Source organism: Perca flavescens, chromosome 14, assembly GCF_004354835.1.
Source record: "Perca flavescens isolate YP-PL-M2 chromosome 14, PFLA_1.0, whole genome shotgun sequence".
Classification (NCBI taxonomy): Eukaryota; Metazoa; Chordata; class Actinopteri; order Perciformes; family Percidae; genus Perca; species Perca flavescens.
In genome coordinates this window covers 27,201,035-27,489,392 of record NC_041344.1, presented here as the reverse complement: position 1 = coordinate 27,489,392, position 288,358 = coordinate 27,201,035, and the positions used below count along the sequence as shown (strand labels likewise).

Genomic DNA, 288,358 nt, shown 5'->3' with positions numbered 1-288,358 from the left:
AAGAAGAGGGCCAAGACGACGGGCAGGATGAGCAGGACGAGCAGGAGAGCGAAAGGTTCGTGTCGTCAAACGGCGAAATCGAATGGTCCTCGACGACGTATTATCCCAGTCGCCCTCAACCTCATTTCCGTGGCACAGCACAAGAACGAGAAGGAGACCAAGACCAAGAACAAGAACACAGATGCGCTAACGCTCCAGAGACCCACAGAGTACGCGGCCACACGCGTCCACGACATACTCTCCACGTTCGACCTGTTGGTCACGCGCCGCATACTAGAGATCGTGGGGACCGCCACGAAACTCGAGGGCCTGAGGAAATGCGGCAACGACTGGAAAATGACGGACGTCACGGAGCTGCGTGGCTACCTTGGGCTGTTGCTCCTCGCCGGCGTGTACAGGTCCCGAAACGAGGCCCTGGAGACCACGAGGAGAGCGGCAGGGCCATTTTCCGCGGCACAATGTCGCTCAAGCAATTCCACGCGCTCTCGCGAGTGCTGCGATTCGATGACCGCGAGACGAGAGGCGCCAGAGGAGCCTCGGACAAACTGGCGGCCATACGAGAAGTGTGGGACGCCTGGGTGTGGCGGCTGCCTCGCCTCTACAACCCGGGCCCCAACGTGACCGTGGACGAGCAGCTGGTTCCCTTTCGAGGTGAGTGTCGTTGTCGGGTCTGGGAACTCGCTGGCCCTCGGCGGCGGGGCTCAATCCGAGGCGCCGGCTGGATAAGCAGCAGCAGCAGCAGCCGGCGCGCTCGTCTTTCACAGTCCCTGTGCACACACGCAATAGATTGATAGATGGATAGAGTGGTCGGATACCTTGCAGCGCAGCCCTCCCACAGACGTTGTACTGCTACATAATGTGTGCGTGTGGCCGCCTGACCAGAATTTGGTTTCTCCGGCCGCTGCTGCTGCTCAAAAGCCCTCCAAACGGACAAGAGTTGCCGGACTCCCGACCCTGTGGCGTGCGCGTCTGCTAGTCTGCTGCCTGTGGAGAACGTGTCTAGGCTACTTTTACGTCTGTCTGTTTGTTCTTCTCACCCACCGCTGTGGCACAAGTCGTGTCTCGTGTTGTGTTGTGTTTTGTTTTCCGTCAACATCCTTAGTTTACAATGCTTATGTGTGTGTGAGCGTATGCGCACACGGATGTTTTTACATTTTTTATTGTTCTTTTTGGTATCCTTGTTTATTTTTATCTCTTTCTGCTTCTCATTTCGTCTTTGCACTCTGGTTCCTCTCCCGCCGAGTCTTTTCCCTTCCTCCTTCTCATTCTCCGTTTTTGACGACACAGACACCGACACCAAGGTCGATGCTCCTTCCGCCAGTACATGCCCAGCAAGCCCGCCAGGTACGGACTCAAGTCGTGGGTGGCCTGCAACACCGGTTCCAGCTACGCGTGGAACATGCAGGTCTATACGGGCAAGTCTGTGAGCGGCAAGCCCGAGAGGAATCAGACGAGGAGGAAGCAGAACCGAGAGCGTCGAGAGTGCCCAGCAAGCGAAAGAGGTGTCAGCTCTGTCCAAAGAAAAAGGACCGCAAGACACACACCGTGTGCGGTGGCTGCCAGAGATACGTCTGCGGGAGCTGCACACAGCCCTACTGCGCGGACTGCGTGAGGCAGTAGCCTCTTGGCTCGCGCAGCGGTTTGAGCTTCGTCTTTGCCTTTACGCTGCACAAAAAAAAACAACCAGCGACATCAACTTTCCAATGCAACAAGGGTCCCGGGGACCCGAGGGACACAAGCCGCCACGAGGCCAGTAGCGAGAGACAAAAATGTCATTGACTAGGCGAGGGTCTCGGAGACCCCAAGGGCCAAATAGTTGCCACCGTGGTAGTTGACGTGGCAAAGCGGTCAAATAGTAGGCTAGGGACCCGAAGGACGAAGCGAGCGTGTGACATGGAATAACATGGAATAAGCCAGGGTCCCGGGGACCCGAAGGACGAGGCGAGCGTGTGACATGGAATAACATGGAATAAGCCAGGGTCCCCGGGACCCGAAGGACAGAGGCCGCGAGGCTAGTAGCAAATGCATAGAATCACAATAAGCCAGGGTCCCGGGGACCCAAAGGACAGAAGCCGCGAGGCTAGTAGCAAATGCATAGAATCACAATGAGCGAGGGTCCCCGGGACCCGAAGGACAGAGGCCGTGAGGCTAATACAAAAGTGAATAAGCTAAACACGTTCCCGTGACACAAAGGACAATACAAGGGTTAAAGGGCAAACTATTTCCTAGACGCGGCCCTTTAAACATCTATAGCTAAATGAATAGGAGTTTGTGTAGAGGGAAATGCCAGCAGGGTAACAAGGTGAAGTGAAAAACAAAGAAGTTGAATCAACCCCAGCTATGGAAATTAAAGAAGAAAACCCTTAAGGGGAGACATAACTTTAACATTTTGAGTTTTTGGACTATTTTACTTTCATATAATGTCTTCTTTCAGATTATTGGGCGGGAGAAACCGCCACAATACCCATTTAGATGTTTATTTTACTATGCTTTGTCTATTTGTGCCTGTAAATAGCTCCTAAATTTTACAAAAGTTAGCATTCATTATTTGCATATGTAAACATAAACATTTCAGAAAACTTTTAATACAAAATAATTGTCTTGATGTATGTAATCAACTGTGGAAGTGTCATGAGTTTTGTAAGTTAAAATGCTATTCATCTGTACGGTCTTGCAAATGTATGGAATTTTAAAATCCATATCTTTGAAGGTTTTCTCAAAATAAGTTTTTCTCTGACTCTGAGCCAGAAATCTCCACTTCAGTAGCACTTACATACACCAAACTCTGCAGTTTAAAAAAAAAAAAAAAAAAAAAAAAAAAAAAAAACTTTGATTTTGAAAGATTTGTGTTCTAGAAATGTATGCAAATTAGCATATTTAACAAGGTGATGCCTGATTTGCACATTTAAACATACCATTTCAGAAACTTGTAATACAAAACCTATTTGTCTTAATGTAAGTAATCAACTGGGGAATGGTCATGATGATATCTATTAGTTAAAATATTTTTGCCTAATCACCTGCTGTGATTCCCCTTACGTGAAATCAGGTATGGCTGTCTGACTTATATAGAAGCAGTTGACCAGTAAAGGAAATGGAGTTTGATAAATAATGGAAGTGTTTTTCTGGAAAAACTCCCATCTGTCCCTGCTGTCTTGGTGAACTCTGTTTCACCCCAGTGCCACTAGGTGCCCCATTTTCAGATCAATCTCAACAACTTTACCCACTTTTGCATCAATAAAATATTGACAGTAAGAGCAAAATACATGGTTAAATATTTACAGGTGACGTGTAGGACATGGTGTGATAATAACATTATGGGTTAGGTTTAGTAGCATGCTGATGATGACTTGAGAGGCCAGTGAATGCCATGACATCCTGATGATTCCTGCCTGAAAATGTGTTTTGAGGGGGTAGATTTTTTTTATCACCTCTGACATATTGCACACACATAAATGTCACTCCATGCCATGTATTACTATGTGATGTCATTTACTGCCTGTACTTTGTTCCCAGTTGATATTGTGCTCGTTGACTGTGCTTCTTTTATGCTCAGAGACGCTTGCCACTGGACTGATCTGATCCTTTTTATGTCCTTGGCATCCAGACACAGGGAAGTGAGAGTAAATTGAATCAGCGCGGTGAGTGACAGAAGCATTATGGTTCGGGGGTTGGCCGTCAGCAGCCAAGCTCTCAATAGGGAAGGAGGAAAAAAAAAAAATGGATGAATTACAAGCTGTTGCTCTTATTCATTACGGTATATGTAGTTACTAGGGATGTAAATGAAAGCAAATACATTATTTGGATATGGACATTTAATGCACTCAAACTGAAACACATATTTTGACTCCTCTACACAAGGCAAATCAAGTTGAATGCAGTCTTTACTGTGAATATCCAACCTGGATAAACAAAATCATAGAAAAACATATCTCAGACTTTTCTTCAGTATCAAAATAATGCAAATGATTATGGTGCAAACAGCAACTACTAAGCTGAAGTAGCATGACCTTTTTATGATTGCCTGTCATCAGACAGAACTGTTCAAAGGTCCCATGGCATGACAATTTCACTTTATGAGGTTTTTTAACATTAATATGCGTTCCTCAGCCTGCCTATGGTCCCCCAGTGGCTAGAAATGGTGATGGGTGTAAACCGAGGCTTGGGTATCCTGCTCTGCCTTTGAGAAAATGAAAGCTCAGATGGGCCGATCTGGATTCTTCTCCTTATGAGGTCATAAGGAGCAAGGTTACCTCCCCTTTCTCTGCTTTGCCCACCCAGAAAATTTGGCCCACCCATGAGAGAGAGACATCATGGCTTTCAAACGAGCAAAGTGGCAGTTGGTCAAGGCCATATGTTATACCATTAACATTAAATTTGCCAGTAAAAATAATTTCTAATAACGTTTATATGTTTACATAAGCCTATCACAGTCGAGGGAAAGTCTGTCTTTGATAGCTTATTTAAAATATGTGTAAACTCATCAAACAAATTCCTTTATATTAGACTGCTGTATAAAAAGCAAACACTTTCCTGGGAAAATAAAGAGAACGAAGTAGAGGATGTAATCTAAAGGTTAGCAATTAATTCACTTCTCCCTGGGGACACAACTGCCAGAGTCATTCGGCACCGTGGCCCTGAGTATTTCTCACCTCTGAAGCAAATGAGCACCGTGTCATCTTACATCTGGATGTGATGGCTTTTATTTGCTCAAAACCCCCATCCTGCTGTCAGACTCTACACTCTGAGTAAAGCAGCTCATCCCTGCGCCGTTACAGGATCTGCTGCATACAAGGGTAAATGCCAAGGAGAATAAAAGGATTCAAACATTTGGGCTCTCCAAGGATGTTGTTGCTGTGTCACGCACACACACACAGATACTGTAACTATTAAATAAACACATTTTAGTAGCTGGGAAGGAATATGCAGGTTGTATATTTATCCCAGGTTTTTGCTTTATTCGTTCTTGCTGTGGATTTGTAAAGGATATGCCAATAACCTTGTAATGTCATGGGTGGAAAAACAACAACACTTTATTTTACAGTCTCATTTCACAGAAGAACAAAAATATGGTGTTTTTTTTCCGGAGAAATCAGAAATGATTGTGCATTATTCACGAAGAAACTGACACAGGACTTGATTGAAGCTAGTGCACAAACTAGCCGCAGATTCCAGGTCTGGTTCTGATTTGACATGAAGATAATTGTGGGTAACGGGCCGCTTCTGGTACTGAGCTTTGCGGGTGCGGGTTGGCAAAACTGGTCCTGTGGGTCCCATCTGGCTTAAACGCAAGGTGAAGCTTTTATTTAGGCTTCTAAGTCCAATTTTGCTTACAATATGCATGTAAACGTGACATAGATGCCTTAAAACACTACTACTTTACTACATATTTTACGGTTTTATCATTCTTTGTAATATTAAACTTTGATAATTTTGTGCTTATTTTTTGTATTATCTGACCTTGTTCTTTGATTTATTGTTTCTGATGGCATGTTTGCTTCTTTATTCCCGTAATTTATTGATTCTGTATTGTGTTAACCAGACGGAACCGGTAGAGACAGCACTCCAGTGTCGCTTCAACTCTGTCATCGCGCAACCACTACGCTGACTAGGGGTAACATGCTCGTTTAGCATGTATAATGTTTACCATTTTCACTTTATTAGTTTAGTATGTTAGCATGTTAAAATTTGCTAGCACTAAACATAAAGTACAACTGACGCTGATGGGAATGTCATTAGTTTCGCAGATTTATTTTTCATAAACCAAAATTTTGGTCAAATTTTAACCTTATGATGGCGCTAGATGCAAAGTCAGACGATCACCAATATCACCAATAATTGATCCTGAGCATAACATGAAGATTTATTCAAGATTGCATGGACATTCAACCCAAAGTTGTCAAGCTATTACACTCAAAACCAAGATTATCATGACGACGCTAGATGAAAAGTCAAAAGCTCACCAAAGTTATTAGGCCTCACCCTCTGGGGCCCATTAATGTCTGTACAAAGTTTCATGACATTTCTTACTATTATGGCCGAAGATATCTCAGCCAGGAAAGTGCTGGATCAACTCACTGACCAAGCGACTGACCGTCAATGCAGTCTCTAAAGCCACAATGCTAGAACAGTAGTCTCTGTCTCAATGTAACAAATGCTCTGTTGACCATCCACTTCGACCTCTTCTCTAAGACATGCTGTTGCTTTATAACAACCTCATTCCTCACTGTAATTAATTGCACAACAACAAGAGCTTCTTATCAGCAGTCAGGGGCGAGGCTAGAAGGGGGCAATGGAGTAGCACCGCCCCCCCCCCCTGAAATATGATAGCCACTCAATCCATTTGGGCTAGAGTGCTGTTAATCTGACAACTGTGATTTCCATTTGTTACTTGGCTACCTGCCAAATTTTCCCAGCCCTTGTCACATGACCAATTAATGTTTCCATGATGACAATCCAAAACTCTGATACCATGGAACCAGACCTGGAATTTTTGTGTGGCAGACTGAGCCTATAGAAAATGTGTTTTGTATTTGGCTAATAATGAATGTGGTGTTTTATTTAGCAGAATTACATTGTGTTGTTCTATCCTCTCCAATATTTCCTATATTTCTAAGGAGATTTTCTACGCTGTATTCTGATAGAATTAGGGGTGGGAAAAAAAAAAATCGATGCAGCATAGTATCGAGATATTTTTTGTGGCAATACTGTATCGATACACAGATGCCAAGTATCGATCTTTTATGATATAGGTGTTGGTCAGTCTTTGACAATCCCATTTTGCAGCAATAAAATTGAAATGAGATGAACAGGCAGAGAAATGTATCTTTTTAGATAAAACAGATACATTTCTCTGCAATATATCGTAGAATATTGCAATATGTTTAAAATCGCAATAATATTGTATCATGACATCGTGATGATATCGTATTGTGAGGCCTCTGGTGATTCCCATCCCTAGATAGAATATAAAAAATATTGATTAATGAAGCTTTTATATGCACGTCTTTTCTTGAAGAATCTTGTAGAGGACATTTGTTCATATTTTTATTTTCCTCAAAAGAAGTAAACCAAAGTTTACCTTTAATGGTATTCTAAAGTTCAATTATATATTGGGTTATGGCTATAGCCAGGTCTAGGTCGTTTTACCTCTAAGCTGCAAATGAAACTTAAAAAGGAAAAAGACTTAAATATTCCTGCTTGAGGAAGCAATTTATTGAAGTTTGTTGTAAGATTCTTTCCTCTACAACTAAGCTACAGATCAAGGCAGGCTGCAGTGGAAAGTTCTGAAGAGATCATGTTCTGCAGCCAAGACTCAATATCGTACAAGAAGTTCCATTCCAGCAGTAACAAGATTACTGTGCAGGCTTAGTCATTGGCAGAGGGCACAGAGAGACACATATTCTGCTTATTTACAGGTACACCAACACAAATAAGATGAGTCTAAATCTGGAATACTGCTTGCCTGTAAATGGTGCCACTTGACAGTTTGTCACTACTTTAGAAATCTCTCTCTCGGAAAGGTGTAGTAAGTATATTTAACTTATTTTTGACCTATTTGCTGAAACTGTCACTATATCCTGACAGTACTACGGATCATATAAAAAAATCTTATTCTAAAATCCTAAAGTGACCAAGCAGCAGTCCATCAGAATATCACAATGCATTGCATAATGCTCAGCAACCTACTGTACACTACCTAACCAGCACCAAGCAGCATACTGATAAAGTTGGCAGTTAGCTGGTGACCAAAGTCAAGCATTTAGCAGCTAAATAGCCAGATATTTCCATCAGGAGTTGGTGGAGACCAAAAGCAGAGGTTATAGGAGAGTGAATATTGGAATGACATTTGTCAGGTGGCTTAACACACAACCCTAAATAAATGCAAATGTTGCTCCGTTGTTTTTTCAGCTTGTAAATTCACAAAAAAACTACTTTGTTTTGAATAACTGTGCTTTTATAATCAAGTATCAGTCCCTAGTTTGGTTGGGCAACAAAACTACTAGGCTTAGGAAAAGATTGTGGTATAGGATAAAATAAGTACATACCGTATGTCACGTAACTCAAATTACTTATTGGGTTATAATAAGTCAGCGTTGACTTTTGGTTTCACATGGAACACAAACGGCGGTCTAATGGGTGAAAATGCTGTGTTTGGTAGACCCATCCATCCACCCTGAACTCCTCCTACTACGACACCTGAATTCCTCCTTAGAGGCAGCCATGAATGTTCAAAACTGATGCTAAAGGGGTACCCAGTGAGTTAACCCTCATGCCAAGGAGTCCTGACCAAGTTAGCTTAATGCAGCGCTGTAGTCACTAGCTGGTAGCTAACTTTGCCGTACGTAGTGTTTAGAGCTTTTTGCTGAAAGCAGCTGCCTGCTGAGTAGGGGTGAGGAAAAAAATTAGATACAAAATAGTATCGCAATATTTTCCGTGGCTTACCGCCATGTTAGTTGTAGTGGTATCCAACGAGCTATTAAACAAGCTCCCAAAACAAGCTAGGTAACATTGTATTTGCCAACATAGTGGACTTGTGGAAAAATACATCGGCTATCATAATTTCTTTAATGACCAATTTATCAATGACTTCGCATCATCTGTATTAGAGAAAAGAATTACTTCATAATGTTAAAAATGAATAAAACAGCTTTGCCAGCCTACTTACAGTACTGGAGTTTCAAAACACATATATACACAAGTAAAATTTTCACTGTAATATACATTTGTGTCCCCTTCAAAAATTGCTCTTGAGAAATTTTATGTTTATCCCCTCCCCCTTCCCCCTCCTTCTCTAACTGTTGCTGAAAATTAGGCCCATGGTCTCATTTGTATGCATGACACATTAATAACTTCATTTTGATCATTACCATCTGAAAAGCTTATCTAGTTTCCTAACTGCTGAAACATATTGTGCCTCCTAGTCCCTTTCTGGGAACCCCTATTTTTCAGTGTGGTTGACATTATTGTTGAGTGTGACATTATCTTGTTGCATGCCATTAAGCCCTTATAAGTTGATTTGTCAACACATTGTAATGTGTAAGAATGAAAGCATGAAGCCTGGGATGACATGCATTAGAATAATAGAGGGCCAAGGGGGACATTAACTCGCCCGTCTATTAATTGCACTGACTGTCATCTGCAGTGTGACATCATGAAAAAGAGAGCTGGTGCACACTGAATAAAGTGCATTAGATTTGGAAAGCCATTAGATAACTAAAGCAGTAACAATCATGGCTTCTGACAGTTGTACTGCATCACACAGGAGAAATCAAAAGGGTGGATCTCTAAATGCTCTTATTAGCTTTTGATAGGTGCAAACCCAGACTACAGTTGTTACACAGGAGCCTCTCTGTCAATGTGACGTACGTTATGAGAAATTCATGCTGAATAGAATCCATTATTCACTATTTACATAATTGATCAGATTGTCTGCAGGCTGTGTTAATAGATAGTGACAGTTGTTAAGATGAGAGGTTTCGCAGGGCGACGCGGCGGGTTCAGGAAGTCGAGCAGCTGATTTAATGCGACGGTTTTTTACTCCCCCCGTGGCCCCGGAACTGCAACGGCGTCGAGACCATCGGAGGGTCTTAATCGAGTTAGGTGCACCACCTGTAAGAGGATTTCAGTCTCAGCGTAGTGAACTCTGGCGTCGTTTATCTTCCTCTTTGGTTTCCCCGGGACGACTGGGATTAAATGGGCCATATTTATCATCAGTGACAAATGTACAGGATGTGGTCGACCTGGCACAGCTGGAGACGCTTTGATAAAGTCAAAGCAAACAAATAATAATTTTAGCCTTGCTTGCACTGACAGTGATTCGCATTTGCCTATTAATAATCCATGACAAAGAAAGTGGTTACACATATTGTTGCCCCAATTAACCTGTACTAATTTAATCCGTTAACAGTTTACCATCCTTTTATTTGTTCAAATCCTGACTTCTGACTGTGGTACATATTTCAGTCCTTCCTTTTTTGTGATTGTTGCGGGCAAAAATCCTTGATTATGCGGCACGTTTTCTTAAAAAATGCGATGGAATATGCAGGATATTTATGCAATTTTATGCGATGAAATTGCGGGAACTTGCAAAAACTGCAGGAACTTGCAAAAACTGCGGTTTGATGAAAAAGAGAAAAAAAAAGTAATTCCCCCCAACACCCTGCTTTTTGATGATGTTCACGTCGCGTAATTACGTCACTTCATAACGTTCCCATGGCAACAGGGGAAAATGGCTGCTCGTGTGAAGTAAACACAACATTTTTCAACTTTCTGCTAAAATATATATGTGACTTTTTTGCTACAAAAATGTGGGGATTATGAAATCGTGCAAGCACTGCATATTTTGCGCGGAAATCTGCAATTTATGCAGCGATAGTGCGGCGTATTTGAAAAAAAATGCGGCCCCCGCATAAATACGCGGACTTTGGCTGATTATGCATTGAATGATGCGATCGCATAATCATGTTTTTCTGGAGGGACTGATATTTGTTTGGTCCTTCGGGTCCCGGTGATCGGAAGGACAAAACAAAGGTTAATGCAGCACCTTGGTGCTCGTTTGTATAGCATTTTGGTCAGCTTAAACGGTGTTTATATGTGCTAGGAAACAAACTTTACTTACTTACTTTACAAGAGACAGGGTTTAGAGAGCAATTCTCAACAAAATAAACGGAAGTACATCATCCTTGTGTGGTCCTTCGGGTCCCGGTGACCCAAAGGACCACACAAGGGTTAAAAAAGCACAGTCAAATCAAGCTTTCCCAGTCATTACAGAATGTTTTTTTTTTTTTACCTTTACCTACATTTTGCCCATGTAAAGAGACACAACATGCAAACACGCTGCAACAGCAGCAACGATACTGAACTGGCATTAGCTGTTGGTGGAAGAGGGAGACCTTTGATGGCTAATTAGTGCAGGCAGCTGTCAGAACGGTAGCAGCAGAGATTTGAAAGTTTTGATACCACGGTTATATATATGCTTTCGCAGCTCGCTTTGTTCTCTCAGGGATTATTGGGTTGCCGAGGACGACGGCGCTGGAGAGGAGGAGAAGAGGGAGAGGGGAACATCAGATTTCCTCGTCCCGCGCTGGATGTGACCACATTAATTATAGATCTTGGGAAGCAGCGGTTGTGTTCATTCAGCATATTTTTAGAATACGAGAGGCTGATTTATTTCTTTAATCAAGACGGCAGGTGTCGGCTTGGTTCAGAAAAAAAAAAATATACTGAAAGCTGCTTAAACTTGTCAGACGGTGACATTTTGAGCAGGCTGAGGCGTGCAGCGTCTATTCGTGAAATTTAGCTTGAGGCTAAAAGGGTGCAGGTGAGGGCCTAACATACTGTATTCACAGTTTTAGGTTGCTATAATATTTAACCATATGAGCAGGGATGGCCAATATTGATTATAGAGAGGGCCACATTTTTATCCTCACTACCTAAGGGCCAGATTGTGACTGTGCACTTCCTCCTGTAGGATACTCTAACCCTTATCATTCAATTAGCAAAGTATAGCTACTAAATTAATGAAAACAACTAAATGTGTAACGGTAATTAAAGTTTATTTAACCAGCATCTTGATTTTTCATATTCAAATGCATTTAGTAATGCTTCAATTCATTTAATGAACAGAAACAAAACATCCACATTCCTGAGTGATTTACAATTATAGCAGTCCAATGACAAAAATCATCATTCAATAATGCTACAACTATTTTCTATTTTCCAGGCACACTAAGCACATAGGTTTGCCTTTGAATTCCGTAAAAAGATCATCCATTTCCCGTCTGGCCTGGAAGACACAATTCTCTTGGTAGAGTTATCTTTTTTGGCAGCTTCTGTCTCTCTTCGCACCGTTTGTGGTCGCGGATGAGGTTTGCCAGTCAAGACCATGCAGTCAAGGCCGCAGTTGCTTGGCAACAAACCTCTTGCCTTTCGAAGGAGCGCCACCTAACGGTGGACAGTGTAATTACAATTGGAATTTAATGGGCCGCTTGCTACCAACACCTGTGAAACCAACAATGGAAATTGATTCACGGGCAACATTGAGTGAGGTCGAGGGCGGCAATGCGGCACGGGGGCCGCCAGTTGCCCATCCCCGATTTACAGTATAGGATATAATCTTAAAAAAACCTCTTCATCGGTCATGGCCAGGGGTAGACAGAAGTCTAAACAACTACTTAACATTTACACATCGCACTCGCATTTTTTTAAACATGGAGCACAAATTCTTTAAAAGGTCCCATATCATGCTCATTTTCTGGTTCATAGTTGTATTTTGGGTTTCTACTAAAACGTGCCTTAATGTCCAAAAAACACATTATTTTTTCTGATAATGTCCATCTGAATAATACCTGTCTCCCACTCTGCTAGGATTGTTGAGCGTTTCGTCTTTTGCATCTGGGCTCTCAGCATCTCCGCACCATCATTGCAGCCGGGGAATGACTGTAACGTCCCTGTAGCAGCACTTTCTACCTATAGTTGTGACATCATAATTGGAGGTGGCAATAGCTCAGTCAGTAGGGAGTTGAGTTGAGAACCGGAGGGTTGCTTGTTCAAGTCCCCATACAAACTAAAAGTATGGTGGTGGTAAAGTATACATTATTATTAAATTATAGCCGTACGGAAGTTCTGGCACAGTTTCTGAATACGGGCTGTGTGCATTTCTCTGTGGTTTGAGCGTTTTTGATACTTTCACAGTATTTATACAGCACCGCGACCTGCTTGATAATTTAAAAAAAAGGCAATATGGGACCTTTAAATGCAAATATGCTCTGCAGTAAAAGTAAGAAGTACAGTACATTTCCCAGCACAGAATTTCCTTTCATCAAAGCAAGATGGAAATCGTTCCGCAGAGAGAAAGCTCAAGAACATTCTCTCGTACCAGATACATTTGCACTAAAAGTGATGCATTCTACACTATCTTTGCTGAAAGTATGTTCTATAGACTTTTCCCGTTCACAAACAGTCCAGGGGCGTAGAAACCACGTTGCCAATATGTCATGTTAGCCGAATTAACATTTTCAAAACTTGCTTGAAACTAGTCAAACCACTATTTGAAGTATGATTTGTATGCATCACTTGTTTTTGAATTCCAAACCTTTTCACCTCACACATATTAGCCTGACAGCTGTGGTTAGCCAACATGAGTCATGGAATTCCAGTGAGAGACGCCAGGTAGTAGCAATGCTAATGCTAACTGAGACTACACAAAGTTAGCTGTACAGGTAGTGAGAACCGTGAGCACCCCAAAACATCACCCAAGTAACCATCCTCACACAAATAACGTTAGCATACAATTCTGGCATTAAGATTTTTTTTTTTTTTTATATTAGCATGAAATTCTGACCCGGACCCTCCCTCATTATGTTGATATAAAATTAACGTCAGCATGAACGAAAATCCCAAATCCTAAGTTTCCTTAAAATATCCCAGATATTTAAGAACCACAAAAGGATCATGAAAAAAGAGATTTTTTCTCTCTGAAACATAACAATGTGATGAATTTTCCATCCAAAGCCAACAGTCTTCACCTCTATCAGCTGTCACCAAATCCTACACTGAAACTCTAAATGCACGTCTAACCGTCTGATCTAACAGGGAGGTTTGCTTCTTGAGATAAGGAACATTTGCCACACAACTACTTTTGTGATTCATGCAGTTTGAAAGGCACAACTACACCTTTTCATGTTGATCTAGAGATCGCAGTCATTTTGGTATGTTTTCATATTTAGCCTGCAATAGAGACACTCACACTGCTACAGAGGAGAGAGAAAATGTGTTTTCCCAGAGTCCCAGCATCTTAAAGCAGTTATCAGTGATTTGAGTAGCACACTTGTGGCTGTCTGAGTGCTCCCAAATGCTTCTGAGTGCTTCCGAGCGCTGCCGTCTTTTATTTGGTAGCGTACTGAGCCTATTTCTTTTTTTTTTCCTGAATGTGGCGCCACCTCTGAGTTGGTTAAATACACCATAGGTCTTAGAGAGATGCAGTTCTTACCACACACAGGGCCCCGGTATGGGCCAGGCCCTCAAGAAGCCTATTTATATGCATGCTCATTAAAAAAATGTAATATTTATGCTGTAAGTACATACTAAAAATTGTCTGAAAAAACAGTTTGACCGACTATTTGAATGCTCTTGGTGGCCCTTCCCCCGTGAAAGGTGCTTCTCACAGGATGAAATAATAATAAAAAGTAAAATATCTGTAGGGAAAACAGTGTCATTTTAGCCAGTAATTGGATAACAGTACGCATTAACCAACAGCAATTTTAGAAAGAGTAAAACCATCTTCACGTAGTCATTCATTGCATAAACAAGCATCAAGTGTGTTTCTCTTAGACACTGGTTGCCAGCAATTCCTTTCTATTCATAGCGTATCCATTAGATAGAGCTGTGTGACTAATGGATGAGAAAGCGACTTACTTTCTTCTGTGGATGCATTTTATGAGGCAGTGCTCAGGGACTCTCCCATTCTCACATGGCGCTTCAGAAGCGATGAGGCCATTAGGACTTGGCAGAGAACATGATACATCCTAACTCTAATTCATTTAGTCCAGGGATTAAATTAACTCATCTAAGAGCTCATTTGCAAAGGAGAAGATTAAGTCCTACCCCTACCCTCTCTCTGGTGTTTTCTGGTGTCACCTTGGGTGGAATTTCCTCTAAAATGTGGTGCAAAATGATCAATACCCTGAGTAGTGTAAAATGGCAGGTGACATCCTCTGAAGGGGTGATGCGATAATGGATCGCCACACCACGCAGACACCAACGGCATGACCGTTTAGCCGCTTCCTCCGATCTCTCCTGCGGTCTGCTCCAGGTGTATCATATCAGCTGATTGTTTTCAATGTGACTTTGATTGATATCAGATCCACGCTGTTGTCTAGTTCACAGACCAGAAGCTGGCTCTCATGGGGTATCGGTTACCTGAGCGTCACCACATCACCATTGCTACAACTCTACTTTGATACCCCAAATCTGCTCCATCTACCCATCCAGGATGTGTCATGTTCTGTAGATCAAAAAAGGGAGTGAATAGAGTCACTCAGTTTTGACAGATCAATACAGCCCTCAGGAATGTGTCCTACCGTATGACAGCTCAAGCACAAGTTATATTTCTCTAACCGTATCATTTTTCTTTCATTTTTTCATAACAAAAAAAAAAAAAAAAAAAAAAAAGTAGAAACTGGCTCTGCTGAGGCTTCATTTGCTTCAGTGACAAAGTTCTCAAGGTGCTAAATCGGACCGGGTGTGCAGAAGAGGAAGTCTTGGCCCGGATATCTGCTGGCTACACCAGAATCGCCAAAATATTTGCAATCCAAGATTGCAGCTGTATGTAAATCGACTGCAAATGGACTGCATTTATATAGCGCTTTACTAGTCTTAACCACCACTACAGGCACCATTCACACACAAACTCATAAACTGGTGGCTGAGGCTGCCATACAATGGGCCCCCTGCTCATCAGATCATTTCAATCAGTTTAACCCTCCTGTTCTCCTCGGGTCAGATTTGACCCCTTATTAAAGTTTCCATATCAGAAATTTGGGTTTGCATCAACCAAATTGCCCCAAAATAGCATGAATGGTTTCATTCAACACTATCCACAAGAAAAATGAATGACTACTTTCACTGAATTTTGGGTCTTTTATTTTCATTGTTTTATAGCATTACAGAAATGTATAAATGGTTTCAAAACAGTATCCTGACTATGCACTCAACATCCTCCCATCTTAACTAATCAAAATAAATCATAATTTCTGCTTTTTAATCAACTCAAAAATGTTATATAATTTCATATAAATGAGGTTTATTGACCATGAATTCCAAGAATAAGTATAAAGCTTGTGTGAGAAGTTGGTATTAGTGGTTTATATAATGTGTTAGTGGGGGGAAAAAAGCGTTAAAAAAAAAGGACAAAAACGTGGGATAAAATTGTCAAAAAAATCATGTATACATTTTTTGACCCGGGAGGACAACCTCATAGTTGACGGGATGACAAAACAAGGGTTAATAACACAAAACGCGTTGCGTCTCAAGTCACTGCGGTCTTCTTCTGAATTAAACCCATGATCTTTCCCGAACCTTAACCAAGTGCTGCCAGTGCCTTAACGTAACCAGGAAACAATGCTGAAGTCACTACAAGCGGATATTTCATGGTAAGATCGGATATTTTGCCGGAAAATAAATTAAAAATGTTGTCAATTAACTTTTTGCTGCTCAATCAGCATCAACATTTTGTGGGGACTTGACAGATAACATGTCATCATGTTAATAGACAACAAAGCATTATAGAACATTTCTTTCCAAACACATTTGCTGTTGCAAAATATTTCTATATAAATGTAATTATAGGTGACAGGGATGTGCTATCTTTCCACCTGTTCTTATCTCAACATGTAATGTGTACATGTGTCAGCCCTGCAGCCCAACCACCTGTCCAGCATGTTACCTTCCAATATAATGTTGCCAAAATGTTCTTTATTGGCCCACACCAAATAATCTAACCTTGTAAGTGGTTTTCCTCAAAGTCCTCTTTTCTATTGATATATTTGTACATTTGTGCAATTGAGCCAATTCAGTTGACTTATTTCATTTGGGTCTACGTTTTTCTAATCTTACCACAATACTTGTAGGTCCCAGCCATGGTCACATAGTGGGCAGTGAGGGGCAAAGCTGAAAAAGTTTAACAATTTCAGTTACAGTAGCAGCAGCAAATATGCATTTATATACATTTTTTTTTTAAACGAGGAAGAACATTTCAATCATAATGTAAATCAGAGAAGGCAGCATCCATTAAAGGTGGTCCCATCTTTTTCTTCCATTTTTAAAAGTGAAAAAATGTCATCGGTTGGCCTCCTTTTTTTTTTCTAAATAGTCCCACCATTTTTTTATTTTTTTTTATTTTTATTAAACATACCGTATGCAGTAGCTTCAGTAATGCATTTTGACCAAAGCTGAGCCAATGGCGAGTGCAGGTGAAGGGAAGTGGGGTCTCTCTCTGTTACAGTAAATCAATGTCAGTGGATCGCAACATTACAGAGCCTACATGGATATTTTGGGCTGCTCTGCAAATTTTTGCATATTGACACACTTTAAAAGTTTTGAAATGTCATATAACCGCCCAAGGTAGGTTAACTCACTCTCACATGAAGCGATGCAGCAGTGACGCTGTGGACAGTGTTGCCATCTTTCTCACTAGCGACTTATGAATATATTCATTCCCACAGATCCTCGGTTAAAGGTCCAGTGTGTAACGTGTTTAGTTGTTCATTATCAAAATCTGTGCTGCCCTGTTCACAAACTTGTCCTTCTTCATGAATATTTACCACCACCATCAATTCCAAGTATTCCTTTTGGCTTGAAATGTTACATTAGCATTTGCATGCACTGGGGTAGACGCTCCATATTCATGCGCCATCTTGAAATACGTTAGCACAGGTGCTGCTAATGCTGCTAATGGGTGTCATTGCTTGCCGGCCCCGGCAAGTTTGAAGAAGGAAACATGGAGGACCAATCGTATTAAAAATCAACTAAATTTCAGGAACAGGAATCTTCTTCCCAGAAAAAAGATATTGAAAAGAGCAAGAGACCGGCTTTTTGAAGCGTGAAGGCTACCGTAGCTGTAATACGTACTTTGGACTGCGTGGTCCGAGAGAGTTGATTGCGATATGTGATCTCAATGCCAGGTGGGAGAAATTCCCACACATTGGACCTTTAAACACCAAACATCACAGCTCTCTCCCACTCTGTCCCTCTGCGCAGCAGCACTGCACAGGGGTAGGTTTGCCTGGAGCCATACAGACGGCAGAACGGGAGCAGGATTTCCGGGGCTTATAATACATCCATGAACGGGAGTGGATGGCTAGCAGAAACAAACCTCCTTGAGCAGAAATGGATAAATAAAAAGGCTTTTGAATGGCAAGTTCACTTTCAAAGCCCTTCCAGATGGGTCTCACAACAGGACTAAAGTTATTTGCGTGTACGGTCGATGTGAATTGAGTTACCATCGGAGTCTCAAATAATACTTGAGCGTTAAAAACTTGAAAAAAATATCCCTTTTAAAAGTACATGTAGAACATATAAAGAAAATGTGCAATTCATTTGCAATTAATCAAGAGTTAACTAAGACACACATGCGATTAACTGCGATTAAAAATTGTAATCGATTGACAGCCCTACTAATTACATTACTAATTACTCATGCTTGTTACTTTACATTCATTTCTCAACTCCAAATCACCCACACGTTGCATCTTTCGCATTTAACAACATGTAGAAACAGGAAACAAGAACATTGTGGTTTATCAAGCAGGCAATCCCACAACTTGGAGGGTTTTACTGACCATTCAACAGCTAGTTTAGCCTCAAATTGACAGCAACTGAAGATTACTAGTGACCATCTTTACATTGTGTAAGACTTTCTACCATCTAGCAGTGAAATTGTATATGACAACCAACTGAATATTACTTTCTAGCCCCGAGCGACTCGCTCGTATGTATTCTGAATGATTCTGAAGGGCAGATTCTACGCTTACGGGAATACTTTGATTAGTTGGTGCAAGTAATTACACGAGCACATATTTGTGAAAGAACAAAGGGGTTTTTGCAAAGAATCAACAAAAAAAAATTATACAATGTAGGTTGAAGGACAGAGAGGGATGCATTCTGCAAAGAAGTCATGTTTAGATAGTGTATAGACAATGACAGCACTGTGAATGGATCAATGCACTGAAGAGGCATAAGCAGCAAACGGGTAATAATTAATTAAATACATGTTTACGGGTTATGTTAACACCTTATTGCCCTTTAAATATGAACAATGTAGCTCCTTATATCTACAAGCTACCATTTGGACAACCAATTTACACCCTGCTTTATCTCGCTATTAGGATAAGGAAGAACAAACAAAAACAAAAATCAATTAGCATTACCATCAGTGTTACTTTCACTCTCCATCCTTACCTCTGTACTTTTCAAAATAAATCTTTGGTACCGTTTTTATTTTTATTTATTTTTTTAAATTGCAACATATATACACACACACACACACACACCTTTGTTTTATCGATTCGGTCAGACTATTAGACAAAAGCACCCCACACATCGAAGTTATAACCCCCCTCTATCTGTGAACAGCTGCTACGCTCTGCAGTGCCCTGCTATGCCCCGTAACGCCTTGCTACGCCATGAACTACTACAACTACTATTTCTAGTCATAGATCCATTATCTTTAATGTGACTATTATTGCCACTGTTCATCACACCCCCAACGGGCACCGTCAGACACCGCCTACCAAGAGCCTGGGTCTGTCCCAGGTTTCTCCCTGAAAGGGAGTTTTTCCTCGCCACTGTCTCACTGAATGCTTGCTCTTGGGGGAATTACTGGAATTGTTGTGTCTTTGTAAATTATAGAGTGTGGTCTAGACCTACTCTATCTGTAAAGTGTCTTGAGATAACTCTTGTTATGATTTGATACTATAAATAAAATTAAATTGAATGTTTCCAGGCAGCTGTTTATTTTGTTTATTTATTGCTTTATAGATTGTCTTAAATTCTACTAGATCTTTGAACTTTAAGGTGTGCAATTTTAAATACAGTATATTGGTATGCTCATGACGTCCTACATTTGTTTACCATCCTAATTGCTTCTTTTTGAAGTGTGATTGTAAGGTGGTTTTGTACTGTGTTGCCCCATACTTTAACGGTAACAAGAGAACTATATACTAATTGTTCTCTAACATGTTAAATGTGGGGCTTCCAGCAGAAAATGTATAAAGTGCACTGTATGCAAAAGCTCCATTGATAATACAATCACATGATTCATTCATTGGTTAAATTCAACTGTCACATTGCTGCCTGCTGATGTATTCCTGTCTTGTCAACTGAACTACAGCACGTGTCCCCACAATGCATCACTCTTACTGTAGACAAGCCATGCACACGTATCAAATCAGCTACTATTCAGCTATCTAGAGGCAATCACAAAATGAGCATGCTGACCAAGCTAATATATTATTATTACCAGTCCCGTTTGGGTTCTTTTTATAAATATAAAAATAGATGATGGGGGGGGGGGGTGGGTTCTAGCAGAGAATGTAAGGGGGATGAAGTAACTGAGGTATTAGGGTGCGCAGATATCTCTGCATGTAGAAATGAACAACCATGGTCAACAAAGACACGCTGTGATTCCTATCAACGGGAAATGCAGGCAATTTGTGTAGAGGCAGCCTTTTTCTTTTTTGTCAGCTCCATTTGCTAGATTTCCATACCCCCCCTCCAGCCCCCGCCCCTGCTGTGCCCACAGCCCCACCCTCCCTTCTCGCACCGGCCGGCAAGAAATAGGCATTCAATGCTTTCTAGATGACTTCCTGAAAAGAAATGAATCTCTCTAGGAAAATGAGAACAATGAATAATGAAATGCTGGATGGGATGTGCCTGACCCATGCTATTCATACAACCTGGGCTGTCGCAGAGAGCCATGTATGAAATTGAAGGTTGTGATCACGGGGCTGGAAAGAGCCATGGGTAGGACCATTAGAGTGAGGGGAAACAAATAGGTTTTCTGGGTGCACATTTAATCATTTGATTTAGGCGCAGGCCAGAGGGCTTCAGTCTGGATAAACCTTGCATTTTGCATCTGTAAAACAGATAATATGTTTTTCCTGTATTTATAACATCCTGCATTTCTTCTGGGAAGAGCGGAATTTTCAAACTAGGCCGCTTGACAACTATTTCAGGCTGCGGTAGAATTGAAAAATGGATATGAAACTTTACCAAGCCTGTGCAATACCTACTATATGCCTTTGAGTGGAATTGAATGCAAAGTTCCTCAGGAGAGGAATAATACAGTCACAAGTGAACAGACTATTTCCACGGTGCGCAGCCACTTTACGTCAGGAAAAGTGTCTTAACGATATCATAACGCCACAGACAAAACAAATCCACCAAATGATAGCGGATAGAGATGTAATAGAGGCCGGAAGAATTCCAGGGCCTGGAGGTATTGTGGCTTTTGTCAGCTTGCTTCTCCGCCTTGCATTAGCCTCGGCAGGACGGCCAGAGAAAAGCAAGGCAGATAAAAAAAAAAAAAAAAAAAAGTAGCATGCGCCATTTAAAAAAACCATGAAAATAAATAAATAAATAAGTCCGACCCCAGCCCTCCAGCTAGCGCTGCAATCCTGACATGAAGTAGTCAGCTTGAGCACTTACAAATCTTTCTAATCCCTTTCAACGTAGAGTAGCATTTGCCAGACCTCCGTTCCTCCAGGGTCTTAGAGTGAGGGAGGGAGGGAGTGGGAGAGAGAGAGAGAGAGAGAGAATACTGTAGGTCTGACAGTTAGGGCAAGTTAGGATGTGCAAAGGACTTTTGAGAGTCACTAGGAGGAGAGACGAAGCACAGCGGCTGCTCAGTATGAAGCTGCACACGGTGCTGTAGAGCGATCATTTACCCTATGGATGTCTGGGTGGCTTACCGCTAACACTGTGTGTTACCAAGGGCTGTGAACTGCAAGATCAAGTAATTACTGAACACACTCAGGAACCCTGAGTGTGTGTGCGTGCAAGTGTGTCATCTCGCACATTTTTTTTTTTTTTCATTGAAGTGAATCACTTGGGTGTTCATTTGGCTGTGCATAATCACATTGCGCGTAGTGGCAGGGGTGCCTATCTGACACCCGGCGCCGACTGCTGTGCGTTCCGGGTCACCGGGCGCTGTTCACGAACCGTTGATTTTGTTGTACGACAGCTAAAAGACACAAGGCGACGCTTCGCCTCATCACGGACGTTCTCAGCGAGGCGCCAACAAATAGGGCGGAGGGGTGGGGGGGCACCGTGAAGTGTCACAGCAGTCCAATTATGTTTTTGTAATAAGCCAGTGTTGCCAGGCCAGTTGCGGGAGCGCCCCCCTCTCCCCCACCCCTTTCAGCGCTCGCTAATTCTACCGGAGTCGCCAATTCCAATCTAATTCCATGCGTCATATTCATCTTCAAAATATTGGAATGGGTAATGAGATGATTGATTGAAGAGAACTGCTGTTCTGACAGAATACTGACATGGACACAGCTGGCTGCCAGTCAGAGGAGATGGCTGAATGATATATGAGTATGCTCGCTCAAAACAAAGCAAAAAAAAATAAATAATAAAAACGCCCACATTTGCAAGGTGATACTGTCGCGCTCGCTACCGTCTTTGTTCACTCATTATCCGAGCAAGTGAAGCACATCCAGGACCTTTTTTTGCCACACGACTGTTGATCTCTTTCACACATTTGTGCCTTTTTTTTGTGTGGCTCCTCTACAGTGAGGTTAAAGCAAAAGACGTGCCTCTGCTACCAAGCAAGTTTCCCCCCCAAAAAATCCAACGTTATTAATCATTTCAACACTGACGATCTAAATTTCTGTTTGCCGGAGAATGGACCACCTCGACATCCAATCACCATCCATTTCCTCCCTTATTTTAATGAATGCTGTGACTACAGTGCGGCAGAGTGATATTGGAATGCAAGAATACTCCCACACATACAATCTCATAGCTCATTGGAAGCACAGACAGTCATTAGAGGGAGAAAACACAATAAAGCTACACTCCACTAAAGGTTAGCATTGTAGATAGCTGCTGTTGGATGATAATAAAAGGGAAGTGTTATAATTAAAGTTTGAAATGCTAAAACATCACCCCCCCTTGCAATGTAGTGTAATACAACAGCAGCACAAACTGTAAGCTCTCGAAATGTATTTATTAGTAAGCTTTTGCACAGGATTGCCTTACTAAGTGTCCACCCCTCTCTGCAAAATGTTTAAGAATGAGAAAATCTATAAGAAAAGACCCATCACATACTACTCCTCTGATCTGATTGATGCCGGAGAAAAGTGGTATTGATTGATTAGTGTCTCTTTATCGTGTCTATTGATTGGATTTCGGGGTGTTGTGGATTAAAGCTACATGTCCATACTCTCCTTTCAGAGAGGAGAAAACGGGAGGGGAAAGAAATGCCACTTTGGGTAATGAAATGTGAGGATCTATTGAACTGGAAAAATAAATGCTTTCGAAAATATTGCTCTACAAAGCTAAATTGACGGGCTTCTGAAATGATCGTTATTTATGGGAGGGGACAAGCCGGAGAAGGTGACATGGCTCATCCCGTTCAGCATTTTTCATGCAACAAGATACTACACTACGGCTAGACCTCCTCCACATGAAAGACCGGGCCGAGAGGAAAAAAAGAAAAAAGAAGGGCACGCGGCAATATGCGTAAAGAAAGCAGGATCAATAACCAATCTAGGGAGCAGAAAGGGTCAGGTTGAGCACGGAGAGGTTATCATATACAGCGTCTCAACAACATAATGGAGGACTCCTATCTGTTGAGACAGCTTTCAGATACAGTGTGGGTTTCAATGATAGTATACTTGGTTTTTTTTGTTGATGGTTTGCACAAGAGAAACTACACAGAGGTTCATTAGACCTGGAGCAGATTACCTTTCATATGCCACAGCAAACACATTGCTCTTAGGAATTAGGAAGGAGATCACATTGCGGTCACTTCATTCATTTACAAGAGGTTCTATAGGGTTACAAAATAAACAAGATCTGGGAAAATATACATGTACAATTATACAGTTGGTTTTGGGACAAGACAATATAAATAATGTCACAACATGTGACAACCTACTTGATTTTGTGTGCCGAAAAAAGGGCTCTCTGCAGTTCTTCCAGTTGCATGCAGCCAAAGCAGTGATATTCAACTTGGATAATTGGTTGAACAGGATTTCAAATCTATTGGACAGTGGATCCAAAAGTGGGAGGTGCCACTGTGTGGCCCAGCCCCATTCACTCTAGCACAATATAGATCTAGTACAACTAGAAAAGGTACAAGTTACGCATTCATCAAGTGTGATCAGTTAGACTCAAACTGCATGTGTCATGTTTCCTCTCACTGTCCTCTAACCATTACATTCAAGCCATATGGGTGTGCATCAGCAATACTGGGCGTGCCACACTGATAAGCTAGTGACCAACACACAAGCCGTTGCATATCTAGGCCAAAGGAAATGCTATCAATGCAAAAGTTAAGACTCTTGTTTGCCATGCAACTGCAGAAGCCAACCCTACAATGTTGTACTGATTTAAATGGGTGTGGCCTATTACACCCCAAAAAATGCATTAATGCTTTTAGAATGGATGTATAAAATTAATGTAAATGGGAAGTTTGCATTTTCAATTCACTACAGACCTTGCAGCTTACACCTTGAAATATTTTCTAACCCCATCATTATTGCATGCAGTTCTAATTAAATTTGGACATTGGAGATTTTATTACGGCTTCAGTTAAAACATGATATACCTCATGTAACCGCTACCTTCTTGCTTATTAACTTGTTTGTTTAGGCTAACTGCTGCATAGAGACTAGGGCTTAAGACAAGACAGTTTGCTGTGTCACAGTGACCCAAATATTTAACAATTCATTTCAATATGTTTACTTTCAGACAATCTTTGTCCAGCCGGTTGTTTCAGAAAAGCAGAATTTCTAAATCCAGGATAACTGATAAAGCGAGGCTTGACCTGGTCTAATCTGTGCAGCCTGGCTTGATCCGTTTCCCGAAGGCCGAGCCAGGCTGAGGAGGAGAGACTAGGCCGAGCCGGGCTGAGGAGGAGAGACTAGGCCGAGCCAGGCTGAGGAGGAGAGACTCGGTTGAGTCAGGCTGAGGAGGAGAGACTAGGTTGAGTCAGGCTGAGGAGGAGAGACAAGGCTGAGCCGTGCCGATGAGGAGAGACTAGGTTGAGTCAGGCTGAGGAGGAGAGACTAGGTCGAGCCGGGCCGAGGAGGAGAGAGTAGGTCGAGTCGGGCTGAGGAGGAGAGACTAGGTTGAGTCAGGCTGAGAAGGAGAGACTAGGTTGAGTCAGGCTGAGGAGGAGAGACAAGGCCGAGCCGGGCTGAGGAGGAGAGACTAGGTTGAGTCAGGCTGAGGAGGAGAGACTAGGTTGAGTCAGGCTGAGGAGGAGAGACAAGGCCGAACCGGGCCGAGGAGGAGAGACTAGGTTGAGTCAGGCTGAGGAGGAGAGACTAGGTCGAGCCGGGCCGAGGAGGAGAGAGTAGGTCGAGTCGGGCTGAGGAGGAGAGACTAGGTTGAGTCAGGCTGAGAAGGAGAGACTAGGTTGAGTCAGGCTGAGGAGGAGAGACAAGGCCGAGCCGGGCTGAGGAGGAGAGACTAGGTTGAGTCAGGCTGAGGAGGAGAGACTAGGTTGAGTCAGGCTGAGGAGGAGAGACAAGGCCGAACCGGGCCGAGGAGGAGAGACTAGGTTGAGTCAGGCTGAGGAGGAGAGACTAGGTCGAGCCGGGCCGAGGAGGAGAGACTAGGTTGAGTCAAGCTAGGAAGGAGAGACTAGGTTGAGTCAGGCTGAAGTAATTCGGATAGATGCGTGTTCACGGCTTTCCTCAAAAGACCGCAAGGTCAATCACAAATTTACTGATGCTAAAATAGAGATATACGCATTGTACATACTTTATACAGAGTGAGCAGCAGCTTCTTGTGGAAGTATGATGACGTGAAACACCTTATTTGTAAAAAAAGAATAGAAACACGGCCGCTGTAATGAAACAGCGAGAGAAAGTATTGCAGACGATCGCAGACCGACTGAATGCGTTAGTAAAAAACTACATTAACTGACCACTGCTCTTAATTGAAACCGCATAATCATACCATTATTATTAGGATACTAATCATTTGCACAAATTAACAGTTGTACTCAAGTACAAGTTGCAGAAGCAGAAGATAATCTTACTCAGAAAATTTACCATGAAGACCAATTTTCTACAACGCTAGAATATGATTCATAAATATTTCTTTCACTGTGTTCCTCCCTCTCTCTCATGGGCTAAAATATAAATTTCCTAAGTCATATTAACTTCCACTGCTCGCTTTTAATGCAAAGTGTACAACTGTTCGTTTTTGCAAATGACAAGAGACTCATTGAATGCTTTCAGTTAGGAGCAGTAGTTCGTAAATGTATATTTTTAGATATATCAGTCGGTCCGCTATTATTTTCTTCACTTTCTTTTTTTTTTTTTTTTTTACAGAGGCAGAGTTTCCTTCTTTACATATTATATGCTTTGCTCCCTCGTATATATGGACATAGAAAATAAAGACACTGAAGAAATTGGACTCCAAAATCTAGAAACTATAACAATAATTAAGTGATAAATTTCATGTACACTATAAACATGAACGTGACAGAGTGTATTCATTAGTTATTTCCAGCAAAATATAAGGTCAAAAACCATTGGGGTGTCCTCTCCCTGTTGTTACATGAATGTGCAGTAGTCTACAACACTAGATAGTTACTGGTCCAGTGAACTAAGACTATAATTTGGGAGGATTGTACAATTAGGATATGTTCTTAAAATTGAAAAATCTTCCCAAATTATAGTCCCAGTTTATTGGACAACAGAAAAGTGTGATAAGAATGCCAAATACAACGCACATGGAAGAGGAACAAACAATTCAATTCAATTTTATTTATAGTATCAATTCATAACAAGAGTTATCTCAAGACACTTAGAGAGAGTAGGTCTAGACCACACTCTATAATTTACAAAGACCCAACAATTCTAGTAATTCAAGAGCAAGCATTCAGTGCGACAGTGGCGAGGAAAAACTCCCTCCCAGGAAGAAACCTGGGACAGACCCAGGCTCTTGGTAGGCGGTGTCTGACAGTGCCGGTTGGGGGTGTGATGAACAGTGGCGATAATAGTCACAATAAAGATAATGGATCAGTGACTAGAAATAGTAGTTGTAGTAGTTCATGGCGTAGCAGGGCACTGCAGGGCGTAGCAGGACGTAGCAGAGCACTGCAGGGCGTAGCAGGACGTAGAAGGGCGTATTATGACGTGGCTGGACGTAGCAGGGTGTAGCAGGGCATAGCAGAGCGCACAGCATGATTTAGGGGCCACCCTAATCCAAGGAAACATGCTGGGCGAAAAGAAAACATATGGACTCCGGGGAATAAGCTCCCCATAGCTAGGTTAGTAACAAGCATTTCTGGAAGCACACAGATGGACAGAGAGAGGAGAGAGAAGCACAGCGTGACAAAGGAAGTCCCCCAGCAGTCTAAACATGATCTATTGTTAAAGAAAACAAAAATCTCCACAATGTCAGCCGCTGTGATTGCTGGGAGATTTGAAATGTATTTGCAAAGTCAGTGCTGTATAATGAACGTGGGCATTTCTAATATGTGTTTCTGAATGGCAACATGGTCTACATTAAGACACAGTATATATAGGTCACCTAATTATTCATCGTCATACTGCCAGTCAAAAACAGACACACAACAACAACATATGTGGTAGTAACTTTCTCATACTGTATCCCTTCAAATAAGAAGATATGAGCAAGAAATGAGTCAAGTAAGAAATGACCTAGATCTGATAGGTCTGTTTGCTGTTGAAGCAGGCTGGTTGAAAACATTCACACATTTGCAAATAAATGCAAAGCTTGAATTAGTTATGCAGAGCTGATGCTCTGATGTTAGCTGATGACCCACATTAATGGAGCCTCCTGGTGGAAACTGGGTTTTCAAAGCCACCGTTTGTGCTCTTTATTTACCTGGCTTATCTCGGCGTGTCTCAAAAGCATTGCATAGTACGCAGCTCCTCATCATGTGGCTTGGGGGATTTATGGAGTAGTCTCGCATTGCCAGACGTTACTCCAAAGCGCTGTGGAGTAAGGTCTGGCCCCTACACAAATACATTGCAGGATAGGGAAAAAAAAAAAAAACATTCTGGGTTGTTTGCATTTCTTTAAACCAATCACAATCGTCTTGGGTGGCGCTAAGCTCTAAGTCTCGGGAAGGAACTTGTTTTGGTGTAACATTTTCACCCAGCAAAAGAAAACGTTGCATACAATATTAAATTGAAGTTAACTGTTCACATGATACAGTAACGTGAGCTGTTTAAATCAGCTGGATACATGGTTAAACGTCATTTGCTCTTACCGGTGTTTCACTGTGTGTACTTTGTCCGCAGCAATCCCCACCAATCGGTCCCCAAAACGTGGCAGTTAGAGAGGAAATGCTGTAAACATATTTTTTGCAAATCTTTACAATCATTCCCCAAAAGAACCTGCCTTGTTGCACTATCCAAATTTTCTTGCCAAACTTGCCATTTTTAGCATGTAGCTTGCAAGCTCGACTTTTATTGTTTCCCGAAAACAAACAGAGTTTTGCACTCTTGACTGTGTGTTTATCTTGTATGTATATTCATGTGTTTTATACCTGCTGAATAACCAATCACCCTTCGGGTACACAAATAAATTTGAAGTTGAAGTTGAGGGGATGTTCCGGCGATTATCCGATTAATGAACTGTCGCTGATCCAGACCAAAGGAGGAGCGTTTGTTAAGCATTGTTCAGCTCGGTGGATGTCTTCCTCTAGAGCATGAAGGCTGCTGACAGCAGAGTGCAATGATGCTTCCAGGAGGCAGGAAGTCTGCGTGCCAGTCCACCTCAGAGCTCACTTTGGACTTCCGGTGTATCTGATGTAGAATGCTGTAAGAAGAGACACACCCCAAACTCCACCAATCTGACCTGGAAATGTGGATTCTAATTAGACTTGTACTGCTACCTTGGCCAACTTCTATTATGTAAGAGGAGCTGCAGATTCAGGAGATAATTCTCTTCTCAAGCAGATTTAATATACTGAAAGCAAATCTACTACACCGTTTAATTAAGCCTTAATTACCCCTTGTGTGGCGTTCATATTTTTGTTACACAGCCAATGTTCCCGGGTCTGGTGGACCCACCACATTATTAGGCTTTTAAATCACACATATGGCATACAGCCATAACAATTTATGTAAAAATACTTAATAGATGTTTACTTTAGCTCAATTATCAATGATATATACATCATTTATGGTTCATATTTGCCATTTACCCTTGTGAGATCACATTTATGATCATATGATCCTTTTAGTTTTTTGTGAGAAAATAAGGAAATTCTATTATAAAAAAGGTAAAAAAATAGAAACAAGATTTTTGATCATTATTGGTGCTTATTTCTTAGAACTTAATCAAAACAGGTGAAAGTGCTTGAAATGTAACAATTTTGTAACTTTGTGTGGGAATAGCAGGTGCAGAAAGACAACATAGTTTCATAGCAACTACAATTCAATACACTCGGGTCCAGTAGACCCGAACACCTCATATGTAATAGTTATGTGTTGGGGGGGTTTACCGTGTGCAGTCATTGAAAATAAGTTATTTTTTATGTTCTTCACAGAAAATGAGCCAAGGCCAATGAGTTTGAGTTAGAAGAAATAATAAATAGCATAATTTTTCTTTTAGCAAACATTGAAAATGGGTCCCACAGACCTGAACACCACACATTGGTAAAGTCTGGTCTAAAGTCAAAAGTGCAGCATTTCATTGATATTTTAACAGCACATTAGTAAAATGTGCCTAGGCTTATGCACAGCGTGTGCACACTATGCTTGTTACACACAAACACGGAAGTGCAGCAGCACACAAACACGCAAAGAAATTACATATAAAAATATTACGGGGCAAATCTGCCATCATAATAGCAATGCGCCAATGTACAAACACACCTGGCTTTTAAAGGGAATGGGAGAGGACACTCTGATTGGTTTACTGCATGTTACGCCCAAAACACACCTATGAATTAATGAAGACACTAAGTACAACCCTTTTGAACCATGCACCCGGACCTTTTTTTCCGCCATCAAACTAGCAACTAAACTTCTACTTGTGACACAAGATACAGTGTTTAATAATGGAATAGGCCATTAAACGTTCATGCTTTCCCTTTGAATTTTATGACCACTGGTCAGATGAAAAAACGCTTTTTTTTAAACATTCCTATTCAAAATCTTTGACGTGAAGCCTACTGGTATTCACTGACTGATCCACTAATTGATAATTTACTGTCTTTGTTTTTATTTACCAAAACCCTAAAAATGATAGAAAACCCAGTGAGCATAAACAGCTCAGGCCTGGTTTGGCTCCAGCTTGGCAGTAACCCCTCACAGAGTCCAGCTGTATTTATGGTTCTGGTTTAACAAAAGTCTCAGCAGGCTGTCTCCTGAAACAGAGGGGAATCTCTGCAGGAGCGACATGATGAACATGACCACAAATGCAATATCGGTCTCAAATTGAGCAGCTTGAAACAGCTCGCTCCACCAAAGTTATACAGTGTTCTTTATCACCTATTGCTATGTATCCCTGTGCGTTATACCTACAGCAATATAAAAAAAGCTGATAATTAATTTTTATTAAAGAAAGCACAAATGACCACTTGTCAATCACCTGAGATATATTTGAAGAATATTATAGGACACTGCCTGTAGGATGTAGGATGCATTTATAATATAAAGCTTGTGATATTGTCCTGTATTATTCTTCAAAGACCATGAAAAGACCAAAAACAACAATAAATGTATTAATAAAATAATGTGTGTATCAAAGCCTGATTTATCTTCTTCCTCTGTGGCGTAGAGTTCCATTGTTGTCTAAAAACTATTAAAAACACATCAGCGGGGGGTGGTTGGGTAGCTTACCTGGTTGAGCGTGCGCCCCATGTACAAAGGCTTAGTCCTTACAGCAGCAGTCGCAGGTTAGTTTCCGACCTTCTCTCCCCTTTCCTGTTTTAAGCTGTCCTGTCAATAAAGGCCTAAAAAATAAGTTAAAAAAAATATACATATAATTGAGCCACATCTTGACATGTTCCTGCTGTCAGTACTCACCAGTGCAACTGTCACAATTACAAAGGCGGGAAGTTCTTCTTCTTCTTCTTCTTCTTTTTAGGGTTTTACAGCAGCCAGCATCCAAAAAATTGCATTGCTGCCATAAATGGAACTAGCATCTTAGTGCACTATATCCTGTTACACAGTCCAGTGTCTTTTTGAAAAAACGTCCCCTCCCGCTTGACCCTAGGCCTACTTCGAAATTACTTTTCAGAGATACTTCTTCCAAGCCAATTTCTCGCAATTCTCTGGTTAGATCTTGTCTTTGGTGGTCCTAATTTCTACAAGAAATCAAAACATGTTGCACTGTCTCCGGTTCCTGACATGAATGGTGTTTTCCTGAAATAAACAAAGTGCTGTTTAGAAACGTGTGACCAATCCTCATTCTAGAAATAATAACCTCTTCCTTACGTCTAACCTCCCCTCTTTTACAAACATCAACTTCAGTCAGTTACCCTAATAGAGATTGAGAATAGGTGCCTGCCTTTGTTTTCTTGCTCCCAGAGCTGTTGCCATTTTAAAATTGTTCCCTGCCACACAATACTTTTACCCTCCGCCTTGGACAGATTTATGTTGACGTCTATGGTTTCCTTTTGAGCAGCTTCCTTGGCCAACTTATCAATCTTTTCATTTGTTGCAATACCTACACAAGCTGGGACCCATACCCATTTATGTGATATATCTCTCCTTTTTACATCTCTAATTGCCAGAACAATATCATATACGAGGTCTTGTCGACTCTTTGATGACCCTTTCCCAATACTAAAGACAGGAAGTCAAACAAGACATGACACATGAGTTAACCTTCAAAATAAAAGAGGAAACAGACTTAACAAAAAACAAGTATCATGACAACTACAGACAGAGTGGGAAAGTCCAAAAGTATAAGTAAATAAGCAGTAAAAACACATTATAGGATTGTTGGTTCTGCTCTATTCATGAGATTTGTTGGCAATAAGAAAAATATACAATATACAGCCAGTCTTATCCATAAAAGCCACATCTGCTGTTTAGATTCCATACAAAAAAAGGCGTGATATAAATTGGGAATAATATGCAAAGACAATTTGGTTTGTTTAATAGACACTTTGTAAAATATTTTACAGATAACACTGTAGCTCCATATCCACCCAAAATCCCACTAGCTCATGATCAACAACAAAAAAACATAGTTAACATTAGGAATAACAACAACAGAACACAATAGGAAATTGAAAATACTTTTATCAGATATGAGATTGACCTAAAAACTAATCAGGTGTTATGCTATATAAATAAGCTGCTTTAAGGAATTTAACAAAGCAGCCGAAATAAGTCACTTACTTAATTAAAACTGGTTAAAGATCAATAAAGCTCCCGGTCCCTCTCTCCTAATTCTCCAGTATTAATTAAAGATACTCACTTTGAAGAGTGTTTTTTTTCCCCTATCTCTATCTAGTTAATTAGAAACTTTGAAGCAGTAAACGTCTCCAAACTAGATGAATGAAATAACAGTAGATCATATTAAGCCACCGGATCTTACTCAGAATTCCAACAGTGAGGCATTTTGTAGTGAACTGACTACAAATCGGTATCATAGTGCCATCATCAACTGAATCTGTCAGTTTAGTCCTGCGAGGTATTGGCTTTAGCAGCTTTTGACTGGTTCCACAGTCAGAATTTAAATGACATGTTAGGGGTCTGGGACAAAGCAGCACGGCCCTGGAATTGTTCCACAGTGGCCTAAAGCGCAGGGATACGAGGCAAATGGCTTTCATTGCATCGTAACCTTGACCGCAGCGGCCGTTCTGCTCTGAGCTTTGGCCATCGATGTGCTCGGGGGCCACTTTGTGCCAGTATTACCCCTCCATGTCGTCCTGCCATCACAGCGCAGCGAGCCCAGTGGCAAAAAAATAATAAAATGAAATGTCAAATCACAGAGAGGATAGAGAATGGTCTTTACCACAGGGCTTAGAAGGAAAAAGTGTATTTACTGCCGCTATTCTCTGCAGTGGGAGGACATACTGCAAATTGAGTCAGTGAAATTTGAAATGAGATCAATTCCATAAAAGTAAGGAAAAGGTAGCACATGTCAAGTTTCCAAGTTAAGGAGGACAACATACTGTCATTTCACTTGTTTATGTTACGATTAGAGAAATGGCGGACCCAAAAATGCAGAGACAACAGGGCAGTGGTGAGCTTGAGGATTTAATAAAATAAAGAAGCGATACAACAAAAGGACTCCTGAAAAAAGCAGGCAAAAATGGTACCAAAAACCATTGAGGAACCAAAAGACCAGACGTCCCAAAAAATAAACTGGCACACCAAAACAAAAGGGGTAGACTTACACACAAAATGATCTGACAACACATCACAATAAATCAACGCTGATGAGTTTTGGCACAAAGCCTTCTTCAGAGCGTTTTAAAATAGTCAGGTTCAATTCAGTGATGTACATACAAGGGCAGAGTCCCTACAGCTTGGAGTTGGGGCCTAATTATTCAACAACCAATCCCATCATCCCATCCCATTGCTCCATAGAGACACAGGGAAATCACAGATGATTCAAACACCATAACGTAGAATTTAACATACAACCCACAATTTCTGACCACATGTTGGTTGGGATTAAAGAGACATACAGTATAGTCCAAAAAGACTTAACCCAGAAAGCATTTCAAACTGTAGTCATCGTTAAGTCCATTTGGTGTCATGGTGTTGAGTGTGCAGGGTGAGATTTGCCGGGGGGGAATGCGTAGGATTTCCCCCTTTGTGGTCTACATATCTCTGCCTCTGCTGAATTATTTGTATCCCCAGTGGGGACAAAATGTATCCCCCCCCTCAATGTGATCAATGCTACCTTTCCAATAGACCATATATAAAACAATATAATCCGAGCGGTGGTTGCTGGTTGTATTTAGCCTCTACAGAGCTCCAGGACGCCGGCTACCAGCGGCAGTTGTTTATCCGTCAATAGGTGACTGTGAGCCGGCTACAGGCACCGCCAGATGACGCTCCTTTCAGGGACCACAGTATTGGAGTTTAGCCAGAAAAAGTGAGTTTCATGTGGCAATGACAGTTTAGTTTAGGCACCAAAAGGGACTAGTTAAGTTTCGGAAAAAGGTCTTGGTTAAAACCCTCCTGAGGAACAAAGGAGAGTTTCCTGGGTAAAAGTATTTTGAACTCCACTCTCCAGTTTGAAACCACGTTGTGCTTTTTCAATTTGAGATTATTTTCCATTGGATGTTGAAGTTCATAAATAAGGGTTTTGGCATGGCTGGCCAAGCGGCACTATATCTAATCAAGAGGTTGAACCGTGATTTGCTTCAGTATAATGTTTTGCAATTGCATAATCAATATTGGCTGTTCGGATTGCAGTTTTGTGCTCCGATATTCATTGTTTGAGAGGTCTTTTGGTTTGTCCAATATATACTCTAAACCACATGGACATACCGACATGTAGCTTCTGAGTAACATGTTCAGCCTGTGACAAGAATCATGATACATACATTATTTTTGACAAATGACACTCAGCATCTTCCAGAAATGTATACTTCCTTTTACAAGCTGTGTCAGACTGATGACAAAAAACATACAGAAGTGCTCAACACAACTCATTGAGCATTCGTACCCCTTTAGTCTGTTTTTTTCAAAACACTGTTACAATATTCATTATTGCAGTAAGTATCACAAATTATTTCAATCCATCCATCTATTTTAAAGGTCCAGTGTGTAACATCTTTAGTTGTTCATTATCAAAATCTGTGTTGCCCGTTCACAAACTTGTCCTTTTTCATGAATATTTACCACCACCACCAATTCCAAGTATTCTTTTTGGCTTGAAATTTTACATTTGCATGAACTGGGGTAGACATATGTTAGCCGGTAAGGGACATACAGGACATACTACTCCGCCTTTCGCGTTTTCGCTGTCACATGATAAACTCACAGGTGCTGCTAATGCTGCTAATGGGCATTGTAGCTTCCCGGTTAGAAGTTAGAAGAAGGAAACCTGAAGAACCTACGTATTCATAATCCAAATTTTAGGAACAGGAGTCTTCTTCTTCACCCAGAAAAAGAACAAGGATATTGAAAAGAGCAAGAGACCGGCGTCATCACTACGGTAGCCGTCATGCTTTTTTTACAGCTACTGTAATACGTACTTTGAACTGCGTGGCGCGACAGAGTTGATTGCGATATATGATCTCAACGCTAGATGGGAGAAATTCCCACACATTGGACTTTTAAAAACACCTGTAAAGGGTCTCAGGGAGCTGGAGCCTAGCCCAGAATGCATGGGGTGAGATGCATGCTGAGTATACCGTAGGCGTCGATAGTCCATCACAGGGCTGGCACACATAAAGACAGACACACAGGACTGCAGAGAAAATCAATGGTGCCAGCCTGCCCTCCATCCAGGACTTATACTCCTCCAAAGGCAGGAAACTGACTGGTAACATCACTGCAGACCGCTGCTAGCTGCTCAAGAATGTGAAACCAATACACCAATACAGCCAGATGGGTGGATGAACCCATTCATGCAATTAGCCAATTGTGTTAAAGGAATTTGCACTGGACACAGTAATCATTGAGCCAGTGCTGTTGATGAACAGCCTACACACTTTCAACTGCATTATGATTATTTTGTGCACTCAGGAAACAAGACACTAAACATTATCTTTAAAAAGAAGACTTAACTTAAATGCACCGTGAAAGAGAAATGTTCATATTGACTACAACATGAGGCGAAGATATTGTTAGACAGATTTCCCTTCCCTTTGCCGACAAATACATGATGCATGTTGGTGCACCTCGCACTCTTTGCTCATGCAGCGATTTTACAAACACTCCATGGATCAAGCAGTTATGGCCGCCTCCCGAGAGTCCATGGACAATGCTGCAGGGAGGACCTCCGTTGACCTCACAGCAGACCTGGGATCAGTGTACTGTGGGCCCTCAATGATCATCCTAGGGCCCTTTTAGATGAGGTGTGCATAATGGGGAGGGTTCTCTCGGTGAAGGATGAATCAATGTGGCATGAAGAAGAGAATTTCCACCCCATTTCCCCCCCTGATTACCCCCACCACATACAGCTCCTTAATAGCTTGTTGTCTGTCATAAATCTCTTTTTACCACCATAGCGTCACAGATGTATTACAGTGTATGCCTTACATATTAAACCAAAGGTGTCATTGGGATTTGGTGCTGGTAGCATGTTGAGACAGTACTGTATGGATTCAGGGAACGTTTTCTTTTTATTTGGCGGGTTGTCAGGAATGTCTCAGCCGGCACACAGAGCCACAGAGCAACCGGCCTGCTTATCTTCACACAGCTCTCTGGTTTATAATAAAGCTGTCCCTGTATGGGATAATGAGAGGGATGCTGCTTCTTTCACCTGGCAGGTGGGATTGCAGTGATTTTTTTTCCAGGCCCTGGGGCTATACAGACAGCACAAACTGTGGCTTTGCAGTGGCTTAGGGGTCCCTGGGATCTGCAGTTAGTCATCAGGTGCCAGTGTCTGATCTGATATATGTTGATTCCAACCTTCTACCTAGCTAACTCAAGCAATCTGATTGGTTCGTAGCCGTGATATAATAACCACATACAACGGCTTTGATTCAAATTCCTTTGCACAATAAGTATAACTTTGTGTCTGAGAATTTTTTTTTTTTTTAAAACAAACTGAGAGCTAGTGCCACGGAGGAAGGCCGTTCATCTGCACGCACACTGCCATGAAGTTGCTCTTCTATTGCTACTTCCACCGGTTAGTTGCATGTCTACTGCTGTCTGAATTGGTTAGTGTGTTTGTGTTATTGTTATTGTGTGCCTCTCTTTAGCGTTGAGCATGAGAAATAGTCTGTGCCAAAAGTCTGGGCTAGCTGCTAGTAAAGGCTAACGTTACCTGCGCTGCGCTGCGCTCCATAACAACCGCCTCGGTAGGTATGTGCGGGCAGCCAGCCCAAGAGGGCCTATTTTATTGTGAACGTTATTATTTATTAACCCTAACCAACCTGAGGTCATTTTTACAATTCATTATCTGTCTAGTTTTATTTTCTAAAAAAAGCTTGTAAAACATCAACCCTGTTGTCTACAGTCAATCTATTAACATCATTTTTTTTCAGGAAAAACTGGGCTATTAGAATATTTTTGCTGCAGTGAGGTCACTTGAATGTAAAAAAAGTTTGAATGACCTTAACAAAAGTCTATTTCAATTGGAATGTGACTATAACTTTCATATTGCCATACTTGATGACCATCTTATAAAGGCAATAGCTGACTTCAGTCTGTGATATGTTGTGATCATACCACAGAGTCGCTTGGGCCCAACAACGCCCCTTTGATGTGATATAATCACAACCTACCACTGCCTGTCGTGAGCTATTGCTTAAATATAGAGCACCTACATTTAATCAACAGAAATAGATTTTAAAGAAAAAAAATGTTTATTCTTCCTCTCCATCCCCATCCCTGACTCCTTGAGAAAATGGCCCACAACTAGCAGCCATGTAACTTTCTCTCCAATCGCCCAACTCCCCCAACCAATACATATTAATCAATCAATCCCTGCACTGTTCACTTTTGCACTACCACCATTGCACACACTCTACCATAGCACCTTATCATATATACTTGGTCAGTCCATACCAGACCTTTGTAATCACTTCACAAATTTCCCTCGGAATGAATAAAGTATCTATCTATCTATCTATCTATCTATCTATCTATCTATCTATCTATCTATTATAGGACCACACAGCTGGCAGAATTTATTTGCACCCTCATTACCTGGGGGCAATCAATGCAAAACTTACAAATGAGAAAATCTCTGTTCATCTTTCTGTCAAAGATTTGACAGAAATGGGAAGATTAAGAAATAAACCCCTCGAAATTGTGCTGTGAGCTTCTAAATCCCATTGGGTAATTCATTTCTTCACATCTAAATCAAACATCTAGCAACATTTTCTAATATCACCAATCTATTTCATGGTGTGCACAACATTTTCTAATATCACCAATCTATTTCATGGTGTGCTCTATTTACAGCGCAAACCGGTGGCAGTTTAACACGTGACTGTAACACATGACCACAGTGGCAGTTTTAGTCATGTGACTGTTTAATTGTTTAACTATTTAACGTTGACTTTTAGTTTCACACGGCACACGAACCCTAGTATCCTGAGTGAAAGTCCTGTGTTTTTTGTTACCCATAAACCAACCTAACCTGCCTCCTTACACAAAGTTTGGCGATCTTATACTATGTCACCTCTTTTGCTCTCACGATCATTACTACAGCCATGGGAGGTCACCGCTTAACGACAAACTATATAAATATAAGTCTCTATGAGCTTCTTGCACAATCGACCTATACGGCCGTTTTCTGGCTGAGTACGATCTGCCTAAAACTGTCATGTTTACTTGGTATACCATTCTCACTTCAGCTTCACTCAAAAGTCTGTTTTCTGTGTTTGTACATGGGCGGTATCAAGTCTCTTGTACAATGCAAATAGGTTTAATTGAATTGAATTTGTGCTGTCAAATTAACACCAACAGAGATTTCAGTGAATTGTAGAGAAGCCTTCAATCTTCAGCAGAGGGATGAAAAAAAGAAAATGTCTAGTGAACACTGCAAAGAAAATATTCTATAGTTACAGTCCAACATCCAAAAAAAAACTCATTTTTGAGTTCAGCGGTCTTTTAAAGCACAGTCAAAGCTAAGGATAAAAAAGAATTTGATTAATTAAAACACTTTGCAGATCGAAAAAATAAAATCACAGCAAGAGTCTATTGACGTAGTCTGTGAAGAAATCCTGCAACAGACATCTGGACAGCAGTGAGCGTGTTGTGCAGTAGTTAAGCGATGTTTTTCATTGGTCTTCGGAACCCTCTCAGACTCATAAATTAGCCGATGGGGTCCAGAGGGGAAATGTTTATTTGTCAGAGAGCATAACAAACAGATTATGTTCCAACCTTATATTGAATCTAAATAGAGTTTGGTACAACACTTCATGTCTTAGTGTAGGTGTGGAGGTGCAAAAAAGGAGCACGTTTGCAGCATTTGTTACTTTGTCACTTTACAGCCGGCCAATTAGTGATGTAAGGCGGCTATCCTATTGCTTGGTAGGCTGTGTCATCTTGTTTCAGAGAGAGAAGTGCTAAGTCTGTACTGGAATGCCCCGACTGCACGCAGAACTCCAGCTACATTATTAGGCGATGGGATTTTTCTTTTGCTGTCAGAGCTACATATGCAAATGTGACAGCCATGTACCAACTGGTCATGAAGAGCAGTGGGAGAGCTCTATGCATTAGTCATCCCAGCCGGATGAACCACACTGACAGAACCACTAATTAATGGTTAAAAAAAGATTCAAGAGTGATTTCTATCCAGCTCTCCTCCACCTAATCAGTTCATAATAGCGTTTTCGTCCTCCGGGATGATAATGTCTCCTCTCAGATGTCTGCTTGCTCTGTCATTAAGCCCCTAGCAGGAGTTGAAGCGCATTCGTCTGTAGGTGTTTTGTAGAAATTGTGCTTTTACTGTTATACATGCCATAGTAAATAAGACCAGAAAAAAAGAAAGGAGGTGTGATAGGAGAAAGTTTAAGAAACACTTGTGCACTTCCCTTGTGTGCTGACTGTGTCAGACGCTTATTTGAATACAGAGTTTTTGCCAAAATGGGTTTGCACTGGAATTGGTCATGGATTTAATGTATTCAGCTTTTTAGGGCACAAGTGATTCAAGCCCAGCATTCCGAGGAATCACGACCATATTGGACAATTATACCTCCCGATTTACATTCAAAGCTAGCATCAAGGAAGTAGAATCCCTATATAATGCTTGAGGGGAATTTGAGGATGGGAGTCAGGGAGGTTGATTGGAGTGTAGCACCTCTGATTTTTTGAGGTCTTTTATGGCCTTTAATTGATAGGATAGCTTGAAGTCAGGAAAAGGGAGAGAGAGGGTCGATGACACGCAGCAAAGGGCCGCGGCGTCACGGTTTCAGCAGGAGGACCCAAATGCAAGACTCTTTCAGGCAGATGTCTAGAACAAACACACTTTATTTTGACACTACATCTTACAAACTCACAACTACAAACGAATAGGACTCTCACAGGAACAAACAGAGAGACGAACCGACAAGAGACAGAGGAACAGAGGGGTGTAGAAACACAGACCAATCAACAGAAAGACAGGACTGGATAAGACAGTAACGGGAAACAGGTGAGAGCAGAAACGGAGGGAAACTAACGAGACAATTGGGAACAGGCGAGAGCAGAACCGGAGGGAAACTAACTAGACAGGAAGTGCAGACCATATACGGGGATGGGCAGAGAGACAAAGACACATGACAGACAGGTAACCACAGAACACATGGAACACAGCAACAAGCACAAATCACAACACAATACACAAAATGGCCACAAGAGTGGCACAAAGGCAGTCAGTCACAGCAGGATCCTGGCACGCGGTTCAGGTTAGAATCCGGGCCGCCGCCAAGGACTCAGCCTACATGAGGCGCACGCTCTACAGGGTGAACTAGAGGTTGCCCCAGCACATCTGACTTTTAAACAGAAGATCACAGTATGTGTGCCGTCACATACCCGGCATTAATCTTTGCTTTTTTTATTCGTTAACTGTAACCACGATCTTCACTTAACCAAGTATTTTAGTCGCTAATGTAGAATGTAGTACATGTGTGAACACGTCCTTAAAACCCAACCTTCAATGTGAACTTTACTGAATCATCATAGTCACAGATGGAATCAGTGTGTTCGGTTTTAGCAGTGGAGCGTCACTTATTGGTGACTGAGAGCACCGTTGTCGGCTCGGTGTGATGCACAGTATGTTACTTCCTCATTCCGGCTATATACACGACACGGTCTCACAGCAGTTCGTGAAATGGTCACGTTATTTTAATCTATTGATTCGTGTTCATGGGGACGTTTTTCTCGTTTTTTTTTCGTGGTGGCCAGCACAAAATGGACTATACGGAGATTGCGGGGGAAAGACACCTCACACGGCAGGAGACGGCCACGGGGGACACGCGACAATAACGGGATGGTTAACGGGGAAACAAAATGGCACATGCGGGACATGATGATCCCCTCCGGGTGAAAGTCCGGAAACTCCGAAATTGTCTGACCCATCCACCACCCCAACCAACCTCCTTACGCGGATTTTCAGCATTTCATACTACTCGCTACCATAGTCGTGCTGTGACCACAACATACGCTTCCCATTTAAATACATTAGTTTACATTTTCGTGCTGGTCACCACGAAAAAACAACATAAATGTCCCCGTGAACACAAATCAGTAGATTACATAACGTGACCATTTCACGAACTGCCATGAGACTGGGTTGATATACATAAAAGACCCTGAAAGAGAAAAGAATCAAGCAGCATAACTGGAATAACTCCAAAACATCCTCATAACTTAACGACATTATAGGTCGATTTCCGAACACTCCCAAAACGACACACACAACCATTTTATTCACCCCCGCATGGCGGCGACTTAATCATGTGACCATAACCATGGGAGCATTCTATTTAACCTAGCGTATCTAGTTTTAAACATGTACTAAACGTTGTGAAACTAAACTAGTTAAGTTTAGGCAAACCAAATATTGAGTTAGGGTTAGGATATCATCCGGAATTGGCTTAAAATGAGTCATGTAAAGCTACTTTTAGGAGGACGTAATGTGACGTTACAGACGTCATTACGTCGTGGACTAAGACTCGATTCATTTTAAAATGACAGTTGACTTTTGGTTCCACATGGGACCCAAACCTGGTCTCATGAGTGAAAGTCCTGTGTTAGTTTGACCCATCCACCACTTCTACCTGCGTCTCTATGCAGAACTTTGCACTCTCATGCTTTGTCAACTCACTCCCTTGTTTGCTTTTGCGAAAATTACTACAGCCACGGTCGCTGCCTAACAAGAAACATCATTTGGGGTCATTATGAGCTCAATAACTCAATAAATCAAAATAAATGATAGGCTTGAATAGTTTAGTTTTGTACTGAACTGGACGAAACAGCTTGAGCCAACAACAGACTGAACTGAAGACAGTACCAGCACTGAACTTTGGCTGTATGAACAACCCGTTCTCGCTCCCAACTCGTCAAATACTGACGCTTGGTCAGTGGCTCTCAGTGTCAGATACTGATTCACAAGGCACCCTTTAGCGTCTGTATGGAACGCACCCAGCGGAGTGGGGGTTTGTGCCCCGTTGTTGTCCCGTTTGTCACTTAAACGTACATTTTGTAGTCTCGCTTTGCCAGATCCTGCTCCAGAGCGCGCTGGAGGAGAGTCTGGCAACTCCACATAGCATTCAGGGATGGGGGAAACTAATCACAATCGTCTTGGGCAGTGCTAAGCAGTGGAGAAAAGCCGCAGAACGTGTACGTTTAAAAGTTGTTTTAGTCATGCAAAAGAAAACTCAGATTGGACAGACAGTCTAGCTAGCTGTATGGATTTACCCTGCAGAGATCAGAGGAGCAGTGAACCATAGTCCTCAGAAATCCACCTGAGTTTAGAATACAAACACAAAGGAAGCCCAAGGCAACGGATATCCAGCCTAAATGAGTGAAATCTGGCGGATTTTCCGGCGGCAACGGATCAATCCCAGAAGTGGAACGTCAAGGATATAGACTATCCATTTTTTAACCCCACACACGATCTAAACCTAACTAAGTGGCCTTGCACGTAGCCTGCCAGTGAAAAATGACGCCAAGGGGTCCCGAGCCAGAGTGTCAAAAATTGACACCAAGGGGGTTGAAAAATGAATGCGTTGAAAAATATGCCAAAGGGATTTTTTTAAAAGCAGAGTGGAATACAGCATAGAAAATCTGCTTGGAAATATAGGAAATATTGGATAGGACAGAACAACACAATGTAATTCTGCTAAATAAAACATCACATTCATTATTAGTTTCACTTGTTATCATTATAAACAAAATGTATATTTAATTGTACATTTACTATAGGCTCAGTCTGCCACTTTAAAAAAACAAAATATTCCAGTGCTGGTTCCATGGTATCAGAATTTCAGATAGTCATCATGGAAACATTATATGGTCATGTGACAAGGGCTGGGAAGACTGCTAGAACAGGGAGCACAGTAATGTGATCCAACAGCAATTGTCAGATTGACAACACTCCAGCCCAATGTTTTTGGGGGCAATCATATTTCAGGGGTGTGCCAGTGCCACCTTATACCCTCTTTCAAGCCCCATCCTTGACCCAGGGTGTTAAAAAGTGACGCCAAAGGGTCCTGACCAAGCAACTCGTTCTCACTCCAAACTTGTAAAATATGGACGTTTGGACAGTGGCTGTCAGTGGCTATCAGCGTCTGAAGCGACGAAAAAAGTGCCCTTCAGTGTGTTTGTATAACGTACCGGGGAGAGCAGCAGCTACACAGGGTTTAGCGAGTAGTATGTAAGGCCGAAATTCCACATAGGGAGGATGGTTGGGGTGGTGGATGGGTCAAACAACACAGGACTTTCACCCAGGAGACCAGGTGGCACGTTTCCTAAAGTCGCTTTCTTCTTTAACCAGCCCGTTATTCACGCGTGTCACAGAAACGTAAGCCCACCCACGACCTTCTCCTTAACATTTCCAACACTGCAACAGCAACAGAGACAGGCAGACTTATTATGGTCACAGTCTTTTTGCTATATTAATGGTTAAACCAAGCAAACAGCTCTTAAATGACTCTGTTTTTGTTGTGCAATGCTTATCTCCGTGTTGATTGAACAGGTGTTCAGGCAGAAAGCATGCAAACTTATCCAACACGTGCCAAGAGTTGTCTCCCTCCTCTGCCAGACACTGTTTAATTTCCTCACTGCCAGTCCGTATCAAAGCAAATCACATTAACACTGTGAACGTGCTCACACACAGCTGTCAGTTTGTTAGAGCAATTCCACTTAACCCTTGTGTTGACTTCGGGTCACATTGACCCGGTTTAAATTTTTGTTTTATATCAGAAAATATGGGACATAGAAATAAGCGCTGAAAAAGTGTAGAAGAAAAATGTAACAATTTAAAACGTTGGAAAAAGCAAAAACAAACTGTGAAAAAAAACTGGGTGGAAGTCCCTGGGTGGGCCATAACGTTAAATCAAACCCCTAAGACCCCGCTACATGTGTAAACTGCATCCTTTTTTACATCCTGATCATGAATTAGGTCCAAATGTGTGCATGTGATTGAGTGCATGTGCGCTTCATTTAGCTGGCAGGCTTAACACCGTTTTCATGTCCCATCTAACTGATTCAGACTTTTTTTCATCACATTGCCGATAAAATAAATTAAATTGGAAATGGGCTACTTTGGCTCTGATGCAGCCGCCTGTCTCTCTCTGCAGTCAGCCCTCTGTAGTGAGGGTATGTATGGGAGTATTACTCTCAACCAACACCAAGGAAGGCATCAAAGAATGTGTCAGCATTGGAAGAGCAAAGGCTCTTTCTTTTTAAGACAATGTTCAATTTCTCGTTTGCAGCATTTCATTCAACACATGCTTAAAGCAACACTAAAGCACTTTTCCCTCTTCGGCCCACCTACAGGTTGGAAGCGGAATTGTCCAATGCCGCTGTTGTAATGTCTCATTGTCTCATTCGAAGTGCAGATCCGCTACCCAATCCGGCAAACAGCGGTAATGGACAGTTCCGTTTCCAACCTTTAGGGGACCGAAGCGGGAAAAGTGCTTTAGTGTTGCTTTAAAGGCATTTAAACTTTGTGTTGGAGTTTGTGTTATTCTTATTTGTTCTATGTTAAATATTTGCTGCAAATGTATATCAGTTATCAGTCTCCTTGATTACTACTGTAATAGTCTCGCATTGCCAGACCTATCTCCACAGTGCTGTGGAGTAAGTTCTGGCCCCTCCATACGTACATTATGGGATAGGAAAAAAAAAAAAAAACGCTCTCAGGCTGTTTGCATTTCTTTAAACCAATCACAATCGTCTTGGGGCGAAGCGACGGTGGCTCTGCAAAATAGTCTCGGGAAGCACAACGCAAAAAAAAACAACAACATACAATATTAAAGGAATTTAACTGTTCACAAAATACAGTAAGATGAGCTATTTAAATGAGCTGGATACATGGTTAAACATCATTTTCTCTTACCAGCTTATCGCTGTGTTTACCTAGTTCACAGCAATCCCCACCAATCGGAAGAGGAAAATGCCGTAAAGATATTCCTTGTAAATTTTTACAATCGCAGGCCTGCCTTGTCGCACCAGCTTTTGATCCAAATTTTCTTCAAAACTTGTCATTTTGAGTTGGTAGCTCGCTAGCTCGAATATTGTTGTTTCCCGAAGTAAACCCGAGTTTCAGAATGGCAACGCACAGAGAGTGGAAGGTAGGGGGACATGGCAGGCAATTCTCCTGGAAATAGATTTCCGTTGAAATATGACTGCACCGCCCTCCCCCCCAAAATCCATTGGGCTAGAGTGCTGTCAACCAGACAATTGTGATTTCCATTGGATCAGAGTTTTGTCACTTGGCTGCCTGTTCTGCCAAACTTCCCAGCCCTTATCATATGACCAATTAATGTTTCCATGATGACTATCCAAAATTCTCATACCAGGGAACCAGTACTGGAATAGTTTCTTAAAAAAGTGGCAGACTGAGCCTATAAAAAATATGTATTGTGTTTGGCATCATGACCTCTAGTTAGGATCATTTGACCAAGTGTTTCAGTAGCTAAAATGTAAATCATATCTTAACCATAGTTCATTTCCCATAACCACAGTCTTTTCCTCATCTTACCCGTACCATAGTTGCTATGCACAGATTGTAGTAAGTGAGGAACTTTAAAAACACTGCAAGTAAAATCAAAGAAAGTTGCACCTGCACCGATTCCAGTGTTTTGCAGAATCGTCTAGACATTGTTGTCTGTCGATAGCTTTGGTAATTCCATCATCACAAGTTGATTCGGTAAATCAGAAGCGAGGTTTTGAAAGAGTTAGCGCAATCAGAGTTTGTAAATGTATGCAACACAATCCCCTAGAACATGCATAAATCAGCAATGCAACACATCTCCACCAAAATCCAGTAGTTGCTTTTCTCGCCATCTCAAAATTTGTTTCATGGAATAAAAAAGGTTTGTGATGACCTAACAACATATTGTAGTCTCTGTCCCTGTTTTTATTCAGTGAGAAAATGAATCTTGTTCCACAGCTGATGAATGAAATGTAGAGTTGATCACATCCCAAAGCAACATTCTTGTCTCCTGTTTGATCCTTATATTCCGTCCGAATATAAGGAGCAAAGATTAAAAGAGCGTGCGTGGTATTTTTTTTCAAACTTTAAAGACTTTGCCCACGGGTCCTAAGACCCTTGATTGGTAAATAAATGGGAAATATGTAAATGCACAGTGGAACGTCTTTTAAGGGCATAGTCTATTTTCTTTTTTCACAGGGAATACCGAGACTAACGTGAACGTCGACGTTGAGATATTTGTTATGAGAATTGCATATACAGTAGATGCAATTACAGTGTGTGGATATAGACCACTAGCTTGATAATTCCAGTGTTTAAGATGATATATTCCCCCCCCCACATGAAAAGAATGGATTGAGAAAGCAGCTGCCACTGGGGTGATGCCGAGTTCATTCATACCTTTGCTATGGAAATGAAGTCACTGCAACACTTCATATTGGTTTTCTTAGCCTCATTAAAAAAAAAGGTGTCTGAGCAGTAACTTGTTTATAACAATAGCAATTCAATTTGGTGTTTGTCATAGACCGCTGCACTGACACTGCGTATTTGAATAAACAAAAATACATCACCCCCCCCCTCTCTCTCGCATGAAGTGAATGCAATAATCATGCACTGTAAGTGAATAGAATCAGAATAGAATAGCCGACTCCATGAAAACCCCTTGACTGTTAAGCATGGCAATACATTAATTTGAGTCAGGCTGAAACATCTTTTTCAGTTTAATTTTTCATTGATTATTGGTTTAGGGTGGATCAATGTGGTTAACAACGACAAATGTTTCCCAGTGACTGCCTGATTGTCCTCAACAACAACAGATTTTTTTTTTTTTTTTTTTTTTTGGAGAGGTGAGCAGGATTATGATGTATTTGTGGTCATCGGTCTACATCGATCCAGCACGAGTCATCTGTAAAGCCAATAATCCATACAGCAAGAAAGAAAGAAATATTCAAAAGAAAGAAATTGTCAGGATTTAGAGAAATGGCGGACCCACAAATGCAGAGACGACGTATTAAGTTCAAAGATTTAATAAATAAATAAGGTTACAACAAAAAGAGTCCTGAAGAAAGAAGGCAAAAGTAGTTCCAAAAAATGTTGACGAAGCCTAAAGACCAGGAATCAAAAATAAACTGGAACACCGAGACAACCGGGGTAGAAATGCACACGCACGCACGCACGCACGCACGCACGCACGCACGCACACACACACACACACACACACACACACACACACACACACACACACACACACACACACACACACACACAATACAATGATCTGACAACAGACACACAAGGTAACGAGGGAGAAAACAGACTACAAAATAAAACAGGAAACTGAAGCATAAAACATACACAAGGATGAAAACGCAACAGAGAACACAAGAGACAGTAAACAAGGAAACGGGGAATGAATTTACACAATAAAAAAAGAGGATAAACTATAACAGAAATTATCACCCAATCTTGTTTGTACCTGGTATAAACTACTAATAAAACGGTTTGCTTTGTTTTTCTATTGAGTAACACTTAAAGTTAAGGGAGACCTATTATGTACCGTTTTCAGGTTCACCAAACATTACACAACCGGACATCTTCCAGCGGGAATGTGACCAGAAATTGAGGAGAAATTAACAACATTGGCAGCCAAGATTACAGCTTTCCCTAGCGTTAGCATGCAGCTACTTGTAGTTGGCAGTGGATTGTAATGGAATCTAGCAGCACTTTCTACTGTCAAAAATCGCAGATAAAGGCTTCTTAACCAAATACTACACAACTGGACATCTTCCAGTAGTAATGTGATCCTAAATTGGGGAAATTAACAACATTGGCAGCCAAGATTCCAGCTTTTCCTTACTTAGCGTGTAGCTACATGTGCCAATGTAAACACTGCAGTAGCGTGCCTGTTTGGAGCAGAAGACCATATATAGAAAACGGGCTCTGTATGACGTGATACAGAGCCGAGAGTAGAAACCAGAGCGATCAGAACAGTGGGATAGCCAAGGTTTTTGCTCACAGGGATTTCTTTTAAATACGTTTACCTTAACTTTGGCCACCTTTAAAGGGACGCTATGCAGTTTTGGCCGTTTTTCGCTTTTTTCTCACTTTTTGCTCGCAGGTTTTTCTATAGATCCCCCCCCTACAGCTTCGTAATAGATATTTGGCAGCTCCTATGTTTACTTGTGTCTGACTCCTCGCTCCTCTGCCGTTTCCTCTTTCTCTGTTACTCCGACAATGCTTTCCGAGCTTTCTGCTTCTTTTTCGCCGGCTCAGCCATGACGATAGTGTGAAAAACGCCATCGCTACCTTGTTAGCCGGTTCCTGAATGGGCGTATGTGTGTGCAGTGCCGTGAAGCAATTCGTTACATCGCGAGATCTGATATCACGTGATACTTCTTGACACTGAGTTGCAAGAGTGGGTTTTCCGCTCACAGGCGCTAGGGGGGTGCGAGACGACCACCATTCAACTAGAAAAATGTCACATAACCATTCCAAAGAATCCGAAGCTGTTCAGTAAAGGTAAATTAAGCTAAAAAAAAACTGCATAGTTCCCCTTTGACATGGAAATCCGGCATTGCAACATTATAGATATGACAGAAAATACAGAAAAGCATGATAGGTCACCTTTAACACCACCTGTTGCATTTATAGGGACATTTAAATGTGTATATTATACCCTATACTGTATATCCTATGAAGCATCTGTAACTGGTGTTGATGAATGATGGATTACACGCAGTATATTTTTTTTCACAAATCCATGCAGTGTATTAGGCTTTATGCCTTTACATGTAGGTACACATGCACACATGTAAATCAGTCACAAGCGGTCTATAAATATGTTCAAAACTGATGAAGGCATCTTGAGGGCAAAGGTTTTATTCTAGACTTTGGAAATAGAAGTTTGGCTAAAAAAAAAAAGACTCAAGGTTTAATTTCTGAAAAGAAATGTGAAATAGAAAAAAATCCACCAAATCTTCCAACGCACCTTTCAGACACGGCAGTTCAACAAGGACGTAATCTATGTTGTCTCAGTCTCTTTACCAAGGTGATGGGAGGTGCTCGATTTTTGCCAAGCACATGAGAAGAATCTATTTTTAGCCGGTTGAGGTGGAATCATTATTGCAGCAGAAGTCAAAAGAATGCAATGAGCCGACAGTCGTTAGCACGCATGTCACATACATACACACACACACACACACACACACACACACACACACACACACACATCAGCAGCGTTTATCTTTGCGTTTTCCTTTCATAGGCAGAGAGAGAGAGTGAGTGAGCAGCTGAGGGCTTCAGTCAGAGTTCACACAGACTGCAGGACAGCGCTGCCTGATCCGCCTGCCGTCACACACAGCAGAGTCCTCCTCTGGCCCTGCATGCTGAGCAGCCACCAGGCCACCTCTGACCCCTGGCTAGTCACAGGGTTTTGATCCCACCGTCAGCCAGCGGCAGCACAGCTGTACCAGCAGAGGGGAGGCGTCCTCGGGCCCCAATTAGACTCCCGAGTCCCAGCCGGCCTGCCGCGGCAGCCCTTCTCCAGGGAGCCGGGGCCTGACACTGATGCGGCTGTACAGCAGCTGAAGGGGAGGGCAGCGGGAGGTGCTACCTTTGAGGCAATGCCAATAAGTGGTTTAAAAATGTATGGCACCCTTGTCAAACTTTCTTCATTTCACGGTGCCATGGCAACCGACTTGGGCTTGTGGCGTCGTTGACGGTAAGAAAAAGGACGGTCACATTTCTTCTCTTTGCCTTGCTCTTGCGCGCACACACACACACACACACACGCACACACGCACACACTTCAGTGACTGTGGCTGTTCCAGTGTGATGATGCTGCCCAAAACTGGTAAAACATCTTTGTCTTACTCTTACATATACACACAGACAGACAGACAGACAGAGACACACACACACGCACACACACATTTCAGTGACTGTGGCTGTTCCAGTGTGATGATGCTGCCCAAAACTGGTAAAACATCTTTGTCTGTCCTGTATATGTAAGAGTAAGACAGACAGACAGACAGACAGACAGACAGACAGACAGACAGACACACACACACACTTCAGTGACCGTGGCTGTTCCAAAACTGGTAAAACATTGACAATGATTAAAGACTAGAATAGAAACTGGATTGAGGTGAGGTTTATTGTTTATAGATACAGAAGGCTAAATTTGCGTTCTAGAAATGAATACTTTTTTTTTGTCCCATCAGATATCCATCTGACAACGGTTTAGCCTCTGGGGGCAACGGCCAATATTTCACCAGCAGATATCTGGGACTAGACTTTGTCTTTAGTGCGCCAGGTCCGATTAGCAACATGAGACATGTACATGGAGTTGGAGTTTAGAGACTACGTCTCTATAAACAGATGCATATGCATATGATATGAAAAAAAAAGCTAACAAAAAGCAAAATCACCAGATAACAGCCGATGGGTTTTAAGATTGCATTTTAACCAATGGTTTCTGCCTCCTTTTCTCTCCACACGGACTGTTTATATGCAACCAAAGCCCGCTCAAACATGATTGGTCAATACTACTCGGACTACAAACAGAAACCAGAATGATTCAGATAGCAAAATGGTTTTCCCGTTGGCTACAGATATCGGCATTCACATGCCGATATCTGTTATGAGATTACTAACGTTGACATACAGTCAACAACAAAAAACTTAACACTTAAAAGTCACCAAAAAATAAATCACTAATCACTAATGCTTTTTCATTATTTTTATGTTTGTTTTTATGTACTATTTTTTTTATAAATGTTTGTTTGTTTGTTTTCTGTTATTCATTTATTTCCCTACATGATTTGTAAATGTGAGACTGGAAGATGTCTGTTAAATTGTTGTGTCTTGTAATCCCATATGGGGATGGGCCAAATGTTTGGCATGATACAGAAATCAACTAAAACTATTTGCAACGATGATGATGCTAAACGTGTGCATATAGACAGGCTGAAGTTTACGGTATTTGTAGTTTCAAATTGACCTTTCGAGGTAGCAGCACAGTTTCAGCTGTTCACATTCACTTCAACAGTTCTTCCTACTCAGTCGAGTTTATTACACTTTCACATTTACACAGTTAAGTGGGGAGCAGTGGCTGGGCAGGGGCTAATTCCTGGGTGACCACAGCTTGTGTTATTGTAACAGGATTCTGAAAATAGGCAGACCCAAATGCAGAGACAGCAGGGCAGTGGTGAGTTGGTTAATAAAACATAAATCAATACTACAAAAAGAGTCCTGAAGACAGCAGGGAAAACAGTTCCAAAACACTGAAGAAGCCAAAAGACCAGGAATAAAAACAACAGGACCACCGAGACAAAGCGGTAGACTCCACACATTAACACAACACTCTGACAACAGATAAAGACAACACAGAGACTAAATACACAAGATAACGAGGGTGGAATGAGGGACAGGTGACACGAGGGCTCAGGAACAGGTGAAACACATCAGGGTGGGGCAGACAATCACCAAGTCGGGAAAATACAAGACAGGAAGTAAAACAAGACATGACAAGGGAGAAAAACAGACTACAAAATAAAACAGGAAACTGAAATCCTCGCCACTGCCGCACTGCTTGCTCTTGAGGGAATTACTGTAATTGCTGGAATTGTTGGGGCTTTGTAAATTATAGAGTGTGGTCTAGACCTACTCTATCTGTAAAGTTTCTCAAGATAACTCTTGTTATGATTTGATACTATAAATAAAATTGAATTGAATTGAATTGAAACATACACAACCATGACAGTTATAGTGTACGGGGCAGGCACAATGGACTTACTGAGGCACGGCTGAAGGCACATGACAGCGGTGCTCAAACCCTGTCATAGACACACATTCAGACGATACTGTTGCAAATGGTTTAGCACGTTTGCGTTTCCACAGACACATACCCAACTTTGGTTCAACAATGGCACACAGTTTTTGTCCAATCCACCACTCTTTGTCCAGTGCTGCTTTAAAGGTCCCATGGCATGACAATTTCACTTTATGAGATTTTTTTTAACATTAATATGCGTTCCCCCAGCCTGTCTATGGTCCCCCAGTGGCTACAAATGGCGATAGGTGTAAACCGGGCCCTGGGTATCCTGCTCTGCCTTTGAGAAAATGAAAGCTCAGATGGGCCGATCTGGAATCTTCTCCTTATGAGGTCATAAGGGGAAAGGTTACCTCCCCTTTCTCTGCTTTGCCCACCCAGCTATATGAGCTATAGCTACACTTAGCTAACAGACAAGGACTGACCCACTGCCAAAGCTGTCTGGGTGGAACTCACACTGTCAAATTAGACAGACTGACTATCTGTCTGTATGTCTGTCCATCCTACCATCCATCCATCCATCCATCCGACCTGTTTCCTCAAAGTTACATTCTCATACAACTAAACTGAATTCTCCATTGCGTTTTAAGGGAAAAGTGCAATATAAAGTATATTTTATCCCGAATTACTTTTGATTTTGACGTGTCACAAAAACCGTTTCGAATCAAAGTCTGCATAGAGAGGTCAGGGTGGATGGACGAGTCACAGAAACAAGGGACTGTTACCCAGGAGACCGCTGTTCATCGTAAACCAAATGTCAACGTTGACGTATTTTAACTAAAATATGTTAACTTACTTACTCAAGTAATGTCCTTCACTTACTGTATGTATATCACTTAAGTTACATAAAGATATTTTAACCCACACCGTGATCTTTTCCTAATCCTGTAGTAAAGTAGTTTTGTTTCAATTCACAATGTTCAGCACGCTTTTTAAACTGTGACCGTTCCACAACGCGCGCCTGCCGCTGGTACAATGATGTGTAATCCGTGAATGAAAGCTAATTGATAACGCAGTTTATTTGTATGGGAACGTCATTTTTAAGGAGACAGATATCTATCTATCTATCTATCTATCTATCTATCTATCTATCTATCTATCTATCTATCGAACATCGATATGGTCATTATATAATATAATACGCAGGACACATGGCTGATAGCACCTTCTCAACTTATGTTAATGAGCATGTCCTAGTTGAATTGTGGCCAGCAGCCAGCCAGTGCGAGGGAGTGAGAATCTGTGCTGTCAGTTATCCAATGTGAAAGTAGCCTGGTAGGGACAGCCTGTAGCCTCGCCGCTCAGCGACCAAATATAGTCCACCCTAATGCACGCTGCCTCTTCATCAGCTGCTTTCAAGTGCTTGTTTATGGACATCAAATTCTTGAAAAGAAATTCGGCGCCGTGCATTATGAGAAACAGTTGCTTCAAAGCTCAAATCTTGTTTCGATTTGAAGAGGCAACATGGGAGGGTTGCCTGCCCCCCTCATAAGGTGTCCATAAGAAATCTGTGATCAATACAAAATGACTCGGTATTGCTTTTATATAGACCTTAGTGGTCTCCTAATACTGTATCTGAAGTCTCTTTTATATAGACCTTAGTGGTCCCCTAATACTGTATCTGAAGTCTCTTTTATGTAGACCTTAGTGGTCCCCTAATACTGTATCTGAAGTCTCTTTTATAGACCTTAGTGGTCCCCTAATACTGTATCTGAAGTCTCTTTTATATAGACCTTAGTGGTCCCCTAATACTGTATCTGAAGTCTCTTTTATATAGACCTTAGTGGTCCCCTAATACTGTATCTGAAGTCTTTTTATATAGACCTTAGTGGTCCCCTAATACTGTATCTGAAGTCTCTTTTATATAGACCTTAGTGGTCCCCTAATACTGTATCTGAAGTCTCTTTTATATAGACCTTAGTGGTCCCCTAATACTGTATCTGAAGTCTCTTTTATATAGGCCTTAGTGGTAACCTAAGTCTGTAGCTTTAAATGCTATTGAGGAGGAGAGGGGGGCAAGGTGGAGGGTGGCGTTGTTGCCTTGACCAACTGCCACTTTGCTCGTTTGAAAGCCATGATGTCTCTCTCTCATGGGTGGGCAAAATTCTCTGGGCGGGCAAAGCAGAGAAAGGGGAGGTAACCTTGCTCCTTATGACCTCATAAGGAGAAGATTCCAGATCGGCCCATCTGAGCTTTCATTTTCTCAAAGGCAGAGCAGGATACCCATGGCTCGGTTTACACCTATCACCATTTCTAGCCACTGGGGGACCATAGGCAGGCTGGGGGAACGCATATTAATGTTAAAAAACCTCATAAAGTGACATTTTCATGCCACGGGACCATTAAAAAGTGAGGCTGACATAGCAAAGCTGCATTGTTATTCCAGCGTTTATCACGGCAACGTGTTTTCTCGTCATCAGAAGTTTCTGTTTCCTTTCCTTGCTCTTACCAGAATGCCGCTCCACATTGTGAAAATGGGACTTGTAAAAGGGGTGGTGAGGTCAAATGCCAAACACTTGGTTATGTTGTTGGGATCCCTCCTGCTGACAGACCTCAAAATAGATGACTCAATGTTCTTTTTATATGTGCTTCTTTTCTGGGTTTGACAGAAGTGGGGATTAAATGTGAAGCCTACTTCTATACATGACGTGCATGTGAAAAAGACAAAGCTTTCATTAAGGATTGAGAGTCTGGTCATGGTAGCCGTATCAAATTCCACCATACCGGCTAAAACTATTCAGCCCTGTAGCGAGCATCTCCGGAGGGGTTCTCGGCGTGTTCAACCCTTGCCAATCAGTCCAGCACTTCGTTCATTTGCAATTTTGCTCTTTTTGTCATATTTAATTACGTTCGAGAGAAGTCAATTGTTTCGCTGGCATTAAAATAATTGCATTTTCTGAAAAGCCAAGTTTTTGTGTTTGGAGCGGGTCACAAGACGCATTAGATCCTCCTCAGCTTGGCAAAACACAGAAGGAAAGATTGATGAATGGAAGCTGCGAGCCACATGCTAAAAGAGCATCTCTGTTTGAGTGATGAAGGGAATGTTTTCACTGTTTTTCACTGATTTAAGATGGAGACAATAGCCTTCCCATTTAATACACATCAGATGATAAAAGGTCAGCTAGCTATTATTAGCTACTTGCTACTGCATCACTATATATATATATATATATATATATATATATATATATATATATATATATATATAAACATACATAGTCGCTGTCGGGCAAAAACTTTGTATCTCTCTATTTCGTGATTTTCATTTCCTTTAATAAATCAACGCAATTGTCCACCTTTATGTCTGTCTGTGGATTTTTGCAAATATCAAACAGTGACGAGGCAATTTTGTCTGACTTCATCTGAGGTAAATAGCTCAATAAAAATAAATAAGACAAATTTCCTGAAAAGTAACGGTTTTGGACAGACAAGGTTTTCACCCGACAGCCACGATATATAGTCTAAATACCAATTAGGAGTGACGTTCATCTTAATTTGAGGCTAATTATTTCTTAAAATCTCTTTCTTAATCCATTTCATTATGCAGATTTGACAGCTTTGAAGGCTTACGTGACTTTAAAACGTTATTTCGTTAGTGTAATAGCCATCCCTCGTGAGGTAAAGCATCAGAGACCCTGGTTCCATCTCTGATACCTCTAGCTTGGTATCGTGTTGGTATTGCTGTTGAAACCTTCATTAAAAAAGCTGCGTGAGTGCGAGGGACACTTGCCCTCTCTTCTCACACGTGAATCCCCCGACTCATTTTCTCACCAGTTTCATTTATGAGACAGAAAATTCTGCGGCCCATTTTACAATGTCGGACAGTGAGCATATAATGACATCACGTTAAAGAAGATATAATGTGTTAATTACGGAGTTTTAGAGGTACTGGCGGGTGGATTTTGTTACCTTTGGACAGAGCCAGGCTAGCTGTTTCCCCATTTCCAGTCTGTATGCTAAGCTAACTGTCTGCTGGCTGTAGCTTTATATGTAACATACAGATATGAGTGGTGTTGAAGTGAATGAAGGGCACCCCTGTATAGTACCTGATGATCTTTGTGTATGGGTGTCAATTTCACTAAGGGGCACACTGGAAAAAGAGAATCATATCTATTATGATCATTATTATGGTGATTTATTTTACCTTTTTTTTACCCCACAACAAAAGGTTGGATGTGAAATGAGAAGATTCTCCTAAACAACTTTTAAAGGCTCATTCACAATGTTTCATGGTTTGTTAAACTGATTTTCTTTTCTTTGTGTCATTGAAGGTGATATAAGTGATACATGTATTGTGTGTGTGTGTGTGTGTGTGTGTGTGTGTGTGTGTGTGTGTGTTTTACTATATTTGTGGGGTCCAAAAACCGGAGAATACAGTATACTTGTGGGGTCTGCACAGCCTTGTGGGGACCAAAATGCTGGTCCCCACAAGGTTAAAAGGCTGTTTGAGGGTTAGGACTTGGCTTTAAGATTAGGGTTAGAATTAGGTTATGGTTAGGGTCAGGGTAAGGGTCAAGGTTAGGCATTTAATGGTGATGGTTAAGGTTAGGGTAAGGGGCTAGGGAATGCATTATGTCAATGATGGGTCCCCACAAAGATAACGTAAAACAAACGTGTGTGTGTGTGTGTGTGTGTGTGTGCGTGTGTGTGTGTGTGTTTGTGTGTGTGTGTGTGTGTGTGGGTTTTAACCTTTATCTGACAGCATTTAGTTTTGACCTGTTGGAACTCTTACAGAGATTGCTGTCATGACTTGTATTCAGACATTAGACCAACATTATGTAAATTACCATCCATAGACTGTAAAAATAACGGACAAAGCTTAAGAGTTTGAAGTGATGCCCACGCGAAAGTGCCTTAAACCTGCATTCTACATAATTTCTAGCAGGGGACGACTCCAATGGTTGCAAAAAGAAGTCCGTTTCTATAGAAGTCTATGGGGAAATGGCCCTAATTCTCACTTGATTTATTACCTCACGAAACATTCTCATAATGAGTTTATGGTCTCAATCGCTAGTTTCAAGTTTTCTTCAGTACAGCACGATGTTCCTCTTGTAAGGATGGCCTCATTTATTTTAAAATTGACGATAAAGCAGGGGATGCTTTAGGGGTGTGGCTACACGCTGACCTGTCAATCATGACAGGGGCTTAGCAATGCTAACCATGGCCTTGTGTACATTAAATAGCTGTGAATTTTTTTTGGGGTGTTGTCCATGTTTTCATCCTAATCTTTGACACTCTCACTGTGTGTTTTCACTTCATCAGAATTGATTGCAACCTTTTGGTCACCTAAAAATGTCTCGTTCAATGTTCTGCCATCCAAGCTAGCTAGCTATTCAAGGGAAAGTTTGCTGATTTTCTGTACTGCCGTACATGCAAATGAATGGCGGAAGATCTGCATTTCAGAAGGGTTGAAAATCTGCCACTTTCCTTACTTACCTTTAGCATTTAGCTTAATGCAGAGCCATTGCAGCCATATACAGCGCTGATTTGGCCACGTCATCCTACCCAGCTCAAACCTCTTCTCAAAAATTGTCACATCCGGTTAAAAAAAGCCAAGATGGCGTTGCCAAACTCGAGGCTTCGAAACGGCAGTCCACAGACCAATGGGTGACTGCTATGTCAACATGGCATAATGACTTTGCGTAAACATATACTCCACTTTCCTAACGCCAAATGGCGTGTTATCTGTACGCATTTTGGGCTATCCACGTGTATGTCTACGCTGTATACAGCGGATGTAAACATACACACCACGTGGCGTGTTATCGCAAGAACGTGCCGTACTATCGCGAGAAAAACGTCACGCGTGTAAAAACAAACGCGGGACACAATCCCGGCTCTCCTGGGTGAAAGTTCTGTGTTTTACCTATAAGCCACCCCAACCAACCTCCCTCTGCGGACTTATGTCCGTTCATACTACTCGTTGCAGCAAAAATTCACACGTAATGTAGGTCAATGGCGGCCAAATGGCGTTGATAAACGATAAAAAGCTATTATGCGTCTTGATAACATGCAAAAACGGCATACGAATTGGCGTGTCATACTGTACATACGCCACTTTATGAGATCAGTCTGGTTATGTACATTACATTTCCAGTCTATGTTACCATCACATTTACATTTGAAAGGGGCCTTTTGTCTATTGATTGGACCGGATGGTGATTGACAGGAGGCGGGTGCTAAAATAACCACAGACAATGTTCGATATTGTATGAAAGGGTTATTTTGGAGAAGAAAAAAGTGAAATCAGAGAAGCAGGAAGCAGAAGTAAGATGATCCTCATCTCCTGTGGTGTTCTTGAATTGGGCTCATTTGAAAGTATACAACTGTAGACTCTCGTACTCATGTTTCTCACTCACAGTGATGGGTCACCTGTACTGATTGCATTTGAAGACTCCAGTTGTTTTGTATGCTGTTAGGCAGTGAATAGCAGGGAATACGCCTAGGACAGTAGGAAAAGTTAAAGATGTCTTTACTACAGAGCATGCACATGAAGGCTGCCGTGGTGTCCAACAAATGGCTTGGGGGTGGGGAGTGAAAGTGAAAATAGGATAGAGCTTTCCTTTTACAAAGAAACAGCAGAAGCACAGCATACCTGAGTATCGTTAAGGGAAGTCATTTTGAAGAAGCCCAGTTTTGTTGGCTGTGAAGTATTGCTTGGATAAAGATAAGAAAATGCTAATTTCACCAGCTTCTGTATGAACGTGACCCCGCTGGAACTCCAGGGGAGGATTTCTTGTCTAAGGTACCCCAGAGATGTGATATTTTTCCCCAAGTGATTTATTAAATGGGGCCTGCTGCAGAACAGTGTCGGGCTGTGATTAGGGGGGAGGCCCGCTATCATTTCCCCTTGGGGATGTGGTGTGCACACATCTATGTGACAAATTAACATCAAAAAGTGCCTCTTGTTTCTAGAAGCGAGGAGGGAAACTTCCTTATAGCTGATTTATGTCCTCTCACCACTCCCACAGACGGTAGCCTCCCTGACCATTTAGACAGCTCTCGCATTAAATGGAGCCATTTCATTAAATCTGAAACCAAATTACCTCATCGTATTTGCCCTAAATATGACCCACCATAACATGCAATGATCTCTCAGGATGAGCAGTCACATGAGATTTCTCCATCTGCGGGAATTTTATGATCGTGAAGGTAAAGGAAACATAAAGCAGTGACAGTGGGATTAGTCAAATGATTTCTGGTTTAATTGACAGATAATAAAAGACATCATTCTTTGCCGTTTTGATGGTTCATATTTAATTAAAGCACAGACTAAATATACGCGCTCCATAAAATGCATCCCCAGTGAGGTAAAGAATCTGAATATACTGGTCTCCCAAAGGTGACCTACAATTAATAGTGTGCCTGATCTTTGTGGACACAGACAGCGGACTAAAGCTGCTGCTGCTGCACTGTGAAACAATTGCATGTGGATGGGAAGCCAGTGGGGGATCATTTATTCAATTACATATTATTATAAAGTATTATTCCTGATGCTTTAATGCAGTGTTTCCAAACATGTGGTTCACAAGAAAAACCGTAAGTTGTTGCAAGATAATTAAAAAAGCTAAATTGTCCAATGCAAAACCAACAAGCTCTCCAAATTATGTAAAAGAATACAATGAGGTTTGGGCTCAGGCACCATGCTACAACAGGACTAGAGGGGGGTATAGCAACATCACAAATTAAAGGCAAGGTAGGTAAGTATTTCCAATGTACACTTTTTAAGTTTGAAATGGTCTTTACACCACGACAGCAATAAATGACTTATGTGCTCTGAAAAAGGAGTAAAAAAGATCCATCATCTGTAGCTGCTGTAACCCTGTAAAATCGCCCACCAATCAGAGCCTAGCGGTGCGCTTGGAAAGAACCAATGAAATGCCTCCTCGCCCCGCTGCATGTACTCTAACCCCTTCCGTGTACGAGCCTGAGCTCAAAGCGCGCCGTCGCCGCATTGCTAACAGTTTTCATTTTAGTTTGTTTTAAAAATTCGGTATGATATTAGGTGTTTGTTTAATGGTGAAAGACACATGAGATAAAATTGTGCTCCTTTCTCCGCTCTGAAGCAGCAACGCAGTTGTGCATGTGGGAGGGGTTAGAAATAGCCCCAAGGGCACAATGGGGAGGGGTTAGACGTAGCCCCAAGGGCATCTTGGGGAGGGGTTAGACGTAGCCCCGAGGGCATCATGAGGAGGGGTTAAACGGAGCCCCGAGGAGGAGCTACTTTTCCAAACTTGCTAGCTTTTCAACATTACCAACCATGCCTTTAAGTACATTTTACTTAACTGTACTGTTGTAAATGTATTAAAGCAACACCAGAGAACTTTTCCCGCTTCGGTCCCCCTACAGGTTGGAAGCGGAATTGTCCATTACATTACATTATGCAAATTTGCCAGATCGGGTAGCGGATCTCTGCAAAACAGTGGGAAGGAACTCTTTTTGGTGGAACATGTGCACGGAGGGAGGCGAGCTCTGGAATTAAAATGCGTGATGAGAATTTTAATCAAAAAAAGATAAAAATAATTTGATTGTCGGGTAGAAAATGAGGGACATTCAACCTAGCTTAATGTGCATTTGAGGACGCAAAAGATGACCTAAAAGTGCCACCGGTGGAAGTAGCAGCTTTTTGCTTAATCTCACCTCTGATCAAACACCCAGGGTTACATTTCTGCTGCCCTGAGACTATCTAATCATCACGATCAGCCTGACCTCAAGTAATGAAGAGAATGCCAGTGAAAATAAAAATGGATGGAAGAATGGAGGGGCCATGCAGTCTGAAACAGAGGACGCAATCTTCCACTGCACTGTGAGAAAGAAAAGGCACACAGACGGACAATCCCACAGGTCAGGAGGTCCATCTCTGTATCTTTATTCCAGGGCCGTGAAGAGAAGGGAGCGCTGACACTTTCATCATCTTATCCAACACTGATGTAACGCTAAAGCTGAGCCGTGTTCACCCGGTTGCCCCAGGGATTGCCACCCCCCACCAAAAAAAAAAAACCTGAGAGCAAATCAAACCATCAGACATGACTGACCACAGACAGAGATACAAAACCAGGAGTTCTACTGGTACGGAACCACTTTCTAATACTGCAGACTTCAGAATGGCCCAATAACTTGTAACTAATGGTTTTAATAATGACTTAAAAACATTTACTGTTAAGTCATTAATTAAGTTTTTTAAATTAATACATTTCTTTTTTTACCAAAGTCCTTAATATACTAATATACACCTGTCCTTCTGTTACATATAGCTACATAAAATCTATTTGGATCAACCATAGTAAATACAAACATCTACTGTACCACTATAGTTTGATCTCAGCGACAATAGCTATCGTCGCTGTCAGGCAGAAACCTCTTATCTCCATTTTTTTTCTTTTCAATGTTTGGCTTTTTTCACCTTTAATGTACAGGACAGTTAGGTGAGAAAGGGGAGAGAGAGGGGGGAAGACATGCAGGAAATCGTCACAGGTCAGACTCGAACCATGGACCTCTGCGTTGAGGCATAAACCTCCATGTATATGTGCGCCCGCTCTACCCACTGATCCAACCCGGCCACCTTATCTCCATTTGTTGTCTTTTTTTTTTCGGAAATCAATGCCGTTAGTAATTAAAAAATTAAATTAGCTGTTTTTATTTCCTGAAAAACAACGGTTGTGAAAATACAAGGTTGTCACTCGACCGCCACACTATGCAATATAACCAATATTGCTTTTTTTCTGTTATTCAATAGACCAACTGCCAGCTTTTTACAACATAAATCATTATCATTATGACTGTGAGTTTATACAAATCATATCCACACATACACACACATACTTTTCTGTCTTTTTAGTTTTTGAACTGCTACTACTTCACTACTAACTAATTTTTTTTCTTTTTCCTTAACAACCTTAACATTTTTCTGTATATTGCTTTTTTATTATTTTCACAACTTCATCAGTCATTTATTTCTCTAGGATATTGTCTTACATATTCGTTATTGTTGGCCATTTTCTAGAAGGTAAGTTTCCAAATGGTGTCCTCAAATGAATGTTACGTGTCATAGATAGCTAGATGAAGTGAAAGATTATTTTTAATAGACTATGTAGCTGTGCATTTAGAATAACACACTAGCTAAATGTGCTGCACTTTGACAGCACTTTTCAATCTTAGTTTGACACCTAAGGGCGCCTTTGCACTTGCACTGCAATGTGCATCTTATTCACATATTCTCACATACTGCCAAGCAACATGTTGGCATGGCAACATAGGACGTGCAGTTTGGGAGCTTAGTATCTTGCTCCCCGTACACTTCAACACATCAGGCCATACCCTTCTCATCTCCGTGCGTGTTGTAACTCTGTCTGACGCCCCCACCGCTAGCCTAGCTTAGCACAGATCCTGGAGGTAACCGGCTCCATCTAGCCTACTGCTCCCAATAAGTGACAAAATAACGCCAACATGTTGTGATTTGTATAGTCATAGCGTGTACAAATAAAAAAGTCACATGAGACACAGCCATCTTCTAACTGTATACATACTGGGAACTATATTCTCAGAAAGGCCAAGGACTGCCTCTTCTGCTGCTTGGGCGGAGTGATTTGCACACAGCACCTGAGAAGCCCCATGGTTAGGAGCAGAGAGTAGCGGTGCTTCGCCTTTGGCTTTTTGGAAGAAAAAGCCAACAATAAAGCAGAGGTGGGACTGGATATCATCTGAACGCATCCGTTTATTAACCGAGCTGACCGGTGGAAAAGCCAACAAAAGTGCCGCAGCCTTGGCCTTGCACTGTGTTTAATGGGAAAATATAGCATGTTACTATTCTCACCTGAAAGTAAAAAAAAATAAAAATAAGGAAGGACATTTGTTTGCAACACGCACGCACACACACACACACACACACACACACACACCTGTATGGGGCCAGAGGACTGCATAGTGCCTTAAAGGATTCTTGCTTTAGCCCCTTCTTTTCTGCGCTGATGAATAAATAAACATTACATAAGAAATTCATTGTCTGCAATGGCCTGTGTCAAGTGTAATTGATCCAGTGAGGCTGAAAGCGCTCGCTCAACTGGCCCGTTATGATTTGTGGCTCAATCCTATCACAGCTGCCTTTGACATGAGAAAAAAAAAAAAACACTTTTTGTCTGGTTTTTGTTTTTGTTTATATCTGTATTTATTGATGGGGAAAAAAAGGTGTGGGGGGGGGGGGCATAAACAGATGGACTCTAATCTCAAATTTCACACAGCTCAGAAACAACTTCAAAGTGGAACGGCCTGAAGGATGGGAACGGAGGGGGCTGAAAGAATAAAGAACAGCAGCATTTACATGAGGAGAGAGATGTATCCAATGCAGCAGCGGAGAGGAGCATACAATATTTAAAGGTTGGAGACTGAGACAGCCTTTGCAACACAAACTTATTTGGTCTGTAACTATTATTTCAAGGGTGTATCAAGGTAAACACTATCCCTGCAGTGGTGGTGGGGGGTTTGAAGTTAGAAAAAACTCAACAAAAAAAAAAAAAAAAAAAACTCACCATGCGCTTTACCCTCGGAGTTATTAAAGTCGAGACTCATTACAGAGTGTAAATCCTCAACAGGCGGGACAGTGGAATTGCCTTTATGATATGTTTCCCAACATGACACACTGTGGTGGTATCGGAAGGAGAGGAGCTTCACATTGTAGGCAGTGCGGCACAATCACAACGCATTTGACACAAGAATATTTTTTTATCAAGAAGAGGACAAGCTTTATTAATAATTAGTAAGGATATCTACAACCTAAACAGGTACTTGCTTTTGACTCAGTTTTAACGCATAACAGCACATGACAATGATACAGAAACATGATGATGACAATTTATATACAGCATATGGTTGGCGAGTAGCCACAGTACGGCCAACAGAGCCGAGCCGAGCCAACTACTTCCGGTTTAGAGCTCCGCTAACTTAAATGGGGATTAAAGGATTTCATTGTGTGGATCTTGTAGACTCCAAATGTCCAAATGTTACCGGACCGAATGGATCAAATTGTGGTAGTGAAACGAGTCATTTAGCAGCGGTTGTGAGGCTCAAAAAAATGTAACCAGTGATGTCTCTTTCACCATGTAAGTCTATGGGAAAAGACTTTTTAGGCCAGAGGGCATCACATGACAGGCCGGGAGTTGCAATTCCACGCCATGTTCAATTTGCTTCAAAGCCCAGCGCTTTTCCTGGGGGGGGGGCCTGGTCTTTTTGGGAAGCACCCAGCTGTCAGAGGAACTGCTCGACCACGGCTCTGGGAAATGACTCAGTATGAAGATCGACAAAGTCCACGTAAGGAGTAGTGTAGGAGCGACAAAGTCTGTGGTCGTGGATGCGTCAAACTCACTCTGGACTTTTACCTGGGAGACCGGTGTCTGTGTACCGTACAAAACCTAAATTCAAAGTTATGTTGGGGGAAACAACGTACGTCCTTGAGTCTAGTCACGCTTTGCCAGACCTTCCTCCACAGAGCTGCAGTGGAGGGCTAGTCCCCACAGCATTCCCGGGATGGGAGATGAATGTGCTCTGGTTTATTGGCATTTCTTTAAACCAATCACAATCGTCTTGGGCTAGACTAGACTAGCCCCTAATGGCTGCACAGGGTCCCGGTGCGGCTGCATAATAGACTCGGGAAGGAAATTTCAAAAGATGTTTTAAAGTGCTCATATTATGCTCATTTACAGGTTTATAATTGTATTTAGAGGTTATATCAGAATAGGTTTACATGGTTTAATTTTCAAAAAACACCATATTTTTGTTGTACTGCACATTGCTGCAGCTCCTCTTTTCACCCTGTGTGTTGAGCTCTCTGTTTTAGCTACAGAGTGAGACATCTCCTTCTGTTCCATCTTTGTTGGGAGTTGCACATGCGCAGTAGCTAGGTAAGGACTACTAGCCAGTCAGAAGCAGAGTATGAGGGAGTGCCCTGACATTACCTAGGTAAGGACTACTAGCCAGTCAGAAGCAGAGTATGAGGGTGTGCCCTGCTAGCAGCTAGGCGAGCATTATAACGTGTGTTACAAAGTGACGCATATTTGTCTCTGAAGTAAAGGCTGGACTACAATAGAGCTGTTTGGAGCAGTTTGTGAACAGTGTTTTCTGTTAGAGATGGTAAGTCCCTTTGGGGTGGACTTTGGGCTTTTTCACTTTATAAACCTATAACATGCACAAAAACAATATATAACACAATAAAGGAAAAGCATAATATGAGCACTTTAAATTGTGCAACAGAAAACTCAGATTGGACAGATAGTCTAGCTAGCGGTTTGGATTTACCCTGCAGAGATCTGAGGAGCAGTTAACCATAGTCCTCAGAAATCCACCGGAGTTTAGAATTCCAACGCAAAGAAACCATTAGGCAACGGAGCAATCCCGGAAGCGGAAGGTCAAGGACATAGACTAGGTTGGGTCAAACTCAGGACTTAACCTGGTGTTGTGTCCCGCATGAATCCAAAAGTCAACGTTAACGTTAGTTATGTAGGTCACACAGTTTAACGTTCCTTACGTAGCGGTCGTTACATAATGTTCGTAACTCACGTCAAAACATAGGTTACATAACTACTTATTTTAACACCAAACCGCAATCTTTCCTTATCGTAACCACTTTGTTTTGTTTGAACTCCTAACGGGACTACCCTGCACATTGAAAAACGATGCCATAGGGATCCCCAGGATACCCTAGTTGATGAGTTGCAAGCGAGAATGTGTTGGCACAAAATATTGTTTTAAAAAAGTTTTGCTTTCCAGTCTTTTTTTGGTTTAATATCTGCTTCCCCCCTACCAAGCATTTGGTGCTTGTGCTTCCCTTTTGTTTCTTGTTTTGTCTTTACCTGTGACTTCTTTTTCTTGTTCTTGAAGCCTCTCTGATATTTTTTTGTTATGTGTTGTTTGCCCTGATGTCTATTCTCTGGCACCCTTTTTTATGTACTTTTCACATCTTATTCTAAGTTTTGACTAAAATGCTAATCACAAAAATACAAGCATGAAAATAATTATATTTCCCAGATAAAGAAGCTTATTGGGTATATTGTAGTTGAAAAGATTTCCGTTGGTCACATAATGGCGGTACATTCTCTGTATTATTGCTACGATAGTGTAATGATCGATCCTTTGCGAGTTTCCATTTAGTAGACGACACACGCTGACCTGTGGTCACATTAGCGCTCACTTCCAAAGGAGACCGAGGGCCACTTCAACATTGATCAGGGTGTTTTAATCTCGGTGAGTTTAAGAGTCCTCCAGTTAATTACACAACAAAAGGCAGGAGGCAGACGATTTAGATCCTGAACATGATTAAAAGGAATACAAGTGGATAAGCACACTTCACCGAATCAAAAAGCCTTTTTTTTTTTTAAAACTAAAATTCTAAATTCTAAACCAAAAAAAGGACAGATATAACTCACCAATACGTAGGAAATGTACAATATACTATAATCACACACAAATATACAAGTTATACAACTTGATTTTAAAAGTATTTCTATTATGTTCATGACTAGAAAAGTAATAAGCTGTTTAACAAAATCTGCCTACCAGCACCTGTGACATTGGGAACACACCGCCTGCGTAAGTGTCGCGTAGCGTACATACGTGCCTGATCGTGCACCTGGCCTTTCACACCGGATGCGTATTTCTATGCACCGGTCACAAAGCGATCCTTCTCTCCTCTCTCTCTCCCTCTCTCTCTGTGTGTCACTCTCTCTGTCCGTCCGTCGGTCTCTCTCTCTCCGTGTGCCTGATCGCGCGTCTCGCTGTGAGAAGTCAAGACCACCAAAATCACCATGAACATAGGTGTTTTATTTTGAAATGTTTTATTTTTGTAAAGCATCCGGCTGCACTGTGGTTTTCCTGTATGTGATTACCTGCCTAGCTTGACACATACGCTCGTGAATCACGTAAAAAATTGAGGAGACGCCGAAACTATCGCTGCAGCGCGCGGAAATGAAAATAGCCGCGCTACGCTGCTATACAGGACGCTAACGCCTGTGGTGTGGTTTGGCTGTAAGGCTCACTAATTAACACGTTATATGTCATTTGCTTAAGTACAAAAAACAAAGTGTAAAAACTTCAACAAGTTCCCAGGCAACCATGGACACTCCAGGAATTTACTGGTCCCCGCCAAGAAATAGACTGGCACAGTTTCTCCGTAAATTGGCATATTCAAGTTTTTACACTTAGTTTTTTGTACAGATTAAACAAATGACATACTGCAGTCTAATTAGTGATCTTTAGAGCTTCTGGTAGGTGGATTTTGTTACCGCTGGACAGTGCCAGGCTAGCCGTTTCCCCATATTTCCAGTCTTTATACCTAGCTAAGCTAACTGGCTGCTGGCTCCAGCTTAGGGTGACCAGACGTCCCGATTTGACCGGGACAGTCACGATTTTCAAATGTTTGTCCCGAGTCCCGACAAAAGCCTGTCGGGACGCTAAAATGTCCCGGTTTACACCAGGAGCGGCGTCAGCTGATTTTGCCGGGTCTTCAGCCCCGAATGTTTTGAGTGTAGCCCCGAATGTAACTTTGTCCAGTTTATTTTTCCGAGGCGAATAGAATGGGCAGCTACGTGCGGGGTCCGACCATGCTGTATTTGTTGCTATCACCTAGCAACCGTCTCTCCGTGAGGTAAGCCGGGTGAAGTTTTGGGAGGAATCCTAGCCAAATCAGTGTAATAGCCTACATTGATGCCATCAACACAAAGTTTAGGAGCGCAATACTAATGATTTAGGTTGAAGTTCCTGTGACGTGATGTTTCCAGTCTACGGTTCAGACTCAACCACACGGAGCTCTGAAGCAGACCTGCTTGTGTCCACTCTTTCTGTAAAATGCAGCGCAGCTTCAGGTTTATGGATGCGCTCAGCTGTGGGCATGCTGCCGTAGATGTGTTGCGTTTGTGCCCCGTTTATTTCTGTAGTTTCCGTTTCCCACCTCCGATGTAGAGCAGCGTTCAGTTACTTCTCTAGCTAAACTATTTGTCTCATTCAGAGACCAGAGACCCAAACGGGGCTCTGTGTCTGTCAGGAGGTCTGAGATCTGCTGTATCAGCAGAGCAATCACGTAATGCACAGCAGACTATATGGTGCAGGTATAGATTAGTTTCTAAAATCTAGTGACATTATTCTTTATTCTTCTCTACTAACCTAACTTTATTTTTCTCAATGTCACGACTCATCGTCTCCTCCAAATCACAGAGAACACATATACTGTATTTTGAAGGTGCACAAAATTTTGGACATGAGCAGAAATCTTGCTCAAACACATCTGAAATATTACAGTCCAGGGGTCTATTATAAATTAATGAATTAATGTATGATTGAGTTGAATAATTGTCATATGCACATTTAAGGAGGTTACTTCCTCACCAAATAACGCCAAACAGGAAGGAGTAGCCTAAATGATGCCTAGGCTACAGATATTTGCAGGTTGCGGTATACATTGATTCAGAAAAAGGTAGAAATGTATGCATAAAAATTCACCAGATTGCAGGAAATTAAGTGGTTATGCTCAAAATGTTCAATAAATAATTTTTATTATTTTGGTGTTATTGGAATAAATAACACTTCAAAGAATCTTTTTTTAGAAAAAATCTCAACATAAATCTCACACTAAACTGAAAAAGGCTGTTGCTGCATTTTTGTTAATTTTACAGGAAAAAACACTATTATTAGATGAGGAGCCTACGATCAAAATAATGAAGTTACTGTCTGTGGATATGTCTGACCTGGGCTGGCACATGTTCACGTTAAAAAGCGTGTGCGTACACGAGCACTATGGTCACGTGCAAAGTGTTCCGGTTTTAGCTCCGGGAAATCTGGTCACCCTACTCAAGCTACATATTTACCGTACGGACATGAGAGTGGTATCGATCTTCTTATCTAACTCTTGGCAACTAAGCAAATATGCGTATTCTCAAAATGTCAAACTGTTCCTTTAAGAGTGTCCCACTCAACACTCTGCTCTTCCAGGACTGTGTTGGTCTGATCTGAACACATTTGATTGACAACGCTGGAAACACGAGCAAACAACCCCACAACTGTCACATTTAGTTGTGCGCAAAAACATGTTCTTCCAATGGTCCCTTCTCAAATGAAATCATTAAAAAAGGGAAAGGACAAATAGTCATTCATCTTTTGAAACTGTTCAAACTTTTCAAAGTCTGTTCAAACATTGTGTGTTCATGTAGGGCCTCATCATTCATAGTAAGAAGTTAATGGAGAAAATAGGTTTTTCAGAGCCTTTAATCTTTTTGTAATTTTGCTCCAGATCCTCCGAAACCCTTTTAAAACACCTCCAGTTGTCCCTGTACCCAACATCCAGGACCCATCGATCCGTCTTCCAGTGTTGAAATGGACTTGTCTCCCAGTGACAGATCGCAACAGCCTCCTTTGTATGCATACACTTTAATCAAATAAGCTGCTCTTACTTTATTAACTCGGACACACTTACTTCAGATAAGCCTGTCGTGATAAGCCACCTCAGACGGGGAATCAGCCCCCGGAGGTGATGAGAGTTAACTCCAGGAGCCCGAGATGCAAGCTTTAGGTCGCTATGTTATTGTCTGAGGCTTGGCCCGAGGCTCCAGGGAGAATCACTTCCTCTAATGGAAAACTATTGTCTGCCACTGAGGACATACAACTGTGTGGAATACGGATCAGCCTATCTGGACTTATGCACAAGGCAGAATGAAGCTCTCTATCCGATGGAAAGCTATTTTGGAATTGTAATATCCACTGAAGTCGATTCTGATTAAGCAATACATCTGGAATAGACTGTACTCGTGTGTGTGGCTTGGAGGTGTTTTCCAGCTTCATGGTAATAGTATACAGGCAACCACAAAAACAGCATAAAAGAAAAATAAGCCACCTTTTATAGCGTACTGCCCCATATTTTATCTCTGGCAATGGGACTAAAGATCTAAAGCTGTCATAACAATGCAACAATAAGGCACATTATTTATTCATTGGAGTGGATGGGATATAGGTTAATGAGCAATATGAGATTTGAAGTGTCACTGCTAGAAATATGATGTAATTTCCCAATTTCCTTCCGTCATTATTTATTTACTCATCCTTCCTAGGAAGCGTTGTCTAATACAAGTAGCAGACACATCCCCTCAACAACTAAATCGAGAAAGACACAGGGCAGGTTCAGAGCAAGTTCGGAGCACTCCTGTGTGTATGTTAAATGTATACAGATCTGAAGGAAATATTCTCCGACAGATCGTCCCAGAGGATGAGGAACCCCATTTGCCTCACGGATTTCCTCTGTCCCTTCCTTCCTCCGGAGAACAACCATGTGTGATATATGCATTATCTCCCCCGCCCCCCCTTCTCTGTATCTCAACAGGTCACTCCAGTTTGTCCCCTGCAGGATTCACCTCAGTCCATACGGAAAATTTCAAAGTTCACCATTTGGTCGAGGGGAGATCCTTTGCGAAGTCGGACGGCCTTTTCGGGATTTGGTTTGACACCGTGTGGGCTGGAATGTCTGGATGGAAGCTCGTGTGCGGTTTGTCAAGTCTATAAAGAGAGGAAAGAAGAGAAAGTGGAACAATATGAGCTTCAAAAAAGAAAAGAAAAAAAAACCAAAGCAAAAGAAGGACAGTTTTCAGGACCGCCCTTTTGTCACATCCTGGTATCCGCACTAACGCAATCAGTCAGGCAATAGGTTTCTCCATTAAGGGTGTCATTTTCAAAGTACAGCAACAGGGACACCGTTGTGGTTCAGATGACACATAGTGCTCTTATTCACTAAGTGTATAGGTACACAGAGAGGCCGAGAGTCCGTCCAGTGGGACAGGAATCCAGTGGGGGGATTGTGGAAGGGCATTAACAGGAGAGCTGAGGGTCAAACCTCCAAAACTAGGGGCAATTCTGAAGGATTTCACAAGCTCCGGGAAAATATTTTCAACATTAAACATCCATCAAGAGAACATCAAGCTGCCTCAAAGTCACATTAATATTTGATATGTCATGATAACGCTGTATCCCCTGTAGAATATTTTATTTTGTACTTCCTAAGGGTTTTCAGATCGACACAAAAAAAATTTTTTGGTAACACTTTACTTGAAGGTGTCTACATAAGAGTGACATGATACTGTCATGAACACATGACACAGTCAGGAAACATGAACCTTAACCCTAACCCTAATCATCGAGATATCTTTGCCATACCTAACCCTAAACCTAACTTGTCATGACAAATACCAAATGACACTAAAAGAAGCGTTATGTCATCAACATTTATGACTATTTATAATGTTTATGACACGCTCATGACAGTGTCATGTCACTCTTATGTAGATACCTTCAAGTAAAGTGTAACCCTTTTTTTTTTCACTGAGGGGTCACCCCTTCCTCTGGAGGATTGTTGGGCTGTTACTAACCCTATGTGAATGGAGGAGGATTGCTACCTTACCCCTACTTTACCATGACCCCTATGTCTATTCAGAGCCTGATTTCCCATTGTATGGGGCCAGTAGCTTGCATGCAAGTGAACAAGACTTACAAAAAGCTTTGTAGGGTTGAGCCTGATCCCAACCTGGAGGGGAGACCCATACGAATAACATATTGAAGAGGAGACGCTGGGACCATTGTTTTAATCTCCCACCCCGAAAGCCTAACCGGCATCCTTTCAATATATTGTTTTAAGATTTGTATATAGATGTTCTTTACTTAGAGGAGTTCCATATTATTTTACCTGTGTCCGTGCACCTCAAGCTACACCCTTGGGATTTAGACCACCTCTCTTTTAACATAGCCCAAACCCTTATATAACTGGGTATACTGCATGGATAAGATCAAAACATTTGTTCACATATCTTTAAATTACTTAGGGAACAGTTACGTTGAGCTAGTCTCCAATTTTCTGGAGACACCATGGAACCTTTTCAAGAATTCGTAAATGTCATCCGATCCAGTCTCGAAGCTCCGATATCATATTTGAACCCATGGTTTCAGTAGATTATCATGTTAATTTGCACGAAAATCGACAGAAACCGGAGCCACAGCATGCCTCTATCAATAATTGAAAGAAATGTGAATTGAAGCTATGAAACATTTTTCTGCAGACTTCTTGGAAGGTTTTCAAGAATGCCCAAACATTGGCAGATCCTATCTCATTTCAATATTTTTGACCCCTATGTGAACCTTTACTTTTACTATATTTTGAAGAAACACTATTATGCTTTTGGGGATTTTTTCCCGTATTTTAGTGTGTTATATAGTTTTTTGTGTATGTAAGAGATGTATAAAGTACAAAAAGAACCCACATTTCACTCCAAATGGATCTTTCTCTCCCACAGATAGCAGTTTTTCTCCACTGCCTGAAAAGCCAGTTTTTCATATGTGCTGCCCATAGGTGCTGCCTGGGTAAGCACAGCCCACCCAGTGGCTTGTTTGAATTTGGTTGGCCAATCACAACAGAGTGGGCCAGCTGACCAATCAGAGAAGACTGGGCTTTTCAGGAAGGCGGGCCAAGAGCTCAGACAGAGAAAGTGGGCGTTTCTCAATACCAAGAATGCAAACTACGGACTTGTGTTCTTGGGGAGAACGTTCTTGCTGGTTGTTCTTGGAAGAATTAACTCACAAGTTCACAAGCACAGAAAACGCTATTAACAGTTTGAGACGATGCGTTCTTCCTGTTATTGCTCAACACTCCCAGCACAGAGGCTACCTGCAAGGCTCCAAAATACCAGCTAGAAATAAAAACCACAACAATATAACTACTTTGTATTAAAACAATCTCCAGACAAGAAAACCTCATAATGCTACAACTATTGCAATAATATTGAAAAATAAAACTAATGGAGCTTTAATTTTATTGTTTATGGTTTAGCTCAAACACCCCTTATTTATTCAAAAGAGTGGAACGTAATCCCTACTATTATTAGCATATAAATTTAAGTCAGTTTAAATTAAACAAATAAATAGGCATATGCACTGGTGTGTCCTATGTGTTCCTATTAGTGTTATGTGGAATTATCATTTCTATATTATTGTAGTGTACCAGGGAGATGGAAATTAGAAATTCAAATTACAAAGGTTTGTGTCTCCCCTTTAGTCTACATAAGATGTTACCACTTTATGTACAACTGTTCATTTATCATAAAGACTGAAACTCAACTTCTAATAAATCAGAAAACAAATACACCAAAAATATGAACTAACTACAAAATATAATGTAGGCTATAGCATATGGCATAATTTAAACAAGTGTATGTAGGCCTATCTCATAGATTAATAATATACAGTCCATCTATGGTATATCTCTCCTCTGCCTGCTGCGCTGTGTGTGTGTGTGTGTGTGTGTGTGTGTGTGTGTGTGTGTGTGTGTGTGTGTGTGTGTGTGTGTGTGTGTGTGTGTGTGTGTGTGTGTGTGTGTGTGTGTGTGTGCTTGTTGAGTTTAACTCCGAAAAGACAGTTAACCACATGTGTTGTGATATTTACAAAAACGATCCGAAACGGCGAAATAAAGGCCTCTTATTTACGGGACCGGTCTAAAAGACCTCTGTCTTACAGCGGGATCTCCGAGTGTGACTGTCCGAGCGCCGAGCAAGCGGCCCCGGCAGGCGCAAGCTGGCGGCCGCGTCATTTTACGGAGCTCCGAAAACTCCGAAAACTTTGGAGCAAATTGTCAATTCGGCAAAGATTTTCGCAAGACTGCCTATATTCGAAATATAAACCGTTCATTTCTCGCCTAAAATGTTCTCAGAAGTGAATTTAGTGATGTATAAGATGGCGAAAATTGTTAAAATTGTCCCGTTTTTGGGCTGTCTATGTACTGGAAATCCAACCATCATTGAATGCCGAAATGAATGTTGGGATACAGGTGCTGCGAAGTTCATACAAGTTACCAACCGATGTATCCTCGGTAAATGGGCGTGTCAAGAATACATCCGGGAATTTTAACTGTTCTTGGCGAAATGCGAACTTGTGTATTGGGACAGTACTTTGGCAACACGAGATGACGTTTCACAGGGACACAAGAACACAAGTCAATAGAAGAACACAGATTGGGAAACGCCCAACGTTTCAGGCAGAGGAGCTGCAGCAATGGGCAGTATGAGAAACAGAATATGTTTTTTGAACATCAAAGCATGAAAATCTGTTCTAGTAGACCCCGAGAGTACAAATATGACGCTGAAAAGGAGTATAATATGGGCTCTTTGAATGTTTACATGCAAAACATCATCATAAACATCTGACACAATGCAGAAAACAATTTACCTTTAGCACCAATGAGACAGTTGGACGGATGGCCAGGTCTAGCCGGGACATCGACCTAGAAAGGAATATTATAAAAAACACTGTGACCATGCAAGTTCACAACATAAACACATTTTACAACTAATATTATGAAAACAAATGCCAAGACACATCATATTTTGTGGTTCAATTATTGTTACAGAGGATATGTTTTATCAAAGTCTTAGGATAGTTATTTCACAGTTATATACAGTTTGTTGAAATGTTACTTCTATTTATCATACTTTTTTACAGTATTTTTTGTTACAGACATCTAATTATTCCCAGCTTTGTGGCTAGATTATGAACTTAACAGAGACAGGAAAACATATTACATTTAAGTTTAGAGAGGGTTTATGTTCAACTAACGTTAGGGGAGAGGTTAAACTGGGTCAGGTTGTTTACCTTGTGGGACGGAGGTCTTTTTAAACAGCTACTGCCATCCTCTCTCTGCGGAGGAGAGTCTCTTTAATGGACGGGGCAAAGGCAGGCTCTTTAAACGACTGGGAGAGGGTCACATGACCGAAGGAGAACAGAAAGAGCAAAACAAGAAGAGAGAGCAACCCCTCCCCCCCACCCCCCCGAAACTGGAGGCGCTATAAAACGATTTTGCTCCATGATTCCAGACAATGACTGATATGTTTGAGTGGAGCACATCTTTTACTACATCCATACTGAAAATCAAACAGTTTGACTGCATAAATGTGATGATTTTTCAAAATAAGAGTCCCACATTTCTACCATAAAATGACTTCAAATACCCCAACCACCCTCCCCCCCCCACCCCCCGCTGTACTGAACTGAACATGGCCTAGAGGTCAAGGAGGCTTTCATGCAGCGCTAGCAGCCGTTTCTGTCAGGGTAAACACTCCGAGAGTTAATGTGTGTTTACTGATGATGCTTGACGTGATCAGCGTGCCCTTCCCATCAAATTATATGAACAAACACAGCAGATAGGAAGTGGCGACGTTGTTATCGCTAAATCCTCTAAATCTCGGTCGGACAGATTTCCAACAAAATGCATCACATGGCGTTCAAATACAAATAGGAAACGGTTCTTATCAGATTACCAAGGTAGCCTACAAGGTCAAAGCCATTTGCTGTTTGTAAGTAACATTTTTTTTTTTTCATCACGCTACCACTTTGGATTTCTTTGTTAGAACATATGTTGTTTTAGCTTATCCTATTTCACTTAGTTATGACGTTGTGTTTTTATACGCTGCAGGGTAGATTTTCAAAAACATATCTAGGTTTTTTCATTTGGGTTTGTTAGTTTAAATTATGAAGCTTATTTATGAGTCCATAATTATTCTCTCGAACACAAGTGGTTTCTTTCAAAATGTTTATTCAGCATCAACAAAGAAGAAAATATTAAAGGGCTTACATAAGCTCAAATGATTATAGTTGAAACACATCTCTAGATGGAAATGATTACCAATCACCAGCATGGGATTTTGTATATCTTAAGAGTGATTATTAAGCCTACAAAGTCAGAAAAGTATCTGGTATTAAATAATAATAAAAAAAAAAAACGACATCAAAATTACTTATTTAGAGCATCTAAATATTTCACAATAATGAAAACAGCTCCTGGATTGTTTTGCAGCTCTGGTTGTTCGCTGTACATAACGTATGAGCGGCTATTTATAGACGTATTAAAGTGGATGTTTTAGGGGGCATAATCATGAACACAACTACATAGGCTTTCTCAGAATAAAACAGCCGACAATATCCACAGTTGCACACCATGCTTTTATAAGCCCTTTAACACTAAAGAACTATTATTTTTACAAAAAGGAGAAAACAGCAAAAACAATATGTATACAGTATGACTTTTTTTCTCTTTTTCAGTTTGTAAATGTTTAATTTACAAGGGACACAATTTCACCAATTACCCCTCTGAAAAAATATCTACAGTACTGCACTTTCCTAGAACTAAGCTACTACATTTTAAAGTGATCAACCACGCAGTTCAAGGTTTGAAGAATAGAGGGTGATAAATTACGTTGCGCTGGCAGCTGTGTAGAAACATTGTATCGACAGCTTGCAGTGATTCACTAATCATTACCAAGTAAAGTAGCTTGGTACGGTGTCACTCTTCCCTATCACATAGCTGAGAGAGATACTTCATGTACTATGGAGTCTTTCTTAATCGCAACGTCCAGTCGATTTCTCCTGGAGGAAAGGATAGATTACCTAAATTGCTTTGCACATTTTTACCAGTGGGAGTATGATTTTATAATCAGGGGTGGGGGGGATGCCATATTTGGAAGCCGGTTTTTACTTCATTCAGTGTCTCCCTTTTGCCGTTTTCATTTTTTTTTTGTTATTTTGCGGTTTAGTTTTCAATTCTAAAAAGGTGGGAGCGTCCATAAAAAAATCCATTACTTGGGTTGAAACAGCCATGAGGACTCAGGTGCAGGTTGTATAAACAGTTCAATATCTGGTGTATGGCTGATCTCTGTACACTCCCTTGGTTGTTCGCGCCGGCGGTGCCTTGCCGCGATTGTTTGCCCACTCTTCCACACCTGATTCAGAAGAAAAGGACAGAAACAGATGGGGTGGGGGTGATTACAGATGCGTTAAAACACAAATCATTTACAACAACCCGTGTACGTCTTTCGAGCTCTACACAAATATTGTAAGTATTCTCCCTTTGATGAAAATAATGCAGCGCAAAGTTGGGAGCACTTTGACTGCCTGGTATCGATGGAGCTCATCTCATGACAAAAGCGGCGCTTCAAGCCGGACAAACAAACAGTGACTCACACCGAGAAGCTCGACTTTCACCTGGAAGGATGCATCTCAGATAATTGAATGAGAGGATCAAATAGCTACTTGAAAAGCCACCCATTTAGTGGCTCCCACCAAAAAAAGGTCACAATTACCATTAGCCCAAATCAGCCCCTGTTCACCCCCTGGTACTGTCAATTATGAAAGTGCCACTATCGATGGCACCCTTTGTCTGATCTTCAGCCAGCGCTGAGACTTCCCTAGAGCTGAGGCTCACAAAGGCATGTTTTTTTTTTTCCCTGTGTACAGGCTCTCTGTTGGCAGCACATAGCCAATACCCCTTAATTAAACCTGTCACCCTTTCACTGACAGTCACTTTGAAGAAACAGAACAAGGTAACCTTGTGTTTCGAGAACAAGGATGCACATCAACGCTGTTTATCTGTTCCCTTTGAACTGTCACTGTGTGACCCACGCGCCAGCGGTTTTCATTTTATGTGCAGGTAAGCAGCGCTCTAATGAGTCGAAGGTGCTCAGTTCTTCCACTTGTGTGGTCAGAAAAAGTTGGGAAAGTTCTTTTATTAGCTTTGGCTTCTGAAAACACATTAAAACCTCTAAAGCATGAGATGAACACACTTCAATAGGTTTAATGATGCAGAGGATATAATCATAATAATTATGTTGCAGTCAATCCCTAACAATATATATACATATAAATATATATATATATACATATACATATATGTATAAAAACATTTACACAAAATATAAAATGTATCTAAGTAATCTAGGATTCTATATCCATCACAATCCAGATCAACACTGGATTCTTCTATCTGCACGCACACTGTCAGAATAGATTTGTTTTAGATAGTAAAATAGGACACACCAAAACCAGAGTCTAAATAACTGCTATAAAGAGATCATTTTCTTCATCATGTTCTATTTCAAAAAAAGGCTACAAATGATTTGACTGTGTGTATATATATATATATACACAGTATATATATACTGTAATTTAGAGATGGATCAACCTTGAGCTGCGGCACGGTCCACTGTACCTTACTGTCTGTTAGCTCTGCTATCATTTAAGTGCACTCTGCGGCAAACGTGTCCTTGTCCCACTTTTTACTGTATCTTGTCAAAGGCTGACACAGTCTTGTTGAACTTTGTTTCCAGGCTCGATAAACAGCCTCTAACCCAGAGAACAGTCACTGAAAGTGCTCTTAAACATAAGACGCCATTATTGTCCTCTTGATACCCTGCTTTTGCCTTGCTTAGTCTGTCAAAGCACTTTGTAAACTCCGTTATCAAATGGGCTATTTGCATGAAGTTATATATTTGGATTAAGTACATGAGTGTCATAGTTAACTTGCGATTAATCGCAAATGAATTGCACAGTTTTTGATCAGTTCCAGATGTACTTTAAAAGTGGTATTTGTTCACGTTTTTAATGCTCAAGTGGTACGTGCACAGAACGTGCGTGCGTTAATTGCGCGTTAAAATAAAATAGTGGTGAAAAAGGAATTTGCGTTCACTCATTAACGCTTTGAATTTAATAGCCCTAGAATAAAGTAATTTTTATTATTATTACTGTGTGACTATGGCACACACGCTATCATACTGCAGGTTAGAGATTGTGTATATTAAGCTGAGCAGGATGAACTTGATGTGTATGAAAACACAAAGACGGCTATTATCTTTTGAATGCTTTTCGCACACTGAGATGTTTAACATTCCACATGAACTCACATTGAATCTATTTTGTTCACGCACAAACTGTGAAACGCGTGTTGAACTCTTTATTTATGAATGAACATTTCGCAGAGAGTAAGGTATGAGCACCCTAACCAGCGGCCTGGGGTCGACTGAAGTGCTGGTTCTTTTGACGGTGTGGTTTTTAGAAGTTTTAGTGAAGTCAAAGTAAAGAAAGGTAGATGTGTAAAGTGACTTTGCAGCTCCAGCATCAGCTTGTTAAAGTCTCTCTGCGTTTGACAGTTTCTTTTCTCCTCTGAAGTAAGAAAAGCATCAGCGCTTGAGGGCAGCATTTGGCATTAGGATTTTTTTTGCAGTCAAAAACTAAATTCAAAGTCAGTGCACAAGGTTTCTTGAACTTTTATACTAACACTATCTTACATTTTTAAGGTAATTTCCTGTAGTTTATTTAACACTGTAACTGGTCATTAGTGGATTGTTTTCACCTAATGAGCCCCATGAACTGAAGTAAAATAGTAGGGGTGTACGATTCAGAAAATGTCACGATTTAATTCAGATTTTTACGCTCACGGTTCGATTCAATATCGATTCTCGATTAAAAAAATCATTCACAGTATGTAAATGTAGTTAGTAGTGTAGTTTTCCCATGTATGCGTATATATATATATATATATATACAGTGGGGGAAATAAGTATTTGACCCCTTGCTGATTTTGCAGGTTTGCCCACTTACAAAGAATGCAAAAATCTACAATTGTAATCATATGTACATTCTAACAGTCAAAGACAGAATCCCAAAGAAAATTCCAGAAAATCACATCATATGAATTTATTAAAATTGATAACCATCTGATGAGGAAAAACAAGTATTTGACCCCCTGGACAAACAGCAAGTATTCTGGCTCCTACAAGCCAGTTAGTCTTTCTTTAAGACACAGCCCCAATCCGAACCAATTATCTACATCAAATACACCTGCCTCACCTCGTTACCTGTATAAAAGACACCTGTCAACACCCAAACAACCAGCATCCAACATCACCACCATGGGCAAGACCAAAGAGCTTTCTACGGACATCAGGGACAAGATTGTTGATCTGCACAAGGCTGGGATGGGCTACAAGAGAATCGGAAAGCAACTTGGAGAGAAAAGATCAACTGTCAGTGCAGTTATCAGGAAATGGAAGAAGCACCACACCACCGCCAACCTCCCTCGGTCTGGGCCTCCACACAAGATCTTGCCTTGTGGGGTGTCCCTGATCATCGACGGTGAGGAATCATCCCAAAACCACAAGGGGGGGAACTGATGAATCAACTGAAGGCAGCTGGGACCACAGTTACAAAAAAAGCGGTTGGTAACACACTACGCCGTCATGGATTGAAATCCTGCAGCGCACGCAAGGTCCCCCTGCTCAAGAAGAAACATGTACAGGCCCGCATGAAGTTCGCCATTCACCACCTGGACGACTCAGAAGAGGCCTGGAAGAAGGTGATGTGGTCAGATGAGACCAAAATAGAACTTTTTGGCCTCAACTCAACTCGTCGTGTTTGGAGGGCAAAGAACACCGAGTACAACCCAAAGAACACCATCCCCACCGTCAAGCATGGTGGTGGCAACATCATGCTTTGGGGGTGCTTTTCAGCCAAGGGGACAGGACAACTCCATCGTATTGAGGGGAGGATGGACGGGGCCATGTATCGTGGAATTCTGGACCGACATCTCCTTCCCTCAGTGAGAGAGCTGAAGATGGGTCGAGGATGGGTGTTTCAGCACGACAACAACCCTAAGCACACCGCCAAAGCAACAAAAGAGTGGCTGAAGAAGAAGCACATCAAGGTTCTGGAGTGGCCTAGCCAGTCTCCAGACCTGAATCCGATTGAAAATCTTTGGAGGGAGCTTAAAATTCGAGATGCCAGGCGAAAACCTCGGAACCTGAATGATTTGGAGGCTGTCTGCAAGGAGGAGTGGGCCAACATCCCTGCCGAAATGTGCACAAACCTTGTCACCAACTATAAAAACCGTTTGACATCTGTGCTGGCCAATAATGGCTTTTCTACAAAATATTAACATGCTGTTTGTCCAGGGGGTCAAATACTTGTTTTTCCTCATCAGATGGTTATCAATTTTAATAAATTCATATGATGTGATTTTCTGGAATTTTCTTAGGGATTCTGTCTTTCACTGTTAGAATGTACATATGATTAAAATTGTAGATTTTTGCATTCTTTGTAAGTGGGCAAACCTGCAAAATCAGCAAGGGGTCAAATACTTATTTCCCACACTGTATATATATATATATATATATATATATTAGGGCTGTCAAAATTAACGCGTTAACACCAGGCGGCGCTACTCTGTATTGTTGCCCAAGTAATGAAAACCGGCAGCTGATTGGACGAACGCGTCACATGGGTTTGTTTTCTCCGGATATTGAGAGCCAGACTGTCATGGCTATCTATCCATCTATCTATCTATTATGTGATTGCAGTAGACATACAATACAAAAAATTTAATTAAAATATGAATTGATTTTTGGAATTCTATGAATCGATTTTGAATCGGTAGAGCTTGAATTGCGATTCGAATATGAATCGTTTTTTTTGCACACCCCTATAAAATAGACTCTGAATTGTGAATAAATCAGTTTAAAAGTGCATATTTTGAACGTGCATGGGACATCTCACATCAACCAGATGCTATGACGACTGAGATGAAGCCAGCAGTGCAGAGTCAGGAACTAGAAATTAATGTTCTGAAAATTGGCAAAAGATATTTGGGAGGAAGAGAGGTCTGTGACTCACCGTATGAGTCATATGATTCCCCACTGTGTCCATATTCATAGTAGTCATCTGAGCTGTAAACAGAAAGAGAAGGGAGGTGAATACATAGGAAATAAGAGAAGAACAATCAATGCAACTTATTTTCAGTATTATGGTAGAAGATCAAAGTCATATTTATCATGATGCAATCACATCTAATTTCCACAGTGGCAATAAGGAAAAACACACAGAAAGTGTTTTTGATTTCAGATATACTCTGCTGGATATAAAAGTAGAAAAAGAAACCAGAGGCAGCTTTCAATCACTCAAAAGTTCTGCCACATTTGTGGTTTTACAAGGCAATTTCCTTCCCCCGTATCTCTGCACAAACTTCCAGTTCCATTTCACTGCATATGGAGATCTATGAGAGGTGGCAACTTTAATGAAAAATAAAAAGATGGGGAGGCGAGTTGCATAGCGGTTCACTTCTTGCTTATTTATTTCTTTATTTGCGGTTGCCGTCGAGATGCTGACAGAACAATCCTGCGTCAGAATCATTCAGTAACAGCGCTATCATTCAAGAGGGGCAATTCATCATAAGGCTGCCACTGAGCCGACACCAGCCATCACAGCTGGGTCCTCTCCGCCTGCCTGTCTGTCAGTCAGTGTGTCAGCAACAGCAGCACCTCTCTGCTCTCCGGATTAGAGAGCTGAAGGCGCCATCCAAAGCCCCGACACACCGCATCAACACCGGCCGACTGCTGAGGGCACAGAGGTGACAGTAATGGCACACCTCGGTGGAAGTAATGAAGTACATTTGACTCCAGTTACTGTAACGGAGTAGCTTTTTGCGGTGTGATCTTAAAAAGCCAACCTGAGGTCTGAGAGCTTGAGACACTCCGCTCCTCTATCAAATTACACCAGTTTGCAGCACTCCAGGAAATCAATCTCTACTACAGTAATTCTGTCTGCTATTAAGTCTGCGTCCACTGAGCACACTCATAAAAAGCAGCTGCAAAGCAATAAACATATTTCGGTAGTTATTAATCTTCGTTAATCTTTCCACTTTGCATATTCCAATAAATTCATTGACAAACTGAAGATGTTCCTCTCAGCGTTTTCTCTATTATACAGAGAGGTACTATTATTTAAACGTGCTACTGTATGGTGCCACTATGACATAAAGTGCCATCATGTAGGTTAGAAGATTAGGTTTGGGCATCGAGAACCGATTCCTACTTGGAATCGTTTCAAAAATTACGATTCCACCGGAATCGTTTCTTTATTGGAATCGTTCGGAATCGTTTGGAGGATTTGGTTTCAAATCTTATCATGGGTTCCAAAATTAACATGCACAAGTTTTGGTTTCTGTAGCGGCCAGGCGCTTGTTGTGTTGTAGCCATGGTGCACAGTAAGCAGTGCTCTAGTGTGGCTTTATTTTACATTGAAAAATCCCCGTCAAACTGCAACCCACCTTTGAATCAAAATAAAATGTTCCTCTTATTTGTGAATTAAGCATGTGACCCGTTTTAACTCCACCACTCAAAGAATCGGAATCGAGAATCGATAAGAACCGGAATTGAAAGGAAGAATCGGAATTGGAATCAGAATCGTTAAAATCTAAACGATGCCCAACCCTATTGAAGATACAGAAAGCTATTGAACTAGAAGATTGTGTGATTATAACACAAATTCTCTCTACGTTAAACATTTTGTACTCTCTGTTTGTCATGCTTTTGGTATGCTTCGCCAGTTGTGAAAAGCCACCTATAATCCTGCTGAAGGACCTGTTAACACCATGCTAAATGCTACAAGTTAGCTAAAAGATTAAATTGGTCAGTTGCTGTACATCAGCATAGTTAGCTAGTTTGCTAGTTAAGACAGCAGACTAGCTAGACAAAAACAAAATGAATGGAAATGTGCAATGTAATGCAATATATTTTAACTTACTCATTAATGTGTTGATGCACAAAAGAATAAAATCACTTTTTGAAAAAAAAAAGTATGAAATATTCTAATGATGCACTAATGCACATTTGGCCTTAATTTTAATCATGGTAACAAAATTAGAACAAAACCACTACTCTTCGGTTTTACCCAAATCACAAATTAACTAATTCATTTTTTTCCCCTCATACCTCTTGTTGTGTGTAGCCATAAGGTAGTTTTATTTGCCCAGGTTTTGTCCACCACTTCACGCTAATAAAATGCAAATAAATGCAAATGTGTTCCTCCCAGCACTGAAACATTACATTTAAATTTTTTTACTGTAATTTGTCTTTCCAGAAAAAGTGTTCCTATTACTCCGGATAATCCTCAGAACACCCTGTCAACAGTTTTCATAGGGACTATTTCTTCAGTAGAAAGTAGTTCCAGTGAAACCCATTCAACTCTGTGTTCTGTGGATCATCCAGAATAATGACAATATACTTTGCTTTTACATTTTTGAAAATGTGATTCTTCTTTGTTTTGATCCATTGCTGAATATCAGTAAAGGAAAGAGATGCTTTGTTGTATTGTGGGTGAAGTGCTCCTTACTTTGGAAGCCTTCCAACAACTGATAATGCCTCTCAACAGCAACGGCATGACAAACTGATTGGTTGTTTTATGGTTTTCTGCAACAATTTCTTGGTGAGGATAAACAAGACGACATGACCAATTGAGGACAGTGGGAGGAATCGTTTTTAGGAGCACTATTGCGGCTCAATGAGACAAGAGACAGCTCCCTACAGAGGCTTGCGCCTTTAGTCAGGCTTTGCATAAATTTGGCATAGTTCATAATTTAACTACAAACAATGCCAAGCCAGCAGAAGAGAACAAGGCTTCCCCCCTGTGCTAATGTAGTCTCCATCCAAGAAGCGCGGCCGTGGCTGCTGTTGCTCTGAGCGTGAGGTTTCCAGTCAGCTCTTGTGGCAGAGGTGCCGCCATGCATCTGCCACGGGTGACAAGTCACTGCAATATCGTTGACACCATTCATTGGCAGCAAGACGGAGAAGAGGGGGAGACAGAGAGAGAGAGAGAGAGAGAGAGAGAGAGAGAGAGAGACACACGTGGCAACTGAATACGTGTTTTGGCTCGTTATGTTGTGTACTCCGAGACAAGCCCTGACAGGGTGCTAAATAATTAGATTTCACACTTTGGCAAAATGCAGAGGTGTATTCCAGAGGTCGCCTTGAAAATAAACATCAGTTTTTATGAATGTCAGGTAATCAATTTGCCACAAATCACAGGTGCTTGCAGATATATTAGGAATATGCATGTGGAATATTGGGTGATCCTGGGCTTTTTCTGTACATATTTCCTCTGTCATATTCAACTTGAAAAAAACGATTGAAAAAAAATTGGCTTTCAGCATTTTCCCTCTGAAAAATAAAAAAACAGCCCTTTTCACTTAATTCTTGAGGTTTCTTAAAGGTTGTCAGAGACAGTTGGCCTAGTGCTGCAGGCAATAATCATGCATGGATCTGCTTGTCGTTCCTCTGGGTAGGTGGATATTATTTGGATTTTGTCGTCAAATAAATGACATTTACGTTTTCAGCAGTTTTGATTGCATTGCAAATTTGCAATTTGCTTTATGTTATGAGGTCACAGTTTGCTACTTTTTGGAGTGTGGTAAAGTTCTCGTACAACTTGAACAGCTGGGCTAATGTTAGCTATCGTTAAGTCAACCCTGTAACATTAGCAGTCAGCTATTGAAGCAACCTTAACTAAGAGGGGCATGTTAAGGAAAATGGGGATTGCCTGGTCTTTGTATGGAATTAGCAGTCTCAAATGTTATTAAGCGCTGCTTAAAAATGTCTTTTAGCGGGCCCAGTAGTAAAGTTAGTTAATATATTTGGTTTCATATGAAAATAGACGATCCAAGGAAACCATTAATAACAACCAAGTTAGGGCTTTGACTTTTGCCCAAAAGTCATATTCGAAGTTCGTTTGTTTATTAATATTAATATTTGAATATATTCAAATATTTATTAATAATATTTTGACCATTAAATGCCTTCAGTTTAAAAAAAAAATAATTAAAAGTCAGACCCTGGATTAAACACAAACAGTATGCTTTCGACAGGAAGTTTGGAGCTTTCACCGTAGCCTAGGTAAAGTGGTCTGATCTTTATACTCGCGTATTGGTGTGTGCGTCGAGCCAGTGTATGTGGGCGGTGTAGCCAACTTAGCGACTTTCTTTCACAAAAGCGACTAGCGACAAATCTGGCGACTTTCTGTAGAAAAGATAGCGACTTTCTGTAAAATAAAAAAAGAGTCGCCGGTATTGTCCAGCGAGCACGCAATGTATTTCTCTCCTGTGGCCGCCGAAACAGTCACCTCTCTCTTCTGTTGTGTGACTGAGGAGCAGCCCCGCCCTCCCCTCTCTCTCCTCATGTGCAGCAGCACTGAGAAGGCAGGTAGAAAGGGGAGAATGGACAGGATGCGGGGCCGGTGTAGGTAGGAGAGACAGCGGAACGCGACGGGAGAAAGACGGCGCTGAGCTGGCCTGGCCCTGGGCAAGCCAGCCTTCTTTGAGAATTAGGGGGGAATGCAACGGTACCGAGCCACGGCCGAGAGACGTGCGTCGCTGCGACGTGTAGTTACATTTTGAAATGCGTGAAAAAGCCTCGGAATCTGAACTGAAAACAACGTTTACAAGCAAACGCATTTACAAAAAATAATGCCCATAACAGGTTCGAATATTAAAGGAACACGCCGACTTATTGGGAATTTAGCTTATTCACTGTAACCCCCAGAGTTAGACAAGTCAATACATAACTTTCTCATCTCCGTGCGTGCTGTAATGCTGTCTGACGGCTCCAGCGGCATCAGGCCAGCACAGAACATGCAGGTGAATGGTTCCAGCAATCCTACTGCTCCGAATAAGTGACAAAATAACGCCAACATGTTCCTATTTACATGTTGGGATTTATAGAGTCACAGCGTGTACAAAAAACAACGTAACATGAGACACAGCCATCTTCTAACTGTAAACAAACTGGGAACTATATTCTCAGGCGGAAGAATATAGTACTTGGGCGGAGTGATATGCTCACAGCAAGCCTGTCTGAGAATATAGTTCCCAGTTTGTTTACTGTTAGAAGATGTCTGTGTCTTGTTTTTTGTACACGCTGTGACTATACAAATCACAACATGTAAATAGGAACACGTTGGCGTTATTTTGTCACTTTTGTCACAATTCGGAGCAGTAGGCTAGTTGGAACCAGTTACCTGCAGGATCTGTGCTAGGCTAAGCTAATGCTGGAACCGTCAGGCAGCGTTACAGCACGCACGGAGATGAGAAGGGTATCGACTTGTCTTACTCTGGGGGTTACAGTAAATAAGCTAATTTCCCAATAAGTCGGCGTATTCCTTTAAGGGCTGGCTAATATTCGTTTGAATATCATTATTTTTTTTAATATTCGAATGATATTCGAATAACAAAGTTCGGAGTCAAAGCCCTAAACCACGTCATGCTTGTCGATAAGGGGGCTAAAAGTATTTCTGAAAAAAATAATGTTCCAAAGTTAGGCCAATTTCAAAGGAGTCTCTCACCTCAAGATTTCAGAATAAAAATGGATTATACAGGTAATTAATGTCTTCCTCCATACGTGATAGAACTGATTTGTTATCATGTTTTACAGTGTAGCTGTTGCTATAACTACAGATTTAAGATGATGTGGTAAGTTGAACTAAAAAGAGTACAAATTTAACATTTCCCCGACTTACTGTAATCATGTTTATTAGTACAGTAATTGCCACACACCCTGTTAAATACATACTTCTTCATTTAAGACCAAATGTATCTGCAGTTGTACATGCTTGACCCTGATACAAAATGATAGTATAGTAAATCAGCGCATGGTTTTTATGGGATTTGCGGTTTGAGGTCGGACCGCAGATCTGGTATCTACAGGTCAGTTTGGGTTATGGAATTAATTGGTCATATGTGCAGAAGGCAGGACGGGTGCGGTATTGCAAGTTGTGATGCCAGGGTGGGAGTGGGTCTTTAAAATCAGACAAACATGAAGTTAACTTTTCCCCCCACATGGATTAATACTGACTTTTTAATCTCATAAATTGCTAACAGCAAGAAGACACAACCTTTAAAGGAATATGTGCAGAATCACAATACGATTCAGCTTCATATACTCCATAGAAAACTGTATCATCTTGAATACAAACCTTAAGACACATCCTCCATTTTTTTATGTTCAGGTTCCTTCAAGTAAAACAAGAAATGTTGCCAAGTGGAAATCATTTAAGGTGTTAAATATTAAAGGAAACTTTAACCTGCACACCGTCTCCACTGCAGCGTACATTCTACATTTATCATCATTGATTCCAAATCACAGCTTCGCCTTTGTCAGAAATGCACAGCTGGCAGCATGAACAAAAGCATGAGCTGAGGTGCCTGGAGTGGTAAGATCTCACTCCAGATATTGCCCTGTCATAGGTGTGAAAGTGCTTTGACTTTCGAAATAGGTCAACTTTTGATTTGACATTCATTAGCAGAAGGCGTCCGCTGGTTTGTGTCTCCCCAAACTTCACCGGCCAAGAAAACAAACAAACACATCTGTCTAAATCGCAGGCGTGGACCATGAGAGGCAAACACAACAGATAAGTGGGTCTCTTTAATCAGGGATCTGATTCCAGACCTACTTTTCCACAGGTAAAGACCCTGCTTCTCTAGCATATCTCTCATCTCTGTAAATGCATCGTCTTAAGCACGGATGTTTCCGTTCCTGGGCACCACGAAACAGATGGCGGTGTTAAATCTGAATGATGTAGTACACGTCCCTAGTGGACTTGTTTGGACTTTTTTCTTACGTCGCCATTACTCTTCCAGTCCTCTGTGATAAATTTGAAGAAATCTAGTAGGACATTACGAGGGGCTGCAGAGGTAATACAATGCCAGTGTAATGTGGAGAGGCTGCGTTTCTTTTGTTACCCTATTTCTTGCATATTGCTAAGTTTAACTTATCAGGACTTAAATCCTTAAGCAAAAATACTTCCTTGTGTAATATGTTTCATTCATTCTTGGCGCAAGGGTGAAAAAGTGAAATGCTGAGAAAAATGCCCCACCCCGAATGCTCCGATTTCACTGGCTCTGTGGTGATTTCCACTATAAAACAATACAAGAAAAGTGGATGAAAAAATATGACGCTCACAAATCTTCAATTCAAAACCCTCTTTATGGATACACTGGTGATTGCTCAATGTGGTGGCTGATTGCAAAGCTATCTCCAATGCTGACCCCCTGCTGAAGAGTCACAAAGAAAGAAAAATGGCATACGGCAAAGATTTGACTTTACAAATTAGTCTTTTTTTCTGGTTTTGAACAGACCATTTCTTTTGTAAAGTACATCAAAATCCTCCTTCAAAGGAAATACTGCCTCCTTAAGTCAAGTCGGTCTACATTATTTTTTTAAATCCATCATTTGGAAACATGTTTGGGTTGTTACATTGTGACTATCTGGAATATGTGAAATACTGTTATGTGTTTTAAGAAACATTACATTTACAATTGACAACATGCCACTTTTTGTCTTGAGACAGAGAGAGGTGTAAATTCTGCCCTCCTTCCCCTTAGATGGTCTAATTCCCGTCACAGCACCTGTCACTCATCTTGACAAGCTGTCTACCTTGAAAACAGCACCTTGGTACCCAGCATCTGTGTAGCACCGCAGGCATTTCAGAGGCAGACAGCTAACGCAGCCAATCTAAACCAAGATACAAAAAACACAATGCTGATATTCCCATTGTACTAAATGGGTGTTGTCTGCCTTACGGCCCCGGCACAACAAGCACACCTCAAAGAAGTAGCACTGACAAAGGAAGGCTCAAACACATTGAATCACATGCAGTTGAACACAACACAAAGACTTTAGCTGACAGCTTTCTGACCATTGACATGCCCATGGGCCGTAGGCACCACAGACATTCAGTTATGGCCCAAATGATGTGTTAGGGCTCTTTAGTTTAGGTTCATCCAATGGCGTAACTTGAAAACCATTGCGCTGGCTACCATTTTTAGCCATGCTAACAGCATGGCTCTTGAAATGGCAATGTCAACCTGGTTGGTTGGTCCACCGTTTTGGTCCAGACTAAAATATCTCAACAAATAATGGATGCATTTCCATGACATTTGGTGCAGACATTCATGGTTCTCCGAAGACAAATCCTACCTTTGGTGGACTTTGGTGATTCCTGACTTTTCTTCTAGTGCCACCATCAGGTTGACATTTGTAGTTTGTAAAATGTTGCAACAACTGTTGCATTTTTGCCGTCTGGCAAAAATGACACAGAAAATAACAAGGGACCCGGGTCACCCTCTTCATGGTAATTTGACTGGCAGAGTTATGGAACGTATTGGTAGGCTAAGGCCTCTTGTGACACAAACTAAGCAGTATGCTCTCTCCTTTATACCTCAGACTATCAGACAGCACAACAAGCACTTTAAAACGTAAACTTTTATAAATTCTGTATTGTATTTATGTATTGTATTTTATATTCTATTTATTGTATTGTATTTATGCTTTATTTTTTATGGGCACTAAGGCGGGTATGAGCACTGTAATTTCCATTTTTATGGATGAAATAAACTTGACTTGAGTGCCATAGAATTTGCTACACACATTCATGTCCCCTTCAGGATGAATTGTAATAATTTTGATCTACCCTTAACTTATCATCTAGTGCAGAGATCTTCAACAGGGGGTCCGGGATCCCTAGAAGGTCCTCAGAGTTGCTGCTGTGGGGACGCTAAATTATTGTTTGATGGTTTAAAAAAAGGAAATATGCTTGAAAAAATACATTAACATGAATCCAACATATTATTAGTAAATATATTGTTATTTTTGAACACAACATTGATGATAGGCTTACTGGCCTACAGCTAAGGTAGCCATAAGATAACTATCCACAGATACAGTTAAAGTTAAGAATTTACTGTGCCACATTTTAACATTAAAACATGATCTAAATATATGAATATGCCAAACAAATTTAAAAGCTTAGTATTGTATGCACCATGAAACAGGTATGTGTAAAAACTTTAGGCTGCCCTACACGTTATTGTAGGCCCAGTTTATTATGCAACTTCATTTTATACAATATATGTAGTAAGGGGTCCCTGCTCCGTCTCTTTTTCAGCAAAGGGGTCCTTGGCCTAAAAATGTTGAAGACCCCTGATCTAGTGGCACCATTAGGTCAAACTTTTATGACCAAATACCTACAAAATTAATGACATTCCTATCAGCCTGATTTGTGCTAGTTAGAAAATGTTAGTATGCTAAAATGCTAGGATTAAGATGAACATTATATATGTGATTTTCATTCTGAGCATGAAAGCTCTTCATTCGGCTTTAACTCAAAGCACCACTGTGCCTAAGTCTCAGCTGATAGAAAGCTGTAGACTCTTAGTCTTGTTAAAATAATATACAGTAATTATAATACAAGTTTATCTAGTCTAGTACACCTATTGTCGACTAGCATTAGAACTGTCACCAACTTCCACCCAACTACCAACAGCACTGGTTTCTACATGTTCTTCTGACTATTTAGCTGCTGAGATCCATTGATGACCACAACACAGCTCACCATTTACAACACAACATAAATATGAGACAGTCTAGATAGAGCATAAACTTCCTATTCCTATTTCCGCATTTACAGCCCCCTACTTTTCTTTGGGCTTAATGATTCACTGATATGACCAAGGCATTTTATAGCAGTAAGCTGGATGTGTGTTTTTTTGTTGCATTCCTTTATATCACAAAACTAAGCAGGCTGCCACAAGCATATGGTGAATGTCGTTTAGCATTAGCAAGTGTTAGCCACCTTAAATCCTCCCTGTGTTGTATGTTGTTTGTCTGAATGTGCTTGCAGGAAGATTCTAAAGTGTCAAGGCAGTTGCCATGTTTGATATCTTGCTCTTCAGTGTTTGATACAGAGGACCCTGGCAATGAAATATACTTACATCAAGCTGTAGATATATTAAGGCCTTTCTAGTATTTGGTAGAGTAAAAATGACTAACTTGGCCCTAAGTTGTTTATTGAATAACACTAAGACTGGAGGATGGTGTGTGTGTTGGTGAGGATACTTGTTTTCAGTAGCTTTGGTGCCCTTTTCAAGCAATCGATTCTAAACTGCTACACCATGAAACGTAGAAATCCAACCACTCTCCTCCTCTGTTCTACTCCGTGCCCGTCTCTTGTATTAAGATTTACAGTCGTTCCTCAGGGGTGCATCTGCCCTTTAAAATACTGTCACACAGCTATCCTTGTGCCCTCAGGCCTCCGAGATCCAGCCTACGATCTAGCGTACCAAAGCAAGATTCGAGGGAAGGTGCGAGGTGTCAGCAGCCGGCAGTCTCTGAGGTGTCAAGTATGAAATAATGCTTTGATCGCACCCGAGCTACGAAAGACAACCTCGCTGTGACCTCTCCAAGTGTCCAGCCAGGGCCTCGCCACAGCTGTCAGCTCTCTCATTTCCCTACAGAGACGTCACCTTCTCTTTGCTGATAAAATTAAAGACGCTCTCTCCACACAAGCAGACGCCTCTAGCCTCCTTGACCTTAGCACTTGATTGGTACCGAAGCGCTGCAGCTTCTGATAACTCTGAGAGGAAGCTCTCTGCTGCCTCTCCAAAAAAAAAATGATGGCTCGGTGCTCTGTTTTGTATAAATATGGTAAGAGGACGCTGTGATCTAGGAGCTGGCAGACCGACTGCCATGGCTGTCATGCTGAGGTAGCGTTCCACAAGGTTCCCCCGGGCGTCAGCTCTCTTTTGAAACATGTAAATTTCGCAAAATGTCTTCAGGGCATCTAAAAAAAACCAGCTTTTTAGCTTAAGTCTCATATCTTAAGGTTGTATGTGCCTTAATTGCCATTCAAATTTAATTGTGTCTAAATTACTAAATTCTGGCTGTTCTGTGTGACAGAATGCGAACAGTATAGTGACACTGGTGTCTTGTCTAATTTGTCAGTGGTTACTGTGTTTTGTCTTTGTGGACGGTTATGTGCAGTAGCCAATAACATTTTGTACCAGTTAAACCGAGCAGAAAACATTAAGATTATATCACTGTCACTGCCCAACAGTGATAGTAACATACATGTACTGTAAATGTTAAAGCCAGTATCGTCCATGTAGTTTTGTTATGTAATTACAGTAGTATTTTGAAATTATTCTATTCCATTTAGTTTTTGTTTTTACAGAAATTAGGCAATCCATTTTCTTGGCTGTAATTCAAACCGAAATATTGTATTTTATACTTCACAATATTTAACCGACAGCTTTAGTGACATAATGGAGTTCAAAGGGCAAAAAATACAATCAAAATACGATGCAGTAATAAAGATTTAATTAGCCAGCTGTAAACTGAATGACACAGTTGACAACATCACATGAAAAATGAAAAGACTTCTTACAGGTCACAACAGACATTTCTCTGCTCAAACTCGACGTGTAGGTTTTAGTGTATTAGTGCTTACAAAGACAAGTCTTGGACAATGCATAACCGGGTTAAATGAATGATTTGTCCAAATATGTGCTTTTACCTTTTGATAGTTAATTACATTTTGCTAATAAGAATGCAAGCAAGCAGCTTTTTGTTTACATTCAACACGACGGCCACCGAAGCGCAGCAAGCCTTTGATGCCGCTGTCGCTGCTACGTCCCCTGGATCGTTGGTCTGATTGGTTGAAGGACTATCCAATTGCGCCCAGAGGCATTTGAGCGGCGTCCGTTGATGCCGCCCCTTTGTTACAACTGAGAAGGGTCTGGTGTCAACCAGGCTAACCAATGATTCCACCTCTGAGTACGGTAATGTGCCAAACGTGCCAACAAAAGCAGGCAAGAAGAAGATTACAACAATGGATGTCAACAACTCAGGATTTAAAATAGAAAAAAAACTAAATGCATTCCATGCGTTTGTCAAGTTTTAAACACACCGTGTGTTTTGATGCGAAACACTGAATGTAAACATATTAGGTCTGTCAATCGATTCAAATATTGAATCACGATACATTGCATTATTGTCTATAGTTTACTAACTTAATCTCACATTTTTATCTGTTTTAAGCGTACAAATTTAACACTTAAATAATGTTTCGTACTAATTTACAGTCTCTAGCTACAGCCCTTAAAGAAAACTCACTTTTAAAGCTAGTTCACCTGTTACTCTCATTATTTCCTTCTTTGAAAACAGCCAGGAGTTGAGTTTTTATTAAAACAAAATTATGACTGTTGTGGTAACTGCATGCCAAATTAATCAGAGCACACAAGGCTATATGACCGGTTGCTGACAAGCATTTGAAAGGCTAACTTTTTAAACGGAGTGCGACCATAGACTGTAAAAAGAGAATGAAACTGGCAGTTAGATCAACTTACGTATTAGTCGAAGGTGCCAGAACACATCCTGATTTACAAAACTAACGTGCGTCCCGATGCCCAAACCACAGAACGCTCGGTGTTAAGAGCGCATCAAAACAATTAGTGGCGTTAAAAGGAATTTGCGTTAACTCGCGTTATCACGTTCATTTTGACAGCCCTAAAACATATCTTTGTCAATTATCAAAATCATAATTTTCTGATGGCCAACCAATTAACTCACAAATTAAATCACAAATATCGAGTCCTCTGGTAATACTGTGTCTTCTAAGGAAATTCAGTTCAGATTTTTATCAAAAACCCACTGTGGCAATAACTTTTTTTAGAATAGTAAGATCCCTTTGATAACCACCTATAACTAAATCTATTTCATGTGTTATGATGAGGGCTGGGTATCATTAAAAAATATTCAATACCAATACCAATACCATGACTTTGATACCGGTTCCTGAACGATACTTTTTTCCATACCAATTTTATTAAACAAAAAGAAATTACATTACGGCACAAATATTATTATTTATTTTTCAGCTCCTACTACGTGAGCCCCGTCTCAGTGCGTAATGCAGAGTTTTTCCTGCGTGTCTCTACGTCGTGTACCGTTAGACAGCCAATCACAAACATTACTGTTTACTTACAGATCTTGGTCGACTTACAGATCTTGGTAGAAGCATGCCGCGTGCTTATTGGCTCACTGACGCTGACGAGATTTGCTCCTTAGGTATTGAAATTTGGTATTGAATGATGAGGCATCTTTTGATACTCGATAGTAAGGAGGCAATTTGGTAGGTGCCTAAAAAGTATTGAATTCGGTACCCAGTCCTAGATATGGAAAGATGTTCCAAGATAATTAAGGTAAATCAGTAAATCCACTGATGCAACACCACAATCTTTTAAAGAGCAGAAGTCTTTTAAAACCACCTTCTCCCTTTCCCTTCTTGTTGGCAGGCCTGTTTCTAACATAAGCCACCAGGGTAATACCGTGACAGAGAGACTGTAAATTGTTCTGCTTGTTATCCTCCGGCAACTGAACTCCTGCCACGCAGTCAGAGCTCAGATTGGTGACTGGTAGCTCCTTAGACCTGAGAAACATTGTTAGGAGACTTCTCGTCCACACACACACACACAAACACACACACACACACACACACACACACACACACACACACACACACACACACACACACACACACACACACACACACACACACACACACACACACACACACACACACTCCTCGAGGCCCTGCTGCAGCTGGGACATACTATGAATTTCCTCGAGCTCGGGGTGAAAATAAAGCACCTTTGTCCATCAAAAAGCTAAATAGGATTGTGACAGTGAAGAGGAAGCTATGGAGGGACAGTATTATGTTGCAGTATTAACTGCAGTAGCTACAATGCAATTATCAAAGGTAATACATAGATAACATAGCATTATAATAGCATCAGAATGTCTTCTATTCAGAACTTTGTACATACGCTTTCATGTCCTGTCTGCAGTAGTAAACACACTAGGGCGGGGTGATCAAACTTCTAATCAACATCATTTTGAATTAAGATATTGGCTTCTTAAGATTATAAAAACAAGATAATGGCGATAAAATGATGATTGTGCCATTCCGTTTCACGCTGATGGTCTCGTTTTGTCATGTGTTATACTTCCAGGGAATCCCTTTCTCTTACAGCACTGTGCTTTCGCCCTTTTTTTGCTAAATTACTGACTGGAATATGTTAAATATAGTTAACCAAAATGTTGAATTTATGTTTAAGAGTTTTCAGTACGTTGTGGCAGTGCAACAACATATTTGATCTAATTTGTTGTGGTCTAATTTATTTTTTATTTATTATTTGTTTATATTGACTATATGTTCAGGAGTTTTGTGTAGACTGTGGAAGTGAACAACGTTACAACATTGTTGATCTCATTTACTTTAATCTAATGGATTTTTATTTATTATTTATATATTATTTATTCAAATGTGTATATAATATATATATATATATATATATATATATATATATATATATATATATATATATATATATATAAACACACACACACACACAGTATATTATTCATATCATTTTTTTTTTTTTTTTACATTTTTGTATTTGATTTTCAGTTGAATTATATTTAAACATCAATAAAATCAAAGTTCAATATATGCACCATGTTTCCAAGTCAATGAGTAATTGTGTTAAATAATCATAATCTCAGTATTGACCAAAATAATCGTGATTATGATTTTTGTTGTAATCAAGCAGCCATAAAAGAAAGGACAAACAAAGAGAACAAGCCACACATAATGTTTTATGTTTATGGAGAAATGTCCATAATCAATACAAGGCTGGCCGAATCCCAGAAATACTGCATAAAGCTTATGTTGTAAACATGCACAATGTCAGCCTGCAGTAACAGCTAACTTTTCAACCCAATCCAGGACACAGAAACAAGAGAAGAAGTAAGTGAATCAGCTGTCTCTGGAGGCACAGGCTGCCATGTCTGGGCCCTATTAGTTGCTTTGTTTCCCACCAGATAACAGACATCAAAATCTCTTTGAGTCGACCCAGCCTCAAGCCTTTACATGATGGACTCCATTTCTCTTCGGTGCCACCGCCCCCTGCTCCAACCACCATCACCAAAACACCCCCGACATTATTCACGAGGCTGCTTATAAAACAAATAGCTGCAGATTCCCGAGGCGGACCTGTGTTCCCCCCCAGTGAGCATCTCTACACCCGACCACAAACACTTTCAAGATACATCCCTCGACGTGTCGTGAGAGGGAGAGGGGTGTGTGTGCACATGTGTGTGTGTGATAAGCCCCCAAAAAAAAAGAGATAACACAAAAGATGGATGACGCCTGGGTGACATACAGCCTGACACCTCCACAAAAGAAAACATCGACCACCGTGCTCACAAAAGCCAAAGGACAGATGAATGTTCTTCTTTCTTCTCTCGTCTGTTTTCATCTTTTCCAGCTGCTGCCAATGCAATCCAATTTTTGACACACTAAATGTGGCAACAATCACTCTTTTTTTTTTGAAGTGGCACAGTCGGGCATACATAAATGTAGCACACTGTGTGCTGATGGAATACAGTGGGACACCAACAAACCAAAGAGAAAGCCTTTGACCTTGTGCGGCTTGGGGAGTGTGATAGCTCCCTAGATATAAGAAAATCAATATTCTGCATTTAGCCGTGCAAGACCCTCTGGTAAAAGGAGCAACGTACCACTAAGACTGTTTATTTTGCATTGACGTGAGAAACACATGGAGCACAATGCCCCTTTGGCTAGACACTTTAAAGGGTGATTAAAACAAAGATAATACGTTTAGCGTAATGAGCTGCAATTAATGTGATACGTAACTGAGTCGGCTGACAATACGTGATTTAAGATCCTGCTATGTATCCAATCTTGTGCACGACTATTTTATTTGAATGAACGTCCGTTTCATTCAAGCCATTGCCAAGTTAATACAAAGCTAATTATGACTATCAGCTCCACACAACTCTCTCTATATTTCTCGATATGGCTATGTTTACAAAATGGTGTTGTCCGGCGACTTTCGCGCGCAGCGGCTCGAGGGTTGCGTTTTACGTCACTGCTGAGTTAGGAAACAGCAGCGTTCAGCTTTGGAGACAAAAAGACTGCTGCAACAGGTGAAGGCATGGCTGAAAACCCAAAGAAGCGCCCGCGAAATGTTTCAGTCAGTGATTGTACTGCTAAGAAAAGGCCGACACGTTCAGCAGAAGAACTAAAATCCAAAAAGAGAGTGATCACCCAAGGCTTGTGTCATGTGGCTGCACCGACAGTGTTGTTGTCATCACGTAGAATGCCTCATGGGGGAGACAGAAACTATGCACTATAGCTTTGAAATCCACTTTTTATTAGTAATCTTAAAAGACAACTTTAAAGTTAAAATTCAGTCAGTTAAAATGTTTCACACTTCACAAAATACCTCACTGACATAAAGTGTTCTTTCGAGATTCAAACAGGGCTCTAAATGAGCATAAATGACTCCTAACAGCTAATGCACCATAATTCTGCTGTTCTGAACCCAAAAGACTTTAAAATCTCTCTGGCCCAACTGGCCAGATTGTAGCGATGGTGGTCTGGTCACTCAAGCAGTTTGGAGTCCTGTCACTGTCATGTTTTTGCTCTGGTATGAACTCTAAAGAGTGATGACATGATAACCCAGTTTAGATTCCTGAGTTATTTATTCCTTGTAAGTACACTCAGTAGCCAGTATATTACACCTAGCTAAAGCTAATGCAGTGTAATACAATGGTCCGGCACTCAAATCCTTCCTTCTTGAAGGTTTTAATGCTGTTTTAGAGAGGTGTTGATTTAACTAAATGATCATTTAGGAGGATGTAGTTTGAGGTGCTGTTTAACTATATTGCCTTATACAGAGAGGTGTTTCTGTTATTTAGCCTTCCCTTATTGATAGAAATTGTGTGGACAATATAACAGAAACAGTTTGGTGCACGGCAGGAAGTGTTGAGTGGGTTTATTGGAGCTGTTTTGCGTTGTCTCTTGCCATTAGTAAAGGGTTTCTTGAAAGCACTGGGGAATAAGTTTGTGAGTCATTAAATCAAAACATTGAGCTGAAAGACAGGGAACTGTTAAGTCAGGGGAATTTTCTTTGGAATTAATATAGGGCTGGGCGATATATCAATATTCGATAGATATCGTGATATGAGACTAGATATCATCTTACATTTTGGATATCGTAATATAACACAAGTGTTGTCTTTTCCTGATTTTAAAGGCTACATTACAGTAAAGCGATGTAACTTTCTGAACTTACCAGACTGTTCTAACTCTTCTATTATTTGCCTTTATCCACTTAGTCATTATATCCACATTACTGATAATTATCAAAAAAATTGAATTAGAAAATATATTGGGGAAAACACCAATTGCCATCCATACATTATCGCTGCAATATCGACATTGAGGTATTTGATCAAGAATATTGTGATATTAGATTTTCTCCATATCTCCCAGCCGTAGTTTACAATTTGTGACTCTCTCATATTACAGTTATTTCATACATTAGTAATGTAAAAATATTGATGAGTGCAGCTTTAAAAGTAAGTCAATGACTTTCAATTTATAGAATGAAAGTGGAATGTGCTACATACTTGAAACAAACACCTTCCACCTCTCTACATACAGCAAAGAGAGGCTGCTTCCTCTACTGGCACTCAACCTAGAAAATGTGTGTGAATATTATGGCACAGAAATGTCCAACATGAACATAGGCAATACTGTGCTGGTAAATGCCTAATAGTAAAGGCACTTTGGATAAAATAGCAGAACTTACTTTTGTCCTTGATTACTGTAGCTGGTATCATACGATTCATATCCTTGGTCATCGTAAGCTGTTCCGTAGTCGTCGTCATATTCCTGAAGTAACAGAGACAAAATGCAACCAGTCAGATGAGATGCAGACAAGGAAAAATGATTACAGGAAATATACTGACATTGAAGAGATGCTGATATGACAACATGTGCAACAGTATAAACCTGTTGAAATGTAGAGCGGTGAGAGGGTGAGAAGACAAATGTTGGATTAGAGCTGCTGTGTGCTCCATTGTTCCATATTAAGATCATTTTCAGGTTCATACTATTTTGGGATTCTACTAGAACATGTTTACATTATGTAATGTAATGTAAAAAAACAAAAAACAAAAAAACATTACTTTTCTCAAACTGTCTTTCTGAATATACCTTTATTCACCCTCTGTCTGAAACGCTCCGTTTTAGCGCCTGTCTCTTTAAGACCCCCTACCGAAAAAGCCCAGTCTGCTCTGATTGGTCAGTGTATCCGGTTCTTTTACATCTGCACTCTCAGCGTTTCTGCATATTATTTGATACTTTCACAGCATTCAAAAAAGACATGGAAATCTCACCATTTACAATATGGAACATTTAAGTTGTGACCTAAATACCTTTACAATTTCAGCATCTTTTAAAACAGTGGTTCCCAACCTGGGGTCCGGGCACCCCCAGGGGGGGCGGCAAAGATCACAGGGGGGGCGCAAGTCTTTATTTGGTTTGAGGTTGAGGAAAAAAAAAATATTTACACATGTTAAAGAAATTATGATAATACACTAGAATATATAATGTATACAAAAGTCTATATAAAAACTTTATATTCTGTTGTATCCTCGTTTTTCCTGCCGTCACGGCATCACTATTTTATGAATGAAACATGGCGGAGAAACGTAACAGTGCTGATAACTCCTCTGTATCAAAAAAGAAAGTAAGGCTCTATCTCGAGAGTTACCTCAACTTAGGTTTCGGGGCTCAGCTTTTCTTAGACATGAGTAGGGTGGGCGCCAAGGAAAAAAGGTTGGGAACCACTGTTTTAAAACACCATAAAATGCTTACAGGGTAGTTGTTTTTTTTAATGACACATTGCAATGCACTGAAGCTTTCAACTTAGCACAGATATAGGTCAATCTGCTGCTGTTGGTATAACAGCCAATACGCAGCACCACTAAAGTAGCAACTGAAGCCCTGCCCTTGTCTCTGTGTCAACTGACTGACAGTGGGATGTAAAGACTCTCGCTGTGGCAACGTTTCATCACCACCTCAAAGGATGAGCCTTGAACATCTGTTTGTGCTCCAGCAATCTGCCCCGTTCCCCCTTCTGCACTCCACCCAGGCTCCCGCCTAGAGGAACATCAAAGCGAACCAGTGCCGCACCCGTCCTAATTTGGGATAAATGGGACTTATGTTCCACAAAAGGCGCCGACCCCTAGCGACACATCTCTCATCCCCCACACACTTCTTGGCTAATTCCATCCCCCTGATTTGCATGCTTGAAATTAATGTCTGTTAAGATTTAGCACCAGAAGAAAATGCTCATCACATCCATATTATTATTAAGGCCCTAATTCCTGATTAGAAACATGCATTTGCCAAATGACAGCATTTGAATGGACTCTTTTTATCTTTAATCCTCCAGAAATGAAGAAAACAGTGTGTACTGTATGAAGGAATCACTCTTAACAAAGAGACCCGGATGTGGTAATACTTCCTTGTTTCTGTGTGAAATATTTGGTGCAACAGTTGTCAATATTTGTTTTCTTACACTGTGTGGGAAACCTGGCAGGTGCATTTTGGGAATCACTTTTATATGCTCAAACCTCTCCTTAGTCATCCCATTGGGTGGCTTTCAAGACTTGTTTGTATTTCCTTTGTTGTTTGCGTGTGAGGGGGAGGTCTGTTGGTTTATGTGGAGGTCCTTTTATTTGTCTATAGAGGTAGCTCGAGGGGAAATTAAGTCCCTTCTTGCATTTGTAATTCTGCAGTTACAAGAGCTTTTCCAAAGTCAACAATTCCCCGTGCTAATGCAAGGACTAAGTTTAGTTTCGACAATATTAAACCCCCCTTAACACTTAAAAAAAAAAAAAGGTAAAAGCAGCGGTTTTCAAAAGTCTTATCTAAAGGAATGAATTAAAAGCACTTTTCAAAAGCGTAGATCAAACTTAGACTTTGAATTGCAATTTCCTGTCATAGTCTTTTTCTGCCCAATAAAACTCTGAAGAGGAAATAATTCCCTTGCAGGGTGAAAGAAGATTGTGGACATGATTTCTGGAGGGAACAAGCGTGAGCAGGAAATCTAAATAACATCAGGAGGAAGAAGGTTGATTTGAATTTTGAACCTTGGAAACACTTGTAGTTCTGTTTGTAGTCCTGGAATAATAGTTATTTAACAAAATAAATTATATATTATATATATACACACTCACACACACACACACTTTACTACTATGCCACTGCCCAATTTAATGCAATCAAGCTATATAACTGTGAAGGTTATTCTGCTCCATTTGTGTTGTGTTAGAGGTTTACAATTCATTTATCTGAAACATGGTCTAACTTTAAAGGTCCTATGACATGCTGCTTTTTGGATGCTTTTATATAGGCCTTAGTGGTCCCCTAATACTGTATCAGAAGTATCTTTTATATAGACCTTAGTGGTCCCCTAATACTGTATCTGAAGTCTCTTTTATATAGACCTTAGTGGTCCCCTAATACTGTATCTGAAGTCTCTTTTATATAGACCTTAGTGGTCCCCTAATACTGTATCTGAAGTCTCTTTTATATAGACTTTAGTGGTCCCCTAATACTGTATCTGAATTCTCTTTCCCGAAATTCAGACTTGGTGCAGAATTACAGCCACTAGAGCCAGTCCCACAATGAGCTTTCCTTACGACTTGTCATTTATCTGTCTGTAGCTTTAAATTTTATTGAGGAGGAGAGAGGGGGGGGCAAGGTGGAGGGTGGGGGTGTGGCCTTGACCAACTGCCATGCTTCACTGTTTGAAAGCCATGATGTCTCTCTTTCTCATGGGTGGGCCAGATTCTCTGGGTGGGCAAAGCAGAGAAAGGGGAGGTAACCTTTCCCCTTATGACGTCATAAAGGGAAGATTCCAGATCGGCATTCTGAGCTTTCATTTTCTCAAACGCAGAGCAGGATACCCAGGGCTCGGTTTACACCTATCACCATTTCTAGCCACTGGGGGACCAAAAGTAAAATGTTCATGCCATGAGACCTTTAACCCGCTAGTGCTATGTATTTGCATGTAATGGTTGTTGTGTGTACCAGGGGTAACACTGGCCAACTAAAAGGGACATTTCCTATATTTGCAGTGTTTTGGGTTTTCTGAGCAGAGCCACTGCTGTAGGGTTGGGCGATTACAGAAATATATATTGGGATAGGCGATCGGCTGAGTACATCGGCTGTGTTTTTTTCTTGGGTGTTTTTTTGGTGAGAGCCGCTTGCAACTGAGCGTGTAGCCGTGAGCCAGCATATTTTCACATCTAACTAGGTTAATTAAGGGGTTATTTCAACCAAACCAGAGTTGTTAATTGTTGGAACAGTGGATAGAGAAAGCAAGACAGTTCTGGTAGTTTTAATTTTTTGCCTGTCGAGTTTTTATGCAAGGATAAAGGATAAAATAATATTTAGGGTCTGTTTGAGGGATATTTATAATCATCACTTTTATTCTGAGGAGTTGTCTGACAGAAGAAACAGGTCTTAGCTGGTTATATCTAGTAGTTAATTATGCTAAAGATGAAGGTGAGGAAAAAATAGCAACTATTTCTTTCAAGCAGCTTACATTTTTCCTGCATATATACACAGTACCGGCATCAGATTACAATAAGCTGTATTTTATCTGTGAATTGTTAATACTTTAGCATTTTAAAGTGGTAAACAAAATAACAATGCAACACACACACACTTTGCTCAAAGCCACAACTAAAATATTTGAAGCTGAAATAGCTTGAATTAAAAGGCATGTGCTGAAGTAAGTCTGTGCACTGCTAGAAACGTCATTTGAAATTAAAATGGCTGTTTTTGTCAGAAAGACACCTGTTTTTGGCTCAAAACTCTGGGGATCGTTCTATTTCAATCTATTCAAAAAGGTTCTCTATTATATAGTACCTACTGCAGTCTGGAATAAACAGGTGTGGTTATAAATATTGAATGACAAGAACCTCGGCAGGAAGAAAAATAGTAAAACCATGTTAACTGTGATTGTGCAGGCAGCCTCAGTTGTCAAGTAGAGTAGTTTCTTTGAGCATAAAAACAGGAGGACAGTCAAAACCTGTACGAGCTGAGTGTCTCCACTGGGTATTCCATACTGATTTCTCCTAAAAAAAAAAAATCAATGTTCCGCTTCAAATCGATTTTCATTTGAATAAAATTAATTGAAGTAAATAAAATCTAGAATCGATCGCTTTCTGTATCATATGAAACAAAAAGACATAAAGAATCCATTGGTACCAACTATGTCATGCTTGTTGGAAAAGGGGGTTAAAAAAAGCTCCAAAGATAGGCGAGGGAAAAACGGGGATGGCCATTTTAAAAGGGGTCCCTTGACCACTCAAGATATCTGAATGAAATGTCACTCAATACTCAGTATCAGACTCTAGAGCAGGGGTCACCATCTGGCGGACTCCAGTCCAAAACCAGACATTTGACACAACTGGGAAATATACATTATAAACAAGTCATAAATGTTTATGACATAACGCTTCTTTTAGTAAGTGTCATTCGGTTTTTGTCATGACAAGTTAGGGTTATGGTTAGGGTTAGAATTAGGGTTCTTCATGTGTTCGTGACAGTGTCATGTCACTCTTATGTAGACAGTGTTGTGCCTGAATGCGTTCATTGAACGATAGTTCATGAACTTGTTCATATTTTGGGCAAACGTGAACTGAACGTACTGTATTACTGCCTGATGAACGTTACTGTGAACTCGTTCATTCTGGTGTCTGTGAACGGCACGCTCTCTCAGTTTAACCTCGTTCAATAGGGTGCCAGATTTCTATAGAGCCTTCCAGGTGAAAACCCGACAAAAACACACCGTAAACAGGCCTTAATATGTTGCAGAAAAAAAGCCCAATCTGGCAACACCAGCACCAGTGTCGCACCGCTGCATGCATCATCAAAACAAAAAGCAGCATGGAGGCAACAGCAGCAAGGAGTCGTCGTATGATTATTTAAGTTTTATTCATCGACAAGGTCGATGAGAATGCGAAAAACCTTACATTTCTGTGCAAACTTTGCCCGCTCACACACACTAACACATCAATGGTGGAAAGCTACCATGCAAGGCACTGGGCTAACCATCAGGAGCCATTGAGGTTCAGTGTCTCGCTCAAGAAAACTTTGATATGTGGACAGGAGGAGCCGGGGATCAGGCCGCCAACCAACATCTTCTTGTGTATCTTGTCCAGAGGCTGTCCAGAAAACGGTAGGACTTTGTTTGTCAGTTGCTTCTTAGAGGTGCTCATGCATTAGTTTAAAGTAAGAAAAGAAATATCAGCCTAAAATTCAAATTATGAAAAACATGAAAATATGGTAATACTGGCTCGTTTACCACTGCCTTAGACTCAAAAGCCCTGCTAGAGAACCCTAAAGGCTGCAATTATGCCTTACATGCCACAGTATTAAAGTGTGACAAAATAACCATACTGTCGACTGGAGAAACACCACAGGGTCATTCAAATAAAAAATGTGCATCCCCTCAATCAGCCAAATTAATAAGAGGAAATCTTGCACGCACATTTGGCAGTTTGGCCTGAGGGTGGCGCCTCTGATATTTCTTGTGAAAAAGTCTTAATTCTGGCATGATAACTGGACTAGAGGCACATTTCGGGGAGTCAGTATTACACTGAAATCCATCCTCTGGGGACAATGAATATCCAATACAGATTTCACAGAAAGTCTTCCATTAGATTTCCAGGTATCAAGCAAATGTGAAAAGGTTCACAGTTTTGAGGAATCGTTCTCTTTGTATGTTTATAACAAATAAATAAGCGCCAAAGTCCGCAAAGGTAGGAGATGGCGGTGGATGGATGGGTCAAACAAACACAGGACTTTCACCCAAGAGACCGCTGTTCCGTGTGAAACCAAAAGTCAAAGATGACTTATTTTCAATTAAGTATTAACGTCACGTGCGTACATAACGTTACAAACGTACTTATTTTAACCCAAACTAAAATCTTTTCCTAAACCTAAGAAACTAGTTTTGTTGCCTAAACCTAACCCTACCTTCAGTGTTGAAATAGTATGCCAAAAGGGTTTACAGAGCGTTAAAAACATGACGCCGAGGAGTCCTGACCAAGGTGTCCTGATATGAACGTCCAGTGTTAGCAGAGCAGGTACTAGACACCCTGATTAGTTTTCAGCACAAGCCATGTGCCATTAATGTTAACGGAGTCCTCCTCTCGTCTCGATGGCAACTCTCTCTAGGTGCTGTCCACTCACATTGGACAACACGGCCTGGTATTAAGGACCATATTAAACTTTAACAATGGCATGTTATTGCCATTTATTAGAGCCGATCCTCTATAATTGAGTTACAAGCGAGCTGAGAGGAGAAACATGCTCTGGTTTATAAATCACACTGGCACATTGGAAATGCTTCTTTTCTTTGGTGTCTGACGCGAGGAAAAACAGCTTTTAAAAGGAAGGCAGACTGTGATGATAGTGTGATTGAAGCTATTATGATATCCGATGTGTTTCTATTGATATACCATTTACTCAAAATATCTCGGGGAGCACAATAGCACAACAATACTGCAACAGCGCTATGTTTCCGACACTAAACAGGATTAGTTTGACAGTGAGAGGTTGGAAGAGGGGAGAGGAGACAGAGACAGGGGAGAGAGAGAGAGAGAGAGAGAGAGAGCAGCCCCTAAGTGAGTGTTTCATTTGTATGCTAGTGGATGGCTGAGAGGCGTGTTGTTAAAAGATAAGAACTGGCCTCTGAGGCCACTGAAGACTAACAGAGGGCCTGGCACTGCATGTTACAACAGCAGTATCACAGCTGCTCCACTGTGCTCTACAATACCACTGTAACCGATAGGATGCCGCTGACACCCAGAGCAGGCTTTTCAGGCGCTGGATTTGTTCCCTGCAAACTGTACTAAATCCAAATGAGTTCAACAACACACTGTCCTCACATTATGAACTGCACATCCTGTGCTAAAACCCCAAAGGTGTCACCAATGCAACAACAAAGCGAGGAAATTAAGCAAATCAAAAGAAGAAGAAATGCCTTGTTCTTCCCGGACGACTTTAGCACGATACCATCTGTTCAAAGAAAAAAAGTCTCGCCTCCGCACAGCTGTGCCACACACTGCTCTTAACTTCTTACCGATAAAAGCAAAAATAAGACGCCATGATATCGTTCAAAGAAAACAAATAATCCAGGATCTGTAACCCTCGGTCATCAGTCTTGGTCTCAAAATGTCTAAAAGCTATGTGTCATTTATTTGGCTCTTCCTGCCAGCATATTTCAGAACGCTGAATAGGCTGGAATTTGCTGAAGCTTTTCCGCTGCAGGGGTAGGAATACTACTCAAGCTATCAGATTGAGGATGCCAAAAAGTTGGCCCATGCATCAAGTTGAAGTATCACTACCCTGTGTTACACTTGACAAATATCTTAGCTTTTAACTGTTCCTTTACCACCTTTGGTTTTGATCTTGGGCTAAGTTTTAAAGTGTATTCACATCTGCCAAGTATTTTCAGGGCAATACATGTCATTAATGAATTAGCCCTGCAGAAACCCCTGCACTGGAAAAACGTTTTCAACATTTCAATTCAACATCCTCGCCTCTGATGCAACTAGCCGTACTCGTCTATTCTTACTTTCCCTGTGCAGATTAATGAAAAAACTCTACACAAAATGGCCATGGCAGACCAGTGGGTTAGTAATGAACACTTTGTTCTTGCGAGGCAGCCATATAATGGGATTACCATACATGGGGGTCCTACAAGGTCATCATTTCTGATATTCATTATGTATTGATTGTGAGGGTTTTCACCGATGCCTCATGTTTGAAAGACCCTGTAAGATAAAAAGATTCAAGGCCTTTGCACACCAAGTCCGTATTTTCCATATGTATTTTTTGAATCTGATAAAAATTGTTACGCACAGAAACCTTGCACACTACGTCTAATGCACTTTATTACTCTATTCGTTGCAAAAATGTGCAATACAAAAGGGGCTGATGAATGACATTAGCAAAAAGCTATTGTTTAGCTGCCTAGAGAACAAGCATCCCCGATTCCAAGCTGTTTTTCAATCACCTGCCACAATCTATGTTTATATTCTGCATCTCTGTATTCTTATCTTTGTTTGTCGTAAATTGCCTTGTGCTGGGAGACCAAATGAATCAGCTTATCAGATGCCATTTTGGATGATACATTTGCATGTACGGTGGCTCTAAACAAATCTCTAAAGGCTTTTGAAGGATGCGAGAAAACCTAGAAAATCAAACCTGTTCCGAAAACCGGTGGGTAAACGTGATTGAATTTGTACTTATTTTTAAACGTACAATGAAAAATTTGGTAAATGCTAACATCAGCATGCTAACATGCTCACAATGACAATGTTACACTGATGCTTAGCAGGTATAATGTTTACCAAGTTCAATACTACAAACCAGGCAATCGGCCTGTTCCAAACAGACACTTAAAAAACTTACAAAACAAATTACAGCTGCATAAATATAAGTTTTACTAGAAAGCTTACTAAAATGGCTAACTTGCAGTGGAAATTACAGATGATTCACATTTGCAAGAGACAGAAACAAATTCATTTTTTCTGCAATCATACCAAATCACAGGTTTTGTCCCATGTGAATAGTTTTCAATCTAATCTTCATGACTTGTCTGCCATACCAGTTGGATGCAGCTTCTTGTATCGGATATATTTTCCTAACCATTACACCCAATTTAGACTAAAACTGCAGCACCATAGAGAACACAATTCAATTAACAATGCTTGCTGGACATGCAAAGAGGGGGATGCTTTTTTTTAAGGCCATAACAGTCAGCCAGAACCCACAGTGCTCAGAAGGGATTTCTGTATCCAGAGGATGTAACATAAACAATACCAACCCACGTGCATTGCACATTTCTTGGTCTTCTCACCCAGAGGAATTAAGCTTCTGTGTGAACAAAAACAACCACACATAGATAACGCTGTAGATTTAGCATGAAAGTGAAATTCTGCTACTTTGATTAGCCTCCTCAGATTTCACATTGGCAACGAAGTAGCACAAAAAAAGATGACATGCAGCCTCGTTTCTTTAATGGGAATTACATCATGTTTAATCGTTCTTCAATGGGATTAGCAGTAGGTAAGACAGAGCTCTCAATGCACCTAATGAATTACATGAAATGAGATTTGGCGGCAATCATAGTAACCATTTAAGACTGATGGGGCTGCCAAGACTGGATCACGGCATAATAACATTTCTGTGATTTTGTTTGGCAACAATTGGATTCAGAGTAATTTGATACTGATATACAAACAGCGTTAACAGAGGTAGATTATGTAAGCCAAAAACCATCCAGACAAAGACAGTGTCTACCATCCATGAGTCATCATGACAAAATCACCCAGGTAACCCAGGGCTGGCGTTTTAAGTGTGAACTAGAGACAGAAAGAAATTGGCTCCAGCTGAACAAATGTTTTGGCCCACAACGATGCCGCGCAGGAAAAAGAGAACAATGGGAAAATGCATATGGGCGAATGTTAATCAGTGATAAATGAAGGCAACAAATGTAAACAAGAAACATCTCTTTGTCATTACATTGATGAACACAAGAGCCTATTTGTCAGGGCCCGATGGAGAACACTTGTCCTGGGATGTTGATGTATTCAGATATAATACAGAGTCAAACTCATTCAGCCTCTAATTTGCAGCGATGTGGTTAGATTTATCATCCGGCAGATGTTGGGGGTCTTTTTTTCTCCACCCAGATGCACAGGTGCAGGTGTCGCGGGATGCAGTTTACAACTGTGACAATGATGGGAAACAGCTGGTCCAGGAGTCATTCTCCACGACCTCCACACATTTGAATTGCAACCTCTGAATAAACCTGTCACATGTGGTTAGGTATGGGCTGCTGGGGCAATTTTCCAACGCGGGCCACCTCCTCTCTCCTTCTATCTGCTAAATATGCGATGTTGATGCTGGAGTCCCTGGGGAACTTGCCTTGACTCTGACTCTAAGCTTAATATATTCATGTCTGGCAGCTGTTGATATTACAGCCAGGTTACCATAACGGTGTACAGGTAAGCTACGAGGACCAAATCACAATATTGGCTACAATAACAAATTCACTTTCTGTATGTGGAGCAACACCTCATGTAGCAAATCAAAAAACAAAATATGGTGGAGTTCAACTCATACAGGTTCATATTTGAACAGCTATGCATAACCGGGGCTGAAACTGGCGTCTTTTCAAGGGGCGAGTTCACCCAAATTATAAAACAACATTTTCTCACACGCAATGGTATGTAGGGATGTAGATATTTTGGGTTTTATGTGCCAGTGTTTTGAGATATCTGTGTAATATTTCTGTTGCCACCCCAATGCAATGGAGATAAGTGGAATTCCATTTGTGATGCTCACAACATAATAAAATTTTATTTTTAAACAGCAGCTGTGTCCCCAATATTGTGGATCATTCAGAAATCTTGCTCTGAGCAGTTTTCGGTGATTTCATTGGTACTACTTTCTTCCCAATGAAAGTAGTCTTGGTTATTCAGAGCAGATTCTCTAACACCGTGGGCCCCCTTCAGACAAAGCTGAGAAAACTTCCACTCCTAACAACCTTTTTATAGTGCAATATGAAAAGAAATATATTTATAAATGTATCTTATTTCTATTTGGGGGATAATCATGCTCCAAGTTCCCATAATGTTTTGGGAGTTGTAAATAGGAAACCTAATGTTGCCATGGGGCAAAACTTGAGCCCTGTTTTCTTATCTCTTTATCAAATTGGCACCATTAAAAGTTTGCAGAGTTAGCTACTAGCTCTTTGCAGTGTACCCGTGGGTGTAGAGATGACAATCACTGTATTACTTTGATACTGAAGAAAACTTGATTCTTAGGCAAGTTCTGAAATTATAAGAAACGTTTTTTTCTATGATTCGTAAGTGGATTAATGGAGGTCAATTTGCGATGGACATAATGATGTTTTTGAGTTGTGACTCAGATGTGTGATGCAAAATGCAGCAATCAGGCGCAGAGGGGTTTAGTATCTTATTGGCTTCCATGAGCTGCGGGTCTAGGCCACTACTGCTGCAACAGCTGTTTGTGATGGTGAGTGGGCCAAATCAGGAGCCAATCTATCATTACTAACTTCAAGTTGTTCATAATCAGCGTTATACTGTGCACATAAAAGAAATTTGACTCCGATGGTTGTATTGATTTCAATGAACTTACACAGAAAAAGACGTAACAGCTAAGGACAAGAACAGCAAAGCTGGACAAGTTAAGGTAAGGAGAGCTTTTTACAATACCAGAATGCACCTGCAATCATCCTCAAACTTGCATGCATCGTTGACACCTAATTGTAGCCTGTCTTAATAACACCGTGGATATTAAAGGGGCACAGATCGTTTTGTCTAAAAAAATGCCACAAAATAATGAAAAAATAGCCTTGCACAAGTTCCCAGAGCCCAGAACAATTCAATTAGCTTGTTTCCAAAACCCAAAGATATCCAAAAATATAAAGTTCTCACATACTGCAGGTGAATAGGGAAAAGAAATGAACTAATAGATATTGTTGGAGCCATTTCATTGGCAACAAGCGTGTGACGCTGGGGGGTGGAAAAAGTTTATTTAAATGTGGCCTAATTGGTTCAGCTGTGTTGCGCACAGCAAGGTCACAGTTCTTTGACCGTGGTTAGGTGTATGGTGAAAACGTGGTAAAGTGTATTATAACGTGGTAAGACTAAAAAAAGAACTATTATTGGGAAAAAAGGAACAAATGTGTGCAAACAGATATCATCACCGAAGTTCCTCAGTTGACGTTACAACAATTTTTTTTTTGTATTAAGTTTTCCTGAAACTTTATGTTTAAATGTGCAAATTAGATACATCAACCAATATGTCCTTGGACAAGACACTTAACCCATAGTTGCTCCAGAGGCGTGCGGCCTCTGACATATATAGCAATTGTAAGTTGCTTTGGATAGAAGCTAAATGACATATAATGTAATATAATGCATCATCTTGTTAAACATGCTAATTTGCATACATTTCCAGAAACAAATCTGAACATTGAATAAAGCCAGGTTCAAAATTCTTATTTCATTTTGTTTACATATTAGAGTCAAAGGTTTTCACAGAGGGAATTTTTTATATCTCTTTTAATAACTCGATAAATCAGAAAATATAAGAATGAAAGTGGAAAGTTTGGTGTATGTAAGTGCTACTGAAGTGGAGATTTCTGGCTCAGAGTCAGAGAAAAACTTATTTTGAGAAAACGTCCTTCAAAGATATGGATTGTAAAGTTCCATACATTTTGCAAGACAGTACAGATGAATAGGTTTTAGCATTTTAACTTACATATATCACCATGAAACTTCCCCAGTTGATCACTTACATTAAGACAATTATTTTGTATTACAAGTTATATAAAAAAAAAGTGTTTTTAAATATGAAAATAAGGTATTATCTAAAGCTAATGTCTGGTGACTTTAAAGCGCCCATATTATGCTCATTTTCAGGTTCATAACTGTATTTTAAGGTTGTACCAGAATAGGTTTACATGGTTTAATTTTCAAAAAACACCATATTTTTGTTGTACTGCACAGCTCTCTCACTCACTGCAGCAGATTCTCTTTTCACCTGGTTTCTGTTTTAGCTACAGAGTGAGACCTCTTTTCTTTTTCTGTACTATCTTTGATTGCACTCGCACATGCGCAGTAGCTCAGATGTAGATCATGTCAGCTAGCTAACTCTAGAGACAGTAAAAGAAAGCCCGTTTCTCCGACTTTGGTCAGTTACAAGACAGGATTAGCTGGGAGACTTCTAAATGAGGGCGCACATGTAAGTAGTTCTTTTGCAGATTATGGTGAACTTGTGTGTGTTGTAGCAGTGCTTTGCTATTGAGAACGAGGTAGCATGCTAATGCTACGAGCTAACGGTTGTGGTTAGCCAGCTCGTTTCGGATTGTGATGTCACAATCCGGGCCGATTTTGAACAGCTCACTAGGAGACTGAAGGCAGGACACATTCAGAAACCTTATCTCACTCAGAACAGCATGGATGGATTTTTTTCAAAGTTTGTATGCGTGTGGAAGCACCAAACACACAAAATAACACCCCAAATCCCAGAAAAAGTGTTTTTTTTCATAATATGGGCACTTTAAAAGAAATGTACTGGTGCAAATAGACATAAGTGGTAAAATAAACATTTTAATGTGTATTTTCAATGTTTTGTTTCCTCCAAAATAGTCTGATAGAAGACATGCTATGGAAGCAAAATAGCCCAAAAACTCAAAATTATGTTTTTGCCTGTAGTGAGCAAATGTTTTGCATTTTTGTGTGATACAGATGTTAATTTACTCACATATTCGCCATATGTGTCCTGAACTATGGGAGGAGCCGGCCGGTACCCGGCAGTTGGGGGAGCGCCTCTGGCTCTCTGAACCCCCCTCCCTCTGGAAGACGGAGCCCGGATTGGCGGGGCTCCTCTGGGTGCTGCTCCTCGGGGCACCGCCGCATGCAGCGGAGGAACTCCTCCTCGACTCCTGACATGAGACACAAACAGGTTTAGATGAAAGAGCAGGAACTCAAATGTATTTTTTTATTAATACATTTAACTTTTTTTTTTTTTGAGGAGAATGTGATAAATTCTTAGAATTATTGGAGGCAGGAATGGATATGTGTACAAGGTTGGGATGGATCAGGTAGCTGCAGTATATCCTCTTTCTACACCACGAGTTCATATGATCTTAAAGCATTAAAATATACTATTACGAGAATAGTGTTCTATATCAGCAAAATATGTCCACTGCATCCCAGGTCTTTATGATGAGGTGCTGTAATTTATCATGTTTGCAGTCAAGCTGCCTCGTCTACTTTTACTCCGGTTAGTGATTTCCTACATCGGCCAGAATGACTTACAAACGTACAAACATAGCGATGAATTTGCTACATTCAGCGGCAGGTTACATGTGTAGGTGCAGAGCAAGTTCCTCCAGTGGAGAGAAGGTTAGTCACGTCCGTTTCGCAAAACACAGTGTCTGAATTGCTATCCTGTCTATTAAGGAAAATGCAGATGACAAGGCTGGTATTTCTGCCTGTTCAGTGATGGATGTTTTCTTGTCTTGAATTAAAGCCTTGCATTTGGGCTCTGGGGAAGTGGCATAAAAACCTGATTTTTATCGATAATGTTTTGGATGTTGAGGTGCAAGTTTTTGGGGTTTGATTTTAGGTAAACAAGCTGGACTCCCAATGAAGCTGTGCTGTAAAATAGCTCCAGTGAGATACTGATCGTCAGCCGTCCAGATGAGAAGCCAGAGTCTAACCTGCACTGTAATCAAGATGGGAGCAAAGTCAAGCCGCTCTGTTGGAAATCAAAGGCAGCCTGACCTTATGGTTTGATGATGTGTTGTCTGAGCTTTGTACACCGACTGAGCTTTCATTTTAAAAGCAGCTAACTGACCTGAAGCAGCAGCAGCAGCAGCAGAAAACCACCGAAGTTGCACTCCGGGTCGTTTTCTTTCTATGCTTTTAATTTCTACCATTCTTATTGGTGAAACATCACAGATTTGGGTCAGGAGGAGAAAAAAAGATGGAAGTCTCTCTTAATTTTCAGACTAACGGGGACAGTGGAGGATGTTTACTTGATAGAAATTGGACCGCACTCAATCGGAGAAAAAAAAAAAAAAAAAAACACAGTCGATTCCCCTTGAACAGCAGGACTTCTCTTCCAGAAACAGCTCCGGTCAAAGGCAAAGAGGAATAAGTGGCGGCGGCAGAGTGTCCATCCAGAGCAGTGGTATCGATCAAAAGTCCAACTGCACGTGACTTCCTGTTCAGGAGCCTGTAGGACTTCTGTCTTATCACACTCAAATTAGGCATGGCAAATTCTAATTACAGTGCCATTTAAAAAAACAGCCAATTAAATCCTGACTCTGAGCAATACAGACGCAGATGGGTCTGGCTGACCTTGTTTATCTCAAAATCTCATGAAAGAAGTGTTTTCTTTTGTAAACACAGAGAACAAACGACTTTTGGCGTTTTTTTTTTTTTTTTTTTTAAAAGCACAGTGTCGACGCAAAGAGCTTTAAAGTTCTCTAATGGCCGTGAGTATTTCATTTGCAGTCTTGTGAGGTCTTAGAGGAGCTGGAATTAGCGTGCGTTCACAGGGATAGCATAAAGGAAAGCATCTTCTGGAGATAATTTGCATATAAAGTAAATTTCTTTTGCAAACGGGTCTTTGCTTTGCTAATGTTTATGGACACCAGACACTGCATCACCGTGTACCACCAGACACTATTTACGATCATTTCTGTTCTCCTATTTAAGGTACTTGCTCGCTTAATGACCACTCTGACCTATTTCAACACTATAGTCTCACCTAAAATATGGCAGCATAACACGGATCAAACTCTTATATTTTCACCAAATGTAAACAGCCTGGATCACAAAGTGTGTCTGAGCAGAACCTCCCCTAGCCTTGGAAGCTCCATATTTACCCAAATAAAATGACGTCTTCTAAAAAAAAGCTTTAATAGGGAGGTACGATTTTAATGACATCACATGCTAAAATGTAGATTAGAATTTGTTTGTCGCAAGATTCACCTGTCACTGACTTTGGATGATATTGTGGATCGCCATAGTTGGTGAACAACATAATTGCTGAATGTTTAGGTTCTGTAATTACTTCTCCATACAGGAGATTTCAACTGCGGGATGCAAACCCAACATTTCTACTGCTGCTGCTTCACATTAAACGCATCCAACTGTCAAAAACACAGGGTGGCTTTATTATAAGAAAACAATGCATTTTGTTTATGGAGCTTACAGCGATCAAAATGCCTCCAAAAAAAAAAAAAAAAAAAAAACTCTCACTTCTACTCACTTTACTGTGGTCTGCTGTTGTGTGAAAGACTACTCGCACAGCATGCAGCATTAAATCAGTCTGCATGTTGCTCATGATGATGAAAAATACCAATTATTGACAGGTATTTGTATTTGGGCAGCTGCAGCTCCAGAGGTAGAGCAGAAGTCAGAAGGTCCTTGGGCAAGATAGTGAACCCCAAATTGCTCCCGATGTGCGTGTGAATGTTTATTATTCCTGATAAGCCATGCTGGTGCCACCTTGCCTCCTCTGCCATCAGCATATAAATGTGCGTGTAAATGTTGTGTTGTAAAGCACTTTGAGTGGTCGTTAAGACTAGAAAAGCACTATACAAATGCAGTCCATTTACCATTCATTAGTCTTTAGTTAGTTTTTTAGTTTGCAATGTAAACAGATACACCAGCTGCTCCTCTGTTGTATTTCTGACAAATCAAGGACTGTTTGCTGCACCCAGGTTCCTGGGACCTGTCCTATTAATCTGCACTCGCAGTTTCTACCAGTAAAAGTTAAAAAAGTTAGAGTTGCCTTTACTGTCATTCACAGAGAAATGAAATTCATCTTCTGCATTTACTTGACCAACTGCCATGCTTCGCTTGTTTGAAAGCCATGATGTCTCTCTCTCTCTCTCATGGGCGGGCCAAATTCTCTGGGCGGGCAAAGCAGAGAAAGGGGAGGTAACCTTTCCCCTTATGACCTCATAAGGAGAAGATTCCAGATCGGTCCATCTGAGCTTTCATTTTCTCAAAGGCAGAGCAGGATACCCAGGGCTCGGTTTACACCTATCACCATTTCTAGCCACTGGGGCACCATAGGCAGGCTGGGGGAACGCATATTAATGTTTAAAAACCTCATAAAGTGATTTTTTCAAGCCATGGGACCTTTAAACCATGCTATAGACCTACATACTGTAGGAGCAGTGGGCACCCGCAGGTGCCCGAAGACCAACTTGCCTTTTGGGCATGGGGCACTGATAGGAGCAGCAACCTAACATTAGGGCTGTGCAAATCGATCAAAAACGATCACAAGAACAATGTAATCGAGAAAAACAAATATTTTGCACGTTACATTTTGCAAGTAAACTCTTATTTTGTCTTGAGTTCTGAAGGGGAATTCAAAAAGAGGTAAAGTATTATGGGAAAATTCACAGTTCAAGGTGTCCTCACTGATTTGTTTACCTGTTTCACTGTTTTTTCAAGTTCAATAAATACATCTTTCCAAATGTTGGGCATTGTTAATGATTTCAATAGTGACCAAAATAATTGTGATTATGATTTTTATTTTTTTATAAATCGAGCAACCCTACCTAACATACATACATGTTTTGGGTAGTGGGAGGAAACCAGGGCCCTCATTTATCAACCTAACATAGAAACCAGCGCAGATATGAGCGCAGAAATCATCTTACGACAGGCTTCACATGTGATTCATGAAACGTTCATATCACACCAATCAGAGCGTAAGAATGGTCGTACATTGATAAATGCAGCGGCTGGAAACGATCGTAATTTAAATATCACGCCCCAATATATTCTCGGTTTTGAGGCCTCGCCCCTACAATTTACGACATGGCGAGACGTAATCCGGCTGAGAAGCGGCACTTTTCAGAGGTGGAGATTGAAACCCTGATATCTCTGGTTCATTTGCACCAACGTGTGTATTATTTGGCAGCCTGAAAACTGGTATTAAAGGCTGTAGAAAGAATGCGGGATGAAAAGAGATCTCTGATGCGGGCAACAGTTTTGCCATAGTAAATCAGACTCCAGCTGAAGTTTAGCCTTATACATCCTTGACACATTTTCTATCGTCCTAATGGTAATATACAGGCTTCTATTGCAATCTCTTAGGCCTACATGGTGTACCTTTATTTAAATAAACACACGGTAGCGGAGTTTATGCAGTGTCTTTTATTTTACTCGTGTTTTTTTTTCATGAGTCAGAATGAGGCAACAGCTGAGGGAGAGTGCGTGTTATCCTGTTAAACTGATTATATGCTGCACCGCAAGGCCACACTGACTCGGAAACTTTCGTACACAAGTTCAGACCAGATGTGAGATTTTATCGCAGCCTACGCTCACATTCAAATTGATAAATGCCGAGCTTTCCGTAGGAATCGGCGTACGCCCGTCCTACGGCTGTTTTAGGTCGTACACACGTTTCATAAATAAGGGCTCAGAACACCTGGAGAAAACCCACGCGACACGGCGAGAATATGCAAACTCCACAGAGAAAGTCCCACCCGGACTGGGGCCACAGGCGTTGCCAAGTCAACCAGGACTGAAATCTTAAGTATTATAACTTGTACTATAAAGAGAAGATGTGGTCTGAATCAGGGGTCCCAAAACTGCTGGCCCAGTAGCCGCATGCACGTTTTCTTTCTTCACTCATTTATTTTATAGTAAGGATTTTATTTTTCAAGCAAGGCTAAAAAAGTGGAGGATAAAATTGTCTCTTTATTTCACATTCAATTAGCAAGCTGTGCCTAACTGAAGAGTGTAAAGTGTATGCTACTGGTCTCATCTACAATGCCATCTTTCAGGAATACAACCTTACTAAACATGTGGAGCAGTATGACAGGTACAATAGAAAGGAGGTAAAGATGATCAGATTCAGAGTAATTGTTTTATATGGAATTGTATAAGATAACGGGAAGGGAGTACAATATATGAATGGATAGAAGCCAAGAGGTGTGGCTGGGAATGATCTTAAGCTTTATTGACATCTCCGTCCGGAGGAAAACTGGCCAGCATTAGATGTTCAGGCTCTTTTATCCAGTTGGTTTGCTTTGCCGCACAGGAAACAGCCTGGGAATTTCAGTAAATACAGTAGGTAGCCATGTGCACAGTGCAACTTTAACTGGAAGCAGCAGTGCTTTGGTTATTACTTTTATGCCAATCATATATGGTTTCTGCCTCTTCTTTGTAGTTCCTGCTGAGGTCTGCGCACAGTCAGCAGAGTTGGAATATCAGGGCTCATTTTTCTGCCTTCTGAAGAAGCTACTTGCTGCTGTTTATTCTTGTAGAATATGACAAATAACTTCCAGAGAGAATGATAGCCACATTAAATAGGAAGCATTTGGTTGCCTAGTTCTAAGTTTTATTTCAGTGTTTTTTTCAGTGTATTTCATGTCCTACTGGAATCATAGGATATCTGTATGTGCATGTACATTATGATACACTGTGCTTCCTACCAGTCAGGTCCCATATTATAATTGCATTCAGGATCATACTTACTTGGGGTTTCTTCCACAACATGTTTACATGCTTTAATGTTCAAAAAACACATTATTTTTCTCATACTGTCTGTCTGAATATAACTGTATTCACCCTCTGTCTGAAACGCTCCGTTTTAGAGCCTGTCTCTTTAAACCCCCCTCCTGAAAAAGCCCAGTCTGCTCTGATTGGTCAGCTTTTCCAGGTCTTTCTCAGCTGCACTCTCAGCTATATATATATATATATATATATATATTGTTGTGATGTGAATTTATTGCGAATTGTAGCCAACATTTGCACTGACACATCTACTAATTCTGGCCCAGTTACGAAATAAAGACTGAAAAACTGTGACATCCATATCTTGTATTGACAAAACACAAAAAGACGGGCCTAAATAGAAACTAAATGTGCTGTAACTCTAAATGACACCATTAACTCTGAAAATGCAACAGAATACTGTACAAATCCATAAAAAAAAAAAACTTCCAGTAGTTCCTCAACTGTAAATAATACCCATTACCCAGCTAAACTAAAGTGCACATATTATATACACAACAACCCACACACACACACACACTTGGATGCAGGTTACCTGGGAGGCCCTGGAACAGGTGTCCCTCTTCCACGGGCGACTGACTTGCCCCTCACCGATGGCACCTTGGCATCCTCTGAGCCGCCGTTCAGGTATGTGAGCTCCTGCAGCTGGGCCTGTCTGATTTCATCATTGTAATCCTGCACACAGAGAGGCAGCGTGTTCACACACACACGCGCAAACACAGACAGCAATAGACTCGCTTTCAATTACACTGTATTAAATTTCGTCCTTTATCTCCAGGGCTACAGCCCCGGGAATATCTAATTAATGTACTTTACAGTACTGCCGTGACCGCTGTTCCCGAGGCAGCAAGATCTCCCCGTTGATAAATCCCTGGGACCCCGTTTGCCTTTGTCTCCTCACACAGTTGTTTTTTTTGCCACTAAATTAAAAGAGATAATTAACATGAAAATAGGTCTTGAATCATAAAGTGATTGATATGATTGTCATGTGTCTGCTGAATCAATACATATGTTTTACAGAAACTAGTGGGACAAGGTAACATGGAGCGGGGTGGGGGAGGGGTCTGCTGATAATTAATGGTGAGGTGTAAATCATTATAGCTCGGAGCATTGGCGAGATCATCTATAATGAATGGAGAAAAAGTAAAGAAAATAAGCTGCATGCTGCTGTCAAAGAGAGTTTGGCCCGTGGAGAGATCCCCTCCTGCTCTCTCTTACTCCTGTTATACCCACGACTTCCCACTCAGGATGTCACACACCAGGGTACCCCCAGGACTGTCCAAGTTTAAAGGACAAATCCGGCGCAAAATGAACCTAGGGGTTAATAACACATGTACCAAGTGGACCGTTCTCTGGGACATGTTTTCATGCTAACTGAATGTGACCAGTTTTAGCAATGTTCGACGGATCTGTTTTCCCAAGATGGCGCCTGCCAGTATACCGAACGGTACTGTCTTTCTAAACTATCTTTTTAATAAACTGTCTGTACACTTACAAAGTTCTCAATGCTTCGGTTTACACGTAGAGACCCTCGTTATGCTACCGTTGAAGTGTGGTGCTATTTTGAGCCTTGTTAGTGGTATAGAAATAGCGATGTCTTTTTACTTTACCCATGCCCCAACGATTAGCTTTATAAGCTAATTAGCGGTTTGCACTAAAACTGGTCACATTCAATTAGCGTGAAAACATATCCCAGAGAACGGTCGACTTGGTACACGTGTTATTAACCCCTAGGTTCATTTTGCGCCGGAATTGTCCTTTAATTAAGACATTTAAGACATTTTTAATACCACCAGGAATGACATTTAATGCCAACTTCACGGCCATTTAATGAAAAAACAATGACAATTTTAAGCCTGAGAAAAGAAGTATTTACCAAGTAACGTTACCTAAATTTAATACAACTTTTTTGTGAAGTGCGTTTGTACTCTAATAACATAAAATGAATACAACATTTGTATGGAGCTAAATCAGGGCCAAATGTTTTGTTCATTTGAAAAAAGATATATATAGTTGAAAAAATAAAGCTTGAAATTGAAAATTTAACTTTTGGTCAAAACTTGGAAAAAATAAAACCATGTATTCAAACTTAAAATAAGTGTACCAATTTTTCTTTCAGTTTGAATAAAATATAGATTAAATTCTGGAATTATTTTGAATAAATTATAAATTTTCATTTTTCACTTTAATATTTGTTTTCAGTTCCACATTTCATGTTTTCAGATTCAAAACTTATTTTTTTCGCCTTCAAATCTTTTTTTTTTTTCGGTTTCAAATCTTTTTTTTTTTTTTCGTTTTCAGATCTGTTTTTCACTTTCAGATAATTTTTTTTCGGTTTCAGACTTTTGGCCCTGATTTTGCGTGGGGGGCGTGGCTTCAACTCAGAGGGGCGTGGTATTATGAGTGACAGCCTAACAACGAAGGCAGAAGACTCCTCTGTCATGTTGACTTCAGGAAATGGTGTTACTGTGAGAACTATGACTGAATGCTTTCTATCCACTATATACATGTGATGTTTACTTAATAAACTGATGCAAGTGACAAAGTTCCATTTAAAAATTGTATTGGACAACACATGGTACCAATTACACTATAAGAGCAATAAACTGATTGTGCAGTTCGGCAGGAACAATGACTTCTCCCACTTCCATGTATGACATTGAATGTAGCACCACAGTATTCACTCGGCAGTCAGCATAGCGTCCGCTCCGCTTAAGGCAACCTGCTGGCGCAGCCCACAGGTAAGACATGTGAAAGATATTAGCCTTTTTGAATAGATACTTTGGGACATTATCCCGCAGTGGCATTTTTTTTTTTTGTCATTAACACATAAAGGGAAAATAGGTGGACAGCTGGAAATGAAGCATCGCTAGCAGAAAAGTTAGCATTAACTAACGTTAGCTTCACACTAGCTGGTGTTTTTACACCAATTTTAGTGTCCAGCTCAAGTTTTTGACTTTAACGTGTAGTGGTCTTTGTTAACCTCTGTTTGTCAGAATGACCATAACTCGACAGTGGCTGCCTGCAGCCGTACAGCCTTATAAAACATATAATATAAAAATGTAAATGGTCTACATATAATGTAAAACATTATAGATAACTAACATTGCTAGTGTTACCTTTTCATGGTTCGTTTAAACAACATAACTTGTCCTGGTCCGCTTTGTTAATCAATCAATCAATCAAAGCTTTTATTACGGACACACACGGTCCAGAAAACAGACAGTAAGACATACAAATACAAAAAGACAAGTTAGTGTAGTTTGATACTTAAGTTAGGCTGTGGTAGAAGCCTTCAAAGTTTGCCCACTTGGCATATTTTGTAAGGCATAACTGTCATGCTGTTACATGTAACGTTATAGTGTAAAACGTAATTTATCAGGTCAGAGCATTAATGTAAAGTCATATTTGTCTACTCTATAAAAGGAGACCTTCTTCACTGCAGCCAGTGTCAAGTTATGGTCATTCTGACAAACCGAGGTTAACAAAGACCAATACACGTTAAAGTAAAAAAAACTTGAGCTGGACACTGAAATTAGTGTAAAAACACCAGCTAGTGTGAAGCTAACGTTAGTTAATGCTAACTTTAGTGCTAGCGATGCTTGATTGCCAGCTTTGTCCAGCTGTCCACCTATTTTCCTTTTATGTGTTAATCACAAAAAAAAAAAAAATGCCACTGAGGGGATAACGTCGCAAAGTATCTATTCAAAAATGCTAATATCTTTCACATATCCTACCTGTGGGCTGGTGCCAGTGAATACTGTGGTGCTATAAGTCATACATGGAAGTGGGAGAAGTCATTGTTCCTGCTGAACTGCACAATCTGGCACAGTTTATTGCTCTTATAATGTAATTGGTACCATTTGTTGACCAAAACATTTTTTAAATGGAACTTTGTCACTGGCATCAGTTTAAGTAAAAATCACATGTATATAGTGGATAGAAAGCATTCAGTCATAGTTCTCACAGTAACACCATTCCCTGAAGTCAACATGAAAGAGGAGTCTTCTGCCTTCTTTGATAGGCTGTCACCCATAATGCCACGCCCCTCTGAGTTGAAGCCACGCCCCCCACGCCAAATCAGGGCCAAAAGTCTCAAACCGAAAAAAAAATATCTGAAAGTGAAAAACAGATCTGAAACCGAAAAAAAAAAGATTTGAAGCCGTAAAAAAAAGATTTGAAGCCGTAAAAAAAATAACTTTTGAATCTGAAAACATGAAATGTGGAACTGAAAACAAATATAAAAGTGAAAAATTAAAATTTATAATTTATTCAAAATAATTCCAGAATTGAATCTATATTTTATTCAAACTGAAAGAAAAATTGGTACACTTATTTTTAGTTCAAATACATGGTTTTATTTTTTCCAAGTTTTGACCAAAACTTAAATTTTCAATTTCAAGCTTTATTTTTTCAACTATATATATTTTTTTTGAATGAACAAAACATTTGGCCCCGATTTAGCTCCATACATTTGTCATTTATAGCGGTTATGCTAAGAAACTAAAAACACAAAATAAAAAGTAAATTCATACGTTACCCACACAATGTTTTTATGTTACAGGATTTATTTAATCCTATTAAAGAAAGGATAAGAAAGAATTTCAAAACTTTGTAAATTAAATTTCAAACTTTTAATGCCTTATTTTTACAAAATCTAATTTAAGCCTTTTAAAAACTTTTAAGACCCCGTGGGTACACACACTGAATCAGATGCTTCCCACAGACAGAATTACAGCTTAAGTAACAGACAAAGAATGTGAGCGAAAGAGCAGGTTGGCTCAGCCGTTACTCACTCACTTCACTGTGGACAGGCTGAAAATGTATCGGACGGGCACAGAGAGCAGCTGGACAGAGATTCAGGAAGGGTGTGTGTGTGTGTGTGTGTGTGTGTGTGTGTGTGTGTGTGTGTGTGTGTGTGTGTGTGTGTGTTATGAAAGAAGGGAACATACTGGTATGAGAAACTTCTTGATCTCCTCCAAAGCGTGACCCATCCTGGCGTAGGCCTCAGCCGGCGGGGCAAACACCTCGATGAGGACGTGCAGGTCTTCGTTCAGGTGGTGATATTTGGCCTCGCCGCTTTGCCGTAGCTCTTCTTCCTGATGGAACAAAAAAACAAAAAACAAAAAAAACAGTTTGGTATCATATATCCTCCGTCTAGGGAAACAAGCTCTAGTTAGCTGTCATAGTCAGCAACATTTATCTTGTTTTCTTTCTCTGGATTTCGGCAAGGATTTACTGCAGGGAGTTTTTCCATAACGGTTACATAATGAGGTTTGATGCTTCGGTGCTGGAGAGTTACAAAAAGACTGACAGGAAATATGTATGTGCCGCACAGGCAATTTCTACAATCCTTTCTACTGCGGCTTTCACATTTAATTGATTGCTTTTGTCCTGCTGCCTGTCCTCGTAACAAATGTACAGATAAAGTATGTGTTCTCATGCACTTGAAAATAATATCTCCTCCGCTTGTCACATTTTAGCTCATCTATGTGATCGCTGTAGCTCTTTTGAAAAAAATTCAGCAACTTTGGGAGGCAAGAACATACTTGATAATGCAAGGTGCTTAGTTTTGGTGTAATATAATAAAATGTGACAAAACTGGGCACCCTGTACTTGACTAGCAGGTGGTTAATGGGAAATGTGCAGAAAGACCACAGAAGTCAACACAACCAAAGAGTAGGGATCTGAAGGATTATTACCTTAAATACATAGTTTTAAATGGTATCCATCCATGCAACCCTGCCAACATGTATATACTAATACCAGGGCTGTAGTACTTGAGTTTGGACTTGTACTCAAGTAGTTTTTCTATTGTTTCAGACTTGTCTTGGACTCGTTGGTATTTGGACTCTGACTTGTCTCCGACTTGGCCGTTGGCAGGCTGATCTCATGAAGTGGCGTATGTATGACGGCAATTCGTATGCCATTATTGGCGCGTTATCACGCAAGACTTTTTAGCGTGTTTATCAACGCTGTTTGGCCTCCAGTGACTTACATTACCTTGTGATTGCGTGTGAATTGACGCCGTAGTGAGTAATATGAAAGGGTGAAACTCCGCGTAGGGAGGTTGGGTCAGGGTGGAGGATGTTTAAAACACAGGACTTTCACCCAGGAGACCGGGGATCGTGACACGCGTGTGATGTTTCTTTTGTGTCCCGTGTGTGATCTTTCCCTTCCACGTTTGTTCTTTTTCTAACCCAACGCAGTCTTCTTTTCTTCAACCAACCCAGTTCTTCTTTTCCTAACCCAACACAGTTCTTCTTTTCCTAAACCCAACCGGTTCTTTTTTTCCTAACCCAACCCAGTACTTCTTTTCCTAACCCAACCCAGTTCTTCTTTTCCTAAACTCAACTGGTTCTTCTTTTCCTAACCCAACCCAGTTCTTCTTTTCCTAAACCCAACCCAGTTCTTCTTTTCCTAACCCAACCCAGTTCTTCTTTTCCTAACCCAACCCAGTTCTTCTTTTCCTAACCCAACCCAGTTCTTCTTTTCCTAAACCCAACCCAGTTCTTCTTTTCCTAACCCAACCCAGTTCTTCTTTTCCTAACCCAACCCAGTTCTTCTTTTCCTAAACCCAACCCAGTTCTTCTTTTCCTAACCCAACCCAGTTCTTCTTTTCCTAACCCAACCAAGTTCTTCTTTTCCTAAACCCAATCCAGTTCTTCTTTTCCTAACCCAACCCAGTTCTTCTTTTCATAACCCAACCCAGTTCTTCTTTTCCTAAACCCAACCCAGTTCTTCTTTTCCTAAACCCAACCCAGTTCTTCTTTTCCTAACCCAACCCAGTTCTTCTTTTCCTAACCCAACCCAGTTCTTCTTTTCCTAAACCCAACCCAGTTCTTCTTTTCCTAACCCAACCCAGTTCTTCTTTTCCTAAACCCAACCCAGTTCTTCTTTTCCTAAACCCAACCCAGTTCTTCTTTTCCTAAACCCAGCCCGCGTTTGAGGTTTCCTAAACCCTACCGTAGCCTCGCGATAACACGTAGCCTCGCGATAACACGTAGCCTCGCGATAACACGCCACGTGGCTTAAGAAATTGGCATGTATGTTTCCGCTGTGACGTTGCAGACTGCCGTCCGCTGCGTAGACATACACGTAGCTCAAAATGCGTACAGATAACACGCCACTTGGAAGTGAAGTCATGATGTCACGTTGCCGTTGGACTCGCCGAATATTCTAGTTGGTCTTGACCGAGCCCAACACTATATGCTTTTTTTCTAAAGTATCTTCCTCTTTCAAAACAAAACCATTGATGAAGCATGCTTCTTCAGAAAACAGGTATTGGTTTCATTTAAAATCCATCTAGAACGGGCATTGGTACTGGTCGTCGGTATACGCCTGGCTGCATCTTATGCCTCAATCATCAGGCATCAATCATTTTGGCCACAGACACAATGTCAGTGAGAACTTTGTACTATGGATTCTTCAGGAAAAGTAATAAGTTCAATCATGTGAACATGTCAGTTTTTAGTGACACCTGTGTTGCTTGTTATTTGTTACATTTTCCATTGGCAGCCCAGAACATTATTATTATTTTTTATTTTTTGTATTTATTATAAGGATCCCCATTAGCTGACGCCTAGACGACCAGCTAGTCTTCCTGGGGTCCAAAACAACATTTAATCAGAAAGTATTAAAATATTTCATGACATATACAGAAAAGAAATAAAGAAAAGAAATACAACAATATCTGCATACAAAACTAAATAAGAAAAAAGATTCAAAAACAAAAATTTAAAAATGTAATTAAAATTAAATAAAAACAATAACAAACCAAGCAAATAGAGAAGTATCTTGAAAACAAAGTTATATATTACAGTATAGTACATGGCTCACATAGACAAAGAAGAAAATAAAATATTTTAAACCACACAATAAGAAACCTCATGCTAAATAATTTAAGTGAAGGTAATATTTGACTTTTTTTAAATGTACCTTTCCTGTGATAAAACAAATGCTACTTGGGATATTATTCCACAAAGAACTTGCTCTGTAAATGAAAGTTTTTTTCAGGTTATTGGATTTTGGTAAAGGTGCAATCATCTGGCCCCTACTGGCTCCTCTTGTTAAATAAGTGTGGATATCTGAACTGTAAGTTATGTTATAAAAAATAAATGATGGTGTCTGAGTTTCAATAACAAGTGCAACAAACAAATGTTCTTGTTACACCAGAAAAAAAAATGACTCAACATCTAATATTTAAAGTTTCACTTCAGCTTTATGTGACAAGTGAAATATTTATACTTCATAATGTGGCCTAATTTTATCCTTTTTTTCTCTGTCTTGACTGTCTTTCATTTGGACTCGATCTCGACTCAATCTCTACTAGTCCAGGGGTCTCATTTGTAAAACGTTGTGTTTGCGTAGGATCCTTACTATAAGTGTACGTATGCCGAAAAGCCAAAACTGGCGTACGCCAAAAAAATAAATTCTGATTTATAAAACCGTGCGTACGCACACCTGTAAGCAATGTTCCCTTTTTAAATCACAGAATACCCACAAGTGTGTGTACATGAATCAGCCTCTTATCCCACCCTGTACACGCCCATTTTTAACCCTAAATGGTCATGAATGATGATCAGTATGTTAATGACCCTGGCAGTTGTTCTTTCGTTACGCCGAATCATGACAACTGGCGGAGAAAAAGCAAAAAACTTCTCAGACCCTCGGAAATTGCTGCAAATTGAATTATAATTTCGGCCAGTTCTCGCATAGGTAAACCTGATGTATAGACTACCTATATTAATAATACCGTCCAAAACGGCAGGCATTACAGAACCCGGGGACAGCTTCAATATACCAGACCTATAGGATAATATCTAACACAAATATATATTAAATCCAAACAAGCCTTAGTGATAAAGTTGAAGATTATATATAACATTTATATAAAACACTGCTGTCTGACATTTCCCTCTGGAAACACCCGATTTCCCCCAGAGTGGCGATGACCTGTATTTGGACCGGGATGGCACGGTTCCGGCACGTTGCCCTCTACTGGACCCAATTCACTACATAGATCCAAGAACTCAGCTTTAGGGAATCTAAATCGGCATATTAGCCAGTCATCGTCATGGTCCCTGAAGTCTCTTTTTCTCCTGATTCTTCCATTGGCGTAGTCCTCCTGCAGGGCCAGCAGGGCCATCATGCAGTATTACGCACGGGTTCACCACAGTATTTATATGTTTACAACAATTTGTGATTGTTAACACCTTGCCAAAATCACAGCATCAGCTATTGGTATCCCCCACCCTGAGATACAATTTGAAGACGAAGACGAAGTCTAATGGGCAAACGCACTTTTCTTCATGCTGGTTTTGTCACAAACAGTATTAAAGTTTGATAACGAGGACATTAAGTGTAACGATTGCGCGAGAGCTTAACGGCTATATTTCCAGACTTTGACATTGATGATATATGCACAGTATTAAAGACAGATATTTAGTTATTTACACTGTGTTTACACAGTATTTGCTATCCTGTATTCCATGCAGTCAGGTCATCTCCTCCTCCTGCGCTCTGTAGTAGAGTTTAGATTCTCTGCCCGAGCCCGAGCCCGGCCCGTGCCGTTATTTTCCGCCACTATCCGGGCCGGACCCTTGATCAAGCATTTGTGGGTTTTTTTTAATCATTACTTTAGCCTAATTGGGTGGGGAGAAAGCTATGCCATAATCAGAACTATTATCTATTTAGGCCAAAGTAACAAATGTGTCCAAAAAGTTACACAAGTTGGACTACAGTTACAAAATGCAACATGTGTCATGCGCGGAGTCTCCTCCTCTCGCACGCATCACACCGGGGCTGCGGGCTGTATTGTGGAGCTTAAGGGTGATTAAATATTAAGAACTAATTTTAATTTAAGATTTGAGTTAGATTTTACAAGGTGTTTATGGAACAATTATCACTGAGTACAAGCTCAAATAACACTTGTGGATTTAATCTTCATGATAACGTGGATGATATGGAGTGTGTGAGACATCAATACTTGAACATATTACGAGTTATCGTTCTTCCCACATTTACTTTCTGCAGTCTGACTCAGTTCACCACCTCACCATCTGCGTCGCCAATTCCCATTGTCTCCAAAATGTGCGTCCGCATGGGTCAGAGTTTGCGTGTAGGACTGCACATTCTCCCGTCAAATTTGCTTTTTTTTTTTTATAAATCACAACCTTTGCGTGGGAAGAGGCGTATGCACGTTTTCAACCCCGTCACGTTTATAAATGAAACCCCTGGTCTTGGACTGGACAAAGGTGGATTTGACTACAGCACTGACTACTGCCGTAATTGGATCTCCAAAGTACCTTATACCCATGGTGCGTAGAGAGGACTGACCCTTCTGACTGTGATCATCATCCTAGTTTAGTATGTTACCATCCAGTCAGTCTGGACCAAAGTGGTAAACCGATTGACCAACATTTGGCAGAAAATGCCATCCATCCATCCATTCATTCATTCATTCATTCATTCATCCATCCATCCATCCATCCATCCATCCATCCATCCATGGTTTACATATTTCAAAATACTCTCTTGATTATGTTGGAGATTTACAAAACCTGATGTCGATTGCAAGATGTCGATCAGCTTGTCAGGTCAGACATGTTGTGGCTGACACTGCCCATAAAGTCTGTTGAAAACAACTGCTGCAACAGACTTGCATTTCACATGACATCTTTATTTTCATGCATTCCACTCAACAACAAACTCAGCAGTATCCGACTTCACCAGCTGGAGCAATTTTTCAGTGGCTGACATCAACTCCGCCATCTTTGCTGGAGTCTTCACCACAGAGGCCATCAACCTGTAGCTTGTTACAGATTTGTATTTTTTATTTTATCAGGGCAGATGCTAAAAGAGCATGCGTTTGTTGTTTTAGTTACTGTATACTCAGACCCCTGAAGTAAAGTAAAGCAGATGTATCTTACTCCTCTGCAGTTTATTTAGACTGCAACAGTAAAATATACCATGTAAACAGTAAGGGGTTGTACAGGCCATTCAGGGCCGACAGAAGCAGGCCAGTATAACGTTATTGATGGCGAGAAATAGGACAGCAAAACCCCCAACTGACTCACAACACATTACACAAAGGAAACAGCAGGTTTGGCGTCCCAGTTTCTCCATTTCAACAAAAAAGAAAAACTTCTTCTCCGGGGCCTTTCCAATGGTGACAACTTCCTCTTCCCCTTCTCCCTCTCCAGCACCATGCAAGCCAGTGTCTCTGATGTCACCTAATTATAAATAACCTTCCTTTAAGAGTGCCTGTGGTATGTTAATGATATGTTAATTTCCCCCATAAATCTGTGCTTTACGAGCAGAGGGCTCCTTTGCGCATAGCACCAGCGCTGCCGGAGCTGCCGGTGTCGAGCAGTGAGTGTAAGCAAAGTGTTAGAAAGAGACGACTCTCTCTCCTTTTGCCTTTCATGTGTTCCTTGGTTTATTTGCATGTAAAAAAAGATATGAAAAACAATCATTATTGTATGCTTTAACTATCATCTGCAAAACAACAAAAAAAAGGCAATTTAGTCAGCATATGTCATCTGAGGACTTCCCTTTCTTCCCCTGGGTTATCTTATGCATTGTTTGGGATATGCAATAAGAAGCCTTAGGCTTCAGCCTATCCCTTTTTTGGTTGTTAAGTGTGAGTGCTATTGTGTGAAATGGACTGGTCTAAATATGTATAATGTTTTGTCAATTGCGTATTCACACAGATTGTCATGATTTGTTCATTATAATGTTAAGCAAAAAAAAAACATACATTCATTCATTCTTTCCATCTATATTCACATTCATGTGCAGTGTCAATGTTATGCCTAATGGATATCTAATTTGGTATGAAACCAATCTGTATGTGTGATCACATCATTTGCATATGATATTGTATATATGATAGCAGTTTTCATATAATGGGGACCCCTCCCCCAGCGCTGATAAGAAGCATCGGTGATCCAACAGTCCTCTAGCAGCCAAGCAGCCCACGGTGGGAGATTACAGCTGTCTGTTTCTCATATCTACTGGCAGCATCTTCCTCCTGTTTACTTTCTTTTTTTCCCTCTGTAAATCTGCTTATGAAAAGCCGTTCACCCTGGAAACCGAAGGCCACGCTGCTGTGGACGCAGGAGCTCCTGGAGGCGGAGCTTAAGAGGTAAAGAATAATGTCAAGCTCGGAGCATTCACATTGAAGTCAAATTTAAGGACAGACGCAGGGAAATAGGGGCATATTCTATCATTTTGTGATACGAACTGCACAGCTCTATCAACCTTCTTCACCCCACACTTCCAACATTTACATATATGTATTCTGATGAAATCTATCTACCAGCTTGTCCTCACCAGTAATAAGAGAGGTCACACTGTATATGCCCTTGACTGGTTATCAGTAATATACACAATTGATTGAATACGATTATTTCATGTTTTTTAAGTGCTGAATGAACTGAAAGGCACGCGTTTATATCTCAGCTCAGCCTTTTCACCTCCAGACCCCTCAGATCTACCGACCAATCGCTGCTCTTTATTCAACGGCCAGTTGGGAGTCCAAAAGGTAGTCTTGCATTGTCTAGATTTGCATTACCAGACCTCTCTCCACAGCGCTGTGGAGGAGGGTCTGGCTAGTCCACACAGCACTCCGACATAGGAAAAAAAACGTGCTCTGATTTATTGGCATTTCATTCATTCATGTTCATTCATTCAAATAAAATCCCAAGAAAGATTAATGAATGCTTGAGTTCGCAAAAGGGAAAGAGCAATGAAAGGCATTAAGACACTGGCAATGACAAAAGAATAAAACAATGAGCCAAAAAAAACAATAGACTGAACAACTACTGTGCTGTATGAGTGGGAGCGCCATCGACTCATATGACAATGTTAATAGATGGACCTTGCAAGCCTCTACGCTGGTAAATACAATAAAATGGGTAATTTGTTGCAAAGCACTGTCAGCCTGAACTTTATCTCCCATAATTCACATTGTAAATGTGATTTAAATTATATTATCTCTAGATCTGCAAATGATAGTGGACCTAAAATTTATGTGCAAGCACACACAGCTCGGTTCATTTTGTTTGTGTCGGACAGCCCTTACATATCCAGAGCAGTCCTTTCACACAATTAAGGTATTTCAGCTGGCAATTAAACTTGACGCAGGACTTACCAAAAGTGAAACAAAGTGATTGTTTTGTCTATCAGGAAAATTAAAGCGGGAGTGCAAGTACCAGGGAGGAAAATGGATGAGTTAATCACGGCGCTAACGAGAAGGGGGGCGCGGAGACACGGATGCCTTTACATCATCCCGCTCTGACAGCGACAGGACAACCAGGCGGGGAGACTCTGACTCCGACAGCTCGGCGCCTTTCAACCTCTCTGCACTCACATTTCGTGTCAACACAAGATCAAGGTCCTGCAGCAGCAAATATTTGAGCAATTATCCAAGTTTCTTTGCAGTGTCTCTGCCATACGTAAGCGTTTTAAAAAAAGGGGAATGTACTGAACATTGTACAGTTCATCCTCCGACACATCCATTATACTGTATCTTCCGAGTAGCAAGAATACAATTACATTACATGTCTTCCGCAGAGAGAAAACGGAACATTATCTCCACAAAGGGCCTCACATGGTGCCTCCGTAATGGCAAAAACGGCTTTGTTGCAACTTGACTTGGAAAAGTCTTGAAAGTAGACCCCTCTTTTTGCTCTGCGGTGGACAAGCTTAAAACTATGATGACTCGCTGTGCCAATGGCAGCGGCAGTGATTTTTCGTTTTTGCTGGTGCTCTGGGATTGCTCGACATTTCAGTGAGGGTGCTCTGAAATTTAGAGTTCCCCTTGACGCTCGTAGCCCACACACACACGCGCAGATACGCACCCAGAGAGAGAGATTGATGTTTTTCATGCACTATGCAATAGTATTGTGCACTATGCTGTTGCCTATACAACAGCACCATAGAACTCTGATTAGCCCAGCGAACATATTTCAAATACCAGCCAACAAGCCGGGTTTACGCAATCATTACTGCAGCTTTCATACAGTAGCTTATATTTACAGACGAGTAATGCAGCAGGCCAAATACACCACACACACACGAAAACATACACGCATGCATCCTCACAGTATTCATACTTGCACACATGGTAACAATGATGCAACGTTATTCATATCTGTAGTGGCTTAAAGGTGCTCTAAGTGATGTGACGCGTTTTTTAGGCTGCAACATTTTTCGTCATATACAGAAAACATCTCCTCACTATCCGCTAGCTGCCTGTCCCCTGAACACACTGTAAAAAAACGCGGTCTCTGAAGACAGCCTCATGTTTGATTTTTTTATCTAAAAAGAATCGGTTTGTTTTATTATTATATTTATTCTTTTTTTTTTATAGTACTAACACATTAACAAAAATATTTTTTTATAAAAAAAAACACAGCAATTTCTTTTGGGGTTGCTGAGGGGGTGCTATGGGAATGCTAGGGGTAGCTACAGCACCCCCAAGCCCCTCCCTGGCGCCGCCTATGCGCTGCGCGGCTGAAAAGAGAAAGTCAGCAACCAGCTGAAGATAAAGCAGAAAGTCATAAATCCTGCAGTGGGTTTGTGCAGACAGTTAAGGGCTGCTGAGGTCAGCACATCTGCATGACAGATCTTTTTCTTCAGGTACTCCAGAGGAATCGACCATCAAAGACTATTGATCACAGTTACCAAATAGAATGTGCTGTACAGTATGATAGCGAGAATCATCGCCACCAACAAATCATGCCTGGCAAACAGAGGGAGAGGAAAGATGCAGACAAGCCAAGTGGAGTCAATTTATTCTCTTTTAACCAGTCCAGTCTGCAATCAATCCTGCTGCTAAAGAGACATTTATATCCTGTCTTTAGGTACTGGGATGGTCATACATGATAGAAGTCATTAAACTGGATTTAGTTTAAAGTGCTCATATTATGCTTTTTGGCTTTTTCCCTTTCCTTTATTGTGTTATATACTGTATCTTTTTTGTGCATGTAATAGGTTTACTAAGTGAGAAAGCCCAAAGTCCACCCCAAAGGGACTTTCCAACAGAAAACACTGTTCACAAACTGCTCCAAACAGCTCTATTGTAGTCCAGCCTTTACTTCAGAGACCAACATGCGTCACTTTGTACCACACGTTATAATGCTCGCCTAGCTGCTAGCAGGGCACACCCTCATACTCTGCTTCTGACTGGCTAGTAGTCCTTACCTAGGTACTATCAGGGCACGCCCTCATACTCTGCAACACACTGGCTAGTAGTCCTTACCTAGCTACTGCACATGTGCGACTCCCAACATTAAATTAAACCATGTAAACCTATTCTGGTACAAGCTCTAAATACAATTATCAACCTGAAAATGAGCTTAATGTGAGCACTTTAAGTTTCAGGGCCCAATTTTAGCGCACGGCGTGAAGCGCCTGGCGCAGGTGCATTTAAGGCGTGTCCAAATCCACTTTTGCTAGTTTGAAGGCGAAAAAAAGGGTCCGTGCGCCGGGCGCATGGTTTTGTGGATTTGTACCGTAATATTTTTATTTGTAATCTTTTCCATGTTTGTGTGCTGCTGCGCTTCCCTGTGTGTGTGTAACAAGCATAGTGTGCGCGCACTGTGCATAAGCCTAGGCACATTTTACTAATGTACTGTTAAAATAACAATGAAATGCTGCGTTATTGACTTTAGATCAGGTTTTTGTTGGTCAACGGCGCGATCACTTCCCGCTGCCTCAAGATAGCAATACGCCGAGAATTCACCTGAACACATCTCCCTGTAAGACCAGCACACCCAAAGGCGCAAAGAAGTGCATTTACTATTTAAACGACGTGGGCGCTGGACGAAAAATTAACAACTGTGTTGTTCTTAAACTAGCAAAGACAGTTGCATCGGGCTTTGCGCTGCGCCGGGTGCAAGATAAGACCCTCAGCCTTTTCATGAACCCCATCTTTTTCTTTTCTTTAACTACAAAGTAGTAAAGATGTCAAAGTATACAAAGTAGTCCATTTATGTTCAAATCATGAAGCATTTTTCTCATCTTGTGACAGAGCTTACAGGAAAAGCAAAGCATACATGTAGAAAGTGTTATCCTGTGTACGGTCCGCACTTGATGGGACTGTGTGTGTGTGTGTGTGTGTGTGTGTGTGTGTGTGTGTGTGTGTGTGTGTGTGTGTGTGTGTGTGTGTGTGTGTCGTTAACTACGAGAGAGCAGGCTTTGAAAGATGTCAGGCGTGTCTGGTGATCCCCAAGATCATTCACATTTCCATACACTTTTGAAAGTTGTTTTTCAAGATGAAGTTGTTTTTCAAAACGGTATGTGACCCATAAGTTGTCAATCAAACGCAGTCGGAGTTCCTGGGGTGATCTGCTCACATCTGAATACTTCAAATGAGACCAACATAGAGCTAAGGTTAAAGTGAAGGGAAAAACAATTCATTGTGAGATTTGCTCCATGTGATGGTATGTTTATGTTATAATTATGTAAAACATATTGAGTACAGTACAAAGTAGCTGCAGCTAAATGCTTCATTCATTTTTACAATGAGATGGTTTTAGAAAATGACATGTAACAAAAAAAAAACATATTTGTCGACTGGCAGAAAATTCATCTGCGAAAATTTGGTGTTTTAAGCAGAAATTGTGAAAAAAAAAAAAAAATCATTGGTTCTTGCCTTTAAAATGTGAATAGTTCCTTCTTAAATTAGTATTTTATGATAGTGAACTAAATATTTGGGGGTTTTTAGACTGTTGATCATGCTAAACGAGTTTAGGGGCATTTTTCCAGTTTTTGCTGACACTTTATTGACCAAACAGATTTCTTTTGGAGAAAATTAGGAGGGAAATTACTCAAATTAATGTTCAACTGTTTTCATGATTTAACTTCAGAAATGATGAAGCTCATATTTGATGAGGTTTCACTGTTGTCTAAAGTAATCTGGGAAGTTTACAACGTTTTGGAACACTGGGAAAAGAGCACACAGTAACCCCGTGTAAATGCGTTACTTATTTTTTAGAAATCCAAATGTTTAGCTGGACTTTCATTGCACCTCTTGCATTGAAACGTCTCTTTTTTCACTTTGAAGGTAAGCCTAACCAGCCTTGACTTCACACCGTGTGACCGCAGCAGACCAAGATGAAATGATGTGGAGGTAAAGGAGTGAAAGAAGCAAGGAGAGCAGGGAGGGTGATGGGGGGGGAAGAGAGAGAAATAACAGACTGCAGTGTTACCTTTTCTTTGTCTCTCATGGATCCTTTTCCGAGAATTGACATCTTTGTGAGAGTGTCCTCCTGTAGTCTCTTTAACGAGTTCCCGCGTGGCCCGAGGAGTTTGCCGACAAAGTTAAACTGCAACAGAGAGCGAGAGCGCCGATCAATCAGAATCTGTGTGTTTGAGATAAAGAGCAAAGGACATTTTCTCGTGCTCAAGCAGCGACTGAAGCTGATGGAAACTTATCAGCAGTTTTTCCCTGTCCGTGTCTTGATCAGTATGGAAGCATCTCAACCCAGGTTCACTGGGTCACCTTTTCATGGCTTATGGTTCTGTATTGCATGAAGATAAAGGACACCATGAAGTCAGTCAGGGGGTTCTTGAATCAGCCTAAAAACATTCATGCTATATCCTGCATTTATATCGTCACCTTCCTAAAATAATGGCCCAAGTCATTTTTCTTCTGGTTTTTCAGAAAACACAAAAAACTGAACCAAATACTGAAAATTATATTTATTAATAATTCCACTCAAAAATGTTATGACAATAGATGACATACTAATAGCAATGTCTGTCAACTATGCAACATAAGAGGAATAAATGACTTTTTCTAAAATCCATATATATATATATATATATATATATATATATATATATATATATTAAAAAAAACATGTTAATGACATTGGTAATTGTTGTTTCCAAAATAGACAATGAAGAGTAAAAGATTAGAAGGAAAAAATTAGAACAGGAATAAAATATGCAATTAAAACGAAGATAAAAAAACAACTGCATCTCTACTGCATTAATTCAAGTGTGTTTTTAGGAGAATATAAAGTGTAAATAAAAGCATAGTTTGAATGCCTTCTGTCAGCCCCAATAACCTCCTACAAGCTACTAATAAGATAGAGAAGCCTGTACCTGTATGTTGCCTGAGAGGTGGAATCCGGGGAAAAAAAACGGTTATGTTCCAAAAACTAATTACCGGGAGTCCATGGTAACAACTCCAGCTGATCAACTCCTCTCTTCTCTTCTCTTCTCTCTCTCGACACTTTTTATGATTCAATCAAACCCCCAGTGGAAATTTAATTATTGTAGATCGGCAACAATTGATCGATTAGTTGTCAACTAATAAATTAATCACCAACTCTTTTGATAATCAATTATTCTGTTTGACTCTTTTTTTTTATAAAAATGTATTAAAAATCCAGATTCCAGCTTCTTAAATATGAACATTTTCTAGTTTCTTCCCTTCTTTATGACAGTGAACTGAATATGAATATGTATATGGTTGTGGACAAAACAAGACATTTGAGGACGTCATCTTGGGCTTTGGGAAACACTCAGACTTATTTGTTTTACAATTGTCGGACATTTTATACACCAAACATGTCATCGATAAATCAACAGGTCAATTGGCAATGAAAATAATCGCTCATTGCAGCCCTAAATTATTGTACAGAGTAACAATTAATAGTCTAGGCATGTGCAATAAGTCTAATTTATCAAATGACCTATGGCAGAAATCTGTAACCCACCTACGTGTTTTTGGGCGTATGCCTTTATTAGATAGATGATCTTAGAGACATGATGGGAAATAAGAAGACAGTGAAATGTGGAACAACATGCAACAAAGATTCCTCCTTCCTTAACAGTTCATCGGCTGCACCTCGAACCCCAGGCCACCGGGGTGCCCCAACCGCCCTTACTTCACTCATATCGCCATTTTCAGTAAGTTGTCACAGTCCCACAATACAATAAATAGTCAAATATCGATGCAGCAGAAGCCAAGATCTCCTGAGTTTTAGTCCCTATAGGTAAAACACACCTACAATGCAACAGTTACCTTAGTGATGTCAAACTTTTTTCAGACTTGATAAAGCTCCCTCCAGAGCAAACGTGTGTTACATTATACAAGTGTTTTCACCGGCAGTGTACAACTCCCCGTGACTAGCAAATTGATTTACGAATAAATTGGAGGGCCTCTTCAAACAGACAAAAAGCCAAAAAACATCTAACTGCAGTTATTTGGACTGATATTGCAATTGCGATATGATTGGAGGGAATTCAAATTATTATAAGAGGGATTTTTGCGAGGATCTGTACCAAACAAAGATAGTCTGTAGGATAAGATTTGTAGGCCGGGACTTCTCTGCATCACCACAATACTTCATTCGGAATGGTTTGACACATATTTTGCCTATAACAAATATTGTGGCCCCCTACTGCGATTTGGATATTACACTAGGCCATATTGCGATTTGGTTAAAATTACAATTAATTGTGCAGCCCTAGTACAAACTAATCAGAAATAAGTCAACGTGATAAGGAAATATCATGCACTAATGTCATTATAAATCCCTAACCCATCATTACATGTGTCATTCTGATGGTAAATGTGACAGTGTATGATACACACCAGGGGTTCTCAAACATATTACTTAAAGGTGTGCATCTGGTTTTTATTCAAGGTTGGAGTTCCACAACAATTGGCAATAACAAAATAACATGTAATCAACTCACTTATAACTTTTAAGCAACATACATTCCAGTTGAGTTTTGGTTTTTCTGCTCAATTTTGGTACAAATAAAAAGGTACAAGGGCGTGAGTATTTAGGTCCTCATGTGAGAAAGGGGGCCCATAAAAACACAAGAATACATAGCCGTGGATGGAGGGAGGGGCCCACAGAGGATACCTGTGGGGTCCAGAAGCTTTTTTTGCTAGCCTACTTTCTTTCTGTAATGACAAAAAGTGAATTTCAGTCGCAACAATCATTTTTCACATTTTGTTATTTATTTAGAACATTTGACGCACCACACCAAATAAAACCCCTCCCTCTCCCCTCCCCTTACCCATCCCTAAAACTTTTAGCCTGTCAGTCTTTCACCAGGGCAAAGAAAACGCTGTTGTCTCAGAGCAAACCACACAGCAGACGCTTTCTTAGGTTATATTCCGTTTTGAAAAAACGGACGGGTCACAAATCAACTACGGTCTGTTACACCACTATTGTATATTAAATGTCACTCACAATTTATTGATTGATAGAAAATGTATTAAAAATAAATAAAAAAAATATTACACTATATAACACAAGATATAGGCTGGGTCCTGATAGATTTACGGTTTAAAACATTTCCTCAATCTGTTGAACTGCATGTTCCTGAATGCTTGATATAGATATTCAATGTGCAACATTACCATAATGTGCATGTTTGAGCTAACATTGAACGTGACCGCCTCTGGCATGTCGGCGTCTATCAAAGGCTTCCTGGCTTCGATTACTTCACAAGGTCACCGCTTTTTTAGCAACAAAACCCCCCAAATGTTATGCATTACTGTGTCGAGGTATGTCACGTGCATACACCCATCAAAGTGATACAACCTTTACACAGGCAACACACACTTCCACCAGCAGCTTGACATGGTTCGGGGAGACAAAAGGAGAGCCATGCTTTTCTCCCCCTCTCCATGTTTTCCTCTACCAGTGACTTATACAGCTGTCTCTCTCAACTATCTAGGTGATCAATTAGCAAGCAGGAGGTAAAAAAACAAACAGCTAGTTTGGTTCTACACCTCACCTCACACCTCTCTCCTGCCTTTTGTTCAAAAAGCGAGTGCTTATTACGAGGCTCTTGCCAATTCCTGGGTGAGGGATTTGAGAAGCAGGCTTTAGTGATTCGCAGTAATGCAGTAAGTGACTGTTGGGTTTTTATCCTATCCTGGCCTGGCTGAACTCTGAACTATGTTCCTTCAAACTTTAGAATTACCCCAAGTCCTGTGGCTGGATGTGATCACACACTGCCCTATTCAGCACTTGCCTCATGATAAAGACCGTACCACGCTGTGCTAATTCCGACCCTGGGAAAATTAGCTTCTTGCAAAGTTATAACCTTGGACTGATGAATAGGCTTATACGACATGTCCACCTTCCTATTAGAGTATGTGGACGTTGATAACTTGGGTCCTGGTTACCCCATCTGAGACATTGCAATACCTCCACTAGAGCTGTAACAATTCCAAATGTTGCTGTATAATTACATGTCTCATAATTGTGATTAACAAAGTAACTGTCTTTTTTAGTCAAATTCAAAAATATTTATTCATTACTTTTAAGTTTTGAATAAATCATTGGTTAGATCACTGTTTTGTGACCCATATAATGTCAACACAAGTACGCAGTTAACTTGACAATAGAAGATGTATCTTCATCAATAAATAACAAAGCATTAACAAAAAAACATTTTTCTGGCTTGAGACGGCTACAGCCCAGGATGTTTGTAGTTGCTATGGCAACAAGTGACAGCTGCCGCTAGCATAGCTTTAGCTCAACAGTCCGACCGTTAATCACTTATATAATTACAAGTTGGCACATCTAAAAAAAACAATTCCCATCAACAACATACCCCTTAGGACTTTAGCTAATGTTAGCAAACAAGTTGAGCCCAAATCCCCGGGTAACTACGCTAATGTTAGCATAATGAATGGCGGTCCTTACCCTTACAGCGCCGTCATTTACGGCAACGTTACTACCAAGCACCCTAGTACATTGAACACAACAGACAGACAAACTAACATTACATTACTTAAACACATATAATGGTGGATTTGTAAAGCCGACTTGACTCGACTTGCCTAACCTCCACTGAAATTTGTACATTAATTAACTCCATATATATCCAGGACACAAACTGTTTTAGATAATTAAAGTTATCTAAGCAAACAAGCTAGGTCCTGCCTCTAATTTTAATTTACAAAAAAGGATCATCAAAGGAGATGGCATCCCTTCCATTCTTCTGTATGGATATCTAAGTCCTCGGTCTACCGACAGTGCTCTGCACTAATGGATAAAAATGCTTGAACAAGGAGAAAAGCTGGTTTTCTGATCAAGAACAAAGTGCCACTGTGTTGCTTTCCATATCATAGTGTAGGAGCCATATCAACTGTGCACACACGGGCATCAGGCAGAGAGCATAATAGAGCAAATTCACAGTATTGGAACAAGTGGACTGTGAAACAGAAATAAATGCAAACATGAATTTACTCTGCAGCTCGTTTGTGTTTCTATGAGACCAGGGACGAAATTAGATGTTGGCTTGTAGGTTAGCTGCGGAGAGAATAAACGCCCCTTTTCATTTAGAACATACTGTACAATGTTTGAAATTTATTTAGAAAGATAATCTGAATGAGAAAAGGAGTGACAATGTTCTTGATCTGAATTATGAGCCAGTAAAATGCATCAATACTCTGTGCTTACCAACCGATTTCCCAGAAGAACTGAGGTTGGCGAGTTTGGCAAGTTTCTAATTTCATCAAAAATGAATTAAAGGCACACGAAACCTATAAAAAAAATGTAAAGTTCATTGTGTGTTTCTTTTGTTTTTTTATTCACATTCTTAAATTGTCGTTTTTGGCGGGCGGTCCAGTAAACCCATGCCTTCTTGATCTCTCCGGCCACTTCTGTTTTAATTGTTTTTATGCTGTTTGTATAAGTGCAAAATAATAAAAATGTAATTATTGGTGCACTCATTGAATAGGTTCAGACACAGTGCAAGGGATAATACTGAAACGTGCCCTGTGTGAGTCCGGCAGGGGACATTTGTTACAATTAACTCTCCCTCATTTCCTGTTGTATCTCTAATAATGGTTTAAAATGCCCAAAAAATACTTGCACAAAATTATTTGGTTAAGTTTGAAGGGAAGCCCAAAGATAAGAATACATACTGTTACAAACATGAATGGATTACCGACTGAGCACTGCCCAGGGCTCCTTCAAGCTACAGTTGTGCAATTTGTGGCAATTTGATTTGTTGGGATTTACTTTGAGACTATGTTAAAAGGCACCACTAAAGCACAATTGGAACATGCTAATGATCTGTTAACACTGCATTACTTGATATTAAAGGTGCTGTAGGTAAGATTGTGAAGATCCAGGACTTAGCCAAAGAATTTCAACATCGACAACTTCTCAGTCCCTCCCCTCTTTCTGCTAAAGCCCAAACAGTCTCCTAAGCCCCTCCCCCCACAAGGGAGAATGAATGCGTGTGCATGAGCAGTGATTGACACGCAGTTAGACCCCCCGGCCCTGATTGGTGCATCTGAACAGGGAGCAGTGGAGTTTTGCAAATCGCACTACAGGCTGTAGGTGGTGCCAGAGGAGCTACTTTTTTTTTTTAACTGCTTCATGTAGTTCTACATGTAGGAACATAGGGTCAGTTTCAGCAAATAAGACAGAAAGTTAGTTTTATAAGTCGTACCTACTGCATCTTTAAAACTCTATAAATGTATATCATAGAATTTCTAGGGGATATACTACTAATTTGTCGTACATTTTGATGGGAAATACAATTGCTACCTGGATTACGTTTTTTCTAGCAGCTTTTTTACAACGTTATCTCACACACTGTCTTGAGCCACTTCAGACAGGTGTTATAGAGAGACATGATGTAATGGTATTTGTGTGGCGCCATTTTAAAATCCTGATTATTTAAAAAGCGATCATGCAGATTTGCTTCATATTTGTTTGACTAATGCCAGTAAATGCCAGAGAGAAGTCTTAATCTGGACATTTGAACGCATCATAACCACCCAGTCGATGCATTTGCGGAGGCACACACGCATCTCCCCGTGTGGACAATCCTCCGAATATACGAGTCTTACTGAACACATACCAGTAATCCCTGCCATTTATCACAAATCAAAATCTGTCTGACTCCTACTGTGATTGATGCTTTGGTGTTTCACTAATGCTTTAGTGATCATGAGGGATTATGGGACTTAGAAACAACAACTTGCCTGGGTTCTCTTACTGGTTTGTGGCATTAAACTGTGTGAGAGGATTGTGCTGCTGCTGTCCATAATCAACACAATAAAAGCTGATGTGTTTAATCACAGGTTGTCGCCTGCTGCTCTTTTGCTGTGTTGATTGCACCAAAAATGATGACAAATACAATAAAAAAAAAAAAAAAAAAGGACTGAAAACAGAATTGGAATTTTCGCACCATATTCATCTGAAACAAAATAAAGCCATGTGGCTGATAGGAAAGACTGGGGACACAAGGAGAGTAAGCATTTATGATTAATCACTTAACATGATGGGGGTGCAGGGGGGACGGTGGCAGAGATCTTTTCATCATTTGCTGAATGGAATACTTGCGAGCCTGGCGAAAGGTGTGCTCACAGAGAGCCAGCGCGGAGCAATTGTGCTGAGGACAGCAGGACAGGAATGACAGCAGAAGGATAAATCGCCGCTCCCGGCGCAGAGAAAAGCCACAGTCTGAACTGGAAATAAACCAGTGGGACTCCTTACGCCTCGCTAATAGCCTGCGGTGCTTTCTGCCAAAAGATGCTCTCTGAGAGAGGGCCCACAGATCCAGCAAATGTACAGATGAGCGCTGATAGTGCACCCTTGTTCAAAAGGTGGGATATTTTTAGTTCCTGAGTAGGTGTGACATTATGTATCATACTGGTTGAATCAGGATTTAAAATCTTATGCTCTCTTTCTGTAGCCACGGTTAACATTCAATCTTGTCTTTTTCTAAGAAAAGAAAAAAAAAAAACTGTGTTTGCTGCAGAGCTCAGCCTACAATGTTAAAGTGGCCATTCCAAAACAGAACTACACCATAAGACACTCCTATATATCATGACTCATGCCAATATCTTAGAAAGTGAAAAACTACATCAGTGTTTGGTATTAAAAGTCATCGCTGAGGAACAGCTCCATCACAGAGAATCAGCAGCATGGAACTTGCTGCCGGTTGTCCTTCCCCGCTTCATTTTGATAAAAAGCTATGTGTGCGGAGGATGAATTTAACCTCACTGCACGTGCTGCTAAATGGCTATTTGGAAAATGTCTGTGCCACTTCAATGCCAGAAGCCAAAAGGTGATGCTCGCAGCTCAGGAGAAAACCCATTCAAGTCAGACCGATCACTCTTGCCATTGCTGGCTGTCAGATAGAACAAATTGAATTTGTCTTCCTTCGGTGGCTTGTTGGAGCTCTAAACAGCGTATTAGTGGCTCTACTTATCAAAGCTGTCAAAGCAAATCTGTTTAGCTGTGAACCTAGGAGACTTAGGTCAGCCTACAGATGACACTACATGCATTCATACAAACAACACAGAGCCCTCAGGGCTCACCAAAAATGAATGTCAGCTCCTCATCAGAGTGCATGTCAATACCTGCTGAGTATAACGACTCTTTCTCATGCAAAACCACCCAGTGAGCTTAGATTTGGTGAATAGCAGGTACAAAGACACAATTTGGTTTTGAAATCAAACCTTTTTTAAATGTTTGGGGTTCATATTTTGTTGCAACCGCCTATCAATGACTATATTTCAGTCAGTCACTTAAAATCGATCTTTGTTTGAGCGATCTGATATCGATTAATAAAATCCCAAAATCAATCTTTTAACATATGCCTTTTCACCACGGATGTGGTGAATTGACCCCCTTTGCACCATTAACCTGGTGCATTATAAAACATATTTGAGGGATGCTTCTTGCTTGCTCTTTTATATCCAACAAAATGTGGTATCGTAACTGAAATTCCCCTAACCTAATTGATATTGAATCGGAAATGTAATCAAATTTGGACCTTGTGAGGCGTAATCGAACCAATTGAGAAAATCGTTGGCGATAGCCATGCTTAATTTTAGTTGAATTTATGGTGAAATATAGTCACTGAAATGGAAACAATGGCTATGTAAGCTAGCATCTAACAAATGTGCAGAATAACTTGCACAGACTGATAGCAACATAGAAATGTACATGCACATGAACATGTACAGTTAAATTGACAGATTGGACCTTGGTCTATCTGTAGTTACTTTAAAAAAGAATTCCCTGTTGAAAAAGATCCATAAAATTGCACGGTGGAAAATACAACTGAAATCTTAAATATACAGTATCTCCCCTACATTAATAGCTGGCAATCCAACAATGTCATTAAATCTTATAAATGGTTTGTTCAAATTCACTGCAAGGCTCAAACTATCAAAAGCAGTAATGTTTTATAATTTAATAGGACCATCCACAAAAGGGAAAAATCTAGATGTCTAGACAGTGTTTCAGCCATGCTAGAATTATGAATTATGGCTCAATGGATAGCAATGTCGGTCACTTGTCCACCACTTTGGTCCAGACTGAAATATCTCAAGATTGCCATGACATTTTGTACAGACAAGGTTCCCTCAGGATGAATTATAACTTTGGTGATCCCCTGACTTTTTATCCTGCCCCACCAACAGATCGCAATTTTTCAGATGCTTTGGATTATGACTAAATACCTGCAACAATAATGACATTCCCATCAGCCTCAGCTAATTAGCAAATTTTAGCAAGCTATCATGCTAAGCTAAATTGGTGAACACGGTAAACCTTACACCAGCTACACATCCGCATACTAGCATCATCATTATGAGGAAGTTAGCATGCTAAACTTAGACCTCAGCCTCACAGAGCCACTAGCATAGCTGTAGAGTCTAGCTTGGCCTGCCAATCACCAAATCAATGCTTACTGGGGATAATCAGGGATGTGAAGTAGAGATGGTAAAACAAGGCCACATTCAGAATTTGTCCACACAGCAAGTACAGTAGTATTAAACAAATTTTAGTTGGGCGCCTAGTTAGCTCACCTGGTAGAGCAGCCACCCATATATAGAGGATTACTCCTCAACACAAGGGCCGCCGGTTTGACTCCGACCTGCAGCCCTTTGCTGCACGTCATTTCCCCTCTCAAGTCTAAGCTGTCCTATCCAAATAGGCCTAAAATGCCCGAAAAATTGTCTTTAAAAAAAAAGATATAAGTCACGTGGCTTGATGTTTGGCAAGTAAAGCTGGGCAATATATCAATATTATATCGATATCGTGATACGAGACTAGATATCGTCTTACATTTTGGATATTGTAATATCGTAATATGGCATTAGTGTTGTCTTTTCCTGGTTTTAAAGGCTGCATTACCGTAAAGTGATGTCATTTTCTGAACTTACCAGACTGTTGTAAATGTTCTATTATTTGCCTTTACCCACTTAGTCATTGTATCCACTATACTGATGATTATTTATCAAAAATCTCACTGTGTAAATATTTTGTGAAAGCACCAATAGTCAACACTACAATATTGTTGTGGTATCGATATCGAGGTATTTGGTCAAAAATATTGTGATATTTGATTTTCTCCATATCGCCCAGCCCTATTGGCAAGGGTTAGCATTTGCAAAATCACTCTTTTATCATATTGGTTTCCATTCTGATTAGTTTTCTCTTTTCTTACACAGACAAATTCCCAGTGCTCACAAGTTTTGATTATCCAGTGACAATTATCTGAAATGAAAGAGTGTTGATGGAGGATGTCACAGAGCTAAAACGGCTCTATCGTGGCTTGCCACCATGGAGTGGTTAAATTAATTGCTGGGTGTGGACAATTTATTTACACCCAGCATTTTAAACTGACATTGGCGTTATTTTACCGTGCATGTCATTACCATTTTAGTGCTATTATGCAGAAAAGCATGATTTGGGGGAAACTAAACCCAAATGCACCTCTAGAACTGTATTGGTTCAGTGTTTGACTCCTGCGCTGTTTCCTCCCTGCTGTCCTCTCTCTATCCACATACTGCAGGTTACTGCCGTCCTTCCCCCTGGAGGGCTGAGGTGAAAACTTGAGCGATGTTCCCGTCTAAGAGCGGCCCTCTCACTTTTACAACCAGCCTCCCCATCGTGCTCCCAGCGGGAAAAGCCTGTCATGTACCGAGCGCGGAGCTCCAATAAACCCTGCTGCCGGTGAAGGCTCCATCGTGGTGGGCGAGGCTAAAGTGCTTTCAAATGTGGCAACAGTGTGATCGCTCAAAACGACTTCACGTGGAGGTCATCGCCAAGCTGACTGTCTCGGACTGTGTACATGTGACTTTTGTGCCGCATTGCAATCATATTCTCACCCTACAAGCTATTCATTTTCATAGAAAGAAAGAAAAAAAAACATAGGCATGCACCTACCAAATAGGAAATCCACTGCACACTCAAGTAAATGAAATGCAGCACGAGATAATTCCTTTGAATCATATATTCATAAATATTCATTGACAAATTAATATACCCAGTATATTACTCGGTAACCGAGACATCAAAGCGCCATTGACCAAGGTCAGTGTGATAGAGAGGTGTGTGTGAGAGGGAGGAGGGGGAGAATTACACTTGTAACATTTCAAAAGCTAAAACAATTTTTCAGACAGGAAGTAGCATCCCTAATATAGTTTTACCCCAGTTCTGTCAGCCCGACACTCTGCCTGCACACCGTCCTCCAGATGTTACATCTAATAACATAAAGCATCAACAAAATGTGTCAAGTGGCTCTTGTGAGGGATCTAAATGAAAACCAGAGTGACTGTAGTTGGCTTCATTATCTATAAATATAACAAACTCAAATTCTCTGTCTGTGCAAATCCCATTCTTCGGAGAAGTCTCTGGCGGTGGTACTACAGCACTTACTTTAGGAAACTGCTTGACGGGTATTAAAACTTTCTGGCCCAGTTTCATGTTCTTGTTGATGACGACGTCAATGAACTTCTCCTCTTCCTTCCCCTCATCTTTCTGAATTTTTTCGATCTCTAGAAAGAGGAAAGAAGAAAAGTAATGAGTCGGTGTTGACAAGCAGCACATACTGTATACAAGAGCGTACAATTTCTGTAGTGACAACTAATGAATATCTTGTCCCATGTTGTAGTGTGTTGTGATGTATAAACACATTTCACTTCAAATGGAGCTTTCTCTCCCACAGACAGCACTTTTTCTCAACTGCCTGAAAAGCCTTGCATACGTTTGAAATTCCTTAATTAATGATGTCATTAATTGAGAAAGCCAGCCGAGTTTTTCCATATGTGCTGCCCATAGGTGCTGCCATGGGCAAGCACAGCCCACCCAGTGGCTTGTTTGAATGTGGTTGACCAATCACAACACAGTAGTCCAGCTGACCAATCAGAGCAGACTGGGCTTTTCAGGAAGGTGGGCCAAGAGCCAAGAGTTTTTCAGGTGGAGGAGCTGCAGCAGTGGGCAGTATGAGAAACAGAATAAGTTTTTTGAACATCAAAGCATGACAACCTGTTCTAGTAGACCCCAAGAGTACAAATATGACACTGAAAAGGAGTATAATACAGGCTCTTTAAATAAATAGTTCAACATTTTCAGAAATACACTTATTCACTTTCAGGGGCGTAGAGCAAAATTCTGGGCCCTGTAGAAAGACATTTTCTACGGGCCCCTCCCCGCATTCACAGCTATTCATTCTAGCATCGTTTTGGGCCCTCCTCACATGAGGGCCCTGGGTACTCAGTCCCATTTCCTCCCCCCAGTCCGACGCCCCTGTTCACTTTCTTTCCGAGACAGGGATGTCTGTGCGTTACGTACGGAGAGTGGGAGACGTGGCTAGCCTAGCTAAGCATAAAGACTCAATGGCTGCACCCAGCTGTTGTTCACCAAGAAAAAGCTGCAGCTTAACCTACAACCTGTTTTACATGTTTCTTCTTGCACAGTTTAAACAAGCAAGATACACGTAATATGTTAATAAGTGAGGTATTCATAGGCATATTTATAAACTTTAGGAAGAGCTAGCCATGTGCCATGTGCCATCTCAAGCTCCATACTTAATTGAAGCTGAAACCACATGGCAATTGATTGATTAGTTGATTCATTGAAAATGAGTCAGCATCCATTTAGAAAATTAAATTGATAATCAATCGTTTCAGAAAATATTCCAAAAATATTTTTGGTTTCCAACTTTCTATTGTATATGTTTGGGTCTATGGGCCCTATTTTAACGATCTAAGCACACGGCGTGAAGCGCCTAGCGCAGCTGCGTTTAGGGCATGTCCAAATCCACTTTTGCTAATTTGACGGCGGAAAAAAGGGTCTGTGCGCCGGGCGCATGGTTCTAAAGGGTTGTATTTAGTATCTTCATTAATTCATAGGTGTGTTTTGGGAGTAACATTCAATAAACCAATCAGTGTCATCTCCCATTCCCTTTAAAAGCCAGGCGCGTTTGGACCTCGGCGCATTGCTATTATGATGGCAGATTTGCACCGTAATATTTTAATTTGTAATCTTTTGCATGTTTGTGTGTGTGTAACAAGCATGGTGTGTGCACGCTGTGCACAAGCCTAGTCCCATTTTACTAATGTGCTGTTAAAATAACAATGAAATGCTGCGCTATTGACTTTTGACCAGGTTTTTGTTGGTCAATGGCACGATCACTTCCCGCAGCCTCAAGATAGCAATAGGCCAAGAATTCACCTGAACACACCTCCCTGTAAGACCAGCACGCCCATGGGCGCACAGATGGGCGCAGGGGCATTTGCTATTTAAACGACGCGGGCACTGGACGGGAAATTGACAACTGCGTCGGTCTTAAACTAGCAAAGAGACTTGCGTCGGGCTTTGCGCTGCGCCGGGTCCAAGATAGGACCCTTTGACGGTTGCTTGGAAGAAAAGAAAAAAAAAAAGAAGCATTTTAAAAACTGGACAAATACTAAAATATCTAGGAAAATAATCAACGGGTTAATCCATAATGAAAATAAGTATTAGTCAAGCTCTATACTTTACACACACATTAAATTGTTGTTAATCTTTTCATCTCACTTTTGGGAAGAAAGTAAGTAAGCAAATTTCCCAAAATGTTAAACTATTTCTTTAATCTGATGATGATATACTATGATATATAAAACAAAGGATTATATTTGATGAAATCGAATCAGTGAATATTTATGTTTTAATTTTCTCCTAATTGACTTATTTTCCTGGGCATTAGTCTGCAGATTTACTCAACCCATTAAGGCCTTGTTAACAAGGAACGCTAGATCCCTTCAGTGACATTCATCTCACCTATTGGCTGAGTCTCGACCATGATAATGCTTTTTAAATTTGAGCAGAGACACCGATTTACTTGTAAAGACAAAACGGGATGGGGAGGACACTGGAGCACGCACCCCCCCGGGCTACCGAAAATGTTGGCTGTCACGCTTCTTCTTATGGGAGAGGTAGACTTTGATGTATTTGGAGATGTAACCTTGAACGTTTAATCAGATGGATAACATCTGTGTTTCAGTGCCAGGAAAATGGGTTTGCAGCGAGGGTGGCTGAGGTGCGGGGAGGCGACGACAAAGACTCCAGGCTAAAAACCCAGCAGGGGAAAGGGTGAGGCAGAGGGCGAACTCCATCACAGATTTATTTCTCCTGTTCAAAAACCCTTTTTTTGAAGGGGGGGAAATAAATACGATTAAAACGGAGAAGTCACAATGCTTTAGCTTTACACTTTTCACGTTTTAATAGAGATTTGGTTCAGAATCAGATGCCATGGTGATTAGATTCAGACAGAATAAGCCGTTTCAAAATTCAAACATGTTCCCAGACACCACAGATACACCACATAACCATTTTTTCAATTACCGTAGGTCAGAAACGAGCTGAGCATATCAGCACTGCAAACTAGAAACTACAAAGTCAATAGTGATTTCTCAACAAAGCTTCGCAGCAGTACATTTGCAGAATGTAATTAAAACCTTTTGATAGGAGTTTTAACGAGGATAACAAAAGAAAAAAATAAAAAAACTATCAGTGAGATGGAATATCTTTTAGCTTCGGTTTATCCGAAGGGGGGGCAGAGAGTGCACACGTTCTGAGAAAAGACAACATTAATATTTAATGCATTGCCTAGCAACATGCCAAGACGGGAGTTTCCTTCTTCCACCAGGCTTTCTCCTCAAAACATTCAGGCTCTGATGAATTGGGAGATTGTAACTGAGATTGTGTTTCAACTCCAAATCATACAACGTTGTTTTTTTTTTTTTAAAGCTTACAGCAGAATTTTTTCCGACTCACCTGAAAAGAAAATGTAGCATTTCAAGTCCAAAGTTTAAACCGGGCCCGGCAATCAATTAGCAGGTGTAATAGGCAGCCGAACTGCAGCTTCAAATGAGCTCACCCCTCTGAACATGCCAACACAGAATCAGCTGGTGTGAATTAACAAACCGCACCGCAGTGCTTCCAAAAGATCTTGTTTGTGTGACACAGTTTATGAGGGAGGAAATGTGGCAACGTGAACCGAGAACAACCTCTATCTCGGAGTCGTTACCAGGTGCTCAAAATAAAGAGATTTAAACATGCATCACTGACACAAGCACAAACGTGCCTGTTGTTTTCTCTCTTTTTTTTCACTTCCAGCTCTATGAGACTCCTCTCTTCTGGCTGCAAATGGATAGTGAATAGCGTGTTCTAATTTGGCCGTTGGCGAGGCACAATGCATACCTTCATTCAATTAGTGCCTTGGAATCTTGGAACGCACCGAAAAATACCACCAGGAGTCTTTTTTTTCTAGATTGTTGTGTATGCTGTCCATGTGCATACACACAAAACAATGCTGACTTGTGATATGTGAAGAATACGAGAAATTCAGTAGGTTGATAAAGCCCTTAAAGCCAATGTGCCTCTGCTGCTCTGAGACCCAGATTGATGAATTAATCAATATTTAATGAATTATTTAATTTGGAGAATTTCCTTTTAAGATATGTTCTGTTTGAATCTTTACTCCAGGGAAAGCCACTTGGCCTACATATTGTAGCATATGCATGTACATCTATTTCCCCTGATGAAGTTTGTTGCTGCTGAAACATGTCGGTTATAAATATTGCTCGAGAGCAGCTGAATTATTTCCATACCTTTGCTTCCTTGAGTCCTGAATCCTTTTGGGCTTTCGAGAGTCTGAAATGCTTTAATATATGTGAGGGATAACGTAGAGCGAGCCGGTCATTATTTCCAATGAGTACCCTGACAGGGTTGATGCAGGACCCTGAGGCAAAAAGGAGGGGTCTTGAATCAGCCTTGGAGGCCTATGACCGGAACTCCGTCCATGGCGATGGTACGCTCTACAGAAATAACAGGCCGTGGAATGCGGTGATTGGCCAATCAGAATCGAGTCTGGGTTATTAAAAGTTGGGTATTATTTTCCTAGTTGTGGTCATCATTTGGGAACAAGGTGACATTGCTAAAACAAAGTCCGACAATTAGAGAGGTTGTACACTATATTACCGAAACCACCAAAGAACGCCTGGAATGTCAGTAACAATCCCTCATTGCACAGCAAAACTGTAAAAAAACGATGGATGTTTTATAAGAACTGGACGACTGACTCAAAGACACTTGACCGAAAACTGCTTGCAGAGCGCATGTACGCCAAAAATGTATTCTAGCTTCTTGGTTGTGCGGCCCACTGCACAGGTTCCCACTTGTCATGCAATTAAAAATAGCTTTTGTGGACTCTAAAAAAAGTTTTACGAACACATACGGCTGTTCGATTATGAAAAAAAAAAAAATCGTAATCATGACTGTTTTGGTCAATATTGAAATCACGATTATTTAACATGGTTACTCATTGGCTTTTAGAAAAAGATGTTGCAATTATTAAATTTGAGGATCAGTGAAACGGTTACATAAATCAAGAGTGAAAACACCTCGAACTGTGAAATTTCCCTTAATACTTTTCCCAGTTTTTTTTTACATTCAGAACACGAGACAAAATAAGAATTTACTTGTAAAACATAATGTGCAAAATAATAATTTTTCTCGATTTCTCTGTTTTAGTGATCGTTAGGAGCCGAAATCGCAATCACGATTAAAATTCAATCAATTGCACGGGACTAAAACACAGACCTTCATTTATAAGAATGTTATAATAGAAAAAGTAATAATTTACCTTGTTTGCAGTTTGCGTTGTCCTCGCAAACGTTTTACGGGTGTCTCTTTTATATTGGGGGGGTGGGTCTATGGGAAAAATGCTTTTTTGGGCCACAAGGGATGTTTTCAGGTGCAGAACCGCGAGAGGCTGTTGGGACAAATGGCCAGCAAGGCTGAGTTGTGGCGCCATATGGAGCTCTCAGAATACATCACGGACAAGAAATGTACGTTCACATTTGTTTTCTCCTCCAATGGGTTTAGGGCTAGGGTTACCTGAAAAACCTGTCTGATCATATTTTATTGAAAGTTTATTGAAAGTACACTTTGTACAAACTACGTTGTTTAAGTTTACCCCCAACCTTAAAGGGCAGTACAAAGAAGAATTGACCTACACTGTAAAACACCGGAATTATTCTTTACTACTTGTTATATCAAACCATTTTGGAACCTCAGACAATGAAAAGGACAACATACTACCCTGTGTACATTTGCAGCGCCTCTAAGGTACATGACTCAAATTAAAAGAATGAAAAGAACTCCGCTGCTCTCCAGCAATAAGAATGTTTAATCAGCAACAGCCCCCATTAGGGAAAATGGATATACATGCATATGCAACAATATATAGGGCAAGAGGCTGCTCCAGAGCACATAGACAAGAGAGTCAAACACGGCCGAAGAAAATCTTCAATATTCACTATTTCCTATATCAATTCCATTTGGGTCTCTGAGCAGTGGAGACATATTGACTTAAGAGAGCAACAGTGTCTGTCTTTTTGGTTTCCGTGGGCTCTTCTTGTTTTTTTTAAAGGGTTTCCCTTGCATTAGAGAATACAACACACATTAAAAATATATTTACAGTCTATATAATGCGTCCGCCTGGAGGACTACACCAAACACTGGGACACCATCCCAGCTGTCTGCCCCTCTATTAGAAATGGATTCACTTAAAAGCAGCTCTGTGATTCAGGCCTCCCCATTTAAAATTCATAAGATGGGCAGATTTTGTGGGATTATGCATGACTTCAGCTGCATGCTGGAGAGTCGACTTGGGGACGAAGGCAATTGGGTCATTAAGTGTACCAATTAAATGAAGGGGCGCGATAAATCATAAATACAGTACCTGCACACAGGGTGTATCCCTTGTTACCAGACTGCCAGTACCAGATAGTGAGGCTGAAATGGAGAATCCCTTCCCCACTAAAATGTAATAATAACCTATATTACAACAGTGAGTGTTGCTTCAAAATGTGAAAACTGATTCTAAGATTCTTCCATTACATTAAAGTCTTTGAGTCTCCTTAGAGTAAAAAAACAAGAAAACAGCCATTTAAATCCATTTGCTTTGCACTTTAATTGTGTCATATTTAATAATGATCATGAACAATAAAATAATGTCCTCAAGCTAAACCCTAGTTGGAGACAAATGGATGCTTAACATTGTAATTTCCCTTTGCGGGATTAATAAAGTATATTATTATTATTATTATTAAATGTGGCAACTAATGTGACTCCAAATTAGACCAACAATTGACACAACTAATGTCTATACCAAATCCCTAGCCAGTTAACTTAGCTTAGTATGAAAACGGAGGAAAACAGCCAGCTTTGCTCTCTTCTCAGTTAACCAATCACTTTTAAAGATGTACTAATGAACATTTTGTATCTTTCATTGTTTCATCTGTGTAAAAGTGGCACTTTGTGATTTTAGCATGCACTATAACTATTCCTTGCCAAGCAACAATTCATCAATCCACCAAGTGCTTCTGTGCTACAGTAGCTTTTTCCACCTGCTTGCAGTCACTATGCTACGCTAAGCTAATGGTCCCCTTGCCCTAGCTCCATAAATATCGCACATTCATTATGGGAGTGGTATCAATCTTCTCCACTAAATCTTGGTAAGAAATCCGATGTGTGTATTTCCCAAAATGATGAACTATTCCTGTTCATGTTAATGAAACAGATCCAGAAAAAAAAGGATGTTCATCCATTCACCCAATGTATACTGGAGTATAATGCAAATGCACTGGGTGAAACACCAATCTGCTGACAGACAAAATTATTGGGGAAAAATTGCTTTCCAATGCAATGTAAAGGAATGCTTCCTTGTTACCCTTTGAATGATCCTAAAATTATATTTCCCAAATCAATTAACAATAACAAAAATGTTAAGACCAAGTGTTGCTTCTAATTTAAATGAGAGCATTGGGTCAGCAGTACTCTAATAAGGCAGTCTGGGTGCCCTTACTGGAGCCTCTTTGGCAAACAATATGTGTGAAGCAAAAGTTCACAGCCAACAAATATAATGAGAAGTACATTCTCCCTGGTGTATGCACTGATTCAAACACTAATTATCCCAGACCTCACAGTGGCGTTGGATGCACAAGGGTATTCTGACACCAGTTTGTGTCTCAAACTTTGAATAAACTCCACACAGACTTTTATAGATCTTATGACACCTTTTCATGATGTGGGCGAAAGTTGTCGATGAGACTATTGACGCTTAGCCACCGCTAGTACCAGCTCTGCTCTGCTCGGCTCGACCGCGGTGCCCCATCCTCCATTTTCCATTGCAGATTTAATACCGCCTCATGCGTGAGGCGAGCGTGGCTGGTCGTCATAGCGACGCCTCAGGAAACTGCCGTGACCTAACGCGACACACACATAGAACGTCAAAGGTGTGTTGTTTTTGACTCTTGGCGTTTGGCTGTTTGCCACAGCCGGAAGACATATTTTGTTTCAAAAGAAGCTGGAGGCAGCAAAAAAAAAAAACAGCGCTGGCTAAACTATTTAAAAATGGCGTCCATCTGTCGCTACTAATAATGACGCAGTGATTAGTGACGATTCTCTCCGACCAATCAGTAGGCTGCACCTTTTGGTATCGCCTCAGCTCGCTTCGAACCTCGACGGAGGTGATGCTAAAAAAAAAAAGTACCTGTTAGCAGGTACCAGGGACTTTTTTTCATAATGGAAAACCAAAAAAAAGGCGAGTAGAGTCGAGGCGAGTCGAGCAGGTACCATGTAATGGAAAAACGCCATATGGTAGCATGAATGACTGTTTTCTTTCTCAGAGCGAGTGGAGCCATATGACGTCATATCTTGGTTCAATTCAGCTGAACAGACTGGTTCTTCGGAATTAATTGTACATAAAAAAGTATTTCATGCCACATTTTCTTTTATGTTAGTGGCTCAACCTACAGGTATGTATCTAACTGTGGTATTTATCTCCATGTGGTGCCCCATGGCAATGTACATCTCTCACAGAAACCTTTTAGCTGCAGTAAATACTGACTGTCAGGAGTTACAGCCGCCTTTATGCACTATTCATAGACATTCCTTTGGTCTATAATAAGAGGAGACACATTTGACATTTCAATTAAACAACTTGGTATGGTGTATTTTATGGTGTTTGATGTCAACTGTTAGGTGTTGAGTTACATTTGTTATTTCGAGGCGATGCTGACAATTTGTCTATATTCATATTCAATTGTATTTTATGAATGTTATTATTATTTCCACCGATCTTCATTTAAGCACAGCACAGACAGGATGCACCTGCATAGAACAGCTTAGCTCACAGTGCGTTTCCCTGCGTAAATAATTCAATTGAAAATTGGAAGACAGTGAGTTTCTCTTCTGCTCCAACAAGCGTCTGAGGCAGAAAAATGTATCTGGTCTAAATAGCACAGTGGTGGTTTATCGGCAGCTTTCCGCCACTTCATTTATGCAACTGATGCTGTATGCGGCCGAATGCGGTTGTCTGCGGCCGACAGACTCATTATTTTGTTGTTTTGCAATTACGGGTCAAATGAATGAAATGCTCAAACATGAATAGCCTACTGCATCATTATTCTCATTTTCCATTCCACCAGAACATGCTTATATAAACACAATCAAAGGACATCGAGGTCACTCGGAAAGTTGAAATATTCAAACTAAAACGTTAGAAAATTCTGGATGGAAGCTTGTTCAGAAAAACAGAAAGTCCTGTAAATAGATTATTTAAAGGCCCCGATAACCTGTTTTCTCAATCAGCTTCCTATAATGAGCAATGGGATCTTACACATACACATTTTTTTGAGTATTTTGCAGGACCTTTTTTTGTGGTTGTTTTTGTGGTTTGAAGTGAGCAGGGCTCAGTTGGAAAAAAAGGTGATATTTCCATGCACCAATCAGAGTTTAACAATATTCAAATCAATTTCTCTAACTTCACCATTGGTTGTTGCTTATTTAAATCATGAACATTAAAGCGCCACACATTTTGCTAAGTGGTAGTTACAGGATAATGCTGAATGCTAAACCATAAAGTAACATTAGCACACGTAGAAAAGAGTAATAAAGTCAGTGAACTGAGTCAGTAATGGTCAACTACGAAGCAATATCCAGTTAAAGTTTCTAACATTGGCAAACACTGGCCGCAATAAGCTACAGGTCATACCAGACCAAGTATCTAAGGCTGCAGCAGCAAAACCCCTGGGATTATTAAATCCAGCGAGAATTTGCGTTTTATTTCTTATTACTTGTAATTTGTAAGAGGAAGAATGTCTTATTTCTTCTTTTTAAAGTTACATAAACAAACTTAAGAATTATAACCACATTTTCAATGGATTTCAAATACACTGCAGATTCATGTTACTTAATTGTACTTTTGCTAAATTACAAAAATGAATCCTTATTTTAGCACTGCAGCATTGTCTGTGCATATGCCCAATTGTATCTTTACTGTTGTCTAGAAGACAATAGCAGCATTCTTACTCATTCTAGGTATAAAACAGGGCAACTAAGTCATCATCCATGTATAAATACTAATCCAGATTGTCTTGACGTATGAGAAAAAAAACGGAGTCAGTCCCAGTCGCAATAAATTAAGATAAAACTACGGTGTTTTGGACATTTTTCATGTTGTTGCTTCATCCCATAAAGACTGCACTGACAGACCGTGATGGTTTCAGGCAGTATGGTCAGTGCCAGAAACAGTTTGCCCAACACACATTTCATGTGTGCTACCCTTGTGACCACACACATTTAGTGTGAATAATAGTGTCAAGGCTGTGACCCTTGAAAGAGAAACGCTAAGGCTAAAAAAAAATTACAAAAAAACGCCTCGACTCGCTCCTGTCCTGAAATCTCAATTTCACTCTGGCTCCTCCATTGCCTTGACAAGGTCAGGCTGGCAGCAGGAATTCGTCTCGCCCCCTAATCTGGAGATTACATTCTCGGCGGCCGGGCAAGGCCCTCCCTTCTTCCCCTTCCCTTTCTGCCTCTCTCCCTGCAACCCTGCCAGCCTGGCTCTCTACTGTGAGGTAACGAGCCAAGACCCGCTTACAGTGGAGAGATAATGTCCACGGATTAAGACAGAGAGCCCCTCAAGTGGTGCCTCTTTCATTTCAGTATCCGGCCTGTGAAGCATCATAAATACATCCAGCCAGTCAGGGACTCCGTTCTGTGGATCTCTGTGGAAGTCAAACTCTGTTCTCTTATTGGAAGCTTATGGTAGCAGATGATCTTAAGCCGCCAAACTCGGTGGTAATGGCAAGAGCATTAGACAAATACAAAAGAACATTTTCACGGCAGAAATCATGGGATCTTTAGGAATTCACAAATTTAAAACAGTTGTGGAACAACATTAAAAGTTCCCTGAAGATTCCCTTGGGTGGCCGGGTTGTTCAAAGTGCACCAGCTTGTTTTTGAGGCCTTTAAGGGTTCAGCTCTTCTTAAAGATGCCAGAAGTGCTACAGGCTTCTAGCATGGTGTGACAGCATTCTGTATACTTTAGGCCTGTGTTGTTTGCTTATCATTAGGATAGTTGCAGGGTGCTTTTATCTTGGCACCTGTTCATTTAAAGACATGCTCGCAAGGGGATTATCAAAGTGTTCTCAACCTGCCAGAGGATTTTGCTTTACAAATTTGCCCTCATCCATTAAATCATGAGCAGCTGCATTAGACAGCAAAGCGTAATAGATGGAGGTTTTATAGGATAAAGCATCGACAGTAAGTGTCTTGCAAGTATCCAGAGTTGTACTCAATGTCTGTGGGGTTATTTGAGCTCACATGTGGTTTAAAATTTAATTGGAAGGGATTTTCAAAAACTAGGTAAAGGACCAGAGAAAGATGATATAGTGAAAATTAGCAAACCAAAAAAAAAAGTATTTGGTGTCCTTAAAAAGTTTCCTCATAATAAGTTTCCAGGATTTCCCTGCCTGCATGCCAGAGGTTAGTGCATTCTCTCACCATACTGGTCTTTTAGATGCATTAGCATTTATATTCCTACTGAGTAGTCCACAGCGGCAGATGCAGTGAGGCTCAGAAGAAACCAACAGACATAAAAGGACGTCTTTGTGTGGGCATCACTTTTTAGCCATAACCCGACCAAATAATAAAACCCACCTCATGCTCCTCAGGTGATAAAGATTTCAATGCAAATATTTGCAAATATTGGACACAAACTCAGTGATTCATCAGTCACCATATCATGAATCAACTCTTCAATTCATCTTTGATAAAGGAGACTTTCTGGCACATGGGGACACTTTTGCTGAGCTGTTAAGAAACAATAAAATGTCCATTAATGCATACTTACCAGAGAAAAACAAATTCTACTGAGCATATTAAAACAACTTTCAACATGTAATTGAGCAGTCTCACGACAGAAGTGCTCAGTGCATTAATGGATATTACGATAAGACACATTGTGTAACTTGCTGACTATGCTAGATAGGGTGGATGTTAGTTTCCTAAGTAAATGTATATAATGTATAGAACTGTAGCCTAAAAGGAAAATGCTGAATATGCAATGAGTTTGATCCTCAAACATCCTTTATAGGTTAACAATATTCCCCCATACATAATTCAAAATATTGCTCATCATAAAATATTATGCTTTCACACAATAGATTAGAAAACATCAAACTGCTCTAAAGTTCCCTTAAAGCAACAGGATTAAGACAAACTCGGTTTTACTATAGAGGGTGTGTAGATCCATCAGAGAAGTTAAAGATTAACACAAATGCTGTATAATAGATTTCTATTAAAAATGATCTTTCAATAACGGATGGAGTGTAACTGAAAACAGCTGCCCCTTAGCCAAAGAAGACTCATTTTGCATCTCTATCAAATCGATAATTTTCTGGCTGCTTTTAGGCATATACTGTATCTTCTCGGGGTGCCATAATGTAAATATTATAATTGGAGAATGTCATAAGGGGGGGCACAACTAGTTACTGAGAACGGAGCTAAACTGGAATCAAATAGGAGCTGAAGACTCCGAAGTGAGAACAAACGGGCCTGGCTAACCCAGGAAGTGGAAACGTTAGTTTCAAGAGTGACTAATGTACAAGACTAGTTACAAGAAAGCAAGGTTTAAAAAAGAAAAAAAAAAGCTTTGCAAATTCTTTAAAGGGAGGAAATGCAATCAAGGCGTTTGTTAGACTTTAAGGATACACACAATGAGTTTGGTGAGTGGCACTGAATGTAAAAGAAAACTCTACAGGACACTATTAATGACATAATGACAGTTTCCCTGCAGCATTTAAAAAAGCTTGATATACAACAGTCCAAAACACTATCATTCCATTAGGAGAGTCTACGGGAAAAACGTGCCCTAGCTTCAGAAACGATGGCAATTCAAAAAACACATTGGAAAATCTAAAACAAATATTAACGTGCTGCCAATGCAAAAATGTGCTGCTGTGATGCATACATTAACAACAAACAGCTGATACAAATACATGTGCAAAGCAAAAAAGAAAAAAAAAAAAAAAAAAAAAAGAAAACCATATGCAAGTGCCAGTTTCTCAACTGCAGCTGTGTCTCTCCTGCTTCTATTAGCCTGCTGCATTAATGGGGATTGACTTCTAGCTCCTATACATCAACGTATTGCCCTATTCTGTAGGTGATCCACCTTTTGCGCGATTAAAAGAGCGCCAGTCAAACCTTAAACGAATGACAAGGATGTGGAAAACATGCCGGAAATATGGCATTTCTGTTCTGTAACACGTCAGTGGAGGTTTAAGCCACATGCTTCATGCACAATATGATTTATTTACAGGATTTATTTGCTAAATCCATTTACGTTGCCTTGTTTTATTTTGCTTTCTTCATTTTTTATTCTACCTCAGCCACAATGAAAATGTGCATATAAACAGGTGGAAACACACTTTGGGATTTGTTTTAATGGGAAATAAAACAAATTAGGAATATATTCTGGTGTTGGCCCAGGATGATTCTGCTCTGAACTGCAGCCTATTGGGGACAGGTACACAGAAAGTATGCAGGCTAGTATATGGTCAACTATGCTTGCTATGCACAGCAAATATTTATGCTGGAGAAAAGCAAGTATATCACAAGCCTGATGCAGAGTGACCCACTGTACATATAATCGTAGGTGAAACTGTGGGAAAATGAGGCTGGTAAAGGAAGAATGCACTTACAAAAAATAATGAACATGAAGTGAATAACTTACACATGTAATGAAAATAAGATAGAATTGCAGGGTCTTTTTTTATGTGTCCGCGGTCAAGGAAAAGCCAGAAGTGGACCACATGAACAGTTGAGATCTGATACTTAATAAAAGGCCTGCATGATCTCGATGGACTAACATTGGACTAACACTAGAAGACACCCATTGACTGTTCTCTGCTCAGATTACAGTTTAGATGAATCACCGTCTTTGTTTAGCAATCCACAGCACCGGTGCAGCCTGAGATGCTTTCTCTTCATTAGGCTGACTCCAGACCAGTGTGCACAACAAAAACACCAAGCCCCAGTGGATGTACGTCCTGAATGAATAGGGAGGAAAGAAAAGGATGGAAAGACACATCATTTGAAATACGTATTAGGCCTAATTAGCAATAAATCATCCGTCTGGTCACACCCAAACCTTAAACGTGGACATCAGCATAACAAGACCACAGCAAGGCCACTTTATCCCAGAATTAACATAAGCTGATGTTTATCAGTTTAACATCCCTTTGCCTAATGAAGTTTCCCATAAAATTGTCATTAGGCTGTGAAAGGGGGTGTGGGGTGGGTGGGGGGGTCGGTGGGTGAGGGGATTTGAGGATGAAAATTAAAACTGTGCAGCTTAATGTACATCATTATCTGAGACTCATCTCAGGCAGCATTATCAAAATACACTGAATCATCATAACTGTTAATGACCAGACCACCTTAATTTTTTATTTCAATTACTCATCGCGTGTCAATTAAAACTGCAGACAAATGCTTCAAAGCGCCTAAGTGCCTCTTAAAAGCATTGGGTGCTGGTTTTGGATGTACACTCACTGCACCTCAGATTCTGGGAAATAGAGAAATTCATTTCCACGCTAAGTCAGCGAGCATTAGAGAAGCATTAAAGGGTGGTTATGATATTATGACACGCATATCATTTTCTAACATTTTCCAACACGGCGTTGAGCAAACGCGCCGCCTCTCAGCATCGCTTGTCCTCTGAAGCTCAGTCAACCTCCTGTTCCTAACTGAGCCAGATCAATTAGACTGCAGTTTGTCATCTTTCCATGGGAGTGAGCATCAAACAATTCAAGTACAACAAGATCAATATTGCAAATGAAATAAAGCACTTGATGTTCTCCAGCGGAGAAACACTCATTTCTACACAGAGACAGAGACGGTGTTTGGCATCCACGGGGGAGGTGGCTGGCAAAGACTCTCTGGATCAGCTCTACAAATACATCCTCTGTTGTTTTATTACCAGAGATTATCTGACAGTTTTGTTTTTGGCATTAATAGGCGATGCGGCTAAGCACATCGCACAGTAGATGTGTGTATCTATCCAATTTTTTCTATTAGAAGTTGCTCATTGTGTTTCCTAACAAAACATGAATATGGATCTATATTAGCTCAAAGAGGCACGTGTGAGTCATAGTCGATGAACTCACATCATTGTTCAGTGTTTAATTAAAAGAAGAGGTTGCAAACATTTCTGCTCATTTCTTCAGTGGGCGGAGCCAAACATCCAGTGTTTTTCCGGCTGAGAAACTTAACTGAATTGTAAAGTGAAGAGGCACTTAAACGATTAAAGGCGTGAAGTTCAATTTACGTGTCACTCGGGGAGCCACTCAGTCTGTGAAAACAGTTGTAAAACGTCAACATGGCTCGTTATTCTGAGCAAAAAACACATCAGTGGAGTTCGCTTAGTTTTCAAACCCGAAAGCCGGGGTTGTTGACCTACTCAAATGAACAACGTGGGCATTACCAGGTAGAGAAAGTCTAATTTAAGACTGTTGAGTTGCATTATGGGAAGTGCAAGATCCTTTAACTGAACCATGTGAAGCCCTTTTAAAGCAAACGTGGTAGCACTGCTGCTATTATTTGGTAACATGTAAACTAACCATGAATGGTAAAATATTGCTACATCACTCCCTGCTCTTGAGGTGTTAAAGTAATTGCCTTCACTGCAGCAGCAGAAATAGCTTCTGTCTGTTAGCTTTAGCTGGTGCACACACACACACTCTAAGATGTACTTTATTCTTCACATATGCAGAACAACATGCTGGCTCCAACTGGCATGGCATTGTGCCAAATGTGTTAACTCGTCGTATGCTCAATCAGAAAGCCAAAAGTAGTTTGAATTCATTTTCATTTGCTGGAAAATCAATTGTGATTTCATATTTTAGGTATCCAGTAGCTAACAGGCAGTAATTACTTGCTATTAAGATATAAAAAGTTCAATAAAGTTAATATATAATATATATATAATTATCCAACAACTCCTTGAAATGAAGGCTTTTATTATAATAATTTCACCATTCAGAACATTTTCTACTGTAAAAACTATGAATAATTATACTGGAAAGAAGCCAAGTCAGATCATACATCCACTATTAGTCAAGATGTAGTAAAAATGGATGTGTAGTGGCAAAATCAAACTTTGTATCAAATCCACTTCAGAATGTCAGCAGTAGGCAGGATTAGTCTTGACTCGTTCATTTATTTTCACTTCTTCATAAATAAGTTTGAGAATAGACGTCACCTCAGCTGGTTGCAAACTTTCCGGCACAGCCAAGTCTTTAATTTAATCCAAACATTTCCCCAAGCTTCTCTCCGACAAGAATCCACATTGAAAATGTTTGACTTGTTGACGTTTTTGCTCCGCAGCTACTGCTGACCCACAAACATGTATCTAGCTCAAAAACATAGAAACAGCAGATCGCAAAATTGCAGAGACAACATTGATCCGTCACAATACCTTTTGTTGAATACAATGTACATTAACAGCAAATAACTATAATAATATATGCAACTTAAACATGAGCAAATTCAAACAAACTAAAAATTATTTTTTAGTTAACTTTGGCTCCTACAGGCAGATGAAAAAAATATGTTTTAATATGTGAATGAATCTGAAGTGACGTCACTCATCTCAATTCTTTACTTTCAATTAAAAATGCCCTAAAATCGTGCACATTTTAGAAGAGCATCTAATGCCATACTGCATGCTCATTGTCATAATAAGAAATTGCAGATCCCTTTATTATTCAGGGCTTTTCAAATGAATGTGTCAGAAATTGCTGACAATTAGGCCTCCTGCACACTGGCTGCGTGGCGTGTCCGTTTTAATTTCGGCTCCTGTGTTAAAAGGTTAGAGCTTGCACACTGCCTGCGTGACATGCACGTGCCTTGCTCGAAAACGCGTGCATGCTAGAAATAGAACCAACGCCTATTTTTCACGCGACACGCAAGTGTGTTGGAAGCGTTTCCAGGCAAAATAGAATACAAAAAGATGTTTATATGTCATTTTGACACAAATGCATATTAATAAATGACATTTTGATGTTTGAAAGTCTCTAAGTTTTGACATAAATGCAGATATAAATATCATTTAAAAAAAGTTATTGAATTTCAAATATTGCACCTGTCACTACAGAACGAAATATTCCGTAGCCTATTTTGTCGTCAATACTGCCGACGTTGTCTTTTAACAATAGGAAACATACATGTGTACAGACAAGGCTAGCAGCAGCAGACACGTTTCTGGTGCGCAAAGACATAGAAAACCCCACACAGCCGCCACGCAACAGACTTAGTCCCGACGACACTAGCTATGACCACTACTGTTAACTTCACTGTGCCTGCTCACATCCTCAGTGCACCTTGCAACATAACAACACAAGAGTCCCGTTATACTGGAGACGAGAACAGCCTTCATGAAATGGCTTGCGAAGAGTTCATAATTGCTCCAAACAAAATAGTACTTTGCTTATGTACGTCACTTTGACCTACTCGTGTGCAGAAAATAGCTGAGTGTAGAATGTAAGAAAAGTAAAATAAGACATCCAAAAGAAAAAGTCTTAATTAAGCAGGAGACAGACATTTTGAAGCATAGCCAGATGCCTCTAAAAAGATTCCAGTCGTACTGCTCGGGGAGCGGACCATGACGAGTTTTACAGTTATGAGGGAGGTCTTAATGAGTCTCAGAGGGCTCTGAAGAGGGAAGAGTGACTCCATACCGCCTTAACACAGTTGCTTAGGCGTGCTGCACGGATGATATGCGTCCTATGAGGGGAGAAATCCCTTCTATCCCTCCTAAGCTCTTATTTTATTTCTTTTTTTTCTTCCTACTACACTTTGTACTTACATGACCCTTCTACGGTCACATGAATATTTCAAAGCCACTAAGGCTCGCTTTTGGTTGTTTAAAAAAGAAAAAACCAAAAACTGGTCTACCCCAGTTCATGTGAACGCAAATGTTTGTGAACGGGCAACACAGATTTCGATAATGAACAACTAAACACGTTACACACTGGACCTTTAAAGTAAAGTGATCCAATTTTCTGAACTTCCATAACTGTTCTAGCTGTTCTGTTTTGCCCTCACCCACTAGTCATTATCTCCACTTTATCGATGATTATTTATCTAAAAATCTTTGTGTAGATATTCTGTTAAAGCACCAATTGTCTAGCCTACAATGCCGTTGCAATATCGATATTGAGGGATTTGGTCAAGAATATTGTGATATCTGATTTTCTCCCTATCGCCCAGCCCTACTGGAAAACCGAAGCTTATTCTACATGTTGCACTGAAGTTAGTCAGGATGAAGGCATTGGCTGAAAAGGTAAAATGTCATAATTGCTATGTGGAAGATGTCAAGATACACAACGGGGCAACTCTCAGGCTAACAATTTATAGATGCTCACTGAAAGAAAATATTTTGACCATGAACTCGACTCTACAGGGAAGGTGAAACCAACAGCTCTATTTTGTGTTTGTTGAATAGACTCCATTTCTTTTTTTCCTGTTGGCCTGTGACAGGTTGTCCTACTGAGACAGCAACAAGACTCTGAGCAGAGGAGCAGGAAAAAAGAAATCATTCAACTTTTTGATTCTTTTTCTTGCTATAAATTGATAGATACGTATTTATTTATTTGTGCTTAGCTTAATTATCCAAGCTTGACACATACAAAAGGATAGCAAAATAGAGGTCTTTTTTTTCTGTTCGAAATGACCCAGCGTGTTTTCATACACCCACATTCTCATATGAATCACCCGATTCATGGGCAATGGATATGCAGAATGTCTCTAATGAGTTCAGGAACTAATTAAATAGTTATGTGATACTTTCCACATTTCTTTTGCCGAACTTCCATTACATGATCTGTCAAGAGTTTAATTACAAAAAGGAGATTAAAATGATTTTACGCTGATCAAATATTAATACAGCTCGTGCGATCGTTTCTCTCTGCCCTCATATTTCATCATAATAAGCTGAGTTGTATGGGAGATTTTATTTTTTTATTATTTGTCCAAGGAGACTTGACCTCAATGAAAGAACCAGCTGCAAATGACTCCAGATGAAGCTTTTGTCTGGACTTTTAAATGGTGTAAGTACAGTAACTTGTGCGTATGATCACCTCTCAACCGGTAGCCATTGACATTTTTTTTTTTTTCCGTTACAGGTTGGAGAACATTGGATTCCTCCTCGTAAGCCTCAGACACAGTTTGGACAACAGTGAAAAGTACTTCAGCCTACTCAGTGTCCCATGGCGGCATATGGAGTTACAGTAAGTGATATCCTTGAATGGACAAGAAATTGATACACACTGCTCTCTTATTTCCAGGCACGCACACTGAAATCATTGTTCACTTTTACTTTTCTGTGCAGCTTTCACTTTGGAACGGAGGCTGTTAAGAATGGCACACGGGTGCTAAATTTGGCAGAAAGAGCCGGGGTGGTGGGCTATCACCGGGAAAGGAAATCAAAGAGATTACATCCAAGGTGGGGGAACGTGGGTTTAATTTGCGGTAGCCAATTAGGAAACATTTGTCCGTAAATCCTTAATTCCAGAGTGGAATTACATTCACGGATATGTTCAGCAGCTTAATTAATTTTACTTTACTTTGTTTTACTTGTAATTATGGAGAATTGCCTTTATGTTCTCCTTTGGCTTTTCATCAAACCAGTGAGACTTCAAGTATTATTATGATATGACTACAGCATTATAATCCTGAACGGCAGGATATTCTTCCAATGATCAGACAATAAAATAATATTATGTTATGTCTCTACCTATTAATCCTGTAATACACCAGGGGCCCTATCTTGCGCCCGGCGCAGCGCGGCATATCTTTACTATTTTAAGACCGTCCAGCACCCGCGTCATTAAATAGCATCTTTGCGCCTATGGGCGTGCTGGTCTTACACGGTGGTGTGTTCAGGTGAATTCTGGGCGTATTGCTATCTTAAGGCAGCGGGAAGTGATTGCGCCATTGACCAACAAAAACCTGGTTTAAAGTCAATAGCGCAGCATTTCTTTGTTATTTTAACAGCAAATTAGTAAAATGCGGCTAGGCTCGCGCACAGCGCACACTATGCTTGTTACAGACACACACACACACACACACACACACACACACACACACACACACACACACGTAAAAGATTACAAATTAAAATATTACGGTGCAAATCCACACACAAATGCACCGAGGTACAAACACACCTGGCTTTTAAAGGGAATGGGAGATACTCTGAGACACTCTGATTGGTTTATTACATGTTACGCCGAAAACACACCTATGAATTACAGTTTTTTTCGATTGTTAAACGACAGTGGGCACAACTGGAGTCACATGTGCAAAACTAACCACAGTCTGCACAGCAGCAGTTCATGTGGACCAAACTCTAGTTGGTTTTTCATTGCTTGAACACAGCTTTCAAAACTCTACACACTTATCCCATGACTTTAACCACAACGTGCACTGTAGATTTACTCACTTTGTTCAAATGCTAACACACTGCTGTCAAAACTGTTAACCACACATTCAAAACAGAATAGATTTCAGTCTGGTGCCTATCAAACACTGCTGATTGCAATTTTAGCTAATTTTAGCTAAATTTAGTCTAATTAGGTGTCTTGTTTTAGACTAGTTAGTGAACATATATGGTATTTATACAGAGAAAGCTCAGAAAGCCTTTTGTTGTATACAAACACCAAATAAGAATGAAACAATTCTACACTATAACGTTTGAGAGAAACAGGTAAAAGAGCAAAGATACCAATATGTCCAGGTAAGATGTCTGAAGTTATGTACACAGCTATAAAAAAAGTGAAAAACAATTTTATTTACAATAGTAAAACTGTGTTCTTACTGTTTTTCAGAAAGTAATGGAGGTGAAAGCAATAGAAACACCACATTCATTTTTTATTTAGAGATGATGCAGACATCCAATGTGATGAAGAAAACTTGCCACATGATGCTGGAGAGAGGCAGTTTAGTTTTTTTTCCCCAGCAATTCCATAAATTACTTGAGACAAAATACTTTATTGAAGAAAACTGATGATTTTCATTCCTTCTTTTTTACCTTATGTAAAAATTGGTATGCTATACGATCTATATTTTTTCCTTAAATAAACTGTTGAGTAGTGTCAAGTCACTCAAATTGTTCAAACTTTAAAGATGAAAAAGTTTGTAATTTCTGTATTGGTGTGTGATGCTAGTGTTTTTACCCTCAGTGTGTTCTGAGTGACAGTGTGTGTTATCTCAGTGAGGCTTGTGCATAGTGTTTGGCTGCACTGAGTCTGTTTTGCAGGTGATGTGAACTGTTTAGCTCAGGTGACTGTTGGTAGTGCAGACTGTAGTTAGAGTTTTGCACATGTGACTCCAGTTGTGCCCACTGTTGTTTAGCAATCGGAAAAAACTGTAATGAAAACACTAAGTACAACCCTTTTGAACCATGCACCCAGCGCACAGACCCTTTTTTACGCCTTCAAAGTAGCAAAAGTGGATTCGGACACGCCCTAAACGCACCTGCGCCATGCACTTCACACCGTGCGCTTAGATCCTTAAAATATTAGGGGTGGGAATCACCAGAGGTACCACGATACGATATTATCACGATACTTAGGTCACGATACGATATTATTGCGATTTTAAACATATTGCGATATTCTGCAATATATTGCAATTTATTACCTTTTTTCCAACTTCATTATTATGTCCCCAAAGGAAAACTTTGTCAACATCTGTTTGTTCATCTCACATGAATTTTATTGCTGTAAAATGTGACTGTCAAGCTGACTAACTAACCAGCACTTTAATGAATATGTTATAAATGTTGTATACACCTGGCAAACTGAACTGTTTGCATTTTTAATTAAGGTGGACTAGACTGTAATACCAACAGGTATGCACTGCTGTGCTACTACAGGTATTTTTTACAATTAAAATGAGTACAAAAACGGCGCGACGGAGTCACGTACCTTGGTTCCGGTGTTTTTAACAAGTGACAAAATCCTTCATTTTCCACAACGTTGTATGGACGCAGGTCTTTGCACATGAAGTAGGCGATGGCTTGAGTTATTTTCTTAGCTCGCTCTGAATTGGGAGGTAGCTTTGTCAAGCTAAGTGTGTCCAGTGTTGGTTGGTTTTTCGGCGGAGCTGGTTTAGCATTAGCTTTACCGTCCTCGGCTAACGCTAACTCTGGATGGTGGCGTGTGAGATGAGCCCTCATGTTTGTGGTATTCCCTGAGTATTTTATTTGCATACGACACTCCTTGCAAATCCCATGTCTCATGTCCATCTCAGTTGTCCCCTCCTTGTTAAAAAAATCCGAAAAAAGTCCAAACACTTGATTTAAACGCAGATGGTGCATTTCTGATTTCTTTCTCTGACGCTGCCATGTTTATTTTATCTACATCCGCCTGCACGCTGACAGTCACCCCGCTGACCTCACCAGAAAACAAACAGCGCCATCTGGTGGACTGAATAAGCAATTGATTTTATTATTATACTACCAAAAAGTTAAATTCTGATGTGCAATTTAAATAATAAAAGATCGATACTTGGCGCCTGTGTATCGATACAGTATTGCCACGAGAAATATCGCGATACTATGCTGTATCGATTTTTTCCCCCACCCCTATAAAATATCCCATGTATCAAGCTTGCATAGTTTTTATTATTCTATGGGAAGGATCACATGAACAGTGTTTTTTGGGGGTTTTAAATAAGTCATCACTTTCTACTTTTATTAGAAACAAATGTAACTGTCACTCACGATAGACGAAAAATTTGACATTTTTGTAAAAAAGCAGAGCGATAGGGTAAGATAACCTTGCTTTGTTTAATGATAAAAAAATCTCATGTTATCTAATAATTAACATATTATATATGCTGCTGGTTGCCTGGCAACCCACAGTGATGTGAGAACTCCCCTATTAAACCACAAATTGTCAGCATTTGTAAGAATCAGACAAACAACTACAACGTGTTAATTGGTGTGATTATGAGGCGCTGGAAGAAACAGAGGGAAAGAAGTTAGATGGTCCCCTGTTTCCAGTGTTATGCTAAGCTAAGCAACCCGCTCTCACGCCAGGTCGTTATATAGTCACGTTATTGTAATCTATTAAGTTGTGGACAGGTTACGTAAATCCAGTTTTTTTCGTGTATATGCAACGACTTTTGAACATGTACAGGTCACGCTTTTCGAACCTGCTGCTCTGGGGGACGCGGAGGCGCCACACGCCGGCCAAAACAACGGAACGGGCCGCCACTCGCGATCGGGGAAACGAGGCGCCACACGCCGGCCAAAACAACGGAACGGGCCGCCACTCGCGATCGGGGAAACGAGGCGCCACACGCCGGCCAAAACAACGTGACGGGCCGCCACTCGCGATCGGGGAAACGAGGCGCCACACGCCGGCTAAAACAACGGGACGGGCCGCCACTCGCGATCAGGGAAACGAGGCGCCACACGCCGGCTAAAACAACGGGACGGGCCGCCACTCGCGACCCGCGCAGGGGCACACAACAACGGGGAAATGAAACACCACAATAACAAGACGGTTGGGGTTAGGAAAAAAAAAGAACGGGGAAAGGAACCGCCACACACGGGACACGCCGACAAAGGAACTGCAACACGCGGGACAAAGGAACTGCCACACGCGGGGCGCGATCCCCCGGTCTCCGCGGTGAAAGTCCTGTGTTTTTCTGGACTTTCGCCTTATCAACTAATCGCTACTCGCTTTCGTTCTGGGATCACGAAATATGCTTCCCATTAAAATGCATTGCTTTCAATTTCGGAATGGCCACACGAAAAAAACGGGATTTACTTAACCTGTCCACGACTTAATAGATTACAATAACGTGACTATATAACGACCTGGCGTGAGACTGGGCTGAAGCTAAGATAATCCTCAACTGGCTTTAGTTTCATATTTAGCGGAAAAAGTCATGAGAGTGCTATTAATATTCTTATCTAACTCTCAGCGAGAAAGAAAAAAAAAAGTCAGACTATTTCTTTAAAAGTTAAGGCTGGCAATATTTTAAAAAACCAATCCCAAACCATGTCCTGGTTCCGTAAAATGTGCATTAATCTTCCACTGAAAACTGTCCCCAGCAAATGCACTATTTATTAGTAATGTTTAATGTTTGCTAAAAAGAACAGTGCCCAGCTGTTTTTAAGGAACTTATTTAGCCTTTTCTAAACATTAAACTACATTTTTTGGTTTTACATCTTCAGTAGAAACAAATGGGTTAAGGTCTGAGTGCAAGCCAGCATGTGGTAATGCATTACTTACAATGAAATATTTGTGTGGGTTCTCTATTTTGCTGTTGTTAGGGGTCAGTTTGGCTGCAGACCATCAGGTAAGATAAAATATCAAATCTAGGGAAGGTTTTAGTGTACAGCGTTGCTACAAATGACAGAAAGAGAGATGTTGATGGAGTTGGGGTGGGGTGGGGGGCGCGAGGTGGAGGGGTGGTTAGCAGTAGGCAGCTGGGCCTGGCTGTGCTGAACGGGCAGCAGCCAGGCTGATGGATTACACCGGCTCTCTCCTGGGTAAACGGACACCGCCACCCCTCCCCTTTTAACAATGTCTCAGCCTGTATCGTCATTGAAATGTCTCCAAAGATGGAGGTGAACATGCAGCTGAGCCACTTAATCTGAGAGGCTACATTTCTACCGCAAGCAGCAGCGGATTTTCCAGAGACCCCTGCGGAAGATCTCTTCTAAACAAATCTGATATAAATTTTGCAGAAAACGACTTGTCTACCAGTACCGATATAATCTACGAGCCAAGAGCAGTGCTGGAAAACAAGACTATCCAGCCGCTCATCGATTCAGTCAAGACTAATTGCCGGGAAAGAAGCCCATATTGTTTTCATACATATTTCCTATCTTATTGTCATTTGCAGTGCAGCTAGGAGCGGAGTGACTCCTCTGCCATGGCTTGGCGTGTGGTGTTACAGGTTATGACACCAGGGATCATCATTGCCTCTCCTAGTAGAAACAAGGCCTTTTAGGGCCCCCGCCGATAGCAACACGAGCCGCTTCAATCAGGTCTGTGCTAAAAGGTCACGCTTCTTAAGAGTGTACTCGGACTAAATAAATAATGAGAAATGGGAATGTGCGAGAGAGCAAAGCAACGCAAATTAACCCGCCCCCACCCTCCCTAAACGCACAACATGCACTTTCACGTTTTCTTCTCATAGTGTCTATGTCGAGGGGCTGTCTTCATGTTTCACAGCAAAAAACTGAGTCCTCAGTAAAGCCCTTGACATTTTCTCAACTACTTCATCAGGCTTTTGGAAATCCCACTGGCCTCTGTCTCAATGCTTTTGCTGTGCTGGATGGCAGAGTAACAAATTAGCAGTAACACAGTGAATCATTCACAAGAACTGTAATCCCTTTTTAAACACTTCCATTTGTTTAGGAAATATCTGAAACCACATTTCAACTATAAAAGAATGAGTTCATTCCTTCAATTCCCTAAAAGTGTGCCTCGAAGCAAAAAAAGCAGCCAAATTACTGTATAGATAAAACTATCATGGCTGTAAATAATTGGAAAAGTAATTGGTAGTTGTAATATATCATTTCATGAACCATATTTGAATGTCTACTCAAGTCAACTCAATCTTTTTTGTTTTCTATTAGCGAAAGTTGTGGACTACGGATGCACCGAATCCAGATTTTTGGGGTTCGGCCAAATACCGAATCCACTGGATAAGATTCTGACGAATCTGAAACCGAATACCGAATCCTACTCCCATCCTCAGTCCATTAACACAGTAAACACATTAATGAAGTAAACAACACCCACAGCACTGTAGTTTTCATTTTATTTTATTTTTAAAAAGAATAGGCAAGTTTTTTGTCCTTCCTTTGTCGTACCTGAAGTTGCTGCATTTTGGCTGCTGTCTGGAGATTCCTTCATGCACAACTCGTATTCTTACGGATGTTTCATACCAAATGTATATTGTTTAGGGTCCTCGCCACCACGAGACAAATCCGCATTGCAAATTGAACATGTAGTTGGACTTGAATGGCCTTCTTTTGACTGAAAGTACTGCCAAACAACAACTTTTTCTGCTCACGAGTTCCATTTTCACTTTCTCACAGCCTAGTGCATTGAACGCTCCACCTACGTAAACACCTTCCCGTAATCAACGGCGCCATCATTACGTCGACCAGCGTAGCGCAAGCGTAGGGTTCGGTTCGGTGGAAAAAAAATCTAAGATTCAGCAGAAACCGAAGCCGAATTCTGGATTTGGTCCCTGTTGTGAACAGTACGTGGTATCAGCTAGTATTTTTTTTAGTACCACCTTAGCAGATACTAGAAGGTGGAGTTGAAAACACTGCAGACCACTGATTGGTAAGAGAGAATTATCACCAGCACCACTACATGCTGAACATTTAAAAAAGAGACAAGCTGCCATCAATAGTGACTGCAATTATTTTCATTCACTAGCCTCAGATTAAAAATTAATTTAAAGAAAGGCAGCCCACAAAACCATGCCATACACTTACACGTACACTACGCAGATGAAAGGAATCAGCGAGTGTCGCGCTGCAGATGATGTCACAGCAGCGTCACGCAGCATCGCTATGGCGATCAGCTGAAAACCCCGCCTACACTGAGGGGGTGCTATCCACAGTGGAAAACAGAAAGAGAAAAAGGAAAATCTCTGTCTCTTTAGCTGCTAAATGCTCCACTGTGTTCGTCAGCCCGTCTCTAAGGGACTGCTGTTTGGTGCTGAGCAGCTAGTGTACATTGGGGTATCACTTAAACACAGCAGCCCTCTGTGGCCGAAAACAACGCTCTGAGAGCAGCGAGATTGAATCAGATGAGTAAAATTGCAGCCGGAGAGGGAAAGAATGAGCTGAAACTCAATATAGAGCCGAGGAGAGCTGCAGATTCTGGCGATAAGTCTCTGAAGGTTCTTCGCCAGGAGCAACTCTTTTCACATTGTAATTTTACATTCTTATACAAATGTTGATTACAGCCGCTAAAACAATTAATCAAGTATCAAATCTTCTTTATTTATTTTTTTTCCAACTACATCAATCAGCTAATACTGTTAGCGATGTGTCCTGTTATAGAAACCATCACTTGCTTTGTGTCACGGTGTTCTTCGCTTCCATCTTATGTCTTCTGCCTACAACATCCCAGACCTTATCATCCATTTTCACTTGCACCACTCGCCATCACTATATTTTTGGAGGCAACGCAGTTTGACATGCATTTCGAAGCAAAACTGCGTTGCCTGGTGTTGAAATGACCCAGTGGATGGTGTTATTGATTCATTAATCTGCAGTCCATGTCCTTGTCCTTTTTGTTGAGAATAACCCTGGCTACCTTGACAGCACAGTCTCCAGTCGGTCACCATATCTGATCAACCTTTTGTACGTGGCCAAGCTTTTAAAAGCGGGGGGGGGCATGAACAGAGGCTCCTTATATGCTGCTCCTATTCTCTGTGATTAAATCAATTGTGAGTGCTTAAAGCCTCACTTCAGGCCCACGCCTGTAGGAGCGATAGTGTCGGCCTGCTGAATCCGTGTTCGCTGAGTCACCCCGGCTTGCGCTGCCAAGCACTTACTAGATCCCCGGGAAGCACATCAAACCTGGGATTTTATGAAAGGGGATACAGCAGAGAACCACGATGGGGGATCCGGCTTGGTGACAAAATGAAGGGGAAGAAAATGAGAAAAAGTGATCAAAAGAAAAAGCTCCTTTGTGCGGCTCATTGTGCTTGGCCAAAGCCCAAAGCGGAGCGAGCGCTTGTCCTGCAGCCACTTATACCTCTATGGTCCGATAGCCTGAGGTCACAAGTTGCTCGCGGGCTAGAAGTTGCAAGGAAGTCTGCAATTAATCATCCTACATGGGGCTTAACGGGGAGATTTGTTCACCATCTTTATTAAAGATATTGAATTACGGAGTTTTTTTTTCATTTGTGCAGTGGATTTTACTTCCCTTCTTTATCCGACCCCATAGGAGGTGATATGTGTGATCGAGTAGCAAGCGAACTGATGGCAAATAATGACTCTGTGTTTCCGGACTGGCCTGTGGGCACAGATTAAGGAAATGAAAAAAAGAGTTCACGGAGTTATTCATGCTGCTCTTCCCGTCTCATTATCGACCGCACACCAGAGGGGATGACACTTTGGCTCTCAGCACCTGCGTCCTCACAGCCGCACCAACTTTGCCACGACTCCAAACAGCGTCACGATGGAGGGAATGAAAGCTGTAACTGAACGGGGCAGGGGGGAGTAGTGGCGGGAGGGGAAAGTTAGAACAGCGGTGCTCGGTAGAACTCTTTCGCTCTATTGACTGGCAGCTTGAATGTTGAGTGGAAAACCCACAGTGGATGTGAGTGGATGTAGCCTTTCTACCTCACAAAGTCGCTTTTGTGATTGCTTTCACGATGGCACAAAAGTAGGCAAGCAATAACTGCGGATGGAGATGCATTATGGAAAGGATAATTACAGCATTGTCACACGGAGCTCTCGGAGAAATTAAAAAGTAAATTATTAGCCAAAGCACGGAAGGGTACTTCTCTCTTTTGGTTTACACACTGCACAAAACAATGAATGTATGGCTCTCGACTGCACATTCTTTTCTTTTCTTTTCTTACCGTCTCACTGTTGGCAAACAAACACATTGAAATGTATCTCTAACTTGAGTGGGTGGTTAGCTGTGTATAGGCCACCATGGTTTAAGATTGAGCTGCTGCACCAACGCCCCCACACCTCTGAAAGCTTTCTCCCTTAGCATTTGCCGCTTGAAAATGCACATAAATACTCCAGGTGTAGCCGGTGTTATGGGGCAGCATTCATTCTGCAGATTGGAGTTTTTGTTCTAAAAACATTTCTCAGAGGCAGAGCAGCTCTGGAGGCAGATGGCTGGTTAGCTCTTAATGTGCAGAGCAAAGAAAAAGCAATGCTTTCGGGGCGTTATATGAGCAACAAACCTAAATGGCGGTGAAAGAATTTTTGTTAGAATAAAAAAAAAAAAAAAAAACACAATGACTTGTTTTGGTTTTTATAAGTTTATACATGGAATGCGTGCATTAAGTATACTTCACCATGTCATTCATTAAGAAATTATGCACAAAGTCAGCCTCATGTTTCTATAACCTTTGTCTTCTAATAAGTATAAGCAAGAACACACTTCTCATTCAGAGAGCTTTGCGTGGCTGTTTTCTTGTATACTTGTACAGATTCTTGGCTGCACCAATCAATATTTGTATATTAGTTATCGATCAAATCACTATGTGTTCACGTGTTGGGACTACGGCGAAACTGAAGATACTGGTAAATTCTTCATACAATGTGAAATAAGGTTTTTATACCTTTTAAAGAAAATAAAAGGAGAAGACAAGGAGACTTAAGCTGCACTAATCAATATCTTTTAACAATAGATTAAATGATTACATGTGAATGAAAGAGGGTCGCTCGTGCTGACCAACCCACAGGCTTGTGGTGATGCGCAATGTGCTATAGGTGCCAAAAAAAAATAATCTATGTTTGATACTGCCAATTTGTTTTGTTATGTCATGGTTCATGTGTGCAATAGACATTACACTTTGTGAGTAAAAAATCATGGCAGAGAATCGTGATGTCAATTCTAAGCTAAAAAATTTTGATTTATATTTTTCCCCGAATTGTGCAGGCCTAGTACGAACCACGGCACGTTTCCTTCAGCAACAGCGGAGCCAGTCGCTAGCTTTTTTCCAAAACGTTTAACTGCATTTTATGGCCTTCAATCAAGGATGCAGTTTGCTCAAACTGACTCAAACTGAGCAAACTCTATCCGCTGATGAAGGCCGAGATGCAGTTGAAAGTTCCGGAAAAAGACAGTAAATGGACTCTGGTGTTTCCCATTTTGTCAACAGGCACACGTATTACTGTTCTGGATCGGTGCAATGTGTACAACTCGTACTGCAGGACACTGCAGGTGGTTTGTGAACATGCGCTGGTGTAGATTTGTGTAGAAAATTCCTCAGCTACAACTATACCACTGCATTTCTTATGTTGCCAAGATACTGTAGCTCATGGCTCATTTGGACTTGGAGGTTAAGTAGCTAACTTTGACAACTTTTTTGTGTTTGGCTTAAAACATGAGCTCACCTTTTGCCTTTTTTAATTGGGCCATCCCATTGAAGTAAATAAAACAGTCAAGGTGTTCAAAAATGTCATTTTTCTCCAAAGTACATATATATGTAGAATATACTGACATTCTGAGGAAATTCACATGCAGATATCTGGTGACCACAACTTCTTCCTCCCTCTCTGTAATGACATATGTTGTTCTAATAATCGATAATAGTGGTCTGTGCTAGGGCTTCACAATATACAAATAATAGTTGTTTTTTTGTCGCAATATCAACTGGCGCAATAAACACATCGCAAAACGCTGCGACATATCGCGGAAGACAAAGACAAAGAGACAAAGACAAAAAAATATCAATAGAAAACTGCACTTTAAAATGTAACTGTCATTCTTCTTTTAGTGGTGCCTTTAATGTTTAATTCAATGTTCAATTTGAATATTGGAAATTATTTCCTTACATTTGTTTTAAATTCAACACGCAACTTGTTGTATTTTAGCAGAATACTGAAAGCAGCAGAAATGCAGAAGTGACTACACTTTAAGATCGGTTTCCTTATTGCAAGTAGTATCGTTATCGCGATATTCAACAACGTTATCGCATATTTTTCCTCATATTGTGTAGACCTAGTGGTCTGTGCATCAGCACACTGGGCCAATCCTTCCAACAGAAATGCAGCAGAATGTGCCGGCTTACACAGACCTCCATCTCCCATGGTTGCAGCCGCAGCCAGGCTGTCAGGAAGATGGAAGTATGCTTGGCTTCATTTAGTGCTGTGGGGATGCTGTGGAGAAAAGGGGCAGGTAGAGCTAATGGACTACTCTAGGACACACTGGGGCTGTCGACTCAGCAACGCCGCCGGCTGTCTCTGCAGGACGCGCCATTTTTATGACAATCTCTCCGAGGCCACAGCAGGCGTACAGGAGGACCCAGGAGCCGCCACCTCCGTGCCCTGATTGTACATGATTTACTGTCAACAAAATCCATTTTCAGGGAATTTCTGATTATTTTAGAACCAGCCTGTGTTAACATAAATCATGAGGGCTGCTCTTTTATACACTGCGCGAAAAAAAAAAAAAAAAAAAAAAAAAAAAAAAAAAACATTTAGTCCAGGAATAAAATAAACTCACTGCTTAAAAGGTTTTTCTGATACATGTCTTATTTCAAAATATTGGAAAAAGAGGTCATTTTAGGACTCGCTCCTAACCAAAGTAAAGTGTTAAGATGGGAGTACTTGCAGCGTGAGAGTGCACATACGCAGTTTGAGCAGGTGTATGTCAGTTTCACTTGCATGTATGCATAATTTTGCATGCTTGTCTATGTAATCATACATTTCTGCCACTAACCGAGAACTAGATCTATCATGAGCTGTCAGTCTAGCAAAGCAATAAGAGAGATACAGCAGCTGCGCTGATTGACAGAGAGGAAATTGAAGTGTCACATGAAACATGTTAACCATATTTTGCTACGTGTTGTCACCCAGTGGCACGTCGCTTCACTCAAGCAACCGGAGCAGGGAAACCAACAACAGGAGGAAGAATTCAAGGGGAGGAAAAGCTGAAATGAAAGGGATTGTTTCCAAATTGTTGAGCATCTTAACTGCTAGGTAAGACTTTTGCTGTATTAGGCCTGCACTCTAGCTCTGGGTATATTTTCTAGCAGTAATCGCATTGTCACTGTCAGAGCCACAACCAAAGGGATCAACAGTAAGTGTCTGGCAAAAATGGTCTAATGTTTGTTCTAAAAAAAAACACAAAAGGCTCAAACAATTCAATTTTTGCACATGGCAAACATACAACGAGATACATAACTACTTGTGTAGGTTTATTTATTTCAACATAAACAGGTATTTTAAAAGATCTACATACCTACACATTACAAAATAAACTAATACAAATGATGTCCTGTACCGTAAAAGTTAATATAAAGACCGCAGATCTTGGTCCCTCTGCACCCTCCCTCTGGTTGGTGCAAGACTAAGAACTGAGCCCCCTAGGAAGAAAGCTAGCCAACTAGCTAGCCAGCTGGCCACTAAATAAGTAACATTTAACAATTTAATGTTTCCTACACTTGTCACAGTGTAGGAAAGCGCATTGCTATCTCCAGACGATGGGACAACTGTTTGACTTATTTTCCGTAACCAGTGTAGCATGAAGGCCCGTTGGGTGGAATCAGCGAGCTAGCTAACTAGCCAGCCAGCCACAGTAGGCTGCTTGGTCCCTCCTTTTCCCCAGTGCAAGGAGATTTCTTTCCCGAGGGAATGGATGACAGCTCGGGAGATGGACAATCTGGTTAGGCATCTCCCGGTGTCCGTTGTGTCTAAGCAGAGGAGCCGGCTCTGTGCAAAAAACGCTGTTTTTTTATGTATCATGGCAACTGTTTATATATCCGGTTTCCTTTTTTAAATGAAGAATAGATTACCGCCGCCTGATGGTATTGAGACTTATTTCCTCTCACGCAGGCGCAGAACGTACGTGCTAGTTGGCGGTCCATTGTAGTCTTTGCGGTGTGTTAAAGCGCAAATTTTGGCAAAGGCACAGGTGACATGAGGCGACGTGAGGGTATGCATACTCTTCAGGATGCCAGTGTTTATCAGTGTTTTTTTGCCCCCAACAGTGCCTTCCAGGCAGCGCTGCCTGGAAGGCACTGGTTAGGGTTAGGGTTAGGGTTAGGGTTAGGGTTAAGGTTACGGTTAGGTGCCTTGAAGGCAGCGGTCGCAGCGCTGCCTGGAAGAAGCAGTTGGGGGCAAAAAAAACACCATTGAGCGATGCCAGTTCACAGTACAACACATTGAAGAGGTGTCCTCATGTCATCTGAAAGAGAGAATCCGTTCTCACACCACGGCAGAGCCATGTGTAATGTCTCAGTGCATCACCACCCACTGCACATCATTAGCACGGCAGCTCGGAGTTAAAAAAATATAGGAGCCAGCTGTCAGGCTGTTGTCACATTCACCCAGTTGGTGTCCGAGTTTGTGCTTAGAGCCGGTCGGAATTAAATTGCACCTTACAGGGTTAATGGGTTATTTAGATCTGCACAAAAGCATCTGGACTGTTGTTGTGCTGTGACAATGGCAGATAATAGAAAGTGTGTTTGCATGAGAGTTGGCAGTGGAAACTGTCGATTAAATGATCGCTGTGAAAGCCTGGGTGCGAAATACACCTTTGAAGCACATACATGCCAACTGTGGGCAGGTGATAATGGGATGGAATCGCAGCAGCTAAAGGTCATCCACGTGTAATGTGTTGTTAAATGTGCTGCTGGTGGAGAAAATCTTCCAATCTTGCTAATTTGAAACTGTGGAAAATAAGAATGTACAAAAAACACACAAAAAAAACACTATTGACTCCTAAAAACACGATAGACATTTTTTTTTTTTTTTTACGATCAATTCCATACAACCTTTATATTCTCTAAGTTGTTTAATAAATGACCTTAATGGCAGTAAGACTAAACAAGCAGAAAAGCTTGCGGAAGGTTATAGCTCTGAGTCATCTGCACTGGATTCGCTCATTTGAAGACACTATGTCAATTGATAAAATTGAAAACAATGTTGATCGAGAGCCAGAAAATTGCTTCTAAATACAATTACGTTGATCTGCAGTGCCAGAGCCGTCATTACACATACAAAAACATAGCATATCCTGTTTATGACGATTTAAGCATAGCCAAAGGGCTTTATTTGTTGTGGTAAAGAGGCTTTGTTGTAATTGTTGTGTTTACAACCCTGCTTTCCAGAGCTTTCAACGAGTAAACCACATGAACAAAAACAGCAACAACACTGCGCAGTAGTGTTAGACAGCCTGTACTGAATACAATAGAATTGTCAAAACATGTATTTGACTGTTGCCGCTCTCTCTCTCCACCTCTAAGCAGGCTTTAAATTCAGGAAACACAATGCCAAGTCTCACCACTTCCATTTCTGGCTCGGAATATCTGAGAGCAATTTGGACTGGATTCAACTTTTACACATTTAGACCTGTGACTGCAAAACATTTGTAAAAAAGATGCTGAAGCCAAGTGCTTCATCAGTTTCACATCAAGGGAAAAAGACTTTCATGTCAATAAATGTCTGTTGAGTCACTATCTATTGTCAAATAAGTTAAAGGTGCCGTAGGTAGGATTGTGAAGATCCAGGACTTAGCCAAAACATTTGAACATCGACAACTTCTCAGTCCCTCCCCGCTTTCCGCTAAAGCCCAAAAAGGTCTCCTAAGCCCCTCCCCCCACAAGCAGTGTTTGACACGCAGTTAGACAAAAAACAAATCTGCTAGCGTTCCCAACAGTTACCTCGGCCGAAGAAACAACGAAAAGAGCGATGACTCCAGACAATAAAACTTCTAAACAAGTGCAAACCCAAAGAAAACTGCCAACTGACTGACATCACACAGGCAATTTGGATCCCTGAGGAGGGGGGGCAATTACAATTACAAAAGCAGATTGATTAAACTTGTACTCTACTGTATATAGACAATGTATTTCAAAATTTGATGCCTTAATATCTTAATGAAGAAAACGATTAGGACTGTATTTAAGAGATTTGCATTATTGATCAATCGTTTGGTCCATAAAATGTCAGAAAATAGTGTCCATCAACTTAATGAATATTGAGAATATTCACTTTTGAACAGCTGGAACCAGTGAATTTATGGTATTTTTTGATTAATAATTACTTGAACGATTAACCGTGTATTGAAATTGTTGCCGTTTCATTTTCTGATTACTGAATGATGAATGAATCAACTACTTTTTCATCTCTAAAAAAGATCATGAATCCTTTTTGATGATACTAATATCCTAACAATGTGACTCTTGGTTTCTTTCTTTGTATTTTTTTTTTCCATTTCAGTCTGTGAACTTCCAGCGTATTATATTATTTACACCTCAATGAAGAGTCTGTGGGGTCGACACAGGTAGTGTTTTAAACCATTACCCCAGACTATATAAAGGCTTTGTACATTTTCTTCGTTTTTTCTATTCCAGAGCCCTGAACTCGTAAATGTCTTTGGAAGTCCTGATCTAAACAAGCAGAGCTATACAGTATGTACTGTGTTAAAAAGGTGTTGCCATTCAATGCCAATGCAGCATTGTCTCTTTCCCTTATAGAAGACACATGAAATAGCTTGTTAACGCGTCTACTGTTGCTACACCTCAGTAGCTGCAGCGAGACTCCGCTCCTCTTCCTGCTGCCCTTAGCTCCTATACTTCATCCCAGCAGACGTCTTACAGTGCTTTGCTCAAGGAGAGAGAACCAGACATGCACATCTCATTAATTATGTCTCAGTTGAAATATCAGTCCAGAGCTCCCAGCCATTTGACTAAGGCAGAGGTAATGGAACCCTGTGTAACAAAGCTAAACGAGACAGAATGGGGATGGAGGGCGGGGGGTCACCAGGTTGGGGAGAGCTAAATCTGAAGCTAAAGCAGAAGCTGATGTTTAAATCAATTTGAGGCTAAAGTTTGGGTCTGTAGAGCTGAGAAAGTCAACACCCCAACTTAAGTCTGGTGCTTGAAATCAGCTCAATAGTCCCAAACAACAAAGCAATGATCTGCTGCCGCCATGCAGACAGCAATATCATATCAGCATGTACAGTATTTAAAGTACCAGAAAGTAAGCTTCATCAATAAACGTTTCCTAAATGTAAAGCATTGGGAAGGTCACGGTCAATTACATGGATAAAGTAACATCGATGACATTCACGCTGTCACAAGAGGGGAGGATTCGAGCCTCCGGGACGGGGGGGACAGATAGAGTTGAGACCCGCTGCCGCAGCCACATCTGCAGGAAATCAATGATTGATGCCAGCAGAGACAACAATGTTTTTGCCTTTGTGCAAATTGAAGAAACATAACCATAAATTTGCAAGTGGTAGATCAATACAGCCCAGACGTAGCCAAGTCAGGAGAAACGTATCCGAAGGAAACCATTCGATAACTCCGATCAGAGATGGAACGGTGGCCTGCTATTAATCTTCCATTTCCAGCCACAGGTCAGTGGTTGTCGTGAACGGGCCCGAGACGTTTAATGACAGATTCGGCCATTAAACCTTGCACTGATGTGTATACCTGACAATCAGATGGATTTCTCCTTGTATTATTGGTGCAATCATGACCATTCATCAGATGTGGTCCATTAGAGTGGTCACGTTACAAAGGGCGGCACTGCAGCCCTTTCCTTTCACCAACACGACTCTATATCAGCAGCCAACGGGCAAACATATTCAGTATTTCATCTCGTATTGCTTACATGACAGATCATTGATCGCGTGAGTTGGATTTCCAACATAGAAAGATCGAGGGTTTCTTTTTTACAGTCTGCAGTTTTTTAACTTATCTGCATTAATGCGGTCATTGTAACCTAAAGCAATGCTTACAGTAGTTAGGAACAGAAGAAGTGTTTTTCTTCTCATTTTAATGGCAAGGACAGGCCTTTGACTATGCTTAATAGTAATGTTCCCATTATGCACCGCAGCGTCTCTGGAGACTACCCTTAAATATGGGACTACTCAATCATGACGAGAGGAACCCATGTCGGAATGAAATGGGTCATACGATCCTTTAAATAAATATGATAATGAGGCAGACACTAGCGATTGCCAGGGGGTTTATTTGTGTTATGTGGAGAGAACAGTAGGTAGACTGGAACTGAATAATACAGCTACAGTGGAGAGGCAGAGAGAGGTCTACAGCAGCACATTGGAGTAAAGATGGGATGTACTTTGTCTGTGCATGTGTGAATGAGCTTGTTGTGCTACCACGCAAATGCTTTAATGTGATGGGAGATGAGGGAATTAGAAAAATTCCCTCAAATGAGGTTTAATGAATTTGTTTATAACATCAATTTGCAAATAGAAATATCTGATGACTGATATGAGTCCAAGTAAAGTTGACTATTTTATCTATTTCTAAATGTACATAGTCTAGCTTTAAAGAGGAAAACATGTGTCTACATCCATGGATAGGGTTTAGGCATATAAAAATCCAATTTAGCGTACTAAAGTAGATGGTTAAGAATGGGCCTAATACATTCTAAAAATACAGTAAAATTCACTGTTGTTCATCAATTCAAAAACTTGGAATTGGAAATCTGCCGAAGGGGCCCTCGCTGCTAACTGTAGAAACCTCCAAAAATGGAGAAGTTATGAGAAAAACACAAGAGTAAAGAGCCCAGGATTACTTTAACTCTGGAGGAAGAGGCTTTAAACGAGTGCCTTGTGATGACCTGAAGGTGGCTCCTGTAGTTGGGCTCTTCCCTCTCAGCAGGGGTCACAATTATCTCTCACTGGCCGCCCTGAGTAGCACAGTGGGGAGATCTATGACACATGTATTGCAATTCTTCCTCCAGCGCTGTAGACTCCCCAGCCTCAAAGGGAGTAAAAGGAACAATAAGTCAAGTGTTTGGAGGGATGTCACTTTACACTAGGGTTAGATACATAAATTAGTATGCCTCGATATTTGGCTTCTGTTACGCATCATATATTGATCAGTGATGTGATCCTGGAGGTTTCTCCCAGACCAGAGTGCAGCAGAACTGATCTACAAAAGCATGTTTGGAAATGAATATATATATTTTTTCATATCATGTATTGTTCACTACATGAAAATGTTTTAAAGTATGTATGGCCTTGACCAACTGCCACTTTGCTCGTTTGAAAGCCATGATGTCTCTCTCTCATGGGTGGGCAAAGCAGAGAAAGGGGAGGTAACCTTGCTCCTTATGACCTCATAAGGAGCAAGAAGGCAGAGCAGGATACCCAGGTCTCGGTTTACACGTATGTGTGTGTATGCTGTTCGTTAACTTGTAAGCTTATAACTGGCCGTGACTGACAGCTACAATGTCAGTGTTTTTTCACTCTCTGTACTGACAGTCCGCGCTGCGCTGGAGTTTTCGGGTTTCTTTTCCGGCTTTTGCGTATTAGACAGCAATTGGCTTTCAAGTCTGTGACGTACCTAATCAAGCTTTCCCAGGATACGTTTGGATCTCAGATCTTAGGCAGGTGCACAAACATTTCCCCCTTCAGTAGAGGCATGTGAAAACACAGGGACATAAACATAAGAAAAACACATTTTCAGTGGAGGGGGACTTTAATTATTTGCTTAGCAACCACATATATCTTTTTTGTTTTGTGTCTTAAAGCAGATACTTTTCCACCCTGAAAAGAACATTGAACACGAAATGTGTGTATTATTTTGGCATAAAAATAGCCAAATTCAAAGATGAAAAATGACAGAAGATATAAGAATGCAAAATTAGATGAGATTATTTCTTATGGTTAATTAAGTTCAATCATTTGAAAAGCTAATGACAGTACGCAAATTAATAAACTAAGTAGGGAGATGACATTCATTTGTTTTCTGCCTAAATGTGTCTGAGCAGATGCTCCAGTTAATATAAATCATGCGGCGTGTTCCCCAGTGTTTGTGTTTTCTTTTGTAAATCAACGCACTTTTCCCTCATTGATTTTGAATACAATGCTCCTTGTGCATGCAGCGGTTTCATTGATGCTACAAGGTTACAGACTCTTTGCTCATGGATGCCACCTGCTCTGGCATTTTCTCCATCAGCTGTGGAATTGCAGTAATACAGTTAACCTCTGCAAGACATCAACCTGCTCCTGTGCCCTCAGACGTTGTACTGTATGTGGCTGTCAGCGCGGCGCCTCTAAAAGGTTCACTAGACCCCAAAAAAACAGTGAAATGAAAAACTGAAATGCAATCCACTCCTCCGTGTGTCTCCCTGGATCATGTGTTCTTATCAGCTCCTCCAGGATGAGACACTGTCAATACAACAACCACAACCCCCCCCCTACTTCTCATATCAACGTGGCCCATCTTCACACTGAACCCTGGTCAGACAGCAATTAAAACCTCAGCCCTCCGGCGGATGGGTGGGCACGTGCGAACCACAGATCCATAAACTTGATTTCTATCCATTCACCTCGTGCAGCCTCCCATCGACGCGCCAGCTCAGGAGGCGTTGACTGTGTGGACTGCACGCTCGCTCTAATTACAATCACCTTTCCCAGAGATGCATTACATATGACAGAAAAAGATTGAGCTGTGATACTTCACTAACGAATGAGCTGCCTCATACAGTAAATAGCTGCGGCTGTGGTGAAATGTCATTGACAGAGCCACTGTGCACAGCTGTTAAAGAATCTTAACGTGTAATGTTGTTTTGGGTGATATGTTCCTTCATTAGCACTGTAGTTTATTTTAAGTAAACCCTAAATACACTGTGCTGCTGCCCCAAATACTCACTACTGCACCAAATTTGTATTAATCCGCATCTGAAAATAATCCCCAACAAATGCACTATTTAGCCCTGTGTTAGTCATGTTTTTTTAAAGCTTTTTTAAGGAAATTGCTGAGCCCTTTTTAGAGATGCAACCATATATTTGGGACCTGTTTTAACAGATTTACTGTGTCTTCGGTAGATCTAGGAACCAATGAGCTTGGGGCCGAGTGCCACAGACAAGGTAGGGAAGTCGAAAATGATTGAGACGGACTATAATTTTGTGGTTTTTCTTTCCATCTTTTGAATGGATTTACTGACAGTGAGGACAATATAGAATAACGCCAGCCTCATCATTCAGCTCCTCTGCTGTGTTCGTTTCATGGTTTCATTGCTTGTATTGGTCCAAAAATAGGTGTTTCCCTTTAAAACCAAGTTGAAATTGCACTAAATAGTGTTTATTTTAGTGTCTATTTTACCTAATTTATTCCTAGTTGTTATTATGAGTTGTAGAATTTTGACCAAAACAACAAGAGGTTAAATTGTTATTTGATGGATTCAAATGAAGCAGCTGCGGCAGTCGTTCTTGTTTAATACCGACATTGCCGGTATTTCTAAAAAAAAAGGAAGGGAAAGGAAAAGTGCTCCGCTAACTAGCATAATCATACATAATGTGGAATAATTATATTTTTTCAAGTATTGTTCCTTTGTAGTTCCTATACAAAACAAAATGCTGTTTTCTTCAGTATTGAGCAGCACCAACTATAACTCCACAACTCTGCCCAGATAATTTCTGTTTGCAGAACAGATGTCCCTTATAAATAAAAGGATTGTATAATTAAAACGCCAATGTGTTGCTTTTGTGAGAGCCATGCACAGCCTCACAGTACGCTGCAAGGCCTTTGTCGAGGAAATAGAAAAAAAATATATATCTTTCTGTGGACTAATGATGGCCCCAGAACCAGACAGAGATTTGACAAGCAGACAGACAGGGATCCACTTCCAGGTCAAACTTTAACAATCCTCTTATTGGGCAAATCCGGGGTCAAACTTTAACAAGTGCTGCCAAATGGCACTGTGAAGGTACGCATGTGAGCCATCGGTTGGAGTGTCAGACAGACAGCAGTAACACAGTATGATTTTTATCACCAAGGAGAGAGTGGATAATTGTGCTTGTTATGAGGGTTGTATATTCTGATTTGACCCCTTGTTTATGGTTTGCTTGTAAGACTTAATGGATGTTTTACAGCCAAGTGCAACAGCAGTGAAATGTTAACAGGCTGACAAAAAACAATATACATGCTGCATCTGGTCGCTGTGCTGTAATAATGGAAATAAAAATTAAAAAAACACATTAAATTATTGTGCTTTGCAGTGTATCCAGTGGTGGAAGAAGTATTCAGATACTAATATCACAATGTAAAAAATACTCTGTTACAAGTAAAAGTCCTGCATTAAAAATGTTGGTTAAGTAAAAGTATGTAAGTATCATCAGGAAAATGTACTTAAAATATTAAAAGTAAAAGTACACAATGCAGAAAAATCCTCCCATTTTAGAAACTGGAAACAGTTGTGCGTTTAATGGTCTAATCATGTCAGCTGGACTTGTAGGCCGTTATATTGTTAGGGAGTTTAATATATAATAAGACATCACATTTTATAAACTATGTGTGTTTTGTGTGCAAAAATCTTTGCAAATTTGTAAAGTAACTAAAGCTGTCAGATGAATGTAGTGGAGTTTCCCTCTAAAATGTAGCGGAGTAGAAGTAGAAAGTGGCATGAAAAAGAAAAGACTCAAGTAATATACAAGTACCTAACATTTTTAATTAAGTACGGTGCCTGAGTAAATGTATAACCACTGAGCGTATCCTACTTTTAAATGACTTTGTTGGCATGCCATATAATAGAGGAAAAGGGCACAAGAAACAGAGGCAGACGTCCCGAAAAACTCTGAACACAATTCTGCTTTAATATCAGGCTCTTAAAATAGAGACGGGGGACACAGCCAAGCAAGCCGCCCAGCAGGACACGAGGAGGGGTCTCTTGGACTGGTGCTAAATGAGCATCCATCTCTCCTCCTCTCTCGGTGCATTACAAGATAACTTTTCCTGCTCCAAAAACCCAGAAAATGCACTTAACTTTCATTTACTGATATCCCCACCCCCACCCCCCTCGCTCATTAAATATTCATGCCCACCGCCACCAAAGCCTCTGCTTCTTTTTCTGTTTTCATAAGGTGGGCGCGACATTTAATACTTAACGTCCAAGTGAAATTAAATTGATTTTTTTTGTGTCTGCTACAGCCAACAGTATCACCGGGCAGAAGGAAACTTAAATCCCAGTGTATTGCAAGCCTGGTGGCCCACCGGGCCTAAGTTTCCCCCAACCAGGCCTGAGCCACTGGAAATAAAAACATTTTTAAGTTCAATTCAATTCAATTCAATTCAATTTTATTTATAGTATCAAATCATAACAAAAGTTATCTCAAGACACTTTACAGATAGAGTAGGTCTAGACCACACTCTATAAATTCCAAAACCCCAACAGTTACAGTAATTCCTTCAAGAGCAAGCATTAGCAGTGGCTATTGCGACAGTGGCAAGGAAAAACTCCCTTTTAGGAAGAAACCTCGGCAGACCCAGACTCTTGGTAGGCGGTGTCTGACGGGCCGGTTGGGGTGCCCATATTATGAAAAAAACAAACGCTTTTTCTGGGATTTGGGGTGTTATTTTTGTTTCTCTGGTGCTTCCACACGCATACAAACTTGGAGAAAAAAAAAAACATGCTGTTCTGAGTGATGTACGGGTTTCTGAATGTGTCCTGCCTTCAGTCTCCGGGTGAGCTGTTCAAAATCTGAAGGGCTTTCTACGTCATCGGCCGAAACATTTGGTGTGTGCTAACCACTTTAGCTAATACCACATCACCTAACTGTTTCTCCAACTTTGTTCAGAACAAGGCAGGATTAGCCGGGAGACTTCTTCTAAATGAGGGCGCACTTCCAATTTTGCGTGGAATAGCTGCAGAACAGGGACATGTAAGTAGTTCTATACCATTTCTTTTGTAGATTAGGGTGAACTTGTGTGTGTTCAAGCAGTATTTTGCCATTGAGAATGAGGTGGCTAACCACTAGCGGCGCTAGAGGTTAGCCACCTCGTCCATGAGTACACTTCCTTCTGCACAGTGATACGGTTGGCAGGTGTAGGTCGGTAGAAAGAAAATAGGTCCTACATGAAACTGCTCACAACCATGTCTGTGGATTATCTTGAATAGCCGGGTCATGCTTTCTGGAAAGAGGCATTGCAGTTTCAAATGTATTTTTTTGCCGCTTTGAGCACCACAAGCAGTGTGCCATTTAGTTCTAGACGTTTGGTGAGGTCATGACCGAAAGAACGAGATCCAGGGCCACTGGGGCGAAATGGCCGAAATGGGTTTCCTCAGGAAGGTGGCTGGCATCTCCCTTAGAGATAGGGTGAGAAGCTCAGTCATCCGTGAGCAGCTCGGAGTAAAGGCGCTGCTCCTTCGCGTTGAACGGAACCAGTTGAGGTGGTTCGGGCATCTGGTAAGGATGGCGCATCCCTAGGGAGGTGTTCCAGTCACGTCCAGCTGGGAGGAGGCTTCGGGGGAAGACCCAGGACTAGGTGGAGGGATTATATCTCCAACCTGGCCTGGGAACGTCTCGGGATCCCCCAGTCAGAGCTGGTTAATGTGGCTCGGGAAAGGGAAGTTTGGGGTCCCCTGCTGGTGCTGCTCTCCCCGCGACCCAACACCGGATAAGCTTACGAAGATGGATGGATGGATGGACGTTTGGTAAGGACCCCTTGGTGTCGCGTTTTTAACACTCCGGGTAACCCTTTGGCGCCATTTTTCAACGTGCAGGGTACGTTTAGGCAACACAACTACTTGGTTAGGTTTAGGAAAAAGAAAATTTTGTTATGTTACTTATATATGTGACATTAGTTAAGTACGGGAAGTGATGTAAGTGAAGTACGTTACGTACGTTGACTTTTGGTTTCACGCGGGACATGAACAGCAGCCTCCTGGTTGAAAGTCTTTTTGTTGCTTCTTATTTTATTTTACGGACTTGTTGCTCTTCATACAGCGTCATCTCAGTGCGCCAGGGCCGAGCAGTTGAAACCCTGGTGGCTCTCATACAGACAAGAAAGGGTGACGAGTTTTGAGGGAGAACGGGCTGACAACAGCACAAGTTTGTTAACTTTGTCTCGTTCCCGTTGAGCATTTAAAAACACGTTGACATTATTTTTGACAAGAACAATGGTTGACCAAATATGATTTCAGTCAGATCTTAATGCACCAAAGAAGATTAATGTTGTTGATGGTTACTAATGGAAGAATGATGACATTTGGTAATGAGGTTTTGTATCTTTCCATTAAATCTTAACATGCTTAACTTAACATGTATGGTTCTGTTTTTTATAATGGGTTATGGGTACAAATTAAAAAATAATTCAAAACAGACTTCTTCTGACACCAGAACAAGTCAAAAATCATAGATTAGTCCAAGGGTATTAAACCAGAGATTTACGGAGGCGATCCAGATCTATTCTTTGCTTTTATCCGAACTTCTCGTTGGGCTGAAACATCTGCACCGATACTGCGAGTGTCTCAGACTGGATGGGAGGCATACTGAAATCGGTACCCAAAGGGCATAAATATTAGTGCTGTCAAACGATAAAAATATTTAATCGCGATTAATCGCATTAATGTCTTAGTTAACTTGCAATTAATCACACATTTTTATCTATTCTAAATGTCCCTAGATTTCTTTTTGTCCCATTATACTTTCTCATTTTAATGCTCTTATCAACATGGAAAAGTGGATCGGATTGCTTTGTCCTTTTGTCGCCTGGCTTTGACGAGGGGGCGAAGAATTGGCATCAGCTGTGTGCTTGGCCATCATCAAGTGGTATTTCAGACTGGACATGCTGCGACGATGGTTCAGTTCACAACGACCAAACACACACATCACTTTGGTCTTGTCAATGGAACCATTTGGCAATTTTTTAAAAGTAAACTTTCCATTCAGAATCTTGTTGGCATCCATTTCGGCGTCTCGCGCTTGCCATCCACTCAAAACGTAACGTTGGCCTACTACTCTTTGGCCGGCTCGCAAGCCCAAACAAGTGTGTGCCTGTTAGGGCTGTCAAAATTGCTTAAACATTACGTTTGAATATTCCCTCTAAAATAACAACGAATATTCGAACTATTCGAACATCTGGTCCAAGCATCCAAGGTGGCGCGCGACATCGTGACGTCAAAATTATGCAATATCTGGCCGAGCCGACGTCGCGCACGTCTCTTTTTTTGAGTTTGCCGACAACAGGACTCTCAGAGTGACTGCAGGTCTCTTTGGTAAACTTACTGGGTTAAGATGAGCTCTTTTATGGTGAATGAAAGGCTCGATCCGACGAAGTAGGTCAGTGAATCAAATCGAAGCATTGACGGCAATGCTGCTGCCACTTCTGCCGTTGTTTACCTGTTTCTTCTTCTTCTAGTCCGTAGAAAGGGCAGCGTCGGTAGCCTTTGCTCATTAGCGCCACCGCTGTTCAGGAGAAGACTGCAGCTAGTGTCGCGACCACCAGCGCGGGTATAAATAGTCACGGCGATCTCATGGTGTCACATTTGTATGTGCCAGCTAGGCTGCGTCCAGTATGTAGCAGCTTTCAGGCGCGCTAGCAAAGCAGACAGCCAGACAGCCTCTACTACCGCGCGTTTTTTTTCCACTGGTTTTTAATTTTTTTAATTCGAATATTAATTTTCACCTTCGAAATTCGTTTTTTTAAAACTATTCGAATATATATTCGAATTTAGAATATTCGTTGACAGCCCTAGTGCCTGTTGTTTTGTATCCGGTCTAGCTAGATCTGGTGTGGTGTTGTAGTTTTCTAACGTTACTAGTTGTTGCGACAGCATGTGAAAAAAAACTAAAAAAGTTTGCTAGGCCAAGAAGAACGTTAATCTCGAGCTAAAAAAAATTGACGCCGTTAAAATGGCTTCGCATTAACGCCGTTAATAACATGTTCAACTGACAGCACTAACAAACACATTTAACATTGCCACTAAATGTAACGTCTTTGACTGCAATATTGCTACATTCAGAAGGAAGAACACGTTGGGCTACCTGTGAGGCCTTGTACTGTGCCCACTGACTACAGAGTGTTTGAAAAAGGCTTTAAGGCTTTTATGGTGACCTTTCAACATCTAATGCATCTAAGCATCAGACTCACAGAAGTAATAAAGAAGACTGTATACATAGTGGGCACATTAATTCTCCCATCATTATATTCCCATGACAAAAAGAAAATGGAGGTCAAGATCTTCAACCTTGGCTATTTCTTTGCCATGTCTCAGTGATGTTTGAGGGGAGCTCTGAATCATAATAGTGTACTGAACACCGTATTTACTGAGAGTGTAGGTGACTTACACCATCTGTTTATAAAGCAACAGGCTCAGGCAGACACTCTGCCAGCAAAAAGGCACAAGGTCCCTGGGCTTATCTTGGTAGAGGTTTGCTGCCGCTGCTCCTCGGCAGCAGCGAGGTGGAACGATAAAAATAATTAAATTGAGTTGGATTACACAAAATGGATCGGATCAGTTGGGAAGGCGGAGGAGCTAATCCAGTGCAATCCACTCTATAGAGGTGCCAACCACACAAAACGACATAAATGAAGAAGAGGGAAAGGGAAGCGGTGGCTGTCGCGGGGAGATCAAGGCAGGGCCACAGAAAAGACCCCTTCAAGTAAAAACCAGCTCCAGAGTCAAATATTAACTCTGATAGTGCAGCTTAGTGCAGAAAATAAGAAACTAGGCTTAGAATACTTCTCATTCTCTACTGAATCGGAAACAAAAAAACACTAAAAGCGCAGAATGTGTTTAAAAAGCTTTCATAGTGTCAAACATAGTGTCAAACTTACATTTGTCTTTCATCGTGGCAGTAATTACAGTGATTTAATCATGGATGAGACTCCTAGCTTTTCACCTGTGTTTTAGTTATTGAAGATGACGGAGGTTTATGGTATGAAAGCAGAAGGCAACAGTAGCCTGGGAGTTCCTATATTTTCTTTTAAGACATCTGAACTTTTCTATTTATCACTAACGCATCTTCGACAGCACTCCCATAACTACTTTTTTTTTTTTTTATCCATTTCAACTCCAATTCCATTCCGCTATTCCATTTTTTGTTCCCCTCCTCAGATTGTATTTTCCCTTTTGTAACGGACTTTGGTACAATCCCCTTACAAATAACCGTTCCCTGGGGAAAGAGACTCTTACTTTCTCTACAGCCCTGCCAACCCGCTCGTATACCCTCTCTGTCCTTTCCATCCCCATGTCCCTTTGTCTCACAGCCTCAGGCACAGTAAACAGGGTGATACAGTCTGGGGGTTTCTTCTGCTTTTCAAACTAATCCAGTGTAATCCTAGTCCGTCTGCGTCCTGTCTTGGGCAGCACTGCGGAGCCAATTATCATCTAATAAAATGAGGATTATTGGATCTGCCATATAAGTGATGCAGGGAAAGCTAAGGCAGAGGCTATATTGTTCATGGGATGATGCCATGGGCTCCTTTCAATATCCCTTCTGAACGGTTACCGAATGAAATGAGTCTAAAGCACCAAGTATCAAAAAATGTCAAGTAGTGAAAGTTGGCATTTAACATTAATTTGTAGTTTTGTTAACGCAAATTGTAATTTTTATGTTCTTGTATGGCCGGTTGAGTTTAGACTCTAACATTTGAGAATTTTGGCTTTCTTTGTTAAATGAAAAAGTGGTTTTACAAAAATATCTCAAGAATAAGGTGTCAAAAAAAGCACTGTTAATATACTGTGTATATACTGTGTGTGTGTATATATATATATATATATATATATATATATATATATATATATATATATATATATATATATATATATATATATATATATATATATATATATATATATATATATATATTTGCCAAGTACATATCAGGGGATGTATCCTCTACATTTAACCAATCCTAACTGATTAGGAGCAGTGGGCAGCCATAGTTCGGCACCCGGGTCCAAATCCAGTTGTAATGCCAGAGCCTACGTCAAGGGCATCCATTGACATTTCATTACATGCTTATATAAAGTGTTTTGAGCCTGAAACCAAGCCAACCACCTACTAGATGAATTGTGACCATAACATATTTGATTCAGCCCAAAAGAACATTTTGAAAAAGGTAAAGCAGTACAAGACTGTGTCATAAACGATAGTAGTCTTAGCAATAGCAATAGCTCCAGCAATCAGAGATGTCGCTGTTACACAAAGTTTTTTCTTAAAACAAGGTAGATTTAATACAGACTTCTGGCTTCTACAGAGACATAAACCTTCGTTTCACCATCACGTAGCTTGTGGTAAGTCTATCGTGGGTCCGTGGATGGTTTAGACATCATGGCTAATAATTAAAATGCTTATGAGTGGGAGCTTACTTCCAGAACCACACTGTTGAGCTGTATGGCAGGAGTTACCTACAGTAGCATGCATGTATTAATGGTGGGAGGAAAGCAGAGAACCCATGCAAACATGGGAAGAACATGCAAAGTGCATGTATTGGCACCTGTATAAAAAAAAAAAATAAATAAGCTGTCCAGCTGTGCCAAGGACCCAGCAACACACATCTTTAAATGATCTTCTTACCAGAGATGTGGAATATCAGCTTTCAGCATACTCCTACGCCTACACAAGTAGAGTTTGCATTATTTAAGCTGCCCTGGCTGGCCGCTTTAATTGGGAGTCTCCTTTTGAATAGCCGTCCTAGCAGACAGCTCAAGGCAGGCCCTCAGCAATGTATGAATGCAGGTGGAGAAGGAAAATGCTCATCTTTGTGTCATTTGAAATGTGAATGCAGTATAAATACTGGAGCAGCATGTTCAACATGGGAATTTGACAGTCTCCGCATTACATCAACAAGCCAAGCCCAGGGCAAGTTTTGTGCCAGGTGGAGAATGTGTCCCGTGCAATATGGTGAAGGTATTGCATGCACGATGATAGAATCGCTTAGGAGATGCAAGAAAAGAGCAATGAACCAACAGATGGTGAGGAGTAAATTAGTTAAAGCAATTAATAACTTGTTTTGTGGTATGACTTTTTGAACGGCGGTTTAAGCAGAAAACATTAACAGAAAGAGTCATAAAAAGGGACTGTGACATGATGATGATGAATACTAAAACTACTAGGGGTGTCACAGTATAAAGGGGAACTATGCAGTCTTTTTAGCTTAATTTACCTTAACTGAACAGCTTCAGAGTCATTGGAATGGTTATAGGACTTTTTTCAGGTTGAATGGTGGTCGTCTCGCTTCCCCCTAGCGCCCGTGAGCGGAAAAACCACCCTTACAACTTTGGACCGGCGAGCCACTGGCCTCAGCGTCAGGAAGGATCGCGTGATATCAGGTCTCGCAATGTAACGAATTGCTTCACGGCACTGCACACATACGCCCATTCAGGAACCGGCTAACAAGGTAGCGATGGCGTTTTTCACACTATCGTCAAGGCTGAGCCGGCAAAAAAGAAGCAGAAAGCTCGGAAAGCACTGTCGGAGGAACAGAGAAAGAGGAAACGGCAGACTGACAAGTAAACATAGGAGCTGCCAAATATCTATTCCGAAGCTGTAGGGGGGCTCTATAGAAAAACCTGCGAGCAAAAAGCGAGAAAACAGCGAAGACATGGCCAAAACTGCATAGCGCCCCTTTAAATCAAATTTTGGAAATCAGCTTTCGATTTTGACTATCAAAATAAAAAGCAGGATCGGCAATCCCAATTTTAACTGCGCCTTGGAAACTCTGAGAAACTCAAATTGTTGTTGCAAAGTACATTTCTCCCATCTAATGGCTCTTATTCTGAAATTGCTATTCATGTTTTTTTTTTTTAAAAACAGTTTTATATCAAAAATGAAATCAAACCATGACCTTAAAAACGAAAGTCAAATTGAATTTTCACTGTAAAGCATAAGCCTGTCGGATATCTGAAGTACGGCGCCAACTCTAAAACATTACTTTAAAAAAATATAACCATGTTTTTTTCTACAGAGGATCATTGGAGCAGTAGGAGAAAAACAAACATTTGATCCATTGTTCATGTACTGTAGAAATATTGACTAATGCAGCTTTAAATATATACACAATGCATGTCAGGCTTTTAATGGTTTATTGTTTTTCAGACACTTTTCCCTGGGTTAATTATGCTCATCCAGGTGACGCTAGAAATGACTGCACACAGCTTTCTTCCAGCACTGTTATAATAGATTTGATTACCTCTCATTGTGAACTACTGTGTCTGTTTTGTTTACATGCAGAGGAACACCGATGACTCGTGTTAATATTCCAGGTTTGACATTTTAAATCTATTAAAAAGGCATCATATCAAGTGCTGTACCTGAGTGGGGAAATTACAGCATCATCGGCTCATTATTAACAAGTGAGAACATGCACACCACGTTAAAAAAAAAAATAATAATCAATGCAGGCATGTGACCCGTTGCGTCTGCAAACTGTTAGCTTTTATAGCTGGGATCTGCCTGTGTTAGTCCTGGCCTACATTCCGCCCTCTGGATTCCAGTGGGAGCTGCAGCAAAGCAAAGACAGAGCTCTGCAAACACCTCTTGGCCACAGCGCGGCTCAGCAGCCTACAACTGCATGTCTGAATGCAAAGCGGGTTTGCTGGAGCTCCCCCGTCTGCCCTCTTCCAGTTCACTTGCAAGTTCACTACATCTGCGGGTCAAATCCCCAGTCAGCTCTCGGCCTCTGACAGGTTCAGGGCCATGGCTGTGGCTCCACCTCAGTGTGTGGCTCAGCATGTCGGCCAGCCGCAGATCCGAAGATCATTATCGCTATCAAGCAAAGTTTCCCCAACAAAATGATATCGCTGCCTTTGATCCTACGCCAAAGCTTATTTCCGTTCACTTCTGGGCATTCTAACCCAGGAACTGCTCTCACTCGGGGCAAAACCCAAGCACGGCTAAAAATAGGCCTCTGTTCTGTTGATGAGATGGAAAATGTAGGAATTAACAATGGGGCATCATGTCTGAAATAAGACTACTCCCCCCCTACCTGCTCAGTCTGGCCAGATAATGTATGATTTATTGTTGTTTTTCTTTGTGGATACGATAGCTGAGGCCGTTACTTCAATGCAAACATGGTGCTGTGCTCCTGCTGTGGAATATCCAATTAAAAAGCACTAGGTTGCAACGTGCAAACTGGGCCAGAGGTCCTGAAAGATTCAGAGTGGGCTGCACGCTGCTCTGCATCCACATACTGAACAAAGTGAATACATCTGGTGCAGGGAGTGACTACATTTTGAACGCATTGTTGTTTACACAACTTTCTGGAAATTCATCCATAGATGAAAGTCATACTGTTCAGCAATGGGAAATCTATTTCAATGATAAAAGTCTAATATTAATATAAATAATTGATTTTCGCATTCTGTACAAAGACGACAACAACAGCCTAGTTTGCTCAGTGTAACAATCCCCCATTTGTTAGAATGGTTATTGGAATTTCAAATGATAAAGTTACAGCCCTAAAGTTAAGATTTCTTTTTTTGGATTATTTAACACAATTACTTATTGACTTTTGGAAAGATGTTGCAATTATTGAATTTAAAAAAACAGTGAAACAGTTTAACAAATCAACAGCTTGAAATTCCTCTCAATACTTTTCCTGTTTTTCATTCAGAATGCCAAATAAGAGTTGACTTGCTAAACGTAATGAGGAAAATTTGGATTGCTCTGTTTTTGTGATCGTTAGGAATTTGTAATTGTAATTCATAGCACAGCCCTAACTTGTAGCCCTTGTGGCACCATGTGCTGTAGGGTAGCACCGATTTCATGTAAATCACTGAGCACTTCATGCCTCACAAGCTGTTTCCATACCTAGAGGTAGGGCTGCACAATTAGTCGCAATATGAACTAGTGCAGTGTCCAAATCGCGGGGGGGGGCGCAATATTTGTTAAAGGCAACATATTTGTCAAACCCTTCTAAAATACAGCATTGTGGTGCTGCAGAGACGGCCCGGCCTACAAAAAAAAGTATTTTATAAGTATTTTTATATTTTATCATTATTTTTTTAATATATTTTTCAATGAAAGTGAGAATAATGATGAAATGATCCAAAATGATCATTCCCTCCAATATCGTGAATCATATCGTGCAGCCCTACCGAGAGGCCCTTAATTAGCATGCTGCTGCGGAGGATTTTTTCATTCCATGTAGGCTGCTGGTCCTGCTTGTCTCTTACTTTGGCTTAAGATATTTCTCCAGCTCCCAGTGTCTGCTGCTGACTGTATGAGGCTTGTCACAGGGGCAGAGATATGGTCCTTAGGGGGATAAGAGCTCTGCAAATGGCCCAAACTTATCAAAGCAGCCCGCCCTGTCCCCGAGCTTCGAACACAATGCTCCCCCTAATTTCTCCAGAATGGAAGTCCCTCCAGACCTGGAGTAATCTCATATTCTCCGTTTGCACGCAGTAACTCTAGTTACTCTAGCTCTGTTCCCTGCATCCCTTGCCAATTGCATAATCAAGTCCAGAACTCATCAGCAAGATGGCAGAAGAAGTGCTCTATTAAGCTGCATCATGCTCCATCTGTTGTGTAAGACAGAGATAACAGTATTTACAGTTTTGGAGTTGTGGCAGACGCTTTCGGCCAATTTTTTGTGCACCGCAAAGTTCTGCTTACTTCATAAAATGTCACGGATTAATTCTGCCGCTTGCGATGGTGGCCAACTGCGATTTTTACCCCCACCAGAAAAAAAAAAAAAAAAAAAAAAAATCACAAACTAACTTTGTTGGAAGTGTTATATCAAGAACTTGTGTTACCATTTGAATGTAAAACACATTGGGCACATTTACTCTAAAGTTATTTTTTGGCTTGTCCTGTTTCATATTCTAAGTATTCCAATAATTTTTATTCAATTTTGGGGAATGGACCATATTTGCTATAACTCTACAGGGTACCTGCGGTGTGTAGTGGTTGGTAAGCGTCTTTCAACTCGCCATTAAGTATTCAGTGCTCAGGTCTTTCCATCAGTGAGGCGAATATGTATTCACAGAAAGACTAACCCAGATTTGAGAAACCAGCTGATAACAGAAAGTGCTGAGTAAAACACAGCCTTATCTTCCTCACAGCCTGGAATGAATTCACCTTACTGTACATGAATCAGCTCACTGCTAGATGCATTAACCTACATCTGTTCTTTCAAACAAGACTCCAATCCGAAACCGATATCGGCCTGGCCATTACATCCATTAACTGCAACATACATTATCATTAGAAGTCATTTCATACAAGTATTTCATTTTACACATCACTATATAAAACGGTGATTATATACTGTATGAAGGGTGGGTCTTACATATTTATTCTCTACACTACAGTGAAGATGTGTTTCACTTTTCTTTTTCTTTCTTTTCCTTTTTTTTGTGGCCCTTTTCGGCCTTTATTTTTACAGGACAGCTGAAGAAAAGGGGGGAGAGAGAGGGGGGAATGACATGCAGCAAAGGGCCGCAGGTCGGAGTCCAACCCGGGCCCACTGCATCGAGGAGTAAACCCCTTTATACGGGCACCCGCTCCACCAACTGAGCTATCCGGGCGCCCCACTTTTCTTTTCTAACCAGCACATTACAATTATGTTATAAGTAGCCCATCTAAAAGGAAATAGCAGGAGCGCCAAACTCCATCATGTCAGAAACTCCCAACTATTTCAAAATGTCATTCATTTGACCACAGAACTCAATCCAGTATGATACAGCCTGATTCTAGCAGAGGGGAAGTGTTTTGCATTTGTGATCATTTCAGACAGTAACGTAGATTTGTATTCCGTCAACAGTCAGTTAATCGAGCAGCCAGAAAATTCATCAGCAACTATTTTCACAATGGATTCATGACCATTTTTATTAATTGTTTTTCAAGCAAAATACGGAAATATGTCTAACTGCAAGCTTAACAATTTAGGATTTGCTTCTTTTCTGTTTTTTTATATTACTGTAAACTGAATATCTTTGGGTTTTGGACTGTTGGTCAGAGAAAACAAGCACTTTCAGGACATCACCTGGGGCTTTACGGAGTTCTGAAGGACATTGGTGACCATTTACGGACTAGACCTAATCAATTAATTGGGAAAATAGTCATGCAGCTTCATCAATAATGGAAATAAAGTAACGGTATAGTCATATAACAGGTTTAGAAGATGTCAGAATATCCAGAAAAAGTCATTTTGTGCGTGTCACTAAACTCTAACGCTAGGCTTTCACGATACGAGGAAAATATCGCGATAACGATATTACTTGCGATCAATAAACAGATAATAAACTTGCTCAGTTCTGCGACTTTGCTGCTTTCATTATTCTGCTAAAATACAACACGTTGCTTGTTGAATTTAAAACAAATGAAATCATTGTCAACCTTTAATTGAACAAAATGAGGATTGAATTGAATATAAAAAAGGCACCACTAAAAAGAGTGCAGTTTTCTGCTCATATTTTCTTTCAACTAACACAAAAATCTCAGAGTGTCTTTCGCGATATGTCGCAGCTGTTCGCAATGTGTGTATTGTGGCAGTTGATATTGTGCTGACGATAAAAAAAAAAAAGACAACACAGAGAAAGAAAACAGAATTATATGAAATCATGCCTCACTTCGCAAGGGGCCCCTTTGGAACCATTTGAAGGACCCCTTGTGTTTTCCGTGTTTGGGAAGCATCAGCTAGAAGGGACATGGTTGTCTAATTAAACAAGCTTGGTGCAGGAGCTGCATCTAGGGGTTCGATAGGATGAGTTACAGTGCAGCAGGACTGCCTACAGACTAGTGTTCCCTGTCTGTTACCTTTAAAGCCGACAACAGTCTGTCTGCGAGACTCGAGACAAAGCCCATGAGCGGTACTTGAAGGATACACTTGGATTCCACAACAGTGCGCTTCCCACAATGAGGAGCATCGCGGGGCTGCGACTGAGGAAGAGCAACATTCAGACAGCTTCAAAAGCAGAGGGGCTGTGCAGTGTGCAGAGGATTAATTAAAGCGTCTGCAAGTCCCGCTGCTGCTGCTGCTGCTGCTGCTGCTGCTGCTGCTCCATCCGTTCAAAATTCCATTTCGGTCACGTCCACTTCTTCAAAGGAGGAAACACATGTACATTTGAATAAGTGTGTGATTATTCCCCCGCTTGCACCACGGCTTACACGTGTCGGCATGGGATAGAGATGACTGCAGCCTGCAAACTGGGATGCCAGATGGATTTAGGGTTTAACTGATGCTTCCATCTAGTGCCGCGCAATATATCGATATTATATGGACATCGATATATAAGGCTAGATATCACCTTAAACAAGGGTTGGCTTTTCCTGGTTTTAAAAGCTGCATTGCATTAAAGTGGTTTAATTTTCTTAACTTGCCAGACTTATTAGCCGTTTTATTATTCGCCTTTACCCACTTAGTCATTGTATCCACATTATCGGTGATTATTTATCAAAACTCTCATTGTGTAAATATTTTTGCGAAAGCACCAATAGTCAACCCATATCGATGTATTTGGTCGAAAATATCATGATGTTTGATTTGGATTTTTTCCTAGATCGCCAAGCTCTACTTCCATGCCTAAACTGTGGGCTATCAATTCATGCTATGCCATCAAAAATAGGTGCATTTTTTTTTTTCCTGTACAAATATTTACTTTGCTATCACTTACATTTCCCTAGCTTTGTGCCCGATGAAAACCTGCGGCAAAAATCCTTATTTTGAGCTGCCAGTGGGGGGGGGGGGGTAAGAATGTCTTCATGTATGGCGGACTCATGTCCCAAACTTGTCCAATTGAATATGAAAAGTTTGTTAACCTCGGGGGCTGAGCAATGAAGCAGGTGCAGTCTTCAGTCAAACCTGCCTCTACAGCCACAAAAGAGGAGGCTGGCTATATGGCACAGTTTGCTGTGGAACAACTTGGCAGAACAGCCATGCTGCTAAAAAGGACCTCGCTATTTTAGCGTGACCAAATAGGAAATTGTAAGTAGACCCACAAACCTCGTATTTATAACTTGAAGTAGGCGGGTGCTGGTGGAGTCATGATGTAGCCTGCAGCTCCAACACCGAGCGTTAAACCCTGAACGGTGTGGAATGGACTCGGGACCGTTTTCACACAGCTAAAAGTGTTTACTTCAGTATTTTACCACGGACATTTTTAGCCTACCTTGATCCAGTAGCCGCATGGAGTGCTGAAAAGACGGGTCCAGCGTGTCCTTCTCTGCCATAAGCTCTGGCAAGTACTTGTCGCTCTCCATCTCGTCCTGGGCTTTTTTTTTTTTTTTTTTTTTTTTTTTTTTTTGGGCTGGGGGCTCCAAGTAAACGACTCGAATGTAATTTGAAGTAAATACAACAACAACAATCAACAAAAAAAAAAAAAAAAAACTTGCTCAACGTCCAAACGGCTCCAAGTTAGGGCACCGCCGAATATTTCTGCGAAGCAAACTCGCGGGCGATAGTGTCATTCGCGCTCGCGCTACAAGAGCATTTCTTCAGTCCTCGCGGCACGCACATACACACACGCGCACACACACATAGCCTACATACACTAAACACAATACGCGGTTAAATGTGACCGGGTGGTTTTATCCCATGTGTTGTTGAGCCAGCAGAGCCCCGCTACGCATCACAGCCCGCCGGTGTGAGGTTCCCTCTCCTCTCTGGGTAGACAGTCTGGGTCTCTCTTTGAAGCTCTCTCTGTTGTATCCAGTGCTGAAATGAGGAAGCGGCAGCTATTGGTCGCCGACATGCAGCCGGTGGAAGGGGCGGAGCCACGTACACGACGGAGCTGGCCGCGGTGCTGAGTCCCCCCTCATTAGCATATCATTATCATAAAGTTACCACGATACAAGGGCGGCAATTCACAAACACTGAGCTCGGGCAAAGTGTCTGTTTCTGACAGAAGCCACCATTTAAAAACTAACAAAAGCCTGTTTGCCTGGTTGTCATGTCAATAATACCAGTCCTTCCAGAAAAATGGAAAATGTTTTTTTGTGATTGTTGCGGGGCAAAAATCTTTGATTATGCGGCACGTTTTCTTAAAAAAATGCGATGGAATGTGCGGGATATTTATGCAATTGTATGCGATGAAATTGCGGGAACTTGCAAAAACTGTGGTTTGATGAAAAAGAGAGAAAAAAAAAGTGATTCCCCCCCCAACACCCTGCTTTTCGATGACGTTCACGTCACTTCATCAGAATCAGAATCAGAAATACTTTAATAATCCCAGGGGGAAATTATTTTCGTTACCACTCCAGGTATACAAACAACAATAAAAACAATATATATTATCAAGAGTACATAAAAGTAATAATATATAAAATGAAAATGTACAGCGTTAATGTGCAAATAGTGCAATAAAAAGAGAAAGGATTGTCTATGTTGAGATATAACGTTCAATAACGATATAACGTTCCCATGGCAACAGGGAAAAAAGGCTGCTCTTGTGTGAAGTAAACGCAACATTTTTCAACTTTCTGCTAAGATATATGTGACTTTTTTGCAATGAAAATGCGTGGATTATGAAATCATGCAAGCCCCGACTTTGGCTGACTATGCATTGAATTATGCGATCACATAATCATGTTTTTCTGGAGGGACTGTAATACGTCTCACTGGAGGAACAAGGAACAATTACAGCACATACGGTACATGAGCCAGAATCAACATCATGTCATTATATTTTACACACAGACCTAGAAACCAACAGCACTCCTTCTATACTGGCATACTACCTGATGAAACGCAACATGTATGCAGAATGTGAGCACAATTTTAAACTAAACAAATAACTTGACAACAACAATTTGACATTTTGTCAAAGGGGAAAAAAGTATTAGGCAATAATGCAGTGTCTATTTGACATTGTACCTTAGCAATGTAAATTCCCAAACCGATTTGTCATACAAATTACCAACAAAAAGCAGCTGATGCACTATAAACCTGGGGCTTTTTGGGCCCCTGTACCTCTGTGGCCCCAGGGTAGTTGCCCCCCAAACTGTCTACGCAGATGCATGTAAATACATTTATTTTGAAATCCCGTAAACAGAGGTACACTTCCCATGGTAATTCAAATCAGTTGGTAGCCTACAGTTACTGGAACATCTCAGGAGGCGACATAATTGCCTCTTCACTCATTTAAGCAATTGATTAGGACTGAATGCCCGACTCCTTATGTTGCTTTAGGACAACCTGTCAATAGTTCTCAGGGAAATCCATCCACCTTTTCTCATAGGTCAAGCATGCGTTTCTCCCGGGGCGTGTTTATGAATTCATTAAATAAGAAAGCTGTTGTTTTCAAAAAGCACAGCTGCAAGAAAAAGCAGAGCCAACCTCTGCCAGCGTCTGCTGTTTTGTAACAGAGAACAGACAGTGACATTGTCATCATCATTAAAAGACAGCTATCGAGTTTATCCAGGCAGCAGATATCAGCTAACAGATAACAGCCACAAATCCACTTTATCAGACATCCTGAGCCTTTACAGTTCCTGGAAACATAAAATGAACGCAACAGTGTCTTTGTAAGGAATTGTGTTTAACGGCTGGGGAAAAAAACGGATTTGTATGCTATAGCTTCATATTTGTTAGAAAATGTGGAAAAAGGATAAGAATTCTGTCAATATTTGTGGAGGATGCCGAGGTAGCCTCAGGTGGGCGGCTATCTGCAGGCAGATCAGCACTGGTTATATAATTGAGATTTTTCTTTTCTGCCATTCTATTTCACTTGGAGAAAATGTGACCCAGAGGCTAAAACCAAAATGGCTTTATGTATATTTATCAACGCTGCATATCCTCCGTGAACTTTGGGGTGTTTATTTTCTTTTTCTTTTCATGGCTTGATATGTGCTCCAGAATAAGCGCTGCAGGCATTAATGATGCATTTTTTTTGTTTTGTTTAATATAGACATATATAGAAATAGTGTGCATGGAAAATAAATGGGTGGGGATATGCACACATTGCTTGTTGAGTTCTGCGTGTCGAGGGGCTTTCAATAATCTAGATGCACGGGCAGAATGGAGAAAGCATGTTATTTGCAAAGCTATGAAATGTTTTCATTAATAATTGATACATAATAAGTGATGCACCTGGTAATATTGTGAGATTCCCGAAATTGCAGCCCATGCAGAGAAGACATATTTATTCATACATCTTCCTGTCTTAAGCATGTTCCAGACCCTTGTTTGTGAGTGATTCACCGCAACGAGAAACACATTATGAATCAGCTTACTTTTTAATCTCTCCCAGAGACCATTAAAAACCGGCTCAAATGCACTAATCTCCTATTCAGCAGAGCGACTTATTTATAGATATGCTTGCCATCTGTTGCTCCCCATCTTCACGAACGACAGCCTGGCATTGTCGTTGATGTTTGAATCAAAGTTGCAGGCTAATACGTCTTCCTCAAGACGTGTGGAATTAACCCTCGTGTTGTCCTCCCGTGGCAAAATTAACATTTTTTTGTAATACATTTTTGTGGCATTTTTCAACATTTTCTGCGCTTTCCACCCCCCCCACCACCACAACCAGTATACACTTACACCAACTTGTTACCACTGTTTTTAATCTCATTTTTGGATTTTATAGTCAATAAACCTCATGTATCCTTTATGACATTTTATCTAATTTTAGAGTTAAATAAGATTAGTTAGATTAGATTAGATTAGATTAAACTTTATATTCATTGTGCAGTGTACAGGTACAAAGACAACGAAATGCAGTTTTCGTCCAACCGGAAGTGGAAAAAAAGCAGAAAAGTCCAATGGGATATACAAAGTATAGACAGGTGGTGCATAGGCAGGACAAGAAATATATTGCAGTGTTATAAGAGCAGAATAAATATGGCTATGTAACATGAACAATGTATGAACAACATGTACAGATACAGTATGTGCAGTGCAGTAGCAGTGACATTATACTAGTAGTAAGAATAATATAGATATAGATATATGCAGTGTATTAAAACCCTTGTGTTGACTTTGGGTCAAATTGACCCGTTTTCAATTTTTGTGTATATCAGAAAATATGGGCCGTAGAAATAAGCGCTGAAAATGTGTAGAAGAAAAATTTTACAATTTAAAACGTTGGAAAAAGCAAAAACAATTTTTCAAGGTTGACAGGAAGACAACAAAAGGGTTTTAACAGAATATATAATAAGAAAAACAGAATAAATATGGATATACTGATTGAACCATATAGACAGATATGTACAGTATGTACAGCTGTTAAGATCAGGGGATGTTTTTGGATAAAAAAGTCAAAGTTTAGTCAAAAAATGATTAAAACACCCAAAAGGCAATGATAGTACTGATCGTAACATTACTTTTATTTGTGAAGAGCGTTTCCTGGAACCATCTGTGTTACTTTTGGGCAATTTGGTTGAAAGAAACCCAAATTTCTAAACGTAGAAACTTTGAAAACGGGTCAAATTTGACCCGAGGACAACAATAGGGTTAAAAGGGAATTTGCTAAGTGATTACAATGCATCAATCGCAATGAAAATAATCATGGTTTATGGGGCAACATTTTTCTTATACGTGTCACAGCCGGCCACGAGGGCATCAGCACTGGCGTAAACAGAGCTGTGAGAAATGTCCTGCCAGGTGGGTGTAAAAGAATGAAGAACAGCGGGCTATTACATTGACAAAGTGTTATTTTGATCATTAGAGAACGGCTGCCCCCTTCCTCCCCCCTCAGCCTGCCCCGGCCCACTAAATATGATGTTGACGACCACACAGCTTGTGCAGCGCCCCAGGGTGCCATATATACCGTACGTACCACCCTTACTATTATGTCTGCACACTTCTGCATTCAGTGTTTCTCCCTGTCTTAATAACAAGAGGCAAAGATCGAACCAGCGCTGCAGTCTTCTTCCCAGGGACTTGATGCTAGCGGTGGAAGAAGTATTCAGATCCTTTACTTAGGTACAAGTACTAATACCACACTGTTAAAATACTCTGTTACAAGTAAAAGTCTTGCATTGAAAATGTTACTTAAGCAAAAAGTGTTTAAGTATTATCAGGAAATGTGCTTCAAGTGCGCATATTATGCTTTTTGGCTTTTTCCCTTTCCTTTATTGTGTTATATATATTTTTTTGCGCATGTAATCGGTTAACAAAGTGAAAAAGCCCAAAGTCCCCCCCCCCCAAAGGGACTTACCATCTCCAACAGAAAACACTGTTCACAAACTGCCCCAAACAGCTCTATTGTAGTCCAGCCTTTACTTCAGAGACAAACGTGGTCACTTTGTAACACACGTTATAATGCTCGCCTAGCTGCTAGCGTGGCACGCCCTCATACTCTGCTTCTGACTGGCTAGTAGTCCTTACCTAGCTACTGCGCATGTGCGACTCCCAACAAAGATGGAACCGAAGTGAGATGCCTCACTCTGTAGCTAAAACAGAGAGCTCAACACACAGGGTGAGGTTGGTTTTTTTTTCGGGGCGGCCTCTAGCTCCCCCAGTAACAGCGTTTGCCCCATGTTGGCTGACCCTACAGTCACACTAGCTACAAAAGAGAGCGACATGCACTCGCTTGTGGGCGCTCCTGGGCGTGCCTAGCCTGCCCCTGGTTGCTTGGCAACAGTAAACAGAAATTCTTCATATTTGGATTTAAAAGTAACAAAATATATGAGATGAAATGCCAAACATATCAGATATATACAGAAATACGATGTGCTTAAGCATTTTCCGCCATCTTGAATTATTTTCTTCGAATCGAGCCACTGACATACGTCACGCTGCCCTCGCGCTGCCTTCACTCCGATTGGCAGTCGCTTTGTCGCATCGCCAAGCATTTGCATAAAATAGACTTCTTGTCTATTTTGGCCCCGCCTTGCTCGTGGCCGCGGCAAGCTTCGCTTCAGAACTCGAACCGTCGATGGCGCCATTTTGTTGCTACAAAGGTATCACCTACTGTTAGCATTCCACTGACCGCCATTTTCTTTTTACGTCACTTGACAGCGAATAACTTTACATCTGAAGCGTTTAAAGACTCTATTTGTCCGTTGTTTATTTCTAAAGAAACACGACAATGTATAAAAGGCTCCATTACCTTGTACCTCACGTTATAGCTCCGTAGCAGACGTTTTTGTAAAAATAAGCTAACGATTGTGTCATAACCAAGTGACTTACTGTCGCACAGTAGAGGAATTACCGTATAGTACAGGAGAAGCTCGCAGGCAGTTTCGACTTACATTAGCTGTTTAGGTTTAATTAATAATGTTAACTAGCATGTTAGTTAGCAATAATTAGCCTGTGCTTATGTTATCTCCTTACATATACCTACACTGTCAGTCTCTGTAAGACTGGGAATGATTGAGATTTCTCTTGTCACAGCTACCAGAAGACTTACAACTTTCAGACACGTTGCTCACGTCACATTTACGTTGTCTCTGTCAGTTGGAGGCTGCGCAGCAAAGGAAGAGATCCCCGGAAAAGTGCTTCTAATAGCCTTCACTGGTCTCCGTCCAGCGCAACGGGGTCTATTGGTCCATTATATATATGTCAATGCTTGTCGCTGGCAAACGTCCACTCCCATTGCAAATGAATGGTAGCCTTTTGCTTTGTCTCTGTCTCTTGTAGCTAGTGTGACTGTAGGGTGAGTCCTGCAGCGGCGCGGGTTCGAATCCGACCCGCGGCCCTTTGCTGAGTGTCATCCCCCATCTCGCTCCCCCTTTCATGTCTATCCACTGTCACTTGTAATAAAGGGAAAAAGCCCCCAAAATATAATCTTAAAAAAATATGTTGTTTTTTGAAAAGTAAACCATGTAAACCTATTCTGATATAACCTCTAAATACAAATATGAACCTGGAAATGAGCTAAATATGGGCACTTTAAAATATTAAGTAAGTAAAAGTTCTCAATGGAGAAAAATCCTCACATTGTAGAAACTGGAAACGATCCAAACTGTTGTGTGTTTAATGGTTTAACTATTTCAGCTGGATGTGTAGGCCGTTATATTGTTGGGTAGTTTCATTCATGATAAAACACATTTTATCAACTACAAGCGTTTTGTGCGCAAACATCTTAATGTGTAAAGTAACCAGTAACTAAAGCTGTCAGATGAATGTAGTGCAGTAGAAGTAGAAAGTGGCATGAATAGAAAAGACAAACAAGATTTGTATATAAGTACAGTACTTGAGTAAAATGTCTTTAGTTACATTCCGCCACTGCCTAATGCAAATCCTAATTGATTTCAATGGAAACACTTCATGTCAGCTTTCAGTCTTCATAAAATCCCGTTTCAGCGAGAGGACGTCATGGGGTTCTTGTCACCCGAGGAGTAATTAGACCTCGGTGTGTCCACACTTGGTGCCACAGAGAAAACAAGAAGTGGGGTTCCAGAGCTTCGCCGGGATTCCACTCCGTTTTGGCACTGTTGGACACGGACAGGATTACAGCGGCCAAACAGAGCACTTGGAACACCTTAAATGAGTGGATTCCTAAAAAAAAAAAAAAAAAAAAAAAAAAAAAAAAACAGATCGGATGTCCATAGTCTATACTAGAAAATGGGGGAAGGACCTGAGCTTTCTGGAGGGCTCCTATAGGAGGCTTTGTGCTGGGGAGAGACGTGTACGATGGCGTTATGATGATGTCATTTATACTGTACATATGTTTATTTGGTTTATTTTGTTATTATGTTGTTGTGTGGTCTTGGATATTGTAGTTACTGTGTCATCTATTCTGGATTTTTGTCTGGGTGGGTGGTGATGACGAATGGGGGGGTATGTTCATGTTGCAAATTGTTTGTTTTGTATGTTGTTTAAAAAAGAAATTAAAAAAAAATTCATTAATCACAACAACAACAAATAAGTGTATTCCTTCCATCTGCACATTTGGGTGGTGGCAGAAGGATTGCTAGGAGAGTGGCAACACTGCCTCCTTGTGACCATGTCAAATGATTTGAGAAGTTCAAAGAGATAATCAGGCTTATATATATATATATATATATATATATTTTTTTTTTTTTTTTTTAGCCTTTTCACGAATGGATATAAACCACTGTTGGAGCTTGAAATACGCTTGATGTTTTTTGTAAGGGAATGGTCCCCATTAGAATTATACCCAAAAGAAGAATGGTCTAGAGTAATATGTTTAGGGGTAGGAATTTGAATTTGAAAAGTGACTGAATAAGCACATGAAATATTTAATTTTGCACTGCAACTGCTAGTTTTATTTGACCTAACTCTTATTTATCAAGCATACACAGAAATGAGAATACAGCATAAGCATCAACACAACAAGACAATTTATAAGACAATTCATAAAAACAAACAAAAATCCAAATCTCCACCTACACACACACACACACACACACACACACACACACACACACACACACACACACAGGTTTGTGGCACTATTTTTGTGGGGACATAATTATTGACATAACACATTCCCTAGCCATAACCATCACAACTAAATGCCTAACCCTAACCCTTACCCTCACCCTAACCATAACCTTATTCTATCCCTAATCCTACAATTCCTCAAACAGCCCTTTAAACTTGTGGGGTCCAGCATTTTGGCCCCACAAAGCTGTCGGGACCCCACATGTATACTGGACCCACAAATATAGCTAAACAACCACACACACACACACACACACACACACACACACACACACACACACACACACACAGTAATTTATTAAATGCCTGAGAGAAAATAAGTTTTGAGTTTACTTTTTTGTGATTACCATTTTTTTTAACGAAATACAAAACATACAACTAGCAACATGAAACCCGCCCCCTTCCTCAGTCATCACCACCCACCCAGACAAATATCAAGAATAGATGACACAGTAACTACAATATTCCAAAGCATTCAACAAAATTGTAACGCCATAAACCACAAACCAAATAAACATCATTAGCCCATCATACACATCTGTCCCCAGCTCAAAGCTTCTTAGGAGACCTCCAGAAAGCTCAGGTCCTTTCCCCAGTTTCTAAAATAGACATCCAATCTGGCAAACAAACGTTTATATATGAAATTTTTTTTCAAACGCCGCCACCCTGGTCATCTCATAAACCCACTCCTGGATTGACAGCACCCCTTCATCCCTCCATCCCCTTAAATATAATCTGTTTGGCTGTCATTAAACTAGTCTGGACCCAGCTTCTTACGTGCTGATCCCTCCCGCTTAGGATTGACCCATCTCCCACAACAAATAGTGACTTTACTTTTGAATGTGGAGACAGTTGTGACGGATCTCAGGTCATCGTGGTCAAATGGGGCCGTTTGTGCGCGTTTGTGTGGTAAAAGCAACGTTACCGAGATCCAAACCGCCACCAAAAGTCAAATTATTTGGAGAAAAGAGTTTTACACACAACAAAATTAGAAGGGAAATCTAAGAGCTCCACAAATACAGAGGAAATTGTTTTCATGTCGTTGCCTTGCCCTTTTATTTCTTCATTTACCCTCGGTTTACCCATGTTTAAAAGCTTCTACAAACCACATGCACGCTATCGGAAAGAATAACGCCAAAGAGCCGTAATGATGCTAAATTGCATTTTCTCTTATTTTTTGCAACGGCTTTCAATCTCTCCATTAACAATGGAATGCAACACAGTTTCCCCCGCAGTGTCTCTTGTCCTCCAAAGTCATTTCACCAAAGTTCTTCTTTCAAGATATTGTTTTTCCTCCTCATGCAGGCCTCGCAATGCTCCTCCAGTCACAAAAGGCACCTTATTGTGGCTACTAAATGGAGCGCTCACATCCATTAAACAGCCATTCAACAGAATTATATTGCCAGCGCCAATCTATCAGGTACATTGATCACGCATCGTCGGCTGTGAAGTGCAGACTCTGGTCTCCTCTCCTGGAAGTGTTGTGCAAAAGAAACCTAATGAGAAACTGTCAGCAGCGCACAGGTAAACAAATCAATGGCGCCCAGCAGTGCTCCCAAGGTCGAGCCACGCACACACACACACACACACACACACGCACACACACACACACACACACACACACACACACACACACACACACACACACACACACACACACAGCATCAACCCTCTCCTCGAACAAATCTGAGGCTGGATGCTTCTATGGTGTAAAGGGTGCTGTCAAGATTTGACTTTTAGCAGATAAACAGGGTCAAATGGGATTACTTTCCACTGGCTGGATCATTGCTTTACCTTTTAAAGCAACAGTTTTGACATTTTGGAAAATATGCTTATTTGCTTACTTGTCGGGAGTTACATGTAAAGATTGATACCACTCTCAGAGATGCAGCCAGCAGCCGGTTTAAAAAGCTAAAACAGGTGGAAACAGCTAGTCTGGCTCATATTGTCAGTAACAAAGTCCACCCACCATCCCCTCTAAACCTCACTACTGAACATGGGTAGGTGCGGGACTATTTATTGGACATTTTTTGCATTTTTATTATGCTTTGTTCTGTAGGGATTAGATAACAAGATCATGTGTTCATTAGTGAGCTTTAGAGGAGCTGGAAGGCGGATTTTGTTCTTCAGACAGAGCCAGGTTAGCTTCTAGTTTCTCCCCCAGTTTTTGTGCTAAGCTAATCCGGCTGGTGGCGGTATAGCTTCAGGCTTAGCACACAGACACAAGAGTAGTATCTTCTTCAACCTCAACTAACTTTCAGCAAGAGAGCTAGGAAACCTATTTCCAAAAATGTCAAACTGTCCCTTGAAATGACTCATGTCTGTATGTGTATAGTCTTGCTTTGCCAGACCCTCCTCCAAAGCGCGCTGAAGGAGGGTCTGGCTACTCCACATAGCATTCAGAGATTGGAGGAAAACTCTGGTTTATTGGCATTTCTTTAAACCAATCAGAATCGCCATGGGCGGTGCTAAACTCCGCACAGAGCCGCTGCAAAATAGTCCTGCGAGAAAAAATCTCAGATTGGACAGATAGTCCAGCTAGCTGTCTCAATTTACCATTCGATTTACCATGAAAATTTAAAATTCCAACACAAAGAAAGTGGAAGGAAACGGAAAATACTGTACATGCATCCGGCGGAATTTCCTGCAGCACCGGAAGTGGAACGCGAAGGATATAGACTAGTATGTGTATAACTGAATGATTCTTAAATGCAGCTAAGATGCTTTACATGTAAATGTTCACAGAACACAAATATTCTGTAGTCAACATCACGCAAGACAATCAGCTGTCTGTATAAAATTGTTTTTGTATAGGTTGAAAGCTCCAGAAAAGTAGAAGGTGTAAGTGTACGTTGAGTCAAACTTTATTTATTTATTTATTTATTTTTCTATGTTCACATTCATGTCCATACAGTCGTTGGTGCCTATATGTAGGCTATCAACACATTCTCACAAAAGGGTTCGGGAACCTGAAATGGTGTCTTTTATTCCTAAATTCTCGTTGCTTGCTGAGCTAACGAGCTATGCTTGGCCTGCAGCAGCAGGGGCGGGCTTGTGGTTGTATTTTCATACGCTTCGTGGATCTGATTGGTTGATTTGGCCCGTCTATCACCAACATAGGTGATAGACAGATGGTTTATCCAATCAGCTAACCAGTATTTCCACACCTTCCCAAAAGTTTTCCAACGGAAAGTTCCCAGATGGATATGCCGAGCAAATGCGAAGCAATCCATCTGGCGGAGTCAGGTTACAAACACGTGTTTCCTGGGAGAAAGTCTTGTGTTTTCAACGAGAAACGGACTCCGTTCCCGCAATTTTTTTTATGACCCCGCCATCGTCCCCAACCACCTCCCTATGTGGCGCTGTGCGCTCTTATGCAGTACTACATCTGCAGTCAATGTGGCATACAGCAAAAAATACATGGAATACATACAAATTCTACTCCACATAGCGTTCGGGGATTGGAGGAAAACGTGCTCTGGTTTATTGGCATAAACCAATCAGGTTTAAACCAATCAGAATCGTCATGGGTGGTGCTAAACAACCACCTCCCTATGTGGCGCTGTGTGCTCTTATGCAGTACTACATCTGCAGCCATTGTGGCATACAGCAAAAAATACATGGAATACATGCAAATTCCAGTGCGTTACTTTTCGTAGTGATATGTATAAACGGTTCATGAGAACAGCCTGAGTGTACTTTGATGTGAACATGTGTCAAGATGGAAAGTGTTCTCAGTTAGCCTATATAGAAAACACCAAAAAACAATCGATAACTGCTAGGGAATTCAAAAATATACACTGACATGTTCCATTAGGCTTTGTTTTGTGGCAGATTATCACACTGCCTGTAGAAACATTGTGTTTGTACTCTTCTAAACTATAGGACAGGACAGATAATGGCAAACTGTGGTTTGAACAGACAGATCCTTTCATTTCTAAGTGTCTACAAAAACAACACAAAGCCAGTGGTTCAGAATGCATATTTGTGTTTGTCTCTAAAGTGTACGAGCTTAATAGAGCCGCCTGAAGCAGCCCGTGATGTGTAGTGACTAAGTGTGTGCTGAGAGTTATCACAGTGTACTTACATACCAGAGAGAGGTGCAAGGTCAACAGCAGTAATTATTCTGTGGGAAGCGTGTTGGTCTTCAGTGGGTAATTTCATTTCCTGTCATTAGCCACAGCGATTAAGCACAAGAACAATGATACTATGATAGCATCAGCAGCCACCGCACAGCCCCAGGCTTCTTCTTCTTCTCTATATTCCACAATATTCTCTCAGTGCCGCTTTGCGTGGGTTAACACTCCTGTTGTGTAGCCTGGATCTTTAAAGCCTTTCTCTGCCTACCTTAATTAGCAAATGATGATCATAGTTAGATATATAGTTAATCTCTATATAGTTAATCCCCCCCAAAAGACATGATTTGATGCGGCTGTGAGAATTGAGGCACAAAGGGTACAATGTCGAATAACTAGAACCTGTTTGACCACTGGAATGTAAAAAAGACATCCCTCATCACCTCCCATGACTCTTTAATTTCCCCATCGCTGACACACACACACACACACACACACACACACACACACACACACAATGCAGAAGTGCCTTAAACCTGTATTCTTTCTAATGCCCATCAGAGGGCGACTCCACCGGTTGCAACAAAAGAAGTCTGATAGAGAAAACTAGTGCAGTGCCCGTTCAAAATATGCCTGTTTGGAAGGGGCCGATTGCATGGCCTGTGGTATTGCTTCTTGAAGCTTTCTCCCGAACCATTGTACTACTGACTTGCCTACTACTGACTTGCAAAATATCACAATTAAAATCTGGAGACATCACATATATTTGCCTTATGGACCGATGGCGGTGCGCCATGTGCCATCCATTCCGGCCCGTAATGAGAGCAATCAGCAAATATCTGCGTTAATCAACCACCAGAACCGGACCGAGTACAGAGACGGGCTCTCTGAGACGCAGTCAGCCGGCTCTGGACTGTGAGTGTGTGTGTGTGTGTGTGTGTGTGTGTATGTGTTCGCACAGAGAGAGAAAGAGAGAGAGAGAGAGAGAGAGAGAGAGAGAGAGAGACATAGGTGGCGGAGGAAAAGGTGGAAGGCAATGCAAATAAAGAGTGTTTTTCTTAAACTACATTTTAGTGTTGTCCATTTCGTCAACATTATTGCTTGTTGATATAGTCAGCGTTTAATGATGGCGGTGCAGTCTCATCATATAGCCTATCATGAACTTATTTAACACTTCGGCAGAGGTGTTCATTTCCAAACAGGCTTAGTGGCTTGACGGTTAACATTGACGTATGGATTTGATTCACGGAGGTATTTTGCCGACGGTAATGTTATGAGTGTTAAAAGTTAGCAGCACACCTGAACAACCGGACCCAGGGTGAGCATAGAGGGTGAGTCTGAGTGAGAAGGAAGAAGTGGTGAATTTACAGCTCACAGCACATTAATACCATATAGTGTCTGTACGATCTAGTGTCAGCAAAAAAATGCCTTTTGATTGAGTTTCCTCTAAGCGTATTGATCCGCGTGAGTTTAAGCTGGGCTTTTATTGTGAAGGGTAGAAATCGTTTTTTATTGAGTTTTCTCTTAGCGCCAATGCTGAGTGAATTTCAAATTTAAAGATGGACCTTTATTGTGAAGGGTAGAAACGGAAGAGCCAGTGTTATGGCAGCGCTTTTTTTCCTTTTAATATCCAACGCTGTCCAAACTGCTCCAAATTCCAAGTTCATCGGATACCCAGGAAACAAAGTGTGAAGTAGATTGGATGAACGGTTCATGAGGTATTTCAAAGACAGTCCACACACACACACACACACACACACACACACACACACACGCGCTTCCCAATAGATGGACCCTACTTCTAATTTGCTCTAAACATTGTCCTAAGTTTATGGACTCAATTGCTAGTTTCAAATCTTCTTTAAAACAGCATGATGTTAATTTTTTTTTAAATGATGGTCCCGTTTAGTATAAAATAGCAGACAGAATTCGTGTACACATGCAGTAGACAGGGGCAACATTAGCATTCGTGTAGTTTTATTTCTGCACACCTGATGAACGGAAGTCCAAAGTTCACTCTTGTTTTAGCTCTGCTTTGGTCTCCATCAACTCCGCAGGGAAATTCTTTTATTTTGATTTACTTTATCACTGACCGATAGCATGACAGTTCTAAAAAAATAAATATACAGATACAGGGCTTCAAAAAACACCTCCGTCACACAGGAAGCTGTAATGTGCGTTACATTTCCAGCTTGAAATGAAACAAACAGCAAGGCTTATTGTCACCTATTGGCAGGTGACAACGTGGGGGAAACAAAGGGTGAAAGTTGTTATTGTGCAGAATGGAACCAACATTGTATGATTTTCTGGTTTATTTTTGTGTGTGTTTTATGATGAGGTTGTCATGGAATCAGAGAATGTTGTAGGACCCAAATGCAGAGACAGCAGGCAAAAGTAGTAAGCTTGACAATTAAAAATAAAACAAAAGATATACAACCAAGGAGTCCTCAAGACAGCAGGCAAGGACATCCAAAACGTGGTAGCAGTCAAAAACAGGAGTCCCAGGAAACAGGAACACTGAGACAAAACGGGTAGACTCACACACAGACGCTCCCAAATAGAAATAATGACCTGACAACAGACAAAGAAAACACTAAATACAAGAGGTAACGAGGAAACAAGAGACAGGTGACATAGAGTTGCGACGGTTCGGTGTGAATTCCCTGCTACTCGAAAACAAAGAAGACGGCTGCTGCTGCTGGCGAACGGCGGCCTTTGGAATCGGCTTTGGCCGCGACTCTGGAAGACTTGGAGTTCAGCTTTTCTTTGAGAAAAGAACAAAGAACGGCACCAAAGTCATTCTTAAAAAAAGGAAGATGTGTTCGGAGTTTTGCCGAAGCTATCAACTAGCGTTGCTCCGTTGTAGCGCTATCCTATTTGCGTGCAGAGGGAATTTGAAAGACAACCGTTTATCCCGCCCCTCGGATTGAGCCCCGCCAATGGGGAGTTCCCAGACCCAACATCTTGATGTGGGTCTGGCTAGTCAGGCTAGATGTACAAAGTAATACAAAAGGAAAGGAAGATGGGAAAGAGGAAGCGCGACTAGTTAGGCGCTGTGATGGCGGATCAAAGATGGCGTCTATAGAACTAATTTGGGGGAATCAAGACTGCTCTAAGCCAAAATCCTCCCATCTCCCTTCATACCATAGCCGCACTGCCTCAACAACTTTGGCAAAAGCAAGAAAATGGCATACTTCTCATTCTTGGGGCGAGATGTACAAACAACACAGGTTTTTTGCCAATTTTCTCTGTCTGAAAAGTCTGAATTCTGAAGAGGTAATTAAAAAACAAAGACTGTTTATATGGAAAAAAGGAAATTGTAAAAGCAATAAAAAAACAAACTTACTAGGGGCCAAATATGGATCGCAATGTTCACCACTAAGGTTTCCTTAAGTGGCAGGGCAGCCACGTGGTTCGAGAGTTTATCCTGTAACAAACTGAGGTGACAGGAAGGTCCCAGGACGGATCTGCATGAACGTCAATACCCATCGAAAGCTAAGCTCTTCACTCACCGTAAGCATGTCTGAATAAAAAAAGTCAGTTACTGTAAAGTGTCCCGTGAAGGTAAAGACAATAACACTTTATTTGTAATGCTATATATTAATTTCAGCGGTAAGACAATCATTATTGAACCATAATTCATAGTTCAGCAGAACTAGTGTATAAGGAATTAATATGTTGAAGTGTCTCAAGTTAAAGAGCATCCACTAAAAATGACACAGTTTAAATGTTTGGCTTTCCTTCATTTGTACCACTGGGTTTCACCTTTCCTAAATGGAGTTAAGTAGGTTGATAGACAACAACGTCAGCCATGTTAATGATAAAAGGCTTCAGCAGTGACGTGAGCAAGCACAGATCTGCATTGTCTCAAACTAATTGTAGAAAATTCAAAAGCTGGCCTCTTTTGTGTCCGAATTGTGGTATCTATTGATAAAATAACCTGAGACCTACTCCACAGATGTGAACCTTAAATAAAATATATCGAGATGACATTTCAGTATCCTGATAGCTGAGCTGGAAGAGAAATGCTTCACAGTCTGAAGGTTGTGAGTTTAAATTCCCCCTGTGCCATTTCTGTTTCACAAAGGAAGGGAGTTTAACCTCCTCAAACCCAGAGGAGGAATCAGTCTCCTTTTAAGACAAAGAGTAAAAACATTTTATAAACTCTCCAAACAGGAAGTGACTCACAACTCAGAAAAAATTTCTTAGAGGACTTGACCCTGCCATGGATATGATGGAGGCTCGGCTCATGGGATATATGCAGCGTGCTATTTGCTGGGGGGAATGAGTGGGATTTCCCCCTATCTGGTCAACATATCCCTGCCTCTGCAGAATTATTTTTAAATGTAACCACCCCCTGTTCACCAATTGCCCAGACCATATATTAATTATATACCTACAATAGAAGTATTTTAAACTAAGTAGCGCTGTAACGTGAACAGCCTATAGTGCCATAGAACGATAAAATCCAAGAGGCAGATGCTGGCTGTATTTAGCCGCTACAGAGCTCCGGGACGCTGGCTTCCAGCGGCAGCTGTTTAGCCGCCAATAGGTGACTGTGAGCCGGCTACAGGCACCGCCAGATGATGCTCCTTTCGGGGGCCACGGTAGTCGAGAAAAACATCGGATTTGGATTAAAACATTCCCGAGGAACGAACAAGCGTTTCCTGTTTTGATGTTGACACCACGTTGTGCCATTTCATTTTGAGATTATTTTCCACAGGATATTGAAGTACATAAGACAGGACTCAACGAGGGCATTTATATCCCACAATGCAATCTGGTCATTTATATCAGATAATCAGACAGCGAGCAGGCAGCTGTCTGATCTTGGATCAATGAGGCTTGTGTCTTAGAGGTAGAGTGGTTTTCCCATAAACACAAAGTTGGTGGTTCCAGGGTCCCCTGCCACATGTCAAAGTGTCACTTGTGTGATTGTTATGACAGGTAATCAATCAAGCTTTATTTATAGAGCACTTTAAAACAACCAAAGTAGTAGACCAAAGTGATGTACAGAATAATAAATAAAGTCTGGTGTCAAAGGCTAAGGAGAAGAGGTGGGTTTTAAGACGAGATTTTAAAACAATTTAGTCAATTAGGAATAAAGTTGTTTGTTTGTATGAGTGTATATATATATATATATATATATATATATATATTAGGGGTGTGACGAGACGCTTACTCCACGAGACGAGACACATCACGAGATTGGGTTCGAGAGCGAGGCGAGGCGAGATTTTAAATTTTTTTTTTTAAAGAAATCCTCAATGATGAAATATATGAATGGAAAATAGTTTTTTTATTCAACTGAAAAATCACAAAATGCAAAACAATTTAGGTGCCTTTTGAAATCAACTATTAATGATGAATGTTATTTAACTTTTTTTTTACTATTTTAATGAATCATATGCAGTAAAGGACATGCAAACACTGCAAAATGTTTTGTATAAAATCTACCAACTGGCTTCTGCCCTGTGAAATCTAACTCCTTTCCACAAATCGAACATAAAAAAATAAACAGTATAAATAAAATAAATGTGTAAACAACAGAAAATGTTTAAATGCAAACAGTAAGTGTATCAATAACCAAAGTACTGCTCTCTCAAAACTACAAGTGCAAACAGAAACAATTTTTTTCTATAAGATAAACTACACAGAACGGCCTAAGATATGGTCATGTTCTTTTTCAAGAATATAAGCATGTCGACTATTTCTGGCAGCAGTTGAGACCTTTGGGCAGTAACTATGTCTCCTGCAGTAGAAAAAACACACTCACTTGGAACTGAGGTAGCAGGGCTGGAAAGGTATGCTTTGGCAAGTGGAGACAGCAAAGGATATTTAGGAGTTGCCGAAATCCGACATTTTCCACCACAGAAAATGGCCTCATATCAGCTGCAATGAAAACGCCTATGTCCCTCGTTATTGCCGTGGCTCTTGCACTTACCGGTGGCAGAGATGCAAAGGCTTTTAGAGTTGTTTGCCCTTTTAATGTTTTCGTCGCAGGTGCTGTGAAAGCTAGGGACGTGCACGTACAACGGCCTTACGTAAACATATCACCAGAATGATTGACAACCAGGAGGACCAATATTCTTGATGATCCACCCGGAAAAAGAAAATCCTCCACTATACCTTTAAACATAAGAAATTGAGGGTGAATGGATCGAGTGCAGAATGTGAAAAAAATATATAGAATGTGCAATGGGCAGCTGTATAGTCAAGGAGAAATCACTGTAGGAGGCAGTTTTGCCAGGTGTTTATATTTCTGTAGATTTTGTCACAGTGATACCGTCACAGCACCACAAGATGCAGTCACAAAACTTCCCAGGTAAGGGTTATGGAAGATGAGTTCGAAGATGGGTTTGGTCCGAGGAAGTGCGCCGGGAAGTAGGGGGGGGTAGGAAGAAGGGAACTGGCCATTACCATTACCTCCCCAAATACTCGTATGCATGTAGGCTTCTCTCTCTTCATCCATTTGGTCTCAGGAATTAAAATGTCAAACACAAGGGGCTGGGGGTTCTGAGCATGAGATCAAACAATTTTACAGTCCTAGACAGTGTGAAAAGAAAGGAGAACAATTTCTAGAATAACCATTGAAAATGAAATATCCCCAAGCACTCTGAGGGAATATCCCACAATGCGCGGAGGGCTTCTCTTTGTCATAGTTCCGTTTCTTTTCTCAAGGAATGAATACGTTTCATGTCCAGAGAGAGGCAATTACAGTGCAGATGGCAAGGAAGAGCTTTCATCTGGAAAAACCTGCCTATGGTAAGGATGCCGATACATGAAGTAAAAGGAAAGGACACGTAGTCATTCAATTTCTGGAATGAGGTGCAATTGTTTTTGCAATTTTTTTTTTTTGGTGGGGGGGGCTTTTCCCTTTATTTGATAGTGACAATGGATCAAAAGGAAAGGTGGGAGAGAGAGATGGGGGATGACTTGCAGCAAAGTGGCCACAGGTCGGATTTGAACCCGGGCCTCTGCAAACAGACTCAACCAACATGGGGCTCATGCTCTTACTGGGTGAGCTAGAGGTCACCCTGAGGTGCAATCTTTGATGGGAAACTTATTTGCAAAAATAAATAAATAAATAAAATAGTAGACTATATATATATATATATATATATATAACATGCATAGATTGCAGACTGAGCTTTCTATCTTAGCATTGACAATCGATAAATGAAGGAAATCAATTTACCCTATCCAGTTGAGGACAGTGTACAAAGATTTCTACTCTCTCTGCCACAGCAACCCTCCATTAGCTCTTGTTAACTACAGAGGGGAAAAAAAACAACAATGGAAGTGCTTGTGGGGGAGGGGGGAGAGGATAATTGGCTCTGACTCTCTCCCAAGCAGCAGCAGCAGCAGCAGCCAGTGTGTGATTTGTGCATCGGTCTGCTGGTACTGGGAAACATCCTTGTCAGCACAGGGATGAGAGCAGCTTATTACACAGGGAGCAGCGCAGTGGAGTGGCAGCTACAAAGGTGGAGATTCTGAGGAATGATAATTATCTTTGAAAGTGGGAACGCAGAGTTTGTTTACAGCACGCTGTCGGTGAGCGGAGCAACGAATTCCTTTTACACCCACGAGACATTTTCAACCTGAAAATTACAGGAAGGTTTACTATTGAAAATTCATCCTCGTATGTAAAGTTGACGTGTAAGCACATCTCATGTAGATTTTATGTCGTGACAATCATTTAGAAACTGACAGGTGCTGGTATTTCTCACAGGTGGGTGTCCAGAATGATTACATTAATGGCAATGGTATAACTTTTACACAGGGAATAGGCTCAGCAGAGGAAAAGCCATGACACACAGCGAGTTGGATTCTTTGCCTCCACCACCTCCATTCTTTTCTTATACGCTGTGATTTCGGTTATCACTTCAAAATGATTAAAAATAAGCATAAAAGTTATTCATAGTGGAAAGTTAATAACAATGTGTGATGTTTGACTGGCGCTCTTTTAATTACATTGTCTGGATATGGGCATTCATTTGCGTTCCCTTTTGCTAATTTTCTGTAGATTTGGTTAAAATGTGTGCTACAGTTGAACAGAAACCTGTTTGGTGAGGCACTGTGAGGGGTAAAAATGCCAGTCAGTGATCTGTAATAGCAGAAATGAAAAAGAGGAACATTTTCCTAATGGAACTGCACATTTTTGCATGGACTTCAAGTTGTGCCTTCAGCCATTGCATTGCTCCAAACCAAAATGACAATGTTTTTCTAAACTTAGCTAAGTCGTTTTGTTGCCCAAACATAACCAAACTGCTACAGTTTCCAGAGGTGTCAAGTAACGAAGTACAAATACTTTGTTACCTTACTTAAGTAAAATTTTTGGGTATTAATGGGAGTAATTATTTTACAGCAGACTCTTTACTTCTACTCCTTACATTTTCATGCAATTATCTGTACTTTCTACTCCTTACATTTTAAAAATAGCCTCGTTATTCCTATTTCAATTTGGCTTGTTTTCATCCCGGCTTGTCATCGTTAAAAAAAACAAAAAAAAAACCTATCCAGATAAATCACGCCATCCGGATGGAGTGAATTTGATTGTGGTTGGATGAGAAGTATAAACATATACCATTCCAACACCCTATTGGTTTGCATGTGATCCATCGCACCTGCACATGACACAAATAACATCATACTCCAGCAAGGAAATAGCAGACGTATGTAGCCTAGTACGAAGATGTTTGTGGCAGAGACTCAAGAGAACTCGAGTGGAATGTCCCAACCGAGAGGAGGTTGGTAGCCAGGAAGACTAGCCAACCCTTCTACATCCCTGGCCGTACCTGGAAGAATTTTTCGAAATGGTTGGATGCAAAAACAACTCCTTTGCGAGTGCAAGTACCACGAGCTAATTGTTTCCAAAACTCGACGTCTAATTTGAAAAAGCATATTGATAATTTTTTTTTCCCTTACATTACTTTTACTTTTATACTTTAAGTAGTTTTGAAACCAGTACTTTTACACTTTTACTTGAGCAAAAAGCTTGAGTTGATACTTCTACAGAAGTCTTTTCAAACCCTAGTATCTATACTTCTTACGGCATGTTTTTAAACCGCAACCGCTACGTTCTGTGCTTTAGATATGAGGATGGAAAATGTTCCTGTGGGTAGTGTTAGAGCAGGGGTGGGCAATTCATTTTCCCAAGGGGCCACATGAGAAACAGGGACTGTTGTGGAGGACCGGACCAATAGGTTAAACTCAAGTCTGCTCAATATTAATGTTATCTCTTTATAAAAAGCAGTAAATTGTAAGGTCTTTGATAAGCTGTGACTGCTAAGTGTAAATGGTATGACATGAAAGAAGTCTTTAAAAGGTCCCATGGCATGAACATTTCACTTTATGAGGTATTTTAACATTAATATGAGTTCCCCCAGCCTGCCTATGGTCCCCCAGTGGCTAGAAATGGCAATAGGTGTAAACCAAGCCCTGGGTATCTTGCCCCCCCTCTCTCCTCCTCAATGAATTTAAAGCTACAGACACAGAAATGGCACGTCCTAAGAAAAGCTCATTGTGTGACTGGCTCTAGTGGCTGTAATTCTGCACCAAGGCTGAATTTCGGGAAAGAGACTTCAGATACAGTATTAGGGGACCACTAAGGTCTATATAAAAGAGACTTCAGATACAGTATTAGGGGACCACTAAGGTCTATATAAAAGAGACTTCAGATACAGTATTAGGGGACCACTAAGGTCTATATAAAAGAGACTTCAGATACAGTATTAGGGGACCACTAAGGTCTATATAAAAGAGACTTCAGATAAAGTATTAGGGGACCACTAAGGCCTATATAAAAGAGACTTCAGATACAGTATTAGGGGACCACTAAGGCCTATATAAAAGAGACTTGAGATACAGTATTAGGGGACCACTAAGGTCTATATAAAAGATACTTCAGATACAGTATTAGGGGACCACTAAGGTCTATATAAAAGAGACGTCAGATACAGTATTAGGGGACCACTAAGTCCTATATAAAAGAGACTTCAGATACAGTATTAGGGGACCACTAAGGTCTATATAAAAGAGACTTCAGATACAGTATTAGGGGACCACTAAGGCCTATATAAAAGAGACTTCAGATACAGTATTAGGGGACCACTAAGGTCTATATAAAAGATACTTCAGATACAGTATTAGGGGACCACTAAGGTCTATATAAAAGAGACGTCAGATACAGTATTAGGGGACCACTAAGGCCTATATAAAAGAGACTTGAGATACAGTATTAGGGGACCACTAAGGTCTATATAAAAGATACTTCAGATACAGTATTAGGGGACCACTAAGGTCTATATAAAAGAGACTTCAGATACAGTATTAGGGGACCACTAAGGCCTATATAAAAGAGACTTCAGATACAGTATTAGGGGACCACTAAGGCCTATATAAAAGAGACTTCAGATACAGTATTAGGGGACCACTAAGGTCTATATAAAAGAGACTTCAGATACAGTATTAGGGGACCACTAAGGTCTACATAAAAGAGACTTCAGATACAGTATTAGGGGACCACTAAGGCCTATATAAAAGAGACTTCAGATACAGTATTAGGGGACCACTAAGGCCTATATAAAAGCATCCAAAGAGCAGCATGTCAAGAGACCTTTAATAAACTCCCCTTCAGAAAATGGCTTACTGTTTTTGCAGATTTGGTGGGATATCACAAAGCTGGTCTTGATGCTTGGTAAAAAAAAAAAGCCTGCTAAAAAAAGCTTAACTAGCGAAGCTTCAGATGTCCGTGGCCGCTCTGCATCAGTCAAGTTGTTGTATTTCTCTGCGTGTTTAGTATTGTAGTGGCAATTCAAATTATCATCTTTTAACACAGCGATCTGTTCTCCGCAAACTAAGCACATGGCTTTACCTTTGACTCCAGTAAATAAATACTTAGAATTCCATGTTTGGTTAAAAACCCGGCACTCTGTATCAATCTCTCTTTTTTTCCCACGAGCTGACATTTTTGAGGGATAACAGCTCATTCACGTCCATGCTAACATCTCTCGTGAGCTCAGTTTGCGGCTCGCCGACACAGGGGTCCGATACATTGCAGTTCTTCTTCGACTTCTTGTTAATTGCGACTTGCAACCAGAGAAGAAGCAGCTGCATACGTTTGCAAAAATAAAAAAAGCAACAACAAATAACTGTCGCCTTTAAAATAAAAGCAACGCAGTTGTATTCCATGCATGATGTACACTTATTTACGTTTGATTGCTAACTTCCCATTGACCTCACGTGGGACGGTTAGGGCTGGCCAAAGGGCCGGATGTGGCCTGGGGGCGTACAATGCCCAGGTCTGAGTTAGAGGGTAATAATAAAAGACCTATATCGTCACATGGTTTGGAGGACAAAATATGTTTTAAAAACTATTTGTTCTGAAGAGATGCTAATTGTGGGCATATATTGCCTCTTTGTTTGGTTTGTTAAAACATACTCCAGAAGCAGCAACACAGTCTCACTCCCTACTCGTCAAATGTATGACGCATGGTCAAGGACCCTGGCGTCAAGTTTCAACGAAATAGGGGTACCCTTGGCGTTATTTTTCGACGAGGGGGTCCGTCAGATAGACATTCATGTTATTCCCTCACCGTCGGATATCGCCGAAAGAAAAAAACACGCCCCCCGCCCCTTTACTCGAAATCTGTGACAGTTATTGGTATTTTTAGCCCAATAACCGCTGTTTTAATCAACATTATTCACGAGATATAATCATGGTTTATATGTATTTCTTTTTATGTTATTATTTCGGTATATTTCGGCCAGGTAAGCTGGATTGCTTTTTTGTTGATTTATATTTTTTAAACTATAATGCTACATCTATCAACATTTATTTAGATGTTATCATGGTATTCATTTCTTTACTTTAATAATATTATTTCGGTCTTATTACCGGTGAAATATTACAGTATATATGCTGTAATACAGAACATTACGATATGATCCGAGCAGGAAGCATTCAAAGCCGATAGGCCTATCCCACAATGCAATGCGGCCATTCATTTCAAAGAATCGGGCAGCGATCAGCTGGTCTTTAACGCCAGGATCGCTTCAATATACATATATACAGTCAGTGGTCAGTATCACTACAATATACATATATACAGTCAGTGGTCAGTATCACTTCAATATACATATATACAGTCAGTGGTCAGTATCACTTCAATATACATACAGTATATACAGTCAGTGGTCAGTATCACTACAATATACATATATACAGTCAGTGGTCAGTATCACTACAATATACATATATACAGTCAGTGGTCAGTATCACTTCAATATACATATATACAGTCAGTGGTCAGTATCACTTCAATATACATATATACAGTCAGTGGTTGTGTCACCAGCAACAACACGTTGCTCAGTTTTGTTCCAGTAAGTTATGAACCATAATAACGTTTAAACGAATCCGCGGAAAACTCCGGAAGTGACGTAGTACGTCCCGCTCAGCGGATACGAAGATAAAAATATATAATATTCGTAATATTGATGTTTTTTTCTAACGTTGTATTTGAGGAGTTAAACAATAAAGATAGTTATAATAATAAAATACAGTTTCATGTATTTGTCTCATATATTGTGTGCTCGGCCGGCCGGCCGGCGGCATCAATCTGAAGTGGAATCAAGCCATTTTACGGCAGACAGCAGAAAGAGGAGCCGAACGAGTCCCCCCACCCACCCCGGAAGAACTACAAGTGCTCAAGCTTTGTAACAGATTCTGTGGCGTTTCTTATGGGAGTTGTAGTTTTAAAGTATATTGGTATATTTCTTATAAGTAGAAGTTGGCAGTGTATACTTTTGGATACACCCTGGGGTTTTTTGGGATGGAGAACACACTGGTGTCATCAGATTTTAAAAATTGAATCGTTAAATAGGTGAAAATAGCTTATTACCATATTTGACAGTGCTTACAGTAGGTAATTTGGTGACCATATCTACATGACAGCTGAGGTCCAGAGCTTTCTATAACAGCTGGTTTTATGTGTGTAGAACCTTCTGTTGCTAAATGACAGGCCTTCATACATGGACTGGGTTCAAGGTTCAGAGGTCAATATTTCAAAGCAGGAGTAATGTATCCTCTTCAGACTGACATATGTTCCTCTCCAGGTTGAGACCTTTCCAACGATGTGTTTGCTATAGTCCTACAACAACGTTTTAATTTTTACACATCATGGAGACCACTTAGCAGGAGATACTTTATTGTCCCCAGAGGGATATTTGCCTTGAGTTCAAATGCTTCACAAATAACACTTGACATATTGTTTTATCATACAGCTGACATACTTAAAATAAAAAACAACATGAACAAAGTGATATAGTCTAGACTGAAGCACATCACACAGCAACAATCTATTGCTCATCTTTCACAAACAGTGACAAGAGCAACACAACCATGCTTCATATCATGAAGCTATTGCACAACCTCAATCTCAAGCAACATTCTTTATAGTTTTAATTGAGGTAGGTCCGAATTAGGCCTATATCATCATCAACGTTTTTATAGTTTAGAAATGTTTACCCATATCTTCTGCCAGAGGATAAGAGCTCATACTTGGCATGGAGAATAAAGATAGAGCAGACCATATTCTGTGTGCTTGCCTTGAGAGACTGGTTTCTATTCCTCTACACAACCTTCATGAGAGTCATAATAAAATTCTCTGTAATGCAGCCTTGTATAACATAAACCATCTGATTCACCGTGGGTGTCTGCTTTAAATGATAACACACACTTTCAACACGGGCCTTCCAGCCAAAGGTGCATGTTGTCCATGTGAACACCATTGGGCCTATAGGAGCAGAGCTGATGATTGGTTCATCATTTATGACCTCTGATATCCTCTGACCCAGCTCTATCTCCAGAGTTACCTCAACTTCAGTTTCAAAGGTGTGTGTGTGTGGCGGGGGGGGTAGTCAGCTTTTCTTAGACATGAGTAGGGGGGGGGGGGGGGGGGCACCAAGGAAAAAAGGTTGGGAACCACTGCTCTGACCCATGTCATGACCCTTTTCTCAGCTTGTGAAATGGTTGAATGAGATGTGTGAGTTTTGTCTTTGTGCAGTAGTGCTGAGGTAGAAGTGTGCCAAAAATGCCATATATATACAAATGTTGTATATGTATACATACCCAAACAAAGCTATATACATCTTACTCAGTGAACAAAAACCTCGGTAACAATCTGCTTATCCTTTTAATTTCCTGAAAATGCTTCTTAAAACTAGTCCCTTCTTAATTTTGAACAGGTAGTCTCAATAAAGGCTACAAAGGTTAGGATGGCTACAAGCTGTAACCACGGTGATTGATATGAGGATCATCTTCTGAATATAATAATGAATATGTTAGGCCTACCATAAATTGATATTTCAAAAAAGTAATTTATTTAAAACAACTATAATGCAGTGTGATTTTAAATCACTAAGTTCCACACATAAATATACTCATGTTTTACCCCTTTAGTCTTTGCTATTAATATTCATCAACTGCAAAATTAGAGAATTGCGTTTTTAAATAACTATGTATGGAAAATAAAATAAAAAATGCTTCTCTTTGTATATAGTTTATTGTTTTTCACAACAGTACAATTCAAAACAAATGCAAATTAGTCAAACAAGCCATTAGGCTGTATTTCTAAACACTCAACTGTAGGTTTTTTATATAGTATATATAAGGCAAATCAAAGTGCTAAATATAAAACACAATTTTTTCATTATTAGTATTTTATTGTGTAAATTCTCACGTACAACGTGGAACATTCTTTCACAGACGAGATGTGGAATTTCCACGTCACTTCCATGAGTCGTTTAAACGTAGACAAATACATGAAACTGTATTTTAATATTATAACTATCTTTATTGTTTAACTCCTCAAATACAACATTAGAAAAAACATTAATATTACGAATGTTAGGCCTATATATTTTTATCTTCGTATCCGCCGAGCGGACGTACTCACGTCACTTCGGAGTTTTCCAGCGGTTTCGTTTAAACGTTATTATGGTTCATAACTTACTGGAACAAAACTGAGCAACGTGTTGTTGCTGGTGACACAACCACTGACTGTATATATGTATATTGAAGTGATACTGACCACTGACTGTATATATGTATATTGAAGTGATACTGACCACTGACTGTATATATGTATATTGTAGTGATACTGACCACTGACTGTATATATGTATATTGAAGTGATACTGACCACTGACTGTATATACTGTATGTATATTGAAGTGATACTGACCACTGACTGTATATATGTATATTGAAGTGATACTGACCACTGACTGTATATATGTATATTGTAGTGATACTGACCACTGACTGTATATATGTATATTGAAGCGATCCTGGCGTTAAAGACCAGCTGATCGCTGCCCGATTCTTTGAAATGAATGGCCGCATTGCATTGTGGGATAGGCCTATCGGCTTTGAATGCTTCCTGCTCGGATCATATCGTAATGTTCTGTATTACAGCATATATACTGTAATATTTCACCGGTAATAAGACCGAAATAATATTATTAAAGTAAAGAAATGAATACCATGATAACATCTAAATAAATGTTGATAGATGTAGCATTATAGTTTAAAAAATATAAATCAACAAAAAAGCAATCCAGTTTCCCTGGCCAAAATATACCGAAATAATAACATAAAAAGAAATACATATAAACCATGATACTATCTCGTGAATAATGTTGATTAAAACAGCGGTTATTGGGCTAAAAATACCAATAACTGTCACAGATTTCGAGTAAAGGGGCGGGGGGCGTGTTTTTTTCTTTCGTCGATATCCGACGGTGAGGGAATAACATGAATGTCTATCTGACGGACCCCCTCGTCGAAAAATAACGCCAAGGGTACCCCTATTTCGTTGAAACTTGACGCCAGGGTCCTTGACCATGCGTCATACATTTGACGAGTAGGGAGTGAGACTGTGTTGGAAGCAGAGGATGAGATCATGAATTACATTTAAAAAAAAAAAAAAAAAAAGCAGATGTTTGGACGTTTGAAACGTGTATGAAGGAAAGCTGCGCTACAATTCGGAGTTGTTTCAGTCAAAAATACAAAGTGCAAAGTGTGCGACCACCAGCAGTGTTTTGCTAGATTGGTTCCAAGTAAGACTCATACAGCATAACGAACTAAAGAAACATCTTTGCAAATAAAATCAGAGAATATATCCCTCTTGGCACTTTGTCCCACAGCAGAGCGTTTCTGAGCTCCTCCAGCGGCTGTCAGGAGGAGGCCTATCTGGCTATTAGGGCCGGACGAGCAGTTTCTGCTCTCCATTAGAACTGTCAGCTCCGCTGAATGACTCGCTTTAATCACTTCAAACATTTCACACAAGGAATTTCAATCCCCTCCAGAGCAACAGAGAAGACAAAGACACAGCAAGTGAGGCCTTGCGAGAGCATTTGCTGGGCTGGCAGCTGGGAACGCCACACGCAAGGAATTGTGACTTTTCAGAGCGAACGTGCGAGATGGTTTTGGTGTGAAACGGCTAAATGGGAAAACATGAAAGACTCTGAATTCATTACCGTAAAATCCCATTGAGTTTTGACTGCTCCTATCAGCACAGCGCAAGTATCCTTGGATTCATGATGTGCTCTTGCATTCTAACACATCCTTTGAGCCATGATTTTGATATGACCAAGTGATCCCTCATGATGGAATAGATCAAAGACTCCATTTTCTGCTTGTCTGATATTTCAATGTCAAAACTATTTGCTGGGAAGGTTTGTTTCGACGTTCTTGCAGGCTGACCACCCACTGGAATAACTATGTGTCCGCGTTGATGTTTGCTGCAATAGGACCACTTTCTGTAAATCCTTGTATCTTCTTGATACATACTCCATCCTGTATTTACGCACTTCCACAAAGTGAATCCCAACCCTGCAGGCTCTACCACAAACCCCACTGTTACATGCTCTGCTTGCGACTGCTCTATTATTGACATTTGACACTTAGGGCAACGGTCATAAGGTTGAGAAGCTCGCTGATACATTAGCTCTTCTCCAGGAGCTATCAGCTCCAACATGCACTATCTTATTTTTACAGCAGCAGGGTGGAAAACTTGCACTAGTCATTTGATTTAAATTGGAGAGGTCAAAGGAAAGGTTTGTGTGTAGAGGAGCCATGAAGTTACTCTTGGCGAACTATTTTCATCAGCAATTGAACCGTGGTTTTAAACACAAAACATGAACTCTTTGACCTGTTAAGAGACGTTAATAGGCTAGCTTTTGTTCCATATGTTATTACTTTGTTAGGGGAAGCTTGTTTTCCCTTTAAAATACTGTATTTAAATGTGAGCCCAGAACTAGCCTCTGTCAGCTTGAAGGGACTGAACTAGGGCTAAAATAATTCCTCAAGTAACTCGAATAATTTGATTACTAAAAATCCTCGATGCAAAATGATTTGCCATGAAGCTTCGTTTAATTAATGTTAGCAACGTTGTATCGCTCACGGTGTTTCCGCACAGAGGATTATTACTGTCGCACACCGGGCTGAAGCTGATTGTGACACGTGCCATGAAGACTGATTACAAAAGGAAGAAAGAGCGTAAGGGGCTAAGAGAAAAGACAGGCTGGAGAAAATTACAGAAAGTGTCCAAAGTTTGAAATCAGTTCAAACGTAATTCAAACAAAAACTCCGTACAGTGCGTCTACTGCAAAATTGAGCAATCTAGTTTACCACAATAATAGCATGACGTCAATGCTTCAGCATCTCAACAGAAAACATTGAATCTAACTTAATCATCCATTCCACAAAAGTAAATCACAGAGTCGTATGGACAATGAAACTACACCAAACACAACTACCAAAAACAAAAGACAAGAAAGTACGTAGTGGTGACCACAATTTGATCTAAAGAGCTGAAAAAAACAGCTGATTGTTGCGCACCATTTTCGCTCACTCTCTCTCTCCTCATGGAGAAACAGCTGATCAACGATCTACTAGCATAAGAATAACAGAGCTGTGTAGCATTGTACTCAAATATATAAATGAAAATAGGTTAATATTTACAAATAGGCCTATATACAGATCAGTCTCAGGTTGAAACTTGTAGTTCTGAAAGTTAAGTTGCACAACTTAAGGTCATGGTTATGTATGTTTAATGTATGCCTTAGTTTGAGGTTGTTATAGCATTTCAGAAAATGTTCTCTTTAAAAACAATGTAATATGGCACTTAAATGCACTTAATATGTTTAGTTTTTTTAGAGATGATATTGTAAGCAATGTAGGCAATACAAATTTTGCTTTTTGAAAGTTAAACCAAACTATTGTATATTATTGCTCTTCAATAAAACAAAAGTATTTCTTATCCGATTACTCGAATAATCAACTGAATAATCAGTAGAATACTAAAATAATCGATAGCTGCAGCCCTAGATTGAACGCAGCATTAAAGAAAAAAAAAGTGGGGCCACAAGTGGCAATTAGAGGATAAAGTAAAATGATTAAGTGTAGCATAAAAGTAGTGCAAGTAGAGCAGAGTCATAAACGCTGTTGGGCAAGTTACGTGAAAAATGTAATCAACAAAAACTGCAAAAATAACTAAATGAATGCAATTTCTGAAGAAATTGCCATGTGAATGCTGGATACTGAAATAGGCTATGCTAAATCACTGGCTTATAGCCTGGGAAAACCCTGACAAACTTCCGGCTAATGTGAGATTTGCTATGCAAGTCCGTCTGGCCAAGAGCCCATTCAAGCCCATTTCCAATGTTTCCAAATCGAGGCACCAATCACAACTGTTGAGGCGGGCTTTACACGATGACGATAGCGCAGCAACGGCAAGCAGCTTTTTGTTTACATTCAACATGACGGCCACCGGAGCGCAGCAACCCGTTGGCTTATTTACGAATCCTACTATGGCCACGCCATATGAAGCAGCTCGATTGGTTGGGGTAAGGCATTTGACCTAGAGTGGTTAAGATTAGGATAGCCAATTGGTCAGGGGATAGGACCTGTACAAATGGGGTTACGTTACCTTGCGTAAGCATGGACGCCTGGTTAATAGTAGGATTCGTAAATACGCAACCCGTTGATGCCGCTGTCGCTGCTACGTCATCCGGATCGTTGGTCTGATTGGTTGAAGGACTATCCAATTGTGCCCAGAGGCATTTGAGAGGCGTCCGTTGGTTCCCAAGACCCACTCTCAGTTACAACTGAGAAGGGTATGGTGTCAACCAGGCTAACTGGCTTATATGTATAAGAAGAAAGTGAAGTCGTAGGAATAGTTGGAAAAGTGGGAACGGGTTCAATTAGTATGAATGTCATTGAAAAGTTAAATAATAATTATAATGTAAAAAATATTGAAAGCTGACACTCAGCTGCATTGCTAGCTTTAATAGTTGAATAATACCAATAATGTGTAAAAGATGTGGAATATTTGCTGAATGTATGAATAAGGAGATGTATTAAGTTGCAAAGACTTTGAATAATGCTTACAAAAGTTTGAAAATGTCTATTTTGAAAAGCTAGTTTCCTGTTAACATACAGGGAATGTTGGGCTCATCTTGAGCTTCCTGTTACAATCTCCACAGCGCTTTGTCAGCACTAGAGAAAGCCATCATTCTGTTATAGGGGGAAAAAATGCTCTGGCTTGTCTGTAAACCAATCACAATTGTCTTGGGCGGCGCTAAGCCGCCGAGGCAGCGACGGTGTCCTTGCAAAATAGATAGAGGAGATAAGAGGGAGGAGAAAATGCTGGCCTAAATAGCCGGCAAATGGCAGGGTTATACCCACATCCTGCTGTACATCCAGTGAGTCAGTCTACTGGGATTAGTAAATTTGACTAGTTATTGAATTTTGTAATCCCTGACACTACTAAAACCATCCCATAACTGTAACGTGTTACTAGTAATGTGCCACTGGTCATAATGTAAATAAACGGACTCAGTAATGTCAGCAGCACAGCAATATCTGTCTAATGTTTGTTAACCATAGCTAACATCAGCCACCATAATAGAATGAAGTGAGCAAGAAAAGCCCAGAGTCCTTTAGGTTTTTAAAATGACTTTGTGGCTCGCTGACTGGACTGGCAAATCAATGGAGCAAACGTTCTATTACTGAGGAAATAATGCCATTAATTCTGTAAACGCTACTGAAAATACGTTTCAAGATTAGTAATACCGTTTACGCCAAATTCCTACCCTACCTGTGTCATGTAACGTAAAAATAGAAACAAATGTTGACTCTTCTTAGGTGGTAGCATTAGAATTTAGTCATCCTCAACATTTGTTGTTTTTCTACTTTCAGAAAGACAGTTGCAGAACAATTAGATACAAAATAGTATGTCGGCTTTACAGGATGATTCTTTTCCTTGCCATATTTCCTTCCATGTACATAATTTTAGGCATTATGTTATCAAAAAGCTTGAAAAATAGTGCATAGCTCCCATAAATGGAGCATGCCCCGAGACCCCCACTAGGTTTGGGCTGAACCCCGAATGTTTACGTCTGGTTCCACCCCTTATTTTATTGCTTACGAATTCAAGTTTGAGTCCATAGTAGGAATAATATGTTCTTTCTTCTGTCAAATGTTAACTGAGAGCTACTGCACGTCTCCAAATGATCAATGTCATAATGTCTGACGGAAAATTAACTGTCAATGGCAGTATGGGTTTTTCCTGTCATGAACTGGAGCTCACAATATCTATTACATCTGTCCTCTTCAACCTTTGAGGAATGATGGCCCGTGTTTCTGTGTGAAAGGACAAGACTCCAGCATCCCTCTCTGTCTCTGCAGGGCCTGCTGGGACCTCTTAGGTGACAGCGTCACTCGAGCTGAGGTTGAGGGCTTCCTCCGGCCGGCTGCTTGGCTGCCTGCCTGCCCCTTTTCCTCCAAGCTCAATGGACATTGATCCCCCAGCAGCGACACCATGTCCCAGGGAAGGGTAAGCAGATACACCTCGTTGCCTCCAACAATCATTCTGCCCCTGTAGGGACAGGTCGTGGTAAATTAATAGTGTGCTTGCAGCGACTAGATATTGTTAATGTATTTGCTATTGATGGAGTGAGATAACATGAGTAGCTTCAGCCTTACTTAACACAAAACATAAATCCTCCAAGGCCATTGAGAAGGAGCGGTATAGGCAGTGATTTTTTTTTTCAAGCTTTTAGCGAGGTACAGCACAGACACATTCATTTAATTCATGTGAATAATACGACAGCCACCATTAGAACAAGTTTAAGTTATTGATCTTTGAGCGTTGAATAGATACAGAACTATTTTAGAAGACGTGGTTTTATTTAGATGTTTACAATTGAAAAGTACCTAGTGTGGCAAAGAGAGACAGTGGTAAAAATAACCCACTAGACCTTGTAATGCTCCGCTCAAAATCATTAAACTATGTGTATTGACTAGATAAAAATGCTTGAAAGCAAAAAGTGAACATGTTTAAAAATGGAACCTTCACTATATGACTGAATGCTTTATTCATTATCCCCAAAATGCTTAGGAAAAGGCGGTGCAATTGTCCCTTTATGAGACTCTCTTGTCTGTTTACAGGACCTCCTCACACCTGGCAGACACATTCTGAAATTGATGGTAAAAATATCACAGTATTCATTTATGAAAGGTGCACTGAAACTTGGGTCATAATCCACCTGATCCTTCGTAAGAGCTGCCACAGTGCTACATATACACCATCTAAGCCCACTTTGAACTTTCGGATTTGACAGGCTTTGGTGTGGTGTAACGGGACTTATAAGACTGATCTACTTTAAACTTGCTCTCAAACAGAAGAAAAAGAGACCTCCTGGTAGGTTCATCACTAAATTCACCAACTTTGTTCCTAACAAAGTGTTTACATGCATATACCTGTGGGACCCCTTTGTTCCACCATTATCAGGATGCCCTGAATGTTTAGATTTGTCTAAACAGTTTCATCACAGCAGACCTTCATGGTGCTCCGTACACTGGCACCACAGAGGGAAGCCAAGCACCGTTCATCTGCACACAATGTCTACATTGCCATGAAACAGAGCTGGACTTAAATCAGGAAACAATCTCTTTTAATGTTGGAAAGTTCCAATCTTATGTTACTTCGGTACCTCCTGAGATTGGAGTCAGGACATTTAAATGTATAGAACTTCTGAGATTTGGATTCAGCATTAGTTGTGCATCTTTTATGCGTCAACTCAGCGGGGCGCACAAACTGTCATAATCTGGTAAATACGGATAACAGGGATAGGACTCAAATGCAGATGAAGGCAGGCAGACAGAATCAGGTCAGTTCTTACTGGCAGGCAGGCAGACAGACAGGCAAGCAGGTAGTGACGTTAAGTGCAAAATACAGTAGATCACAGATGGTTGAGATCATCTGTAATACATCTGCCTGTTTTACACTCTTTGACCAACAGATGGTTGTGCGTGCATGTGAAGCCTCAAGAAATGAACAGTTTTGCTGGAAAGGGTCAATGCTTCATAAATCTTCATCTCACCATGACTACAGGCAGTTACAAGTCCAAGTAAAGGGGCAGAGCAACAGACGCTCTAAAGCCAAAAACACATGGCAAGAAAGCAGCAGAGCAACTACGATGGTGTGACAGGAAATAAATTGAACTGGGGGCTTTCATGCCATAGGACCTTTAACTTAGGCTACTTATTTTAACCCAAAATATTATCTTTTCCAGAACCTAACCAAGTAGTTTTGTTGCCTAAACATAACCAAGTAGTTTTGTTTCAATTTGTGCTAACAATATAAAACATAAGTTTTTTTTACATTCGTACAAGGACATGTTAAAACAAGTGTATTTTGGGAGAAAATACATTTAACTCCAAAAGTAATTGAAAATGCAGTTTAGTTGTATGGGAACTTCATTTTTTAGGAGACAGGGTTGTACTGGTGCATGAACAAATCTGGCAAACCCAAAGCCCCCAAGTGGTGTCTGGTATCACCAGCATGCGAGTCGGGCTTATGTTGTGGAAGTTTTCCTATGAAGCAGCAGCGTTTAGAAATATCAATGATCAAATGAAAATGAATAACGAAAGTTTGAGAATTAAACCAAAGTTTGGTCTTTGAGTATTTATTCACATTTGCAAATGGAGAAAACACAGTTTCAAAGGTAGACACAGCACAACTGAAAATGTCTTTCCTAACTAGAAACCTAAAAATCAAAACATCTTATAGTGAAGAAACTCTCGTTAAGCCACCCCTCTTCAAATATCTTTAGCATGCTGCCACTTTTCTAAAAAATACCATAGACAGTCAGATGATTTTACAACCTTCCATTCTGCTCCTGTGTCTCCTACATTAGACTAAACACCTGCTTATCTCAGGAGACAGAAAGAGATACGGTTCAGACAGTGTTATCGCCTTCTTCACTTTATCTGAGAGAAATAAACAAATGAGGAGCTGCAATTTCTTTAGCAAAAATAACTTCTGCCATTGCTCACAGTCTACAAGGCCAGCTCTCTCACTGGTGCCTTTAAGTCTACAGGAAGGAACAGGATTATGTGGAGGTTTAAAACAATCTTTAAACAAATGGTCAATATCATTAAACAAATGGTTAAAATAAAATTTGCCACCACAGTTCACCCTTTTGATTACAAAATAATCACGAAAATACATTTTACTTTTGTCTGTTTCTTACATGTTAAATGGAAAGGTGCAACAAAAAAAAAACTCTTTTAAATAGTAGCAAGCATTCTCATCAAAGAATAAAACAAAATGAATCAATCTCCCACAGTATCAGAGACGGTGTCCAAACATTATTATCATATTCAGAAAGACGAAATACGTCAGAAGGCTCAATCATATTTACCATAAGAATGAAGTGAATTCTTTTTCTTGTTTAGGATAACGACATAGCAAACAAAACAAAAACAAATCCGAAGACCAAACATAATCTGCTAAAAGCCCTCCTATTTGTCACTGGTTATTGTCACATCAGACTACTGACATAATTTTTGTAAAGAATGTGTTATGTATTTAACCATTAAAATAACCTGGTGTGAAGTGTGAACATTTACTTATTTCATATCTACCCATGCGTATGTCCATTGACAACCCATGGTTAAACCCCAAGTACTCCAAACCCATACGGCGAAGTCAAATTTTCCATAAAGCTGATAATTAAATTATCCAATGCCATCAAATGCTTCCCTCCTTTGGTTATTTTAATATAAATCAATTGAAACACGCTCAGTGCAATTATCAAAGCTCTTGCAGAGTGAAAGTTGAGAAGAATCAGAATAAGACTGACCCCTCCTTGTCTCTAACATCATTAAGTGCTATCAGAGCACAAATAAAATTCAGTTATTCTATGTGTGTGGTTTCACTGGAAATAGCTTATTTCTGTGAGCGAAGAAATAGTGAACAAAAATCATTATAACCTACATCACGCATACATTTCCAAACTAAAACCCAAGTATTCCTTAGTAGAAAATGTATCTATTAGATAATCTTTCAAAAGTCTTAGTCCAATGTGGGGTTTATATGTGTCGTCAAAATGTGGAAAGTGAAATTACTTCAATGTAATAAAAGATCCACAAAAATTTTTCCTAAGTTCTGAAGCACACAACAAAATGGCGTAGGTCTTTATACTTAACTTTGTTTAATATTAACAATATTGCTGTTTAGGAATAATTTACTTTCTTTCATCAATCTATTAGTTCTAATTTAGTAGCATTTGTATACCAACCATCCTAATGCCTGTTATTGGAACATGAGAGTGGACGTGAGTTAATCATTACAGTAATATTAGCTCTGTACTAGTACTTATTGTATTCCAACCGCCATTTTCTCATTGATATGGAAAGCAGTGAACGCATCAATCGTCTTTCTTTCCATGTTCTTCACTATTGTTCCTAGAGTGTTTTTGTATGCAAATGTTGGGAGGAATGGTTACACGTGATTTATCATATTTTTCTCTCATCAAAAATAAAATGCAAAAACCATAAATGCAATAGAAAATCGTAAATGCAGTAATGAAGAATAAACACACTACAAATGTGGAAAACCACCCATGTTCTTCTTGAAGGGTACCTGTTGCAGTCCTTTCTGTCCGTCTGCTCCATGTGTGTGTGTGTCACAGAGGAATGTCAGATGCTCCTCAAAAGAATGTGCAGTGAGTGAGTGTGTGTTCAGAGAGAGAGAGGTGGTGTGTCCTCTACAATCGTGAAGTGTATTCTGCTGTCACTGTCAGAGAATGTGCTGTGGTTGTCAGAGAAGAGATCAGTATCACTGCTGTCTTCTGAAAAGATTTTAAACAGCAGGCTACAATACCAGTACTGTATGTAGCTTCTGGTTTTTCCTCCTTGGAAAAACTTCTCGTTTTCCTCCTCTCTCAACGTGTTGCAAACAGTGAGAAAACACTCCATTTTTCCCTGTCGCTTCAGAAATGGCACGTGGGTGACTCAGCAGAGGATCTGCTCGTCACTTGTTGCAGGTTGTAGAAAAACCTGTCCTCTTCTCCTCCAGAACCTTTTTGTAGTGATGCGTGTATCCAGGTGACTCTCCCTGGAACCTTCACTGCCCTGTGTCACCGGAAGGATCTCGATGGTTTCTTTCACCGTCTATCTGCCAATCCTTCCTCCTGAAGTTGTTATCACCACAGAATCCCCAGGCTTGACACCTGGATTCTCACGGCCAAAAGAGCAGAAGAAAATTCTCACGCAATAACCTACCCTAACCTATCATTTCCCTTATACTGCCGTGGAAGAAATAGGTGTTTTTTATTATAGGCCTCTCCCTACCTATGTATAAATAAAGAAAAAAAATCTTTAGAGCAAAATTCTTTGGAGCAAATTGGAACCAATAAAACAAAAACAATTACTATTGCATCCCCTTACACTACTGTGTCAATCAGGGGGTAGATGATCCTTTTGTTTACAGTTGAACTATCATCACTTGTCAATTTTGTTCTCAGCTAAGCAGATTTTTTCTTTAAATGTACAATTGTTAACTATTCTATCACTTTGGTTATCCAAGGTCTTTTAAACTGGAGCTACAGTGATGTCACAACAAGTGTTTCAAACGTCTTTAGAAAAATTATTTAACACTATTTATTTCCCTTGCTACTTTTCCCTTTCTCTTTATTAAACCACTTATTTATCATTGCTACTACATCCCTCCTATTTGAGACATGACAAAGCTCATGACTCAAAAGCAATATAAATAATCTGTTTAATATTCTAATCCTTAACATTGTTCTAGGTTTTACAGCAAAACTTGTTTATCAGTAACAAAAGTTCAATGAATAATTTCTTTAGGGGAATTTTCACCACAGTAAAGTGTTTCAATGTCAACATCAACTAATTTAGTTTAGACAATTTTTTGATATAGCAACTCAAAAACTCAGAGTACGATATAAAATGTACTGCTTTTAGGATTAAATCTCATTTAAACCTTCATTTATTCAATATCACCATTAAACTAAGACGAATTACCCAAAATACATTGTTTATGTCATTTTTTATCTACAGTTTACAAACCAAAGTAACACTAATTACTATCTGCTAGTTCCAAGAATCATTACAACTTAAAGTTTTTAGCCTTCTAAAGCACACCTAATCACGTGTACTTTGAACCTCTATTTATCCAAATCGTTACCTGTTACGGGAAACATATCACATATTTTTTCTTTAAACCAAAATTTCACTTGTACTACTGTACTACTCATGTTTGGTTTTAGCTTGTGCCTTATCTGTGTGGTGTGTGTGTGTGTCTCCTCCTCTGGCTGTCCTCTCTCAAAGAAAGAAGGATTTCTCCAGGGTACATATAAACACACTGTTATTCTTTCTGTAATTTATGGCATCATTAATTAACAACTCAATGTATTCCTTACAAAGGTGTGTCAAGGTGTACAGCTTACCATCACCCAGAACTATAAAACGATATTTACTGTCTTTTCTACTGGAACTCTGAGAAAAGAAAAACGTTAGACAAAACAACAGAGATTCAAAACCTTTAACATTCCCTGCAGAATGTTATGTTTTAGCTGTGGGAGACATTAGGTGCTCGAGCATAGACCCACTGCATTTACTGCTTGAAGGTCCTAAATAAAACAAAACTTTAACATTCGTAATAAAAATGATTCTTCTTATTTATGTTACTTGAGAGAATAAGTGTACGTGTTGGAGAATCTAAACATGGAACTAAACCCCATCCGTCAATAAAGAGTTAAAAACACAGTCGGATTTTCTGTAGATTAGGTTACTTCCTGTTTTAGCGTGTACTGATGTTTCTGGGGCCTGTAGTCTGAACGCAGCTTGATGACTACAGGTTAACAATTTATCAATCAATCCACGTCACATTTGTGTGTTTTGCCCAGAGATAACGCTGTACCTGAGACAAAAAGTGGTGAAACATCAGTATATAAAATGTCGTTTTTACCGTGTGAATATGCATCTGTTGTAGGCACAGGTGAATATAAGCAATATGCTATTGTATGGGTTTTCTATAGTCTCCTTTCGATGGAGACAAATAAACACATTATCAGTAATGTCAGTCCAGTCAGTCAATTTTACAAATAGTCACAAGGTGTCCTGCGTCTGTCTCCTCTTCTGTTGGAGACAAAGAAACATGAATGTGAGCTTTTGAATTAGAATTTCTGAAAAACTAATAGTTTATCAGTCAAGGTAACAGCCACTGGACATGCGTATATGCCAGTAGACAAAAGAAAACTCATGCTCGTCCTTTGATTTGTTCAAAAAAAACTTTTCAACGTAATCTTCATCAGGGTCAAAAGGTGACAAAAGGAATGCATGTGATATTTGTGATTCCTTAAACTTAACTACAGGTGTCCCAATTTCTTTTACCGTAGTCAGGAGATTAACAGACTGACATGGTACGTGCTCCATTATAATTTGTAAACAAATACGTACTTTTAGGCTGCAACAAAAATATGTCAGCCAAAGAGAGATTTTTATCAAACCGCACAACTTTAAAGCCAATGGCTTCAATCTCAAATAGACATTTTCAAATGTCTGCCTGCCAAATTTTCACGACACTCAGATGAAAGTGAGAAAGAAACAATGAACATTTTCCTTTCTTATCTAGTTCAGAATTGTTCTCTCACTGTTTGACCTGCAACTCCAATTGACCAAATAGAATGACCAAATAATCTTCAGTGTCAAATCTTTAGCTCTAATAATCAAGTTATGTGAGGGGAACCCCTTTAACTTTATACTCAGTAGTAGGCATTTTCTTCTAGGTTTCAGAAGATAACATACTATAATGGTTTAACTGAATAGATTATTTTTCAGAACTTTCTAACCTATCAATTGTCCCTAATAGCAAAAACAAAAACAGTGTATCAGTGCAAAGCATTTCTTCATTGCATAAAGCGAGTGTGTGTGTGGTAGCACTACCTTCTTCATCAGCTGTTGGACTCAGTCAAACAGAGGGACAGGTGTTCTCTGTCGGAGGTGTTTTTTGCTTTTTCTTCGGGTAGTTACATACCCAATGTCCAAAGTCCTTGCAGTACCAACACTGGTCTCTGTTCTAGGGCTCACCATTTTGCCCACGGTACCCGCCTCGGCCTCTCACTGACTCGACCACGTCTTTTGTGGGAGCAGCCTTTTTTCTTTGGGTCCGCGCTCCATATGTTGCCCACCAGCCTGTTGTAACATGCAGATAAACGCTTCAAACATTGTTTTCTCACGTACTCGTTGGTCTTTCCACCCGATGCAGGTGTGACTGATGCTGTCGGTCCTGTCCGATTGTTGAGTCCGTGTCCTCTTCGTCCCTCCGTTTCTCCAGCTTGTCTTCCTGATTTTTAGAGAAAGCTCAGAAATAGGCTTTGGTTAGAACTGATGAGGTTATTGGTGCATGTGTGTTTTTGCAATCTTTCCCTGTCTCACTATTTTATCTATATTTTAAAACATTCTTTGTTTTTCTTATACCCAGTAGCTTTAAATCCTCTGTCTTAATTTTGTTTTTTTTCCCCATTCATTTTCTTTCTACTTCTTCTAAAATCTTGCTTTAACATTCTCAGTGTCTTTGTACACAAAGATCCGTTTCTCGGAAAGCCAAAGCTTTTTGACCAGTTATGACAGACATCGCAAACATTCCGGTCCATATTTATGAGTCATTTCACACACTATGGGTCCAGTTGCATCCCTGGAACGGGAAATTTCGTTTCCCATAATTGATTCTTGGACTTTATAGTATACTATGTCTTGGTCGACGTGATCGTCACCACACCGCGAGGTTATTTGTTCGGGAAACGAAATCAACTTAATAGTCAAATAACTTGACCTATTTAGTATGTTTTGTCTCTAAATAATCAAGAGGCTCTTCTGAAGAGTATAGACTATTTGTTTTTGTTCGGGAAACTCTTTAATCAAGAAACGTGCTATCAGTTGCGTAGATTCATTTTTAGGCCTTGCCTACTCTGCCAGTTCTCTTACTGGTCTTGTCCGTCAATCAATTGTCTTATCACCATATGAGAATTCAATCATAAATATGTCTGTGTGTGCCAAAAGATGTCATTCATAACCTCAGTTATATCTTTGTTACCCAAAATGACCCCCAAAAAAATACCCAATACTCACTTCCCAAAAGTCAGAATTAGTTTCATTTATTCTCTTTAGTTAAGAGAATGATTTCGGCAATTATTCATTACTTAATTCGTTCAGCAACGGTTGCTTGTTTAGAAGGTTTGTTCAAAACCTTGAATTCACAATCCAATTGTAATTAATCAATTTTATCTTACCGTGCTGCTTGAAATCTCTCCCTGTTCGTTTTTGACGGAGTGGAACACAGTCAAGAGCGCTCCGTGGTCCTAACCCTCTTCTCTCTGAAAAACCTTTTTAAAGGTTAAGAGGTATGAGGCAGGTGATTTTTGATCCCTGGATAGCCAGTCATCCGCGACCCAACGGAGCTCTTTTCTCTGTTAACTCATCCATCCTGCCGACAACGCCAAATTGTTGTGGAAGTTTTCCTATGAAGCAGCAGCGTTTAGAAATATCAATGATCAAATGAAAACGAATAACGAAAGTTTGAGAATTAAACCAAAGTTTGGTCTTTGAGTATTTATTCACATTTGCAAATGGAGAAAACACAGTTTCAAAGGTATACACAGCACAACTGAAAATGTCTTTCCTAACTAGAAACCTAAAAATCAAAACATCTTATAGTGAAGAAACTCTCGTTAAGCCACCCCTCTTCAAATATCTTTAGCATGCTGCCACTTTTCTAAAAAATACCATAGACAGTCAGATGATTTTACAACCTTCCATTCTGCTCCTGTGTCTCCTACATTAGACTAAACACCTGCTTATCTCAGGAGACAGAAAGAGATACGGTTCACACAGTGTTATCGCCTTCTTCACTTTATCTGCGAGAAATAAACAAATGAGGAGCTGCAATTTCTTTAGCGAAAATAACTTATGTTATTGCTCACAGTCTACAAGGCCAGCTCTCTCACTGGTGCCTTTAAGTCTACAGGAAGGAACAGGATTATGTGGAGGTTTAAAACAATCTTTAAACAAATGGTCAATATCATTAAACAAATGGTTAAAATAAAATTTGCCACCACACTTACTGTAGTACTGACTGATCTTAGCACCAAGAGCATTTTTTTCTTTTAACTTACTGTTTGGGTTTTTTTACAGTCCGCTACTTCTGCTTTGGTTCAGTATCACCATTCTCATCTGCCTTGTTTCCTGACACAGCAGGTAGCTGTTTTCAGTAGAAAGAAACTCTGATAAAAGCACTGTTCACCACCCGTCCATCACCAAACACCAAACAGACAAAATTAGCAACTAGCTATCTTGATCGCTGGCATTTAACTTTGTAATATGCAAAACTTAAATAGGCATGAGAAGGTGAAAGTTTTGTCAGTGTCTCTCTGACTCAGAGTGCAAGGCTGACAGAAGGAGTATGCATCAAACGCGAAGAAGACATCGTAGAAAATAATCATTTCTTGCCAGCACTACTAGCAACCAACTGTGCTTCACTGAACACGTATATGAGGCCCAATGTGCACCATTACATCTGCTGGGTCACAAGGTCTGTGAGCGATTTTCTCTGGCTATATTGGGAGTTCAAATATACTGTAGCTCTCTCTGTTCCCTGAGCTTTGCCTCCCCCAGCCCATTCCCCACCCAGCCCCCAAGTAACCCACTTTCTTTGAAGGAGAGTGAAGGGGACACAAAGCTAAGGGAGTGAACGTCGCAATCATAACATACATACTCTAGCTCTGCATCCCGGTGACAACCAACCAACTAAGCCCCCAAACCCCCCTATCCCACCCATACAAATGTACATACTGTAACTACACTTATACATAGCCATATTCTACTGCTCTTCATACTATTCATCCTGCACATACACTTATTCTCATTTCTTTTATAATGTTACTATTTCTGCACTACAATGGTACTGTTACCACACTGCACATAGCTGTACATACTGTACATATCTGTCTATATGGTTCTACTGAATATCCATATTTTATTCTGTTTTTCTAATTTTAATACACTGCATTTATATATTATTTTTTACTACTATTACGTTACTGCTGCTACATTGCACATATCTGTACATGTTGTTCATACATTGTTCATATTACATAGCCATATTTATTTCGCTCTTATAAGGCAACTGCTAATACACTGCACACATTTATATTCAATTTATATTACTCTAAACCACCTTCTGTTAACCAACTGTACACTACTGTCTACACTGCACCATATTTCTTGTCCTGTCTATACTTATATCACATTGCACTTTTCTGCTTTTTTTGCACTTCTGGTTAGAAGCAAACTGCATTTTGTTGTCTTTGTACAATGACAATAAAGTTGAATCTAATCTAATCAAATCTAATCTATGTTATCCAATCAAATGTAACGGTTAAAATGTCCCATTTTATAAAAAGCTCCCATAGTCCTTTGGGTATGATTGTAGAACTCCTTAGACTTCATGTTGGGTTTGCAGTTGCACTGTGGCCTAAAAAAAGTCCACAAAATGTTCAGCACTGCAGTATGGCAATCCACCATTATGGTACTACAAAATGTCAATGTCAATGTTGTTGCCAAGGTAGCTCTGAATGGCAGTGGTCAGCATTGTCCCCTCACAGCAGGAACGTTTTGGCTCTCCACATGCCTGCGCGGTTGCTCCAGTTTCCTCCGAAGGTCTACTGAAAAGCACGTCAGCTGAATCTGATACCGTGAATTGTAGGTGTGAGGTATGAATGTGCTCTATTTGTGTCTTAATGTGTGTTGAGCGTGTCTCGGACTGCTGGCTCGGCCATGGCGTTACCGACCAGTGTTGGTCATTTTACTTTAAAAAAAAGTAATTAGTTACAGTTACAAATTACTTCTCCCAAAGATTAATTGAGTTAGTAACTCAGTTACCACATTGTAAAAGTAATTAGTTACTCAGCAAAGTAACTGTGACGTTATTTTTTATGTTCTATAACGCTATTACGTTCTATAACATCTTTAACGTCAAAGATGTTGCTGACCCGAAAAATCGAGCATTGCTTTGGGTTAGCAGCAGCAACAAGTGTTGTGTTAGCATGTGTTGATGTGAGGCGCTTCATAAGATTTGAGTTGCTTGAGGCAGACGTGGATAGAGTCTTTTTACCTGGGCATAGCGTGCATGTTACATAAACATTCTTGCCTTTAATTTCAATAAGCGAGAAGTAGTGCCGGTACTTCCAGTTCGAGAACGCTACCTTTGAATTTCCCTGGCTCGTCGCCATTGTCGCTGTCTTGTGTTTAGCATAGACAGTATATGGTGTTTATTGGTAGTCAGAGCATGCAGTGAGACAGCGTGAGCCCATCCAGCCAATCATCATCGCGTTTGCAATGGTGTCATCATCCCCACCCCTGCCCTGACACCTCACCTGCCCTGACATTCAACCAAATTGTAGTAACGCGCCACTTTACATTCTCATTAACGATAACGGCGTTGCAACGATGGGAAAAGTAATTAATTAGATTAATCCGTTACTGAAAAAATAACGCCGTTAGTAACGCCATTATACTTAAACGCCGTTACTCCCAATGACAATGAAGAATAGCACTTTCTCTACAAAACTGAGAAAGAACAGTGGAGGAACTGGAGTAGCTTAGTCAAAACTAGTGGTGGATTTTCTTTTTCCATTAACAAGAAGGAAACTCAGGCTCTATAGAAGACATACGGAAGCCCTGAAAGGCAAATAAGAGGTACATGTTTTTGAAAGTTGAATTTGAGGTAAAGCGAGCAATCAGCAACCACCACAACTAAGTGTTCGAGCCTGTCAATCAAGCAAACATGCCCCCCAAACATACATTTAAGCCCTAATAGTCTCAGACATTTCCAGCCTCCCCAGTAAAACCATCCAGACACACATTTTTACAGGAATTTTGAAATGACTGTATTGATTGTTGCATATATCACTTCACAGAAACACGGACTTCTAAAAACCACATAGGAACATTTGTTGCTGAATCACCCCACATACTGGTTTGAAAATCATATTTTCTGATCCTATAAAGGTCCTGGGTGAAGTATGGTGTAGGATCATGTCTTCTCACAATAATTCAACACCACTGATTGTCATGTCATACAAATTATGAATGTCGTACAAACAAAATGCAATAGAGGGCAAAGTTTTATTTCGGTAATGGATATTTCTTTGATGTCATGTTGACTGTTTTGTTGATGGTTACTTCATTCATTAATGTATACATTTTCTGATTTATTTTCACTTAAATACTCTTTTTAACATACTCTTTTTAAAATGTTCTCTAGATATTTTGTGTTTACTTTACTAGATAACCAATGGAACATGTATATCAATGCAGACAACAATCAAACTGTGTCACTTTACCTCATAAATTTTCCTTTTTTTGCTCTTCTATAGTTTTTTTTTATAATTTCTTAAATTATAGTATAATTTCTTTCCTTTTATTGCTTCTACTCTTTTACTAGTTACATATTAGAATACCAGAATATATATATATATATATATATATATATATATATACAGTATATATATATATATATATATATATATATATATACTGTATATTGCATTTATCAGCAACAAGATCTGGTTCTCTATCTATCTATCTATCTATCTATCTATCTATCTAATATATATTACTCCTTATCAGCAACAAGATCTGGTTAAATGACTCCATAGAGTTTAGGATATCTGGCATGCGACAACATACCTCTTTAGCGTTGCTGTTGCTTATTAATCTGTTCACACCTCTCAAAAAGAAGAGAATGTTCCACTCCACTGCACAAAGAAAATCAGTCTCTCTCATAATAGCTCTGGGCAATTTCAGACCACACAGAATGACAAGGGAATCAATTTTCCTGGTTAGGTTATAGATGGATTTTCTTCGCCCAGTCTCTTCATAAGAAATAACTGAGATATGTTATATGAATTATTAAGAAATCTACAGCAGTGTTACGTACAGTGCTGAGCGCTACACCACTTTTCTGAAACCTAATGAATATTGTTATTAGCGTACATTCAGAGAGAAATTTTTATTTGCTGATCTTGCTTAACATTTTGGACCAAAAAAAAAAAGAAGAAAATTGGGCACTCATAGTAATCTAGCAACATATTCATGTCCACTGAATATTAAATAGTGAAAACAAAATCTGTAATCCATCACAAGAGTTCCCAGTTAACCTGGCTCCACTGACTAAAGAGGAGATGGTGAGTAGATGGAGCCAGCCTGACCTCATGTGGAGGATACTGAACAAAGCAGTTTACAACATATACAGTAAGTGCCTGGGTTAAATTCCCGCCTAGCCCTAAGCCTCTACTCTTTGTCAATATGTGCTTGGGCCAGGTGTTTAACCCCTGCATGCTCCATGGAGGGTATACTGAAAAGCTTGCAGCTTAAAGTTTAAGCCCACTATTGTGAAGCACATCGCCACATGCAAAGGTAAAGAAGAGAGTCATACTCTCCACTTGGATGTAAATGGACTGTTCTTATATAGCGCTTTTCTAGTCTGAACAACTACTCAAAGCGCTTTTACATTGTACAGGAACCATTCACCATTCACACACATTCATACACTGTGGCCGAGGATGCCGTACAAGGTGCCACCTGCTCATCAGATAATCATTCACACACATTTACACTCCGATGCACAGTGTCTTGCCCAGCAACACTTCAACATGGGACTGCCGGGCCAAGGATTGAACCACCAACTTTCCGATTGGCAGGCAACCACTCTACCACTGAGCCACAGCCAAAGGTAAAGAAGAGAGTCATACTCTCCACTTGGATGTGGTCTCGCATTGCTAGACCTATCGCCACAGCGCTCTGGAGGATGGTCTGGCCCCTCCACACATACATTCCAGAATGGGAGAAAAAACAATCAGGGGTTGTTTGTATTTCTTCAAAACAATCCCAATCGTCTTATCTCCGATTGCAAAAAAAAAGAAAAAAAAGAAAGGGGGATCTGTAAATGGTCTGGGGGAAGGAACTTGTTTTGGTGAAATACCCCGCAAAAGAAAAAGCCACATAAAATATTAAATTAAGTTAACTGTTCACACAATACGGTAATGCAAGCTATTTAAATTAGCTGGATACATGGTTAAAGTGTATCGCAGTGTGTTTTTTTGTATCCGTAACAAATCCCCGCCAATCGGTCCCAAAACGTCCCAGTTAGAGAGGAAATGGCGTAAACATATTCTTTGTAAATCTTTACAATCATTCCCCGCAAGAACCACGCAGGCCCGCTCTGTTGCACAATCCAAATTTAAAGGTGCTCTAAGCGATGTCACGCGTTTTTTAGGCTACAACATTTTTCGTCACATACAGCAAACATCTCCTCACTATCCGGTAGCTACCTGTCCCCTGAACACACTGTAAAAAAAAAAAAAACGCGCTCTCTGTAGACAGCCCAGGCTCCACAAATGCCAACAATAACAATCTGCACCAACCTGCACCACCAAACATAACAAACGGTGTTCCAGCATTTCAGCCAATAACCGACAAGAAGGAGTTGGGGGGGTTAGTGTGCGGAAGCACGGAAGAGAGGGGGACGAGAGGAGGAGGAGGAGGGAGGGGCGAGCTAGCCTCCTTTTGTTTGAAAATACTTTGAATGTCAACAAGAAGTAACGTCACCCAACATTGCTTAGAGCACCTTTAATCCAAAACTTGCCTCTTTTTTTGCGTGTAATGTTAGCTTGCTCGGAGGTTCCGGTTGCTGTTCCTTGACGCGACCAGAGTTTAAAAAGCAGAAAGTGAGGGACATCTGGTGGAACTACCGGCGGCTGCCGAAAATATCTGGTAAATGAATGTCGTCGATCCAGACAAACTCGGACGTATTAAGCACGAGTAGTTGAAGTCATTAATCAGGCTAACGACTAACTTGTAATCACTGTTCTGCTCATCTACCTCATGTCTATTTTAATCCTACAATTACAATATTGTTATTAATATACCACCCTTGCGCTGACTATATATATATATATAGCTCCTCATCAGCAACAAGATCTGGTTGAATGACTCCATAGAGTTTCACATGTTTAGGATATTTGGCATGTGACAACTCTTTAGCGTTGCTGTTTCTTATTAATAATAAATAAAGCTACTAGGTATATATGTCAAATTTCAAATTTCACCCAGGTGCACATTAGAGTGATTTTTTTAGTGTTTGCCAGTCTGTTTTTGACAGACCACAACAACGTTTTGGACTGAACATTTCACTCAAGCACTGATTGAACCACACAGTGGACTCTGGAAGCTAAAGCAGAGCCAAGGCCAGCAGCATATGTATGATGTGTGTAGCCTACCTTTAAACAAACTATGAATATTGTTGAGATGTTTCATGTCTCACATAATGCTCCTGAGAAAATAAGTAACAATAAAAAAATAAATAAAAAAAAAGTAACACGTTCTTTTATGATTGATTCATCTGTTTATTGTATTCTCATTTTATTATTTGGCCTATTAAACAAGACAAGATGACAAGTCAAAGTGTGTGTGACAGTCAAAAAGATGTTTAGCTTTAGGAACTGTTACTGGCATATTGTTTGCTACATTTTAACCAATAAATTCATTATGCAATTCATTACAAATGACAAAGTAAATACGATATATGATGCAGTGATACGGATTAAACAAGCCAACATACCTCAACTGGTTACCATTAACATGCTGACGTAATAATAATAATCCAGTATTATAATATATAACACTCACATGAGTTTTTTTCCTGCATCTTGCTGAGTACTTTTACTTTTGATACTTTTTTTGTTGCTAATAATGGACTCCTTTTGACTAAGGCTGTTTCTATTTTACTTGTCTATGTAAAGGACCGTAGCACTACTTCCACCACTGTTAATAGTCAACTGGTTGCACTTTGCATGGAGAAGTAGCACATGGCCTAATTATTTTAACTTGTTTTAAGTTTCTGATAGATGCAGAAAGCTGCCAAGCCTTTGTATTTTCTTGCCTCTAGTAAGCATGTCACTTTATAGCTATATAAGATAACTGTATGCAGTGTAAGATGCGAAAATGAATGGCTGAATGTCAAGTGTAAAATGGAAATGCAATTATCCCCTATCTGTCCAGGCTCACGGTAGGCGGGACTCTGTTGCCATGACAATGACGTCAATGTTGGTGTCGAGTAACCAAAGGTCAAAGTAAAGACAAGTGAATGAAAACGGAAGGGAACTTAACAGGCTGCGCCAAATGGGACAGAACGTCGCCAAATCCACTCAAACTTCAACCAAACCGTTGCAGTGGGTGTCGAATAATCGTTTTATTCGCCGGTAAGGAAACGTCAGACAGCAGAAGGTTAGGGTCACAGGAAAGCTAACAGGAGCTAGCTAGCTATGTCAACGAGCTAGCTAGAGCCTAGGTCGTTGGCTAAAACTGGAGCTAGCTAGTGCTAACAGCTACCACATTAGCTACATTGTTTGCTTTGGAAGGCTGCCTGACGAGACAAAGTTACTTTAAGCGGTTCGCTAGCGATACAAATGTACTTGCGGTAATTGGAGCGTGTTACTTGAGGCTACATTGCTATTTAAGTTAGCTTTTTCAGTGTTGCAGTCCAAGTCAGGATAGGACACAGTAACGTAAGCTGGCCTTGCAACAGTGAATGTTCCCCAGCTGTGTAACTTTACTGACGTTACGGTAACGTTAATGTTCTACTGCAACACCTTGTCTAATGACTGTGTACCTAACAGTAGTGTTAATAGCTAAGGTCGTTTAACCCATGCTCCAAGTCAATATGTCATAGCAAGCAAGCTTGTTAATAATTGCGAAACAGTGCAATAAGTCCAAATAAAAAGTTTTTTTAATTGATTCATAATTCATAGAAAAACATAGCAGTTGCTCATAAATCATTAGACTTAATAGATGCTTGGCAGTGAGCGTGCAGTTGAATAGCTTTGTGCGTTGTCATTGAAAGTCGTCCTCAGCATCAGTATGATTACACAGTTAGGCTTGCACAGTATCGTGGAAATGAGGTCAAGCTAACTACTCTTCCTCTGCAATTTTTCTCTTAAGGAAAAAAACAAGACTGCAGACAATATGACACTGGGATCTGGATTCACTTCGGACATCATCTACAGTGGGAGTCGGTGTGTTACCTTGGTCAGATGGCCATTTTCTCTCCATACTTGTTTCCTGCCCTTACTAAGCTACAACCACGGGTAAAAGCCCGCAAAGTTTTTAGCAAGATAGGAATATCTTGAAGATAAAGATCGAAGATGTGGGAGGGCCTTCAACTGTTCAGCCCTGTTCCTGCTGACTGGATTTGCCATTACTTAAACATTGTGACTATGTCTCTAGCTGGCCACATTATCATCTGTGACTGAGGTAACAAATGCACAAGGTAGTTTGGGGCTGTAAACATCCCCGACTGGAAGCTGTCTATCTGCAAAGCTTTCAGTCTGATGTTTGCTACTGCCGACTGCCTCCAGCTCCACAGAAATGGAAGAGTTTGGTATATGTGCCGTGTCCATTTTATCTGACCTGCTACTTTAAAATGCAAACGGAATTGTGTGGTAAAGTTGTATTAGAGCTGGGCGATATGGAAAAAAAAAAAAAAAAAAAAAAATCCAGTTTGATATTGTAGGGCTGACTGTTGGTGCTTTCGCAAGATATTAACCCAATGAGAGTTTTGATCAATGATCACCAATAATGTGGATACAGTGACTAAATTATAAAGCTAGTAAGTCTGGTAAGTTCAGAAAATTACATCACTTACTTACTGTAATGCAGCCTGTAAAACCAGGAAAAGACAACACGCGTCATATCACGATATCCAAAATTTAAGACGATATCTAGCCTCATATCAATGTCGAATATAATATTGATATATTGCCCAGCACTAAGTTGTATTACTAATAATAGTGGTTAGTAATTAGGCCCTGTAGGTCCCGTTTTTTTAACCATAACTTTGTGTTTTGGTGGCTTATATGCTCAGTTGTTCCGACTCAGTTCATGTAAACATCCTACACTCAGCTGTGATCAAGTGCAGCAGAGGCTGAGAGAAGGTTGTTTACTTGGACTGGCTGGAAGTGACTCTTTGACATGAAGCGAGCTGAGCGGAAGGAAGGGCATCCACATTAAGATGAGCTGCAGTTCAGCTCCCATCAGACTTCCTGTTCCCGCTTTCGCGCTGACCTCTTCGACAGTGTTTTATAAATAGAGGCCCTGCTAGGGCGTAACGAAGCAGTCTCATTTCTGGATTTGTACATTAATCAGCAGGAGTGGGTAGGTTAGTGAGAAAAAGAGGAGTTTATTTCCTACCATCAGTTGTGTGGGTTACTCCAGTGCAACACAGAGGCCTGACTGTTGCATGCGATGTAGATGGTGTGCTGCTGGATCAAAAACCCAATACCTAAAGCCTTGTAAACTACCTTACTTGTTAATGGGGTGTTGATTTCATGGGCAGACGTGTGATTTATTGTATTTAAGGCGTTTGCAGTTTTAAGACATTTTCTATTAGCCGATTTAACATTTCATGTTTTGCACACATGTAATTAACTTGAAAAATGTTTGAATTAATAAAAGTGACATGGAAAGTCAAAACATATCCTATTTTCTGTCTTTCAGACTTTTAAAGTACAATTGACTGACTAACAATTAAATGTGAATTCATAAAATGTTTCCCATAAAATGTTTGTAGCAATACCTCACTGTTATATGATACAGCAGATTGGATAAAATAATTACATATGTTTGGCAATGGTAAAATTAAGATTTTTGTGAGTACAAATCAAAAAATCTGTAGGTGCCTATGTTAAGAGTGGAACAAAAAAGTAGTAAATCAACATATAGTTACTATATTTATGCAGTATAAATCATGTATACGTACATTATTACATTTGTCATTTATTACTTTTTGAATCAACATTAACAGTGGGCAAGATTGAAGATTTGATTTTCAACATGCACAGTCTAACTGCAGCATATACTATTTATTCACCACTAGATGTCAGACTTGTGCTTGTATTTGATTTTTTGGCAAGTGTACTTCACAAGTACAGTACTTGAGTAAATGTACTTAGTTACATTCCACCACTGACTGCAATGCCATATTACTGGTTTGCTTACTTTTGACCGGGAGCGTTTTTTGTTCATAGGTATAGGGTGAGGCGAGGGGAGTGTTTGCTCAAACAAACTATGCTTCGTTGCCACAGTCTTTAAACAGAGGAGCATGTTCGTCATGCTCAACAGACAGGTAGAGGAAGTCCTTTGTCCCCGGGGCCATCCAGCTCTTCAATAACACACAAAGGGGGGAGAAATGGACTTTTCAGCATGAGTCTGTCTCTCTCAGCCCGTACCACCATTCTGTCTGTCTGCTGTACACCTGACGGTCTTATAGGCTAGATTAGCCCTCCTACACAATTTGGACTCTGGTCATAACATATACAGCTTATAACTTATTCCCTGTTATATATATATATATATATATATATATATATATATATATATATATATATATATTCTTAACGTATATTATTTCTTTTCTGTCAAGCAATTCTAATTCTATTAGGGTTACATTCTTGTCTTTTCATAGTCATAGTAAATATGTAATAATAAGCTATTGCACTGATCAATCCCTACACTGTTCTCTTTTGCACTACCACCAATGCACACAGTCTACCTTAGCACCTTTAACTCTTTACATTTCTGTGAGTGATTTTTATGTATGTGAGATATATGTGTGTATGTGTTTGTTGTGTTATGGTTGTCAAAGCTACTGGATGCCTGAAATTTCCCTCAGGATGAATAATCTATCTATCTATCTATCTATCTATCTATCTATCTATCTATCTACCTACCTATCTACCTACCTACCTACCTACCTACCTACCTACCTACCTATGAATAATACAAATTTTCATAAAGCTATTTGCATTTAGTCTGAGGCTGTGAGAAAGAGGTGTGACCTAGGGACGGCTGTGCATCGGAGCGTAAATGTGTGTGAGTGTTTATCTGATGAGCAGGTGGCACCTTGTACAGCAGCCTCGGCCACAGCGTATGAATGTGTGTGAATGGTGAATGGTTCCTGTACAATGTTAAAGCGCTTTGAGTAGTCGTTAAGACTAGAGAAGTGCTATATAAAAACAGTCCATTTACATTTACCTATGAAATAAGTTCCCTGAAATAAACATTATTTATTATATATATATATATATATATATATATATACACTTTATTTGTATCATCTATATTGACTGATTTATATAGGCCTATTTACTTTTTTATTATTTAGGCCTGTTGATTCATTTATTGAATATTGAATAAAACAGCATTCCAAAAAACTGCATTCCATACACAGCGAGGGCCGGGTGTGTTTCAAAGCTCTGCGTCTTTGTGCCTGAACAAATGGGTGGGCTGGATGTCAAGAGTGGCTGAGCCCGCCCACCCCGGCCCCTAGCTACTGCAGGTGTCGGCCTTGCTGGTTTCTCCTGTTGGATTTATCTTTTGTCAGGATTCGTGTGTTTAAGTGTCAAAAGTCTGCCACAGCTGGTCTCCGGATCTACCAGAAAGAGACATCCTGATACTCCGTGGAAAGGTGAGGAAGCAATTCTTTATTCAGTGGTAATAATCTCAATTGAATAGGAATATATGTTGGATGTCTATCTGTTGAGACCAGGAACTGTTTACTACTGACTTAATGTGTACTTCTTTAGGCATTTACCCAGCAGTGGAAGAAGTATTCAGACTCCTTTACTTAAGTAAATGTAGGCCTACTAACCACATTGTAAAAAAACAGTCCTGCAATTGAAAATGTTACTTAAGTAAAAGTATGTAAGTATTGTTAGGAAAATGTACTTAAACATATTAAATGTAAAAGTACTCAATGCAGAAAAATCCTCCCATTTTAGAAACTGGAAACGATCCAAACTGCTCTGTCAACCAACTAAGTGTTTAATTGTCTAATCAGTTCAGCTGGACTTGTAGGCCGTTACATTGTTGGGTAGTTTCATTTATAATAAAACATGTTATTTTTTTAAACTTGTTAATGTGCAAAACTTAACTTGTAAAGTAACTAGTAACTAAAGCTTTCAGGTGAATGTAGTAGAGTAAAAAGTATGTTTCTCTCTGAAATGTAGCGGATTAGAAGAAGTAGAAAGTGGCATGAAAAGAAAAGACTCAAGTAAAAGTACCTTTGTACTTAAGGACAGTACTGGAGTAAATGTAGGCCTATTTAGTTATATTCCACCAATGCATTTACCTGACAGAAATGTTACTGGTTAGGTTTTCTAATTCAGATTTTACTCTTTCAATCTAACAATTAAAACATGATGCATTATTATTCATGAAACTATCCAGCATTAAGTTAAGAGTTGAAAGCTCCTCCTTCAACAGAGCTTAAGTAAATGTACAGCTGCAAGAAAAAGTATGAACCTTTTGGAATTTCATTGTTTTCTGAATACATTTGTCATAAAATGTGATCTGATCTTCATCTAAGTCAAGGGTATTGACAAATATAATGCGTCTAAAATAATAACACAAACAAATTCTGATCTTTCACGTCTTTATTGAACACACTCATTTAACGTTCAAAATGGCAGTGGAAAAAGTAAGTGAACCCTTAGACCCCCCCTGGCAGCAATAACCTCAACCAGGCAAATTCAAACCCACGCCACTGCAGGACTCAGCCAACATGGGGCGAACGCTCTTACTGGGTGAGCTAGAGGCCGCCCCAGACCTGCACATTGTTGACGAGGAATTTTAGCCCATTCTTCCTGGCAGACCTGCTTTAGCTCTGTCACATTCTTTGGACTTCTCATGCGTATGGCCCTCTTCAAGTCAATCCATAGCATCTCTATTGGGTTGAGGGGTCTGGGCTCTGACTTGGCCACTCCAAAAAGCGGATTTTGTTTTTCTGAAGCCATTCTGTTCTGGACTTGCTCTGGTGTTTTGGGTCGTTGTCCTGTTGCATCACCCTCCTTCTACACAGTTTCAGCTGACGTACAGACATTCTCACATTATCCTGAAGAATTGTCTGATATACTTGGGAATTCATCTTCCCCTCAATGATTCAGTCCCCAGCGTGTCTCCATGTGTAGATTGTTTGCCTAACTGTAGACTGGTGAATTTCTAAAGTCTTTGAAATAACTTTGTAACCCTTGCCAGCTTTGCGTTAAGCAACGATTCTTGAGCGTAGATCCTCTGAAAGCGCTTTTCGTGTTCGTCTTGTGCAGTGCAAACTCCTAAACTTTTAGGGGTTTTTAATCAGTCAAAGTAGCTGTAGTCCACACCTCCAAACTCATTATCTTAACGAGACTCCCGGTGTGCTAAAACCTGGCTCCAATTAGCTTTTTTGAGGTCATTAACTCAAGGGTTCACATACTTTCTTCCACAAGCACTTAAAAGATTGTTTTGGTTGTTCTCAAAAAAGACATTAAAGATAAAAAAAAAAATTTTGTTATTATTTTAGACACATTATATTTGTCAATACCCTTGACTTAGATGAATATCAGATCACATTTCATGAAAAACCATGAAATTCCAAAAGGTGCACAGACTTTTTCTTGCCACTGTCAGTACATTGTGCTGATATAATGCCTCTCTTACTTAATTACTTACTTGAAGTAAACAATTGAATGCAGGACTACTGTGCAGAAGGGACTCCGAATGAAAATTAGCTTTTTTGCTAACTCTGGCACATTTACATTTTGAGTGTAAATAAAAAATGTCAATTGATGTGCATTGTCCCTTTTAAATAAACAAATAAATAAACAATTTTGGGGAAAAAAATCTAACGCAATTTCCATTTGATTTGTGAATTTGCAATTTACCTTTTTTTATAAAGTATACTAGAATTCAATATTCACTGTGTAACATATAAAACTATAAAATTATAAATTGAAACACCATCGATATATTCTATTCTAGTCTATATTCTTATGCAAGGATGAGAACATAGATGATGAATTGCCAGCAATAAGTGTTTTCTTTTAAAAAGCATAGAGCATTGAACAGTCAAACACAGAAGATTTATCACAAAAGCTAAAGATATAAATAAAAAATAAAAATCCAATCAAAACATATCAGTACTTTCCTGTGAACTGAAATGTCTGATATGCTTCAGTTCAATAGCAGCATCGACATATTGCACCTTCTACCATCATGTTAAATAAATTAATACAAAATAAACAAAAAAATCCACTGAAAGCAGGACATTTCTGTTAACAATCTGTCACACGTAACATTATTCCTGCATTTACTATTAATACTTAATAGTTTAACTCCAGAATAAAATGTACCACTCTGCTGCTGTACAGAGGCTTGTACAACAGTGTGCTGCATGGGATGTCTTTTGCACATGCGGATCAGTTCAGTATCATAGTTAATCATAATTGCATTGAGACTATGTCTATATTTTATTCTATTAGTCTATAATACACGACCCTGTAGCATTTTGCTATGGACACCAGTTTTAATGAGTTCATCTTTGTGTGGGAGAAATCCTGTTTTATCCGTAATTTTGGCATGGCCACCAGGTCTTAACTACAACACACATAGGCCTCACCGGCGTTGCTATGGAGAAGAAGCCAGTCAGAGGCGTGAATCAAAGTAGGGCTGGGTGGTATGTCGATATTATATTGATATCATGATATGAGACTAGCTATCGTCTTAGATTATGAAATTATTATATCGTAATATCCTAAGTGTTTTCTTTTTTCCCATGATTTGACAGGCTGCATTACATTACAGTAAAGTGATGTCATTTTCTGAACTTACCAGGCTGTTAAAGCTGTTCTATTATTTTCCCTTAGCCACTTAGTCATTATATCCACATTATTGGTGGTTATTTATCTCAAATTTCATTGTGTAAATATTTAGTGAAAGCACCAACAGTCACCCCTACAATATCGCCGCAGACATCGAGGTGTTGGGTCAAGAATATCGCCCTGCTCTGAATCAAAGTGGCCGAAAATAAAAAGTGAACTGATGTACACAGTAGGTGGTAAAATCGGTTTTCTCAACACTTTAATCTATAGCTCCCTCCCAGCGTTAGCGGCACACGTGACTGGATTTTAAGTGGTGATTGGATGCTTCAACTTTTTATCACAGAAACCAACATTTTCCAATGCTGTTGTAAATCTTTTTGATGGTTTAACTCTTATTTGCTGCAACTCCTGATATAGTTTTCAAAGTGATCACATCAGTTCCTCTTTTTCTGTTCCACAGATGATGGCGCTTGCTTCCAAGAAAACCGTGTGCCTGGCAACTACAGCTGCTCTCGGCCTTGTCTGCTCCATTTTTGTATTCCTCCTGTATTTTGAGCCTCTGTCTCCTGTTTGCCCATCTACATTAACCAATGTGAAAGATAATGAAAAGCCCATAGTCCTGCTGTGGTTCTGGCCTCTCGGTGTGAAGTTTGATTTAAAAGGTTGCTTAACCCACTTCAAAATTGATAGCTGTGTTCTGACGGATGACAGAACCCTGTACAGCCAAGCAAAGGGAGTCATTTTCTTCCATAGAGACATAGCCGGTGATCTGAAAAACATGCCGCAGGAGCCACGTCCAGCTTTTCAGAAGTGGATTTGGTACCATGTGGAATCCCCGACAAACACGGGTAGGATACCAGGTCTGGAAAACCTGTTCAACTTAACACTGAGCTATAGAAGAGATGCTGACATTACGGCGAGGAACGAACTTACAATCAGGAAGGCAGACGTGAAAGAGGACTTTGTTCTGCCCAAAAAAGACAAACTAGTGTGCTGGATTGTCAGTAACAACAACCCAGCCACGGGAACAGCTGTGAGAGAAAACTATTACAAGGAACTGTCCAAACACATTAAGATCGAACTCTTTGGTACAGCCTATACAGGGCACGGTTTGAGTTATGAGGAGTATTACGCAACCATTGCCAGCTGTAAGTTTTACCTCTCATTTGAGAACTCGCTCCACAGAGACTACATCACGGAGAAGGTCAACGGGCCCCTCGTGGCGGGGACGGTGCCTGTAGTTTTGGGTCCTCCGAGAGAAAACTACGAGGAGTTCCTTCCCGCAGACGCCTTCATTCACATAAATGATTTCCCCGACGCAAAGTCGCTGGCTAAGTTTCTGCTGGACATGACGGACGCGGCGTACATGCGTTACTTTGAGTGGAGGAAGTTCTACGAGGCCACCCCTCACCTCCTGTCAATGTACAACGAATTCATTCAGCCCATCTGCCTCGCCTGCGACCACATGTCAAGAGACGTGTATTACCATGTAGATCATGACCTGTATAAGTGGTACTCGACATGAGAAAAATCAACGAGAAGGCCCCCCTTTCAATAGTGGCTCACATATGCACATTAAAGGTTCCATGGCATTAAAATGTCACTTTATGAGGTTTTTTAACATTAATATGCGTTCCCCCAGCCTGCCTATGGTCCCCCAGTGGCTAGAAATGGTGATAGGTGTAAACCGAGCCTGGGTATCCCGCTCTGCCTTTGAGAAAATGAAAGCTCAGATGGGCCGATCTGGAATCTTGCTCCTTATGAGCTCATAAGGAGCAAGGTTACACCCCCTTTCTCTGCTTTGCCTGCCCAGAGAATTTGCCCCACCTATGAGAGAGAGAGACATCATGACTTTCAAACGTGCAAAGTGGCAGTTGATGAAGGCCACACCCCCACCCTCCACCTTGCCCCCCTCCTCTCTCCTCCTCAATAGCTACAGACAGAAATGGCACATCCTAAGGAAAGCTCATTGTGGGACTGGCTCTAGTGGCTGTAATTCTGCACCAACACTGAATTTCAGGAAAGAGACTTCAGATACAGTATTAGGGGACCACTAAGGCCTATATAAAAGAGACTTCAGATACAGTATTAGGGGACCACTAAGGCCTATATAAAAGAGACTTCAGATACAGTATTAGGGGACCACTAAGGTCTATATAAAAGAGACTTCAGATACAGTATTAGGGGACCACTAAGGCCTATATAAAAGAGACTTCAGATACAGTATTAGGGGACCACTAAGGTCTATATAAAAGAGACTTCAGATACAGTATTAGGGGACCACTAAGGTCTATATAAAAGAGACTTCAGATACAGTATTAGGGGACCACTGATGTCTATATAAAAGCATCCAAAGAGCACCATGTCATGGGACCTTTAATGCACAGATTTAAACACAAGGTACTTGAATATTCTGCCATCATTTGGCACATGTTAAACACTGTATTCTCTTTAACCCCCTGAGGTGTAAGGGCATTTTCACATACCTTCTTAAATTTACCTTTTTAAGGTATTTGCATATTACTGATCCCCATTTCTAGAGCATTGTGTTAAGAGATAATTTGGCGCTAAAGCTGTGTTGCAACGCATCATGTAATAAAACGTCAAAATGTAATAAAATGCGGCTGTAAGCTTAAACTGGTTTGAAATAATGAAAGTAAAACAAATGTTCATCCAAGTTGCTGACCAGCAGTTTGTTATAAGGTGTTGAAAGAGTAAAGAATTTTAAATAATTGTTCCATATTGGTCTTTTTTCTGTTCAACCATTGTTTGTTTGCAAAGCCCGATGGCAGATGTTTGTGTTTGTGTTTGTGTGTGTGTGAGAGTGAGTGAGTGAGTGTGTGTGTGTGTGTGTGTGTGTGTGTGTGTGTGTGTGTGTGTGTGTGTATAATGACGCATATTGAACCAAAGAAAGGTAATACTAATCTACAGAACAAGAGTCCTCATGATTCATGTTAAAATGCATTAAATAAATATGACAATTTTTTATAAAATATGAATAAAGACATTAGGTAATGCACCATATAATTACATTTTCTCACAAAAAGTGCATCCTCATGGTGTACCCACTGCATGTAGCCTATGTTTGATTGTGTGGGTTACTCCAGCGCAACACCGAGGCCTGACTGTTGTATGTGATGTAGATTTGGTGTGCTGCTGGATCAAAGACCCAATACCTAAAGCCTTGTAAACTTCAATACCTTACTTGTTAATGGGGTGTTGATTTCATGGGCAGATGTGTGATTTATTATATTTAAGTCGTGTGCAGTTTTAAAGACATTTTCTATTAGCCAATTTAACATTTCATTTTTTGCACACATGTAATTAACTTGAAAAATGTTTGAATTAATAAAAGTGACATGGAAAGTCAAAACATACCCTATTTTCTGTCTTTCAGACTTTTAAAGTACAATTGACCGACTAACAATTAAATGTGAATTCATAAAATGTTTCCCATAAAATATTGTTTGTAGCAACACCTCACTGTTATATGATACAGCAGATTGGATCAAATAATTACATATGTTCGGCAATGGTAAAATTACGATTTTTGCGAGTACAAATCAAAAATCTGTAGGTGCATTATCTAATTATGTTAAGAGTGAAACAAAAGTTGTGAAAAGCTTTTTGGACTCAAACAAATCAACATTTATTTACTATAGTCAGATAGTGATATGCTGGCGATGCCAGGCTACTACTGTAGCTACATTGAACACAATTATAAACGCAACACTTTTGTTTTAGCCCCCATTTTTCATGAGCTGAACTGAAAGATCTAAGACTTTTTCTATGTACACAAAAGGCCTATTTCTCTCAAATATTGTTCACAAATCGGTCTAAATCTGTGTAAGTGAGCACTTCTCCTTTGCCGAGAAAATCTATCCACCTCACAAGTGTTGCATATCAAGATGCCGATTGGACAGCATGATTATTGCACAGGTGTGCCTTAGACTGGCCGCAGTAAAAGGCCACTCTAAAATGTGCAGTTTTACTGTATTGGAGGGAGTCCGGGGGGGTCCGAAAACCAGTCAGTATCTGGTGTGACCACCATTTGCCTCACAGTGCAACACATCTCCTTCGCATAGAGTTGATCAGGTTGTTGACTGTGGCCTGTGGAATGTTGGTCCACTCCTCAGTGGCTGAGCAAAGTTGCTGCATATTGGCAGGACCTGGAACATGCTGTCGTATACACCAATCCAAAGCATCCCAAACATGTTCAATGGTTACGTGTGTTGGTTGTCCATAACATACGCCTGCCCATACCATAACCCCACCGCCACCATGGGCCACTCGAGCCACAACGTTGACATCAGCAAACCGCTCAACCACACGACGCCATACAGGCTGTCTGCCATCTGCCCTGTACAGTGAAAACCGGGATTCATCCGTGAAGAGAACACCTCTCCAAAGTGCCTGACGCAAATGCTCACTGAAATGTGAACATTTTCCCACTCGAGTCGGTTACGACGACAAACTGCAGTCAGGTCGAGACCCCGATGAGGACAAAGAGCATGCAGATGAGCTTCCCTAAAATGGTTTCTGACAGTTTGTGCAGAAATTCTTTGGTTATGCAAACCGATTGTTGCAGCAGCTGTCTGGGTGGCTGGTCTCAGAAGATCTTGGAAGTGAAGATGCTGGATGTGGAGGTCCTGGGCTGGTGTGGTTACACGTGGTCTGCGGTTGAGATGCCGGTTGGATGTACTGCCAAATTCTCTGAAACTCCTTAGGAGATGGCTTATGGTAGAGAAATGAACATTCAATTCACGGACAACAGCTCTGGTGGACATTCCTGCAGTCAGCATGCCAATTTCACACTCCCTCAAAACTTGCAACATCTGTGGTAATGTGCTGTGTGATTAAACTGCACATTTCAGAGTGGCCTTTTAGTGTGGCCAGCCTAACGCACACCTGTGCAATAATCATGCTGTAAGTAAGAAAGTAAGTAACATTTACTTATACAGTGCTTTTCACAGACAGGGCCACAAAGTGCTTTACAATGTGCATAGACGAGAAAACATAATAGAAAAATAGTCTAAGAATAGAATAAAGTACAAATACAACAGATACAATTATCAATACATAAAAAAAAATGCTGTCTAATCAGCATCTTGATATGCCACACCTGTGAGGTGGATGGATTATCTTGGCAAAGGAGAAGGGCTCACTAACATAGCTATAGATAGATTTGTGAACAATATTTGAGAGAAATAGGCCTTTTGTGTACGTAGAAAAAGTCTTAGATCTTTGAGGCCAGCTCATGGAAAATGGGGGCAAAAACAAAAGTGTCGCATTTATAATTTTTTTCAGTGTATTTGCATTTAGTCTGAGGCTGTGAGATAGAGGTGTGACCTATTAAATAAAAGTTATAGCCTATATTTATTACCTAATTTGTTTAGTTCAAGGTGTATTTCACAGTCATAATTATTCAGTTATGTAGGCCTGTTGATTCATTTACTGAATATTGAATAAAACAATAAAAAAAGGGCGGTGGAAGGAGCACTTTGAGGAACTCCTGAATCCGACTAATACGCCCTCTATGTTAGAGGCAGAGCTGGAGGATAACGGGGGATTGTCGTCGATTTCCCAGGCGGAAGTCACTGATGTAGTCAAACAACTCCACAGTGGCAAAGCCCCGGGGATTGATGAGATCTGTCCAGAAATGCTCAAGGCTCTGGGTGTGGAGGGGCTGTCCTGGTTGACACGACTCTTCAACATTGCGTGGAAGTCTGGAACAGTGCCAAAGGAGTGGCAGACTGGGGTGGTGGTTCCCCTTTTTAAAAAGGGGGACCAGAGGGTGTGTGCCAATTATAGGGGTATCACACTTCTCAGCCTCCCTGGTAAAGTCTACTCCAAGGTGCTGGAAAGGAGGGTTTGGCCGATAGTCGAACCTCGGGTTGAGGAGGAACAATGCGGATTCCGTCCTGGTCGTGGAACAACGGACCAGCTCTTCACTCTCGCAAGGATCCTGGAGGGAGCCTGGGAGTATGCCCAACCGGTCTACATGTGTTTTGTGGATTTGGAGAAGGCGTATGACCGGGTCCCCCGGGAGATACTGTGGGAGGTGCTGCGGGAGTATGGGGTGAGGGGGTTTCTACTCAGGGCCATCCAATCTCTTTACGACCAAAGTGAGAGCTGTGTCCGTGTTCTCGGCAGTAAGTCGGACTCGTTTCAGGTGAGGGTTGGCCTCCGCCAGGGCTGCGCTTTGTCACCAATCCTGTTTGTAATATTTATGGACAGGATATCGAGGCGTAGTCGGGGTGGGGAGGGGTTGCAGTTCGGTGGGCTGGGGATCTCATCGCTGCTCTTTGCAGATGATGTGGTCCTGATGGCATCATCGGCCTGCGACCTTCAGCACTCACTGGGCCGGTTCGCAGACGAGTGTGAAGCGGTTGGGATGAGGATCAGCACCTCTAAATCGGAGGCCATGGTTCTCAGCAGGAAACCGATGGAATGCCTTCTCCAGGTAGGGAATGAGTCCTTACCCCAAGTGAAGGAGTTCAAGTACCTTGGGGTTTTGTTCGCGAGTGAGGGGACAATGGAGCGGGAGGTTGGTCGGAGAATCGGCGCAGCGGGTGCGGTATTACATTCAATCTATCGCACCGTTGTGACGAAAAGAGAGCTGAGCCAGAAGGCAAAGCTCTCGATCTACCGGTCAGTTTTCATTGGCAAAGCTCTCGATCTACCGGTCAGTTTTCATTCCTACCCTCACCTATGGTCATGAAGGCTGGGTCATGACCGAAAGAACGAGATCCAGGGTACAAGCGGATGAAATGGGTTTCCTCAGGAGGGTGGCTGGCGTCTCCCTTAGAGATAGGGTGAGAAGCTCAGTCATCCGTGAGGAGCTCGGAGTAGAGCCGCTGCTCCTTCGCGTCGAATGGAGCCAGTTGAGGTGGTTCGGGCATCTGGTAAGGATGCCCCCTGGGCGCCTCCCTAGGGAGGTGTTCCAGGCACGTCCAGCTGGGAGGAGGCCTCGGGGAAGACCCAGGACTAGGTGGAGGGATTATATCTCCAACCTGGCCTGGGAACACCTCAGGATCCCCCAGTCGGAGCTGGTTAATGTTGCTCGGGAAAGGGAAGTTTGGGGTCCCCTGCTGGAGCTGCTCCCCCCGCGACCCGACACCGGATAAGCGGACGAAGATGGATGGATGGATGGATGAATGAATAAAACTGCATTCCAAAACTGCATTCCATACAGAGCGAGGGCTGGGTGTGTTTCAAAGCTGTGTCTTTGTGCCTGAACAAATGCGTGGGCAGGACGGAAAGAATGGCTGTGCCCGCCCACCCCTACACCTTGTGTCGGCCTTGCTGGTTTCTCCTGTTGGGTTCAGGGATTTATCTTTTCTCAGGATTCGTGTGTTTAAGTGTCAAAAGTCTGCCACAGCTGGTCTCCGGATCTACCAGAAAGAGACATCCTAATACTCTGTGGAAAGGTGAGGAAGCAATTCTTTATTCAGTGGTACTAATCTTAATTGAATAGGAATATATGTTGGATGTCTATCTGTTGAGACCAGTAACTGTATACTACTGACTTACTGTGTACTTCTATAGGCCTACATTTACCCAGTGGTGGAAGAAGTATTCAGTTCCTTTACTTAAGTAAAAGTAGGCCTACTAACCACATTGTAAAACAAGTAGAAGGCCTGCATTGAAAATGTTACTTAAGTAAAAGTATGTAAGTATCGTTAGGAAAATGTACTTAAAGTATTAAAAGTGAAAGTACTCTAATGCAGAAAAATCCTCCCATTTTAGAAAATGGAAACAATCCAAACTGTTCTGTCAACCAACTAAGTGCTTAATCGTATAATCATTTCTACAGGACTTGTAGTGTGCAAAAATATTAAATTGTAAAGTAACTAGTAACTAAAGCTGAATGTAGTGGAGTAAAACGTACAATATTTCTCTCTGAAACGTAGCGGAGTAGAAGTAGAAAGTGGCATGGAAAAGAAAAGACTCAAGTCAAGTGCAAGTACCTCAACATTTGTTCTTAACGACAGTACTGGAGTAAATGTACTTAGTTACATTCCACCAATGCATTTACCTGACAGAGAAATGTTACTGGTTATGTTTTTTAATTCAGATTTTACTCACAAAATATAACAATTAAAACCTGTTGCATTATTATTCATTACACTATCCAGCATTAAGTTAGAGTTGAAAGCTCCTCCTTCAACAGAGCCTAAATGTAAGTACATTGTGCTGATATAATGCCTCTCTTTTTACTTGAAGTAAACAATTGAATGCAGGACTACTGTGCAGTAGGGCTAAACGATTTGGGGAAAAATTCTAAATGACATTTTTCTGCCACATGTTGCAATTTTCATTCGATTTGCGAATTTGCAATTTACTTTTTTGTCATGTAGCATTATAACCTGAAACACCATCGATATATTCTATTCTATTCTATATTCTTATGCAAGGATGAGAACATAGATATGAATTGCCAGCAAAAGCATTTTTCTTTAAAAAAGCATAGAACACTGCACAGTCAAACACAGAACATTTATCACAAAAGCTAAAGTTATAATAATAAAAAACATTAGGGACTACGGGCGGAAAATAGCACTTGTGCTACAACCTGGCACAATGCATCTCTCCTTGTTCTTATACGAGGTTAATGTTAACTTGTACATTGTCCCTGTTTATATAAAATGAATCTGAATTTCCAATCAAAAAATATCAGTATTTTCTTGTGAACTGAAATGTGTCATACGCCTCAGTTCATTAGCAGCATCGACATATTGCACCTTCTTCCATCATGTTAAATAAAGTAATACAAAATAAACAAAAAATCCACTGAAAGCAGGACATTTCTGTTAACAATCTGTCACATGTAACATTATTCCTGCATTTATCTTGTTAAACAATAAATATAGAATTAAAAAGAGAAATAACAAATGTTAAACCAATTTTTACACCAAACACACAACTAAATATTCACATGTGATTAATCATGGTCTTAACGATAAGCTGATCGCATTCTTTTTTAAAGGAACACACTGACTTTTTGGGACTTTGTCTTATTCACTGTATCCCCCAGAGTTAGACAAGTCCATACATACCCTTCTCATCTCCGTGCGTGTCGTAACGCTGTCTGACGCACCCACTGCTAGCCTAGCTTAGCACAGATCCTGGAGGTAACTGGCTCCATCTAGCCTACTGCTACCAATAAGTGACAAAATAACGCCAACATTATCCTATTTACATGTTGTGATTTGTATTGTCAAATAGGGGGTACACTCCGCCCAAATAGCAGAAGTAGCCGTGCTTCGCCTTCTGAGCAGGGGCGTAGCACCAGACCCTGGGCCCTAGGCATAGGCAGTCCTGATGTTCCTCAACACCCACCCCCCAAAAAAAAATTTGCTTTAATTTTGATATAAGCTTCCCTTGTTTCAAATCCAAAGAGGATGATGAGGGGTCTGTTGCTTCCTGCTGTGACAGTTTCTGAAACTACAGGCCATGTGTTTCACAATGTTAATATCTGCTTCTACTAAATCTGACATAAGGCAAGGCAAGGCAGCTTTATTTGTATAGCACATTTCAGCAACAGGGCAATTCAAAGTGCTTTACATAAAACATTAAAGAGCAGTTAAATGAGGCTATTACAATGGTGTGTTATATGCAAACAGCATTGCTAGTGTAGTTTAGTTATTTAGCCTTTACCTCAGATTACAAGTATAACCAAATTATCATTTGAAAGTGTATGTTCTGCTCTTTATATGGGTTGTCTCAGTCTGTTTTTTGCGCTAACGGTCACGGAGATATTCAAGCAGTTTAGCACCATGGATTTTGTTTTTTAGTTTGTGCTCACCTTTCTTTGAAAAGAAGTCAGTTACCAATTGTTTCCCCTCATTTAGTTTTCTCTCCTCCTTCTCCTGTCTTTCCTTTCTTTTTGGTAACCTGATTTGGCTTTCTTTGAGAAAGACATTTCTACAGCAGAAGCGGTATGTCGATATTATATTGATATCGTCATATGGGACTACCTATCATCTTAGATTTTGGATATCTTAATATTCTAAGTTGTCTTTTCCGTGCTTTGACAGGCTGCATTACATTACAGTAAAGTGATGTCATTTTCTAACTTACCAGGCTGTTCAAGTTGATCTATTATTTTCCCTTACCCACTTAGTCATTATATCAACATTATTGGTGGTTATTTATCTCAAATCTCATTGTGTAAATATTTAGTGAAAGCACCAACAGTCACCCCTACAATATCGCCGCAGACATCGAGGTGTTGGGTCAAGAATGTCGCCCTGCTCTGAATCAAAGTGGCCGAAAATAAAAAGTGAACTGATGTACACAGTAGGTGGTAAAATCAGTTTTCTCAACACTTTAATCTATAGCTCCCTCCCAGCGTTAGCGGCACACGTGACTGGAAGTGGTGATTCGATGCTTCAACTTTTTATCAAAGAAACTGACATTTTGCAAAGTTTAACTCTTATTTGCTGCAACTCCTGATATAGTTTTCAAAGCGATCACATCAGTTCCTCTTTCTGTTGCACAGATGATGGCGCCTGCTTCCAAGAAAACCGTGTGCCTGGCAACTACAGCTGCTCTTGGCCTTGTCTGCTCCATTTTTGTATTCCTCCTGTATTTTGAGCCTCCGTCTCCTATTTGCCCGTCTACATTAACCAATGTGAAAGATTATGAAAAGCCCATAGTCCTGCTGTGGTTCTGGCCTCTCGGTGTGAAGTTTGATTTAAAAGGTTGCTTAACCCACTTCAAAATTGATAGCTGTGTTCTGACGGATGACAGAACACTGTACAGCCAAGCAAAGGGAGTCATTTTCTTCCATAGAGACATAGCCGGTGATCTGAAAAACATGCCGCAGGAGCCACGTCCAGCTTTTCAGAAGTGGATTTGGTACCATGTGGAATCCCCGACGAACACGGGTAGGATACCAGGTCTGGAAAACCTGTTCAACTTAACACTGAGCTACAGAAGAGATGCTGACATTACGGCGAGGAACGAACTTACAATCAGGAAGACAGACGTGAAAGAGGACTTTGTTCTGCCCAAAAAAGACAAACTAGTGTGCTGGATTGTCAGTAACAACAACCCAGCCACAGGAACAGCTGTGAGAGAAAACTATTACAAGGAACTGTCCAAACACATTAAGATCGAACTCTTTGGTACAGCCTATACAGGGCACCGTTTGAGTTATGAGGAGTATTATTCAACCATTGCCAGCTGTAAGTTTTACCTCTCATTTGAGAACTCACTCCACAGAGACTACATCACGGAGAAGGTCAACGGGCCCCTCGTAGCGGGGACGGTGCCTGTAGTTTTGGGTCCACCGAGAGAAAACTACGAGGAGTTCCTTCCCGCAGACGCCTTCATTCACATAAATGATTTCCCCGACGCAAAGTCGCTGGCTAAGTTTCTGCTGGACATGACGGACGCGGCGTACATGCGTTACTTTGAGTGGAGGAAGTTCTACGAGGCCACCCCTCACCTCCTGTCAATGTACAACGAATTCATTCAGCCCATCTGCCTCGCCTGCGACCACATGTCAAGAGACGTGTATTACCATGTAGATCATGACCTGTATAAGTGGTACTCAATATGAGAAAAGTCAACGAGAAGGCTCCCCTTTCAATAGTGGCTCACACATGCACATTAAAGGTTCCATGGCATGAAAATTTCACTTTATGAGGTTTTTTAACATTAATATGCATTCCCCCAGCCTGCCTATGGTCCCCCAGTGGCTAGAAATGGTGATAGGTGTAAACCGAGCCTGGGTATCCTGCTCCTGATGGGCCGATCTAGAATCTTGCTCCTTATGAGGTCATAAGGAGCAAGGTTACCTCCCCTTTCTTTGCTTTGCCCGCCCAGAGAATTTGGCCCACTCATGAGAGAGAGACATCAGTTACAGACAACCAGGTTTTCACGGACCTGAAGGTGGAGTCATCACGCTCGCCAGAGGTTACCTTGTTCACACGTCTGAGAGAGAAATGGAAAGCCAATGGTCCCGCTACATTCCTGGCAACACCGAGCAACCACTCCTGGGCAATTTACGTGCTGAACTTGTCTGGTGCGCAAAAGAAGTCACTGACATCAAGCGAGGTGACTACCATGAGTTTGTGCAGTTGTGTCTTGTGTTTCTGGATGCAGATGGTGAAGAGCAGACTGCAGTGACCTTCCAACGACCGGGAGCGCTCCACTAGGCACGATGGATGGCCAAGCTGCTCTATACTCTCAAGCTGGCTTTGATGGAGCAGCACATCGCGTTGCTTCCCCAGGGCACAATCACCACATGGCAGCAGGTGCCGAAGATTCGGGCATTTGCCATTTTCATTACACACATCTATGCAAAGTCGTGGTTGACCTGCGAGAAAGCTGTAGATGCTGCCTGGAATGACCTGACATTCTACCACCACCTGCAGGCATACAAGGCTGTAGATGAGGGCATTGCAGCATCAGTGATCAACGCGCTGGAGAGGCATCGCTGGTACCTTACAGGTGAGATGCTACCCCTTGCTCTCTTCTGCAGCAAGGTGCCCAATGATGACAAGCGTGCACTTGCCAGAGCGATCTTGGAGCACAAGCCTGCTGATCTCCCCATGCACATCCCTGAGCAGCGCTTTGGCACTGGCTTTGGCAAGCCAAAGTTCCCCACCCTCCTGCCAACCACCAGCTTAGCTGACCTCGCCAATAAGGATTGCTGGTTTGGGATGCAGCAGTTGCACATTGATCCAGAATTTATGTCTCTCGATGTAAAGGAATGGGCGGCCAATGCTGCGTTAAAAAAAAATGAGGTCAATGTACGTGCAATGAACGTGGTCAATGAGCGTGGCGTCAAGCTCACATCCGACTTCGTCACAGTGGCAAGGAAGGAGCAGCACCTGCAGAATGTGCTGCAGGCAGTTGAACATGACCGCAACCAACTTTGCTGCTGCAAACGCAAGCCAATCCCTGAATAGGATGGTTACTCTTAGGTGGCAGGTGGGAAGACATATCTGGGGGGAGACGCACTGGCTAGGTTCAGATTTCAGGTTCCATTTCCTCTCTCTTTCTTCCTGGTGATGTTGCTAAGTGGAGCAGACTCTGGCACAGACTGAGCAATTAAGTTTGAAGTTTAGTTAGTGTCAGCTCTTACCATTAGGCCCTGTTAGTTGCCAGTGAGTTAGCCACTTGTTCTTTTAAGTGTGTCAGTATCACCCCTTGTGTTTAACAATAAATAAAGTAAATTAAACTTTATAAGTGTGTCCGATATCCATCACTGCTGCACAAAATTCAGGGTAAGGCCACGTGAACATGTCCTATTGACCTCCATTCATTTTGTCTATAGGACAAATGAATGGAGAATCTTGAAAGTTGAATTCTGAGAAATGCCCATGTTGCCCAAAGTGCAAATAAACAACTTTTACTTTGATAACCCTATAGAACATGTTACTGTATAAAAGTTCACTGTACTCAACATTTCCAGGTCAACCTTTTGGCAATTAGACTAAAAATTGTACATTTTTAGAAATTTTGACAAAGTTCATGTGTTAGGTGGCACCCCTAAATCTCAATGGAATTCCTCAAAACCTTGCAAAAGTAATTTTTATGTTAATTGGAACAACATGCAATGCCAGCCAAATTGATATTTTGAAATTAAAATTTCCCATTAAAATTTGATGCACCCTCGTGTACCCACTGCATGTAGCCTATGTTTGATTGTGTGGGTTACTCCAGTGCAACACTGAGGCCTGACTGTTGTATGTGATGTAGATGGTGTGCTGCTGGATCAAAGACCCAATACCTAAAGCCTTGTAAATTTCAATACCTTACTTGTTAATGGGGTGTTGATTTCATGGGCAGATGTGTGTTTTATTGTATTTAAGTCGTGTGCAGTTTTAAGACATTTTCTATTAGCTGATTTAACATTTCATGTTTTGCACACATTTAATTAACTTGAAAAATGTTTGAATTAATAAAAATGACATGGAAAGTTAAAACATATCCAATTTTCTGTCTTTCAGACTTTTAAAGTACAATTGAACGATTAACAATTCAATGTAAATTCATGAAATGTTTCCCATAAAATATTGTTTGTAGCAACACCTCACTGTGATATGATACAGCAGATTTGATCAAATAATTACATATGTTTGGCAATGGTAAAATTAAGATTTTTGCGAGTACAAATCAAAAATCTGTAGGTGCCTATGTTAAGAGTGGAACAAAAGTAGTGAAAAGCTTTTTGGACTCAAACAAAGCAACATATATTTACTATAGTCAGATAGTGATATGCTGGCGATGCCAGGCTACTACTGTAGCTACATTGAACACAATTATAAACGCAACGCTTTTGTTTTACTACTGTAGCTTGTTTTAGCCCCCATTTTTCATGAGCTGAACTCACAGATCTAAGACTTTTTCTATGTACACAAAAGGCCTATTTTGTTATGGGTCAGCTCTGTTTTCCCAACCTGGTCTCACGGCAGTTCGTGTAAATGTCAACGCTATTCTTAATCTATTGATACGTGTTCACAGAGACGTTTTTCTCGTTTTTTACATGTAAATGTCACGTTATTTTTCTCGTGTTCATGGAGATGTTTTTCTCGTTTTTTACGTGTAAATGTCACGTTATTTTTCTCGTTTTTTTACGTGTAAATGTCACGTTATTTTCTCGGGAAAAGGACGGCGAGAGGCGACCGAAAAGGACGCTCGATAAGCCGGGAGGCGCCCGCGAGGCGGCCCGCTGGGGCGGTGCCCGCGAGGCGGCCCGCTGGGGACGCGCCACAATAACGGGATGGCGGAGGTTAGGTTTAGGAAAAATCTTACGTGGGAAAGGGCGCCCTAAACGCCCGCTGGGGACACGCCACAATAATTGGATGGCGGAGGTTGGGTTTAGGAAAAACCTTACGGGGCCTTAAATGCTGGGAGACGCGCCACAGTAACACGCGGGACAAAACGCAAAAAGTGAAAGTCCTGTGTTGTTTGACTTTTTTTGGGCTTTTTATATTATTCCCTACCATTTTCGTGCTGTGGCCACAAAAGATGCTTCCCATTGAAATACATTACTTCACATTTTCGTGTTGTCCGCCACGTAAAAACCGACAAAAACGTCTCCGTGAACACGTATCAATAGATTACAATAACGTCACATTTACATGAACTGCCATGAGACCGGGCTGGTTTTCCCTGTCCCTACCTGGGGCCTGTTGCACAAAAGTAGAATGAAGAAATCCAGGATAACTGAAAAAGCGCAGCTTGACTTAGTGTGATCCGCTCATCGCGGCTTAATCGGTTGCATGTTTGCCGAGCCAGGATCAGACGGTGTCAAACCAAACCAGGTGTAGATAGCTGGGATAAGTGCACGTCCACGGCTTTCTTAAATAGACCACGGTATCGATCACAGATTTAGAAAACCGGGATTCATCCGTGAAGAGAACACCTCTCCAAAGTGCCTGACGTCATTGAATGTGAACGTTTGCCCACTCGAATCGGTTACGACGACAAACTGCAATCAGGTCGAGACCCCGATGAGGACAAAGAGCATGCAGATGAGCTTCCCTAAAATGGTTTCTGACAGTTTGTGCAGAAATTCTTTGGTTATGCAAACCGATTGTTGCAGCAGCTGTCTGGGTGGCTGGTCTCAGAAGATCTTGGAAGTGAAGATGCTGGATGTGGAGGTCCTGGGCTGATGTGGTTACACGTGGTCTGCGGTTGTGATGCCGGTTGGATGTACCGCCAAATTCTCTGAAACTCCTTAGGAGATGGCTTATGGTAGAGAAAAGAACATTCAATTCACGGACAACCGCTCTGGTGGACATTCCTGCAGTCAGCATGCCAATTTCACACTCCCTCAAAACGTGCGACATCTGTGGCAATGTGCTGTGTGATTAAACTGCACATTTCAGAGTGGCCTTTTAGTGTGGCCAGCCTAACGCACACCTGTGCAATAATCATGCTGTAAGTAAGTAAAATTTACTTATACAGCGCTTTTCACAGACAGGGTCACAAAGTGCTTTACAACGTGCATAGATGATAAAACATAGAAAAATAGTCTAAGAATAGAATAAAGTACAGATAGAATTATCAATACATAAAAAAAAAAAAAAAAAAAAAAAAAAAAAAAAAAAAAAAATGCTGTCTAATCAGCATCTTGATATGCCACACCTGTGAGGTGGATGGATTATCTTGGCAAAGGAGAAGGGCTCACTAACATAGCTATAGATAGATTTGTGAACAATATTTGAGAGAAATAGGCCTTTTGTGTACATAGAAAAAGTCTTCAATCTTTGAGTCCAACTCATGGAATATGGGGGCAAAAACTAAAGTGTTGCGTTTATAATTTTGTTCAGTGTATTTGCATTTAGTCTGAGGCTGTGAGATAGGTGTGTCCTATGAAATAAAAGTTATAACCTATATTTATTACCTCATTTGTTTAATTCAAGATGTATTTCACAGACATAATTATTCAGTTATGTAGGCCTGTTGATTCATTTACTGAATATTGAATTAAACAGCATTCCAAAACTGCATTCCATACACAGCGAGGGCTGGGTGTGTTTCAAAGCTGTGTCTTTGCGCCTGAACAAATGCGTGGCCATGATGTAAAGAGTGGCTAAGCCCGCCCACCCCGGCTCCTAGCTACTGCAGTTGTTGTGTCGGCCTTGCTGGTTTATCCTGTTTTGTTCAGGGATTTATCTTCTCTCAGGATTTGTGTGTTTAAGTGTCAAAAGTCTGCCACAGTTGGTCTCCGGATCTACCAGAAAGAGACATCCTGATGCTCTGTGGAAAGGTGAGGAAGCAATTCTTTATTCAGTGGTAATAATCTTAATTGAATAGGAATATATGTTGGAGGTCTATCTGTTGAGACCAGGAACTGTATACTACTGACTTAATGTGTACTTCTATAAGCCTACATTTACCCAGTTGTGGAAGAAGTATTCAGATCCTTTACTTAACAGTAGGCCTACTAACCACATTGTAAAACCTACTCTGTTACAAGTAGAAGTCCTGCATTGAAAATGTTACTTAAGTAAAAGTATGTAAGTATCGTTAGGAAAATGTACTTAAAGTATTAAGTATATGAGTACTCTAATGAAGAAAAATCCTCCCATTTTAGAAATTATCCAAACAGTTCTGTCAAGCAACTAAGTGCTTAATCGTATAATCATTTCAGCTGGACTTGTAGTGTGCAAAAATATTAAATTATAAAGTAACTAATAACTAAAGCTTTCACATGAATGTAGTGGCGGAAAATGTACAATATTTCTCTCTGAAATGAGAAAGTAGAAAGTGGCATGAAAAGACTCAAGTCAAGTACAAGTACTTCAACATTTGTACTTAACGACAGTATTGGAGTAAATGTACTTCGTTACATTCCACCAATGCATTTACCTGACAGAGAAATGTTACTGGTTATGTTTTCTAATTCAGATTTTACTCACAAAATATAACTATTAAAACCTGTTGCATTATTATTCATGAAACTATCCAGCATTAAGTTAGAGTTGAAAGCTCCTCCTTCAACAGAGTGTAAATGTAAGTACATTGTGCTGATATAATGCCTCTCTTTTTACTTGAAGTAAAAAATTGAATGCAGGACTACTGTGCAGTAGGGTTAAACGATTTGGGGAAAAAATTTGCCTTTGTCATGGAGCATTATAACGTGAAACACCATTGATCTATTCTATATTCTTATGCAAGGATGAGAACATAGATATTAATTGCCAGCAAAAATTGTTTCTTTTAAAAAGCATAGAACATTGAACAGTCAAACACAGAACATTTATCACAAAAACGAAAAATCCACTGAAAGCAGGACATTTCTGTTAACAATCTGTCACATGTAACATTATTCCTGCATTTATTTTGTTAAACAATAAATATAGAATTAAAAAGGGAAATAAAAATTGTTAAACTAATTTTTTACATACAATTTTAACGCACAACTAATTAAAGCTGCGAGCAGCGATGGACGGGCCCTTGCGCTTCGGCGCACGTCGGGGTTACTGGCGGACACCGCTCCTTGCACCATGCATTTGCGCAGCAAATTGTGAACAATGACAAAGGGAACGCACACCGCTGAGTTCAACGATACCTCACACAAGACTCTACATCATACGGTTCATTAGCTGTGAAAAGGGACGTGGCTAAAGCATAGGGGGCGGGCCAAACCATCACCAATTAAAAAGGAAGTCTCTGCTGAGTTCAATGATACCTCACACAAGGGTCTACATCAAACGGGTCATTAGTTATAAAAAGGGCGTGGCTTAAACATAGGGGGCGGGCCAAACCATCACCAATAAAGAAGGAAGTCTCTGCTGAGTTCATTGATACCTCACACAAGACTCTACTTCATACGGTTCATTAGCTGTGAAAGGGGGCGTGGCCAAAGTATAGGGGGCGGGCCAAACCTTTACCAATTAAAAAAAAGTCTCTGCTGAGTTCATTGATACCTCACATAAGACTCTACCTTAAACGTGTCATCATTCATGAAAGGGGGCGTGGCTTAAACATAGGGGGCAGGCCAAACCATGAGAAATGAATAAGGAAGTCTCTGCTGAGTTAATTAATATCTCACATAAGACTCTACCATAAACAGGTTACCATTTATGAAAGGGGGCGTGGCTAAGCACAGAGGGACGGGCCAAACAATCACCAATGAATAAGGAAGTCTCTGCTGAGTTCAATGATACCTCACACAAGACTGTCATACAGTCAATTAGCTGTGAAAGGGGGCGTGGCCAAAGTATAGGGGAGCGGGCCAAACCATGATCAATGAATAAGGAAGTCTTTGCTGAGTTGAATGATACCTCACACAAGGGTCTACATTAAACGGTTCAAATGTTATGAAGGGGTTGTGGCCTGAGTAAGTGGGCGTGGTTAAAGTATCACATGTAGACCACACATAAGTTTCATGTAAATCGGATGATGTTTGTCATATATGGCGCATTTCCTGTTGCCAGCGGGGGGCGCTATGACCAAAAGTCAATTTTGGCCTGTATGTCTCCTCAGGCCTGGACCCTTGTCAATTGTGTGAAATTTCGGGCAGATACGACAACGTGCGCTCAAGTTACAACTTCTCTGTTCATCGATAAACACTCAAAATGGCCGCCATGCCACGCCCACACCGTCTGACGAAAATTTTTTCTTTCAATATCTTTTCATCTTTAAGGCGTTGGGATGGTACAGACCAAGTTTGAAGTCCATCGTATGAAATCTCTAGGAGGAGTTCGTTAAATTATAGCACCTTGACTTTTAGGCCTACTTCCTGTTGCCACTAGGGGGCGCTATGACTAAGTAAATATTGGCCTTTATTTGTCCTCAGGTTTCGAGCCAGTTGGACAATGTACACTCGAGTTACATCCACTTCCTGTTTCGGCGGCGAAACGCACAAAATGGTGCGTGTTGTAACTCTGTCTGACGCGCCCACCGCTAGCCTAGCTTAGCACAGATCCTGGAGGTAACTGGCTCCATCTAGCCTACTGCTCCCAATAAGTGACAAAATAACGCCAACATTATCCTATTTACATGTTGTGATTTGTATAGTCACAGCGTGTACAAATAACAATGTCACATGAGACACAGCCATCTTCTAACCTTACACAAACTGGGAACTATGTTCTCAGAAGGGGAAGCACTGCTACTTCTGCTACTTGGGCGGAGTGATTAGCGCAACACCTGAAAAGCACCGTTCTTACTCTCTGCTCCTCACCACGGGGCTTAACAGGTACTGCGAGCAAATCACTCTGCCCAAGTAGCAGAAGTAGCTGTGCTTCGCCTTCTGAGAATATAGTTCCATATTTTTTTATATTTTTTCTATGGACACCACTTTTAATGATTTCATCTTTGTGTGGGAGAAATCCTGTTTTATCCGTCATTTTGGCATGGCCAACGGGTCTTAAGAACTACAACACGCATACGCCTCACCGGTGTTGTTATGCAGAAGAAGCCAGTCAGAGGCGTGAATTAAAGTAGGACTGGGCAATATGTCGATATTATATTGATATCGTGATATGAGACTAGCTATCGTCTTAGATTTTGGATATCTTAATATTCTAATTGCAAGTGTCTTTTCCCTGCTTTGACAGGCTGCATTACATTACAGTAAAGTGATGTCATTTTCTAACTTACCAGGCCGTTCTAACTGTTCTATTATTTTCCCTTACCCACTTAGTCATATCCACATTATTGGTGGTTATTTATTTCAAATCTCATTGTGTAAATAGTTTGTGAAAGCACCAACAGTCACCCCTACAATATCGCCGCAGACATCGAGGAGTTGGGTCAAGAATATCTCCCTGCTCTGAATCAAAGTGGCCGAAAATAAAAATAAAAAAGCGATCATATCAGTTCCTCTTTCTGTTCCACAGATGATGGCGCCTGCTTCCAAGAAAACCATGTGCCTGGCAACTACAGCTGCTCTCGGCCTTGTCTGCTCCATTGTTGCATTCCTCCTGTATTTTGAGCCTCCGTCTCCTATTTGCCCGTCTACATTAACCAATGTGAAAAATTATGAAGACGTGGTTCCAAATGAAAAGCCCATAGTCCTGCTGTGGTTCTGGCCTCTCGGTGTGAAGTTTGATTTCAAAGCTTGCTTAACCTACTTCAACATTGATAGCTGCGTTCTGACGGATGACAGAACCCTGTACAGCCAAGCAAAGGGAGTCATTTTCTACCATAAAAACATAGGCGGTAATCTGCAAAACATGCCGCAGGAGCCACGTCCAGCTTTTCAGAAGTGGATTTGGTACCATGTGGAATCCCCAACGAACACGGGTAGGATACCAGGTCTGGAAAACATGTTCAACTTAACACTGAGCTACAGAAGAGATGCTGACATTACAGCGAGGAACGAACTTACAATCAGGAAGACAGACGTGAAAGAGGACTTTGTTCTGCCCAAAAAAGACAAACTAGTGTGCTGGATTGTCAGTAACAAAAACCCAGCCACGGGAACAGCTGTGAGAGAAAACTATTACAAGGAACTGTCCAAACACATTAAGATCGAACTCTTTGGTACAGCCTATACAGGGCACCGTTTGAGTTATGAGGAGTATTACGCAACCATTGCCAGCTGTAAGTTTTACCTCTCATTTGAGAACTCGCTCCACAGAGACTACATCACGGAGAAGGTCAACGGGCCCCTCGTGGCGGGGACGGTGCCTGTAGTTTTGGGTCCACCGAGAGAAAACTACGAGGAGTTCCTTCCCGCAGACGCCTTCATTCACATAAATGATTTCCCCGACGCAAAGTCGCTGGCTAAGTTTCTGCTGGACATGACGGACGCGGCGTACATGCGTTACTTTGAGTGGAGGAAGTTCTACGAGGCCACCCCTCACCTCCTGTCAATCTACAACGAATTCATTCAGCCCATCTGCCTCGCCTGCGACCACATGTCAAGAGACGTGTATTACCATGTAGATCATGACCTGTATAAGTGGTACTTGACATGAGAAAAGTCAACGAGAAAGCCCCCCTTTCGATAGTGGCTCACATATGGACATTAATGCACAGATTTAAACACAAGCTACTTGAATATTCTGCCATCATTTGGCACATGTTGAACTCTGTATTCTGTTTAAAGTGGTTGTGATAAACTGGCTGAAAAAAGCCGTGAAATGGGTTGTACATTTTGTGAGTTTATTTTCTCTCTATTGCCAGCAGATGGTTAGCATAGCTTAGCATAAAGACTGGAAATGAAAAAAAACACAGCAGGCCTGACTATAAATAGTAGCCCAAGCAGTCAAGCACATAACCCTGTTTTTACACTTCTGTTTAACCCCCTGAGATCTAAGGGCATCACAGACCTTCTTAAATTTACCTTTTTAAGGTATTTGCATATAACTGATCCCCATGTGTTTCATATGAAAATGTTCAGAACAAACTCAGCTTTTTGTATAAAGACAGCCACATTTTTTCTAGAGCAATGTGGTGAGAGATAATGTGATGCTAAAGCATCAATGTTCTCATCTCATTCTTGCTAAGAATTCAATTCTTAAAAAAAAAAGAAAAAAAATGTCTTTATTCTACTGTTGAGTTTTATGAACAGGTTATTCTGGTAAAAATCAACAAAACAGAAATTGGTGTTTGCAAAAATTGTTTTTCAAAATGTAAAACTCATAGGAAGACCTGTTTTGAGGTGTAATCTAGTAGAAAATAAGTAGGAAAGCTTTTGGGCTGTGGGTTAACGATGACATGATTTGTGGATCAAAAGTTCATTTGGATGTAACACTTTTGATAATCCTTTTTTAAATATTCATTTTAGTCTTCTTTTGAGTTCTTTTAAGTTTCTTAACCATTCAATGTAATGTAAAGTGTTTTTTATTTGTTTTTTTATTCCGTCTTCCTGTCACTTGTTGCAAACTTGTTGCTTAGATGATCCAGTAGGACCGGTTAGGTGGAAACGGATGTTTTTGTTCCGTGTTTGCTTAGATTAACCTGTCATGTCGTATTTACATTGTTACACGACACGCCCCAGTGTTGGTTAAGGGTTGGCTGTGGAGCTGAAGAAGATACATGGGGATGCAAATTTATCGGGTACATGATTCTTTTGTGCAGCTGCAGTTGATGCAGAGTGTTGCTGCCAGAGTCCTTACAAACACCAGGAAACCGGACTATATTACACAGGCCCATATAGACGTAATTAACAGGGAGAATCAAAAATCAAAACTGTCCAGTACACACCCCCAAACTATTATAATTTCCTTTACATAAATAGACATTTGCACCATAAATCGAAGGAGAAAAGGCAAAAATTGTTGCAGAAAAATTCAAGTATCCAGGAAATGAAGTGTTTGACATTCAAAATTTAAATTTTGCTCAAAAGTGAAGCTCTGTCTCGCAACATTAGACAACACTACAACAATACAATTTTACAGCATTAAAACACAACAACAATAGTACCAACAATAAAATCACAACATTAAGACACCACTACAACAGGACTCCATAACATTAAGATTGGCTGTTTGGGTTTATACTTGATGGGAACATGATTGGATTGATGTCAGCCATGATTTCATCTTGAATTTAAAACTAGCAAAGCTGTTCCATTCTCTGATCTTGCTTGGTACTGAGTTCCAATACTTTGTGGCTCTAACAGAGAAGACAGATCTGCCAAACTTGGTAGATCTGTCACCTCTGTTGGCTATCCTAGTTCTCCCATTGTCTGAACGCAGTGATCAAACTCATTTAATGGAAAACCAACTTGTGATACAGTATATGTGTTAAAGAATCATTGAGTGCATTTAAAGTTTTCCTTAGGGATGCACCGAATCCAGATTTTTTGGGTTCGGCCGAATACTGAATCATCTGGTTAAGATTCTACTGAAACCGAATACCGAATCCTACTTCCATCCTCAGTCCATTAACACAGTAAACACGTTAATAAAGTAAACAACGCCCACAGCACTGTATTTATCTGTGACTGTTTGCCTTGACCTTTTGCCGTACCTGAAGTTGCTGCATTTTGGCTGCTGTCTGTAGATTCCTTCGTGCACAACTCTTATTCTTTCGGATGTTTCATATGCAAATGTTTTAACAGCGGTGATGTGTATTGGTTAGGGTCCTCGCCACCACGAGACAAATCGGCATTGCAAATTGAACATGTATCTCGACTTGAATCGCCTTCTTTTGACTGAAAGTACTAACAAACAACACTTTTTCTGCTCACGAGTTCCATTTTCACTTTCTCACAGCACTTTCTTACTGCACTGAATGGTCCACCTACGTAAACACCTTCCCGTAATCAACGGCGTCGTCATTACGACGACCAGCGTAGCGCGCGTATTGCAACCGTAGTATTCGGTTCGGTAGAAAAATATTGTAAGGTTCGGCAGAAACCAAACCACGTCAAAAAGCCTAATATTCGGCTGAATCCTGGATTTGGTCCATCCCTAGTTTTGCTGCATGTAAGGCGAGCTGGTTTCTAATACATCTAAAGTTCCTTAAATTAAATGTGAAAGTTTTACACAATGTGTTGCATGTTTCGTTAAGGACAGCTGTGAGTCAGCAGTTATTTCCAGATATTGAAAATGTTACACAGTCAGTATCTTTTCCCCCTTAACAATGACTTCCATTTTTTTTCTATTATAAAAAGACATACAAGCAGTTTTATTGTCAGGCAGGACACTGAGAGCCAGTCAGAAATGTTGGGCATTGCTGCTGTTAATTTAGCTTCCACCTCATATTTATCTTTTCCATGTGCAAGGATGACTGTGTCATGCATATACATTTGGATGTCAACTTCTGGACATACAAATGGCAGATCATTAATATGTAGACTAAATAACAGAGGTCCTAAAATCGAACACTGTGGGACACCAACATAGCAGCCAACGAACGATTAAGTACTATCCCCAACTCTGGTGCATTGTTTTCTCTTGGTGATGTAGGACTCCATCCATTTGTTTTGATTATTTAGATGAGATAGCAGGTTTTCCATTTCAGTTGAATGTTTTTTCCAAAAACTGAATTGCATGGGATGAAGATACACTTATACCAGAATCCCTCAGTGGTACTGTGAGTCTCCAACCATTTTCTCACAAATAATGTCTACTAATCTTGCTAAATTCAATCCACCAGCAGGAAGTCAATTGTTATTGTACGTAGATGACATCTTGGTCACGTCATCTTCCGAAAAGGACTGTAAGACAGACATGTTGGCACTCTTGACATTTTTGGCAGCCTTCTGTAAAATACCTAGGTCACAATTTGTCCCAAGAAGTCATACATCCAGATGAAAATCGACAGCTATTTTACAAACACCAGGACAAAAATACAACTGATGTCAATTTTAGAGATGACTAATTTCAGTAGGAGCTGGATTTCTACCTATGCAGCAATAACTGTGCCTTTATCAGCCCTAATATATGACACACCTTTGTCAGCATTAGAAGCAGAAGAGGCTTTTGTTAAAATAAAACAACTATTAGTGAGTTCAGCAGTACTAGGGTTACCTGAGACTTTTCACAGACAGTGGACTGTAAAGTTGGATTCATGACTTCAGTTTCAACACAAACCTATGGAGGAAAACAAAGACCAATTGCATATTAGTAGCTAGAGCTTTACCAGCCTGTGTTCAAGCAGTAGTGGCAGCATCAATGGCAATCCAAGCGTCAGCCACTATAGTTTTATTACATCCTCTAGTGTTGAAAGTGCCTCATGCAGTAGCTATCATACTATTGCAAAATAAAATATCTTATCTCTCGCCATCTAGACACCTCTCCTGCATGACTGTGTAATTGTCCCAACCACACCTGACTATGGAACGATGCACAACACTGAATCCATCAACATTGATACAATACACACTGATGGAACACCGCATACCTGTTCATCAGAAACAACTCAAAGTTGTACCACAACCTGACTTAACAGACATACTTTGATGCACAGTTTGACTATGTTTGTTTTGTTGATGGTTCTAGCAGAAAGAACCCAGGCGGAACTAATGCTACAGGTTTTGCTGTTGTAACACAGCATAAAGTATTAATGGCTAAACCACTACCCGAACATTACTCAGCACAAGCTGCTAAATTCGTAGCACTCACAGAGGCATGCAAACTGGCAAAAGGTAAATCAGCTACTATTTACACTGATAGTCAATATGCATTTTTTTTTTGTTCATGTGTTTGCTCAGCAGTGGAAAATAGAGGCATGGTTACCTCCAATGGTAAATATATAAATCATAAAGATCTGATTTTAAACTTGTTGGCAGCAATGAATAAAACTTCATTCCAAAACGGCGTTCCATACAGAGCAAGGGCTGGGTGTGTTTCAAAGCTCTGCGTGTTTCGACCTGAACAAACGAGGAGAGAGGGTTGGGCTGTGGGCGACTTTGGAGGCGGGTTTTAGGCTGCTCACCCAATCAAAAGTCAGAAACGGTACTGGCATTTTCTGTGCTATTTTTTTCTATTGGCTGAACATATTTTCTTAACTTTTAACTGGGTGGGCAGGACGGAAAGAGTGGCTGAGCCCGCCCACCACTGCACCTGTCTACTGCAAGTGTTGTGTTGGCTTTGCTAATTTCTCCTGTTGGGTTCAGGGATTTATCTTCTCTCAGGATTCGTGTGTTAAAGTGTCAAAAGTCTGCCACAGCTGGTCTACGGATCTACCAAAAAGAGACATCCTGATACTCTGTGGAAAGGTGAGGAAGCAATTATTTATTCAGTGGTAATAATCTCAATTGAATAGGAATATATGTTGGATGTCTATCTGTTGAGACCAGGAAGTGTATACTACTGACTTAATGTGTACTACTATAGGCCTACATTTACCCAGCAGTGGAAGAAGTATTCAGATCCTTTACTTAATTAAAAGTAGGCCTACTAACCACATTGTAAAACATACTCTGTTACAAGTAGAAGTCCTGCATTGAAAATGTTACTTCAGTAAAAGTATGTAAGTATTGTCAGGAAAATGTACTTAAAGTATTAAAAGTAAAAGTACTCAATGCAGAAATATCCTCCCATTTTAGAAACTGGAAATGATTCAACCTGTCAACCAACTAAGTGTTTAATTGTCTAATCATTTCAGCTGGACTTGTAGTGTGCAAAAATATTAACTTGTAAAGTAACTAGTAACTAAAGCTTTCAGATGAATGTAGTGGAGTAAAACTTACAGTATTTCTCTCTGAAATGTAGTGGAGTAGAAGTAGAATGTGGCACGGAAAGAAAAGACTCAAGTTGTTGTAGGAATCAGAGAATGTCGGAGCCAAATGCAGAGACAGCAGGCAAAAGTGAGCTTGAGGATTTAATACCATAAAATCTATACAAACAAAAGGAGTCCTGAATACAGCAGGCAAAGTAATCCAAAATGTAATAGAAATCAAAAACAGGAATCGCAGGAAACAGGAACAATGAGACAAAATGGGTAGACTAACACACACACAATCCAAAACAGAAACAATGATCGGACGCTACAAAGCCAACACAGAGATTAATGTCATTTAGCTGACGCTTTTATCCAAAGCAACTTACAATTAAGTGCTTTCAACTCTGTAGGTTCAAACTCCGGACAACAAGTAGTAAGTGCAAGTGCATTAGCTTGAAATAAGCAAAGCTACAAAGAGCCATATGAAAGTGCAGGTTCAAGATTTTTATTTTTATTTTTAAATACAAGAGGTAACATGGTGAAACACATCAGACAATTAAAAAGATGGGAAAACACAAGGCAGGAAGTTAAACAAGACAAAACAAGGGTTGACTACAAAATAAAACAGGAAACAGAAACACATACACAACCATAACACAAGTAAAGTACAAGTACCTCAAGATTTGTACTTAAAGGAACACGCCGACTTATTGGGAATTTAGCTTATTAACCGTAACCCCCAGAGTTAGATAAGTCCATACATACCCTTCTCATCTCCGTGCGTGCTGTAATGCTGTCTGACGGCTCCAGCGGCAGCAGAACAGCACAGAACATGCAGGTGAATGGTTCCAGCAATCCTACTGCTCCGAATAAGTGACAAAATAACGCCAACACGTTCCTATTTACATGTTGTGATTTATAGAGTCACAGCATGTACAAAAAACAATGTAACATGAGACACAGCCATCTTCTAACCGTAAACAAACCGGGAACTATATTCTCAGGCGGAAGAATATAGTACTTCGGCGGAATTATTTGCTTTGCAGCAAGCCTGTCTGAGAATATAGTTCCCGGTTTGTTTTTACGGTTAGAAGATGGCTGTGTCTCATGTTACGTTGTTTTTTTGTACATGCTGTGAATATACAAATCACAACATGTAAACAGGAACATGTTGACGTTATTTTGTCACTTATTGGGAGCAGTAGGATTACTGGAACCATTCACCTGCATGTTCTGTGATGGGCTGCTGCCGCTGGAGTCGTCAGACAGCCTTACAACACGCACGGAGATGAGAAGGATATGTATGGACTTGTCTTACTCTGGGGGTTACGGTTAATAAGCTAAATTCCCAATAAGTCAGCGTGTTCCTTTAAGGACAGTTCTGGAGTAAATGTACTTAGTTACATTCCACCAATGCATTTACCTGACGGAGCAATGTCACTGGTTATGTTTTCTAATTCAGATTTTACTCACAAAATATAACAATTAAAACTGCAACTGCATTTTTATTCATGAAACTATCCAGCATTAAGTTAGAGTTGAAAGCTCCTCCTTCAACAGAGCTTAAAGCTACATTGTGTAAGAATTTCTCCCATCTAGCAGTAAAATTGTATATTACAACCAACTGAATATTACTTTCTAGCCCTTCCTCCTACACTGGCTGAACCCAAAATTAGATCTCTCTATCGTTTACACGCAGCTGTTCTAGCCACTCCGATATTAACTTTGGTCGTGTCGCTTTGCCTGTCGCATTGTCATTTTAGTTCTCTTTTTCGCTTGCATTCCATAAAATGGAGGCGCTACATGGCTGCCGTCATTCGAGCGAGTCGCGCATATGTATAATGAACGATTCTAAATGTCAGATTCTACTCGTACGAGAATACTTTGATTAGTTGG

At 40.6% G+C, this 288,358-nt stretch overlaps 4 protein-coding genes across 4 annotated transcripts; 3 read left to right on the top strand and 1 right to left on the bottom strand.

The window, feature by feature from the left end:
* Positions 1–76,183: 76,183 nt before the first annotated feature.
* khdrbs3 (KH domain containing, RNA binding, signal transduction associated 3) lies at positions 76,184–203,157 on the bottom strand. The gene is made up of 9 exons (XM_028597706.1): positions 202,534–203,157; positions 147,012–147,130; positions 135,546–135,662; positions 123,279–123,425; positions 118,862–119,001; positions 112,538–112,718; positions 98,958–99,040; positions 81,290–81,342; positions 76,184–76,569 (listed from the first exon to the last, which is right to left on the bottom strand). The coding sequence occupies exons 1-9, from the start codon at positions 202,622–202,624 to the stop codon at positions 76,478–76,480; spliced, it is 1,023 nt and encodes a 340-aa protein (XP_028453507.1). The 5' UTR covers positions 202,625–203,157; the 3' UTR covers positions 76,184–76,477.
* A 57,230-nt stretch (positions 203,158–260,387) lies between these two features.
* On the top strand, positions 260,388–261,449 carry LOC114567781 (alpha-(1,3)-fucosyltransferase 9-like). Its single transcript, XM_028596886.1, has one exon. It carries the CDS (start codon positions 260,388–260,390, stop codon positions 261,447–261,449), a length of 1,062 nt encoding a protein of 353 aa, XP_028452687.1.
* Positions 261,450–270,431: 8,982 nt separating this feature from the next.
* Positions 270,432–271,493, top strand: LOC114567780 (alpha-(1,3)-fucosyltransferase 9-like). Its single transcript, XM_028596885.1, has one exon. The coding sequence runs from the start codon at positions 270,432–270,434 to the stop codon at positions 271,491–271,493; it is 1,062 nt and encodes a 353-aa protein (XP_028452686.1).
* Positions 271,494–280,242: 8,749 nt separating this feature from the next.
* On the top strand, positions 280,243–281,322 carry LOC114567779 (alpha-(1,3)-fucosyltransferase 9-like). Its single transcript, XM_028596884.1, has one exon. It carries the CDS (start codon positions 280,243–280,245, stop codon positions 281,320–281,322), a length of 1,080 nt encoding a protein of 359 aa, XP_028452685.1.
* Positions 281,323–288,358: the final 7,036 nt, after the last annotated feature.

What these genes read in the sequence shown, in the direction of transcription:
- khdrbs3 (XM_028597706.1), bottom strand. Translation starts at nt 202,624, where the DNA reads ATGGAGAGCGACAAGTACTTGCCAGAGCTTATGGCAGAGAAGGACACG. An exon ending in CCATGAGAGACAAAGAAAAG is followed by an intron (nt 123,426 to 135,545) that starts GTAACACTGCAG and finishes TTGTTCCATCAG; the next exon opens with GAAGAAGAGCTACGGCAAAG. An exon ending in CCTGTTCCAGGGCCTCCCAG is followed by an intron (nt 112,719 to 118,861) that starts GTAACCTGCATC and finishes GTCTCATGTCAG; the next exon opens with GAGTCGAGGAGGAGTTCCTC.
- LOC114567781 (XM_028596886.1), top strand. Translation starts at nt 260,388, where the DNA reads ATGGCGCTTGCTTCCAAGAAAACCGTGTGCCTGGCAACTACAGCTGCT.
- LOC114567780 (XM_028596885.1), top strand. Translation starts at nt 270,432, where the DNA reads ATGGCGCCTGCTTCCAAGAAAACCGTGTGCCTGGCAACTACAGCTGCT.
- LOC114567779 (XM_028596884.1), top strand. Translation starts at nt 280,243, where the DNA reads ATGGCGCCTGCTTCCAAGAAAACCATGTGCCTGGCAACTACAGCTGCT.